Below are 279,187 nucleotides of genomic sequence, written 5' to 3' on the forward strand. Positions count from 1 at the left end.
GGAGAAAGGGAGCATATGGAATATGGCTTCACCGCCTGTCGGGAAGAATCCTTTGTTTTGGGATACTGAATTATTTATAGGCAATCCCCTACCATTAATCACCAGAACGTCTTCAAAAAGGACAAGACGATTCTCATAAACGTGCCCCGATTTAGGAAACTACCCGTAACCTTCAAGGGAGCGGCGGGAACCCGCTCGCCTCCGCGGCCAACGGCCGGCGGCCAACGGTCAACAGCCAACGGCCGGCAGTGGGCAGGCTCCACACGGCCCCGACCCGGCGGCCTCGCCCCGCCTCTTCCCGGGAGGGGCGGGGCGAGGGACGGCCACGCCCCTGCGGGCGGCGGGGCGGAGCTGCCACACGCGGGCGGGGCGGCGGAGGCGCATAGGGGCTCCGCGGCGGGACGGGCGCGGCGCTGCCGCCGCCGCCGCCGCCGGGGGCGGTCGGGGAGAGGGGGCTCGCCGCGCCGCGCCGCCTAACAAAGCGCCGTGCCCGCGCGGCCCCGCCCCAGCCGGGCGGCGGCGGCGGCTGCCACCATCTGTCGCTGCCGCCCCCGCGGCGCGGGGCGACGCCCAGCGCGGCCCGGCCCCTTTCCTCGCTTTCCATTCAGGCAGCGGCGCGGGCACCCCGCCCGGCGCGGGGAGGGTCCTGGGCGCCGCACTGCCGGCAGTGATTGGCGCGGGCGCTTGACAACCGCAGCGGCGGAGCGCAGCGCAGCGGAGCAGAGCGCAGCGCAGCGGCCGCGCGCCGCCGCCGAGGCTGAGGCGAGACCCAGGCCCGCCCCGCGCCCCCCGGGCCCGCCGCCATCTTCCGCTGCGCCCCGCTGGTGTCCGGGCCGCCCGGGCCCCCGCAGGTGAGTGCGGGACGGCGCGGCCCCGCCGCTCCCGGTGCCGCCTCGGCCGCGGGCCCTTCCCCGGCCGCGGGCCGCCGTCCCCGCCGCCGAGGGGCCGCGCCCGCTGCCGCCGGCGCCGCCCCAGCGCCGCCCGCCTTTGTTGTGGCGCCGCCGGGCCCGCTCCCGCCGCCGGCGCCCCCTTGCCTTGCCTTGCCTTGCCTTGCCGGCGCGAAGCCGGCCCCGCGCTGTGCGGCCGGGCTGCGGCCCCGGGCCGCCTCGGGGCAGCGCGATCCGCTTTGCGGGCCGGTGCGGCCTCAGCGCGGGCTCGCCGTCCGCGAAGTGCTAATTCGGGCTCGGCACGGGGTAATTAAATAGCACGCTTGCTGTGACGTTTTCGACGAGCAGAGCTGGACCTGCGTGTGAAGAGAGAAAATAGACTGTTGGAGCAAGCGCTGCTTAGTCAAAATACATTAATTTCTAGTTTGTATAACTCGCTTTGTAATTTTTTTCTCCTCTCTGTATTCAGCTTAGTATTGAAGTATTGCGTAATTTAATGTCACCTTTTTGGCATGCGTTATGCAGGACGCTCAATCGTGTATGTATGTAATCTGGATAAAGAGAATACGTGTTGTAACAGGGACTGATGAATGCAAAGAGCCCTGCCAGTCGGTTGTAAAGCCCAGCGAGATAAGGATTATTGTGGTGGTTCTCAAACAGCAGCTGATCTAATAGTGTTTTAAAAAAAAGGGGGGGGAGGGGAGGGGAGGACCCCCAAAAAGGATGGTGTGTTAGAGGACACTTATCTTCTGTCTATTAGAACAGAAAATGATTTGAACCACAAAGTTCAGCAGTGCAAAGTTTGGCAAAGCTTATCTGTTAAGCGCTTAATACTTTTAATACTGTTAATTGAAGTAATGAATCAATGTAGTCTTTTGGGATAAAATGTTTGTCAGTGAGTGCCACTAAGTGTTGTGGGAACTGATTATAATAGAAATTTGGTCCATAGATTTTATTTTTTCTTTATTTTGATATAGAACAACTGAAGATTACTGAGGGCACATTAGAAATGGAACTGCCAGGTAACGACTGTGCCCTGGTTTTTCCTGTGGGATCTGCCTAGGCAGAACACCTAGGCCTGCCCAGAACCTGTTCCAGAGTTACTCTGAGATGGATTAAAAAGCCAGTGTAATACTTCATGCAAAACAGTCAGCTTTTTAAATATGTATTACTTCTTCACAGTAGGTTTTTCTGCGGAATGGTTTACCAAGATAATGAGAATATAGATATGTGTTGCAAGTGTCATTGAAATCAGCTAACTTTTGATTAGGTGTTGCTTCTCCCTTTGAACATATTTCCAGTCTCTGAGATTATGACCCTTAAGACTTGAAATGTCATACTTCTTTCTTGTATTTCTGGCTAGTAAGAGGTGAAACTGCTTGCCCAGTTTTGTGAACGCATACTGTATGCTATTTGCAAATGTTTTATTCAGATGACAAATAATACAGGAATAACTCTTATTTTAGAATTTCAGAATTTACTGATATTCCAGGATATTAAACCTTACTTTAACTTTTTATCATGTGAATACATATGCATTTTAAATTTCTTTTATCATTTTTAAGGTAACATAAAGGGAAAAGCTATTCAAAATTCACTTCTAGTTTGTAAACACTCTTCATGTAACAGTAAATTTTGCATATCTAAGAGTATATTTATTTTTTTAAAACAAACTCTCTTCTATATTTATACTTACCGTGATCCCAACTGTGGGAGGATTCTTACTTTATTCTGTTCTTATTCATGTTCTGGTACTAAGAACAAACCAGAAATCAAACCTCTCTCCATAATGGAAAATATAGGACTAGATAGCTTGTGTTTCAAAGAGCTTGCAGCCTCAATGAATGAGAAATACTTTAAATAGAGAAAAGGTATGTCAGGTTAATGGCAAGAAAGTTTTTCTTGATGTGGGCTTATTAGGAGGAAAACTAATTTAAATAGAGCATAAGGGAAAGATTGTTAAGAAGGTGCGGCTAGGAGAAAGAAGGAAGGATGACAGGTATGGAAAAGGGCTGTTGTGAAAAAACTCGATAAGAAAAAAGGTTGCAAGAAAAAAATAAGCAGTAGAAGGCACCTAAAATTTTAAGCTTTTATATTCATCTTTATTTGTATATCAAACTCATGCTATGCTTCAATTATTCTTGAGTATTAGTGCTTGAGTCAATCAGATCATGATGTTATGTGCCATATGTGCTGGCAGAAAGCAATATAGTAGGATGGGCCAAAGATGCAGCTTGAGCTCTAATCTAGGGTTTTCCTGCTGTTCTCTATTTTTTATATACCACCAAATGTCAGAAACTCATATATTTCATAAGATGTGATGTGTAAACTTATGTATATTTATGATTTCATGATACTGTTACAGTGCTGCTTGTTATTTTGACAGCATAATGCTTATGAGAGAAATCTGAACTCATCATTCTTAAGTCTTCAATTAAATGAAAAGCTTATTTAGCAGGTTTACCACTCACTTATAGCTCTTTGTCCAAGGGGAATGTTGCTCTGACAGCAAAGGCACACTAAGTATTTTCATATATTGTTAATTTATGAGCTATCAGTATATTTCAAGTCTTACACACAAGTTCAGTATCTAAACTATGTGCTTTTTATTTTATCTGTCTTAGCAGGACCCCAAAAGTGCTGTTACTAATCCCATATCAACAAATAGGTTTAGCAAAACATGGATGGTGCTAATCCTTTTATTCTAATTTATATTGACAATTTAAATAAGATAAATGATATTAACTGTTAGAATTTTGCAAAGGCTGTAGGTTCAGGGTGATCTTGTTCTTTTAAAACTACAATGGAACATGGAAACTAACCACTTCTAGCAGTTGCTAAATCTTTTGCTTAATAGTTACTCTTAAGTGTACTCTTAAGCAAAGTACTGAATATCATACTTATTTTTCCATCAATACAATATCTAAATATTTAATTCTAACATAATCTTGGAGCTGTGTAGGGCAACTTTCTGTTTAGACTTGAGCCAAGCAGACCCACTTAAAAAGAAAGTTGTACTTGATGTTCCTTTCCTCAAAGGGAGTCTTTGTCTGATTTATTCCAGTGGTTTTCTGAAGGCTTCACCTAAGTTTGTATTGCCTTTTGGCAAGGAAGTTCATTTAAGTTATATAAATGCTCCCAGTGCCATCAAACATAATAGAAATGCCAATGCATTTAGTGAAGTTGGGAATAAAGATGTTAATACTTTGCTGCTCTATATGTTTGTGGTTGCTTTCTTCCTCATTCCTTAAGAGTACAACTGAATGTTCTCTGGGACCAAAAACCCATATCCAGTTGCCAAAAGGGGAGATTAAAACAGTAATAAAACATAAGGAAAAAGCCTCTTTCTACAAGTTTTTGTTTTTCATTTGTTTGTTTTTTGTGACTATCAGTTTTCTTCTTTTCTGCAAATAAAGCTTTCTGAAGCCAGGTCTTAATTTTTTTCCCCCTCAACTTTACTAGCCAAGAGTAGGTGCATGGCCTCATGGTGTATCTTCCATGAGACCCATCAAAATACTTGGTAACTGGAGTCTTCTGTGACTAAAATGAGAATTAAAACCAGCCTCTCTGTAAAAAGAAGTTGGGCCACTTCGTGTGTCACAACTAGGTCCATGTTGTTCCAAAATAAACTGGGCTGCTATAATCAAATGCTCTTCTAGTCAAATGTTCTGGTAAAAATTTACTTGGAAAAAGTTGGCATACAACTAAACGAGGAAGATGAAAAATTTGGGGTTTTAGATGATATAACACAGAAAACCCTATTAATGTCTATTTTGTTTTTGTATCCATTAAAGTTCAGTAGCATAGGTTTACTGTGAACAATGAGGAGTTTCACTCATGTATTTCTTTTCCTTTCATCCCTGGTAAATAATTTATCTGCTTATCAATCCTTTATGAATGTGGTTTTTTTGATTATTCAGACTTGTTACATCTGTTCTTTGATTTCTTATTACAGTTTTCTTTGCTTCTTCTCAAATATGAGATAAATACATAGTTCATGGATTCCCATTTTCCAAATCAGGGGTATCTGGAGGTTGCATCATCTCTTCAACTTGTTTTGGGAGCTACATTCCCTTCAGCTGCTTGGCTTTCAACTTCATAGTTGCTAGATTTTCACACAAGTAAATGGGTAATTAGGAAGTATTTTTCTTTTGCTTTTCTAATTAAAAGGAGGAGGTACTAGAGTAAATATAACTTCTTACAGTGGACATCTTGCTCTGTATGGTAATCTCCTTTACTTATATTTCAAACACTTTCTCTCACTGATGTTTTATTCTACTGTCTCTTGTTTCTGGGGATATTGCTTCCTGCTGAGGTTTGTCATTGGTACTGTCATCTTTATCTAGTCATTGGTGCACTCTCATAATCAATTTAAGTCAGGTTAAGACTTTGCGACTGCCAGAAAGCAAGGTTCTGTCAGTTCCTTGTGTCAGCATTAGTGCCTTTGTGTCCGGAGGGTGAGCACACAAATGTTTAATTTATGCCTGGCTCAGAGAATTGGTCTGGCTAGCCATACCGCTCTGTTGCAGGCGCAGTCAAGAGACTGGGAATGTGCATTAGCTAAGACTAGTTAATGTGCATTAATTAACACTAACTAACTGGCTGAGTGCAAAAATGAGAAGAGGGACTACCTTTTTCTGCAGTAACATGGCCTTAAATTGAATTTTGCCTGATGTGAAACTGTATCCTTGTAGCCACTAGATTTTTTTGAAGAGCTCCTGATGAGGCAATGTTACCTGGCTTGGCTTTCTCACTACAACCCTAGATAGTCCTCAACAGATCAGCTTGGGAGCTACAGCTGTAAAATGCCCCCTTTCCCCCTTTTTCCTTCCCCCCTGCCAGCCCCAAGACACTGAACAGCCTTAACCTTAATTGAGACCTAAGGAAATGTGCAAGACTTGGCCAGAGAGGTGCATACCACTCCTTTCATATCCTTGGAGGAATTGTGTTGCAAATGAGCCTTGGACGCTATATGCAAGCTTGATGTTGACGCTGCTTCCCTGGCCGCTTAAAACAACCTCGCTGCTGCTCAGGAGGCCCTGGCCTGTCCCCGCCCCAGCTGTGTGTTCCCACTTTTCCTTTCTGCTGACTTGAGAGAGAGTTACATTGTTGAGATATTTCAATGCATAAGTTGGTAGAAAAACTAGCCCAGTCGAAAAGGTATCTAGTGCTAAGGAAGGGCCAGGAACATGTAGCTGGGGAAAGGTGAGTGGATGGGACTCTGGCAGTCAGTGATTAAGCTGGCTTAGGCTGTCTTGGAATTGCAGCCTTGGATTCCTCATACAACATGCAAACAGAAATAGGTGTCCTTATAAAGGAAGAATGAAAAGCCCTGGCATAATTGCCATACGGAAATGGGGAAAAAAGAGAGATGGTACCTTTTATATGTATTAGAAGCATTAACATATGTAAGGTTTCTGGGTAATTGCAAAGTAACTGGCTAGTTTTTAAGCACTTTGAACTTCCTTTTTGAAGTAAAAATAGTGAAATAAAATTATATATATTATAGATTTTATAGCAACAATATTTCTACCCTGCAATAGGATTGATTTCTTGATAGATTTGTTTCTCTGAGCTCTATATATGCCTAGGACAGAAATAAAAAGGTGCAGATGCAGTGTAGGGTGTTAATTGTGGCTTCATAATCAACCTCTCAAATCAATTTTCTAACTTTGTCTGTTTGATTTTTGTAATGCTACAGTGTTCTATTCTGTAAAAATTATATTTTTAGTTGTCAATACTTGTTAACTAAGCATAAAGTAAGATATTGACCATAGCTAAAATTATTTTTTTTCTCTCTTTCTTTCTAGGCTGCCATCATGACAGCTGAAGAAACAGTGAATGTTAAAGAAGCTGAAATAATTAAACTAATACTAGATTTTCTGAACTCAAGGAAACTTCATATCAGTATGCTGGCACTTGAGAAAGAAAGTGGAGTCATTAATGGCCTGTTCTCAGATGACATGCTTTTTCTAAGGTAGGACTTCTTTATCCAATGCTTAATGCCATATGCATGAACCCATACAGTTGGATTATGATTTCACGGGCAGCCAAGCACCACTAAAACAGGAGGTCTTATGCCCTCATCCTGCTCTGCTGCTTCTTGCTCACAGCTGTATGGTCCAGCCCTGTTCTTTTTTCCAGTTCTGAAGTTAATGAAATCCTTCTATGAGCCACTTGAACTGACTGGGCATAAACAGAAGTTTAGAGTTAAATATTTTTTGTTTGTTAATTTGTGTGATTTTTGGCTGGCATGTTAACAAATTGAAGTGGAGGGGTCTTAAAAAGCGCCAATGTCAGCACAAAGTCAATCAGGAAAAGTACGTGAGCAGAAGAAGGAGGGGAGAGCAAAATCTCTTTGTTCTGACAGCAGTGATCTGTTGTATCTGCTCACCCTGTGTCATGGAATGGAACATGTAGATTAGTGACTTTTAAAATAGACAAAATATTTCAACAATGTTCTGGTACTAAGATTTAGAATAAGTGGAGTGGTCTCCAAAGCTTTTCCCCAAAATGTTCTCTGCATTTCAAAATAATACCTAGACTTCTCTTAAAGTTAAAAATACAAAAGGGGTCTCTGCTGGCATGAAGGGCTGAGAGTTAGTGTGATTTCACCATTCATGTTATTGCCCTCATAATTATTAGAAGGAGTTACTGCAGATGCATAGTAGCTTTTTAGCACTGCAGTTTTCTAATTCATGCCCAAGGTATTTAATAACTGTGTAGAATCATGAGAAAATAATTTATCCAGATGTTTTTAAAACACTAAAAAAAAATTTATTACTGAACAAGATTTCTTGTCTGGATTCCTGTTATAATAAAACTGTGGGTATTTGAATAAAATGAAGAATTAAAGAAAGAATGGAGTTCTTGAGCCTTCGTTGTTGTTTCTTTTAGCTTAGTAGGAGTATACATCTAATGAGAAATTCACCCTGTCCTAGAACTGGACCTTTTAATTATGAGGGTATGAAGAAACTGAACTAATCTCCCTATGCAGTCTTGCCCACTAGTGTAGGAAATTGGCTGGAGTCAGGGCTCTTGTGCTGGCATAGTGATTTTGAGCTACTGTATCTGCCAACCTGTCCCTCTGACATTCTTCTCTGTAATACAGGGGGGGTGTTCTCTTCCCTGTTCATAGAACAGGTCCAGTAATTCCATGAGTTCAATGCTACCTGTTATGTTTGTGCAAGTACCCTGTAGAACACTTCATATTTTAAAGTTTGCTTTCATTCTTTAAGTTGTCTTCATTGAATCAATATATTTCATTCTTACTCTGCAAGTAAGACTTTTTAATAAGAATTATAGATATAGCAGGAGACACAAGACTTTTGTCTTTTTTGATGTCTTTAAAAGTAATTTTGTCCTTGTATAAGCCATTTTTACAAAATACAGAGAAAAGATTTGGATTTTGCTTTTATTTCTAGACTCATCAGACAGTTTTATCTGCTTTGCAAAGCATTAACTTTTCAAAGCAGGTTGATCTGTTGTATATTAAAAGGACTGTTTGTGCTTGCTTAGAGAGAAGAAAAATGTTTCTGTCCAGTGAAATTAAAGGAGTGACTTTTTCTTTTAATAGACAATTGATTCTTGATGGTCAGTGGGATGAGGTTCTCCAGTTTATTCAGCCTCTTGAATGTATGGAAAAATTCGACAAGAAAAGGTAAAATAGAATGTATGTCAGAATTCAGTCTTTTGTGAGTTGTTGTGGAAAATCAAAAAAATTGAACCAAAATTTTATGTCCCTTGAAACATGAATTTCCAAGTATTGAATATGAAAGCGGTTGTTTACAAGCAAAACTTGTGTAAGTTTTTAATTTAGTTTGCATTTTCTCCATCCTGTTTGGAATTCTTAATATGTGTGTTTGTATGTTGGTGGTGGTGGTGGTTTTTTTAATTTAATCTATGAAAAATATATACAATCAATCTGTAATGAGTTTTCATTTGCCATGCACTTTAGGAATATGGTGTTTTATTACTTATAGAAATATGACATAGTAGCCAGTTATTTAAGAAGGGAGTATGCTTGCTGTGTATTTTCTTATGAGCCTTCAACTATTTTTAGTAATATTTCTGAAAGCAATAATTGGGAAAACCTTTCCTGCTAAGAACAACTTCTGTTGCTATTGCTTTGTTAAACTTTGAGATCGGAGCTCCTTGTTATTGCAGTTTGTATACCTAACTCAAAAACTAGCTGAAAAGTATCCTGCTTATCTCTCCAAGAATATTTAGCTACTGAATCAAGATGTGTAGTGTCTTACGTTTCACTTCATACCTGCAGATTTCGTTACATTATAATGAAGCAGAAGTTCTTGGAAGCCTTATGTGTAAACAATGCGATGTCAGCAGAAGATGAGCCTCAGCATGTAAGATTTGTCTTTGTTCTGGGAATTTTTGGCTGGCCAAAAACCTCTGAGATGTTCTAATTAAAGGCATAATGGAAGCTCACAAACATTTTAGCTATTACCAAACAGTTTAGAAAGAATAATTGCTATCCTTTGGAAACGAATGTGATTACCAGGTCTCACATAAAGTTGCACATACAAAGTTGTTTGAAACTTAGCAGCGTAGACCAGTGACCATAGGACATCTTTGTAATCCTGAAATTTGCTTTAGCCCGTAATGTTAAAGCTCAGTGCCCTTTTTCAGAAGGGCACTGAAATAAACCTCAAAATTGAGGAGTTTTACTGTCATGATCAGGTGCAAATAAAATTTCCGTTTGAATTAATGTTAAACTTAACATTTCTGTCTCCTCCGTAGATAAAGGATGCTGATTTTGTTTCTTTGGAGGGAACAGATGTGGTCACAAAGAACTGATTTAGTAAAATGTGCAAACAGCAGGAGTTGTGAACTTGGCTTTTTGCTATGGAAAAAGATTGAATGTTAACTCAAACTGCAGCATGAAAAGGCTTGTGAACTTAACTATACTCTTCTATTTATGTTGATAATATGGGAACCCTAAATTGCTAACAAAAAAGTTTTGTGAAATTAAAAACAAACCCTCCAGTATTCTTCAGACAATTGATTTTTTTTGTTTGTTTGTTTTCCAAACCAAATTATAATTCCTTGTCCTATTACACATGCATTATATTGCAGGGTCTTCATTTGACAATATAGAGAAAACTAATAGTAAGTCTTTATTTAAGGTTGTAAAGGGAAAGTGTACTTGTCATCTGATCAGTTTTTCAGTATGCAGTTCTAGATAGTAGAACAGAAGAAAAGATTCAGCTGTATGTCTTTTTTTGTGCCGAATATTTCCAAATATGCTGGCATATTGATCTGACAGTGGATGAAAGGCTACTGTATTGTACATATGCTAGGAAATATGGGTGGGGTTTTTTATTCTTTAAATCTTTGTAACTAAAAATACCAAATTACATGTTGTTTTTAACATGGTTTTTGGCTTTTAGTTTTCAACAAGCTTTCTGTTAAAGTCTTATGTTCATTTGGAGGTCTGATCTTCTGAGATTTTTTTTTTTTTTTAAATAAAAACATTTTTATGATTGAGGAACAGGAAACCTTAATATAAAAGACAACTCAAAATTGCTTATCGCTGGAAACTAGAGAAATATGGAGCTCTCCTTAGACATGCAAAACAAACTAACTTCTAACTTCTAACTTAAACTAACTTCTGTGCTACAATAGAATTGCAGCTATTTAGCTACAAATTTAAAAATCTAAGCATAAAACCTGCAGTGCCATTAAAAAATTATATAGATCTGTAGAAAGTGAGACTAGAAAGGATTTCAGAAAGTCAAAGCATCCAGGAATTTGGCTCTGAAATTGCTGACACAGATGTTATTACTGACTCTATAGTGTGTGCTGTTTTAATTGAAATACAAACAATAATGTTAATAAGGAACAAATATTGGGGAAATGCTGCTGCTGCTTTTTCTTCAACTAACTGTTTTATTGTAGAAAAATGCGCTGTAAACTGCTCTTAACATTAATATTTCTGTAGCTGGAATTTACAATGCGAGAGGCTGTACAGTGCCTACATGCGTTGGAAGAATATTGTCCCTCTAAGGAAGACTACAGTAAACTGTGCTTGCTGCTCACGTTGCCTCGCTTGACCAACCATGCGGAATTCAAAGACTGGAATCCCAGCACTGCCCGGGTTCACTGCTTTGAAGAAGCTTGTGTCATGGTGGCGGAGTTTATTCCTGCTGATAGGAAACTGAGTGAGGCTGGTTTTAAAGCAAGTAGCAATCGTTTATTTCAGCTGGTGATGAAGGGATTGCTTTATGAATGTTGTGTGGAATTCTGTCAGAGTAAAGCAACGGGAGAAGAAATCACAGAAAGTGAAGTATTGCTGGGCATTGATCTCTTATGTGGTAATGGGTGTGATGACTTGGACCTTAGCTTATTATCATGGCTGCAGAATCTGCCAGCTACTGTTTTTTCTTGTGCTTTTGAACAAAAGATGCTTAATATTCATGTTGACAAACTCCTCAAGCCCACAAAAGCTGCATATGCTGATCTTTTGACACCTCTTATCAGCAAACTTTCTCCTTATCCATCATCCCCAATGAGACGGCCTCAGTCAGCAGATGCATACATGACCCGCTCCTTAAACCCTGCCTTAGATGGGCTGTCGTGTGGATTAACAAATCATGATAAGCGAATCACAGACCTTGGGACCAAAACTTCTCCAATGTCACACTCCTTTGCTAATTTTCATTACCCAGGAGTACAGAATCTTAGTCGAAGTCTCATGCTTGAGAATACTGAGTGTCACAGTATTTATGAAGAGTCACCTGAGCGGTAAGTAGAATTGTTGGTTTATTTTTACATTGGCCTGTGTTAAACTTTATATTCCTGGGTTCTTAGGTGCTTTGTCACTTCACTAATGGAAACAGAATTTGATTGTTTAACTTCTGTTGCAATTAAAACTCTGTAGACAAGGGTTTTCCTTCCCAACTCTTTTATGATGAAAATTCTTCCTGGTTGGTCTTGAGCCTTAAGGGTTGACTCTGGCCTTTCTCACAGTTTAGACTTGCAGAAATTTGAAATCCTGGCATAAAATGGAAATATGCTCTGATATGTAATTACTGAATTCTTTCATTCCTGATAAATAAATTGAGTCCATGAAATAGTTCTCTTCCTTTCCCATTTCGTTCTGCCCTCAGTGTTTTAAAAGGGCATTTGGACAATTTTTTTGATATGTGGGTCAACATATAAAAAATAGTCCTAATGAAGTCAGTGGAAATGACTGTATTAAATCTGCAGAATTTCTCTATCACTTAAGTTGCTAAAACAGTAGTTCAATGTAAACATTTTCTTACTGTTTTCCAAACAAAATTTGGACAAGCCTGTTGATTTTACACATACATACATACGTACATACATATATATGAGTTCTAGTTAGTTGAGTTATAGTGCTGAATGCTGTAACTCTGTTTAATGCAAGATATACTGCAAAACTGATTTCTCTCTTTCCTCAAGAACTAAAGCCCTTATCAAAACTTTGTCCTTAACTTATTTACCTTCTGAGAGAAAGGTTCAGGTTACAGGGAGAAGAGGTACATAATCATATTTTTGCTTGGCATTTGTTAGTCAGTGATTCTGCCCCTATGTAATTGCTTTATCAGTGCCTCTCCAGAAAACAGCTGCCAGCTTTTTTTGGCTCTTGCAGAATGAGGTGGGTAACTAGCACTGTGCTTGCATGTGCTGGCCAGCAGATGGGACACCTTTAGAGCTGTGGGGCTTTAATCCTGGACAAAGTTGGTGACATTGTGTATTAGTTTTACCTTATGACAATGTTCTATATCTTCTTGTGTTAAGATCAAGAGCAATTGTAACTAAACTCAACAAAAAGGGAAACAAACATCACCATATAGATGTCAGTTCACCAGTAATAATGGAGATTTCACTAATGTGTGTCTTGATTATCTTAATGCATATCTTGAAAGGAGTTACTTTGTTCATTTCTCAATGACCCACTTTAAATCTTGTTTTTGCCACCCTCTTCACAGCTGGAGCTGTGGATAGGTTAACCTATGGATAGGTTAGGTTTTACAGAAGTACTCCTTGAGTTATGTTTTAAAACAAATGCACCTCTTGAAAGTATTAATGAATTGTTAATCCTTTCTAATTTTGGTCATCTGTATGTACAAACCTTAACATTTGTGCATGTAGCACAGGGGACCAATGTTAAAACTGATTCTTGAAAGTGAAATATTGTATATTTTTATTTTCTTTTTCAGTTTTAGTATACTGGAAAAATTCTGCACAATTAAGTAGCATTATCTTGTGGGCTAATTAAAGAAGTGGTAAATTGTTGCACTCTTTTGCAAAGTCTTTGGGCATTTGCATGTAATGTTAAATGTAGCAGATAAATCTTAGCATGTTTCTAGTTAATTAAAAACTTTCTTGAAACTTCAGATTAAGTTAAAGGGCTAGACTCTAGGCAGTGTTCAAGAAGGCATTACACTTTCAGAAAAAGTCCAACTTCAAATTATGTATCCAAATTCAGTGGCAGTAGCTGCAAGGATAGAAGCTGGAAAGCTGAGCTGTAGGTAAATCTGGCCCCTGCTTCCTCTTACACGTGACAGAAATATGGTATTGCTTTTGTAAGTTGTATTCAGCAAGTAGTTACTTTTATTTTAGTCAGCTAGTAGTTACGTGTGCTAATGTACAGAGATACTCAAAAAGTTCAAAATAACCTCTTTAAGAGCTTTGCTGCAAGTCACTGAGTAAAGAGGACTTTGTAAGCTGACAAAACTATAGGTAGGAGTCCAAGGTTTTCAATGTGTTCTGCACATTTACTGCCTGCTAAAGCATTTTTGGAAAAGAGTTTCATGTGGAAATACTTCTTTCACAATTCTTTATAAATACAAGAATAGCAAAATGGATTTGAATATTATCCTGTGTAGTGTTTTACGTACATGATTTTCTCAAATATAGGACAGCTTGAATAATTTCTTAGTATAAAGATACATATTTCAAGTGTAAAGATAGAAAACACAGAATTTGGATATCTGACAGTGATAAGGCTTTTTGGAATATGTGAGAACAAAGCATGCCAACTCTGGGGGTTTTTTTAGTGTTATCCATTGCAAGCATTTTCTTAAGACTATCTTTAGCTTTATATGACTTAAGTGGTGTGCACACTTGTGTTATCAGAATTTACTTGAGAATGTTATCTTTCTCTGCTTATCAGGGGATTTTTCTACTCTTTAATTTTTCTGATATAACCTTCTTTTGTTTTCCATGTCACTGCGAGAAGTGATACTCCTGTGGAGCCACAGCATCCCATCAGCAGTGAGACTTTGTGCCAGAGCTCAGTTCCAGAAAATGAACCAGTTAATGGAGCACAGAATCAAGCACCAGCCAAACAAGAGAAAAATGAGGTAGTGGTTGCTTAGTTAAAAATAATGAGGCCCTCTGAGCTGCTGTGTTCTGATACATTTCATAACTACTGCCTTTTGTGTTGAGAACTTCATGCATGACAATGGGATGCTTTGAATCTCTCTTTTTTCTATAGTGAAAATACCATGTTGCGTCTTACATAAGAAACTACTCTTTTCCATTAGATAAACTTCTGCTGTCATTTGACTTTATAATACAGCTGATGAGTGTGCATTCTCACATCAGCAGTGTAACTAAACTATTGTATACGTTAATAAAATGATCTGCAGTATTCAAAGCTAGCAATGTTAGATTAAACAGTGCTTAAGAATCCTTTTAATGTTTAATGAGGAATCCAGCATGTAGCCTACTCTTTTGGTGTTAACAAGAAGTTTCACAGGCCATCTAACATAATTTTTGTCTAGAACACTGAGAAATGAAAATCAAGTAATTCCCTAGTTAAATACATCTTTCCTATTCGTATTCGTGCTTATAGTATAAGCAGTTCTCAGATTCTTATTTGAAAGTAAGAGTCCAATTTAAGTTGTTGTCGTGTCGTCGTCCCCCCTCGGTGCTAGTAGACTTTTGGAAAGCTATATTAAGGCTTGAAAAATGTAGTGCCTTGGCCTAGCTGATGAATGAGTCAGAGTTTCTAAAGGCAACAGATAATCACAAAGAAGGTTTGTAGGCCTTGTGCTTTTTTTTTTTTGCCCCTCCCCCCCTTTTTTTTTCTGAACAGCAATATAGGGAAATTGAAATAACGGTTGAGTAGGAAGCAATGAAAACAGTTACCTATTCTGTTCCCTTTCCACAGTTTTAAATATCTGCTGCTTAATTCGGTAGTGTTGAATTATGTTGTTATCTGGATATTTGTGCTAAATATTTCAGTGGTGAAATAGCATGTGTGGTTTGTTTGGTTTGCAAACTCCAGTTTGTGATTTTTCTTAAGTAAACTTTGTCTTGGCTTATGACATCAATATAGTACTGAAAACCAGTCTAGTCTTGACAGAGTTATTCTCTTGCAGACTCTGGATACTAGCATGAGGCAATGGGGCATTTGGGAGGATTAACAAAAGGGGAGTCAAGGACTTTGCTGAGGAATTTCTCTGTTGCTACAGTGTTGTGTACGTGGATTGGGAATAAGGGGAGGGAAAGAGGAAATAGCTTGAGCTGCACCTGTAACAGAACAGGCTTCAAAAGGCAGAAAACTGGAGGCAGGATTTATGGGGAGAATAAAGACAGAAGACACTGTGCTGTAGATGAAGATGGTGGCTAGACTGCTATCCACAAGTACAAAAGACTGTAGTCCCTGGTCCAACTTCACCTTGTTTCATTTTCTCATCTCAGTGGTGTATGTGTATATCTGTGTAAGATTTTGTTACGTTTCTGTTCATAACTTTTATTTCCACATTTTCCCTGGACGGATTAATTAAACAAATTTCAGTCATGGAAAGAAGTATAGGCTGGAATATAGGATTTGCTTATAAGGATTGTAACCTGATGATTGGGGAATAGTTTACATATTTGAAACATTCAGAACACTTCCTAGATTTCTGAAGATAACTTCAAAATTTAAGCTGCAATATTCTTCTTGGGAAACCTGAGGTAGTAAGCCCTTTACAGACGCAACAGCACTATTTTTGTTTAAAAATATATATAAATATATGGTATCAAGGAACACAGTCATAATTTAAGTGTTTTTATAAGACATGCTAAGGCTAACAGTTACAAAGAAAGAGCCTGCATGTGAAATGTGTGGACCAATGCAAAATTATCAGGATGTCCTTATACAACTTAGAATCACTAGATGATAAAAGTATCACTTTTGAAAACAAGGAAAATGGATTTTTTTTCTTCTCTCTCTTCTACTAGTTGGTGACTATGCAGTTAACTTCGGTGTTTATATTTTGGTCTTAGATTTGTTTTAATTATTTATTATTCATTTTTAAACTCAACTGTTTCATGAAGACAGGGATTGGAACTAGTGGCACAGGGAGAAAGTGAGTATCAGGGAATGCAAAAGGCAGGAAGTCTTGGAGCTGGCAATGTGGGAAGCTGAAGATAGAAAGAAGGGAAGAGGCAAAGGGAAGGGAAGCTCAGGTGTTTGTCTGGTCCAGAAATTAAGGAATTTTAACATTAGAACAAGGCATCAATTTCAAAGATGAGATGTAGCACTTGGATAAACCCCTTCAATGTTGATTACTGGGAGATGTAAACCTGCTCTGCAGACTGGCAAAGAATTGTCAACGTGACAGATAATACTAAAATTGCAGTGAAAATATGACTTGGAATTTAGAATGTAGCTTATATTTTGTGTGTGTGTGTGTCTCCTTTTTTATCGTCATGTTCCAATCTCCTATTTTTTCTGATGTTCAGTAATACTTCAGAAGATTTCTTGGCAAAAGCAGCCTCCTCCTGAATTAGGCACAAAGGCCGGAATGCTTTAACAGTGAATAACAATCTGGGAGTGATTTCCTTTTGTTAATATGTAAATTGTAACTGATTTTAGGAAAAATAAAAGCATTCTTCCTCAGAGAAGACTGCTGGGCTTTTGATTCTTTTATTAAAATAGTGAACCACAGAGTGAATATTTAGGTTAAATACTGCAATTAACTATCTAACCTAGATAAATTTCATCTGTCTTAAGCTTCGTGATTCAACAGAGCAGTTTCAGGAATATTATAGACAAAGGCTACGTTACCAGCAGCACTTGGAACAGAAAGAGCAACAGCGACAGTTATACCAGCAAATGTTGTTGGAAGGAGGTGTAAACCAAGAAGATGGAGCTGACCAGCAGCAGAACCTTACTGAACAGTTTCTTAACAGGTTGGGCGGTGTTGTTGCTTTTCCCTCCACCCAGTCCCATCTCTCCTCTAGTTCTCATAATAACCTGTTTTGGTCTTTTGCTATCATTTGTTATTAGATCTATTCAGAAGCTAGGAGAATTAAATATAGGTATGGACAGTCTTGGAAACGATGTACAGACACTTAGTCAGCAGTGTAATGGGAGCAAAGGGAATGCATCTACCAATCCAGCAAGTAACTTTACATCGCCACCGTTGGATGCTAGTCAGAGGGTAACAGCTGACAGTCAAAATGTGAATACAAGCACTCCTCGAAAGCGTGGATCATCTAATCAGATACCCTTTCCTGAAGAGTCACCTGTACAAGGGAATCAAATGTAAGTTATTTGAACCTATTCAGGACTGGAATGTCCTTCTGTTAGCACTGCGGAGGTAACTGTTTGTAGTTGTTTTTAGTTATCAAATAAATTTGTCTTTGCGAGTATTTAGCTCCTAATCCATGTTGTCCAGATATTTTTACACAGATTATAAAATGCTTTTTGATAGCACCCATAAATAGTGGTTATTTATTATGGTTAAAATTTCATATTTATTTTTGATTTCAATCTTTATTCCATCTTACTTGCATAGTTCTTATTTATTTTGTGTTCTACTAAATTCCTAAAAGCCTTTTATATCACACATTAAGTAAATGAAATGAGGGGCAGGACAGAGCAGGCAACTAGATTTCATATTTTATCTAAAGGTATTGCCAACCTGAAAGAAACAACCGTTTTTCATTCCCTAACAAAAGTGTGTGTGTGTGTATAAATTACAAATTCTATTTATTTGTACTTATTTTCATTTGCTGAATGCCTGGAGTTGCTGCAAAAAATGGCAAACTCTTGTAAAATAGTTTATTGGTAAAGAATGAGACATCTGTAACACTTGTCCATGTAAATTAATTCCGAGTATGACTTAAATCATAGCTTTAGTCCAAAAAATGCACTCAAACACATCTTTCTTTTTTTTTTCTGTCTTGTTTTGAATTTAAACTCTTCACCAAATCAAAACAGTATATCAGAACATGCTGTCACTCAGCCACAGTTGGAAGATTCTTCAGGGAATCTAACTAGGACAAGAAGCGATGAGGTGAGATTTCTTAATGTCACTTAAAATATGTGTTCTTGCAAGGTTCAAGTATGTACCATTCTTTCAGTGTTAATAGATATTTAGAATGAACTTTGGTTGGCTGAGTACCTACAGAATCAGAATCATTGAGATTGGAAGGGACCTCTGCATATTTAGTCCAAAACCCCTGCTGAGAGAAGGGTCAACTAGAGCAGGTACCTCAGGGCCATGTTTAATTGGGTTTTGAGTCCCTGTCTCTAAGGATGGAGGCTTCACAACCTCTCTGGGCAACCTGTGCCTGTGTTTGATTACCCTCAGTAAAAAAAAATTTTTCTTATGTTTAAATGGAACTTCTTGTATTTCAGTTTGGGCCTCTTGCCCTTTCACTGAGCACTACTGAGAGGAGTCTGGTCCAGCGTCTTTACCCCTCCTATCGGGTATTTATACATGTTGATATCCCACCCCAAGGCTTCTCTTCTCAAGGCTCAGCAATCCTAGCTCTTCCAGCCTCTCCTTTATGACAGAGGCTCCAGTCCCTTAGTTATCTTAGTGGGGCCCTTTGCTAGACTTGCTCTGATATGTCCATGTCTCTCTTGTACTGGTGAGCCCAGCACTGACCACAGTACTCCAGATGTCAGACTTCAGTATATGGCAAAAACCATACTCAGCAGTTATCTAAATTTTTTCTTAATCTTATTATCCCTCTTGTCCAACTTAAATAATAAATAAAGCTTCTTCTGATCACAGCTTTTATCCCTTTGACTAAGTCCTTGCCATTTCTTTCTTCCAAGTCTGTCCCTAGATGCTATTAGTTTACTCACTGATCTAGTAAAGTACAATTTGCAGTATTTTAAGTAGAACTAATCAGCAAATAGCTGTGCAGCTAATACTACTTCTGTTTGTGAACAAATTGGGACCTGCAGGAATCAAATCTTATTCTTTTTGCTACTGTCACTACTTTGGTACAGATAATGTCCAGTTTTATACTGAAGAACCTAATTCAACTGTCATGCTTTTATACAGGATGATAAATCAAAAAAGCAGTTCATTTGCATTAATACTCTAGAGGACACACAAGCTGTCAGAGCTGTAGCCTTTCATCCCAGTGGGAGTTTGTATGCCGTTGGCTCAAATTCCAAAACTTTGAGAGTATGTGCCTATCCAGAAGTAATTGACCCAAGGTAAGAGAGCTTGTATGATCGCTTTTTTCCCCGTATCATATTGCTTCTTCCTCCTATAGCTACTGACAGGTGAATGTGTTTCACACCTTTAATTTGTTGTCACACACACACACATAACCCAATGCTTTCTTTGGAAACATTAACTACCAAACAAAAATAAAAAGATCTGCTAAATAAATTATTTGTCTGTGGGCTTGTTTTTGCTCTCTTCCTCTACTGCCAAGGTGCCTTGCCACAGTACCTCACCTTTCCTTGTAACAGCATTACTGTTGTCTCAGCAGGTTGGCTTTTTTGTATGTACTGTGCTGGGTTCTGATTTTTGCATCTCCTGTTGTAAAAGTGGGGGAAGAAAGTATGTGTTGGTTGCTAAGCCAGCACAAATTGTGCTTTGTGAGCTGTGGTTTCTGGCAAAAGAACAGACTTGACAGTGGAGATATCTTCAACTGTTACAATAAAATTTGCCAGTGCATATCTGTCAGTTGCTGTTGTTGGCATTGTAAATACCATTTTCCTGATGCTTTCACTCCTTCAAAAGAAAAAGGGCAATGGCTTATTATGCACTTAACCTATTCTGTTTTCTTGTTTCACCTAATTTTTTTCTAGGAAAAACAACTTTTTTCACCTAGAAGTAAATATTGCCATCTCAGCAATCATCTCCTAGTTTCTGCTCCAGTTGCATTATTTCCTTTCTTTGGGTTGGGGGGAGGGGGGAAATGTAGGCATCTAAAATTTTACAAATTCAAAAGGAGCTAGACGTACGCACAGTAACCAGTCTGGAACACCTTCCCAGTTTAAGACATATGAACACGTTAGAAGCCTGAACATAAGTCCTTTTCTTCCCCCTAAAGGTCATCAGTAGAGTAGCCTTTGAGTTTTATTCCAAAATACATATTGGCAATATATGCAACAAAAAGTTGGGGTGTTTTTGTTGTTGTTTTAGGTTTTTTGTTTTGGTTTTGGTTTCCCCCTGCTACCCAATGCAAGCTGGCTTGCTGAGCTTGGAGGTAGCTTCACCTCCTCTTGATTGGTAAACAGGGCAAACCACTTTAAGCAGACTGGATGCTTCTTTGACTACAGTCTACTCTCGCAGAATTTATTGTTAAAAATACTGGGTAGGATTAGACTGATTCTGCAGCTTTAGCGGTCTCTAGTTAGTGTGGACATATCTGATGTGACAAGTGACTTAGTGCGTATGGATATGAAAGGAATATTGAGATTTCCTTTGTGCGGAACTTGTATGTCATCTTACTGGTCTTTCACTATGTTTACTGTCTGCCAAAAACATTTCATCATGGGATTTACAAGTCAGCAGAGGTATTACATAATCTTTAAGATGCTCCTAATCTCTGTAACAAGCTACTGAGTCTGAACACACATCCAAATTTTTTCTTTTCTTTTTTTTAGCTATAGATGTGTAGAGTGTCTGGTAAATAGCACTTGTTTAATCGTACATCCAGTTTTCTAAAAGTCTTTTAAAAGCTGTCCTTCAAACTGATATATCATTTAGGACAGATTTTTCTCCCCTGCCCCAACCAAAGGTATAATACTAGAGGGCCCCCCCGCCCCCATCTTGGAGATTAAACATACTAATAGGCACACAGTAGGTGCTGCAGATGTCTCAGATAATCAGTGCTTCCACTTAGCTGATTGATGGCATTTTGTCTGTGTGCTGGGCAGGCAGGTGCTCCTGTTTCCTGCCAAAGTTGGTGATTCCCAGCCTCTGCCTCCACCTCTTAACAAATATTATGAATCCAAACTGAGTGCTATATAAGGCATTAGGCCATTCAAGAGCCTCTGCAGTGTCTGTTGAATGATGACTCTTATTTAAGCTAATCTGTCATGGATTTTCCTTCTGGCAACAAACTGAAATTAGTTCCCATGTAAACTTACTATTTTTCACTTAATCCATGTTTATCTTAAGGGTTTTAAACAGAGTTGTCTTTGTTCTGTTTTTCTCTTCTGCCTCTTTTGTTCTTTTTCCATTTCTGTAGTATGTTTTAAAAAATTTTCAATAGCAAATTAATTCGTGTTGGATTTCTGCTGGATTGTTTGTTACTGAAGTGAATATTGATATAGTTGGATACAGCAATACTGTGTCTTAAGCACTTAATTACTTCCTGTTATGGGAACTGAGAAATAAAGTTGTAGGAAATTAATCAGTTGAAATAGAGGAAAGGTACATTGATAGAATTGTTCCTTTCACTTCAGCCATGTGTAAAGCTGATCTGGTTTCAGAAATAAGAACATATGGTATGCTGAGATGCCATGAAAGTAACTGAATTAACATAAAAGAATGAATGTTGCAGATAGACAGACTTAAGTGTGCCTTTTGCACAGCCTGCTGTATTAGTTCTTCTAGTAGATGAGTGAAGTTTTGAGAGTTACTTTGTCAACAGTTAATATCCAGTGCACAGTTCATGCTGATGAATGTGTGGGTTTTCTTTTGTTGTTTTTATTTAACGGCCAAAAGAGACAGTACTTGACTTACAGTAGTATTTTAAGAAAGGAATGTCCCCCTTCTTTCAGGTAGGGTTAACACAGAGGCATTGCTCTTACAGCCCTGGTCTCGATCCTTTAAGCACTTAAGTAAATACTTGATGAGTCCCATTCACTCTGACAAGTGAAAAGGTGGCATAGACAAAATAAATTTTGGATAAAACTGCCAGCTTCCATGTATATTCAGTTACAGTATTACTGGGCAGAAAAACAGCCCAAAACACGAGTATGGAGCCCAGTTGCATAATTTTATGTTAGCATACCAACCCCCTATCACCCTGGTCAGGGGTTATCTTTGGGGGGGAAGGAACTGGAGGAGAAACCCTTGCCTGCATACATAGACAGAGTGTACACAGGCTTCAGCTTTCTTCTTCCAAGAATCTGGATTTTTCCAACCTGCAGCCTGATAGCTTAGTCTCAGGCCCAGCCCTCTGCCTTGCCAGCTGCACTGGCACTACCGCAGATAGTCTCTGCCTTATGAGCAGTCGCAGCCAACTGTTGCTTAACTGAAATCAAGCACATTCAAAAGTGCCCACAGGATCAAGATGTTGAATGATACAGGGAAAAATCCCACCTATTTAGGAGTCTGAGTATAAGGATTCGTTATTTATAGCTGTTAATTGCTATCTCTTCATCTATATCAAATTTCCATAAACAAAAGGAATGTATACAGTGGAGGTTTTTTGCATGTTCAATTGCAAGTACAAAAGAAAAAGGAAGAAAAACTGAGGAAACGGGATAGAAGATCCTCTTTTGTCTTCGATCACATCTTTTTCAATGCAGAGAGTCATACTTCATGTTATCCAAAACATTAGAAAAGAGTACACTTCCATTTTAAAATACATAATTTTCCTTACAAATAAAAAGGAAAACCATATAATTTTTTTCCTTGTTTTCTTTTTGCAGTGCTTATAATACTCCTAAACAACCAGTAGTTCGTTTCAAAAGGAACAAGCATCATAAAGGATCAATTTACTGTGTGGCCTGGAGTCCCTGTGGACAGTTGTTGGCTACTGGTTCTAATGATAAATATGTGAAAGTACTGCCTTTTAATGCAGAAACTTGTAATGCAACAGGTAGAGTGTGTATATATTTAGTTTAAAGAATGTATTTGAAATTATTGGCCAAAACATTCAAAATATGTTGACTATGTACTTAAGTTTTGTTATTTTTATTACAATAATCTAATATTTGGCTATGAATTAACTTAGTCCCTTTCCCCTTCACCATTACTTTGTTCAGCAAATAGCCACTGTTTTTATTCTTTGCAAAACTCTGTGGCATTGTACTATCTTTTGGTAGATTTCTCATATAAGAGGAAACAAGCAGATGTTCTACCCTGGCTCTCAAATGTCAGTAGGAATTTACTTTCACTTCCATCTCCACTTTTCCTTGCCATCATCTTCTCTTCCATCTTGAAAATCTAAGGCTCCTTACCTAGAAAATGCTCTTTTCCCCTCCCAGCCCTCCTAATCAATACCCTAAGTATGGCTGTTAGCTTTTCTGTTTTGGACTTAGGCTATCTCATCCTACTCATTTCAGTGTTCTCAGTGACCCTTGCCTCGTGGCAGAGAAAGGCTTTTAGTTGTGGTGCTTTACCATAGTTTACAAAAAGTAATAAATGTACTCTATATAGCTTGGCTGGAGCTGGCTGCAAAGATGGTCTATGTATGTCTTGCTCAGCATTAGGAACTGTAAGAAGCTCAAGCATGTTCAGTGAAAATAAGAGATTTTATTTGTACTCTAGTAATCGAAATGAAATCTTCTATGGGAAGTATAATGCAATGTATGCCCACCCTTGCCTATAATATTCTGCATTATCACAGTAACTGCTTTACGGATTGTAGTGCTAATTGTGTTAAACAAAGTATGCCTTGTTTTGGTCCTTTTTTTTTAATTATTTTAGGACCAGATTTGGAATTCAGCATGCATGATGGGACAATCAGAGATCTTGCTTTTATGGAGGGTCCAGAAAGTGGTGGTGCTATTTTAATAAGTGCTGGAGCAGGGGACTGTAATATTTACACAACAGATTGTCAGCGAGGACAAGGCCTGCATGCTCTAAGTGGTCATACAGGTATGTATGTTGTTGCTTTTTCTCTCACTTTTTAAATGTGGGTTATATTTTAACAAGGTTTGTTTTGAAAATGTCTTATTTATCTGTCTTATTAGACTTTTGTCCTCCCAAAATTGTTTTTGAGATGTTGAATTTTTTTATTTTAATATATGGGCCATTAATTCAATGGAGACATTGCATGCGTCATTCCAGAGAAGACACAAAGCAGGGTATTCCCTTATACTGTCAGTATTTTAGACTGTGCAACATGCAGTTTTTCCATAGGACTTGTCTGTCCAAGTGTAAGAACTATCAGAACAATAATATTTCATTATTTGATTAATGATCTGCAATCAAATAAAGAAGTTTCCTTGTTCACAGGTCATATTTTAGCACTTTATACATGGAGTGGCTGGATGATTGCATCTGGATCCCAAGACAAGACTGTAAGATTCTGGGATCTAAGAGTGCCAAGCTGTGTTCGTGTTGTGGGAACAACGTTTCATGGAACAGGTAAGACTATTGCTATCATGCTATTGATTGTTCTTACATAAAAGTATATTCTAAAGATGTCTAAGTAGTATATCGTGAATATGGGGTTTTGTGTCACAGAATGGAGACTTGGCTTTAAAAGAAAGAAATGGTGATGATGTCTTCACTTTTTCCTTTAAAAAAAGATTTGCTTTAAAATGGCTATTTCTGTGCCTTGTGACTGTGAAATAGATACTTCCAAGTATATTGAAATAAAACCAGCTACCAAATAGCAGTTTCAAAATTTAAAAGGGAGTGGGGAGGAGCTGCTGATACTTAGGTAAGTCATCAACATACTCTGTAAAGTCTGCAGGGATTCTCAAGAACTAGCTGGTTACAGATAGGTTTCAAGAAACGTATCTTTTGTATTTGAAATATTTTTGGCAATAAACATGAAATATGTAGAAAAGAAACTTCCCTGCATTATTCTACATTATTTTATATACAGTGACTTTCTTTCCTGTGATGAAATGGACATTTTTCTCATGCCATGTTAAGAGTGGCTTTGTTACCACTCCAGCATGTTGGCTTCAGAATGGCTTCTTGTAGCTTCAGAATTTCAGGTACTAGAATATAAAATGTTCTAGCATAAAATATTTTAAGATAACAGTAGGTAGGTATGCATACATTAAATTTAAGGTCAGCATTCTATATTCCTACATAATGTGCATTCTTGTTTAAAAGAATGTAGACTATGTGCACAGATTTTCTTTTTTTTTTTTTTTTCCTCTTCCTAAAGGAAGTGCTGTAGCCTCAGTAGCTGTTGATCCTAGTGGTCGTCTCCTGGCTACAGGACAAGAGGATTCCAGTTGTATGTTGTACGATATTAGAGGAGGGCGAATGGTACAGAGCTATCATCCTCATTCCAGCGATGTTCGTTCTGTTCGCTTCTCTCCAGGGGCTCACTACTTGCTCACAGGATCATATGATATGAAAATAAAGGTGACAGACTTGCAAGGTAACATACTTAAAGATACTAGGTTATTGTTCAATTTGATGGCTTTAATATTGAAGTTGTAAGAGAACGTGCATCGATGCTTAGTTTTTGGTTTCAAAAAATAGTAGAGCTTAAAGGATTTGAAATGTACATAGATGTGATTCTAGTCAGTTAACAGTTAACCAGTTGTATTGCTAAGAATGTAGGCTGTCGACTAAATCTGCTTGGGGAAGGGGTCTGATTATAGCAAAAGAACTATTTAATGCTGTTGACTGCTGATTTGGCCTTTGCTTTCAGGCAGCATTTAGAAAATTGACCCTATATATATATATATATATATCTCTATATATATATGTGTGTGTGTGTGTTTGTATAAAATAATACAAAAATATACATACATATACACACACTATGTGTGTGTGTGATGTGCATATATATATGCATGCTTATGCTTATTGGGAAAGGTTAGGAAGAAGGAAGACATCAGAGATATCTATCCAATCAGCTTGATTTTCCTGGACCCCTATATTTCAATCACATAGTTTAAAACTGAATATCTGTGTTTTTAAAGTTGTACTGTATCCAGTTATGCCTAAAAGCCAAAACACTGGGGCCTTGCTGTGCTGTGCTATGCTATACTGTGGGGGAAGGAGTGTGGGGGAGTATGTACTGTACTGACTGCAGGAAAAAATAGTTTAAAGTTGAACCAACTTTTCTTTTAATGCTATAGAAGAGTTAACAATAACCCTTAAGTTATAATCTCTGAGGTCAAGTACACTTCATAAAGTGAAATGCATGTGTAATTTTTCCTAAATGAGGAAAATAAAAGAATTAGGATATGAATTCATGAAATGAGTAACTCTTTCTGTTCCTCTGCCACAGGGGACCTTACGAAGCAACTTCCTCTTATGGTGGTAGGGGAGCACAAGGACAAAGTTATTCAATGCAGATGGCACACACAAGACCTTTCCTTCTTGTCATCTTCTGCAGACAGAACTGTAACCCTTTGGACCTACAATGGTTAGAGTGCAAATATAGGCAACCTATGCAGCTAAAGCACAGAGACATGAGACTACAGAACTGTAAAAAAATAAAATAATAATAATAATAATTAGGTATTCAGAGAGCAGCAGTTGACCAGGGGAGTGTCTTTTCAAGAGGAGAGGCACTTGTCACAGATTTTTCTGATTTCTAGGAGGTCTTGGTGTTTTTAGTATATTCTTTTGCAGTGCTTTCAGTCTTCCATGTGAACTCATGCTGCTGTGACCTATTGTAGTCTTGTTGCCAAAGTCTATGGGAAGAACTCCTATGTTGTCGATGTGCACTCAAAGTAACAAGAATGACGTGTTTACAGTTTGGTATTAATTGCATTCCTTAGTCTTTGCTTCAATGACAATTTTATATAGAAACTTAAGTTGAACAACACTTTAAGTCAGTATGTAATTAGTTCCACATACACATAGAAGATAAAAATTACTTCTGTTTTTTCACATTTATTATATTCATCACTTCTCAACAAGAGATCAAAGTTTATTATGTCTCCACCATGTCAACTTTTTTTAGTAATAAATTCTGAACTTTAAAGGTGACTAGGCAGTAACCACATCTTGATTATGGTCCATTATATAGTGTGACTCTTTTCTTTCCATCTGAACTGGGGGGAAATGTTGCTGTATTTGCTTATATGACATTGTTTTCAATAAGCTAACATGTTGGAGGGGGGAAAAAAGTAAAATACTGGTTTTGCTGTAGAAACATAATATTTTACTTTTTGAATGCAACAGAATACCTCTGTGTATAATGTACTGTAGAAAAGAGTGGATTGGCAGCAGTTGTCACAGTGAGCTTAATGGCTATCAGTTCTCTCAAAGTAAAAGGGATACCATTAACACTATACTACAAACCAGCATGGCTTAAAATGCTATGTCTGCATGATAATTTAAGAATTAAATCATTTAAATTCCCAGTCCAGAAGCTCATTTGAATTTTATTTCTTGCACTGTTTATGTATAAGAAATTGCAGTTTTATTTCTACAAAACTTTAGATTCTAATGTTTATGTACTGTTATATTTTCATATTGTACAGTTCCTTTTACTTTTTAAATTTAAAAACCTTAAACATTAGGTTATTTATTTATTTGAATTGCAGTTAAGTTTTGGATTTTCTTGATTAATAAATTATATGTGCACCGTAGCAAGCATTTTTAACTATTGTACAAAAGTGGAAAGGCAACTATAGAAGTGTATGTGTGTTAAAATCTCAATAAAGACCTCCAACACCTGCAACTAGCTGACCTGTTATTTCAGATTCTTATTTTAGAATTCCTCAAAAAAGTATATTGAAAAGTATTGAAGTCTTATATCTGAGATACCACCTGATATAAGCCTGACTTTGCAGAGCCGTAAGTAATACAGCAGCAAGAAACCTGTAGTTTTTCTATGTTGAACACAGTGGTAAGGTCCTAATGGTGCTCTGGAGGAAAATGCGACTGTCACGTTCCTCCAGTTGTCTGCTTGTCTGTGATCACAGCTGACAGACTATTGTTAATAATTAACAATTTGCCATCATCTTCAACACTTTTTAATTCACTTTATTACAGCTCGTGCCTCTAGGCTGCGGATCCAGTCGTGCCTCTGTGGTGTGTCCCAGCCCTGGGCTGTGGCTCCGGGCGTTTCCTCTTTTCAGAGCTGAGCTTCCCCCCTCACCTGTAGTTACGGCTTGGCTTTGCCTGGCAAAGCGGTATTGAAAACCTGAACAAGAAAGAAAGGGAAAGAGTTTTCCCATAGTGATGTCTGGCTGGAACTGCAGCTGAGAAGTTCCTGGAATAAACCTGCTGTACAGGAGCAGAAAAGGGAGCTGAAATGGGTGAGAATTCCTGCTCTTGCCCCTGTCTTACGTCTGTGTATGGTCTGGCTGTACTTTATTTATTAATGCTGAGCCATAGACTCGTTACACTGTGGGAGAGAAAGAAAACTGTTTTACTGCATCTACTACGCAGCCCTTTTTCCTGCCAGGCAGAAGTCCTTAACCTCGCGGCAGCCCAGGCGCTGGGGCCCTGCCCGCGGGCCTTTCCCGTGCGCAGCAGTAGCAGCCGCAACCCGCGGCGAGGCGGTGCCTGCCCGGCGGCCACGCGAGCCGAGCGGAGGCGGCGGCCGCCCGCAGCCCGCCTGCGCCCGCGGCGGCGGGCGGGGCGCGGGGCGGTGCCGCAGCGGCGCCGAGCGCAGCCGGGGCGGGCGCCGCCCAGGTCGGCCGCGCCGCGCCGGGCCGTGGCGGCCGCGCCGCGCTGCGGGGAGGGCGGGGAGCGCCCCGGCCGCGGCGCGGCCCCTGTGAGGCAGGAGCCGCTTCCTTCCCTGCGCGGCCCGGCGGTGCGGAGCGGCCTCGGGCCGGGTAAGCGGGCCGGGCCCGCCTGGGGCCCCGCGCCCCGCCGCTGGCGCGTGCCCGGGCGGCCGTTGGCGACCGTTGGGGGGGTGGGGGCGGGGCGGTGGCCGCGGCTGAGGCCCGGCCGAGGCGCGTCGTGGCCGCCCGCCCGGTCCCGGCTCGTAGGAGAGCGGTGCCTCGGGAGAGGAGTGCAAGGCCGTGTTTCTTTCGGAGTTGCGATAGTGCTGCGTGGTTTAAGGAGGGCAGAAGTGAACAAAGAACGCCGCTTTTCGTCCTTTTAGAGTAATTTGACCAGCTGCGACACGCAGCTCATCCGGCTTTGTGCGGCTGAGGAGACGCTGTTGGGGCCGCGGGTCTGCTCGGGGGCCCTCCGAGGGGCAGCTCCTCTGGAGAAAAGGAGAGCGAAGGGGGCGCGGGTGGCGTATGGTCCCCAGTTTGCAGGAGCAGGACTTGTGCAGATAACGCAAATCTCCTGCCAAGATCGCCGCAGGGAAGGCAGCAAAATGTCATCATCCTTTACAGGCTTGGCCAGATGAATTGCAGTAATAATACTGCATTGCGTTATCTTGAAATCTAGAGGAATTCTGTCCTGTTTTAACATACGTGGTAACGCTGAACTGTGTTCTTATATCAGGTGGTATCTCAGCTAATAGCTCTAGCTAGCTAGAACGGTCCAGTTAGTTAATGCTGTTTAATTATTGCATCTTGTTACCAACATTTTATTGGGAAAAAATTGAGACAAGATTAGTCTGTTTCATGGAGAGCTGGGTTTTTAAACAACCTTGAAAAATATTTTTTTCATGTTGTAAGACTGTTTCGATTGCCATACAGCACTTTTCATCCTGCATTGAACCCATGACCGTGGTGTTGTGTTCAGCGATACAGGATGCTGCTTGCCGTGGTGCTGTGGGCAGCTGTGCTGCTGGCAGGTGGCGAAGCGCAAGATGATGAGTGGATTGACCCCACAGACATGCTCAATTACGATGCGGCCTCAGGAACCATGAGAAGACCTTACAAGGTGGAAGAAACGCATGCGTGTTTTTCTCTCCCCATGTCACCCCCCTGCCAAACCCTGCTTAAGATTACCCTTAAAATTGTGAAGTTAGAAAATGGCAGGATTATGGGCTTTTTATCTTATAATTCTTCTGTGTTTATCGATGATGATACAACTTTATAAGAGTATGTCTTTTGTTAAAAAATGAAAGAAAAAATACAGCTTTCTTGCTCCATACCTTACAGAATGCTGACTTGGGTAGTAAAGGGGGCTGTTATTTGTTAGACCACCTCTTTGCTTAATGTAGGTGTAATGTAGGTGAGCGTGGATTAAATGAAGCAGAGCACTGGAAGAGAGAGAATTCAGCTGCCTTAATGGTGAACTATATTATGGTAGATAATTAGCTTAGTGCTTTTTACTAATAAGTTTCTGTTGCACACTTGCAAGTCGCAGGGACCACGCTTTTTAGCTTTTCACAAGTGGTTGTTGACTGGTTGTGGCTCCGCAGTTGTTTCCTTGAGCAGAAGTACTGGGTTAAACAGCTCTTGTTAATTTCTCAAACAGTGCTAAATACTTTGAAAGTTAAATTCCTACCTGATAAAAGTTGGGGTATTCAAATTAATGGCTACTTTGGGCTTGAATTATCCAGTTCCCAGTAATATGGAACAAACCCCATTCACTGGTTGAGAGAGTGTTATGAAAGTGCACGGTGTGTGTAAGTGCCAATAAGGTAGTGCTGGGCATCGGAGTTTTCCAGAGGAAGTTCAGAACAGGTCTTGAATGCTGTACCGTCAGTAACTCATGAGCATTGAGAAGAACATGAAATACTGAAAAGTGAGTTTTAACAAGGTGAATCGACTGTCTCGTATGAGGGGTGGGCTGTCTGATATATGTATATCATGAGATAGGTATTATTTATTCCATGGTACATGTCAGTATATGGCACTGTGAACTATTGCTGCACAGGCTTTTTTCAGCTCTCAAGTTTGGTTTTGCAGTCTTGAATAATAAATTTTAACATATTTTAGAACCTAATTCTCTGGAGCTTAAAGAAATGCGAACACGCAAACTGCATCATTTCTCCACTGTGTTCCTCCTCCCCCTGCCTCAGGTCTACCCCTCATGCTCATGAGCATCCATAAAATTCAGCTGCAAGCTTTGGAGGCTTTTAACTTGCTACCCAAGCTTCAGCAGCTTGAGGTAACAAGGTGATAGTGCATTATGTACTCCTCTGCTGACTCTATCTCTGTGTTTTGTCTGTAAGTAATGTGAACGTTTTATCAATAGTTAGTGTAATCAGAATTGTAACCAGTCAGCCAATAGTCATATTTAATGAAGGAGGGCTTTTAGCCCTGGGTATATACCTTGAGGAATTTTTTTTAGACCTTTGATATCTTTGTCAGATCTGCTTTTATCAAAAATGTTAGGAGTTTTATTGTTGCCTCCAATGAGAACAGACTTGCATCTTAAAGGAGAAGAATGACTGTTCTGGGTTAATCCTTCTTTCTAGGATTTCTCTTCTGCTCTGTAATGAGAGATTTTAGGCAGGCAGGCAGGCTGTGTGGGCCAGCCTGGCCCTCAAAATAAAACTCCAAATTAGCATGGGTTCACTGATTTCTGAAAAGCTGCACGTTCTTTTGGAGAGTCCTCAGTACGCATGCCTATTGGTGTAGAAGCACCACGGAAACCGCAGCTGAACAGTGTGTAGAGGACAAAATGGGAGGTTGCGGCGGAGTGAAGAGGGAGCAACCAAGAACATAGTTTTGTATTTACTTTCAGCCTGCCTGGCTGTGTGGGGAATCTCACCCGGCTGAGAAGTGACCGTTTACTTGCTGAGTCGGTTTTTAGCCAGCCTGGTTATCTCTCCGATGCACTGCGTGGCTCTGGGATGGCTACCACTCACAGGAGGGGAAGGAGCAGGTTGGGAAGGAAAGGGTGGAACCTCACTGTTTGAGGGGAGCATAGATTTAGGTGAGCTTAAAGCAACTATCAGTTTGGAGCCTAAAATAACAACAGAGGCAATTGGAATATCTTGGGGTGAATGTTAGCAAAAAAGACCAACGCTCAGTTTTTAGCTCCTTTTAAAGTGACCTGACTGTAAAAGTATAACTGGGTATATTGATCAAATTCTTATGTACAATTTGATTATAAAAACATGTTTCTCTTATGTAATTTTAGGTAAGCCTTCATGATTCTGAGGATAAGACTATGGATACAGTCAGTACTGAAAACTTAGCAAGTTGCTCCAGGGAGGTAGAGTCCTTGCGACAAAAGGTTTGTTATGTGACTTCAGAATATTTTCCCACCTTTTCTATGGTTTGTGCTTTCTGGTGATACAGAGGCAATGGATAGTACAGAGGAGGTGGATTGCCACTATAGTTTATGAGAGACTGTGCGTTATGTAGGGGAACCTCTTCATATAACTTTACAGGGGAGACTGAAAGGGATTTGAACTCAGTTCTAAATTGTTGTTAGCTCTGGCAAATTCTCTTTCCTAAAACACTGTAATAACATAACAGAATTTGGTAGGAGTTGCATCTTTCTGTTCAGCATTGGAAATTTAAACATGTCATGTTACTCCATGCTGCAAAAGCTAAGAAAACTGATCTTCCATTCAAATTGTTCAAATCTGTTAGATTTGAAAGGGGTGAGTTGGCAGTATAAAGAGTATATTTGTGGCAGGACCATAGCGTACAAGGATTTCAGGTAGCAGTGAAGCCCACTGGGCAGCTCTCAGAAGCTGCTGTAAGACCCCACGCTGCTTCTTTGTTTGAGGTTGGAAGGATGCAGTGATGCTTATGTAGCTACCAGGACTCCCACTTTCCTCCACCTTTTGGACACCCAGTGTGAGATGTCATTTTAGTTACTTAGTATTTTTTTTTTCAATTATCTTTTTCTCTGATGTAAGCTTTAAGGAGATCCAGATCTTTAGTTCTTCTAGTCCTACTGAGGTTAGTACTCAGACCACTTTATTTACAGATCTGAAGTCTTCCATACTGGCCAGTCTTGTGAAAAGTAATATGAAAACTTACTCTTCAGCAACTATGTATGATTTTTTTCTGGTGTGCTAATCCCAAGATAATTGCTGAACTACAGAAATAAACCTCTGGTAGTCATTAGTTAAATACGTTGGTAATTTTTTTCCTCTTTCAAACAAGCTGATTTGAACAACAAGTGAATAAACTAACTGTCTTTACATTGCAGGTTGAAGAATGTGAGAAGAAGAATACCATATCACGTGAAAGCCGTAGCTTTTATATTTTTAAGCGATACTTGAATAAGATTTTAAATGAAGCTGGAAAACTTGGTCTTGTAAGTATCTGAAGACTGATTAAAAATGAATTAGAATTCAAACTATTACTTTATGTATTTTTCACTGTTATCAAGTATTGATTAATTATTCTGACTTACTTTAAATTTAAATTAAAAGAAGGGAATTGAATTGTAAAGAAAAAATGATAGACTGAAGCATGTGCATCCAATTTTACTATTAGAGAGTTACTAGAATTTGTTCAGAGGCACAGTTGCCCCCTGCTCTGTAAAGCATCCAAAAGAAGACTATTGGAGTTCAGAATATGTGTTTAAACATCTGTTGATAGGATGCGGCAATAGTAATACTCTTTTCAGCTCATGTTAATGGTTGTTAAATTTGTAAGAGCCAGATTTTTTGTTTTGTTTTAGACCTTTCACTTGTCCAGGAATAGTAGCTTACTGCAGTTTGCATAAAAGAATCACCTCATTACTTACTTCATTATAATGCCTTTGGAGATTTTTTTTCTGTTCAGAAAGGATGATAGAGCTGTAGTGCACTTCCCTTACCATGACCTTCATCCTGCAGTCTGTCACAAAAAGATGCTGGTATATAATGAGGGTATATAATTAGGATTTTGGCTAGAGATACAAAATTTCTTGCATGCATCTATTTCCAAGTAGGCAGCTTTTAACCATTGTTCTGTTTTGCTTTTATTCAGCCCGAGGAAAACACGGATAGTGTGCATTATGATGCTGAGATCATCCTTACAAAACAAAAATATTTGGAGATCCTCAGGTTTCTCAATGAGGATACTTGGCAGTCAGGTGCTGTGGATGATGCGCTTAGTGATATCTTGATCAATTTTAAGCACCATGATTATAAAGCTTGGCACTGGAGGTTTGAAGACACTTTTGGAATTGATCCATATAATATGTTTATGGTAAGACAAGGAGAGAGGTGATTTTTTTTTTTTTTTTTTAGATTACTGTTTTCTCCAGTTTCTTTATGCAAGTCTAGCCAGTAAGTGTTGCCATCTTAACTGCCTGTATACAGCAGTTCTTTCCGTCATACTTACAGTGAGTCACTCATGGTGTTTCTTGATCCCTGAAGGTAGAGGTGATACATTCACTTGAAGTAAAAGTTAAACTTGTTTCTTCCTGTGGTGGTCTTTTCTTATTGCAGCTTTGTTTTTCTGTGGGTATCTGGTATGCTTTCTGTTCTTTTGTTTTGTTTTGTTTTTCTTCCTTTTTGTATGTTGTGTGATCCATTAGACTCTATTTTCTGATCACTTAACAGTACAGCTGTCAATTTTCCAGATTTGTCTCTTGTTCAAATAGATGCTGGAGCTGTTGATTTCAGCAGGAGCTGGAATATATTTATACTGAGACAAGTATATATTTGAGGCCTTAGATTTTATAGGTTCATGCATTTTGCTGAAAAATTTTGTGTAATGCTTGAAAGAAGAGAGCATGACCATGTATGAAAAGTCATACTTCTCTAAAACAGAATTACAACGATTTTAAATAGTGCTAAACTGAGGATCTATAATATGCTGAAACTCTCCAAATAAGTCTTGAAAATTCAGAATATGCTTATATATTTTAGCTAGAAGGATCTTGAAAGTAGCCTGTATAGTTTCTAGGGGTCCATGGAAGACAAAACAAACAAACAAACCAAACCTATTATCAGTAGCTTAACTTTGCTATTAGGGATCTGTACGCAGAAAAAGACTAAAGTGCTTCCCTAGGATCTTGCTACTGTTATTTAAACTGTAGTTTTGTCTCTTAACCAAACTGCAGGCACTGGCAGCAGTGATTCTATAGTTCGTACCAGGCATTCTGCTTCTGCAGCACGGAATGATTTAAATTCTGTAATTTTTAAGTTTGATAGGTAATGTAACAAATATCATAAGAAAAAAAATAATTAAATATCATAAGAAAGAAGCGAGCATTTGTAACATAAGGTTGTGATAGGAATGACCACTGATAATACTGTGAAACTGTTCTGCTTTTTTTTATACTGTAGCAGATATGCTGTAAAAGCAAGGAAAAAGTCCCTCAACTCTTTCATGTAAATGAAGCTAATAAAAGCAAAAACTGGAAATTCCTTCCTGTGTTCTGGCAGTAAGCCTGGAAAATTCCAAATCTGGGCCATAATTTTTTTTTTCCTGCTTTCTTTTTCAGATCCTCTTATGCTTAGTGTGCATTGTAATTATCATAGCTACAGAGCTCTGGACACGTATTCATTGGTTTACTCAGCTAAAACGTGTTTTATTAATCAGTTTTCTGATCAGTTTTGCATGGAACTGGCTTTACTTGTATAAGGTAAGTTGTTCAGAAATCCTAACCAGTTTTAGGCTTAACATTTTTACAGTTATCAGAGATTTGGGTTGGTTTTTTTTTTTTTTTTTTGCTTGTTTAGTTTATATAAAACAATAATTGATTGCAAGGTAAATAAAGGGATGACAATTTTATTTTGCATGTTGACAGGTTTATTAGGTTTAAAAAACAACAAAAGAAACCCTGCCAACTTTTGCCCTGCTGCAGAGGTGCACAAAACTCAAAGCAGTAGAACTGCCAAGTTCACTGTGGAAACATGAACTCTGTCTAAAGCTGCTTGTTAGGAAAGTCTTCTGGAAAAAAAATACCGTTTTTTGTTGTTGTTTGTTTCTTCAAAGATCACTAGCTGAAAGTGTATTTAATGGGTGATATACCAGAGATAAATGCTTCATTAATGGTCATAAAGTAGCTGACTTTAGAATGGTATTGGTTTTAATGAGGAGGAATTTATCCCTTTAGGTCATAGCCCAGACACGAAATCTAGGTCCTCACATCTTGTCATCAGAACGTAACTGCAGTTCTTCAGAACATTGCAATACTTGATTTGTTTTAACAGACCAGGAATAGTGGAGTGGCAGAGATTAGGATGGACCTTGAATGTGAGTGGACTGCCATGGGCAGGACTTAGTGCGAGTCGTTAAAGAACTGATGATTTGACCAAAAAGAAAAAAAAAATTTATTATCAGTTGTAAGGCAAAATTATAATGAGTACAGGTGTTTGTGTTAATAGGAGTTATTTTTAAAAAGAGAGAGAAATGTCCCAATGTTTTAGTTAGTAATTTCATGGTAGTGGTCTTTCTTCTCTCACTCCCCCCATCCAATCCAAACGTATTTTAAGGAAACTTGGTACCAAGTTGCTTTTGCCCTAAATTTATATCCAAGTTGGGTGTTTAGGTAATTCAAATGCCATTTGGAGAATAAATCAAAGGGGTAGCCATCTTGATAGTTTTATCTGGTCCCACGAAATTCCTAGGAATTAACTCTGTTTAATAGTTTGTTTAGGTAGCAAACTTTTTTTTTTTTAAATACAGATATTCCCAGGTAATTACACCAAACCTGCTAAGAGTGAATAGTGGTAGGTCAGGTTCAGCCTGTGCCCTGGGAGTGGGGGGGAAGGATCTGAGTGGAGACAGATCTCAGCACGGAGCCTGCTCTGGCTCTGACCTTGGGCTGTCAAGCTGTGCTGGACATTAGCTGCCTGCGCTGTCCCAAGAGATGTGTGGCTGATGGCAGGAATGTTTTTATGATGGAAGCAGTCAGTGCCTTTTGAAGAAGACTGCTTTCCTCCCAGTCGGAAACTTCATACTGTGTTTGGCTTGTGGAGATCTGCTTTTTCAGATTTGTAATAAATCTTAGAAAGCCTTACAGGTGATGGCAGCTCTATCTTTATTTCTTAGAAGTAATTCTGATTCTTCTGCAGCTGGCCTTTGCCCAACATCAAGCAGAAATTGCCAAAATGGGGCAGTTTGATAACGTCTGTGCTGAGAAGGTGGACTGGAGTGGAAGTCTCATTGGTAAATATTTGTTTCATTATTTTGTAATAGTTTTTAAGACCACAAAACATTCAAAAGTTGCCAAGCCAGTAGTAACATCCCATAAATAATTTCTTCATGAATAGTAAGTGTGTTGTATCACCTTCTTCAGCAATATTATCAGATTATGTGGTTAAATCATCTTTCCATTCCACAAGGCGTTCCTTTCTAGGCCTTTGAAGGAGAGCTGATCCACCAAATTGTTGTTCAGAGCATGTCATGGGGTTACTTCTTATCCTTAATACTGATGTACTGTCTTTTGTCATCCCATGAGTGTTCAGTACTGTTCAGTGCACAGTTTATTAAAGAGAGGAGGGCAGAATTCAAGAAAAAGATTTCCTCATCTTCCAAGCATGTGAATACAGTAGGCTTCAGAAACCTGATCAGTAACTATTCACCGAGTTCTGTTATTTTATGGAGATGGTTGAATATTTTTTATTAGCCCACTGAGTGTCATATCAGGAAGATTAATGGTGGCAACTTGTAATGAGTGCCTGTTACGGTCTCTCTACTGGAATTTATTGGTTTTGATTGCTGTATTTTGTCAAATTTTAACTCTACAAAAATCAAACTGCAGAAATATTTAAGTCATAAATTATTTGTTTGTAACTTAAAATCCCATTAAGGACAAAGACTTTCTGCTTGTAACTAAAATATTCTGCCAAATACATGTTTCTTTTAAGCATACTTGAAAAGCTTGCGGCCTGAGAGATGAGTAATAACACTGACAATTACTTCTGTTTCAGCGACTGTGGGAAAAATGTGCCGAATGATAATGTTTCCACAGGCTGGGCTTATTTTTCTTCTGAGACTTCTAGGAACTAAGTTCAGCTATTGAAGAGATCTTTTTTGATCTTCCCTTTCCTTTCTGCCTTCCCTCTCCTTCCTGTTTCCCCATGACTGGATAAGCTACGCTGCCATCCTAATTTGAGATTTTTAGAAATAAATCTGAGCTTTGAACCATATCTAGAAGAGTTCTGTTCCATCTGTAACTGAAATGCTACTTTCTCTCTTGCTACTGTATTGTAAAATATGAAAAAAGTAGTAAAAAATGTCTTTGCTTTGACTGTAGAATGGCTCAGAAGTAAGTGGACGTTTCAGGATGATCCCTGTCAGAAGTACTATGAAACTCTACTAGTAAATCCTATTTTGCTGGTTCCACCGACAAAGGTATACACCAAATATAATGAAATTGTTCATGTTTCTGTTTAATCAATAACAACACTATTTTTCTATTTATATTTTTCTAGGCATTGGCTATTACTTTCACTAACTTTGTAACTGAGCCTTTGAAGCATGTAGGACAAGGTATTGGTGAGTTCATCAAAGCACTCATGAAGGAGGTACCGTTGCTTCTGCAGGTTCCAGTACTAATCATGATGGCTCTAGCTGTTCTGGTTTGTATGCATTTATCTTATATTTAAAACACTGGTTTTACTAGTAATTATATTGTAAATCAAATGTATTTATGTTTAAGTATTATCATATAGTACTTACTTACATTTTTTATTTGTACTACTGAACAGATTTGTTAGAACAGATGAAATTTTTCTAATATACTGGGTTCAAGGGATTTCTTAATATTTTTATAGTACAGTTGATTTTGTTGTTAAAAACAGGCAAGTTTATATTTAAATTGCATCTCTCTTCCACATTTTATTCCACATTTTCCATGTGGAATAAAATATTAAGATAGCTTAAGATCCTAGATTCTATGACAGTTTATTTCTAACTCAGTTTCTGCCTCTTGCATAGTTAGAGTTGTTGCACAATGATGCATGTAATTTGAGTTTTCTATATGAAAGCATTGAGTTAGGGCCCTCAGCATCTTTCTTACTGTAGCACCAAAGACAAAGTACAGTCTGGCAGCTGCTGCCTGTGTGGTCAGACTGCAGACAGCTTGAGTTTTACTGTAACCATTCTGATCATCTGAGCTTTTCCTTCAGTGTTTTTCAGCAATGTGACTTTGAACTTAGTGGGAAAACCATAGGCTGCAAATGTTTGGGTCTTTGATCTGTTTTTCTTCCCCCCCCCCCCCCCCCCCCAGGGTTTCTGCTATGGTGCAGGATCATCAGTGTCTATGTTAAGATATTTAACATCCTCTCAGAAGAAAATGCTTCCTCCACCTGACAGACAACAGGAGAAAATAGACTTTAGGCAATATAATGCGAGTGATTCAGATGACTGTCCTTCATGGAAGATTCCTCATGTAAATAGAGGACCCCATGACAGAGGAGATGCCTATATCAGACCTGGAAACAGCAGCAGAAGCCTTGACATTTTCCATGCAAGCGATGAGCCAGATACGCAAGTAGAAGAGTCTCACAAACCAGAACCCAGTGTATGTTAGTCTAGGGGTCTTTGAGCTTGAATTAAATTTACTAGACTTAAGCATCATCTGCTAGAACATGTTTAAACAACAAGCTTAATCCAAATCTTGGGGAGAGGAGTTAAGGAAGTACTTGTTGCCCTATAGAATAGTCCTATAGAGATTGGTTCAGGCATATTTTTTTCTGGAAAAATACTGGGCAATGGTTAACAGTGGCAGGAAACTACCACTCTTAATTAGAGCACTTTATAGTAAAGGATTTAAATAACTTCTGTTTTGAGAGTTTAATACTCCTATCAGCCTGGGGTAAAGATTACTTTAACTTTTCTGTAAACTACAAAATATATTTATATTAAAACCAGACCTATATTCTAGATTGTACTTATGACCATGTACAGTTTTCCCAGGAAAAAAAGCTGCCAATTATCCTTTAAAGTTAGTTAGGAAATTTTCAGGGGTTTTACCCCTTGAGCTGAGATATACCTGAAGCACTGGATACCGGCACTTCAGATTGCTTGATTAATAGCTTATTATTAATTTTTACAGAATAGATTGCACACTGAGTCTGAAGTTTGTAGCCTAGCAACTATCACAGCTGAATGCCTTACTGAAGAGCATGCACTTGAGCAGCAGAAACGGCAGACATGCAAAGCAGAGCAAGAGGCTGGAGAAAATTGCAATCCTAGTAAAAACCTGGAAGGGGAAAGTTCTACAGTGGGAGCACCTGAAGACAAGAGAGAGAGTGGGTCATGTGAATCAAAGGAAGGAGACTGAGGACTCTCCAAGCTCTGCTGTAAGTTTTGGCTAAGCTTTATTTGTCACATACTTGCTTGTTCTACTCTAGTTCTCAAATGTAGAAAATAAATAGAACATCAGTAAGCTGATGTTCTCTCATCTTTGGTGAGAGCATTAGCAAGAATAGCTGTAGGGTTTTAAACTGAGAGACTGAGTGTACATGATCACTTTACTGTTCTTGGAACTTAAAATAAACTTAAGTAAGATACTATAACCTTAAGTGCTTATATAATATAACATTAAACATAAACAGGCTTCTGGTGTTGCTGCTTGTCCTAAATCAAATTTGTGTAATGTTTCAAGTAAATCTAGATATTTGGTGGTGGGGATGCATTAATAGTCTATGATCTAGCAAACAGCCTACTCAGATAATTGTAAAACAGCTCTAAGTTGCTGTTGTTCACATAATAGTGCTGTAATAGAGTCGACTAATTACAGCTCATCTAGAAGTCTCAGGACTGTGTTTTATATTCTTTAAAATCAGTTTTAAGTAGGTAGAATTGCTCCTTGTCAGCTCAGTTCTGAGAGATTTTAATGATTATCTTCTAATTTAATAATTTGCATAGGAGTAAGAAACTGATGTTGTACCAGTTTTCTTAGGGCAGTTCAAAGCTGGGCAGGGAATAGCAAACTTTCAAGAAAAGGTACTAAAGATCAGCTTGATACAGTGATGGCAACACATGGTTTTGGAAGAACATTCTGGCATTTCTCCGTAAGCACAGGAAGGACAGTTTTGGTTTCAGTACAAGTCAATCATCATCTTCAATGCTAAAAAAAAGCTGTAAGGGAATGTGTGTAAAATTTTCAGTAACTGCAAAATAGGATGAATTATGTGGAACCTGTGTCTGTTTAACTGTTACTGCAAAGCTGTTTTACTTTGAAGCTAAACTAAACTCTAGATTCTTCTCAGGGATCACTTCATTTATAAATACCTGAAGTGAACAGTTTTTCCACCTTTACTGTTACAGTCCGTGATTTTTAACTCAAGATACCCATATTTAAAGCAACGTACACCCCTCAGGGCTAAGAACTGCATCAGGGTAGGCATCCATCCAAGAGAATACTGAAAGTTACAGCTGTTTTTCCTCCAAAATACCCCAGCATAAGAAGTAGCTGGGGTCAGGTAATAGGCAGCATAGATGCATTTGTTGTTTGTAACGCTTGAAGTTCTCCGGCTGCAGGAATTATCTGATGTCCGTGACAGCCCAAGCTAAACTCCTAGTAACCCCGTAATTCCCTGGTGAATGGACTGCTATTGGTGCTGGAAATGTACCACCATGTGTAGACAGCACTGACACCTGTTATTTGCAAACAAGTACATCATCTTAAAAAATTATTCTGATTGTTTCCTATATCATTCATCATACTTTTATACTTAACTAAATATTACCAAGATAAGCCAAGCATGCTTTTAAAAGAATATTTTTGAATTAAACAGAATTAAAACTAGCTTATTGAAAAGTGATTTTTTTTCCTTTTTTCTTCTTTTTTATAAAAATTGATTGCAGGAACACAGTTTGGAAGAAATAAAGACAGACTAAGTACTGAGGCTATTTATTTCTCAATTATTTTTATTTTTAAAAAAGTATAAAAGAAAACAGGACCTTTTTCCAGGGAAGTACAAATTAGGGGGGAAAAAAATCAAGTTTTCCTTAAAAAGAATTTACAAACTTAGGTCTTACACTAGATGGAGATACCAGTAGAGTCCACACATCTGCAACAGGAGTACCTTGATGGAGAAGAAAATTCATATTAATGTTAAAAGACTACAGGCAGTTAAGAGGGAGATACAGTAGTCAGTAATTCCAACAGACACTGCTAAAAGTAGCTGCCAACTACAAACAGGATTGGCAACTCTGCCTTTAACTACAGGTCAGTGAGTGTGATGCTGCTATTTATACCAAAAAAAAAAAAAAAAAACACCATTAAAAAGGAGACAAAATTACTAATTGCTTTCTTTTTTAAAAGGCATGTATGTTTTCCCAGCAAACAAAAATGATACATAAGATGTTACTGTACAGAACGAGTCTGTTACTTTCTTCAGCTAGAATTTGGTCCTTTTATAGTTGAGGGTAAATGCACTCTTTGTTCATCCATTCTCTTAGCTTGTGATCGTAAAATGAGGCTGAAAAAATCCTCATCTGGTACAGTCGGTCCTTTTGCAGATGATGGAGGAGCACATCTTTGATCATCCAGTCTGGAACCCTACGCAGAGACCAAGCAATAGCATTGCATATTTACATGATATATAAGTGAACATATAAAATAAATGAATAATATAAGTGAAAAATTAGTGAAAGTTCTTGTTTTCAGATGTAAAGCAATTACAAGGATTTAATGTGTAAGCTTTGTTTCAACTAGCTGACCATGCAGGGAAATCACACTTAAATGAAATAACTAGGTTAAAGGTGCAAGTGTAGCTGAAATGGTTCATCAAAACCACCTCTCAGAGGTGTCTGAAAATACTGTCCTAATTTAGTTATCATTAATAGTGTGGAGCAAGATTTAAGTGTTCTTCATCCAGAAGAATTTTAGCATTGCTACTTTGTGCTTCTAGTCTGATAGTACAGAAAATATGGTTGTCCTCTGATACATCAGCTGTTCTCTCTTTAGGTTAGGATTCTTACTCTTTTCTTAGAAGCTGTCCTGCAAATTACAGAAATAGGGTTTTCTCGGCTATTTTTCTTTCACGATTCAGGGAGTAAAAATAGCTATGCTGCTGTCAGGTTTGGAAACACAATACTGAGAAGTTTTTCCTCAGAAGATTCTGGTACATTTTAATCACAGTGTTACAGACCTCTCTATATAATGCGTCTGAGATATAGCTTCTGTGCTCATTTTACACAGCAGCCCCCTCACGGTGAGATTTCACAAGCACCAGCCTGCCAGACTAGCTTTGGCGGTGGACTACAGCCATCCACTGTCCCTCCTTCAGTGGAGCTGGCAACGAGCGTGTTTGGCACTAGCAGGCTGCTGCCTCGCCAGCTGCAGAGGGACGGAGGCACCTCAGAAACGTGCGTTTGCAGCGTTCACTAGAGAGGAGTGATGGGACTTGAACAGTCACCTTTGAGACACAGTATTTTCCACCACACCGATACAGAAGTCAGCAACACTTTCTTGCTACTGTTTAAAGCAGTAACATCAGTAATGGATGACAGGGAGGTAAATTTTTCTATTCCTATCGCAGTAAGCGCTGTCAGACATTACATGTCTGCTATAGATAGTGAATGGGAAGAGACTGAAACTCTATCAGATTAATCTAGAGATTCTTTGCCTGACTGAGAGCAGTAAACAGACAAGTTGCTGTTTCATCAGATTGATGAATGCCATCGCTGTAAAATCAAAGATCTCAGGTTCTGCTTCCCACCCAAGGTAACGTACTTACCTTTGGAAAACTTAGCATCTGAATTTTGTACTTTGAGATCCTTACCAACCCAGCAGATAAAATACCAACTCTCTAGTTCTCTTTGGTTATAACATACTATAAGTGGTAATCAGATGCATCACTTGTATATTACTATGAACTATTATTTCAGTGTACCATAACAGGAATGATAATCATTATCAAAACTAAAAATTTAATAGTGAATTCTTTCATTCGATGAGTTAGGAAGGCATCTGATACACTAGGAATCCTAACAAGTTAGATCTAAATGCTTTTTTTTTTTTTTAACAATTATTTTACCTATGCCTTTCAGTAACCTCACTTGTTTTCATTTTTTCAGCATCCCTCCAGTTCATCATTTGTTATTTTAAACGGTTAACATGGTATACAGACTGAAATTTACACTTGCTAAAGACTAGATGATTTGGAAAAATATTCTTGAATCATTTCTGGATCTTCCTTTATGTCCCTATCCCACAAACCAATATATATCTTAAAACACATGATATGCATAGGAGCTTACTTGAAGAAACTAAACAGCAGGATACACAAATCAAAGCCCCAGAGATCAGAATCTTAAGAATTGTTTTTAAACTTACCTGGCATTTTATCAGTATGTCAAAGAAGTCATCGTCTAGTTCTCTGTTGTTGCTTGCCATTAAGTGACCCAGGACTGACTGACTGTTGCGCTGATTCAGACGAAGTCCAGGCAGATTACTAAAGCTAGCGCGCTGGTCATCTAGACGACGGCTCTGTGAGCTAGCAAGCAGATCTAGAAATTCATCAGTGTGGGGTGAGACTACAGAAGTAGAAAAGGCTGGGGGAGGAGGAAGAAAAACAAATTAGCCTAGAAATAAGTTCCCTACCATAGTAGGTCTTTTGCATGCAAATACATTTTAAAATAGTATTTGCCAGGAACTAAAGTCAGATACAGATGTTAACAAAAAAAATTACATTTTCTGATCGTTTTAGGTGGAGTAGAGGATGTGGCTACTGAAGCAGCTGAGAATCTGTTCTTCTCCTGGAAGAAGCATCTCTGATCATCCATCCTGTTACTCTGGAATCGACTCAGCAGGTCAAAGAACCCTTCATCTGCCATGGTCTCTCGATTGTTTTTCTGAAGAGGACAGAAACATTAGTGGGTATTTTGAACTCAAAAGCACCTAAAACCAGGACAGCCGCATGGCAGTTTCATTCCAGCAATATGTTTTATATATGAGTATCTGAGAGCCATTAAACACTAGGATAAATCTCCATCTATAAAAAAATGGATGACTAAAAACCTAAAGTAATAGGAAATGCTAATAATATGGCAAACATATTTGAAAGGTAAAATCTATTAGAAATATTTCATTCTCTGGAACGGAGAGAACTGGTACTCTGATCATTACAACAGGAGTTTTCTCCTCAGCTATTAATACACCGAAACCCAAGTGCCCAGGAGAAAACAAAAGAACAGTAATGAACAGTTTCCAGTTGCTTCTCAGGTATATGGGTCTCTCATTTAGATCAAATGATGCAATTATTTTTAATTTTAACTGACTTCTGTCAAGAGTGCAATGACCTATAAAATATTTATCAGAAAAAAAAAAAGTTCCACTGGCTGATTTCAGCCAAGCTTGACGGGGTAGGAGTCAAAAAACTAGATTTTGGTAAGTTTGGAGAAACCTGGTCTGAGAGAGACGCTAGAAATAAAATATATGTGCCAGCTGACCTAAAACTTTAAAAAATCCACCATGAAAAAAAGCATTCTAATACTAGGAAAAGCTTAAAGCTATCATCATCCATGAGACATCTGTAAAAATGGCAGTTTCTACATCGATTCACAGAGTGACATTGTTTAAATGTTTAAATTAAGTAAACAAAACTAAAATGGATACCTGCAGGAATGCGTTTTCTGTGATTTTCATCAAACAAAGCTTTCAAAAGGCTATAATCTCCAGACCTACCCTTTGAGAGTTTGGAAGTCGGTGATCAATAGAATTACTGGCATCCTGCAAAACTTTGGAAGTGGTGCTGGTTTTGTACTTTTTGCCTTTTAGTCGATTTACAAAATGCAGCTTTGCTGAAGGTTTGGCAAGCAGTGGTTTCTGTTTAGCAAGAATCTCACTGTTCCAGTTCTGAACCTAAGAAAACAAGAGTCATGAAATTAACCCTTTTAATTTTAATTACATTACACTGATGCCTGTCACAGTTGCTTCTTTTCCTCCCCAAAGTGAAGCAGCTTTACATTATTTAGTTTATCCAGCCACTGGGTGGTGAAAACTTAGCTTTTGGTTGTATCATGTAACATATGATTACTGAAATCTTACTTACCTGAAGCAGCTTCATACTCTTGTTACTGATCAGTCTCTTAACTGAACCAGAGTGGGATGCTTGATTGATTAAAATGTCGTAAAATGATATATTTAATCAAGCACTCAGAAGTTTTCCTTATTGATTACGGTGTAGGAAATGTAGTTAATGTGACTGCTAAAATTCAGGTACAGGTGGCAGTTCCCACATGACATTCTGACACTTGAAAAAAATCCATGTCTTTAAAGTGGGAGAGCAGAGCAAACCCTTGTACTCAGCAGATACTCAACCAGCCTTTTATGGAGTCCTTTACATACACAGAATTCCCAATAAAGTTTGAAAAGGAAGACTGAAAAGAATGCCAGCACAGTCTGACTTTATCAACCTGACAGATTTCGCATAATTTCTCTTCTAAAATAAAAACAGTTATCCACAAAACAGATAATCTACAAATGACAATCATTTATAACAACTGCATGAAAAACATTTTGCTTCTTGATTCAACATCAGAAATTGTGACCATAAGCACAAATCGGTCAGCAACACTGCCTAACAAAACAGAATTGCTTTTAAAGGCTTAAGCTCAACACACAGATTCCAACTCTGAGAAGAGTGTGTACTGTACAATCAAACCACGATGCTAGAGCCACACGTTCTGTTTTATAACAAAAACATTCATGGAATGAGTGTCCAGATTCTACTACCAGAGGATCTTGAAAAAAGCCCTTTACTAAAAGCTAAGCTGTGATACTAGGTTAATACTTTATTATAAAATCCATGTGAAACGTTTTAGTACATTTAGGGCACGAACTGTCACACACAGAATATTTTGAAAAATATCACAAATAAAGAGATTTAGAGAGTAAGAAAATACATCTGGTAATAACCAGAAGCTTAGAGGGTCCCTGTGGAGAAGCAAGTCTGGAATAAAACCCAGACTCATTTTAAATCGGTGCCCAAGGAAGCTCTGTGCATTAGCGCTAGCTTCAGCTGTACCAACTGTCATGATGTAAGCTTTGAGGAGAGTTAATTTACTATGTGATAAACATGATGACAGGCTTTGTATCATTTGAAGAGATGGGAATTGAATATCTCAATATGGGGGCAGAAATAGCAATTTCAGTCTATCAGTAGTCATTTACATAAACGGCCAGCTTACCTCTAAAGGCAGAGAGAGTTTAAAGGAAGTCTCTCTCTCTCAAGATTCACACAAGGACTGGGATCAGGAACTCCCAGCCCCAAGAGAGTTTTGCGACTTGGGGGAAGTCACCTTCCCCATCTGTGACTCAGGTTCCGCATGTCTGAAGTAGCGTCTTTATTCAAGATGGGTGTTGAAACAATGGCTTGCAAGGTGGGTTGAAATCCCAAAGTGAGAAAACACTTACCTGTAGGTTAAGTGCCTATAAAATGATTGCAGCCAAAGAAAAATTGTTCAAAGCAGCTCTCTGAGCTAAAGCTTACGACATTTAACTACGAATCACTGTTATGCTGCAAACCTCAAGCCGCTTTTAAAAAGGAGATGAAAAGAATTCCTCTGCTGTACACTTGCAGGACCCTATTCTTTCTTCTTCCTGAGGGGAATAAAGCAAGCTTTCCACAAATCATTATATAATGTAAGGTGCTGACTGTTACCTACCTGGCAACAGTATTATTTGTCATGTCTAATTGTTAGACCTGCTTTTACCTAATTCTTAAGATCAGCTAAATCAAAGGGGATACAAATGACACATCAAAGTTCTGCCAACTTCTTTCAAAGTGGTTAAGTACAAAACTTCTGACTATCTTGTCCTAGAACCTATCTTGTCATTTTAACACAAATAATAATAGCAAATTCATAACTTACAGTAAAACCCTGGGAAACATTTCATTGCAATCTTACTGGAGGAACAGAAAGAAGAGAAGCGCCAACCTTTTCTGGTGTTAATTTCATAAGTTCCATGTTTTCCATACTGTGACGGCGTCCTACTCTTGGTCTGGTACCTTCAAGAAGGAAACAAGTTCATCCTTTTATCATTAAGATTTATGGTGTTACCTTCAAAGCTGGGCTCTGGTTGTATTCATCTAAGCTCCAAGATACAGCAGTTCTGAGTTCCAAAATGGTGCAGTTAAACTTACCAGCAGAGAGTAAATAGCTGTTAGTATAAACAGCCTAAAAACCTCACAAATTGAAGCTACATAAGCAGTGCTTTCATGGGACACAGAGAAGGACCATGGAGCTACGAACAGAGCTCATCAAATGAACCAACTACTGTAAGCCTAGCGTTGCTAAGATGGCAGGAAGCAAAGACATAATTTGGCAGCAAGTAGACAAATTTCCCCCATTAAAAAAATGAGGACTACTTAAAATCTCAAGATTATTCATGTGAAGGAACTAAGCAGTAAGCTGTGATTCACAATGTAAATTCTCCAAAAAATAAGGGGCTAAAGGGGTCCAGTATCGCAAAAATAACCATTACACAAAGAATTTTTTTGTTCATAGGAAAAAAAATGCATACACAACCATCTGAAGGTTGTGTCTTCATCTGCCAAAAAAAAAAAAAAGTAAATAACATACACAAATAACAATGTAAACAACAGATTTTTTTTTTCTTAAGTTCACTGTTGAAAAGTATTCTATAAATAAACACATACCATTCAAACTATTATCAACCACATGGTTTTCTGACATCATGGAGTTATTTGTGCTATAGCTCAATCCAAGAACCATCTGAAGATCTGAGAGATTAAGTCTAGCAGTGAGTTCTCCACTTCTATCTCCTACCTGCAGCCAGATAAAATAAGCAGATCTAGTACTGTAATAAAATATACACATATGTAAATATAAAGCAAACATCTCCCTTAAATCCCTGGTTGAAAATGGAATCAACTTTTTATTGTATTTTAATGTAAAAATTAAAAGCAGGGTACAAACCGGAGCCTAAAGTAATCTCTGCTAGGCTGTTAACTTGGACTCCGTGCTGGCAGTATTGCAATCAGCCACTTCAGACATTATTCAAAATCCATCCCACTATTCACTATCAGTCACGTGCATGGAGACACCTCTGTAACAATCATATGCAGTGAGAGCAAAAGCCAAGCAGCCACCGGGAGTGAGTGTGTGAAAGTCATTACCTCTCTTGAAATCTCCAAGTGCCTTTCTGCAAAATGCATTGCTTGGTCATGATTTCCCAGAGCAGTGTAAGCATTCCCTAAACTCCAGCATGCTCTTCCCTCACCAATCCTGCAAAAAATGAGCAAACCTTCAAGCACATCTTCCATTACTGTCTGAACACTAGGGGTCAGGTTTTCATAACATTACTACAATAGGATGGCTGTGCCAAGAAAAATTAAGATTCCCATCAGAAACTATGCCAACACCGATGCATTAAAGTATCTTAATTAAAGAAGCGTGATCTGGGCATAAGCGTAAATGTGAACAAATCTCATCAAATCTTTGATTTTTAAACTCACAGCACACACAACTCATTCCTTTCAGTTTTGCAAGCATTATAAACAGCAAATGGTTCCTTAGATCACAGACCTGTCACCCCAAGAATAAAAAAAAATTTATAGCCTACTTTGCTTTTCTTCAGAGCACATCCCTTATTATTCACATATTCTGCTTATTGAGTTAGAAGTGCATTTAACAAAATTTTAGTTGCACCCAACGTTACAGAAAAACTCAGAAATCATGGCTTTAAAACAAGCGTTATTTGCTAGTGAACTTACTCTTCTCCCTCCCCCCTGTTCCTCATTCATGGAAAAGCAAAAGATACTTAGTCTTGTGAAAGTCTGCAAAATTACTAGAATCAAGTCCTAGAAAACAAAGATCTGCTTTTCTTAATTTATAAAGAAAATACTGACACAAGATGTGGAAACTGTCATTCATCAATGCTGTAATAAAACTGAAGAAAGGCATCTTTCATCTCAGACTCATTAACTGAAATACCTTCAAGAGTACATTTGAAAATTGGAACTCATCATTATAGGGAATTCACAATAATTCAGATGTCATATATAGAAAAAAGCAGAGCTAAAAGGTAATAGGATTTGGTTTAAGTGTCATAGATACATTAAACAATCTCTCAGGACTTACTTATCATTTAATTCCTGAGCAATCACAAGGTGTTTCAAATGATAATCAATGGCTTTTTCATAGTCTTGAAGCAAAGTGTATGTGTTTCCAAGGCTGTAGCAGGCCTGTGCTTCCACAGCTCTGTCTTTAAGCTGTCGAGCCAGCTGTAATGTCCTCCTAAAAGAAAGAGTGAGTCACCTCAAAAATCACTGCAAAGTAAAGTTTTAAAAAATACACTTGTGCAACTAAAAATCAGTTATACAAATTAAACAAGTTAGGTCACTGGGCTGGCAAATTAGCTGCTAATAAATTACTATCCTGTAAAATTTTACAAGATTTTAAGTGTCTTTCTTCCACTTTCCTCCCCTGCAACCAATTTCCATTCACTTTATTAGGGAGCAGACAGGTCACTTAAACTGCATCTCCTAATTTTAATCAGTTGCTTCATTAATAATTTATAGCAGTTTTCCCAACAGTATGGACTTGACACAGTTTAGTACCAACATTAAAATATATATTGCATATTCTCCATCAATACCATAATACCTGTAACCATCAAGCCAGCTAGTCCTTGCTAGCTAAGAGGAATTTGAGTGCTAAGCAGATTTTGCTCAGTATTCAGGCTTTTCTCCTGTTTTCAAAAAGGACAGGCAGCCCTGAACGTCATGGAAGATACTAACACCTGTACTGTATCTTTGCAGAGTGTATGTTTTCCTAAGTTACAGCAGCAACAACTGGTTGTAGTGAGGAGATGAATAAAAATTCTGGATTAAAAATACAGACCAAATTTTGACATGCACTACCTATCTCAGCAATACTAAAGTCTACTCCGATCACTCCAGAGTTTAGTAAGAGCTAAGGCAGTAATACTCAGTCTGTAGAACAACAGCAAATAGAGATGTGTATTACAGAAAGATGTCTACAGTGTTGAGAAGAATCTATTTAAAGTAACAAAAAGGTTAAAAGACAAATATTTTGCTAAACAAATGCAATTCTTTTCTAAGTATATTCTAAAGAGATGGCCATTCTACAGTCAGCTAAAGTGCTAAGCACAAGAGAAGTAAAAAAGTGCAAGAAGATATGTAAGTTATAAGCAGTCAACTAACTTGTAGTATTCAGAAGCGGTTTCAAATTCACCCAGGAATATGTAGGCATTTCCAAGATTGCTGTACGCTCTTCTTTCAGCTGAGGTATCGCCAAATTCTTTTGCAATTAGTAGACGCTTAAAAATATTAAATAATTGCATTAATTACTCAGCTTTGCATTTCATAACACACACTTGAATACAAGAGTGCGTGCCCATAGCTTTTCCACTGTGTGAAGTATCTGTTCTTTAGGCTAACACTTGAAAAGAACAGCCAGACCTAAAGCCGTGCCATTAAGATTTAAAGCCTGACTTGCACTAAAAAGCTTGCAAGATCCAACGCAACACACGTATATGAGATCAACAGCAACTAGTGATATTTTGCTAGAATGAGTAACAGTCCATACTAGCATATTGCTGTACCTGTTCGTGGGCTACAACTGCGCTCCTGAAGTTCCCCAGAAGATAGTGCGTATTTCCCAGATTCCCAAAGGCACGCCCTTGCGCAGCTCTGTCACCCAGCTCTGTGACTATTGTCAGGTTTTCCCTGAGGAGAGAAAAGTGAGGCAAGAGGGAAGAGTAGCAACTTGTAAGTTATTTTTTCTTACAGTCATTTAAACAAAAAAATTTCTTCCTTCCATTTATATAAAGGAAAAGGTAGAGGTATTCTACTTTGGCCTATTTTAATTGCCTTTATGCAACCATAAATTTCCCACTGAGCAGGAAGCATTTCCTGTGAGACACTGACGTTTTTATTTCATTCTCGCTCCAGCTGGTGTGCTTGTTTCCAGCCAAAGACCTACATTTGCTCAACATCCACTAGCCAATTTGAAAGCACACATTCTCTCGTGACAGAAAGGTAAGTACTGCATACACCACAAAAATCTGTGGACTGAAGTTATGAAAGTACGGCAATGTCAGCTCAAGTGTAGTTATACCGAGGTCCTGTTACTGTCTCACTCTGGTTCTAAAAGTAAGACAGGACTCTAGTAGAGGGAAAGGACTTGGGAATAAGAGGTATGCTAAAACTGAGGGCGCAACAAAGAAAAGTCCACTCTCTGTTTTAAAAGGAAAAAATTCTCAAGTACCACTGCTCTGAGTACAAGCATGTCACTGCTTGCAAATGAAGTGCACTATTTTACAGCTTAGTTCATGTCACCAAGACATCTCCCACTATTCTAATGAATTAGATGATCGTATCCTCTCAATCACCAACATTTAAAGCTACTACTTACTCATAATAATTTGCAGCTTTTTCTAACGCATTTTTCACATCATCTGGAAGTTCCCCTGGATCATGAGTCCCTGCACAAGCTACATTTTTCCCTTTAGAGTGATAAACATTTCCCAGATTATAAAGTGCTCTTGCTTCTCCCACCTAAAACAAAAGCAACATGTTAATAAGGCTCTAAAACTTCATGCTTTAGGCTTGTGTCTTGTTTCCTAACAAGTTAGCGCAATCCACAGAAGGGAGAAAAAGTTTAAGTGCTTGTCAACAGATACTCTGACCATTCTGAACATGCTCACGTCACCCACCTTATTCCCACTCAGTCACATCCCTCAATCAAATTGTTTTGCTTACTATTTCCACTGAAGGTTTGAGATACATAATTCTTGAGTCCAATTATCTTTAAAAATTAAGTAAAATCTAGGATAATATTTATAAATCTGGATCCTGTAGTCTTCTAGGTGCAAACAACCCTCTTAAACGAATCAGATTCTCATTTTCTAGAAGTAATTGAATGTTCAGTATTTAATTCCCTCTGAAAAGTGACATATTCATCTTACTACCAACACAAAGGGGTTTGTTAATACATATGGTTATAGTAATACATAGCTTACTTCCAGATTCCTAAGCAATTCTTACCTTATCATTAAGCTCTCTGGAAATATCCAGATGTCTTTGACAACAAACAATAGCTTCTTCAAAATTCCCAAGAACCTTTAAGGTGTTGCCCAGATTCCCACTAGCTTTAGCTTCACCCAGCAGATCTCCAATAGTCCTAAAATTGCAGACATAAAGCAACCATTAAAGAGTGTATAATTTGAAATCAGAGAAATGATCAATGTATGGCAGACAATTACAAGAACTTATGAAATTACCAGCATTTAAATATTTATATGTTTGTTTCATTTTGTATCTAAAATGCATTCAAATAAACATGGTTTAATCTGTGGTTATGGACATTTAATTTTGTTGGTGCTGTTTATGCAACTGCCAGTGTTCACAGTATTGATCACCTACTTTATAAGGCATAGCACTTCTTTCAGGAGGAGAATAAAGAGAAAAATTGTAATGATTACGTAGAAAGACAGTCCCATGATTAGAAAAGAGTTTCAACTGTTTATGCATTTTATGTATCATAAATTGTCATACTATCCTATATTAGACATAGCAGTTTCCCAGAAAGCTCGGAGGAATACTTCATCTCAAGAGTCCAAATGAGATTAAGGTGGAAGACTGACACTGACCTACTCAGATGTTGATACTTGGGGAATTACACGAGGTTGCTTTGTCAATTTAGCTACCTCCATGGTTACAACACTTGAACAGGTTAAGGAGGAAGAAAGGATTTGTGCCTAACTGTGGTCAAGTCCTACATTAGGTGTCTCTATCTTTTATTGGATCTATGCTAAGTCATCGAAAGTCAGAGACATATAAAAAATGTATGCATTTCATATACTGTTTATTTCATAATATCACATTATGGGTTTTACGCAGAGAAACAAGAATGAGTTCTGTCTAGTAAACAGCAGAGCCAGATTACAATTCTGGAGAACCAGAAAGACGGAGTTTTAGAAACAGGAAAGGGTAAATAAGGGGTGGATTTAAGGAAGCCATGTAATTATCCACAAACCTGGCAAGGTCTCAGTCAGTACTAAGATTATGGTGCTACATTGACTATCAGCTCCCCAGTTCAAGGGCAATCAAGTTATCTGCTGGACTCCCCAACCTCCTGCCATCACCACATTCACTCACTATCCGGTATTAATAGCAGGCTTTGGCAGGCAAATGAACAATCAGCTGCTCATCTTTACAAGAACAGAATGAAATGGAGAACATGGTTAAAGAAAGACTCAAGATTACCTTGCGAGAGTTAAATCATGGTGATGGTATTCCAAGGCCTTTGCATACTCATGCAAGTAGAAATAGGCATTGCCTAACTGGCTGTAAATAGCACTGAGTGTTTTTAAATCTTCAGTTCCAACCTGAACAGCTGCTTCAAAGAAAGATACACCAGCTCGGCAATCTCCTGCTTTACACAGGCGCTCGCCCTCCAAAGCCAGCTCTAGGCAGGAAGCCTCCATCCTGCACAATTTGAGCAAAAAGAGGACACTGTCATTCTAACTGTAGTACTTTGCCCAATCGTTCTGAAGTGGTGGATATTATGCAGAAGGTCTCCACTTGTGTAGCACAGGGATTCAGCACCACAGTGTAAGCAATGAAATTGCTACATAATATTACAGAAACAAATGCTGAAATGGAAACTGCAACTCCGAGAGTTATGAGCAAATGTAACAAAAAAAAAAAGGGGGGGGGCTCTCAGTTAAGTCTCAAGGAGAAACTCTAAACACTACTTTGTCCTTATATAGCACCACTAGGATTCTTAAATGCAAAGAGTCTTTACTATCTAGATAATTTTAGAACAGCAAACTAAAAATCAAGCATGCAGATTACTGGTGAATACTGATTTTGACAAATGGAATATAGTATTTTAGCTTTTTATCTTACTGGCTTATGGATTCAGAGCAATCAAGAAATTAGAAGTTATAACAGTAAAACACAGGTACAATGGATACGGTAGTCGTTACAGCAGACAAACAATGATATCACCAGTAGCTCCCCCTTCTGTAGATAGCATAGTTACCTGCAAAATGTCTTACAAAAAAGAATTAGAAGTTCAATATTCCTATGTATCAGAGACCATGGCTAGTTTTCCCAAAATTATTTCACAATTAATTCAACACTATTTGGCACTTGATCATTTCCTGTAGTGCCAGTGCTACGAAAAGTCTCACAGTGTAAAGAAAAAAGAACTAGGTTGAATTAATGATGAGGTGCATTTCAATTCAAGTTACTTAACCTCAACTCCATCATTCCATAAGCCATTGGAGTATTTTTGATTATTATGTGATAATTACAGTTATAAAATACTGCAAGCAGCAAAGAAGATATTCATTAAAGAATTACATAGCAGAATTGCAGAACATTAACACATTTTGAACAAAGAAGCTTTGTTAAAGAACTGTGACTGCCAAAAAAATGTCTGTATGCATTTATGCTATTGTGAATTAAAGTCTACAAGAGGTAAAATTTCAAATTTTAGTAAGTGTTAATGACTATACATGAACATTTTCTTTACAGTTCTGAGATGCAAGGGAGTTAGAGAAGAGGAAAATGAGAAGGAAAGAAAACTTCACAGTCTTCATCCTGAAACAGAGTAGTACACAGGCTTTTTCAAAATACATGCATTGTAAAAAGCTCACAAAAGTGCCATCGTTCTACTTAAAAAAAGTTTTTCAAAAGGAAAACTCGGTAAGAGACATTTTTAAGTATTTAAAAAGCACGTGCTAATATTGTCAAAAAGCGCTGCAGGCCAACCTTGTAAGTTTGCACATTGCTCTTGAATTGTTCTTCAACCTGGATTACATAGTAAACACCACAGTCACTCTAATATATGAGCTTGTACTCCAAAACAGAACATCTTGTAAAATTAAATATATCCTCATTATATCGTCATTTGTGATTTACTGGTTGTAAGAATGAATCTTTTAGAATCCTGTCCCTCAACCAGTTTTCCTTAATATGCAAGAACAGTAATAGTAACAATCACAAATATTTGCTATTCCAACAGTTATTTTAATGACAACACTAGAAAACAGCTCTTTTGACAAGATGTGGAGATGAAATATTTAATAGATCTGCAATATTTATTTTTTTAATCAGAAAAACATTACATTATACCATATTCTACTCAAATCTAAGTAAGAAGAAAATATTTTTGAAAAAAAATCCTCTGACTTCCAAGAGAACTAGAATTTAGATCATTAGGAAAAGAAGCTACCAACACGAAATAGTACCATATACCATACCTGCTGGTCTTCGACATTCCACAACTTAAGCACAATGAGATGACAGACATTTTTTACTTTTGTAACTAAAAATAATACATGCTTGGTAGTTGGTAAAGATGCAGACACCAGATTACAAGTCAAGTATGAAGTTCTTCCCAGGCCCAACTTCTCAGTTTGGATATCCATAGCACGCTCAGTATTTTTAGGTTTGGAAATTCTCCTCAGAGAAGTTAAAGAATTCCTATTTGCTAGAACACACAACCTGATTCCTTTTATTACATTGTGCATGTGCTGTATGTAAAATGGAAATAGGCAGAAATGACGAAGTACAATATATTACACCATCAGCAACTAAAGGTTTAAGATTTAAAACACTTCATTGGGTAATCTTAAATAATCCTATCCCCAGAGGTTCTCTCCGGGCACCTCATGTTAACTGACAGGTCTAATTAAAATGATGTTTAGAAAATATGGTGCTCCTCAGATTTAGAGCATTACACAATCACATTAATTTCTTTATTTTTTTAGCTTGAAAGAGTTACAGTCGTCCTTTCAGCAAAACGTGTATGTGGCATAATAGTCAAAATGTTGTACTAGGCTTCAGTTCTACAAATTTACCTCGTAAAATTAATTCATGTTTTGATTTGTAATTGTAATGCATCAGCCAACTGATCAATGAAGGAAAGGCACAGCTTGAAAAGGTACAAAAGGTAATTTCAGAGAATGCTACAGATGGGTAATTTTTTCTGATACACCGCATTCAAGTAATTGCACATTATTCCAAAGACTGTCAAGTGCCAAGGCAGCATTAACATTTCTTCAAGGAACTTGAAACCTAATCTTTTGACTTTGCAACCCAGACTTAGTATAACTTATAAAAATGAAAGACCTATTTTTTTCCATACAGAACATTAAAAGATATGAAGCTAAGGTTTATATCAAGATTGATGAATATCAACTGTTATTCCAACATATCTCAATTCAACTAGAATTACAAGAGTTAAATGAGAATGGGAATTAATGTTTGAGTAAAAAGTAACCCAAAATTTAATATTACTATGAGTACAACTCTAGAAAAGTTGTATTGACAGGTTGTTAGAATCTGTGGACAACAAATTAAAGCTTCATTTCTATTTAGACCAATTCTTACGGACCTTTTACAACTTCAAAGACTACATAAGCTATAAAGAAGAAAGAACAGAGAAAATGAAATATTTGTTTCAATTTATTTCAGTTGCCTGTACCCAATATTAATATTTTATTCATGCTACATGAGAGCTATGGAATCATTCAGTTATTTTACCAAGTCACTTCTGGGCAAAAATTTTGACAGGCTTACGCATCAAGTACAAAAACTGGACTCAAAAATGAAATTTTTATAATCCTTAATAAACAGTTATGAAAATCACACATTTTTAAAAAGATCTACATAACTGTTCTCCATTGAAAAGAATATCACCTCTTAGGAACATTCCCAGAAGTTGCTTAAACTGTCCTACTAATGTGGTTAAATAGCATGTAGGCAGACAAGACAGGGTTAGGTTATCAATATTTTAGGAAGTCATTAAATAGTTACAAGGAGAATATGAAATTACCTTCTCTGTTCCCACGGCTGAAATAAATTACTTATTTATTCAACACCCAGTGGCTAAACAAAAGATACATTGAATCAGCAGAGACAAAAAGGCCTATTCATCTGTGTACTTCTAATGAAATTCTGTTCCTGACACGATAATGTTCTTCCAGATATTATTGTGGAAATACTCACACAGTGCCTCACTTTGTTATTCTACTTATAGTTGCCCGGACCTGTTCTTCTCTGAAAGGCTGGCATCTCCTGAATAATTTCTCATTTGTAAAACGACCTCATCCTTATCTGTTACTCTAAGCTTTTCATCTCGCCTGGCTCCCTTTTGCCTTTTTTTTTTTTTTTTTAAATCTTCTTTGACCTTCTCTACATTCTCTTTTGAATCTTTGACACTTACAAGAAAATAAACCTAAGTGCATGTCTCCACCCTAACCTCCCTGCTTTTCTCCAATGTTTGGAGTCTCCTTTCCTTTAGCTGCTCTCATCTTACAGTAAAGAACAGAAAACTGGTAAGAAATAAGGCAACAGAAGCAAGCAAGAAGACTTGTGCTGATTTTTATAGTCCTTAAATTCTACTAACTTAATTTTATTCTGTTCAATCCCACAAAGAGGATTTCTGAACACTTGTGGCAATTTTCATGGTGTGTGTGGGGGGGTTCTCCCTATCATGCAACTTTGCTGTGAAATGTGTCAATACCTAGACACAAAACCAGAACAAACACTATGATATCTCTTTAATTCAGATGCATAAAATTACTAATGGCACAAGCATTCTACAACAAAGATCATATACTATCCTGACTCCAGCCCTTATTCTTGGTTTCTACACGTAACGTAGAAGCATTACCATATTGACCAGTCTTAACTACTTACGTGTCCACTGGAACGCTACATCTAGTCACACTAAGTTTGACAGGAAACTTAGCTTTTAAAAAAACCCTAAAATTTGGGTTCTAATGCTCCAGTCACAATAGTATCAGTTACAGGTTTCTGCTGTATGAATTGAACAGACCAAGACAAAGAAAGTTCTACAAATACCTACTCTATTGATCAATTATTAGTCACATTTGTTAGCCGTGGCATTTTATTTTCAGTCACTGAACTAGGCTAGAACAAAAATAAGCTACTTCCACCAGCATAGGCATTTTTGTACCTGCTGAAGTGATACTGTCCGTCTACAGTGGGGAGAGAGGAACAGCCTGCACAGAAGAAAAAGATCCATAATAAGCCCTTTCCTTAAGGGTGGACCATCAGTTTCTTTTTAAAGTCTGTTCTACTGGAATATCACTTGGGAAGGAAAATCATTTTGGGAGCCAAATGATCCAGGGATAATTCCTGTATGTAAAAGATGGAAAAACAGAAAAATAAACACCTCCCCCCCCCAGTAATTTATGACCTGATTTTTTCCCTGCATTAAATTTTAAACTACAAACAAATCAGATCTTTCTAAAGTATACATATTAAATTAAAAACTTCATAATATTCCAGTTCAGCATGCTGAATTAACTTGCAATTTCTCGCGGTTTTGGAAACGTTTAATGTTTGAAAAAAATTTTTTAAGGATTATACTTTGGTGATTTTTAAGCATTCATCACATTACAGTTCTTACAGAAAACTTAATAAGGTCATAAATATTTTTATTGTTAATTAGTGTCAGTCAGGCCTGTATTGAAACATAGAACGAAGACGTTTTGCCCTGATTGTGCTTGCCAATTTTTTTTAAGTTATTTTTGGCTTGTCAGTTTAAAACAGACAATTGGCTAGGTTGCTTTCTTCATCCAGTTATGTCCCTAATAGGACCCTGAACAGCTCCTGGGTTTATGAAAGGGTGAGTTGCCTGGGGAGGACCAAGAGCATCAGCAACAGTGTGTGTAAACACATTACAGGACTGCTGGGAGACAGATATACCCAAGAAATGCACAGAATGGCAGAAATATAAAGCTCAGATATATAGGGATTCCTGCTATCTAAGCCACCATACCAGGATTTTAGCAAAAGAAAGAGAGCAGAGAGATTATAGTTAATTTCCCATGTTCTTCCTTATTGGCCATGAAAAAGCTCCTCCTGTTGAGTATACAGCTAACCAGAAGTAATACTGTACTTCTGTGAAATGGAAGACAAGACCCATCTAACAGCAATCTAACACTGTTAGAACAGCTGTATGAGAATGGATACTGCAAGTACCTTCGTTTTCCCCAGAAATGCAATATGCAATAGAAATGCAACAGAAATGCAATAGCATGTGCTGTCTTACAATTAAGGGTAGTACTTTGTTCCTGGTAGTTAACAAAAAAAAAAGCCTCCAAAGTAAGAATGACAGAATGTGGGGGGAATGGAATCAAGAATCATGGTTTTTATTTGTTTTTAAAACAATCATTCTAGTATTGCTGTATCCTTTCCTATTGAATGAGCTGCAAGATTCACCCTTCAAAACACCAGCCAGCCACCTGCATATGGTGCAATATACAATGCTGTTGTTGTTTCTCAGCTTCGTTAGAGGGAGCCAGCCACACCAACAGTCTATTCCATGTCCATAAAGGGGGTTCCAAAAGCAAAATGATGCCAAGTTTTCAGAAGGGAAAGCCCTTGTAATAACAACACTATTTTAGTTCAAGATATCAAAGCAGTTTTTATCTAATCAATCAAATCTCCTTATTTAGGCAAGGAAAACTGTGCTCTAGAAGAAAGCACACCTAAAAATTCATTATTCACATTAGCAATAATGGGACAAGTATAGAGAACTTTAGCAGACTAAGCCCAACAATTTGCACAAGCAGCCTAAAAGCTAAATAGAGCCTATATACTACTATACAGAGATCACATTTCACATCATTCTTACAAATCAAATCACAATAAAGAAATATAAACACTCGTACTATTCTGCAACAACCAATAGTTCCAATACTATACAACCATGTAATTATACTAATATATTCTCAAAAATTAATTTTCATTGTTCAGAAATTGAGAAAAACAAGAAAATAAGTAGCATTATTTTGACCTTCAGCTTCAATAATGCTAGTAACAGATCCCAAACTTTTTGTTGTAAACTTGCTTAGTTTTCTATCATTAACAATACTTAATCATTCATACTAAAATTAACACAGTCTTACCTGTATCGAACATGAAAGGAACGATCTTCCCGCATGCTTATCAAAACATTACTTTCCTCCATTGAGTTGCATTATCAGTAGAGAAATTAATATTGTTCTGTAGCAGGGTAAGTACTTTACTACGGAGAATTGTTCTCAGAGCACTGATCCAGTTAGTATACTAATAAGTTGGAGTCAAGATATCCTAAGCTCTTGTTGAAATACTCTTCTTTATTACTAAGGTAGGGAAGTCACTGTCAGACGCATCTTAAACTTTCAGAAACACGTTCAAGTTCTTGCATCTGTGGCCCTTTCAGCTCCATTCAGCTGTGTTTCTGCAAAGGGAACACAACATGCTTGGCTTGAAGTCTCATTTTCAATTAATAACTCATAACCATTTGCAGCTGATGCAAAAGCACAATGCTACTCCTACCAAGCAGGAAGTGTCAATCAAGAACTTAAAGCCTCAGCCAAAATCTTCTAGACACACATGACAATTCCTGTAGTCAAGTGAGAAAGCAAGGAAGGTTTAATGGAAAGCAGCCATTCCTTTTTAATTGGAAACTTCGAGTAATATAGTGAAGTTCCAAGCGAAAAGCTTAAAGGATGAAAGCTACAGATGAAATGCATAATATAAAACCAATCACAGCTTTCCATGTAAGCAGTACTGCTAAAGCCATGACAGCCAGCTAAGGGTCCACAGCAATCCCACCATGACTTTGCTAGGCCTGGAGGTCATCCAGCTTTGAACATTATAAGCAAGGTAGCCAGCAGAGGGGTAACACCTTCCCCCCCACCCCACACTTCCAGGAAAGTTTTTTGGTTTGTGTTTTACTGGCTTCACATTCTGAAATGCCCCAGCATGGTCACATGAGCTCCAAACCTTGCTTCAAATGGACTGTGGCAACCAGTAGTTCCATGTGAATTTGTGAACTATGTTTAGGCTGGCAGGGAAACAACTAACAGAAAATAAACTTTGTATCCAAAAGTTTATATGCTTTTAAGTGTATTTTTAGTAGAGGAGTTGACATATTTATTGCTCAGTACTAATATTACCTTGCTTTGCAAGTAAAAATATAGTTGTGGAATTCACAAATGCATATTTCATCAAGACATTGCAGAGGCATCAAAAAAACAAGAGCATAACTCAGATTTCCAGCTGTCACCAGAATAAAGTGCATCTGTCTCTATTTTTAATTTCAGATGTAGGCAGTGCCTTTTCTCTTATCAGTTTTTTCAAGCACCAGCTGTGAAGTTTCATGCCTCCCATTATCCTCTTCCTTGATAGCCTGCTCAAACAGATCATTCACATTCTTCCAGTCAAACAACTATTTTGCCCTTCCATGCTTATCATTAGAATTATTTGGCATCAACAATGGGTGTGAGTGTATTTTTGCAATTACAAGGTGTGACACATACATTTTACAATACCATTGCAACTTGCATACTGGCGAGACCACAGTACAGGTACCGCATTCTCCAGAAGTTTGTCCAAACCCCAAGTCAGATAATTCACACAAGCAGGTTGCTGTACGTCACCCAGTCCACAGCGATCACCTGGGAGTATTCTTGGTGCTCAACCAGCGCAAGGTGGGGGAAGGATCTCTCCCACTGTTGGATATTTTCATGTAAATTATTGTATGCTACAAACTAAAAAGTGTGTGATGGGCAACTGTCATGGATCACAAAATAATGACTTTTCTTGTGGTAGTTTGTTTACATATTTATACTGTAACTGCAATTAACAAAATAATTAGTTTCTAGAAGCCTTTTTAAAATAAAAAGGCAAAGTTAATAAAAAACTAGAGTTTTATTTAAATGTACACCACGATGACTGCATTTATTTAAATATGGGTCATTATTAACAGAACATTTCATACCAGGTGTTTACAGCTTCATTTCACTGGAGCTACGCTTCTATCCCCTTAAACTTTTTCTCTGACTGATGCCGCTGTCTCCCTCTTCACTGGCCCTACCGCACAGTCCTGGTCTTGGCCAGGTGCTGCAGACACACCCACGCTGGCCCACATGTAATTAGCACAGACCCAGCAAAAATTACTGGGTCTGGGCTTCATACCTCTCTTCCTTCCCCTGAAACTCATTAGGATCTCAAGTTGTACTGCAGCCATGCCAACATGTAATCAATAAGCATGTTAAAGCACATTGATTAGAGTGGTGAATTCAAAATTCAGAAGGTAGAAAACAATGAATCTCTCTGCACACACTGTATTTCAGGTATAAACTGGCTTTGGGAGGATTAAGCTACAGCAAACTGAGCCTTGCTCTTTCTATTTATTCACCTTCACTTTTCAAAGCATCTCTGTGTAATCAAGCCTTTCCTGAGCTGGCGATCAACACAAAAGTGTTTCAGAGAACACAGTACTTCAGTGGAAAAGCCTAGTAATTTAGAGAAGTCGGGAGAAGCTCTACTGTATCTGCATATCTAACAGTAAAACGACTTTTTCTAAACCTGCATTTTTAAGTAAAGCTTCCTGTTGCGTGAAAAAAGCACGTGTGTTCGCTAGGAAAAAAAATTGTAATAATGAAAAGCTGACGTTTTAAATTTATTCTCTTCACACCTTTAAACAAAGCAAAATTCATATGCATCTAAAAGATCTGCTTTTCACAAAAGCCTGACTAGAAAACTGAAGTCATATATATGACTGAAAATGTACAATTTCATTATGCCAGCTAGCAAGTGCAGGAAGCCCTAGCTTTTTTGTATTTTTTAAATATCTGAAAAAAAGCACACAGAAAAAAAGATTGGGAGTCCTTCAGAAGTTGCAAAACAACAAAACTGGCTTTACTAATTGCAAAGCAGTGTGATACTGAAAAGCAAAACAAAACCAAAAAGATAATCAAGTACTGGCAAGGCAGAGATTAGGCACTCCAATGCAGCAGCCAGTTTATACCCTACAAGAGACAAACCATGCCCTTCATCAACTCTTATTACAAGAAAATGCTGACCCATAGTTAGAGCTTATCCACCTTCTCTGTAATGGCCAAAGGATCTTTGAACTAGACAATCAGTGGAAAAAAGCTAATTTTACCTCAATTTGCTTTATCTGAAAGAACTATGTGCATCTATCAGAAAGTGTCTTTTCATTCTTTTTTATTAAATCACAAATTTTGGATAGAGATGCTTGGGGTTTGCATGGTATGATTTTAAGACTGAAATCTTTGCTAAATTCTATGAAGTTATTCTAACTTAATTCTCTGAAGTGGTTTAAATTCTATGAGGTTAATTTCTATGAATTTTTCAAAGTTGTTAAAAAAGTTCTTAGGAAAATACTAACATTAACGACTGCAAGGAATCCACAAACAATGCTTTAAACAGTGAAATTCCATCAATTTGCTCTTTTGCAATATTTTTCATAAAATGATCACGGTCTCAGGAAGAGAACCAAGGCCTAGAGGCTGACATTCAACGGCAGTACATCTCAGCCTCCCACTGACATCACTGCGCTGAACCAGAGACGTGTGGTGAGAGTGGAATGAGGTGTGCTCTCAAGAAAAAATTACAAAAAAAACCAAGACTCCCCAATCGTCAATTGTGATTAACAGAAAATACTTCAGTCCCTGACAGCAGCAAAATAATAGGCATAATTTCTTTCTCTAGAGCTTGTTATGCAAGCTAATAAGGTGTTCTAGCTGTTAAAACTTCCAGACAAGTGTTTCATGTTTTAAGGCATTTTCCACTTCAGAAAAGATTTGAGGACATACTGTGAATTTTATCACAACAGTAGACAATCATTTTAACCAGTTTGCAGTTCTCAGTTCCACTGAATGTCTGTGGTAGACCCCTTCATTTTAACTTTTGACAGAATACTGTATTTCCACACAAGTAAAAACAGTAAGCAAAAGAAAATTATTTATTAACAGTGATTATTAGCATATTATTTATTATGCGAGATTAATAATTATAGTATAGTTGGAGAGGGAGATTATCTTTTCCCTCCAACTTATTCCAATACTAGGGAAACTAATGGAATATCATCCTTCAAGGATTCACGTCCTACGTCCTATGCATCCTTAACAGCGTAAGCTCTCAGTCTCCAACAGCTTCATTGGCTCCTTCCCTCATCCCACCACCTCCCTGAACCAACATCTGCCTTTCTGGGGTTTGGCATATGTTTTTTGATCATCTCTTTTGCTTATCTAAAGTTACATGGTTGACTGGCTGACACATGCTGACTGGTCACTGGGGGCTGGCAAACAGAATAGTTAACAGTTCAATTCCTCCTGCCTTTCCCTAAAGGAGGCAGATCAAGTAACGCCTTCTCTATCCCCCTGCTATTTTTCACAAAACTATAAGAAAGGAGTATCTGCCAAATGAAGTCATCACTGGCCAAGAAATTCAAAAGCTATTGGGGGAAGTAGATAGAGACAGACTGATCGCACAAATTTTATTCCCTTTGAAAAAGGGAATGGTGGATTTATACACAGAGCAGACCTTCAGAATAAACTACTTCTGTTAAAGGACTGCTCCCAGGCTTGGCATGCTTTTCAGCACACGGTCTGAGTCTCAGCTCATACCAGACGTTAACAAGACAGAACGGGAAAACTGAGGTTCATAAACAACTACATCAGGCACTCCTTCCAGGTACTGATAAAGCAGATTCTGCAGAGCTTCTAATCACTACAGAGCATGGGAAAGACCCAGCCTAATATATCACATGCTGTCAGATTCATCAGACAAGCTGGAAACAAATTAATATCAATATCTAATGTTATTGATTCAGATGCTTCCTCCTCCCCTCCAATCATATTTGCCATACCGCTCTACAAGTATGGACCCATCTGAAACTCAGTCACATTATACATTATTGAATATTGCAGACAATCATAAAAACGGGGGGAGGGCACTGTATCCATTGGGGCATTAAGTGACATTTTGTCAGCAAAATAGGAATCCTACCAAACCACTGCTCCACAAGCATGGGGCTTGATAGAAGGAATATGAAGTTTCCTTGCCTTTTCCCAGCCTCTGTGGATAGAGCTATTTTTTATATAAGAAATCATCAGCTCCTGATTGGAAAGAGAAATAAAAAAATTGCAAGTAACAGAACATGGCTAGACAGGCATTTTATTGCCAGGACAAACTGAAGTACAGCTAACTGCTTTCTATGAATCAAAAAAAACCCCAGAATTACGATAGTGAAGTTTGCAAACTTGGCTCTGAAGATCCATTATCTATGAAATTATTTCACATCTCTTCATAGCCACTTAATGCCCAAGACTTATAATTACTTCAGTATAGTAAGACTGACTACTTCAGTCAGCAGAAGCACAGAGGTTATCAAAGAGTAGGAAAAAAATAATAGTAGGAGCTACGATACAGATTAACTCCCTTAAAAAATTAGAGTAATCGCTAAATGAAAAATTATACAAATACTCTTGTTACCTGTCATGAACCCCTGAGTTTTCTCCTGATTCTATTCTTTGCTTTTCTCCACAATTCGTTTCTAATACCACATTTACCCAAAAGGAAGAGAAGACTTTTCATCCAAGTAGTTTCCCCTAAAAATCAGGAATTGCGTTAATCTAGGGCTGCCTTCCTTTTGGGTTAATTCACCAAAATGACTGCAGCATGAGAGACCCTCTAGTAATAAAGGAGCACAAATATGCCCAGAACAGCCCAAAGCAGGACTGTAAAAGAAGCTGACTGAAAATATTACTAAAGCCTATACAAAACAAAAGTAATGCAAATACTGCATAAAACACACTACTTTACAAAATTAGATACATAATTATAAATTATAATAGTTTTTTTTAATTATATATACTTTTTTTAAATAAACTTAATGGAACAAAGGGTCTTAACAATGAAATCCTTCTAAGTCTTGAGACATTAAGAAACACCAACAGGTGGCCAAATCTTGTTCGAGACACTAAACCACATGGAAATCAAGGTCTCACTGCACCCACAGTTGGGAATGAAAGCATGAACATGAGTTCAGTGCTAAAGGAACACAGCTCCAGAGCAAAGCCCAACATTTATTATCTAATCACTGATATAATGCTGCATTATGACAGATGTGGTAACAGTGGAGATATTTAACTTATCACCCTATTTCCAAAAAGGCTTGATCTAATTTTTGGTTACCTAAACCACACTGACCTTGCTGCATGGCAAGTTCTAAATATGCATAAGAAAAGGTTCATTTCCACTATGTCCTTTCAGCTATGCTAATTATTTCTGATTCTCCCTCCATTCACACCTCTTTTCAGCATAACAGACTAGATGCCTTCACTTATACAACACTATTAAAGGCAAAAAAAAGTCCAGAAGTATTTCTACACACCCTCTAGCACTATCCATACATACTTTCCACTTATTTTGTTTATTAGGAGGAGTTTTTTTCCTTCATATTTGTACAGTACCTGGCTTAGCAGAACTTGAGGCTTTAAGTACAGCTAAAAAGTCTGCAAGATGGCAAGCCTTTTAACCTCTGCATATCTTTTTTGTTTATTTTCCTCTTTGGTGTTAACTGGCTGTGCAAATGTTTCCTTTAACAAGTAAGGCCTGTTGCTTGCCTAGCATTATTTTCATTATTACTCACAGTTAACAGCCTAAAATATTACCAGAGTCTTAATGACACAAGTTATTTTTGCCAGATCATAAAAAAACTATTCCCAACAGCCATGATGATGGATTCCAGGAGCATCTTCCTACTCTGAGTCAGAAAGAAGCTCATCCACATTCTTAAAAGTTGTATCCTTTTCCTTCCATAAAAAACACCCAAGCAGGAGGATACAAAGTGCATATATGCTATGCAACAAGAGAAAACTATAGCATACCAGAAACTGGAAAAAAATTAAAAACTTCCAATTAAGCAACATTCAAATTTCTGGTGAGAATCTGATATCTCTACTCACACTAAACACTGTATTTTTACCCAGCAACCAGCACTGAAATGTAAATATATTAATTATAATGGAATCACTGTAGATACACTGTAAATTTCCAATTTGATTAAGAGCTGAAAGAGATACCAGAAACTTAAGAGAATGACACAATACATAAGTGACAAAAAACCTGTATTCTCATTACTAGTATATTCATCATAGGACTGTCATAGTTCCAGCCCAAGTCTCATCAATTTGAGTGAATAAAAGGATGCCCTGCTAGGCACTCTCCAGTGGCACCAGGTATATAAATAGAAATCTTTAAGACATCTGGCAATGGTGTAGGTCATATTGTGAATTACAGGCTTAGAAAGCACTGTTGCCAAAATAAAAAAATCTAGCGCATATTTCTATTAAATGGAGTAATACACAGAGAAGGGGCAGAAACAAGTGATTCTAGACTGACTTTTGAGCATACGAAATATCAATGTTCAATGATGGAAAGGTGGACTTCTCAGTGCCTCTATCACAGAGTCTCTTCCCAGAACAGAATATTCCCTTTTTAACAAAATCAATATTTAGCTGGAAATCAGCTTGTTACTTTATGTATGTAATTATTATCCACTGTGCAAGTTAAAGAACTGGGTGTAGCCAGCAGAAGTAACCACAAGCATTTTTATTGCAAGGATATCCCTGCAATTAGTTTACGTAAGCCATCTGTTTCAATTCTGAAGCATGGCAATCACACACTGTGACAAAATAAGAAAGGAAGAGAATAAAAAGTGCCAGCAGCATAATACAATTTATATCTCTATAATAAATCTCACCAGCCAACTGAAAACAAATTCTAAATGAAACAAGACTAAGTGTTCAAGGTAACATTCTAGTATCACAGCTCTTCACGTCTTAAACGAGAGCAAAATACGAATAGCTGGCAATTTTTCACATATTTGATACATCAAGCTATTAGGATCCCTTCATTTTTATTTTGAACAGATTAATAAGTTCTAAGTTTTTACATCTTGTCATTCTCTGACTGAAAACAAATACTGTGCTGCTTGCAGCCTCCCTTCCAAACATCTAACAACTGGAGATGAGATGTGCAATTTTAAAGTGCTTAAATACCACAATGGACTTTAATGGCAGCTCATAACAAAGTAATTTCAAGCCAAATGACTTGTGATTCTTTTATTCTTAGCACAAGGTTAAATCGTATTACCACAAAATTGGTATGAGTTTTGTTACCGATATCTGATCTCAAATTTGAACATCACTCTTTCTGCTTGTTAGGAACAATCTCATCATGCAAATGAATGTGCACTAGATTTCAAGCCTCTCCCAGCCAACAGGGCATTTACTGAAGTACCTTCAGTTTGGGAAAAGGAGCACATTAAACGATGAGAAAGAACACCAGATGGGAAAAGTTCAGCACGAAACACTGACTATTTCTACTTAGCTGATACAGTATGTCAATCACAACGCTTTCCAATAAAATGCTCCATTTAGCTCAGCTCCTTCTGGGAATACAACAACCCATCTTTTAAAAAGAGAGCCTGGTACTTAAAAGAAAGCAAATGGACTGAGATTGTGCAAGCACTTGGCAGAAATAAGATGAAATTAATTTTAAGATTCCACAAATCAAAAAATATATATATCTTTAAAATCAAGGGCAATAAAACACAACAGCACATCTACATGATGCAATACAGCTGATACATCAAAGTTCCCATTTCACACAGTGATGCTCATTCAGAGATTCAGCAAGCACTCAGTGTACAGAACTCATTACCATACCAGCAAACATTTTTATCCTACAAGGAACAGATACAGCTCTGACAGGACCTATATTACACAATTAAAATGATCCACAACAGTTAACTGCCAGCAGCATTGCTCGGTTTGTTACATGTCCCCCTCAATTCTCAAGTATTAACAGCATGTTACAGATGAGGGGAAAAATCCCATCACAGAAGTACAGAAGCAACTTTTCTCAATTATCTGTCTACAACCAAACAACATGCACTTACATCCTATGTATAGGACAAACACACACCATAGTGAGAAGAATATGTTTTGTTCTTCTTGTTGTTTGCTTCCTATAGTCACAAGTACAGTTTATTTATGTCACTTCACTTAAGAAAATTAAAAAAAAAAGTATTTGTTAAGGCGCTGAGTTGTAATTTGCTTTGCATATTTATCCTAACATTGGGGCTGCAGGCACAGATCTATTCAAAAGCTATTCAAATTCGTTTTTTCAGTCTCTTGGAAGTGACAGATACTGAACTGGGCTCCCTTTTACCTCTGCTGTACAGAGATCTATCCATTATATTTATAAATTATCACACAAATACTCTTGGTCACAATACTGTACCTGTCTTCAGAGAAGCCAGTGATTGCTAGGTATGGTACAGGCTCCAAAGTTTTGCATGCAAAGAACAAAATTTCTAACAGCACACTACTAGGACCATGGTAGAGAAAGTGTAAGCAAGCAGAAATTGCAAAGATTTTGAGAGCCTTTGTGGTAGACCATGAACATTTTCCCTGTAACTCAGCCTCATGCAAGTTTTTCCTCCATATCAGTAGAAGGTTTATAAAACACACAAGTTTAATTGTATGAACAAGAACCATATACTCCAAACACTGCCAGATTTGAGTCCTAGGAGGCAACCTGACATTAATTATCTGCTGGGATTATTTACAGGTATTACATATGTTTCAGACCATCTCTTACCATTTTTTACATTCCTGTTTTTCTGCATATTACATTCCTAATTTTGGGGGTCTACCAAAAAGCAGTACTCTTTTTTTTTTCATGCAGTCATTTTTATAGCTGACTTGCTATTAAATGCCTAAAGAAAAGTTAGGTTGTTTTTTTTTTTTCTTCACCTGATATCTCTCTATTCTTTCATTCATGTGAAGAGCGATAGCCATAAGATGTTAATCTTTCAGGAAGTCATACAATCAATACTTACTCCTTTAATGTTAACACCTTAATAAAGTTATTTTTGTTTAAGACAACTAAAAACAAGACTATAGTTATCAGATCTGGGCATGAACGACTATTGAGAAAAGTAAAATAGTCTATGTAACTTAAAAAAAAATAGGAGAAACTAAAAACACTTCTGTTTTAACAAAACAGAGGAATCCCAATAAACTGTGTAAAACATGAAAAACTCCTCCACAAGTTAAATTGTTAAACCTACTGACAAATAGCATTAATTTTTAGAAAAATAGCTGTTTCTTAATATATCTTTTCCTAACTACTGGTGAGTGGAGACAGTCTCCAAACCACAGTGCACATTGGGATCTGAAGAACACCCATTTAGAAAAATGGATCTGTTGTCATCAGTTGATGAGAAAAAGCCCAAAACTGACACTTGAAACAGTTCTAGCAAAATAACAAGAAATTACTACCCTGACAAGGTATAAGAAGTGAGACTCATTTTTAGAATTTTATCATTCTCCTCTACAATAAGCCAAAAGAAATAGGTTTTCCAATTTTTTACAATGCTTTAACTCAGCATTCATAGGAGGAGAGGCTGGACTGGCCTGCTAACTACCAAAAGAAGGTCCAAGAGGGGAAAGAACTGTTGTCTCTAAATGCCTCAATTAAAAAAAAAGAAAAAAAAAGAAAGCGGACCATTTAGGCCAGTAGGCAATGACAGCACAGGAACAAAGATGGCTACGAATACCTTTTCAAAAATTAATTTGACCTTCTAACCAGCAAATCCTGAAGTAATTCTCCAGAAGGAGCAGCAGAAGCATACAAGCTGAAATAGTTTTAAGATGCTTGAAAGAGTTACAAGGGCAAATAAACTGTGAAAGCAATAGACTTGACTTGCATAGGTCTCTTCTAGTTGTATGAAGCTGACTTAAGTGTCAAATATTTTCTGTGCAAGCTTTATACGGAAGTAACTGGGAGTATAAAGTCCTTCCACTTTGGGTAACCATTGACGGAACTGGTAAGACAGAGCACTGGCACATGCACACAGAAGTTTAAACACACAAGTAAAATCTATAAGCAAAGAATTTACAAGGATTGCATTGTGAAGATGCCATTTTTGCCGGCATTTTCGGCTCTAATAAAATTATGATTTCTCACAAACAAAATGTACAAAGTTTTCATGCACAATTTAAGCAGAGCCTGCAATCTCTTAACTGGTCTTTTTGTGATGCAAGACTCGGCAGGTCCTCCTAAATTCTGAGATGATTGCACAGCTCTCCATGGCAACCCAGGATGCACACACTATGCAGCCTGCTGGCGAGAACCTAACAGGAACGGCACATTAGGCTTAGAAAGGCTTTAAAGGGGGAGGGAAGCAGTTCAAGCCGGGGAGTAATGTGTGTCTTTGCTATCAGATCAATAAAAGAATAAATAAGAATTTCTGATTAACTATATGCTCCCCGCCCTTTAAAAACTATTAACAAGCAAAAGAGGAGGGGGAAGGAACCAGCACAGGCTGGCAAAGGCAATAGTTCCCTAGGCTAAGCAAGACAAGGCAAGACACATTTGGTATAATTTGGGTTTTGATATGCCACAATGTAATTTCTAACTAAAATTCTTAAGAGTTTAGAACTTGTTCCCCATACACTTTGTTCTTCACAGTATGTTTGTAGGCCCTTGTTTTCTGTTATATTAATACCCCATTTCATATCTCCCCCTAAATTTTTATCTATTTGTTTCCTTACTTATCTTGTTAAACACAACACAGCATAACAATTAAAAATATCTGATGAGATATCTTTTTGCTACCAAGTCGCTTTGGAGAAACAAGAATAATTTCTCAATTATTTACAACTAACAAAGACTGGTCTGATAGCTGCATGCTGGTTTTGTTCGCAAAAAAGTGATGTCACCACACTCGAGTTCTCGTTTCATCACTCTGGATTTTAAAAGACTGCATTAACGTTTGGTGTTTAGCGACTGTACAAGACACCCGAAAAAAGGATCACTTAAAGACACTGGACTTCAGGTTCCAAATGGCAACTCCTCGAGTCCGGTTATGCAGGGAGTTTATGCGCCAACAAATCAGGCCGCTCAGCAGCTGCTCTGCGGCGAAGGCCGCTGCAGTACGGGGGACCAGAGGCGCTCGCCCCGCCGCGGGGCCGCCCTTGTCAGCAGGTGCGGGCCGGGCCGCCGCCGCGGCCCCCTCGCGCGACCCAGCGGCCCCCGCTGCGCCCGCGACATGACGCAGCCCCGCCCCAACCGCCGCCTGCCTCCCCGCGGCGCCCCCCTCCGCCGCCGGGGCCGTGCCTCACCTCGGGGCCGGGCTGCCGCCGCGGGCCGGGGGTCCGCTCGCCTGCCCGCCCCCCGGTACCGGAGCAGTTTCCAGAGCGACCGCCACAGCCGGGGCGGGGCGCGGCGCGGCCCGGCCCTTCCAACGGCGGCGGCGCCCGCCCACGCGCAGCCGCACTTCGAACCCACCAATCCCCTGGCGCCCCCCCCGGGCGGGGCGGCCAACGGCTCTCCCCCGCGAGCCGCAGCGGCCGGCGCACGCGCCGCCGCCCCGCCCGCCGGAAACCCGCATCATTCGCGCGAGCCAATGGGAGAAAGGGCGGCCGCGGCGGTTGGGGCGGGGCGGGGCGGGGGCCCCGCCCGTTGTGGCGCTCCCGCCCCGCGGTGTCGCGTTACTGGGGGGGGGAGGGAGGCCGCAGCCGCGCTCGGGTTACCCGGCGCGTAAGGGGACACCGCCGGCAGCCGCCCCCCGCGGCGCCCTGACAGCCTGCTGCTTGCCGGGTTTTTAAGTGAATCGCCAACCCGCAGCAGGCAGGAGCAGGTTCCGCGGACGGGCCCGGCCGCTGCCGGCGTTCACGGCGGCTTAGGGAAGCGCGAGGGAGCAGCCGGGACAGCAGCAAGGTAACCCGGACCAAGGCAACCCGGACCAAGGCCCAGGCGCACACCGCCGCACAAGCGTGCCTCTTTCTCCTTAATATATCTCAGTGCACCTAGAGGGAAACAAAGAGTAGGGATTAATATTATACTAAAATAATGCACAGCATTTTATCTGATGAAGGGGAGGGGAGATAGAAATTCAATTAAAAAAAAAAAGTTGTTCTTTTTCCGTTTTTTTTCCTGCGGTGCAGAGGCTAAACAAACATCTTATACCCATGAGTTGAAATGTGAGAGGCTGTATTTTATTACACACCAGTTTCAATTTTTTTTTTCCCCCCTACGGAAGTTGTATTCCAAGTTCTCTGCTGCTCTTGGCTCCGTTACCTAACTCTACAGGGGGATTAATGTGCAAGGACAAATTACCTGGCAGTAAGAGCCTGACTCTGCTTTTGCCGATGCTTGTGGTGTTTGTGTCGCAGTTTCCTCCCTGGCTAATCCTGACTTCTGCTAGTGTAAATGTGAAAAGAAAACAGCCATATCAGGAGAGCGGTTCTAGTAAAGACTGTAAATTTGAGTAGCAAAAAACCTGCAGTAGGTCTAAGACATAAATGAGTAGATCCTAATCTCAAATGTATTTAAATATAAAATAATTATTACTCATACCTTACAGATTTTGATCTATGCAATAAAAAAAGCGCTCTCACAACTGAGAAGCAATGATATTCATATGCCATATAATCAGGATATGGAGACTATGAAAAAGGGCAAACCATCAGACTGGATGAAAACCCAAATGAATAGTTCATTTTTAGATGAATTAGACTGTATCACAGACACAACTGATGAGGAAAATGAAGACTTACCTTATGATGGAGACTTAGGAATAACCTGTCAACACAGTAATTATTCAGATAATTTGAGTGACTGTACTTACATAAAACATATTTCTGATATTTTTTTAAACATATCCTGTTCTGAAGATAACAAAAATATAAAAGCAGCAGCAAATTATGAAACTCAGCCACAACCTGAAGAAGTTTTCAATTACCATACATGTGCCACAGAAACAACTGGAATTTCAGTTGAAATGCCTGGCAGTGAAGCTTCTTTTAAGAAAGAATTACCTGTTGGTGGTTTTAGCAGCCCAGACAGGAAGGAACACCTCACTGACTCAAAAATGTCCAATGTCCTTTTGCGTCATTTTTCTAAGGGAGAGTTAATAACCACATGCCAGTTAATTGAATATGAGACTATACCAGAGATATCCTTCACTGAAAGTATTGATGAAACGATGAATAAACTCGAGACTTCAGAACTTGCCAAATGCCCTTTATCTCATGAAAAACGGACAACTAACTTGGAAGAGTATCACTTAGAAAAGCACGAGGAAATAAAAATTGGCAAGAAAGATCAAACTCTGCTAAACGAAAATACATTTGTTTCAAAGAGATCTATTTCCACTACTTCTGAATGTGGGTGCATACAAGAAGGTTCACCACTAATTAGTAAGAATGAAGATATGCACATCTTTCAAAACACTCAAAAAGAACAAAGAGATCCATTTAAGAGAACAGGTTCATCTCACGAGCTCAAATTTGGCCAAGGTCAAGTTCATTATTGCCTTCCCGATTCCTCTAAAGTTGCTCCAGAAGTTAAAATACCAAAAAGAAATGACAACAATAAATCAGTTCCTATCACTGAAAGAACAAAAACCTTTCCTATTTTGCCATGTAAATCAGTAATTGTGAATGACATTGTAGAAAACAAGAATTATTTCGATTCTGTTGAAGTAGAGAATAAAGAAGAAATGAGTGTTCCAGAATCATTGCAACAGCTAGAGGTAAATGAGGTGTTTTAAGAAATTCTTAGTATCTGTAAAGAGTGATGTTACCATACAAAAATAGTGTCCAGCAAAATCTAACATGACTAGTTCATGCAGAAAAACCATAGATATCAGTGAGTATATCAATTCAGTTAGGAATTGCTTTCATGAGTAAAATTTTGTAGGACTGGATTTATACAAAACTTCCATTAACAAATATTTAACAATTTTCTGCAGTATTATTTGTGATTACAAAGCATCCCATCAAATTATTATGAAATTCCCTATAAACCATTTCATTTTTGCTTATAATACTAGAAATGAGTGTCAATGAAATATCCAAATCCACCAAAAGTACTTTAAATTGAAACTTTTTTCCTTTAAAAAAGTTTTTCCTTTCCTTATTTTTTTATACTGTGCCCTTACATGTGTTAAAAACTTTTGCTTTACTGTTTTAAGATTTCTTTTATTATGGTAGCAATTAGATCATCATTTTTCAATTTCATGCCCTGCCATGGAGTTCATTCACAGAGCTGTTCAGATGCCTAAGTCTTTTCCTAGATTTGTACCTTAGTAAAAATATTTGAGATGTAACAATGTTTAATAGTTCTCTCTGTTATTTCCCGGCTGTATACAAGATGCTGACACAGTACGCAGATGCCCAGAATCATATTGATCATTTGAGATTTAATCCTAAGGTAAATCTCTCAAAACAATAGTCTTCCTTAATTCATTCTCTTTTATCTCTAAGACTATAAATATTCACCCAAACTATTTTGTCATCTTCATATTGTTCCTCCCATTTATGCAAATCTTCTAATTTCCACAACATAAAATTGAAGTTTTAAGTATCTATACAATGAGACACTAAATTTATCAAACTGTGTGGGGTAGTTGCAATAACCATATTTCATTTTTTTGATAACTTGTCCTGTGCATTTTGAGGTATTTGTAATTTTTTCTAGTTAATGTCCATAAGTGTTCCATACAGGGTTTCTATAAACAAAGTTTTCATATTTTAACAGATACTTCCTCAGTCAGATTTTCCAAATCCAAGTTTTGCCATTTACTCAGGAGGCACTGAGACATCCTCTGAAGACTTTGCATTACACCCTCCTGTCCCTATACAACCTATGCTTGGTTTGTCCGAAGCAGGTAAATGATGTTATAGTGACTGTGCAAATGATTATTTTATTTGATGTAATTTGACAGGACTTTTATTATATTTTATGTAAAACAGATAGTTTGGGCAGAAATTCCAACTGATTGATCTTCTCTTGTGTTATGTAGGATTACAAAGTGGGGCAACAGTATCAACGTTACCATCAGCTGGTACAGTAGAAGCACACTGCCTAAATCCTTCCAATTTACTGCCAGAACTAACACAAGGAAAAAAAATGACTCAAATACTAAAGGAACAAACAGATCAACTGAAAATGAGAGTAATAACCAGCTGTGTTTCTATATATACACTTAGCACTGATGCTCAAATTTTATATTCATTTGGCATATTCACTTTAAAAATCCCAAATAAAAATCTGAAATTTTCTCTTGAAGGTAGAAGACTTCTCTAAACATATGACCCAAGAGACATTCCTTTTACAAGACAAATATCTGGTAAATCAATTTATACATTTTTAGTCATCTGAAATGCACTTTAAATGGTTGTAGACTTGCAAATCTATGGCCAGATATTCAATGTTTTCCTCAAAGAGATGTTAAAACAAAAACAAAAACCTTTTCTCTCGATCTCAGATTGAAATTATGAGCGTAAAAGCAGAAATGAAGGTGTTCAGTAGGTGGCTGAATTCTTAAATTTGCTTTAAGGATTACAACTCAAAACTGTTCATGAAAGGCCTTAAATGGCTGTAAAAATTATGAATTTTGACATGTAGGATGTCAGTCCAGAAGTCATGGTTTAGTATTTTACTTGTACATGATACAGCAGCACAGATTCCTTAGGGGACATACACAATGCAGTCCTGTTCCAATTCAGATCAACAGCAAAATTCTTAACAACATCACTGCAAATAGAATCCAGCTTACATAGCATAAGTAGCTATCAGCATAGCTTGCTACATCATAATGTCATTTACTATCGAATTATTTCTTATTGATGAAGGTGTTAAATCAGTTGAAAAGATGCCTTGATGCCCTGGAACAGAATTATTTAACTGCTAGAGAGGAGCACCGTAATTTACAACTGCAGAACTACAAGGACAAGTCTATCAATGTTGGAAAGTTTGATCCTGAAAGGTTAGAAAATAAGTACTAAGTAGTACATCCACACATTCTCGATATTTTCTGAGTATCTTACAACTGTTAAGCCATTTGTTCTTAGAAAATTTTTCAGAAATGAAAACATTATCTTAATTTATATGTGGTAAGCCAGAAGTGATTTGGCCAAAATTCATCTCAGGCTTTATGTATCCAACTTATAGTTGCAATATCTAACCAATTAATTCAAGTACTTAAATGGACTCAGTGAAATCTATGAATATTTTTCTTATGGACTGTTTATTGCAATACCCAATATTGTTACTCCAGTAAGAAATAAAACATTGGTTTACAAAGGTTTCACTAACTGTGTATTGCAATTGTGTTTAGAAAGGTGGAAGGGGAAATATTTAGACTTGGCATACTGCTTGAAGACATCCATGAACGGACTGATGCCAGCAAATGCAGCCTGTCTCCTTTGCTTACTCCTTATGAATCTGCCCATTCATCCTATTCTCTTTGTGAGGTAACTTAGTGAGTTTTGCCATTGAAAGACAGCATTAGTCTCTATGTTTTAGGGATGCAAATCTCATTAACCTCAGTGTGGTTGCAGTCACCTAGTATTTGTAAAAGCATGATACTTCTAGATAGCATGTTACTTCAAATACTTTTTTTAATGAAATATAACCTTCATAATATTCCATTAATTCTAACTGACACTTAAGTATAAACGCAGCTATATTGACTATTTTTAATCCCAGCTTCAAAAATATTTGCTTTCAGAATAAGAAAATGAGCAGCTATTTTAACTTTTACAAACCTGTCTTTCTGTTTTTGCAAGTGAATCGCTATCATTCAGTTTGAAGAAAATGTTACTTGGTTTGTCCAAGATTCTCAGACTGCAGAATTGAGACAAGTAGTAGTATATTACTGTGCTATAGAAAACAGAGTTTACTGGTAACTATAGTAATATTTTGTCCTAGATCATAAATGCACAAAAAAACGTTGTGGCTTTCTACAAATCTACAGATGATTAAATATCACCAAATGCTTTCATTGTCAGTATTTTAAAAGCCAACTTCTCTGAATCCCAAGTTAGAGACATTCAGAAATGCTAGCTGGTAAAAGTCATGTACTTGCAATGCAAAGATCACATACTACATGTGTCTTATACTATGGTTACTTCGTACAGAGCTCAGGAAATTCAAGCATTACTGATCCTCCAGAAAGAACAGCTGTTGAAACTGCATTTCTTCACGAGAAGAACAAGGTGGAAAATACAAGTCATTCAACTGATGTGATCCCACAGACAAATCATAAACTTTCTTTAGAAGGTGACAAGTGCAATCCTTACCCACGTGTGTAAGTATAAAACTTAGAGAAAGCTACTGAAGTTATAACAATTGATCTATAATTATTTGCCGAGTATAGAAAGTTGGGATGTCTGAAATGTGCGAGAGCAGGTGGAGTATTTCCAGAGTAAACCTCTTATATAATTTCTTAACTACATACCCAAGAATTCCTTCCAGTCCAGCATTCCTACTTTGAGGTCCATAAGACCCAAGCAGATATTCCCTGAAGCCAAAAACCCATCAGTTTCGCTAGGAGTTAAATCATACCTCTGTATAAAGTTTATTGCAACCACACAAATTCAGGATGTGAATGACTAGCTAAATTATTTCCTATTTGTATGATATTCTGAATTTTATAAAAAATGGGAAGGATGCAGATCCTTAGATAATTCCCATCATAGCTTTGTGAAAGGGTCCTAGAGACTATACCTGCCCTTTTGGGGAATATTTGATAAGTGATAATCATCTTAATGAGATCAGAAAAATAAAATAAATGAATGGTTTCTCCTTAGCCAATTGAAATTACAGAAGAGAGATGAATCAACTTCCAAAAGAGAAATGGAACCTCTGGTAAAAGGAGGTCTGCTAGCAAATAAGCATTCTCCAAATGTAATGGTATGATATCTGTTTTCATACTCAGTTTATCATCTTAGATGAACACATTCAGCTTTACTGAGATCATTTACCATCACTTCCACAACATTTCTCCCTTCAGTTTTTGCACAAGAGGACAGCCCAACTTTTCAGCTAGTACAGCATAGAACAACATTGCTGAATTGGCTACCAAGAGAGATTTAAGGAAAGACTTTCTGAACATTTTTGAAATTTGCGATAAAGTTGGCTTCTCTTAGGAAAGACTTAACTGTGTTGGCTAGCTTGTCTGTATTACTTTTTTGGAGGAAAGACCTACAAGCAATTGCTTGCCTAAAAAAACCCTTTTGTTTTAATTTTAAGGCATGAGAGAAATGAACGAACACGTGTTAATCCTTCTCAAAGCTACACTAAGCCCTGTTTTATATTCCAACTACACAGATTAAAAAGCGTTCAAGTTTTTCCAGTCTGCTCTACAGTTAGAATTGTAACTAGGAAAATCAATTTGTAGAGTTGATGGCAACTAAAAGCAATATTAAAAATGACATGCAAATGACACCATTGTTCACACTATCTTGTTTGATACCTACAAAATAATGTAAACAATCATGTATCAATTTGTTTTGCCTTCTGGGTGCAACAGAGATTTCTTTCATCTGAGGAAATACATGGTGCTGAAGGTCTTGGATCCCACAGTCAGGGTAAATTAAGTCAAAAATCCAAAGCCAATGAAGAAAGTATGGAAAGGTAAGCGTATTACATATTTTGCCTAGTTGCAAAAGTGGTTTTCTGCAGCTAAACTGATGCACCCATATATCTATGTGCTGGATTCTGCTTGAAACACTGAATAATGTCTTTAATACATATAAAATGACAGGATGATAATAGTAACAAGCAGCTCTTTGTTGTATCACCAGTATATGCGATATACCAGACCTCCTGAGAAATGGCAAAACTCCCACTGATTTTATTAAAAATAGGATTATATTCATGTTACAAAGTAGCCCTTCTCACCAAGACCAATGGTTTATGGTGCTTAAATGGCACAAACTTATTTTAATAGTGCATGAAGAGAACAGGCTTTATGTTTGGTCTCTATTCAGGGATGCATTTCAGCAACCTGAGTAGGGATGACTGCAAAGTTTTCGTCAACTAAAAATATTTGAAATAATCATTATCATGAACTAATCTGGTGGCCATGGAGGGAGAGCATATTGATAAATCCATGTAGATTTCAAATATAAAGTTCAGTCTGTAAAGTTTTATTTACAGAAATGTCACTGTGATAAAATAATTCTGTATGATTTATTTAGGAGTTTGAATTTTTGGCAAATTGCATCTCCATCCAAAGCTAGATCTTATAATATGTGCAGTGTAGAACACGATATTCATCTAAATATACTGAAGGAAGAAGGTAAGCACAAGAGAAATATGCTCTCAGACTATCTTATTGAATAATGTTTGTATTTATCCAGTAAAACTCACCTAGCTTCCAGTTTTCTCTGTCTCTCATTTAAGAAAAACTAGCTCAGTCTTCTGATCACTGTTTTCATGAACGGCTGGAAAAATCTCCAGATAAATCTGATGATACTGTACGCCCTAAGTTGAAAATACATTTTACAAATATGGCAGACAAGGAACTGTATTCTGTCAGAAGGTATGTCTCAAATATTCCTCTAATTCCCTACAAGCAATACATTTTAAAACCTTAAAAATAGCCCAAAGTTACTCACTCAGAAACCATATCATCCTGACCCTTGATAATATTTTGATGCAATGTGTGGACACTTGTTTGTAAATACACAGCATTTCATAACACTTTGCTATACAGAGATGGGATTATGCTTTTACTTAAAGCATGTTTAACAGCTAAATCAGTGTCCTTTATGTCCTTTGTGATTGGTTAACTTTTAATTTAAGCTTCTACTTACCACCTTTTCAGATAACTGATATGAACAGAGTTTTTCCTAAGAGTAAATTTGCTTTTTAACTAAGCAGTGGTCAAACATTAACATGTTCATAAGGCTCATCATACAAGTATTAACATATAATTAAAATCTCATTCTGTTTTCATGCTCAAAGTAATGAAAACATACAGGAAATGAAAACTGGAAGATGTTCAATCTTCATTCAAGGAAAACCAACTGATTTATCAGATACCAACCTGAGTAAGTAGCGATGGCATGCAAAGACCAGAACTGTGCTTACACCTACTACTGAATCTATGCATAAAATGGAGAAAAAACAAAATAAAAAAATACTGCTTTGAATTGCAGTAATGTTAATGGTAGTGAAGGGCTCAGAAATTATGATGCTGAAAGACAAATAAGTACCTAGGTAACAAGCCATAACTTCTAGTATTTATTTCAGACCTTTTTAATACATTTTGGGGATTTTAGGCAGTGATTCAGAAGACATCTCAGCCTGTGATTCTTATAATGATTCACGAAGTGAGGAATTTCTGAACCATGAGACTGAAAATTACAAGACATTCAATACAAGATTACATGGAGAGAGAAAAGGTATACTGATTGCAAAAATATTTAAGCCTACATAAAAATATTGCTGTTTATAGTGTCCTGGTTTTTAACCTTGATATCTTTGTTTTCAGGAATTAGACACAGATGCACTAGAGGAAGCAAAAATCAATTTAAACTCAGGAATTACAAAGAGTTTGCTCAGTCTTGTGCCCTATGTAGAAATAAAAATTCCAGTTTAACTTGTAAGTATGAGGTCTTTCTGAAATAATGACAAAACATAAGCTAGATTACGGGGCATAAAGCCATGCTGCCTGCCCATACCAGTATTTATAGTGACAGGCCAAATTTAATTTAGCATGAGCAATCAGTAGCACTGTATCTAAACAGTGGATGGGTATAACTCTTGTAGAGTAAGATCAGCAAATCCAACTTTCACATACATAGCTGAGTTTAATTCCAGTGCACAATAGCTTTACCCTTTTCTGGTTCTTTGTCAGTCGTCCCTTCCATGTTTACTTGTGACAGGAATACCTCCAGTTTTCCAGTGCCACATGGAAAAAATATTAAAACCAGACATTACTCTGCCAACTTGTTTGATGTTAGCTGACATCTAATGTAGTATAAACAGAAGTTTCAGCTCTACACTGAAATTATGTATGACCTTCAGGAAGGTCAAGGAAAGCCTAATCTTTAAAGATGTTGAATGTCTAAACTTTTAAAGTCAGCTACCTCCTAGATTCCTCTCTCCCCATCTGTACAGTAGGAAGAAATAATGCATTCTTCAATAGCAGGCAGAAAATATAATTTAGTTACAGTTACTTCTCTATATTAAGACTATAAAACACTATGAATCCAAGTAGTATTAATTTAATTATTAGGATTATAATAGTCTGTGATCACACTACACTTCTCCCCCTTGCAGTCTTCCACTGTATGGAGTGGAATACAAATCTGTGTACATTTATTTACTGAAGAACCAAATTCAACAGGAAACCCAATAGGGATAATTTGGCCTCATTTATGAAAATTTTAGTAACCATATTCAAGTTTATTCAGCAGTAATATTAAATTGAAAATTTTTAAAAACGCTGTATAGAAGATGAAGATGTCATTATTGTAGTTGTTCATGGTAACCTAACACATGATTTATACTAAACAGAAAAATGTTTTAAATATATAGGAAATTACATTTTTCTGCTTTTGTACTAAACATGGTTTCAACATTTTCAGCTTATTCACAGAAGAGAATCTACACTCAAAAGGCTTACAGAAGTAATCAACCACATCAACTTGTAAATAGACTTTCTGAAAGGTAAGCTATAGCAATTGCTATATATAAGCAGTAGAACAGTAGATGTCATTATTAAAGATTCAGCATGAAAAAAAAATCACCAGTATCATAAGCAGTGGCAATGCTTTCTCCTTTGCAGAACATGCTGTATATTAGAATTTTATTCACTAATGAAATTAAAATATTTACCATAAGAGCAAGTGTAAATAATTCTTAGAGTAATTCTTCAGTCTTTCTAATTCAATGAAGAATCAACATCTGTAACCTCTTTAGTGACATACTTTTTGACTAAAAAACAGAAGAAACCCCTCATTTTAAGAGGATGTCACATTCACAGATCCAGGAGTGAGTCTGTATTAGTTAAGATGCAATTCTGTTTTCTACCAGTTATTTCTTTACAAATAACAGTCCTTAATATTAAATTATACTGGGAGACTGAGAAGTAAAATGGATTCTTAACTATTACACAGACTAGACTAAAACTCAAACAATTTTTTGTGACCATAGTTTTGAGAGCATATTACACCATACTAGTAATTGCCTGGAAGTATGATAACTGCACTTGAGAATCAATGACAGACCACTTTGTGAGAGACAGTTACAGCATCAAGGAAATGACGGCTCTCTGCCATTATGAGAGATATCCTGACCCTGCACTCTGCAGTGTTTTTTGTCTCACTGCAGTGCATATGCAACACAAGTTATGTTGGACTGTGTTTTATAATTAAATGAAAAATTCTATTCGCTATAAAATTAACTTGCAAACAAACATGCTAACAAGGTATAAATATCTAATTCATAGTTTAAAAATTCTTTTGGTTACTAAAATTGTATATATTTTATTCTCTCTACACTCATATACCCCCTTTAGGCAAAAGGTGGAGACTGCCAAAACCTGCTATTCAAGCACGTATGATACAGTTACCCTTTCACCTCAATACCTACCCAGAAAGACGACTCCTGGAAGCAAATCGGCAGTCAACATCAGAAGTAGAAATGTGAGCGATCCCAATGCAAACGTAAGGCTTTAGAGTGAAAAATTAAAAGACAACTCTGGAAGAGTACATCCTGTCATGGCACTTTTGAACATCCTTAGGAAATCAATTATTATAGTCTAAGCTTGTCTTGTGCATCTGAAGAGACCAGGATGGGACAAGAGGGCATAAGAAAAAAAACCTTGCATTTTAGATGAAGTTTTTCATGCTACTTCAAAACCACATATTATTTACTGTATTACAATCCAAATAAACTTCAGTATAAGGTATAGTACTGTAACTAGCATGAATACTGGAGACCATTTAAGTATTATTATACAGTAGTCTCTGTAAGAGATTTTGCATTGTGCTTCTCAGACATGGAGAACTTACATAACTAGTAGCTGGAGAGCACCAAAATGGCTTTAAGCCACCTATACACCCTTACTCCCCCATCACAAGAGCTTCTTCTTGGCCTGCAGTTTCATTTAAACACTGCAGGCAGTATATGCACGTTCTGGGCCACCTGGATGTTCTAAAATACTGCCACATCTAAGGATTTCACTCCAGTATATTCCTTCATACAAGTACTTTGGAGACTTTTTATGCCATTTAGTCCCTGTATAAATGGGGAAAGGGGCCAGAAAAGGAGGAATGGATCTTACCTCTGGAATTATGTTTTGTAGACTGCAACAAAAAGTGTCAACCCTAGCCGCATTAACTGCTGCCAACACCAAGGTGCAGGAAATGGGACAACCTTCTCATACTACAAACATGCACTATGTTGGGGCTGCTACTTTAGAAAGACGTAAATATCCCCCAGTGCAATGGATTACACTTTAAGAGAAATAAATAGCAGACACTTCCAACTTGAATCCTGGAGTAGTCTACCACATGACTCAGAATTTTTACTTTTCAATAGGTATTTGAAATAGATCTGTTGAATATGCTACAAAAAAACCTTAATTACATTTCCCTTTCATTCTGTTCTATACCTATGGAAACATTTGTCTTCAATATTAGCATGGCTATATTTTATTATTCCCAACAGATTTTAAGTTCTACTCTGGATCATGCCATACAGACAGCAAACAGTTTGAAGAAAACTACAGAACGAATGGTACAAGCAGTTTCAGAAGATCTAGCTAAAGTTAGAAGCAAACAGCTTTAATTACCCAGTTTGAAATACTGTATTCTTTTGCTTGTTGATATACAAGTATGTCTCTACAAATATAGAATAATAAATACAAAGATTAGAAAGTCAGCTAGTTCTGTGACTATCACTACTAGAGTATATGATGGTATTCCACATGTTTACATACAGTCTCAGAACTGGAAAACAAATTACTGATTCTACTGAAAGTAGAATTAGTACATTGGCTAACCCCTGTTACTGCTCCACAGCTGCCTTCTTTCTCTAAGGTAGCTTTACAAAAATTGGCTTGAACAAGCAAGGTTAGCTTTTAAACCTTTAACCTTTTTTTGTTGAAACAGGAGAATGAGGAAGCAGTCATTATTGCATATATTTTTCTCTCACATCTTAACAGCAGCTGCTTAAGTGCACCAGCAAAGGAAACAATCTCTTCTCAAACATCTCTGAGCATCATGCTAGTATAGCAAGTCATAGTTAACATATGTAATTATTAAGTGGCACACATTGAGAATGGTTCACATTTAAGATATTTCCTTGCATGTCTCTGAGTAATACCAGCTGTTGTCCATGTATTCCCAGGAGTTAAACTGCCCATTTCTTCACTGCAGTATCCTTACTTTCTCTGATACTTTGAGAGTTTAGTTAATGGTAAGTGGGTTGCAAAATTTTAAAATACTGTAAAGATGCAGTAGGCCAAGAAAAGTAATTATTTGTATTCTGAAATCCAGTTAACTGCAGTGATTAAAAGTAAGCAGATAGCAAACAGCCTTGTATCGAGGATGCTACTCATTGAAGCAATTCCAAAGTATTTAGAAACTGACTGAAACTGCCGTTTTAAGATAGAAGTGATGATGCATTTTTAAAAAAAGAACAGTTGTTTTCAGGCATCCCAAGTGGATAAATTGAGCAGTGGATACAGAGATAACCTAGACTGGCTTCATACATGCCATTATAGCTAAACTTGCTGCTGTGTACCAGATTTATAAACTTGAGTCAATGCATTTTCAGGGCTCCTCCACACTCTACATCCAACAGTATCGTTAACCTTTCTTTTCTCCCTTAGGCTCTTACTGCATATCCTTATAACCCAATTTGCCTCTGCTTATTATCCATGTTTTTATTTAGCTTATTTAAGACAAAGGTGCAGGATAACCGAAGGCTGACTCCCCTATGCTAAATTAGCGTTTAGAATGTCCCTGTTATTACTTTGCACAGTGAACCTAATTGTTGAAGTGACAGCTGTAGTATTCTTAGATCCAGTTAAAAGAAGAATATCCAGAAAGATTTCTGCACCACAAACAGCTGGACCTTTTGTTTAATCTGGATCACCAAACCTCTTGTCCCGTGCCTGGACAGCAGATGCCAAGGGAAGAATATTTAGAGACAAGCGCTTAGTAACATTTCCTCAGAATCCTCTCTGAGCCTTCAGCAAATTGCAGCTCAGAGTCATCCTGAATCAACAGCAATATCTTTATATTTAATGGCCTGTAAGAATTCTTCTCTCATGAGTTTGTCAAACTGTTTCCATACATGCACACAACACACACACCCCATATAATTTAAGATGTGTCATACTTTGCTGTAGGATGTCTTAGATGCTGAAGGTCCTTTTGTTTTGAACCTGACAACTGCAAGTTTCATTTGCTACTTTACACACTGAAGAGGAAGGGAATGTCTACTGCCTCTTCAGTCTCCATGCTAACATGATTTTAGAGACCTCCATCACATATCCCTCAGTCACCATTTTCTCCCCTTCATCAAGGGTCTCTTTTTAGTCAGTCATACTTCACATGGAAATTGTTCCTTACCTTTGATTGTGCTTTTGGTCATTTCTGAACCTGTTCCAGATTCAACCTAAGTAAGAAATAAATTGCACTTGGAAATATTTGTCTTTATTGCCTAAGGTATCACACCAACATCATTGCTTATGTGAATCTGGGTTTACATGTATGGATTAGGTATCTATTTTATTAGAAGATATGCAATAAGAGAACAACAACTTTCAAAGTTATGAGATACCTCTGTGCAGACACTCTAAAATGTTAGGTGTTGGGGGGGAGAAGTTTATCTTAGTACAAATCTGCCATCAGTAAAACAATTCTTTATCTACAAAAAAGTAGCAGAGAAGATACCTTGGGCGGGGGGAGGGGGGGAGGTTTTTTTTTAAGTATTCTTTACATTCTGTGTAAAGAATTGTAACAAACCAGAACCTAGTTTGGATTACATTTTGCTAACCATCAGATTTCACATCTCAAAAAGCATCTCTCAAACCACCTTTATTAGTATGTTTGGATTTGCCTTCTAGAAAAAGAGGGTGATGGATTTCAGTATTAAAAACTCTTAGCCTTGTAGTTATCAGCTATCAAGTTTTGACCTGGTGATAACACTTAAACCCAAAGCAGACATTTGGAGAAAGTCTAAATACTGAATATGCAAAAGTAGTCCAACATTTCTCCAGCTGGTATTTCTCCAACTCTCTGCAACAAATTAACATCGATACAATGGGTTTTATATATGAACTGAAACCAGTTATTCCAATTTGTAAATTATTTTGTCCTGCATTTATTGCTTTTAAGTTTTGGGAATAGGAAAACCAAATCAGTTTACCATTACATATAGCTTTTATACTGAACTTGGGTTCATCTTGCCAGCAAAGGATAACTATAGACAATTTAAATATCATTGTTTACTACCAATTCCAAGATGTACCTCTTTAGTGAGAAAATGCTGAAGATCACATTTGTTCAATATGTACTTTTTACTCTGGATTTTTGAGATATTTATGCTTAGAAACTGGAATTCAGGAAAAATAACATTTATAGATATTTCAAATAAAATTTAGAAAGTCTTGGTGCACATTTAATGAACAAGTTAAACAGGTTTGTTCCTGTAGTCCTACTGAAAATAAAGTCAATGTATGTTAGATGCCTAACTCATGTAGATGAATTTAAAAGTGCATTTATCCTCATCATGCCCCATGTCCTGCAAGATTTTAGCATCATTAGATAATGTTTTCCTCTTTTGTTCTTCTCTGATATAAGGGGGCGAGGGGGTGGGGAAAATCAATTTTACTTTTTTCCACCTCCTAAAGAACTTTGAATGAACTTACCTAAAAAAGAGTTTTTCCTCAAGGTACTAGTTAACCTGAGGACAAAAGTAAGGGCAAGCAAACACTTTTTTGCAACTCAGAAAATGAATGCACTATCAGTTGGAAACATGTAAGTAAAAGAAAACATAAGTAATCTAATATCCATGATATTATGACATTTCTCTCAGATTTTACATACAAACTAACATCAATACATCATTTGTTTAAATGTTAAACAGTTGTACGTTTACACTTGAATAATGTTTAGATTTCTCTTAGAAAGTTAGCAGTATTGCAGAAACAAATCCAATTTAGAATTCATTTGATCCACTCCAACGTGTTTTTTTTTTTAATATGTAACAAACAGTAGAACAGTGAACTCTGCTTGAATGCATTTTTTTTTTAATTACCAAGCTACTGCAAAGACTCAACTGCTTCCCCTCTTTTGTTCTCCTTTTAACTCCCCTTCCCCCCCCCCCAAAAAAAAGATTTTATGCCTGAAATACTGAAAGTGACATGGAAGCTGGTATAATACCACCAATCACAGGTAACTCATTTCATAAAATGGAGGAACTATGTAGACAGCCATAAGGAAGCTTATAGGGAATAAAGCTGCTCTTTTTGAAAAGCTTTAGTAATAAGCCATGTAGGTACTTAAATATAAAGTGTACTTCAGTGCACAAAACTGACAGCATTTTCTCAGAAGTTATTTATTGAAATTAGAACTGCTTAGTACTTCCATGATTAACTTTCTACCTTACCCACCACCATCTGAAACCCCTCCTTCTGATCTTTTAGGCATGTAAAATATTACATTTCATGATTTTTCATAAGATGTCATACATTTAAAAAGTTTTCAGTGAATCATTTTATAGAAAGTGTTACAGTTAGAGCCATTGCACTTGTGTGAAATAATTTTACTATACACTTATATTTACAAACTTTCTTCTGAAGCCTCCACCTAAGAACCTAGGCCCTTTTTATTTCAGCCATTTTTTTAAGAAATAAACTTTCCAGTTATATAAAGCTTTCACAGTTCTCAAAAAAATTAACAGAGTATATATACAATCATGGTAACAAATCTTAGCATAGTTTGTTAGGGGTGAACATGCCCTTTTCCAAAAGCACAGTGTTACAGTGTAACACTGCCTATACGAAATACAACCTAAAAACCAAAAGTGTTGATTTTTTCTTCTCTCTGCCTTCTACTTCCCAAAAAAGCAGCAAATTTAAGTTATAAAATGACACTTCATTAGTCAAAACCATGTAGTGTCCCAGTACAGTATTTGGAAAAGTCAGTTCCATAAGAATATGTACATACTGTTTGTCTTTTCCGAATATATTATAAACATCACCATTTCTATTCATCCTTAATGCAGACCATATCCTTTGGCTTACTAAGACTCTTTACATCATCCAGTAGTCTTTTAGGTGTCAAAAGATGAGTAGAACCTGTGAGTAGAACAATTTCAGACATACTGTTAATACTTATGATTTGCAGACATTCCCTCTTAAGAATCAAAAGTTACATGCCAGTGATTTTTATTGTACCTGGAAAATGGAAAAGTATAACAGTTCAAAATGTTTTGAGAGGTTTGAAAGTTGGAAGTGTCATGAGCAGGTAGCTAATGTCCCTCTTCCACCCACTGGGGACATCTGGAAAAAGAAAAGTTTTTCTCCCCTACACAGCATGAAATGAAGGCTTTCAATATTCTGGAAGCAGAGGAGAGGGGAGAAAATGAGATAGGAGAAGAAAAGAGGGAATGGCAAAGACCAAAGATTAGAGGTCTTAGCTTGGTCACAAGTCTCAAGTCCCTGCTCTGCCTTGTTTGAGGCACAGGCTTGAACTTGGGCTGCTCTCCTTCTATGCAGTTGTCCTAGCTTGTAAGAAATCTGCCCATTCTGTGAAAAGGCAAGTTAATGACAGGCTGTATGCTAGAATCATGAAACCACCGGGATTAAAGTTCATCACAAGTAATACATTTCCATAGGAGCATCAGTTTCAGAACTGGCTTTTACTGATTAACATTTCTTTGAAAAATTTGCAACAAATTCCAAATCCAGAGCTGCAAAGAAAATCCTTAGGATTCTTCAGGCATGCACAATTATTACCTCTCCTGTTCTCACAGGGAGTCATTTTAACTTCTGCCTAGAAGGGTCACCCTTAAGTCATAAGGGAAATGCTCACTCTTGAAGATTAGGACAGTCTTGGAGCTTGAACTTTAGCAGTGTCACTTAATCTGAATGGACTAATATTCCTCAAATTCTGAATTGGTAATAGGGGAAGTTTTTCACCTTCCTCTAAGCAGCGTGGAAGTTTCTTCCGTCCAAAAAAAAAAAAAAAAAAAAGGTTTACAAGCAAACTACAGGAATCATCTCTAAAGAAAACTGAGGTTAGTGCCAGATACTACAACAAAAGAACAACCTACACTGAGCACGGTTTTGTCAACCAGTCTCAGACAAAGAAACAATCTAGTCAAACTACATTGCTGTTGTCCTGTCTCTCCATTACAACTCAGATAAGCTATATGTAGGATCAGTGTTAAACCTACCTCAACAAAACAAAAACCCCCTCCCCACACACACACACATCCCCCACCATTTCTAGGTATCAGAATCAAAATTGTTGTTGCTATAAAAAAAAGTTGTTTTTTATTGTTTTTTTTTTTTTTAAGTGATGCTACACAGATTTAATCATTTCTGACACTCAAGACTCAATTTAGTTGCCAAAAGACAGGCACCTCAAGCAATTTAGGATGCTTTAGATGACCCCAGCACCTGGACTCCAGCAGTCTCTGAAGATGGATACAGATCTCTGGTTCTGTACCTCTGAGTTCTGTTTTGATGTATCATACACCAAAATGTGTCTCAAGTGTGCTATGTTTTAGCACTTAAATTTAACCATCATAACAGGAAATGATTATTTGGAGCACAGCAGCTGCTGGAACAGAGGCTGACTCTCTCTGAAGTATTAGCTGAGAAATTACTATTCCATCTAGTAATTCTGCATTTATAAGCTTACTGCTGAGTCTTAAGAAAATTAGAGAGAGATCACTACAGTTTTCAAGGCAAAAGTTATTAATCATGCTGTTTGCTGTGCAAGTCTGAAGAAATAACAACAAGAATGAGAAGATGTTGCAAAGTGGATTGAGGTACACTGAAAAAGCCCCATCATTTATTGGGGGGGGGGGGGGGGGGGGGGAGAAATGCACCTCTCCCCTTCCTCCCACGAAAAGTAATTTTTGCACTAACCTGTCGGCTTTCCTACTCCTTCCAAAAGTAACCAGAGCAGTAAGTTCAACTGTAGGTAAAGCTCATGCAGATAAAGTTTGTGAGTAGACAGTGTAATGCGAAGTAATGTAGGTCCATTTAATCCTTTTCTCTATACATCAGAGAATACTTTAATAATACATTTTTCTGACTTAATCCATGATGATTGTTCTGAAATTTTCAGCATAACTGTCTTTACTGTCCTTAATTTCTTGTTGCAAAAACAAACATCAAGCAATCTAGAGAAAAGCATCTTTTCAGTTTAAGTGAACTGCATAGTTTAAACACACACACAAAAAATGTGTTGACTATAGTATTAATTTGCTGAACTAACCGGGGAATGTAAGAAAAACACCCTTATATTTTCCAGAAACCCATCTTTAGACTACATACTGTGTTTTCAAGTAAGTCGCTACAACACCCCCCTTTTCCCAAGACCAGCTTACCAATGATAACTTCACAAGACTTGTAGACTTGAGAAACTTCATAAGCACTGCGCATCTCAGAGTATGTAATGCCTCCAACCACAAATATAATCAGTCTTGCACTACTTTTTCGCTCATCTTGGTAACTAGCTTTGGGTTTCTGGCGAGCACTGTAAAATGTTTCATAAGATGACATGTTGTAACAATTTCTGTCATGCATTTCACTGATCATAATCTCAGTCAAAAAAATTAGAGAACTTGCTAGTTAAAAGAATTATAAAGAAAACAAGTAGCACATCACACAAACTATTGAGTTATCCCAAGGGGTAAAATAAATACAAAACAAGAACCTTGTTGCACAGACAGCTCACCACAAAGGACTCCTACGGAGTAGCTTAATTCTGCACGCCACCAATTCAAGTGACATTTTTCCTAAAAGAGGTTTGTATGAGTCAGATGATCACTGTGTCTTAGCTTTTTCAGTCCCCTAACATGAACAGAATCTCTAAGAAGTATTTGACTTTTATCAAATAGGATTCAGGTAACTAGGAACAAAGATAAAGGCCTTAATATTTGCTATCTCTAACATATATCTAGTCATTTTTTCTCTAGCATATATAGTAACTGCAGATTCAGATTAAACCACCTACAGTCCTGAACTCTTTGCTAGGGCGCCTAAAAAAAATCCCAAATTTTGCATGCCTACAACACAAAGCCCTGCTTACAATGTACACTGACTTGCCCTGGTGCTTCCTTGCATTGATTATTGTAACATATAGCCAGGAACGTAACTGCCCACCAACAGGTTTGTTTGTTTTTAGCACTGGAAGTAACAGAACTGAAGGCTGTGCATCTTTAGCACTGATTGTCTTCTGTTTAGTAAGGTACAAACTCCAATTCAAGCATCCTCCACATTTAGGATATATAGAACACTTCCCTCCCCATGAATTCTAGCATCTGATTAGCGTAGTGAGCGTATATTACAGTCTTTCTGCAATAGAAATGTTTTTTTTGTCTACTTTCAGCTGTGTCATCATTAACACTACAAAAAGCAGTAACCCTCTGTCAGCTTGGCAGACACTGGCCATGAGGTCCAACAGCTAATGGGGTTAAGAAGAGGGAAGGAGAAGACAGTACATTTTCATAAGCTTAAGAAAAAAAAAGTTACCTGTCAGTGCTATTCAGTAAATCTACAGGTACAAAGAACGTACAATTTCACATTCATTAGCAGAGAATTCATTTTACGATCTCTAACATTTCTGGACTTCTCTAAACCATTCCTTGATATCAGAGGTCAAGTTTCTAACAGGACCATATTCACTAAGTAATGAGAGAACCTACAGAAGTTGAACCTAACTTACTGAACTCATCCTCAAAAATGAGGACCACTACCACATTAAAAAAAAAAATATATATATATATATATAAATATATATAAAATGTATATCTTTTTGCTTAAGTTATAGTACATTGTAACCCATTCCTAAAACTGCTTTACACTAAAAAGCTCAATGGTTTAAACTTCTTTTTTTGGAAACATGGAAATGTTATTTCTAACTCTGAAGCCAGAGGGAGATACCCTGAACACAAGTGATCAACAGCTAACTAGAATTATTAAACTAACAGCCAAGTTCAGTATGCTTTAGGTGAACTGAAATACTTCTTACACCTTAATGTTACCTTATATAAATTATTTCACCACTCAGTACACACACTTTAATAAGGTTTTAGAATGTATAGGAGAAAAATACTGAGAAAAGGTAAATTATTTTTCAAGGAATTAAACAGTTTACCTTACTGCTCCTGACCCATTCCAGGTAGGAGGACACTGGGAACAATAAGGCCATTCTTTTGAATCTAGTTTGTTTTCTATAGCATCCTGAAGGGCAAAACAAAGATTGACTTTAAACAGTCGTGTAGACCTAAAAATCCATCAAGCCTTAATTCCCAGTAAGGATGACCAACTGGAATTTAAAGCCAGAATAAGTAATTTCTTGGAAAAAAAACTTATAGCAAGTAGCTTCCCAAAAAACAATGTTCCTATGTAGCAAAACACTAGACCACATAATGCTAAACATTTCTATGAGGCTTTCCTACATCCTAAGGAATTGAAGACACATGTGCTTTCTTTCTAAGAATAATACTGATTTAATTGTTCAAATTTCACCAGTAGTTTTTCGTCTATAACTAACCTAACCTACTTCATTTCTCCATAGGACTATGTAAGAGAAGTCAGGGTCCCCTTAAGACTCCCTCAGTCAATTAAAGACACCAAGAACCTACAAATGACTGCACAGGGTCAGACTAAAGATCCAGTAGCCCACTACTGTCTGACATCAGTCACTAAATGTTGCTTAGGAAGAGGTTTAAGAACAGAGTAACTATACTTCTGCTGAGTAAAACTTTCCAGCTTCTTCCCATCTACAGTTTATATGTGTTTAACATTTGAATTACAGAGACCTATTAGAGCTATATAAAAAAAAGAAAAAAAAAACAACACACAACACCACCACCACAGGACAGGCAGTTCAAGCTTCTTGCTTTCACTTCAGTTTGCACAACTTTAAAACAACTTCCAGTAAGGTGCATCACTAGGCAGTCCAACTTTCCTATATTACAAACAGACTAAAAGCAATACTTTGATTGAAGAGAACTATTTAATAAAAGTAACTCAAGTATTAAGGAATTTCAAAAGATCTAATACAATATATTTCTACATTGTACCCACAAATTAACTAGTTCCTCAAATTTACCTCCATAATGTCTTTCATAACAGGTGTCCACCTAGAAAGTTGAAAAGTTTCTTCTGAAGAACGATCTCTTCTGGGCTGTTTATGTTGCTGAGAAGCAGACTGAGGAGATTTGAAAAACAGAGCTGTATTAAACAATATACATGTTTTTTGTAACTGGTTTCCAGTTTGGGGGGAGGGGGAGGGAAAACAGTAGGAAACCATAAAGAAATACTTAATCATACTAAGGTATGATCATCTGTAGAATTCAAGATACAGCAGAAGTAATCATTTCAGAGACAAGGAACTGAAGAAGTTGGCACTTTCCAAAAGCAAATAGCTCAAGCCAGTATCTGATGGATTTTAAAGGAAGCATTATAGCTATATTACTTTGAAAATTATTCATGTTAATTGTTTAATGGATTTAACATTTAGATACATCATAAAAACAAGAATTCCTAGTAATTTCCTGTTTCCAAAAATAAGATCCAGATAATACTGCTAAGAGTTACTGAAAGAGCTGTAGACAAGTACTTGGATGGTAGGAAAGTCTTTAAATAAATAAATAAATAAATCAGTATTTCTTACTGAAGAAAGAACAGGAACGCCAAGGTACTCCCAATTTCTTATCATGTCACTATCGCTTTCTATTTGTACATTCTGGATCAGCTTGTCCAAGTTCTCCTGGGTAGTTCCTTTGAAACAGTAATAATTCGGTTACCATGTGACTCTGTCAATAAAACTAGCTCTTTATCTTTCATATTCTGCACTGTTACTATTTAGTAACAGTGGATTTTTTAGGATTTTTGGATTTTAGTAGGTTTTTTTAATTGGCCACTTTCTACTCCTTTAAGTTTAGCATAATACCTTATTTGAGTTAAAAAAAAAAATAATGGCCCATTTTTGAGAACTTAACCTAATATTGTTATTCATTCCTTAGGCCCAAATTCTATCTTTTATTTCCTCCTCCATTAGTACAAATTCTTCCATATTGACTTCATTTTCAGGTTGCAAAGGATATGGAGTCCCTTTTATCAGCTTTGGTACTGTGTGAAAAAGAGAAAATTAAAGCTGTTGCATGCATCCTGAGTACAGGGATGATGCTAGAACAGGATACAGATCTTTTATCTCTTTACCAATAGTAGCTTTAATACCAATCTGAGAAGAGAAGCCATAGAAGCTGGACAGTATTTCTTTTAAACTTTGCTATCAACTCTAATTCGGTGCTTGAGTTCACTGAAAATACTGGGCTCTATCCTAAAACTTGAATTTAAATCCATAGAACTGAGAAAAACATGGTGGTTTATCATACCATTTGTGCTAAAGATATACAGGAGAATAGCTCTAATTTTATCATAATTGTCATGATTTTTGTTGAGCAGAACTGGAAGGAGTACTCTCATCGAGTCTTTCACTTTCTGACCTTCTGCATCAGTTCCAAGAGCCAAGTCCTAAATTAAAAGCAAAGGGAATGGTTTTAGTGAGCAATCATTAAAAGAGTATTGGTTTGTGTTCCAAAATGTGTTTTTGTGAAACAGTAAGTTTAAGTAAAGAATCAAGTTGCATAAATTTAAACTCACTACCAAAAGCCTTCAACATAATTGTTTCAATAGTGACAGAATTATAATAACGCTATAACACTTTTAAACATTTAGAACAGTGTGATACATTTTGCACTGGAAGTTAGAAAAGTTCCTAGAAAGTAGTTCTGCCAAACAGATTGAGTTTCTCATTAATAAGACTATCAAAAATGCACCCTACCTGCATAACAGGGATCTTGCCAACAGCTTAAATACAAGCAACTACAGCACATGAACTTCAACAACAGTTGTCTTTCATTTCATCTCTTACAGTCTCAATCCAGACTTCTACAATAAAAACAAGCTTCTCAAAAGAAAAAAAAAATCTATACCCCCAAAATGTTTCAAAATATTAATTCAAAAATATTCTCATCTCCTTTCAAGTTTCCTAGAATTCATATGAATTTATAGTTTTTACTTGAGATTAGTAGTACATCTCTACTGCCCCTCCTAACAGGTGCTTTTCCCAGACATTCTAGAAGGGCTTCCCTCTGAAGAGCACAGCAAGGCAACTTCAGAGGCGATTTGAAAGACAAAAACACAAAGATGATCTTTATACAAATCAGCTGAATTCAAAGGCAAAAAACAGAACTCAAACACCTCATTTATTTCCAGTAGTACTATCTCAAAGTGACAGACACCTAGTTTTGTTAGTTAAAAATGTATCTATTCCTGCAAACAAAGTCAAATTTGTAGTATTTTTTTTCTCAACATACCTGTTCAGTTTTGCAAAGCCTTTCCACATTAGGTTTGAACTTGCTCATGCAATCTTCTGCTATGTTAAGGTGAACAACTTGCTAGAACACAAAAATCACATGGTGAATAAGCTTGCTTATTATTTCTGTATGTCGCAACACGAGTACAAAGCAATCATTTTTACCAGTTAAAAAAAAATTTTTTTCAATCCTTCTACTATCCTTCAGTGCCATCGTGCATTTTCTGTGTTTCACCACTCAAAGATTAGCATTCGGGGGGTAGGAGGAAGGAAGTGAATTTCAAGTCTAGCAGTAAGAACATTTTAGAACTTTACACCACTTGAAATAGATCTTGCAAATAGAAAGAATTGGCTTGGCTTGTACAAAGGTACCAGCTTAATGATAAAGCAGTGAAAAATGACTGGCTTCCAGCTGATATCAGTCAGGAATACCAAAACATTTGTGAGTTAAAACAGGGAAGCCTCAAAATAATAATAATAATAATAATAATCGACCATTTTTGTATCTATAATGCTTAAAGTGCACCAAATATTCAAAGACTTAAGCATTTTATACCTACTAAAATGAAACACCTAGAAACAAATGTGCTTCTTGCTACAGTAGGTAAACATATTCATTTGGAGAAAAGTTATACAGCATGCTCAACAGGGAAGTGATAGAATAAATCTAGACTTCAACAACACCCAGCACAAAGTTATAGCATAGAGATGATTTACAGCTAAGTAGTATTTACAAAACAGTCCTTACCCTAGTAATCTGTTTACGGAAGTGCGGCATCTTTTTCATTAACTGGGCCAGACCTGATAGTGATAACTGTGAAGGAATGATACAAGTTGAAAAAAAATTTTTTTTTCCTCTTCATATTCAACATCTTCATTTCCTTTCCTTTTGGAGCCTGACATTTTCCAAACATTATCATTCAGATAAACTTCAGCTGCTGTAGTAGGTCCATGAACCACACAGATCTGACCCACTACAAACACAGTTAAGTTATTAGGAAAAATAACACTACATTACTTTAAATAACTTACTTTTCCCTCTGTTGCTTTTTTTTTTGATGAAACTTCTTTCAGAAGTTTTGGTATTTCCCTGCACAAAAAGAAACAAAGGAAAGTAATCAAATGCAACAGCATCACAATTCTTAAATCTTTTCTTAAGAAGAACTGAGCAGCAAGAGGCTCTTAATGGAAGCAAAAGCTTCAGAGAGCTTTCATCTTCAGAAGAAAGCAAGTTTTTTGACAAAATAAACTGAAGTTAAATATTCTGTTTATTTAATATTTGCACAATGTCAACTGAGGCAATAACTTGCTACTATTTTTCACAAAATAATCGCTGGATTTAGAAGACGTGAAAATATTTCCTAAACAATATCTCTAACTAAATTTTCCACAAGCAAATTTGCATCTCTAAATACTGTATTTTTGAAAATGTTTTCTTGCTGGCATTGGTTATTCAACAGGATGTAGCCTATACAAACCACCCTCAATATTGTATATATTCCTACTTTCTCAATAGTTGGTCAAACACATCCCCTCTCACAGAAACTTTCATAATTTGCATTTTCTTAATACTTTTTAATTTATTCACACACTCTATCACATCTGCAATATGTTTGTGTCGAATCTTCACCCAGAGCTCATCATCTTCCTCCAGAATTGCCTCCTTTTCCTTCCCAGCAGGTCCATCTGTCTTGTATCTTCAAAAAAGAAAATTCAGATTGAAAATTTTTTTTCTTTCTAGTAACTAGTTAGAGAGTAGTAATTGTTACATAGTAATGGTATTACCATGTATGTTTGCCACCATACATAGTAATACCAGTAACGTACACAGGCTTTCACTTATAAATCAAGTATTGCCTGACAGACAAAATAATTTACATATTAAGGATTATACATTATACAGTCTACATTTTTGAATATACAGGAAGAAAAAAAAAAGATCTTTAGAATTATATTATTATAGCTTTGAGAGATTCTTTTAAACCAATAGTAACCAGAATTTTAATCATACATTCCCATGCAACTCCTTTGCTCTTCAGCTTCTAATGTAAATTTCTCTTTGGCTTCAAATGCAGGTTGTGCGCAAAGCAATACGCATTGAGATTGCAAAGTGCAACTTTCTGTCTACTATAAAGCATTCTGTAACTCAGAAGGAAAATAAAGTCCCCCTTCACCCACAGAAAAGACTAAGACAAATTACTTCACAAATACAAGTAACATGCTTCACAGAATTACAGGCCAGCTATTACTCTTCTGCAAACAGAAATAAAACTATATAGCATAACAACAATCATAGTACGTTACTATCACAATTACAGGAACTCACAGATAGTGTATGCAGCCAGAATGCAGAAAGATATAAGAAAAAAATTACAAGATTAATTTTGAAAGTCAGATCACTGCTCTACTTACAAAACATACTCTGCTACATTTTCGGAGCCAGCAAATTTCAGATTCATGGAATTCTACATATTACATTAGCACACTCAGGTCACTAGTTCTGACAAAGAACAAAGGCATTCCTTTTTGTTTAACTGAATAATGAGGCAATTAAGCCTCATGGTATCATTTGCTGCAGTGGGTTATCAGAAAGCAAACTTTTACCAAAATCTTTGCTGTCAGAACAATCCAACAACAAAAGTACATCACTCTGATCCAAATGTGGTAACGTTTATGTGATGCATATAAACTGATTATGTTTTACCTAAACATATTTTTGGGACAGAAACATGTGTAACTTTAAACAACTGCACAAATCAGATGAGTGGAGCTATAAAAGTGAGCATTCCTGAGAAACAGTTTTGAGCTTTTCCTCCAAGATGATACTTATATTACTAGCCATCTTGTTTGCCTTGTAAGCCAAGAAGGTTGAGAACATGAAAAGGAAAAAGTTGAGAATCTGAACATGCACTAGCAAGGTTTTGCTTCAAGTATAGTACAAAATACTTTGCTTTAAAAAAAAAAAAAAAAGTCAGATTTACTTAAGCAGAAATCAAGAAACTGCAACTTGTCAGAATCAAGCTTAGTAAAAACGCTAACTGGATCCTACCTACTCTCAACTAAATGAGGAAGTTAAGAGAAAGAAAACTATAAAAACCAAGAGGAAAGACTAAAATAACTGAAGCCACCCCTATATAATATGAGCACTTAAAAAAATACCTTTGGTGCAGGTCACCTTAAATATTCCATAGCTTTTATAATCAAATAAGAATAAAGTGTTTATATTAAAGAGAAAAAAAAAAACTTGCTTATAAGTATCATTTTCAATTGGTAGCAGATCATACGCCATTGCCTGGAAAGTGAGCTCATGAAGTACAGTCGATACTGGGTCAAAGCCACGATCAATTATTATTAGTTGAGAGTGGGTTTTAGCCTAAAAAACATCAGATAAATGGAAAGTTAAGTTGCACAGTACACAGTTAATACGTACTAAATCTGTAGTAAATTATAGTACTCCACATTTTTTTAAAAAACCTATCATCTTGCTTAAGGAATTTTCCTAACTGAAAAAATGTTTATCAAGAAAAGCAGGAATAACATTTTGTTTAAACACTAATCAGAACACAATGCTTCTAAAGTCATTTTAGGGGAACACTGTTAGGCCTGTTGCAATGCGCTCACTAACACCACTTCATCAACAAAACAAAGATTAGAAAATAATACAAAAAAGTGCTTAAGGCCATCCATTACCCGTTCTTAAATATGTACAATGTTTGTATTTCAGAGTGCACTACCTACACTGTACTGAAGTACAGAATGAATTCTGCACTATGATCTGCAAACACTCAGCTGAAGTTTCATTTTAAGGTTTAGTAGAGTAGTGGTAACTTCAGCTACATTAATTTCTTTAGAAGAGTGGAATGTTACTGACTCAGAACAGTTTACCCCAGACTTCTGCTTGGGGAGAATAAATCCCTTAATGGAAGTCATTTCAGTTCTGCAGTGAAGTCCCTTTTACACATAGCCAAAAGAAAGGTGATATTAAAGTAGAAGTTACACACTTTTCTTCAGGTCTGCATCATGCTCTACATTAGTAAAGTGCCCGTTTTCCAAGTACAGATTAGTTTGCTCAATATCTCCCATAGGATTTATATTTGTTTTAATACAGATATTCTGTACCAGTTACTACCTCTTCCAAGTTACTTTTATACACAAAAACAGCTGAAGGTCAACTAGCAACCTTTGTTTAATAATAAATAAAACCTGGTTTTGCAGAACCTGTTGTCAAAATATACTCAAAAAAATTTACACTAACAAAAACTAAGCAAACACTAGAATTCAAGTTCTACCTTTATTTGGCTTTTCTCATCAGTTTTATAGTAGTTTTCAAGACCTTTTTCAACAAGCTGTGCAAGTTTGCTGGCATTATCCAATGGTTTGCTGAGGGAAAAAAGGAAACATGCAAAAAAAAAAAACCACTTTAATTTCTTAATCACAAGCTAAAATACTGCCTTTAAAACTCCCTAAATTGATCCTCTTGTTGCACAAGCAGTTTCTGAACTCCATTCTAAGTATTTCCAATATATTTTCACTCTTAAATAAATTATGATTCCACTCTTCAAATACTTCAGGTGTTTCAGACAGTAGGAACAGCTTCAGCCAAAAGACGGACATCCTGGGCCACGTGCCAGCTAATGAAAGTCTCACTCAGAGGTGGGAGAAACGCACTTAAACCTAGGACCACCATCTAGTCAAGAGCCCTTTTTCATAAGGCTACTGTTTAAGAAGCCCACCATTGCCACCACCTACTCTACCAATGGTCATACTTAGAGGACAGCCACAGCCATTAGGACTTACATTTTAGGCAAAGCCCAATCTCACAAGTGCACATCACCTTTAACAATATCCACAACCCTCAAGATTTTCAGATAAGGATGTGCAAAGAAACACTTCATGCACAAACACAGATGAGCCTGTGGCCTAATCAGGGCAGTGCCCATAGCAGATCTATTAATGGGAGACACCTCAGAATATAACCAGAAGAAAAGCCTCACAAACACTGCATGTGAAGCACTGTTTATGGATACACACAAATAGATAACCTCCTGCTTTGCCTACAGGTTGCAGTTTCATATCATCCTATTATTTAAAACTGTGGATTAAAAATAATCCACAATAAAAGAAACAATTCTACAGCCTCAAGCTATTACCAAACAATATAGGAAGTCCTATAAATCCTAAAAATGAAGATAACTACACTAATACAAAACTATTTTTGTCCCACCTTTTATATCGTACTCCTGGATTCTCTTCTAAAGTGGCACATAATGTAACAATTTGTTCAGCCATAACTTCCATTACAGAATCCTTATCCTTCATCTTTTCCAAAGTTGGACTATAACAGCGGTAGAAGGCATCTGGGACATTGAGAGTAAATACCTATGTAAAGCACAACCAAGAAAAAAATGCCTTAGATTATACATTTCTAAAATATCTTGTGCAAGACAAATTGTTAATATTTTAAAACTGCATACTGTAATAAAAAATTATACATTAAAACATGCAACTTTGCTATTGTTGCCCACTTTTTTTTAAACCTTTCTCTATCCTGAGCTCATCTGTTTCATGTTCTCATTCTCCTTTTCTCTGTTACTCTCCTCCATTTTCTCTTCTCCTCCACAGAAATTACTATATATTTCAAATTGTTTACTCTCTGTATAGATGGATCAACCGTTTACTCTCTGTATAGATGGATCAACCTCAGACAGAACTAAATACCTCCAATTTCTGGTACAAAACCACACAATGCAATGCCAGTATAATTATAGACAGTATCAAGCTAGATCTGTTTAAAATATAATTTGACATACTGTATGTGCTTGTTAAATGAAGACTTGACCTCCAAGACTTTGAACTCTTAAACGTATTAAGTCTCGATAAAAAGATGTCTAATATTACAGAGAAGAACTTTTTCTCCAGTTTAATAAATAGAATGTAAATGTGAAAACATCCTGCCATCAGTAAATAGCTTTTCTCCAGCTTAAGATGGACTCTGTAACTACACAGCCAGAGAAGCATTTTCCATCCAGATAAAGATGCTAGTTTCTTTAGAGCAAATAACTGCTTGGACTTTGACCAGAGTTCAGTCTGATTATTTACCCTTATCAGCTCAAAAAGTAGGTCTGAGGAACTTAAATCTGGGGGACACGCTCTGTTCCTTCACTAAGGTCTCAAAATGTTCTCACAATCCAAAATACTGAAGACAGAAAATTAAACTAGAAACAAGAAAAGACTAAGTACTGCTTACTTTCAACATCAGAAAAGTAGTCCCAATTGCTGTTCTCCAGATAAAACCTCCAGAAAATGAGGATAAAGTTTTTATATGCTTTATTTGGAAAAGGAAGCTACAGAACTTTTTGTTAAGAGCAATTTCAGCAGAATGCCCTGAAACAGTTTGAGACAAAGCTTGGGAAAGTCAATACCACAAAAACAAACAAACAAAAAACTAATTCTTCTCTTATTGCTTCTCAATCTAAATAATAAAAACTTTATGATAAAAAGGAGCAAGTCCTCAAACTAGGAAGCTGCATCACAATAGATCATGGAGAACAGTGACCTCTCCTATATTCACCTACCACTTAATACACATAATAGTGGTAGCACTTGACATGTTCATAAGGTTTAAAAAACACAGGGGGGAAAAAAGCTCACATGGAAAAAATGAAACAATCATTCACAGTTAGCTCTGCAACTCCCAAGAGTGGACACGGCTTTGGGGCTTCACTGTACTAGCAAGTATCATTGTGCATGACGTATCTGATAAAGCGCACAAGCAAGCTGATGATCTCTCAACACAATACCCCTCACTCTTTGGTGGTTTTCTCAATAAAAAACTTGCCAAGTTGTTTTTGTTGCTGTCTGGGTGGTTTGTTTTTTGTTTACTCTCTCCTTCAGCTCCCTTAAACTACTTGCTCTCCATTTAATTTTCACTGACTAGTTAGCTCTGGAATTCTATTTATTCCTATGCACCAAGCTACCTAGCTTGTCAAAATAACAATACTTCTGTATAAGCAATAACAAACTTCACTGCTTACTGAAGACAAGCATCTCTAACCTCTCTGCTAAGAAAGGTTCTGCCCAGTAACTGACTCCAAGCTTTGCAAAGAGGTCAAAGATTTACTGTTGGTATTTGAGTACTTGTTTTTGTCTGAAAAATACTGGCAAGCACTGAAAATACACCAAAGTGGTAATAGGCCTCACAGACAATTTATCAGGGAAAAAACAAATAAACAAGAAACCCTGCCTTTTTAAATTGTTTTCTAGCAAGTTAACACCACATGGAAATAGAACTCCAAGCTATTTTCTGCAGTCAAGACACAGAATGAATCTTACCTGAGACTCATAGGGGAAGAAGGAAATGCTGATTTCCTTGCATCTCCTGATTGCCTTTGAGCAGGAAGACTTCATTTTATTGAAAAGATTGTCAGGACAAGCTAGGAGAAAAAAGATTCTAAGCTATAATCATTTGTCTGTACCCCAACTATTACTTAACTTACAAACTTACAGCACAGAAATCTCTTACATAAAACTTTTGTTTTCCAAAAGTGAGCTTTCAGAATTATTTGTGTTTGTCCTTTCAATATAGGACTCCTCTGTAGCTTGAGATTCTGATCTCATACCCCTTATGAGATGTATCCCACTTTTCCACATCATCCAATTCTCCTTTACTTTCAGGACATAAAAAGGATTTTAAATTAAGAGCCAATTAACAGTAACATAAAACAAGTTGCCAAACCTTCCCAAAGTGAAAGAGAAGGCATAACCAATAAGCTGAGTTTGAGACCTCTTTTAAAGAGAAACATCCCTGGTTATTTTTTTTTCTTAGCTTTTTTCAAGTGACATTGTAGAATACTTAAGAGATCTGCAGCGACAAAGGATACTGATTTTGCAAATAATGGCAAAGCAAAGACTTATATTTTCTTTTCATACAGGAGAGAGAAAACACTTCCCAAGCTACAAAAAGATTAAAGAAAATATCATCTATAGATCAAAAATCAAAACGGAGCAAAATGTAGAACTTCAGTTATAGATCTCTCAGAAATATGTTCCACTACACTTAAAGGCTATATTGGATCCCACTCTAGAAACTGAATTCAAGAAACATTTGAATGATATGAATATCACATAGACCTGGAAGTGACAGTCAAAGCTGTTTCTCTGCCCCCCCTCTCAAGAAAAAAAGGTTTTGACAAACAGGAAGCTTGCACACTTGCAACAAGGGAACATACAGCAAGATTGCAATGTTTTCAGGAGTACCAAGAACAGCTGCATAACATCAAATGAAACAAGAAACTGAGAGCTTCCAATACTGATTTGACAACTGCTTTAAGAGAGTACAATTGCTTGAGGAAGCAACATAAAGATTATATTTTGAAGTGTAACAAGAAAAAAAACAGCTGGAAACAATGGAAATTGGTGAAAAAAGGAGATTCTGAAAATCTAGAAGTGATTCGAGTTTACACTAGAGCTAAAACATTACCAAGCAAGTTCCAATCAGTTCTGAAAAATTTATCAGAAGTAGACTCACAAGGGTGGCTTCAGGCACACTAAGACTAGTCTTCCCAAAATGCCCCAGGGGAGGAAGGAGATTTCTTCCAATGTGCCTTAAGCAGTTTGGAAATGCAAGCCTAACAATGGAAATCCATCAAAACCCTTATGTGAAGGAAACACTATCAAAATTTTCCCCTTCCTTTTATTCTTCAAGTTGCTAGATGTGTAAACAGTATCTTATCACAATAAACCACAAGTCAAAAAGCAAAATATGGTTTGGATTTGGGGTAACAAAAGCCTAACTGAAGAACTGCACTTGAGAAGGGGGATTGCTTGTTTTGTTGTTGCTTTTTTTGTTTGGAAGGTTGGTTTTTTGTTTTTTGTTTTTAATAACTTTGAACTAACAAATCGACTCCTGAATAGGGGATGTGCACCATACACAGAGGGCCCCCCCCCAAAAAAAAAAAAAAACCAAAAAACCCCAGTACTGCCACAACTCAGTCTCTGCTTTCAGTGACAAGGATTTTTCTTTTTTTCTTTTCATGCCACTTGAGTCATGCTGACTGACAGCAGAGGAACACGCAGTCAAATTAACCCCTATTTACACTAATTGTCTCTCCTTCGCAATTTATATCATTCATGCAAGAGCTATGCAGGCACCATACTCTTTCTTATTCTAGGTAATGAGAAAAAGGCTTGATCACGAGTCTGAAGTAACTACATGAAATAACTGATTACAAAACATTTTTCTTGCAGAAATGCAAGTTGCATTTATATTTTTGCATAAAATTTTGTTTACATGAGATACATAGTTTTACTTGAATTACCTTCCTCTGTACTCTCTGACACATGAAATAACCGGGATATTTTTAAAACAAAACTAGACTACCTAAATTAAAAGCTGAGGTAGGGGAAGATCACCATTGTTCTGTAAATGTGAAAGAACTGATCATTGTCACACAGCACGATGAGAAATTTCTGGTACATAAGCAACCCTACAATATGGTTAATGACTTAAGTCTCAAAACCCTCTGTGAAGAACAAAACATTCACGCACTTAATTCTAAGAAGCAAGACAAGAAGATTACTTATTTACATATACAGAGGCATCAAACCGCAACACAAAGACTTACTTACAGTCAGTGAAGTAGACATACGCTGCTTTGTATCTGCGAGATGATTTACTGATGAAGTCATCAATAAGTCCATCTACAGACTTAAAGAGGAGAAAAATATTGAATTATTTTGCCTTTCCTAATGCACCAGCCAAGCTTCTCTTCTAACCCCCCAACCCACATTTTAGTTACCCAACCCAGCTCAGGAATACTGCAAATCAACATATAAAAAAACCCCCACTGAAATAGAAAACGTATAAATCCAGACCAAGAATAATAAACATTTGCAGAAGGTCAATAATACACCTATGCCAAGATCGCTATAGGACGCAAAGCGGAATGCTTGCATCATTTTCTCCCCACAAAAGTGCCGAGATTTGTTCTGTCAAGAATTATTAGGAAGTAGCAGTAACCTCTTTTACTAGAGCCATTACTTTGAATGGCACCTTCTAGGGAAGTAAGGTTAAAAAACAAAAAAAACCTCACCAAAACACCCCACCACACATCAAGGGAAAAAAAGAAAAAGAACAAGCACATGTTGATCTTCTATTTTATGATGTATTGCATCACTTCTTTCATAAAGTTTATCACTATATAAGCAACGAAACAGTACCTCCATTGATCAAGAAGTACATGCCGGCAACACATTACAGCGATACTGCACTGCCTTTTGGCATATAGAAAAATAAGTATCACGCAGAAGAGTGTTACACAATGCAAAAATTAAATACTGCATAGTAGTAGGGAGTACATAGATATTTAAAAATCAGACTTTTTTTTCAGTCTGAAGGATTTTCCTGCACTTTCTTAAAAATACTAACCTTTTTGGTTGGAGTTATGAAATAAATTGCTTTCATGTGTGGGACAGGCTCACGGTTTTTATATATGTTCTCCACAACTACAAAATAAGAAATATTACATTTTGATATTAAGAGCTTTGCATATCTGCAAGGAAAGCACCATACATATTTTAGCATACAGATGACAGAAATAAAATAATGCCAATCAAGACATCTATAAAATTAATGGCCAGGACCTATCTTCTGCCTAGACAGCCTTGATGTTTTTAATTATTATTCTAAATACAGACAAGTTATGATATGTCTTCTTGAACCTCCAGTCTCAGGTCGACTACATTTTAGGTCCAAATTTTCCTAGCTATTCTACACAAACAGAGTTTTGCCCTGCAAAAAGTGGTAGGGCAGCCAATGATGCTCAAAACACGGGGCCCAGTATGCAAAATATTACAAGAGAACTACTGCCTTGGCAAGAATGTTCTTCTTGCAGCATGTTGAAGGAGAGGGGGAATGAAACTATTCAGGGCAACAGTTTGGCCTCTAGCCACCTCTGTTCTTTGTTTGGCCATTTCCTGTACGCTTATTCTGTTTCAACATAATTGTACGCGCAAATTATACATTTTCAACAAATCAACAGTTTCACTCAACTCTGTTTCTCTCTTTATTAAAGTCATTACACAAGCATTTTGGGGGTCTCCGCTGCAGGACACTAGACTGATAATTCAGTGGAATTCACATTGCTCAGTAATTTTGAGGGGGAGGAACAAAGATGACAAATAGAAAATATCAGCCATTTGGATGTGGATAGACTGGTTCTCTTCAATATTGTGTTCACTAAAAATGAAAGGTTCCATACCGACAAACAGAATACATGCTCACTGAAAGTTTCTCACAGAGGATAAGAAGTACTTATTATGATTAAATACATATTCTAAAAATGAAAAATATGTATAGCTGTGCTATTACTCTTCCAAAAGAATCATATTACACTGAATATGTGAAAGGATTAAAAAACCCCCACAACACTGTAAAACAGAACAGTATTGAAGCAAAATAACTTCATAGTTTCAGGTTATAAATTCAGGATCTAATCATGCAACCTCTTAAGCAATCTTGCTACTTATGTGAAAAACAACTAATTCTAAATATGCCCCCTTATAGAAATATTTATAAAAATCTAAAACTAAAGCTAATTAAGAACTAGATTATTTACATTTCACATACTCATTTCAATTTCAAAAATAAGTTTGACAGGATGATATACTAAACATTACAGAAAAAGCTGATCATAAAATAAACTTCAGAAAAGTGTTTGATGGTAAGAAAAACATCTGTTTTTTTGAAATTGTACAGAAGGGATAAAGAAAAAAACATAAAATTTACTGGAGGAAAGATATTTATAAAATACACATAGAAAAATGGAGTCTTCTTCAGGCATACTAAGTAACTGAGTTCTATCACAAAGCCATCTGTTTTTCACTTTCCACAGTGGCCAACATTAAATATCTCAAGCAACATGAGAGAAACTCCAGCAGATGAGAGAAGAAATATCCATTAGAAACTGCTCCCAAACTGTTTGAGAAAGTGACAATGTGATTACTGTTTACACAGCTTATGCTTTTATTCTAGCTAAAGTAATCACCAATATAATTAATTTTAAGCTTTTTTTTTTTTAAATGGACAGCTCTGGTTTTGCAAAGAGGCTGAAGTATTTCTACACAACTTAAAACTCCAGTTTAAATTCTTGACTCTGCCTCACATCCCCTTGTCTGCAAACATGCCTCGTTAGTTTGCCTATTACTGTCTCCCCTGTTTTTCTTCTGTCTTCAGTACTTAAGTTTCTATATCCTTGTCTCCTAATTCTACTCTTCAGGAGCACAAATGCATTCAAAACAGCAGATATTACTGATTTACAGAACAGATTAGGAAAAAAATGCAGAGGGCAATTTGCCTTTTCTTGTATGCTTTACTGAACTTTGCTGAGCTACTGTTTTCATTTAACTTCAACTGACACACAACATCCTTGAGAAATTCACTCTGTGACAGATAATATCCTCAATTTGCAACTTCCTGGACACTACCAACAAAGCTTACAGCAATCTTAAGTGATAAGACAGAAAAATATTTCATAGCTTTTAGGCAGAGAAATTTTTGATTTCAAAAACTTTCATTACATTTTCATTCAAAAAAATTACATCTGGCTAATTATCATATAAATCAGAAAGTCTGCCAGTCTAATACCACATGTTTACTTGTCTTCATCAACCAAATTAAGAAAACTTCTTGCAAGCCTACCAATTTCACTCTTTCCCCTTTTCTTTTCAGGATATTGTCATTTGTTTATATATTAAAAAAAAAAAAGTTATGCTTACCTGTGATACCCTCTGCCAGCAAATCAGTCATTTTACAGCATAGCGACAGTAATTTAGTAGTGTAATCATCTAACACAATTATCTAAATATAAAAATCAAATCAAGAAATATTTAGATAAAATAATCAGTTATAGCAAAAGCATGTCATTTCCTTAACAACTTGCCATGAAAATTTGAAGCTGAAACCCACTTTATCACTCTCTTTCTCTCACTTGCATCTAGCAACTTTACAGCAGGAGGTTAATCCCAGTTAGCATCAGAAGACAGCTCCCTGCATACAGAATTTCAAGAGAGAGAGTCTACCTCAAGTAGGTAGCTTGTCCCCACTATTCCTACTAGAAGTTATTTCAAAAATTTCACTTCAAGAGATATTTTTGAATTCCTGCCTACATTTATCCCATGGCCTGCTTAAATTTATTGTTCTTATCCCAAAACTGTTTTACAGCTTAGGCAGCTCTTCTCACCCCCCACTTCTGACATATTTTTAGGAAGTGATCATTTCTCTCAGCTGGTAGAGCCTGCTTCATTCAGACTCACCAAGTGAAAAGGCTCTCAGCTTTCCTGATCATCTCTGACATATCTTCTCTTCTGTTTTAATAGCTCTTGAGCATGAGCACTTAGAGTCAAATGCAAAATTCCCATGGTACTTTGTACAGCAGCATAAGTACTTTCTCATCTCTGCAGTTCATGAGAGCTCAACAAGAATTATCAGTTTTTTGGGTTTTTTTTTTAAGTCCTAACAAAGTAATGGAGATTATTCTAGTTCAAAGAGGAGAAAAATATGATAACAGATTTCAAATACAAAGTCAGCTGAAAAAAGGAAAGTTTGTTCTCTTTTCCTCCTGGTTGAAGAGGATCAATAGCAAGTGATTTATATTGCAACAAGAGACACTCAAATTAGACAAACTTTCCTAACAAGGAAAATAGATGACTGGATGAGAAGACCTTCCTCAGGGCCATTCCAGCCGTACTTTTATATTATTTTCACTACTGTTGACATATCACTGAGAACAGACATGTTATGACAGGCAACGCTCTAGGCTAATGTCGCCAGCAAGCATCACGTTGTTGAATCCTGCTCTACATATATCCCACAGCAGTATAATTTTATACTGACCACTTCTGGAACTAAAGCAGCAGCAATTCTAAGTTCTAGAGAAATGAATGAGATGCGAGTCATTCAAAAAAAATTAAGATAAATAGAAATATATTTTCTATTTTTGCCACCAAAATTATTTTTTTAATGATTAAGACAACTAACCATTTGTTCTTTCTATGCTAACCCTTAGATATTTTTTCATGATGTATTATAGAGAGATAAAAGTGAGTGAACAGAACTAAAAGTCCCATTATTTGGGAAAGTAAACAAAATTTTAAGTGAAAACCAGTCATTAACCACCCCTTACTTGATATTTATATACTCAGTGATACAGACCAGCTGTTTCAGTGATTCCAGAACTCTTACAAAAAAAATGAAATATAACGAAGCTGTACCTTCCATTCTTCTTCTTTCTTGCAGTCATCAAATATTGATGATTTTAGCTCTGTAAGAAGAAACAGAGATCGATAACTTACCAATTAGAGGAAATAAAGTGCTGCTAAAAAACAGGAAGTTACCCATTTAGACTGTTTGTTTACAGAGAACTGAATATGGAGGATACAAACCTGAGATGTATTATTTAAGAAAAGGCAGTTAGACCAACACATTCACAAATACTTAGACATATTTTAAAAATATGTGAACTTCAAAGGTCTTTGTTATTTTTCTAGGATTCCAGAAGAAACCCAAGAAAATACCAATTCTTTCAGAAAAGAAAATTTATCTTAAATTAGACAGGTGTTATCTTTTCCTGCTATGACCACTCTGGGAGAAGTGACAATTAATAAGCTTGTACAGGATTCAGCAGTAACAGACTGTATCTAGTTATGACCCATAGCTTCTAGGTATCACCAGAACTGGTAAATGCAGCTTTCAGGAGTAGGACCATCAATCAAATGCATATTTGATAAAAATAGCAATGTATATAAATTAAAGTCAAAAAATTTTGGAAACCGATAGACTAATGCTTTACAACCATAAGAATAAAGAGGTCTGACTATCCTGTTCTCTTTTTCCAAGAGGGCAGAACTTCAGACGCAGCTGATGACTATTCCTCCCCCTGCCAAATGGAAACCTGACAGTAATAGAAACAGCAGTCTAAAATATAAACTAGCAAGTTCAGCACACATCGTTCTGTGATTACTACCAAGTGAAAGAACCACAAGAAGTTTCAGGATAGTCAGTGCACATACAAGAAGTACACCTATTTCTTCAGTATTTGTAAATATTAACATATCCAGTTATGTCCAAGTCCCTTTGGCATGACACCATCACAAGATCATCTATCTCTACCCCCAACTTCCAGTGTCTCAGAAGACAGTAGTTTATTCTAGCTGAGCAATCTCTCTGCTCATCCAGCTTTCATTTCATTTAATTTCCACCAACTATAACACAGAATAGCGTGCAGTGCTCTCAAGAAATCATACTTCGTTTCTCATGATTAGATTTCACAAAAGTGTCCTACATCGATTCTTTTACACTAACACAAGCAGCATTTTTATGAAAGCAGAATGAGTACTTTATTCTTTAGCTTTCCGACATGCTCTCAACTTATTTTTTGCAGTATTGATATTCATCATAGCAACTTAAAAGCTTTACATTCTTCTTTATCTAAAAACTGATGAAAAACAGTGGTCTACAAGTTATTTAAGTAAAAAGTGCATGTTCCAAGAGGAATGCAACTTGGTATATTTAGTCCATGCCGTTATGAACAGAACACAAAGTTAGTTCTCCTAAAATTTCTTCTGCTTATACAACCCCTGAATTCCATTGTAATTCCTCAAAATTGTCCCCTGTGTTGCTTCCAATTCAACATCTTTCCTGTTATATACGGCCAGTTTTCTACAAGTTCCAGGTATACTTAGTCTGATGTATGGACTCCTATGACTCCTTTGGATATATTCTCTACGATAAAATTTCACAGTATTTTTTCCTCTCTAGCTGCTGCCAAAATGCATTGGTTGTTAATACTTGAATCCAGTATGCAGTGCAGGCATTATACAAAACTGGTTTTCTCTCAGTTTTTTACCTCATATTTATTGTTTACATTCTTCTAGGTCTGTACGTAAGGTTTAAGACCAAATGAATTTAACTTCATGAAAGCTTATTGATCTTATTTTCTGAGAACATTGTTATCAGTGACTTAGTCTTCAGCATTACATAGAAAATTCTTTCTAATAAATTGAATTCCTGAAAGCCTTGTCTAAAATGCTCAAATACAATACTTTACTTGCCCCAAAACTAACCCCAAACATATAAATGCATAATCCAGTCGTACCTTGAACTCTATTTCCTTAATCAAAAATAAACATCAGCTTTCTCATGCCCATCAAGAAAAGGAATTTTATTCCAAGTTATCGGTACCCCCGACGAACCCTGTCCCATTGATATTCCAACTACTATTTATTTTTTCCTCATCCTGTAAAAACTTTACCAAACTAATTGGCCTACTTGTCCAAAGCAATTACATTGGCTTACAGGTTTTCAAAATCATCCCTTTTGTCTCTTGTAAGCATTTTAAACACAATAAAAACAATCATAAGCACAGATACGAATAGTGCTCTTTTCTTGTCTGTGCGGTCGTTTACTTAGTTCTTTTTACAAGTTTCATATGGACTATACATCCTAACCACTTTTTCTACATCTGGCTTCTCCAAATATGTTCCAATTAGTTTAAGGCATTTTTCTTCTTTTACTTAATGGAATTGGGAAGTAAAAGAACCATACACAATTCTGACAACATCAGAGAGCTAAATCCCTGTGTGATTGGAAAAAAAGAAAAAAAAAACCACTGGCAAAGAAAATGACACATTTATAACATACTTCCTTAGGAAAGTACTAAAACAGTAACTTTCACTACATGCAAATATTTTGGAAAAGTCTAAGGTACAGAAATGCTGACGCATAAAAAGTGAATAAAATGTTTAATATAGATATGTATGTCTAGGCTAGAAACTTATTATTATGCAACTTTAAAATTTGTTCTAGACTTGTAACAAAAACTTTAAGACAGTGTTTCCTGTGGAAATAACCTTATTTTACAGAACCACAAGCACAGATGCAACAATATCTGGTTTGTTTTATAACTTTACCCACAGAAACTAACGCCTCCTAAATAAAGCTAGTGTTCATTTTTTAATAAGTCTGAAAAACTTAATTGACAATACAAGTTTTGGTGAAGGTAACCATTTCACCAACTTCCGCTTTGATTAAGTCTAGAAATATACCTTACACCAAGGATTATTAACATGGAAAGAAGGCCTTTAACAGCCACGCAGGCACACACGGCCCCATACAGAGTACAGGCACAAATCTCTTTTCCGCCCGGTCTCAGAACAGCACAAGACGCGCAGTGCGAACCGGCTGTCACGCGAAACATCAGGACCTTATTAACCGACCCAGGGCTGCCAGGCAAACCGGCCTTGAGCAGGCTGAGGCGTTATAAAGCTACAGTTCTGGCCTTCGCGACGCCACAGAACTGGTTAAAGTCTAGAACTTAGTTGATCAGTTCTCAGCGCCGCTGTGGCAGCCCTGGAAGGCCAGCCCTGCTGCCTAACCGCGTACGCCTTTCGGAAGAAGCTTCGTTTTTCAAGGTCTGTAAGATAAACGCGAGGTTCCCGCGGCCCCCCCGGCCCTGCGGCCCTCCCCGGCAGCGCCCGCCGAGCCGCGCCCGCCCGCAGGAACCGGGCCGCCCGCGAAGCGCAGGGCCCGCCCGGCCGCGGAGCGAGGCAAAGCGCCCCCGCGCCGCCCCGGCCCCGGCCCCGGCTCCGGCTCCGGCCCCGGCCCCGGCCCCAGAGCCGCCTCCAGCCACGCCGCCGGCTCCGTCCCCGAGGCGGCCCCGCGGCCCAGCCCCCCACGGGCAGCGCTCCCGGCTGGCCCGAGCCGCCGCCTGCCGCAGACCCTCGGCTGCGGGCGGGCAGCGGGGGCGCGGAGCGGGGGGCCTCCGCCGCACTCACTCTGCCACACCAGGCGCTTCAGCCCCCGCTCCGCCGCCGCCGCCGCCGTAGCCCCCGCCGGCGCCATCTTGCCGCGCGCCCCGCCTCGCTTCGCCTCGCCCCGCCGCTGCGCAGCTCCCCGCTGCCTCGCCCCGCCCCGCCCCGCCCTCTTCAGGGGCGCGGCCGGAGGGCAGCGGGCCGGGCGGCGGCAGCGGGCAGCAGCGGGCCGGGCGGGTGCTCTCGCCCCGCGGGCCCCACTAGCGGGTGTCGGGTGCTACAGCGAGCGTCACGGAGCACACTGTGCTCATACGCGGTTAGGCAAAAAAGGGCTTGTAGGGCCTGGAAATTCCAGTGTTGCATTGCGGGGGACAACAGGCGCGTTAGAGGCGCAGCAAGTGTTGAACCGCGAGGGCCCGCAGGGATGCGGAGCCTCTCGCCCGGGCGAGGGCCGCGCTGCTGAGCGGTACGGAGCCGCCGCCCGCACACACGCAGGCCGCCGAGGGCAGCCGGCAGGACCCGGCCGGTGTGAGGCGCCGCGGAAACCTCTACAGCTGCCTGCACAACACAAAACGTGAGGGAAATCACTCAAAGCGGCATGGCGTTTTTCCATTCAAACGGGAACAAGACAAAGGAGTCATTCCAGATGGAAAAAATGGTGTTCATAAGTTGACAAAAACAGCAATACATAATGAACTGAACAGTGAATGCCAAATTTACATCGGGCTTTGTTACGTTATGGGTCACGTATGTGCAACAGAAAACCTGCGTCCTGTAGCAGCAAGAAAACCCCACAGCCTCCCTGCCTGCCGGCCTCCCTCCCTGCCTGCCAGCCTGCCTCCCTGCCGGCCGGCCGGCCTGCCTGCCTGCCTCCCTCTCTGCCGGCCTCCCTCCCTCCCTGCCTGCCTGCTGGCCTGCCTGCCTGCCTGCTGGCCTCCCTCCCTGCCAGCCTCCCTGCCTGCCTGCTGGCCTCCCTCTCTGCCGGCCTGCCTCCCTGCCTGCCTGCCTGCCGGCCTCCCTGCCTGCTGGCCTCCCTCCCTGCCAGCCTCCCTGCCTGCCTGCTGGCCTCCCTCTCTGCCAGCCTGCCTCCCTCCCTGCCGGCCTGCCTGCCTGCCGGCCTCCCTCCCTGCCGGCCTGACATTTCTCTCTCCGCTTCTGTGTCGGGCGCGTTTGAGCAGCGCCTCGGACCCGCCGCCAGGCCAGTGACGCGCGAGGGGGCGGCGCCCGCTCCCCCGCCCCAGCTCGCTCCCCCCGCCCCAGCTCGCCCCCCCCCTCGCCGGGACTAAAGCCCGCGGTAAGGGCGGCGCCCGGAGGGGGCAGCGCGCCCCCGCCGGCGCCGCTCGAGCTGCGCCAGGGGCCCGCAGCGAAGCGCCCGCGAGATGGGCGGTGGGAAGCGCACGTCGCTCCTGGTCGTGGCACTGATCTGCAGCAACCTGGAAACGGTGAGTGCAACCAGCTTGCTTTCCAGGTGTTTTAAAGGATATTTTGTGCTCGGCGAAAGTAAACTAAAAATTAGGGACTGTTCGATAGACTCTATCTGATACTTGCTCCTACATCGGAGTTTTTTGTTGCTATTACATTTTTGCATGCGTTCACAAGTGACTCGCTTTTAAAATTTTCAGATAAATATTTCGCTTTGTATTTCTAATTTTCTACATCTTCCTTTTCAGATCTTTTCAGCTAACACAGGTAAATCTTCAAATTTTCTTTTTGCCTGCTTGTTTTAAATAGGTCTGAAGAGAACACATAAATTTCTGATTTTTATAAAATAAGTTCTAGCATCTTTATAAACAGAAATTGTCTTAAAGTCTGCTTCAGTTTAAAAAATATATGCTGATATCTTTACAAACTTGAAACACTCAGTTTTTAGGAGTCCCAATTCTATTAAACATTCATACAAATATTTGTACACACCACTTATGCCATGACCTTAGACTGAATCAACAAGAATCCTCAGCGGACAAGCTGTGCTGTTCCATGCAATACCCACATAACTTCGCTACAAGGAGGCTTCAGGCTGCCCCGTACTTGCACTGTTATCCTTTGTGTCTCCAAAAAAAGAACAGAAAAAGCATTATCTCTAAGTGCTAAATATTTTTAATGCTTTGCAAAATTTTGTACTTTATTCAGTCTCACATTCTTTGTATGCTTAGAGCTCCTATATATAAAATGTAAATATTGACTATTTAAAAATGCGAGGAATGCAAGACTGCAAGGAATACACTCACAATTCATTCACTAAGCAGGGTGATAGTATATGTTTCTACATATACTGAACTGTCAGAGTCTTAAATGCTAAGTTATTTTAGCCATATTGTTGCAGTATTTGGACACTTACGGTAGCACATTATTCTTTTCATGATTTGCAAAATATACGTTTGATCCTATTCATGTGTAGAATACCATTGATACTGGTTGCATTTTCATACATGGATTATATCCAGTATTTTCAATGCTCTAAAAGTCAAAAAGAAAGAAAATAGTAAGGGCATTCTCAAATCTACATATTAGAAAAACAATGAGTCAAACAATGCCTCCCTATCATGCTTTAAAAAACATATTTCTTTGAATAGCACATTAACAATACATTTTGACTTCTTTCTTCCTTGTAAAGCTTCAGAATATATTCATGTCATATTCTTCCTGCAATCAGAAGGGTCCAAAGTTCACTTTTTTTTTTTTAATGAAGGATAAACTTTTAAATAATGATACTGCAGCATAAGGGGCTTTTAAGAAAAATAGTTATCATCACAAAATGATATTACGAGAGCAAGCAGTAGTTATTACAGTAAATAATAGATTACAGAGTGAATGATGGAAATAGCATTCCAAAATTAGTGTAATGCCTGTCTTCTGAACATTAGGTCACATAAATGTTTGATGAGGCACTGAACAATCTTCTTGTCAAGATTTGACTAAATTCAGAATTAACTAAAATGTTTTTCTGTTTTTTCTTTTTTTTTTCTCTCTCTCCTTTTAGGTTTCTCTATGTCTATATATGATGTGACATCAAGAAGCATTTATCTCAGCTGGCCCAAGTTCTCAGGAGCCTCTTCTTACAAAGTTACAGCTAATCCTGTGAATACTGTAGGCCAGTCATTATTGGCTCATTTTAGTGATGTTACTCTTAAAGGTACTCTGACTTCATTAATTCCCAATACTATTTACGTTATACAAGCAGAAGCCATTGACAAGAATGGAATTATTCTGGCTGAAACACAGATTATGCAGTCGACAGGTTAGTAAGAAAGGCTTTATGCAGTATAATTTCCATTGACCCCAGTAGGATTGGGATTTCATCCTGGATATTTCATCATACTTTTAGGGATAGCTGCCATGCTTGTTGAAACCTTTTGCTCATTCCTCTATTGAGTTCAGTATTGGCCTAATTAGCTCTTTTTCCCTTTTGTTTTTTTTAATATATATGTGTTTCCCTGCTCGCCCAATCAGACTGTAGCTTTCTGAATCACCTACCCTGGTTTTCATTACAAATGCAGATGTGAATCTATATTCATTTTTCAGTAATGACAGTGAGAAATGGTATTTTGGTTTCATAGCAAAAGGACTCTGTAGCATGTAAGTCATTGATGGATGTTACAGGAGAATCTACATAAACCAAAGTCCTTCTTTTTTGTTTCATCACTGAAATGCAGTTGAAAAAACATTGCTGAAATTCTATTTTTTAAATACTTTAACTGACAAGTTTTAGAAATAGACATTATTTTTTCAGTAGAATTTGTATCTTCTAAAAAGAGTAACTGAATTGCAATAAAAATTTTAAAATATGTTTATCCTGATAAGTTTAAAAATACCTCTCTTGCTAGCTTACTCATGGGAGAACTGATTTAAATTACAGAATATTAATGTATTATTTCTGATACAAATGAAGTGCTATACATTCTCCACTTTGCCTGTGGGTAAAGAACTCCCTTAGGCTTGCGTCAATGTTTTCTGTGTAGAATTTTTTATGGATTGTTATTAAAGACAATATTTTAAAATGAAAAAAGAATCGTAGTGTAGTAGCTGACAACTGTCCTAAAGATAGTAAGAGACAAATCTGCAAAATTTTTGCAGGTATGGTCATACAGAATATGTATTACCATTTTCACAAATGGGGCAAAAGAAGGTGTCTGAGTACAGCTGAAAGAGAAAATGCTTGGGTCTAAAACAGCAGAGGTAATGCTCGTGACACTTGCAAAGGTCTCTGAAATCCCAAGTTAGCTGCCCTGCTATCAAGATGTTTGCCTCAAGGTGCATACTGACATCCCAAATACTTTTTCATTCTTTTTCCTAATTTTAGGTGGGATACACCTTCATTTTACCTTCATTTTTCTCTTCAAGTCTTTTGCAGTCTTGCAACACATGGGCTTGCTTTATATATGCAGATTCTAGTAGGAAAACCCTGATTACTGAACATAAATTGCATGTAATTAAGAAGCATGCCCTCTTGTAGTCACCTTTCTGACTACCCTGCATGACTCAGTTTCTCAATGGCCTGTAGCACAGGGCATTAGGAAAGCATTTAACTGCAACGTTTGCTGTGGCATGTTACTGTATAGCTGATTAGACCTGCTCTGAGCAGGGGGCTAGACTAGATGACCTCCAGTGGTCCCTTCCAACCTAAATTATTCTATGATTCTGTGATATAGAAATACCTATGATACACCATCCTACTTCAGATTGTTTTGTATAAACATCCACTTCTTGTTCGTTATTATATAGCTAATTGGCTACAGAGTAATATAAAAGAGAGACCTCCTAGTGCAATCTAGGTTAAATAGTGGTCATTTTCAGTAGTGTTTTCTAAGGTACTGAAAGTTTTTCATTAAAAGATGAAAGTTAATCTAGAACATTCAAGACCCCATGTATTTTGTTAATGTTCATTTAAACTTGTTTCAAACCTGCAGCAAGATCATTTGGGGAAATGCAGTGCTCTGTGGCTATGCTGGGACAACTCCAGTGAAGTCAGTAAAATGCCATAAAGAATGATTCTGGTCTCTTTTTACCCTGTCTGTAAACATTTCAGCCCAGCAGTTGGCCATTAAGCATATGAGAGATTAGATAAGAAAGAAAGAAAATACTAGTTTTGATTTAAGAAATCAAAAACTGACTTGCTATCAGCAAGTCTAACTAACTGACTATCAGCAACATATAAAGAGGAATGACAAAAAAAACTTGTAAAACAGGAAAAGCGTACAAAGCCACATCCTCCACGGTACCTATCATATTAATTGATACACAGGCTTTCATCTTGAAAGACAAATGTGTGGTCATACCAGTAGCAGATCTTCCAAAAGTTCTCAAACATTACACAGTTTTTCAATAGTCACTGCACTCCAGGCACTGAAACTGTTTCCTGAAACAAAAGTCATTACATGTTATATTATTTAACTTTTTAAAGTCAAATAAAAATTTAGATTTAAAATATTAATAGAAAGTACAGACCATTTGTTCTTATCAGTCTCTGAGCAGTGCTCAGAGCACTCAACACTTCACAGGGCTCAGTTACCTAACTTCAGCATGTCTGTTATTTCCCTTCTAGCTCCAGACATACCTGTTATTGACCAAGCTTATTCAAAACTTAGCAACAGTATCACAGTGGAATGGAGAGCTGTTCTTGGGGCCACTAGTTATCTACTGACTGCACAAGATGGAGATTCCTTCATTGAAACTACAGTCACAAATTCACCAGGCACAGTGACAGGATTGAAAGCTGCTACCCTGTACAGAATCACCATCAGATCTATAAATTCAGGTGGAAGAAGCCAACCTTCACCTTCCAGAAAAGCAAAAACAGGTGGACTTTATTTTTATTTAGAAAGCTGTAATGTTATTATAGTTAAAGCATTCATGGCTCCTAAAATTTCCTTTATTTCTGAAAATATCTGGAACAAAACAAACAGTATAGTCCAGAGGTATACCAGTACTGAATTATTATAATGTTGTATTTTAAACTGTATGGAGCAAATTAACCTTGCAGTTTTTGAGAACTAGAATTTGGGTGTCTGACTTAATGACCAGTATACGAGCCTGAATGAAAGTTTACTTTGTGACAGTACTTAAGTTAAACGTTCAGAGTTTGTATGAATGTATGGATTTTATTTCAACAAAAGACTTGATTATTTCAACAAGACAACTTGAGAGAGTGAAAGAAAAGGAGAAACAACTCGAAGTATAAAATAATAAGACAATGTAAAACTTAGAGGATAGGAAACGCAGTATCTTCCTCATTCCTCTACACACTCACCTTTCATGCTTTGGCATATGGGTTATATTCTTTTTGCAAAACTGTAGTGTCACGATGGAGGTACCAAATCAATTTCCTCATCTATTCTGTTAATCTTGCATTAATTTACCCTTCTGTTTTTGTTATCAGTGAATTTGTCTCAAAGAGTTTGATGATTGTCATTTCTGTGTTTGAATGTGGAATTTGGTTCCTTTAAACACGTTATTAGAAATCCAAAGGCTTTATCAGTGCTCTTTCTCAACAGTCCTGGCCGCTCCAATCCTGTCGGTAAGTTCTCCGAGCTGCAACTCCATTGCGGTGAGCTGGAAAGCTGTGTACATGGCAGCAGGATTCTCTGTGTCCCTCATGAGGTCCGATGGTTTGGGCAGAATGCTGAAAGAGAACACCACCAATACCTCCTTGATATTCACAGATCTAGACCCAGGAACTCTCTATACTATCAAGGCATATGCCTGGAATGTCAATGGGATGCCTGGAGATGATTTCACATATAACCAAAGAACAAGTAAGAAAATTTTTGAAACCAAAGTAAGAATATAAAAGCCCACTAGGAAGTATATATGTATACATGTGACTGTTATATTTTTCAGTGAACACTGGGCAGATTTTCAGCTCATACAAATTTTATCCTCACCTCAAAGTTCATGGAAACTCTGAGATGGCTAAATTTAATGAATATAACTGAGGCAAAGATATCATTAACTACCACTAAAGTTTTACCTGGGACAGAGCTGGTTAAAGATTACATAAACTGGAACTGATTTAAGGATTTTTCTGTCTGTGAACAACAAATACTCAAAGCATGAAATTTCAACAGAAAGTTTTGTGTCAGTACAAAACTAGAATTCTCTCTTTAAAAATGTATGTCGCTTTAATATGAATAGGGTAATATCTGCATCACAAAAATTATATTTAGTTTGCAAGTTCTGAAAAGATCATGTCTGTAGGCCATATGCTAAGTTGTATTTACAAGTTTTCCAAACTGTTACACTGTAGGTCCGAAGGCACCAGCGGATGTTCAAGTAGCTTTTAATAGTGGCACTTTAAGAGCTATTGTTTCTTGGATGCCAACAGAAGGAGCTCTAACTTACAGTGTGATAGCCTCCAATAGACTCTTGAAATTGAAGTGTAACACGTCTTCTACCTCCTGCATGGTGCCATCACTCCAATGTGGATCAGAATATTCTGTTTTTGTCATAGCACATAATGATGCTGGATCCAGTAAACCAACTGTTGCAGTAAACTTAAGAACTAGTAAGTGAACAATTGATCTTTATATAGCTTATAATGTTTTGATATATATGTCTTTAACTTCAAATGCAAATGAATCCATTACAATTCATGAGTGGTACTCAAGTAGTTATTTCTGCTTCTGTGCATGAACTGTCTCATGTATCTTCTGATTTCAGGGAGAATAGTCTAAACTTTCTTCGTTCTTCTGTGAGAAAACCTGGAATGGTGTATGTTGTTGGCTGAACCACTAAGCCTACATTTTCCTGTTATCAGAAGTAACCATTCTAAAGTCAATTTCCTGAGCGTAAAACAACACAAAACACTACAAAACCCCCACCTATGTCACCTCAGTCACATATTGGGAGAAATCTGTGGGGAAAGAATAGCTTTGAGGACTAGCCCTAGGCTGAGAACTGGGAGGCTAGATCTAGGAGTTACTTAGAAAGCAGGTCACAAATAACCACTTCCAGCTAAAGCTGCACCACAAATTAAGATATAGTCACAGGCCATTGTCTGGTAGCAGCTTTATGAAGACAAAAGGTTGGTATTCTCAGCTACTTATCACCACTGCCACGTCAGAGGGTATTACTCCCTGACCTGTTGGAAGTATTACACGTGTAAGCAAAATCTAAACCATTTTTGTTAATACATGCTACTTTAAAGATACAATATTCAAATTATTAAATGTAACCTGGTTCATTTTGACCTCTTATTAATATGAGTTAGAAATACTCACATAAGCAACTCAGTAGATCTAATAGGATGAGAGCTGTGGGCTGTAATCTTTCCAGTCAAAAGTGCTTCAGCTAGATGATGTATCTTCTAAGAGCAGTGAGCTAAACTTTTAGAACCAGAAAAAAAGGGAAGAAAAGTGTTATTAAAACAAAAAACATGGATTTTGCAGTTCCATGTGAAATTCTAGGATGGCACCAAACAGGAAATCTAAGCAAAAGACCAGTATATTCAGACACAGACACAATGAGTTTCGCACCAGTATGTAAAGGGTTTTCATAAAAAGGCTTTCAGATGCCAACTGCTGTTCAAGGTAGTTTGCCAAACGTCATCCAAAACTACAGTTTGTGAGCACAGAATGTGCCAATTCCTTTGGAATACTGCCTAGTGACTCTGTTGTTGTTCACAAGGGCTCCTTGTGAACAAGCAAATCTTTTTTATGTAAGCAATCAAGGTAGCATCTCCTTTGTTCTATAAAAATGATTCTCACTGTTCATCTAAATGTAAATAGCTTTCTCTGTAAAGCCAGATGAGTTGCTGTTTTCTGCTAACTATTCAAGCTGTGTAGATAAATTCTGTATATCCCTCTTATTTTTTTCCTAAAGTATAACTTAAATAACTTAAATATTCTAATTCTTTCCCATCTTTTTTTAAATGTTGTTTTCAGTCCCTTGTGCACCAGGAAGTATATCAATTGAAGAGGATGAAACTGGTATCCTGTTGGTATCATGGTCTAGCGTGAATTTTGGTCGTTATTACGTGGTTTTTGTGAAAAGCGATGATGGCTTGGAAGTGCACTGCAACACATCCCATACTCAGTGCCATTTCCAGTCAGACTGCGGCTTCACCTATTTCATTAGCGTCTTTGCATATAACAAGGCGGGGCAGAGTCCTTTAGGTGATGTATTCAATTACACTACTGGTAAGTAGCAATGTATTTTTGCACATTAATTTAGATCCATTAGCAGTATTTAGGGTAGAGCTGACTGGACATCTTTATTGAAAGATAATTAATTAAACCTCTATTTTTATTCAATTCTTGGCTAAAACATAGAAAGATCGACAGAAAGAAACAACACTTCAAATTGCAGTTGATTTTAACTTCAGTAGTCAAATGCAACAACACACTTACAGACTTGAAACTAGTTTAATCTAGCAATGTCTTAAACTTCCTCACAGTCAGTTTTCATATTTGTAAAATGAAAAAATAACCAGTTCATCTGGAAATCGTGAAGGATGTTGTGAAAGTTACTTGGATAATTTCTAGATGCTTTTGAAATTTTAAATCAAGAGAATACATAATACAAACATCTGGGGTTTGCATGTAGCTTTTTTTTCTGTAATTAATGGCTTATTACAGATTGCTATTACCCTTCGAGTATATAGGAACCTATATATTCGAATGCCTTCTTTTGAAGTGGAAGGAGGAATACTGAACTAATTCAAAAAGTAAGTTTGGGATTAATGAGACTGTGTGCATAAGACATCTTTGGAGATTTAATATATGAAGAACACCAATAAATGAAACACTGCTTTATTTAATGTCAGTTTTCAGTTCACCTCAAGGTTTCCATCTCTGTCATTTGTTTTTAGCGCCTTGTTGCCCCAGCGACTTCAGTGCCGTGGTGGTGTCGAGTGACACGCTGCAGGTTACCTGGTCTCCTGTCCGTGGTGCTGAAATGTATGAAACCAGAGCTGCTGACTGGACCGGCGTGGTGCTCTGCAATGACACGGCCCCGGCGTGCACCTTATCGGCTCTGCGGTGTAGCACCCAGTACAATATCACCGTTTATTCTTTCAGTGAAGTCAGGGGCAGCAATAAGTCATGTGCATCTAAATATGTGGCAACAGGTATTATGATCATTTTTATTTTCCTCAGCAGAATAAATAACTAGACACTGCAGTGATTCATGGGTAAAAAGCATTGAGCGCCAAGTTACTGTAAATGATAATACTTCCAGTAGATTTTTTTTTCCCATTGTTAAAAAAAAAATACTGTAATCAGAGACCTAAAGAGGGGCTTGGATTGAAAGCTACTGAATGCTTCAAACTTTTGAAAATCAAATTTACAGTTCAACTTATCTTTGTATGTAAAACCTTTAGGTTGTCAGTTCTGTCAAGAGTTCTAAATTCTCACCAGAAATAACCATTTAAGAATCACATGCTGTTCCAAATCACTTTGCCTACTCTAACTGGAAGTTAATATTCATGTATACTTTATATAGTATGCATAAACAAGTACTTTATATATTGTTAATATAAAATCTTTCAGCTCCTTGCAGTCCTGAAATTAAAAATATCTCAAAAGACGCTCTTTCTGTAATCAGCGTGTACTGGCAATCTAATAATGATGAAGCTACATATATCGTCACTGCCAGAGGAGAGGCTGGATTGTGGCACTGCACAAGCTCTGGAAACTCCTGTACCATAATTAATCTTCCCTGTGGATCTGTTTTCTCTGTTAGTGCTATAGCAAGATCACCAGCAGGACAGAGCTTACCAAGCTACAGTGTCCCTTTAGAGACAGGTATGTGGCAATTGTATATAATAGAAAATATTTAGCACTAATATTACAATATTTATATGTGTCTCTTTTGGCTTTTTCTAAATTGCACTCTCTGCACTGCTAGATGGTATGTCCTGTGACTAAATGTATGTGTATATGTATGTATGCGTGAGAAAGAAGGATCATCTGGCAGGTGCGTCATACTGAGAAACCACAGTACAACCAATTATAATTTGTCACAGCTAATTAAAATATAGAAACATAATCCACTAATATATTGCATAACTTCCTTGTCAGCACTTTGATTATTAATATTATCAAGAGAAGCACTGAGGTGATGTCCATATCAAGAAACTAAACAGTATCAAAGCACATCCTACCACCATTCATGCTGTTAATCTGTTAGCACAGTTTTGGCCTGTACCACTTACCCAAACAATTCCCAGGCATGGTTATGGGATTAACATATAAACCAGAATTCATTTTCAACAGGCAGTTTGGCTGTGGCCATCTTATTTTGTAGAGTAAAAGAGTTTAAACAAAGATAGAGCTAGGCTCAGCCATTTGACTTGAAGGGTAGCCTGAGATTCTGATCACAGATTTTATTAATTTCTAAGATCCTGATGAACAATCCTCATAAAATAATTGCAGGGTAATAACTCTTGTAGATAAATTGGTCTTATCTTGACATTGTTTATTAGATGCTTACCACTTTGCCAAAATAGTCAAATATTTTTCAGTGTGCTAACATTTGCCTGAAAAGTATGCAAATTTTCATACCTTTCCTCTTCATATATTATTGTAGTTGTAGTCCCTGAAAATACATTCAATTTCCCCAGTACAAAGGAGAATTGACTTCTATTTTTTTATTCTTTTTAAGCTCCTTGTTGCCCTAATGACCTGACACTAACTCAAGTGACACAGTCTGTAACAAATATCAGCTGGTCCGTTGGGATGGGTGCACAGACATATGTAACGACATTGGAGTCTCCAAAAGGACAGGCAAAGTGTCACACTCTTCAAAACTATTGTCTCCTGGGATGCATCACACGTGGCACCAACTATACAGTATCTCTGAAAGCAGTCAGTGAAACTGGTTTGACATCCAGTTGCACCTATCAAGGATATTCTTCCAGTACGTAAATAATAAATGCAATTGGAAAGAAAAAAAAAATCAACATGTTACTTTGCATGTTGTGTTCCTCTCACACAAATAGTGTAGCTGAGATTAATCCAAACAGGGAACAGCAAGTGTATTAACTATTTATTTAATTTCATGTATCACTTGTAACTGCCATCAGGTGGCCATATAAAGAAATGTTGACAACAAATATAATTCAATTTTGGAGCCCACAGATGGATCCTAGTGTCTCTAAGTAGTCCTAATGCCTCCACTGTCAGGAGAGAGCAACAATATTCCAGTGTATTTAAAAAAAATTTTTTTTTTTTTTGAATTCCAGCTTCACAGTGTGGGCCTGATGGAACATTTTCTTTCCTAGTTCATTTGAAGAGTTACTTTGGCTTTCTGTGAAAAGATAAACATTTCTTATTGAATTGTTGGTATTTAGGATAATAGTAATTATGTCATCTGCTTTTAAAACTTGCTATGAGAATTTACAATGTATTGTGAGTTTATAAAATATACTTATTGATATCCAGCTTATTTTATTAGGTGCTTGCTGTCCTTCTGGGGTGAAGCTATACAGACTTGGCAATAATGGTATCCGGGTACACTGGAGAGCTTCTGAAGAAATGACAACTTACAATACTGACCTATATGGCTCAAAAAGCAATTTCACCTGTGCCCCTCACTCAGGTCTAAGTCACTGTGATATCACTGAGATACCTTGTGGGGATGTCTACTCAGTGGTAGTAACTCCGGCTACTGCTAAAGGGCTGAAACTTACACTTTGTCCTAAAAATATATATTCAGGTAAAAGTTAAAACTTCTTTGAACCCCGTAGTTTTGTTCTTGCATGCTAGATGGCTAAAATGTAACCAGAGGTTATGCCAGAAAAGGCAGTGTGGAGCAGAACTTTTCTATGCCAGTGCTGACTCCAGCATAATGTTTATAGGTGCTATCTTGCAACGTCTATGACAGGAGCACCACAAAAGCATTTTGGGACTGGGTGTAGAATTTTTTTTTTCCCCTGAATGTAGTTCTTGCATAAGGATCACTTGCATTTACCTACACAGATGCTTAACTAGCTTATCAACAACCTGGCATGGTGAATAGGGCAAGGTTAATTTTCAGTTAGGATACTAGTGGTTAGAATACAGAAGCAAATAAATGAGAATTTTGTTTTTTTGTTTTCTGATTTGTTTTATGGTGTTATTGTTTTTGAATATAGAAACAAATCAAGGAACTTTTGTGAACCACTCCTACAGAATAAAGTGATGGACATTTTAAATAACAATAAAGTGGTGGTAATTTCCTTGGGAGTCCTTTCCCAGGGTATAAATATAATCATTACAAAACTAATACCATCTGATGAAATTGCACAGTTGTATAACATGGACTAAATTCTACAGACTACTAATGTTTTTCAGCTTACAACCAGACACCTAACATTCATACTACTGCTTCATGTCATTTCAGTAACTTGTTCTGGAAGCTCTGTTGGAATGGGTAAGAGCACAGAGTATATTAATTCCAAATCCATAGTGTTTATAAAACATGTTAGCATCATATAACCTTAAACACCAAATCAGGTGTGAATAGTATATACTTGATAGTCAAGGCTTGTGTTAGTGCCGTGCAGTTCCCCCTTCCATCATCTTACAGTGCATCATTAAAAAATCTTGTTACCTATATTGTGGCCTGTACACTATCAAGCCATTCTACACTGTTGCATGATATTTAATATTTACCTAGTTGCACATAACAAAAAGAAAGTTTATCTTTTAAAGCTTAGTCATATCCCATTATAAATTTAATGAATAGATAAATAACCCACATGGGGCTTACATCAACCTATTCTACCTTATTTCTCCTGGGGTTTCAAGTGCACAGTCTTCTGCTTCACTTCCCCATTTAAACTGCTGGAAGCAACTTCAAAAACAACTATTAAAACAAACATTTCTCAAAAGTTGTTTTTCCCTACCTGAAATGATCTGAATTTCTGAATTCTGTTACAGTGATTTATAGAAAGAGAAATGCATAACAACATCTCTAAATGGAAATTCTGTTTCAGATAAGGAGGTAAGTCATGATTCAGATTAGGATTTACTAGTCAAACTTTTCCTGCTGCTATAAATTTCTGTGATTGGAGGGATAGCCTTCATATTTAATATAACTGATTTGTTAAAATACATCATATTTATCTCAGACACCTAGTGTTGTCTACTCCTACCACTATCAATACTAGATTTGTATATTGATTTGTTCTCTCCTCCACTTACACCAGTAAAACCTGTCTTTCACTTAACTCATTTCTAATACTATCTTGTAGTTCCCCAGAAGAGCCCTCTAAACCCAAACAGATGAAGATACTCCCTCACAAGCACTCATTTATTTTCTCTTTTTGCCATCTAAGATTACTCATTCTTCCAATGAAGTACTGATGTTCCGGACTACTTACTTCCCTTGACTCAAAAGCAGCATGGCGAGAAGTCACTCTGTAACAGTTTGTTGCTGACCTTTTCCCCCTCGCCAAGGTTGATCGGCTTCTTGCTGTTCTCCCACAACTATCCTGGGTGTTGAAGATGTTGGTAACACCATTCTTTAAGTGCCCTTCTCAGTCTTTCTTTCCCTGGAACTGGAAAGATGACATCTGTAACTAACTGCAAGTCATACCTACTTGAGGACTGGGAGGAAGGAAGCTGAACAGCTAGCCGTATCTGTTACCTAAACCAGGACATCAGATTTGAGCAGCCCCAACTCTTGTGATAATTTTTTAAAATACACATGAACATTTATGTGATACATACATGCACAGATACCTAAGTAATCTTGAACTATATTTTCCCCGTAATGCAGTCAATTTTAGAAGCTGTTCCAAGCCAGTTAATCATTAGGTGTGTTCTAGACCTAATGCATCAACAAAAAAGACTGAAATAAAGATTAAAAGAATAAAATTTAACTCCTTTTTAAAAGAATTAGGAGAAGCAGTTTAGCTGCACTCAGAGGTAGTTTGAAGCCTCATCAAATATTCTTAGGCTATTTAATTTTAACTTAAAACACAATCAGCTGATTAAAATCACTGATGTTATTTAATCATAGATGCCTTCATTAAAGTTTATTTAAACTGTTTTCTATTAAGTAAATCATTTTAAAGATGAATTGTAATTATGCAAAGATGAATAGTTGCCAAAAGAAAAAGCTCACTGTTCCAAAAACAAATTATTTCTATTTGACATAGAACAGCTCAAAAATTAAATAGGTTGTTTTCAGTCTACTAAAGAAACTAGCAAAATCCCTCTGTACTTCAACTGCATCAGGATTTGACCCAAAATCATTGAAGTTTTTTTAGAAGTGGTTCCCCCACCCAACTACTGTTGCTTGGGGGGGGAGGGAGACAAGACACTGTAGATACTCAAGAGTGGTATTTAAATACTGTCTTAACCTTCTTAGTAATTGGTGGACCTGGAGAAGCCCTTTCACTTGGGTGGATGTCTCCCATATGTAAAGTTATCCACACTTCGCAGAAGTCCAGAAAGGGCTCAAGCATCTACCAAAACCAGTGGAAGTCACTTAATTCTTTTAGGTTCCCTTTAAGAGCTCTTGGCTACTTGTATACCGTCCTTGACTAAGTACAGAAATATTCAGCTGTAAATAGTAAAAGCATGAGCTCAGTAGTATTTCTTCATCAGCATATAAATGAAAGTATAAAAAGCATGGATATGCATGTACTAAATACTCCCACATAGTGAAATCCCACAGTGAATGGCCCTGCCATTCAGGTTACCTTTTTCAATACAGATAGACAAGCAAAATATCACTCATAACAAGTTCAGAAACCAGATACACGTAAGTCTTTAGGTATTTACACCGATTACCTGCATAGTTATGTGGCAATAGGTAGATGTGAATCTCTGGGGCCACAAATCCTGGATCGTTCCCTAAAATAAAAGAATGCCACAGTTTTCTACTTCTTTGTATTTGAAATACTGTACAATTAATTAGGTAGTATCTTTAAAGGAAAAAGGTAAAAGCAAAGTAGAGGTGCATTTCTTTAATTAGTATTAGTAGTCCATATAGTACTTATCTTTGGAGCCACAAGAAATTTCAAAGCCAGATTAGGCTTCAAGAGGAATGACTATCCAGCTATGTAACCACGGACACATGCTACAGACACATGGCATACAGTGGGAAGCCCAGGTTCATAATGTTCAGTCTGTTGCACTTTCACCCTGAAAACTTAGAAGCTCTGTAGCCATACCTCCTGGGAAAACTGTTACAATACCTCTAATCAAAATTAGCAGAAGTTTCCTTCTAAGGATCAGGAGCCAAATGCCCACTGCAAACAGACTGCTAGCAACTGCATCAGACCAGTAAGCACTGAAGACCCCATTGTTCCTTCTGCTGTTAAGGAAGATCATATAAAAGAAAATGGCATCAGACATACCAAAATGCATTCAAGAGTCCCTGGATCCAAAACCAAGAGCTGTAAGATATTAAACCTCAGTGATGACTTAAAACAGGTGTCTTGGTTTAAAATTATTTTTTATGGACCAATGTAACTTCTTTGCCACTCATGAACATTGTACTATCCATTACGTTGGTGGCTTAAGTACATCACATGGATCCAATCACTGGACATTCTGACTCCACAAGTCAGAAAAGATTATTTATTGAAGAATAACAGCAAAGTCCTCAAACTCTTGCCCCTGTAAGAAATACTGACACAGGCTGAATGGTATTTGTCCAAGCTGTATCAAAATGTTCATTACCCTTATTGTAAAAAGGCAGTTCTTTCCACTTTAAAGTCAAAGATCTCATTTCTGAGATCTTTGGATTTTGCCTGTAAATAAACCATTCCTTCAACATAGTTCCTAACACTGACAGGGCAGAAGGAGCACTGAAGAAACAGAAGGAAATCACTATTAATTTCCCAACTGAACCTTACAGCCTCTTGCCTGATGAGGTCTTACAGCCTTTCTGCCTGAGGATGTGCTCATTTTAGACACCTATGGGCTCAAGCTCAAAAGCTAATGAGACCAAAAGAAGCTTTCTAGTGACAGACAAGGTGTTCCCTTTAAAAAAAGTTAACCTCATTGTTTTGAAAGAATCCTTGGAATCTCCTGGGAACTTGCAAAGGCAGTTCAGTTCCAGTCATCATCCAGTCAGGATATTTTTAAACGACCATTACGGCTTTTTTCCTCCCATACTAAATAGGAACTCAATAGTTTGGGGTTTACATGGCAATGGAGAGAACTCTTGCATGTTTAAGGTTTCAAGCTCAAATTTACAATGTAATTAATATAACAATATATAGTCAAACGATACCTGAAGGACCTCAGTACTAATGTATTTCTAATACTGGCGATCATGACAACAGAGGAAGGGAAAGTAAGAGCAAGGAAGAAGAAGAAGAAGAAGAAAGTTTCTTATTTTTGCTTAAGTATTATGGAATTAAGTATATTGTAATATATTGTTAGAAATCTGAAACACTGTTTGCTCTTTTTTCTTCCTGGAGGATGACAACTTAAGAGCTGTTTTACTACAGTACTCCTCTTTAGATTTATGATACATACTGAGGAAGTGAATACTCAGAGAGGACAATGTTTTTTAACAAGAAAAATAACATTTAAATATCATACCTAGATGACCTGCATCACACAGAAGCAAAAATGCACAAACATTAATTTATTTCCACCTTCAGGCCTCTTCATGACCATGAATGAGTCATACTTAAGCTCTTCATATTTTCTGGGCTATTCCATTTCTTTGTCAGTTATATCTTCTTTATATGGTACCTATTACACGAAAGTCCTGATTTATACAAACCATTGTTTCATTTTGAAATGAAACATGGAGGAACCCAAACATTCTTCAACTGGCAATGAACATGCAGGGAAAAGCTGACACTCAATACAAAGGAATTAATTGAGAGTTTATTCCAGATGGTTCTCCTCACTTAGTATACAAGTCATCAGAATAATCTATCAAATAGAGTTGGACTTTAATGATATGATTTTTGTATAATGCATTTTGGTTTTTGCTTCTAACAACCTGTTTAAAAAAAAAAAAAATTCTGCCAGAGATGAAATGTTCAGCACAAACTGCAATCCTTACTATTTGTAGAAAATATGACTTAAAAAAGGACACTATCAGGTAATTTGTATTTTAAATGTTTACACTTATAAAAATGCTTTGGAAGCTTGAAACTGAAATTTTTTGTAACGATTTTCTTCTTCCTACCTCCCTCCTCTGATCTTAAATGCCTTTATTACCCCAGAATTATCATAAATGACAGTGTAGCTGCTGATTAAAAACATTAAAAGACCACAAATAGATAAATTGTGTTCAAAAAAAAAAAAATCTTCCATGGATGTTTTCAAACAAATAAAATGCATAGATGGCTATGGTACTCATCCATCAACCTTAACAGTCTCCCCTTGAGTTGAGGTAGCCTTTCTAAAGGATTACTAAACAAGCCCCAACATAATCTAAATCTTTGCATCAAAACCACTATATCCTTGAAAGCCCACTCTCAATTTAACACCAGTGGTGATCAACAACATAATACATTTTAAAAGGTTCTGAGAACAGCAGGTACAGTGGACATAAATGTTAGTTCTAAATCTGCAGCCCTCAATGTACATTGTATGCACATAAATATCTCAGCTATAATACACATTCAAAATCCATCCCTAAAAAAGCCACACTATTATGTAAAGCACAGCCATGCTAACTTCAGGATATAAACCATAATTCCACATCTACAAAACAAAAGTAGAATTAGTGGCAGTTTATTGCCTCATACAAATTTAACCAACATGGCAACCATGCCAAAGGAATTAAAACATTTTCAGGACATATGTACAGACTGTACATTTCAGAAACATTTGAACAATAAAAATGCAAGGACAATCTCTGCATTATGAATTAAACTAAACAAATGGTTTGAAACCGTCAATGCATTGAATGGGTTTACAAAGGCACTTCCCTACCCAAAATTGGAAATGACAATCTGCAGCCTAGAGGGAGGTTGGAGAAGAGTGCTCATCAACTACTGCACAATCTCAACTTTAAGAAAAAATAAGCAGGATTTAATCAAACATTTATAGGATTCAATGTGATCCACTTCTGAAAGAGTTCACACAGTTTCATCTTTGTTTTTATGTTGCTTTTCTTGGCTCTCTTGTTCTGTACTTTGGCTCCTTCGACGATCGTGTTTGTCCGAATGGTCCTTGCTATCACTGTGATCATGTTTGTGGGAACGTTCTTTGCTTCTACTACGCTTTCTAGATCTTTCTTTGCTGGGACTGTGGTCTCGTTTCCTGGACTTCTCAACACTATCTGTTCTTCCTCTGCTTCTGCTTCTACTTCTTTTATTTGATTTCTCTTTACTTTCATTTTTATGTTTACTTGATTTCTCTTTGCTCCTGCTTCTGCTGTGCTTACCTGTATTCTTACTTCGGCTCCTACTCCTATGCTTTCTTTCCCTGCTTCGACTTCTACTATGTTTTCTCTCTTTTTTGGAATCCCTCTTGTCATCACGGTGTTTCTTGTCGTCCTTGTCATCTTTGTGTCTTCTCTCTTCTACATCACCTTTACTTTTCCTTTCTTTTGACCTTTCTCTAGATCGATCACTATCTTTTTCCCTCTCACTACCTCTTTCCCTGTCATAATCTCTATCTTTTTTCCTGCTTCGTTCATTTTCTTTCTCTCGCTCCCTATCCCTGTCTCTCCGATCTCCTTTCCTGTCACGACTTCGACTGCGGCTTCTGTGTCTTTCCCTGCTCCTGCTTCGCCTCCGTTCTAGTGCACGATCAGTACTTCGAGATCGCCGCCTTTCTTTTTCCCTCTCCTTAGCTTCACGTTCTAATCTTTGCCGCTCTCTTTCTCTTTCTAGTTCTCTATCAAAACTAGATGATCCATGGCCTTCCCGATGATGACTTCGGCTTCTGGATCTTCTGGGAGACCTCCTGGGGCTAATGGATCGTCTTGGAGACCTTTTAAAATAAAGGATATTCAAATTAAAACAGTTTTAAGTCAAGTGACCTTATTTATTTTCCAATTAATACTTCATAACTACAGTCTATATTTAATCTTAAATACCAAACAGCCTGTAAATATTACAGTATCATCTGATCATTTTAACCATTAGCATCTATAAATTGTTTTGCCCGTTGCCTCAAAACCTATCCCACTAAAAGGGGGACATGATATTCCTAATAGTAAGTTCAATATTGATCTTTCAACGTTAATTTTCAAAATAATATATATATAACCTTGAACGTCTACGTTCTACATGCCGATCTATTTCTTCCATTCCCTCCTTGCCATCTTTCTTGATTTTTCTAGGTCTGCTTTTAATTTGCTGGTCAATAGTTTTCTGGACTGGCACAGGAATTCTTGGAAACAACGTTGAAAACCATTCAAGCTTAGTGAGGAAGGAACGAAGCATCTCCCCGATGGTCATGACGCAACCCCCACCTGCCTTCACATCCAGGTCCTACAAAATACAAACAAAAAATATCCTGACGGTCAAAAACGTTCTTTACTGGTTTTCAAAAATAATGCTGCTATATTACTGCCCTTTTGAAGTCTCATGATTATGAAAGTTTACTTGTCTCATATTCTAATACATTTCCTTAGAAAAATTCAAATTCTACGCCCTTTGGAGTTGGCAATATACGTTACAGATAGGGAGTGGATCTTAATATATATGCATGCAGGCACATACTAATCCTGCAGCCATCTGGATGGTAAGGGACTGTCAATGAAGAGATTAACGTGAAATCCCCTTACACAGTTTGGTTATATGGTATGATTTTGTACTTATTTAAATGCCACAAAGTTGAGAAGTCCTCTCTTAAACTACATGTAATACTTCATTTTGTGGATGCACAACTGTGTACCATCATACCCAACCCTGTGGCCTAAATCATTTAAGAACTACATCATTGCCTATCTAAAAATGATCATAGAAAAATTTGTAGTACAAAATGGCATCCTAACAAAATTGGAAGCAATAGCAAACCAACTGCCATGAAGCAGTGAGGTTTCTAATTTAGAAATATGTAAAAAAATAAATAAATGAACAAATAATTGGAAACGCATAATCCATGATGACCATTGTCTCTGAAAAGGGTCATTACCGCATGAAGGCCTTCTTGCTATGCCCTCTCACAGCTCAGGACATGTTAGTCAGCTATTGTCAGTCCCAAACCTATAGTGCAAGCACACAAGGAAAGTGAGATTTGTTATCTAAACAGGAAGAGAAAATCTAAATGTAAAACTGCTTGCACTCACACACATTTAAGTGTTCAGATATACAGTATTTCCAAATATAATCGCTGCAGAGATCTAAAGAAGAAAAAAATGAGTTAAACGTAGCACCTGGAGAGTACGTACAGTTAAACAAAATAAACATAAGAAGCATTTTGAAAAGTAACTCTGTATCCTGGGAAGTTTTTCCTTTTCACAGCAGCATGACAAAGGTGAACTGTTTCCACATATTAAGATTTATGAACTGGAGAAAAAAAACAAAACTGTAGATTGAAATAATTCTTATATGTATCTGCTTCATCTTATGAGTTTGACCAGGACTGTCAAGAAACTGTTAGAAAAACAGCCCCAAGCACTTTTTCCTACTTAACAAAAACACTACTGAAAGCAGCTGGGAAAGATCAACACTAATTCCAAAAATATATAGGGATGTTTTAAACAACAACAAACATAAATATATGCTGATAACCAATATTAGAGCAAGAACTGAAATGTATAAACTAAAAACTATACTTTGAATAATGAACCAGTTAAGACCTGCACACAAATAGCATTCTTAATCACTTTATCATCCTGTGAAAGAGGTTTGTGGGACCTTGAAAAATGATTCCACCCCGATCTTCCCCCAAAGTTATAATGCAACATTTCAGAGAAGAGTTACTATATAACATCACCACCTGGGGGAGAAGGAGGATATCACAGCTATGCAATCAAGACTTACATGTTTTGATTTTTATTACAAATGTACAATAACACAGGTTTACCTGGAATAACAACTGTCTCCTTTGCACAGTGTTTTTGATATTTAGCATGAAAGCAGCTGTTTAAAATAAATACACTGTATTGTAGTCAGATACGGGTATAATTAACACTTTTTAATACAAGTACTAGGTCATTGGCAACTATGACATTTGGTGTTTCTAGAATTAGAGGTCTCATACCACAATGAAGCGGGAAAGTGATCTTTCCCGTTCCATCCTTAAATCTAATACACAATTTAAAACTCACTCAATAAATATAAATTGCAACAGTATGCAGCAGACTGAATATTCAATTTCATATACCTAGAAACCTCATCCACATGATCCTACTCCATTTCTCCAGCCAGTAAATCAGGGCTATGATACAAAAGGATTATCAATCCTTTTTTAAAGTTTATTTTCCTGTTGTACCGCATAATAATGCTTCTTTACTGAACTTCCAAAGTTAGCAACTTCCATTGCTTTTTATTGCCCCATTAGCAAAGACATTAAGGCTGGTAAAAACAGCACTATCTTATGCAGTAATTAAGCTGCTTGCTTTTCCTCAGAAGAAATTTAGTCTTTAGTAATGCCAGTAAATGAAAAATAACCAGAGAGATTTTTGGTAATATTCTGAAAGATGAATGTTGGTTTCTTCTACATTCTTCCCACTGTTCTATGTAAGCACCAATTCCCCCTGTCCCCGTAATAAATGCAAAGACAAATTTAGCACTCTAGGCACACTTAGTATACCTTGTTTAAAAATAATTATTTTTCTAATCTAAAAATGCATAGATACCACACTCATACAGCCTGCTGTCTGCATCCGATTTCATAAACTTGTTTCACATGACCTTGTAACAACTGAGACAATAACATACTAAACAACGGAAAAGACTGTTAAATCTTTGAAATCCAAGAACAAGAAACCAGGTCCTAGCTCAAACCTGCTTCCCACACTAATTAATGAAATTAAAAGAATACAACACTGTAGCATTCAAACTACAACAAAGTTTATCAGACAATATTTAAACCTAAAGTAGTAACATGAAAAGAAACAAAAGAAAACAAATTATTACCCTCGCGGACATACCTCTTCATCATCAAGAAAGGATTCAAACCAGTCCCATAGATCTGTAGGTGGCTGTGTGTACCTTGAAGTACAAAAAGAACACAGAATCTTAATACAGTTTTCTGTATATTAAGCGAGTCATCAGTTGATTATATTGATACTTACCTAATATACATAAATCCAAGAGCCCTAATGTATGGAGAGTCTGTATGAGTTATAAGGCCCATCACTTGCTTACGGGTAAGTTTCAGTGTAAATAATTTGTAGAGCAGACAAAAGGCAGTAGATACAATTCCTCCAGTTCCAACACCACGTACCTTTAAACAGAAGAAAAGTTAGATGACAACATAGGAAGTTGCAAAGACCTTATCCTGAATCTACAAAAGAACATAAGCACTAACACAGGATAAAATCTAAATCTACAGACAGAACTATGTGAAAAAGCATCACTACACAGTAGCCTCCACAGCTTCAGATCCTCTGGAAGCAAGGGGAATATATCAATTCTTTATAATAAATACTTTCTCAGCTAGGGACTGACCCAACATATGAACAAATTTTAGCTATGCTTGAGGTATTTATTTACCAGACACAGAAAAATTTAAGAAGGCACGTACTTCTACTTACCCCTCCGCACATCCCTGTCTGGCCTGCTGTTTTTCTACTCCCCTTTTCCCATGGTTCAACATGTGTAACCTAAAAAGAGGTGGGGGAAGGAAAGAAGGAACAAACAAACAAAAACACAATGACAATTATAACCTCCATAAAATTTAACTGCCCAAATAAAACAAATTCAAACAATAGATTTCCTGTATCAGTCTTAAACAGCTTGTCTTTTCCTGACAAATTCAAGCACAGGTCTGCTTCGTCAATAAAGTAAAGCATTTGGCTTTTTCATCCATAACATTAGAAAAAATGATAAACAAAATCATGGGTGAAACTTAAAACAGCCAAAACAATCAACTATACTTGTTATATACTCCAAGTTCAAATATTTTATGACTAAAACTTATTGTTATTTTTTTCAGTGGTGACTATACAATTACCTGTATTTATACTGTCTCTTAACAAGTTTAGCGATACCTGCTGATGACAACTACACAAAGCAGTCTACAGTTTCATATTCATAAATCTCATTTATGCAGTGAGATTAGCAAGAGATTTGAGTATTACCTAGATTTAGGAAAAAAGACATCTATAAAATATAATATTTTAATCTAAAAAGCCGGTGGGTTTTTTTGTAGACTGCAACAATGCTCTGAGATAAAATGGTCTCCTAAGTACTAGGAGTGCCCAATCCAAATCTTTTCAGATGCACTCAGACACTGAAGAGATGACTGCAAGAACATAGCTAACCAGTTTCATTCCTTATATTTGACAATAAGAATCTTAAGCAAGTTAAGAACCATAAAACCGCCCAAGCTACATAAAAGTAGTGAAATCCAAAGAAGTAACATCTACATTAATGGGCAAGTATATTTCCACCAAAAAAAGGAAAAGAGGGAAAAAAAACCTTTAAAAATAATTAAAAACAAGACAAAAAATACAGTGGTGTTATGCTGATTGAAGATAAGTAAGAGCTTATAACCAAGCTGCACTGCAGTTTAGAAAATAAAATAATTTAATAGTATATGACACAAAATTAATTACATACACAATCACGTGAAATCAGAGACTTACTAATATTCAAAGTGACTAAACTTTTTTTTGACTGTTGCTATCTTACCATAATGGGAAGATGACAGATATCAGTACTATGGAATTCAGAATTCCAGTATGTCCTCCCATACTATTAGCATCACATGAGAAGTTCAGAAATATGAGGTAAATAATATTGCACATCCATCTGTTTATGGTTTTTCCTTGCACAGGACATGTACTTTTCAGTTAAAAAATTAAGGATGACACTTTATCACCATGGTAGTCTTCAAACTACAGTTATGTTTATTGGCCACAATCAAAACGAACAAGCCGTTTTTGACAGATTTAAAAAACAAAACAGAAGACAATATTCATTTCAAAAAGCTTATCATTTTAAGTCTTGATCTTGCAAAGATTGTTGCATGTGCTTAACTTATTGGAAGCATTCAGAATAAATGAAATTGAGCACAGGCACAATGTTGTAAGATCAGGGATAGAGGAAGAGGAAGTCACCCACTTTGCAGATACAGAACTGAAACAGATAAACATGAGACCAATTCTCCAAGTGAATTAATTTACACATCCATACGGAATCTAGATTTTCACTGATGGTCCCTATTGGTAGCCTGTGTGACTTAAGGCCATTTTTCCTGAGACTCCTGCCCCAACATCCTGACATTTTTAGAACAAGCCATATATTTTGGTACCCAAAACAAAGACAAGCTCTTCTGAAAATACAACTACTGTGGTGGATACTATGCTCATTAAAAGAAAAAATATGATCAGCAATTGTTCAACATTATTCAGGAATCTTAAAACAGGAACAGAATTAAAATCTCCTGAATACCAACAAATGCCTTAACCATCATGCCGTCTTCTCCCTCACATCTATTATACATGAATAAGGAAGAGTCTGAGTTTTCTCTTTAAATTGCAGTTTCTAGCCAAAATAACTGAAAAATTCACTAAATAAGATTTATTTACATAGGATTAGTCAAAGTTTTTCTCCAGTTTAAGATTAAGCTATTTACAGAATTAAACACTTTTAAGACAAGCAGACAAAACTATTTCAACTATTGTAGTTGAGCTCTACCAATAAAATAAGATAAATCATGTCAAATATTTCTAAGTCTGAAAGTGTCCATTTAAAACTATTTACTCAAATTTTCTGCAAATATGTTTCTTTTATCAAATTTTCACCTCTTGACTTCATTGGCAAAAATAAGCCTTGCTTCTGATTGCATTCTGATAGTCAGACAGAACATGATCGGTCCTACAACTTCTTGAGCATTCGCAGTACTGTTCTCAGAAGCGATTATTTCTACCTCACATGCAGCAAGTGGTATGTTAACTGAAGTTTTATCCAAAATTATGTTACTGTAAGGATTAGGAGAATAAGTAGTCCATTCTAAATGACAGACTGAAGGCAGAGAAGGGCTGTCATTTAGAGAAAAAACATTATTATTTTGTAGTAAACTAATGCCCAAAATCTCAAAATGCTTCTGTGGAGTTGTTTTTCACAATAATAGTGCACTTTAAGTAACTTAACTTGCCCTGGTTAAATCAGTTGAAAAGGCCACTTTTTTTTTTTTTTTAAGTATATTGAAATCTACTCAGTGACAAAACAGCATTGTCAAACAGAATCAACCCACCTCAGAAAACTATCTCAATAACCTCTAACCTGCTGACTGAAGATAGCAGCCCGAATCATCTAAGTTTTGCTCACATTATCAGAACAAAGAATGCAGCTGTGTTGATGAGCATTAATTATGCATACCTCCACCTGGGAGACTGGCTTGGTAGAAGCCTCGCTGCAAAACTGATTCAATCCTGCTAACAAAACAAGAACTGAGACATAGGTGCACTGATATTTTAAGTTATCTTCCCAGCACATCCAACCTAATGCCAAGAGCAGCACTACAACGAACTAGTTTTTGATGGAGGGGTTCCTTAATCTCTGAGGAAGAAGACCATATGCGAACTCCTGTTGAAACCTACTGTCACCATCACACCTTTTGCACAACAACAATACAGTGTGCTAGCAACTTCGAGGTAGCAAGGGCTGTTTGCCTCTAGAAGTGTGATGCAGATCGGTCCCCTCCCCACTCTCTCCGGCTAAGGGAACAGCAATCCTTAGACGGCCATTTCATCCCCACCGCCCTGACTCAGGCTGTCCACTTCAGAACTAAGTTGAAACTCCGTAGTTCTAAATCTTATATAAAACACCTTTACTTCATCAGAGAAAGAAGAATGCACCTTAAACTCTCTGGATCAAGCAAGAAAAAAAAAAAAAAAAGAGTTCCTCCTATCCCTTAGCACAGGATAAAGGGTAGGGTCCAGGAACTCAGAGAGAATCCGTAGGCCGCAATGAAAGTCTCCCCCCTTCAAAAACCGCGGCCGCAGAGAGGCTCGGGGCAGGCGCCAGAACGGCCCCGAGAAGTCCCTGGTGCCCAGGGCGCGGCCCATGGGCTCACCTTGAAGTAGATCTCGTCCACCACCTCATGGTACGTCTTGAGTTCGTAGAGCTGCACCTTGAAGTAGGGCGACGAGAGGATGTTGGTGAGAATCATGGGGTTGAGGTTCATGGTCTTCTCGTTCCCCCAAAGCGGCAGCACGTTGCCCTGCTTGCCTGAGGCCGCCGGCTTGGGGGCTCCGCTCTGCAGCTGCTGTTGGGCCGGCGGCACGCAGCCGGCCTGGTGCTGGGCCGCCTGCTGCCCCTGGCAGTTACCGGCGCCTACAGCGGGGCTGTTGTTGGCCATGGCGGCTCAGGGCGCCGGGGAGGGGTGGCGGCACGAGGCCTGCAAGGCGGACGGGCGGCCGCGCTACACCACAACACGAGCTGCCGAGCCGGGCGCTGCCTCCGCCAACTGCGAACAAGATGGCGGATACTGCGGAAGTGACGGTTTCGCCTTCCGGGCCCGCGCCGACCAATCCCCGCGGGGGGAGCGCGGCCCGCGCCAGGGCGGGGGGAGGGGACGGGAGAGGAGGGCGCGTCCCCCCTTCCCTTCCCCCCGCCCTCAGCGCCTTCGCGCGGCCGCGCGCGCCGCACCGCCGGCGCCTCAGAGAGCGAGGGAGGCGGGAGCCGCCCCTCTCACTGGCACCTCTCGCTTCTGAGCCGCCCCTAGCCGAAAAAAGCTGCGTTTCCCCCGCCTAAGGCTCACCTCCGCCCGGGGCGGCGCCTAGCGACGCAGAGCGCTCAGGGCCGGGCCCTGAGGCGAATCGCTGCCAGCGCCGCGGAGCCGGGCTGCCGCGGCCGCCTGCGCCGCTAAACGGCGCGGAACCGGGCGCTTCGCGGGCTGCTCGGCTAGCGGCACCCCTGTGGTCGCTGGTAGCGAGGCGGGGGTGCAGCCGGGGAGCCGGGCTCCTCGTCTGGGTAAACTTGAGAAGCTAAGAAATAACGACGCACCTGTTCCGCGTGCGGGGAGGTCCGTTGAGGTGTGCGTGGAGGCGGCGTGCCCAGGGATGTCCATTGTGTGCGGAGATGGCGTGCCCAGGGATGTCCGTTGAGGTGTGCGTGGAGGCAGCGTGCCCGGGAATGTCCGTTGAGGTGTGCGTGGAGGTGGCGTGCCCAGGGATGTCCGTTGAGGTGTGCGTGGAGGCGGCGTGCCCAGGGATGTCCGTTGAGGTGTGCGTGGAGGTGGCGTGCCCGGGAATGTCCGTTGAGGTGTGCGTGGAGGTGGCGTGCCCAGGGATGTCCCTTGAGGTGTGCGTGGAGGCGGCGTGCCCGGGAATGTCCGTTGAGGTGTGTGTGGAGGCGGCGTGCCCGGGAATGTCCGTTGAGGTGTGCGTGGAGGCGGCGTGCCCAGGGATGTCCGTTGAGGTGTGCGTGGAGGTGGCGTGCCCAGGGATGTCCGTTGAGGTGTGCGTGGAGGCGGCGTGCCCAGGGATGTCCCTTGAGGTGTGCGTGGAGGCGGCGTGCCCGGGAATGTCCGTTGAGGTGTGAGTGGAGGCGGCGTGCCCAGGAATGTCCGTTGAGGTGTGCGTGGAGGCGGCGTGCCCGGGAATGTCCGTTGAGGTGTGCGTGGAGGTGGCGTGCCCAGGGATGTCCGTTGAGGTGTGCGTGGAGGTGGCGTGCCCAGGGATGTCCCTTGAGGTGTGCGTGGAGGTGGCGTGCCCAGGGATGTCCGTTGAGGTGTGCGTGGAGGCGGTGTGCCCAGGGATGTCCGTTGAGGTGTGCGTGGAGGCAGCGTGCCCGGGAATGTCCGTTGAGGTGTGCGTGGAGGCAGCGTGCCCAGGGATGTCCGTTGAGGTGTGCGTGGAGGCGGCATGCCCGGGAATGTCCGTTGAGGTGTGCGTGGAGGCGGCGTGCCCGGGAATGTCCGTTGAGGTGTGCGTGGAGGTGGCGTGCCCAGGATACATCAGAGCCTTTTCAGCTGAATGCACTCAAAAGAGAACAAAACACAACAAACAGCTGCATTCAAGAAAATAACTTTCTATTTTTAAATGGTTACAAGAAAGAGAGAAAAGAAAATAATCCAGTTTTGACTGAAATACATCTGATAGGTGAACTGACCTTGAATTTTCAAGTTACATTTAAGTCTTACTATTCACACGTTTCCAATAGTTTTTGAATTACATGTTTCTGAAAAAGTGAAAAAACTAGTTACATATTTCAATGTCAAGTTTTAACCTGAAGTACAAAGGGGAGACAATGCAAGATTTAGAATGGGAGAATTGCAGAGATTATAAACATCAAATGACTGTGCAACAAAATCAACTAAATTCCACTGAAATGACTGCAGTCTGCATAGTAGAACAAAATTAATTTAGTTTCATAAACAGAACGGTTCCACATTACTCAGCTTTTCAGGAAACAGGTGGAGGGATACATTTATATGGAAGCATGGAAAATAACATCTCTACATAATGCTGTTTAAAACTAATTTAAATTTTAATTCAAAAACAAGGAAATAAATAGACATAACAGTAGAGTATTTCTTCATTTTCATTACACATTGACCTTTGAACACCTAGGAGACAGTTATTCATCTTCTTTATTCTGGCCCTTTAATATACCTTAAGGCAGTGCTCCTACTAAAGCAAAAAGACATTCTTACCAGGACTCTGACAGTTAACAGTTTCTCTAAACTGCCTGTTCTACTATCTAGTCTCTGCTTTCACGCCTATGTTTTCTAGGAATAGCTTTACCAGCCTCCTCTTGGCCTACTCTTCCCATGTCATCTGACTTCCAAGGATGTCCACAGAATGAGAACATTAATTCTATACTACAGCATGCTACAGTCTTGACCCTCAACACATCAGCAGTAATATCCACTTAATCTTACATGAAATTAAAAGAACAAATCACAAAATTAATTCTAAAAAAGCATCCTAAAGCAATAAAGTAAACCTATTTTGGGACAGTTTGCTATGGAGCAGTTTCATATCGAAGTGTCTTGTTTTTTTAATCAGACAGTCTGTCCCAATAGATTACAAATCTCAAAGAGGGCTTTTAGAGATGCCTCTAGAGCTTTGTATACATATTTTCTTCTCATTTTGTCATCATAGCAAAAACGTTCTTCTGAGTTACAGCCTTGTCATATGGCTTACGTGATTTGGCTAATTCAACTACCTTTTAAAGTAAAAGTAATAGAGTAGTAATTTTTCTTTGAAGCTGTGTGCTTTTTGTTGTTGAGAACTCAGTTCTTTGAGTACCTCTCTCATTTTTGTTGAATAATCACTTCAAGACATCCTGTGTTTCTGTTATCATTTCTATTATCCGAATTGTTATTCACGCATTTATCTTTTCCTGTTAGAATATTTAGTTAATATGTTCTAGTAACTCAATGTCTTTCCTCTGTATAAGATAGCATTTTCCTACTTCTTAGGCATTCCCTCTTTGCTGGTGATGCTGAGGCCTTTGGTATAAGTGCAACCATTTGTCCCAGATTAGATTTTCTTCCCTCAGGCATCCCAGCTGGTCTTCATACAGAATCAGAGACAAAACAAAAGCAATCAATCAAAAGGCAATTTTTGACTCACAAAACAGTAAGGAACTATATACAATTATACAAAAAAGATGATGGCAATTTGGGTGTAAGAGCCTAACCTCACTTCCCATTCACACAAATTAATTTATAATTTTTCTAGAACAGGCCTAATCTATAAGTTGAAGCTGGGGAGAAAGGTGGTAGCATTTAGTCATTAAACATGCTCTGAATCTTGTTTGAGAGGAATGGTTGTTGGCTCCTGAATTACAGATTGAGCAGTATTGCTGTATGTATTTTCCTTTCAAATGTCAGTGCGGTGTAGTGTCTTTTGGCAGTGTTGCTGCATTAGATTTCTTTAGCGATCACATTCAATTATATGCATCTCAACTTTAACGGGAAAGTACAAGAATGGCATGCATCTGTTTTTCTCGTTTTCATCCCAATTACTGAAGTAAGAAATAAGTTTCAGCAATTTAGGATTTCTTCATTCATGATTTTCTAGTGTGGAGTACTTTTATTTCAGTATACTTATGTAATTTGTTGCTTTCTATACTGTATAAAAGTAATAAGAATCTCTAAGAATAACTCCCTTAATTTGAGGGCTTATTAAACTGAATAAACCTTGAATATTCTGTTTGAAATTGCAGATTGTAATGTGAAAAATATCTTTGAACTGAAGTTCCCTGAAAAAAACGATTGAATTAGACCTGCTTTGAGCAGTGGGTTGGACTGGATAACCTCTGGTGGTCCCTTCCAACTTTAATTATTCTATGCTTTCCTGAGACTGCTGGCTAGGTAAGTATACCACTGCATAACATAAACACTTTGGACAGAGTAAATCAGAGGAATTTATCTTTTTGCAATGAGGGAGTAATACAAACAAATTTTATCTGATGTAATATGGAGTAATCAGAGGAATTTTTCAGAACCTTTTTGTAGCAAGAAAAAGAGATCAAATACACTAGAGTCGTCAAAGCAAGTTATCAGATTAAAACTGTTAATAGTGCTCACCACCTCTTTCACACTGACAATCTTCACAAGTTCCCATCTCCAACCCATTTTCATTATCTAACATGGAACAATTGAGAAAGATATTTTAGTGATGATATGCTTTGCGAGTCCAGAATTAACATAAAACTGATAATTCTGAAGAAGGTTTCATGAACAGTGATACTTTTGGGGGTGAGGGCTTGCAAGCTATATCAAAATTGTGCAAATTCACAACGTGTTATGGAGTTACTTTTGCTAAATACTAGAACTTCACTACTGTTCCTCCCTACATATTTTTTGTTCTTAAAATATCATACTGAATTATGAGTAGAATTTTACAGTATACCAGAATCTATGGTATTATTAAGCCAAGAAATGCAGGATTTTTATTAACAAACTTTTTAATATTTGTCTGAGGTGTGAAAGTATTATGCACAGTTTGTATATAGTCTAATCAATACAGAAATACTGAATTCAAGGTTAAATAACGAATCAACTGCCAAAAAGAAACTGAATTATAAAACAAAGAGCCTCCACCAGGAGTCATGAGCACCAACCTAGCATAAGGTTATTTTGTTTCACACAAGTTAGTCAATTCATGCCCTTAGAAAAGCAAACTCTAACTGAGATAAAAAGCAAAACCTAAGTAAAAGATAAAATCAATTTACTGGACCAGTCAAAGAGACTTTATGAGAATTATTCCCTAGACAAATAGAATGCTTGTGCATGGCCAAATTTGGTTGTACAGTTCTTTAATTTTTGACGGGGGGAAATCCTATTAAAAATAATTGACCAGGTTTTGTATATACTTTAAAATAAATTTATAATATTGCAACACCTATTAAAAAAAAAAAAGAAATGTTCGCAATCCAAACTGTGCTTGGGAATAGAATCTCTTAAGCAGCCTTACATATTCTTTTGCTACATAATGCCTTTGATTACAACCGAAGAAAAACATGTAAAATTGTGCAAGACCATTCCCTATTTCTACCACTCAGAAACAAAAATGAATACAAAGAAGAAGATGAGATAAATGCTATTGTATTCCAAAACCTGAAAAAGAAAGAAGCTCAAACATAACAGAATTGCAATAATATGAGACAGCTGAAAGACTGATTTGACTTTCAGTTTGCAAGCACGCTTGCATGCATTTGCTAGCTATGGAGTAAACAACATAGCTAACCTGCTGCTGACTGCGTATGCTCTGTCTGGGCCACATCCTGTGAAGCTTACAGTGCTAGCCAAAACTTGATTTTAAGGCACCATAGGCAGGTATCAGCATATTAATTTCTGGTATTTTCTGAAAACTAAATAAAGAACACTGAATTATAATTTAATTAACAAATGTTCTGAAAACAATTAAATTAGACTTTCTAAATTGATAAATCTTTATGAGATGTATAATCCATATATGGAAGATACATCAGGAAATGTATTGATCCTATTTTTAGGACAATTTACACTTACATGTTCTCCATCACCACTGCCACCAGAATCCTCCCTCCTTCCTTTAAGTCATAGGCATACAAAACAAACTGCAAGCATTATGCTACTTGCTATATAGCAGTCCCATCTTATGATTAGCAAAACACTTTACGTACTTGTTAATAGAAAAAGCAACGGGAAATTTGGAGTTGAGCTTTCCTTTCCACTTTCACTGTAAATCTGAAAAGCTGCCTACTTTGTCATCCTCTTCTGCTGGTGGCTTTGAAAGACAAATCTTCCCCTCCTCCCCTGTGTGAAGAACACTTAATGAAATCTTGCAAAAACATTATTTTTCCTTTTTGTAGTCTGTACCTCACTCCTCCTCCTCACAGCTCTTTTACTTCATGTCACGACCAGCGGTAATAGTGTAAATTCGCCCCACAGAGAATAATACATTTTCAGACATGAGAACTGTGCTGAATCATCCCAGATCCTGTCTGACAGTACAAAGAAGTGGCATGAGTACCAACGTTTTTTACTAATTTTTGTAGTGCTAAGGTTAGGGAGGCACAAAAGCCCCCTTTGACTGCACGCAAGGAGGCTGGCGCCGGCAGGGCAATCAGTCACAGCAGGGGCGTGCTGGTGCGAGGCTCACACTGCAGGACGTCCCTCGGGGCGGCGCGGGCGGGCGGGAGGCCGGAGCCCCGGGAGCCCCCGGCTTTCGCCGCCGCCCCGAGAGAGCTGCGACCTTCCCCTCGGCGCCCGCTGCGGCTGCGCCGGGGGCCGCCCGTGCCCCCCCGGCCGCCCCCCGAGGCGGGGAGGGGGCTGCCCCGCAGCGGCGGCGGCGGGAGGAGATGGAGGGAGACGCGGGGGAAAGGCTGGCGGTGGCGAGGCGGGCGGGGGCAGGGGGAGGAAATGGCGGCCCCAGGCGAGAGGGCGGCGAGGCAGCGCGGCCGCCCGGCGCCGCTGCGGGGCAGGCGGAGAGCGGCCTGTGCCCCGCGCCGGGGCAGGCGGAGAGCGGCCTGTGCCCCGCGCCGGGGCAGGCGGAGAGCGGCCTGTGCCCCGCAGCGGGCCGCTCGTGCCATCCGTGCGCAGGGGCAGCGCGGATGGCGCCGCCTGTTGAACGGCGGCGGTTAGCCGGACCCTGCCCTGCGCTCGTTGCTCTGCCGAAGCTGGTGAGCCGTGGGGCCGTGCGTACGCCGATCCGGCTACGAAGTCACCCGAGCGGCAAGACAGGACAGGACAGGGCAGGGCAAGTGAGAGGTGAGGGGCAGGACAGCAGTACTTGGATGCGGCGTCGCTTTCCTGCGCTTGCTCGAAGAGCTAAGGGAGATCTGCGGTAGTCTGCGTAAACGCTGGGTGTGCTGAACTGAGAGCGACGAAAATTAGGAAGTATGCTTTTTATAATTGTATATGATTTATAATTGCTTTATAAAAAGGATACTCACATCATTATAAATGGGGGGGGGGGGGAAGTAGCTGAGGCCCAATTTTGCTTCTTACATTTTTGATGTTCTCTTAAATAGAAGTGAGGTCAGGCCTACCTCTGCTTAATTGTGAGTTGAAAAGCACAAGAAATAGCAAACTATGTAATTTGAGATGTTATAAAATATTCCAAAAAATAAGGTTTTTATTTTTTTTTTTAGCGTTATCAAAATACTATGGATAAGAACGTTCAAGAAAAACTGTTTACAGGAATGATTAAATTCACACCTCCATTGTACAAACAACGTTACCAGTTCATCAAAGATTTAGTGGGGAAATACAAACCTAAGAAGGTTGGTATGTTTTGTCTTTTTGCATTTTACATACAAAAAAAAAAAAAAAGGAAATGCATAAAGTGTCTCAGGAACATAGGAAATGCCTAGATAATCTCATGACATAGTTACCAAACAACAGTACTTAAGGAACTATTGTTAAAACCAAATTGCTGCAGCAGACATTGCTGGTGATCCTGTTTTGTTTTTCAGCAGTGCATATAATTAATGTTAACTGATAGGAAGAGGGGAAAAATGTTATAAACAAGAAAAATACCCTGTTCTGGAGAGTAGGTGGCATTCTGGTTTTAATTTATGTTTTGGGGGTTTTATGGCTTTTGGTTCTCCCTTCTTTTAACTTAGATTCCCTTTGCTTTCTGGGGTTTATAGTTCCCTGTACAGTATCAGTATTACCTCATCATTCACATGGATGTTCTCATGTGAGAAGTGACCACTTTCTTGAAGTTTGCCCCCCACTCACCACCCTCCTGGCCAAATATCCCAGCACTCTTGTTTTCAGTACTCTGGAAATATAAATTAAGGAGTGCTGTGTAGTGGTTGCTCTTTTGTAATGTGATTGCCTCCCCAGCACCTCTGTCAAAAACACAGAAAGCTGAGAATTAACACTATCTTCAATGTGTAACTCTGTGAAACTAATTTTCATGTATTAGGAAGCGTGCAACCAATTGATGAGAAATGCAGCAGCTGTGTGCTCACGTACTCATACTGCTAGTAACTGCTAATCCAGTCCAGGAGGTCATGGCATTCTGATCTGTTTTTAAATTGAACATATTCAGGAGTGTTGTATCTGTATTTAAAGGATTGAAAGTCCTGTCTTAAGGTGTAAAACTTCTTTTGTGGGGTGGGAGGGTGAGGGGGATGGAGCTTTCTGGTTACCCACAGGGTAGGGGTAAGTAAGAGAAACAACTCAGGATTTCCACGTTCAGAACTGAGCAGTGTGCTTCAACTTTGACTTCCAGAGAGCTTGAGGGGGAAAAAAAAAATTGGGGTGCGGTTTGTTTGGGGTTCTACTCAACTACTTCTTAAGCTTATAATAAAAGGTATCTATTATATATTCGATGTTGTGGTCGGAATGTCCTCAGCCACCTAAACATTAGATTGGGACCGTAAACTTGTTTTTATGTAGATGCTTTGCTACTTACCTGGCTGCTGGTGAGCCTATTCTCAGTGTTTTGCATGGCATGGAGAGTAGTCGAGTGAAAAGCAGTGGTCAATGTACACCTACAGCAAATTCATAGTTACTACAGCTTTAACAGTCAAAGTGATATTTCAAGTTATTTGAGGGAATATGCCTTCATGTGGAAGACCTTCTCTGGAGTCAGTAGAATGTTCTACATGTACTGGGTTATATGTGTAATAATAAAAGGTCAGCCCCTTCAGAATATCTTGTAGGACCTTTATGTTATGTTTTAAAAATAATTTTCAGAGTCGCTTATCCTGTTGCATGAAACGGTATATTTTAGTTACAATTGTGAAATGTTTTACTTTGTCATAAAAATGTTACTCTGGTAAAAATATAGAATGTGTTTTATGAAAGTCTTCAAAATTACTTAGAAATATTAACATTGTTACATCTACACATTTTTTTTTATTAATTTACAGGTGGCAGATTTGGGATGTGCTGACTGTACTCTTCTCTGGATGCTAAAATTCTGCAGCTGCATTGAAGTGTTAGCTGGGTTAGATATCTGTGAGAATGTGATGAAGGAGAAAATGTAAGCTCTTGCATTATTATGTTTATTTAAGGTTTGTATTTGGCTTGACCTAGTGGAATGTGACATCATTCTTGTCAAGAATTTCTAAACAAGGTTAAATGCAGAGTTATCTACTGCTGGGCGACTGCCTACATTATGAGCTGTGTCGGATTTACTAGGGAGACTGTGGGCTGTCGTTGCCTATAACGCTGCCTAATGCAGCAAAGGTCTAGGGCGCGGAAAGCCTCGGAAGGTGCGTGCATCTGGGAAGCACACCACGTTTGTGATGGTGCTAAAGCATTGTATGGCGCTGGTATTACTAGTTCTGTGTATGCTCATATGTGACGGTACTATGGGATCCAAAGCTGATCTCTGTAAAATGTGTATGTAACACTCCTTCGGTGACCATGGTGTGGATTTCATTCTTGTTTTCCTTTTTAAAATGGTAAGGTTAGCTCAATGTTTTTATGTCTGGCTGAGGAGGCTCTAAAATTTGAAATTTATATAATCTGTCAATCCTGAGGCAGTTTGGTGAGGAATGCCAAAGTTTATCTCTTGAAAGCTGATTAATATGCATTTACTTAACTTGTAGGATATAGATTCTGACATTGCTGTTTGTGCTTTCTCAATGATGAAGAAAATTGAACTTTTACTAAATTTAATGTTTCTTATGTTTTATTTATCTGATACCATATTTCAGAATAAAATTTTTACATACATTTCAGTTCTCATTCTTTTTTATTTAGAAAATAAAATTAGGTTAATATGCTTGCCTAGTAACTTCCAAAAAACCTTATAAAGCATGTCTTAATGAGTTTTACTGTGTTTCTAGAGTTGAGCTACTATCAGAATTTACAGCATCCTCTGCTTTCAGAGAGGCTTGAGAGTACAGTGGGATTTTTTTGTTTTGTTTTTTCCAAACATGAAGGACAACTGCTGGATTAACTCCTCTGCTCTTTATGTCCTATTGTAGATACTCACAAAAAGAGTTTGCTTGTTTGCATTAGAAATTATTTTTTTCCTTTAAAAGAATCAACTTTTAGGGGATTTACAAAGTATCAAAGTAGGACATCAGCTAGTACAGTTGCATGCAAAATTTGATGTCACTTTTTTTTTATACTTCTGTAGGCATAGGTTGTCTCCTCTTCCTGGTGATTATTTGCAACCAGCTGAAAGATCTCTAACTGTTACGTTGCATCATGGCTCAGTTGCTCACAAAGATCCCTGCATGTGTGGTTTTGACTTGATAACATGCATTGAATTGTGAGTATTGGGCCAACATACTACATCTTTCTTTAGCCTCTTGCTTATGAATGTTTATAAGTAGATCAGAATTCCACATTTCTTGCTGTATTTTTTCTTTGGCATGGTACTTAAGTGTTGCAATACTCACCAAGTTAACAAGGGTTGAACTTAGAATGTAAGGTCCTTACTCCATACAGACCTGATCGACCCTTTCAAGCAGAAGAGTAGCAGAAGGTGGTGCCTTCTAATTTGTGCTCAAATTAATCATACTAAGAAATTCTAGTGGTGCTAGCTCATGGTGGAAAAAAGAATATGCATGAAAGAGAACAAAATGCAAGAGAAAATCTTTTCAGACAAAAAACTGCACTGCCAGTCTAATATTGCAGACCTAGGCTTAAAATTCCAAGGTACAGATAGGACTTTGGGGCTGTGGGTTTTTTTTGTTTTGTTTTTTTATTTAACTAGTTGTTGTGAAGATTAAAAAACTATAGTAAGGTGTTTTTAAGGACATACGAAAACTTATGCTTTACAGAATAGAGCATCTGGAAGAATCAGAACTGGAAAAGTTTCCTGAAGTGGTGTTTGGTTTCATGGCTCCAACCATGGTTGTGATAACTACTCCAAACTCAGAATTTAACCCGTTACTTCCAGGAGTGACATTTTTCAGGCATCCAGACCACAAATTTGAATGGAACCGAGCAGAATTTCAAAGCTGGTGAGTTTACTGAACGTCATATGCTGACAGCTTTGAATGTTAAGTAATGTGAGAAAGGGATAGCTATAATTTTTCAGTATGGTTTCTCTATGTGGTTTTGTGTCAGTGGAGTTTCACAACTACTGATTTAATGAAACATTTCTTTACTATTATAATATAAATAGTTAAGTGTACTCCGTGAGTTTTGCATTTTATGATGCTTTTAAGTTGGCTTGCTTTTATTGTAACTACTCTGCAAAAATATTTAAAAGCTTTGTTTTCCCTTTTTATGCATATTTATTATAGTTTATACAGTAAAAGTATAAAGTATTAAATAAGCCTTTTAACATAATATCCTGCTATAGAAATGCTTCATAAGCTCCTCGGAACTGTGCTCACTCTGTTACTCTGGACTTTTATGTAAGAGTATGCAAGCAAATTTATCAAATATTCGCAACAGCAGAGCATATTGAATAAATTTAAGGACATTATAGTGGATCATAGCACAACAAAAGATTTGATGCAAAGCATATGAACATGACAGAGGTTGCACAAGGTATGTTTCCCTATAATATCAGCAGGTGTAATCAAAACAAAAGGAAAGAATGGGATATATATCCCATGGGAACATTGAAGTTTCAGGCAGTTGTGGAAGAAAATACGATTTAGAGTAAATGATGCCTTACTTCAATTGCCAAATTTTTGCCAGAAATTGTAGCTTGGGAAATCTGCTCCTTAAATCAGGTTGTTTTTTCCATAGACTTTAGTTTTTGAAGTATGCAGTGATTGTTAAGTAGATAGCTTTGAAAAAGTTGAAGAACAAATATTGCCTTGAATAATAATACTAAAACCTGCCTGCATTATTCGTGGTAGAATGAATATCTGAGAGACTATTTATATGACTTAAAGTAATTAAAGTAAATTTAGATTCTACTTTTAGATATGTATGAATTAGAACTATTGAGATCCCTCAAAGAACGATATTTTTGGAGCTGTAAGCATGAGAAGGTCTTTAAATTTGTGCTGTGAAGTATGTGTATTGCAATATTCTCTAAAAGTAGTAAGATACAAATTCAATCGGTACTTCCTCATGGAGAATGCAGCAGGTAGGTAGTGCCGTTTTATTTCCCTGCTTCCTGGTCCCATCACTCATTTTGTACTGGTTTTACAGTACGACAAGATCGTTTTTCATCTAGATGCCATGTACATTGTTGTAACCTTGAGCTGGTGGACTTTGTTCTTTCTACATTTACAACAAACCTTACCCCCCCCCCCCCCCCGTGAGCTAGTCTCTTGTGGCTTTTGGGAGGTGTGTGGGTTTTTAGGGGTTCTTCTTAAGTAGTTCTGTGCTCTAAAACTGCTATTTTTTGTACACAGTTCATTTTTGAATGTTTTTAAGACAGTGAGTAAGCAACTGGGAATATGTATATTCTATGTAGATATTTTAGAAATAATAATTTTTGGTTACCTAAATTATTGATATTAAATGATTCAGGGCATGATAGGAATACGATTGCAGCTGTGATACAGCAAAAATTTTGACAATGCTTATCTTCTGGCATGCGAGCAATACTATTAAAGAAACTGTGCTTGAGCATTCACAGGGTCAGGATCTTGCTTCTCTAAGAGAGTGAGTGTTTATCACATTAAAAGGTGAGTATTTAGTATGATCAGCTTATGTTGTTTTTCTCAGGGCACTAGGTATTGCTAGATGCTACGATTACTCAGTGGAATTTACTGGCGTAGGGCCCCCACCAACAGGAATGGAGCATGTTGGGTTTTGTACCCAAATAGGTGTGTTTGTAAGAAAATATTCCCAAACCAGTGAAAGTGTTCATTTTGAGAAACCCACCAAAGCAGCTTACAAAACTGTAAGTATTGTTTCCTTTCTACAGGAGGATTTAAAAAAATAGTCTATAATCTGCCTGTGAAGTGTTCTTACTACCATTGCAATCTACTCTTGCTACTGGGCCTTAGCTCTGTAACATGCACTAAGTCCATGTGTTTCTAATTATATACAGGCCTTTAACTTTTAGATAATTAGCTAAATAGCAATATGTATAACCATTCTTATTTTAACGTGCTGTTATCCCTAGAATGAAAATTCTCCCTTCCTCCAGATATCCTGTGACACTGTTTATATAATCGTTCCTGTAATCGTTCTTTTCTATCATGTGGCTGTTAAGGTTGTTGGCACTTGATACAGACTGTTCCAGATGCATTAAAACAAACAAAAACAATAAAAAATGCACTTCTAACAGGGAATGTATGTTTTGAAGGACTGCACGGCCTCATCAGATATATTATCAGAAGGTGGGCATTCGGCTGAAATTGGACTGACAGGGCCTGTGCCGTGTGGTCTGCCTTTCTCTGCAGCATGTGGTGTAGTCCATTCCCGAACCTTGGTGGTTTTAGGTAACCAGTTCCTACTTCTGCAGAGGCGTGGGATCTTGCCAAGTACCCTGTTCTCCACTGGCACATGCTAAAGCTTTCTGGCTTTTAGTCCTTTTAGCACTAAAGTTTTGTGTTAGAGTTTTGAAAAATAGTATGTAGGAATATGCAAAAAATGAATTTTTTTGGACTGAATATCTTAATATTTTAGTACTTTATGATACTATGATATATAGTTGCCTCTAATTGAACCTTTGGGTGCAGGGACCCAGTTTTGTTCTATGTTCTTGCACTGGTAGGGACAAGTCTGTCAGGACTGTTGTAGATCCAAAATTAGGTAACATTAGATAACGTTTTTGTCAAGTACTGTGCTGAATATTGCAATACATCACAACGGCAAAGTCTAATGCATCTAATTAAGTGCCACGTAGAACTTTTTTTTTTTCGGGGATAACTGAGCATTAAGTAATAATCCAAAAAGACAAATATATTGGGGTTTTTTTGATCTTATGAGGACTTGAATTATTTGTTTCAGTGAGCATATTCTAATATTTCACATCTTTGTTTAAAAATATATATGTATCTTTAAGTTACTTGTGACCTGAAATGAAATTCATTTTAATTTATAGGAACATCTTTTGTAGTTTCTAAGCTATAAAGACATTCTATATGTTTGAAATCTCACCTATTTGCTGCTGTCTTTATCAGAATACTGAAGTGCTTTTTAGTCCTCAAAAAATCAACTTTGAAATGTGTCTAGGTGCCTGACATATCATATTAAAAATTGCTTTCATTATGTTCTGTCACAGGGTCCTCATGGACATAGTTTTGACATTAACACCATTTGAGTTTAAACAAGAGAACCGTTATATCTTACGTGTTTCTTATGAAAACAGGGCTATCAAATTAATTTTTGTTTTATTAAGTAACCATTTTAGGGGAATGGATTTTAAGATCTAATCGGAAAGTAATATGGAATTGTCATAGACTAGTGGTAGTGGGTTGGTGGTATAAAGCACTGCCTGGTAAGCTAGTGGGAACGAGGTTGTCTGCCTAGTTTTCTTAATCCCCTTGGAGTATAGCTCAGTGTAGAACATACCACAGTTGATTGATTTTGATGTGGCAGGATTTTTTAGCATTCTCTGCATCTGAAAGAGCAGGTTTTTATGTTTCACTCTGAAAACAGAGTAAAAGGCATAGTCACAGCCACAGTTTCTTCATGACAGTTTGGAAGCAGTTCAGAATCTACGTAGCTGTGGGACTGTCACCAGATGCTGATGATCAGTAATATGGAAAATAAGAAAATGACTAAAAAAAAATTAAAGAATTGCAGATCTTCACCTGACTGATCTTCAAGTGTAGCTTGCAGATATAAGCCTGCTTTCTGAAGTTCTGTTAACTTTTCTAATTGCCATTGTAGTTGTGATGTATAATAATCCAGTGATATTGTCTAATTTTCCTGTTATCTGAAAATGTTTAAAGCCAAAAACAAAACAGAATTTAATCCAAAAATATACTGACATTTTAGAAGCTCTTTTGAACAAATAGTTGTTGAGATATGAGTCTATGATAATGATAATTGTTTTATATGTTCTTGTATGTCGTAAAGGTCTTCAAAGCAGTGTATCCAAGTCTTAAAGATGAGAAGTACCTGCAGAATGCAGTGGTCAGTGAAGTTGTTTTCACAGCACAGGTCATTAAGCGAAGTCTGCTGGCCCATTTAAAATCAGAACATGAGGAGTATAATGATAGTCCTGCTGAGATAAAATCTAAATTCCAACATTCAAAGAACTGTGTTTCAGAAGATCCTGAAAAACTGGCTGTTGAAAGAAGCATGGAGCCATTTGTCAATGGAAATGTGGTTTATATACCTCTTACAAAAATCTTTTCATTTCCCAAAGTGAATCAACTTTGTGGCACGTTTGACAAGTTATGCAAACTTATTACTGGCAAGGTCACACTGAGCAGTGATGGTTCTGCTGTGATGGTCAATACTGAACATGAAAATGAAGAGGAAGAGAATTAGATTGCAGATTTCTCACACAAAGTTTAAAGTAATGAAGGTATTGTTTTTTGTAGCTCTAGCCTGGTGGGTTCTGTATGCTAACTAGAGCTGCAAAAGGCACTTACGTTCATAGTTAAACCTTCCAGTATTTACCCCTTAGCACCTCTCTCATTTAGTGGTAAATTAATGGTTCTGGCAAAGATCACTCAAAACCACAGGATTTTTAGAATAAGAGTGTCAGGTGTTAAAAATGAAGGCATTAATCCCCATGAAGAAGCAAAATGTAGTAGTAGTTATGACTAGATTCTCCTTGGTAATCTTTTGTTAGCTCCAAGGGTAGTTGATGAGAACACAGAACTACATTGTTATGCTGAATAATATGAGTCAGACTTAGGTTTAGGGCAGATTTTTTTCTTAATAGAATAAAATTTGCAGATGCTGTTTCCAAGATGAGCACATAGTCAGTCTGGGAGAAAATTAAATAGTGTTCCAGATAAACTGAAATATGTCACAGATGGTTGAAGGTCAGGAAATTCAATAATGAGGAAAAGTACCATGACCTTGAATGTACGTTAGCAGAAATGGGTAGATTCCCACAATTATTTTCTCCAGTTTCTTCTTAACTGCTGCTTGGGAAATAACTTGCATGCTGTAACTCTCTGGAAGCTGAATTTACTTAATTTGAAAGCAGTATCTCTGACTATTCTGTTTTTGAAAAAAATCTGTCATTGTGAATGGTAATCTGGCCCCACAGTATCTGGAAAAATTCTCCCTTTTCATGTGCAGTTATTGTCCAAAAATTCTTGCAGACTTATTCAGCAGAAATAAAAAGCACGGGTGTTATTGGCAGTGGCTTGGCCAAGATAGCTGCTTTTCTAAGTAGAGTTGAATTGTATGTGTAGATGCTTAGTAAGCAAATGTTAGACTCTTGACTTCTGAAGACTGAAATGTTGAAGGGTGCACGGGACTGGCATATTCTGACAGGTGCAGTACAGTTACACACTGCAACTTCTTGAGTTTCTTCTCATACCCAAAATACATAATTTTATCTTACCCAAGGTGGTACTTAAGAGTAAAGAGATGGTTAATTAAAAGGCCTCACTCCAGATATATTTCACAATTTCTTTGGCAGCTTTGAATGAGCAGTTATTATAGAAACTGACTTCGTGTTTGTGAAACGTGAAAGTTTCACAGCTTTCCAAAAATAAAAAGTCTGTGTAAGGGCTGACTGTATTCTACCTTCTGAATATCTGGAATTTGCTTGAATTGGTTAAAGTGAAAGACCAGACATAAAGGGAAATTTCTCTGAATTGAGGAAAGGTTAATCTATAACAGGCTCAGTTTCTGAGCTTCAGAGAAAGAAGAATGATATGCAGTGCTCTGTCATACAGAATGATTAAAAAATGCTCACTTAATAATATCTTTTGTGGGATAATTTTCTCCCACAATAAATAGAAATGGCTTATTAGAAATTATTTTTAATGCAATATTTAGAATGATTTTTAAACATTGTGATACCAACCTGCCATACCTTGTATGTTTAAAATATATGTGAAATTCAAAATTGGTAAATATTCTTTGGACACTAATAAGCATAACTGTGACTATAATAACTTTGAGAGTGAGTCCAGCTGCATTAGTTTCTTCTTAGAAAATATCTCTGCTGTTCACTGCATGGTTTGTATAATTAGAAGATTTTTGGACCATGGTACTTCTTACTTCCCGTGTAATTTCCTCTTGTTTATATTTTTTTATTTAGTATACTTTGTAGCTTGATCATTTTAAAGTGAGGGGAAGGAAGGTGGAGGATTCCAGATCTGGAATATTTGCCTTCAATTCTGTGTTCAGCTAATATTTAATTAAATTTCTACGCATATCTGTGAATAAAGGCAGTATTTATTGTGTCACATTTAAACTTCCAGTTTAAAACAGCCCAAGGTCAATCCAATGTTTCAAACTAGGATGCTGTAAGGAAGTATACGCAGACTAAATGTTTTAGCTTGCATGTGACAATATTACTGACCAGGAGATGGCGCACACTTCTCAAAACAGATCAACCTTAGGTTGTTCTAAATTTTAAAATCCAAACAAAGTGGATCTGTCATTGACTTCCTTTGATAAAACATCCTGAAATAAGAAATATTATCATTTATGACTGTCACGGGGATTTGGCGAAAAAATGAAGAAGCTTAATAACTACTTGCTCAATTTATACTTGCTTTGAACTGGCTAATAATTGTAAAATTACTCTAAGATTTTGACTTCTGTGTTCTTACAGGAGTAAAACTGTTCTGGGAACTGCATTTAATTCCATAGAAATCACAGCTGCTTTACAGTCTGAATTTGGGGCTGGAAAGGATTTTGTTTGCTTCAACTTTCTTGCATTCATTCCTTTAGGAAATCTTCTTAATGAGGCTGTATGCTGGTATGTGAATAAATATTGCACTGTTGGGGGATGTGTGTGTGGAGGGGGGGGAAGAAAGATTATTGATTTGGCAGAAAAAAATTATCAGTACAAGTAATTTGAGTTATTTTTGCAATTGTTTGGGTTTAATCAGGTACAAAAGTGAATAAAGAGCATCAGAAGAGAGACGAGTTTTGGGAAATAGCCAAATTATTAGTTTTGAAGAGTTTAAAAGTAGAATGATAACAGGTCCAGACGAAGAAAACAGTTCCATACACTGTTTGTGGCATCTGAACCAAAGCAGAGAATTGGAGAAAGCACATGGAAAAAAGGTGGACAAGAAAGCCAATGTGGTAAAAATACAGTGCAGTATCTTAAATATAAAGGATATAACTTGATACTTAATGAGCAAGCTAGTAGGGATTTAATATGGTCAGAATGGCTGAACAGAATGATTTTGATGATAGTATTTTAGGTGAAGTAAGTTTAAAAAATATATATATATATGTGAATAAATTTAAAAAATACACTCTCAGATTATATTTAATAAAACAAAAAAACAGTTGCCTAATTCAGAGTCCTACGAAATGCAATCCTGAATTTTTGGAGGCCTGAGGAGTTAATTGTCCATCTCCCCAGACCTTTCCCAAATGAATAGATCTTAGAGCTAATATGAAACTTCTGTTTCAGTTCTTTCTTTCATGGGCTTCCATGGTGTTAGGCTCTGTTCCAGGCTTGTTAACGTTAGGTTGCTAAATGCGATTTGGATCATTCAGTTACAGCTGGTTTATGTGCATCTCATAACGATTAGCTGTTGGGATTCTTCTATTGAAAGAGACTAGAGGAAACAGGAAAAGAGCTGCTGAAATGGCAGAATAATTTTTATGCAAAGAGTTCATTGCATTTTCTTTCTGGTATACAAAACAAACTGAACTGTTCGTGTTCAGTACTGCATTACTGGGAACATCCTGTAAATAAAATGCAGTAACGCTGGCATATACTTAAATGAAGATACTGGGGAAATATTACCAGCTCATAAGAGGAGGTACTAAAAAGACTACAAGTGTATGAACAATTTTAGTTTTAGTACATGCAACTCTGAGCTTGAGCAAAGCTTTTTTTTGTTTGCTAACTTGGGTTTACAGATTTCCCTTCTGATTTATTTTTAGAAACATGTTACTTAATGCTTTCATGTCTTTAACAAGCAAGCAACAAAACTGAATTAATCTGTCCCACAGAAACATCAAGAAATATATTGAGAAAATGTTTGCCTTTCTCCTCCTTGTTGGCAGATCCTGCTGTTTGGCCATACAGGGAATTGAGTCAACTTATTTGTCACAGAAGCTTGCGCTGGTTCAAGGAGTAAAGGGAGGAGAGCAGGCAGGAATGACCAGTTGGGTGGGGAGAAGGCAGAATTACTTGTTTTGCTTCAAGAATTATAGAGCCATTTTTCCCCCATGCCAGTCTTTGCCGGTATGTTGTTGTAGTCCCACCTCGGAAGGTTCACAAAGTGCACCTAAGTGTTCTGTGATAGCAGGCAAGTTCTGGTGCTTCACAGCTCTAGAGGTAAAGTAAAAACTCTTAATCCCTACTGCACAATAAATTGATTACTGAACCGAGTGCCAAAACAGTAGCTTGTACTGTAATTATCTGCAATTTTCACCAACCTAGAATTTTCAATGGAAGAACAGCTATTTACTTACTGCAATACCAAAAAGCTTCTTTATACCTGTGTTGAATGCAGGGGGGTGCACTGATGAGAAAGGAAATACATAGACCATAAGTGTGGGGGGGGTTTTTTTGTTTTTTTTTGCAAATACACCTCCTTATTTTTTGAAGTTATGCATACTATATGAAAAGTTTAACTACTGTAAGTCATTAAACTCAATTGAGAAGGATTAACTTTTTTGTCAGTTGCTGGATGAGGAGGGACTATATACACAGTGACCTTACTTTTCCCAAGTACAGTTAGTTGTAGACACAGGGGAGGCTGTTAAATAACTAATTCATTAATATGCCTGAAACTTTAAAATTGACTTTTATTTGCATGATAAGACTCATTATATATTAAGTGAGAAGTCATATGGGAGTTATTAGTTTCCTATACCCTAATAAAATGGAGATCTGCTTCCCAGAACATGCACTAAACTAGCTAATTCATGATATCCCTTATGCATTAAAGAAATAAGCTTAAGACTAGTTTAAGTACTTGTTCATTTTAATACTTGTTTTAATTTCTTTGGATAATGGTACATATTTGTTTTTGTAGCCAGGAGACATATATAACTTACATACTGATGATGCAATTTAATACTTTAGACTAGGTATGAAGTCTAATAAGCTGCAGAGGGAAAGTTTGAAAAGAAATAGAGAAACTGAAGTTTACTTTACTAAGGTTTAAATTAAATTTGCCTTCTTTGCATTAAAAAAAAAGTTGTTTAGAAACAGATTCCAAGCTGAAGACATGACTTTATTGAATGCATGAGACTTTTGCATTATGTACTTAAAGTAAAAACAAAACCATACCCCAAACAGTTTACTAAATGACAATCTGATACATTTATAACAGTTTACAGAAAAGAAAATACCACATCTAAATATGAAAGTCACATTCCACTTACTTACAAAATACGCACAGTTATGGAATCTCTTCAAAGAATTGTAGCTCAAAGTGTGAACAATAAAATACTGGAATACAGCTTTATTAAAAGCTGAATTCCCATGTAAACTTCCCTCCTATTTAAAGGATCTCCCAAGGCATGAAAATAATTGGTTTCTAGTAAACAAAATGCCTAGTCTATGTCAATTAGCTGTGTATTTTAACATAGAATACAAATCTGGGCTATGGAAACACCCTTAGGAATTACATAAATATTTGTACGATGTTTTAAAAGTATACTTTAACTGTATCTCCCCCCCCCCCCAAGTAGTGCAGTACACAACCACCTAACTAGTTATGTGCTTTTGACGGATTTGTCAAAAGTGTACCAATGTTCAGGAGTACTGAAAGCAATATAACTTGTTTCATGCATTTTTGACTTGAAGTAGGATTTTTTTATGTGTGTGCAAGTTTTGTAACAGGATAGGAAACTCATGCTTTGAGAAACGGCAGAATACTAGCAGTTATTATGTGTTTTCTGTTTAAAATTCCTATGGAGGACAAAAACCACAACTACATAAATGCTTTTAAACTTTAGAACTCAAACAAGGTAATAACAGGAGGTTAAATACCTGGCATCAATAAAAACCTTCATTCTTTATACACAGGCTGATTAGTGGTGCTGTGTAATTGGCATTGAAGGAAAATAACAGTTGGCAGTAATTAATTTAGTATCTTAGCCAAAGGCTGGACATTATGCAATAAAAACTTATGTTTTAGAACAATTTTTTTTTTCAGGTTCTTTACAAATCCTAAGATTCTTTTGAACAAAATGATAATGGCATCTATTGCTGCCTTAGTTTTGTTTAACTAACGTTATATCAGGTGAAGAAGCTTGGGTTACCTTCAAGATAAGCTAGCCTTGTGACTGCTCTTCTGTTAGGAAGAGCAGACATCAGAGTGTAGTATAACAAGTTGCTGTATTTCGAGCAGAAGTAGATTGAAGATGGAATGACTCAATTTTGACATTCTCAGAAGCCAAGAATTACTAGTATTTGTAGAAGGATGGGGGGGGGGAGACAAAATAAAATGAGCAGCTGATCAATGTAGAACCATTCATCTAACTTCTATTAGTATTTCTTCATGGAGCAGAGAAAACTGAAATTTGGGAGAAATGGCAGCTGTAGCCATAGGTCATTCTCACCACCACATTATTTTTAGCATATTTTACTTTTTTCCCCTCTGGTTAGTGATGGGCTAAAGGGCTAAAAAGATTTTGCACACATATTCTACTGAATTTCAGGGGAGGGAAGAAAATTTTAAGCTTTGCTCTACTATCAGTAACTTTGCAGTCAATGATAAAAATGAGCATTTTATAGGAAAGTCAGAAGTGGCAGTTACTGGGTCCTAGATCACTTTGTAAAAGTGTTATATCTGTTTTCCAATTCATAAAAATACCTCTCATTTGACTTTGAAATAGAAAAATCTAAATACTTTATTAAAAAAAGTAATACAAGCATACATTTCTAGCCCCATTAACACAGTGGAAATATTTTTGCACATATTTCTTTGCAGACAATTAACAGCAGCTAAAATACAACCTTTGTATTTATACTTTTTAACCTATTAGAACAGTCCAAAGTAAAGAGATAATAATGAACAGTAGGAAATAAAAGTATTTAAGTATGAGCTATTTCTCAATTATGGTACTCATCATACTCAATAACATTACTCAAACTTCATACTCTGAAATGTCCTTTAAAATGTAAATAAAAATGGAGTTTAACTATACTATGAATTTATGGAAAACATAAAATCTGTTGAACAGGATGTCAGACATCAGTCTGAGAAGATTTGAAGCCTCCAGCGCCTTCTGTGGCTACACTATTTCTATTTTTATTTAATTCAAGCCTTATTGATACAATAAGTGATAACAAAATTAAGTATCTGCAGTTTACAATTAAAACACAGCAGATCCAAGCCTGAATTAGAACTGTCTCACCTCATACATCCCTATCAAAATGGATTCTTTTGTACTTCAGTGAAATCTTAAAAGATTTTTCATCTTTTCTGCCACAGTCAACTATTTGTGCAAATTTAAATACAGTACATTTACCTTAATGTAATAATGGACAGATGGTGAAGAAATAAATGAAATGACATGAAATGACAGGTCTGTTGCACAGTAAAGCTTTTCTCAGAGTGCTGAGAGAATGTATACAATAAAGTGCTTCTCTTAGTAAGTTATAGTAGTTTAGATATTTGTCTATTTTTAAAGCTTAAGTTGTTTAGTAGAGTTTAACCTCCCTGTACCTTCCCCTTCCCTCAAGGCACCTTCAAAATACAAGCAAAGCACTAAGCAGCTGTGAAGGATTCAGCTATAAAAGTTCATAGTGGTGTAAGTTACTGACTAGTTTGTTAAACAGTACCATCCATTGCATCTCAAGGCTCTGTGGAAGAAGCTTTAAACTCCAGACTTGAGAATCCCAGAGACAAAATGGCTTTCTGGATAATACATTAGTGTGCCTAGGTATTTTGATGATGAAGCCCATTTCTTTTATCATTTACACAGAGCCAGGTGTCACATTTTGATGTGCTTAATCCTCTAGACTTCATTTAGAAGTAACACAACCTATTAATGGATAGTTGATACTTATTAAGTAGTAGCTTTTTTAAAATGCATCTGAAGCTAACCTCTACTGTTCTACTGTACAATAAGGTTATGTTCAATACTTTAAAGAGAATGTTTTGGATATGTTTAAATCATAGTTGGGCTGTTTTGGGGAGACCATAATCTTTACTTCATATTAATTCTGATTGATAGAAGGAATTAGCTGCTGTAAGATTAAAATTGCAGGTAGGATCAAATTAAGTCCAATTAATTTCTTCGGGTTCATTTAAGACTGATTCCTTAAAGGTAAGGCTTCTTTAGAAAAGAAGTTACAAACAAAGCATATCATCGTAATTGATCTCCTGTATAAAACACTGAAATAGGACCTCTTTATCATGCTTCCACAAAGATGTTTCACACAACTTACAAAGCAAGTAATTCATTAACATCAGGTAAAGCTTACAAAAACAGTTTAAGTGCTTGCACAAGGCATACGTGGCTAAACATTGCCTTCATACCACAGAAGATTTGAAGCTCTATGAGCAAGAGGCATTCCATTAATTAAAAAAGAAAAAAGACCCCCCCACCCCCACCCAGCTACCTTGCATTCAGTTCATCTTGTCTTTCACGACTCTTATAACAGAGCAGACAAGAACTGACATATCCACTCTGGAGCTCCAACTTTTTTCTTCTGTTCAAGTTCTTCTAGTCTAGCGTTTTATCACCACTTGTTCATATGCTCCAGATCCTACTCTGAAAGAATGTTTGAAAGACGTTAGTTCAGTTCTGATTTTAATGCAAGTTAAACAGTGAGTATCACAGAAAAACAATAGAGTATACTGGAAAAAGAGTGAGAATCTTGCATCAGAACAGCTAAGTCTGAAGGTTAGAAAACGTGCACTGTTATCATGCCATTGAATAACCTACAGCATAATGAATTAAAGGGTTTTGTGTTACATACAGTCAAATACAAGGAATGATAAATAATGTTACTAAGACCTGCAAAGGAAGTTATTGTTGGACTTCTCTATAATTCCTTAAACATTATCTTTAGGGCAAAAGAAATCAGCGTTAACATATTCAGCTAATAGAGTTTTTTTTTTATATAAGTAAAAAAATGGAAAGGGACTTAAAAACAATAAGTGCTAGTCCTCTTACACTAAGATACAAGAAAAGTGTCTTGCGGTCCTTTGTTCACATCAAATTGTGAACACACAGTTACAGAACTCTATTTGCCTTCCCCATATGACAGAGCATAGTGGGAAATTTTATGTGCCAACTTGCAACACTGTGTAAAAAGGAGGGCAAGCTCTGGTTTAGTAAGAGACACCTATTATATATTCTGCCTGGACCATTCTGGTAACTAAATTAAAACTGGATGTCTCCATATACTACTGTATTGTGTTCTGTACCCATACACATCATCTGAGATAGAAATAAGCATGCCTAGTCTGCAAATAAACCAATGATTTATCTTTTAGCCATCAGTATTGCTTGCTTGTATAATGTTTTTATTACTGTCAGCAGATGATCAACTCTCTCCATACCTAATTCCAGAGGTACTTGCCAAAATTAGAGTACAGTTGCTATGTTAATTTCTTGAGATAATGAAAAAAAAATCTTAAGTTATACTGAACTGCAGAATCCTTGTATTAGAGCGTATTCTTAGCTTTTTATAATGTTTGCTAGTCTGAAAAGACTACATTCAGCTTAAGGCATATATTGTACAGTATTTGAAGAGGTTTTAAAGAAGAATAACTCTGTCCAGTTCTAACAAAGGCAATTACATGAATATAGTCTGAGGCAGATTATCAAAACAGAGTGTTTAGGGCTACAACTAGGTGAAAGATGAACAAGCTACTGAAACAGGAAAAACGTAGCTTATGGAACAAAAAGGAGTTGTGAGCAAAACTAAAGGAAAGAAAGTTAGGCTTGATATCAGGGAGAGAGAAGAGTTTGGTACTATAAGGATGGATGGGTAAGTCACTTTACACTTCCTTCCAGTTCCAAAGTAATATAGTAAGTCTATAAAGCTAAGATTTCAAACTGGCACCCATTTCCTATGTCCATACCAAAACATTATTCGTACCTGAAGATTTTGGAACTGAGACTCTTCAGGACTTCCAAAAGTTAGAATGCTTATGGTGGCACCTCAGTTTGGATTTGGGAACTAACCTATGTGTTCTGGCTTAAAACCTGACAATCTATTTTTTTTGGTCCCTCAAATGATGCAGAATGGAAAAATTGAAGATTAAGAAGGTATATACAGAATAATTGTTGTATAAGGTGCATTTTTGTTTAATGATACCCATGGATTAATTGTTCAGGCTACATACCTGTTAGGTAGATGATGGCTTCCAAAAGAAGTGCTTCCACCAGGGCCCACAAATAATCTTAAACCTTCCTCTAAAAATGAAGCAAATTAACATATGTTAGCTTCCTTTAATATTGCCCTAACTAAAACTAAGTTATTTAAAATCTAACAATTTTGTAAATGATTCTTTCTGATGCAAATATTTTAAGCAATGCGAAACTGAACTTCACACGTTATAGCTTAGAGGAACTAAATTTCTTGTAGATTTGCCCGTGTTCTTTCTTTTCATACTTAGAGTAATCCTTTAGGAAAGTTACTGGAGTCATGCAAGGGTCTGTCTTTTCAACTTCTGGGAGATGGGATCAAGTAGAAGATTTTGTGATCCAGATACATATTCCTTATGATCACGAGCAACTGGAACTATGAAGAAAATGAATTCTCTTTAAGGTCTGTAATGTGCATCAACTTTCCTCAAGTTTCCTTATTTCTCTCCATACCTTCTGCACTTGAATCTAAACTGAAGTCTTGACTTTGGAGTATTTTTTCAACTATATCATCCGCGTCAACTCTGGTAGCGTCAACCCTCTTCAGCTGTGACTCCACAGAGTCTTGCTTCACAGGATGCCTGCAAAAATGAATATATTTAGAGCACTGAGAAGTGATACAGTAAATTACACTTTACTTCTGTTAGATAAGCCTTTCAAGTTAAACATACCTGCAGAGTTTTTCTGAGGACTCATCTTTAACAGATGTATCAAAGTTCATTTCCGTTACCTTTAGGTCACCCTCTTCACATGGCTCTAGAATACTTCCAATTCCCGTTGAGGTACTACCCACTGAGGCGTTTCTCCTGTGGCAGAGTTCAGAGAAACTGGATGATCTAGAGTGACACGTACTGTATCCTGCTGGGAAACGGGAGAGCTAGGTTATGTCTGCTGTTGACAGCCAAGGTCATCACTTACCTTTTATCATCCTGAAAGCAGAACTTGTGTTTTGACTTCTTGAAAAGAGACTTCAGAAGCCTTACAAATGTTATGTGCATACACAAACTAGGCAATTCACTTAGTTTTTTGTATTCTAGCACATGCCATTTTCTCTTTATTCTCAGATGACTTTATAATTAGCTTGGATCTGCTAGTCTAGATGTTTTGTTTTACATTTTTAGGGAAGAAAGGGGTTTTGTTATAAATTCTTTCCCCCTTTTTTTTTGAATGACCAAGCACAGTTACTGGATATGTTTTTCATTATCTTGTTAAAAAAAGTGCAGGATAAACAAGTCCTTTAATTTTTTTGCTCATTTCCTGCATGTAGAAGTAGATGACAGATTGAAGTATTTTTATTAAAGGCAGTGACTTTTTATGTTCTTTTTCACTATGGGAAAAATCAGCTTCAGTCAATGTATCCTTTAATTTTGGTTTGTCCAATTTGATTTCTCCCACGTGGGGAAAAAACATGAATCTGTTCTCTCTTGATCTTACATAGAAAAAAAAATTTTTTTAAATCAATTAACTTCTGTTATTGTTTCCTATTACATATGGCTAAGCTCTACTGAAAGCTAAACATACAATTTGGAGTACATGGGCAGTTCCAGGTTCACTACTAAATATTCTGTGTAGTGACTGAAGTTTCAAGGCTATAGAGGGAAGCCAGCTGCTTTTCTGCAGAACCATTACTAAAAAGCCTCCTTCCCCCAATACATAGTTTCTGGATTTTTTTTTTTTTTCTTAATAGTTTGCCATTCAAGCACTCTTAAATGCTACCTGCTATCCTGTTCAACATACAGTGATAAATGATGGCAACATCAATCTCCAGTAAGTCTGTTCTCTTAATCTAAATAACTCTTGCTTTCTAACAAATGCAATAACTCGGTGTGTCATTACTTCCATTTAAGCTTTAGAGCTGACCAAGCCTCCATTCATAAATTAGTTGGTTTTACACACACAAAAGGTAAGAATCTCTCTCAGACATTACTTGGTGTGACAAAGCTAAGGGAAAAAGCTGTGTCACATCCAAACAGGTAATAAATTATGCTTTAAGGGGAAAGAAGTTACCCTCCCAACTTGTTCCCCTCTTACAAACCCCTCTCCAAACCTGAAACTCTTAGGAAAAAGTTTCAGAAGTTCAAACTTCTCTTAAACATACAAAATATACTTATTTTCTGCAGTTCTAAAATTTTTGAAGTTAATAAGAAGAACAATTTGTAGAAAAATTGCTAACAGCTACCTGACAGTTTTGACTGCTGACTTGCATAGCTCGATGTTCTGGAATGTCCACATGCACCAAGTTCGTCTGGGACTGAGGCACTCTTTGCCGAGACATCTGCAACACGTGCAAGTAAGATAATGTTGCTAAAACCAGCATTATTCGTACTCTGCCTGTAATTTTGATTAGACTCAAATATCACATTTCCCAAATGTGATTAGGGACTTGACACTATTTTTTTGTTTTGTTTTTAAAATGAACCTTTCAAAGATGCAAGTGCTGCAAAAAACATAATGCATGTTAAGGAATAAGTGCTCTCTCCAAAAAAAAAAAAAAAAGTAAAATAGTGCCATGGAAAACTTTATATGAAGTATAGTTCTAGGTTCATCTACACTGTAGATATTAAAGAGATTATTATGCTTTTCATAGTAGAATGGTGTGCTAGAAGTTTTCTAATTGAAATTTCACAAAAAGTAACTCTGTTAGGACAAGTTATATTAGGGTTAGGGCAGGAATTAATAATATGTGTAAGAGCCTGGAGCTTGTAAAAATAAAATTTCAACATGTAATAAAGTGTTGTAATTGATTTTCTTCCTCATTATTTACATTTCAGAGTAACTACTTCAATTTTAAACAACACTTAGAACTCCTACCTCTCAAAAAAATTACGTTTAAATGCCTTAAGTCAAATTTATGCATATCCTCCAAAGCACTATTCATAAATTGAAGATTAAGAGCCAAATCAAATGCTCAGTCAAAATATAAACCCAAAACAAATCAAGAAATTTGTCTTAACAGACAAGGAAAGTTTTTAAACATTAAACAGAAGCCAGGCCATCAAGCCCATTTCTCTCTTTCCCCTAAGTAAACTGTGTTATAAAATTAAATGAGAGATTCCACTGATGTTATCTGGGAGAGTACATCTCAGCAAATAAACTAAGAGAAGGTCCCTTTGTGGACCAACTATCAGCGTCCCTTTATATTTAGAAGTTTTTGTAGATCTCCTTGAAGCTGTGAAGCCAGTTAGCAAAGAATTAAGAGCATTATTTCATACCTGCCATTCCCTGATGTACTGCTTTCAAGTTCTCTCCACCTTTTCTGTCTTCATGCAAAGATTCTGATTCTCCAGGAACTGCTATAGACGTTGCTGTGGAAGGAGGCCTGTAGTAAAAGGGTAGTTAAGATTTGCTGCATTTTTGCTGTGATCCTTCCAAAATGACCAGTACAGATTCTTCTAAGTAAGTAAGCATAACACATTGTGCTTCGGGTTAATAATCTTGTAGCTTTTTTTTAGTCTGGGAACATACTGCCTAACCCCTCATTCAAAATAAGCTATAGCTATTGATTCGGTACATTTTGCAGTTTCCACAGTCCTCTAGAAGGCTTCTGGGCAGTCTGGGAAAAGCCTTGGAAAGTCTTTTCCTTTTTGATGATTGGTGGAGCGATGTATGTTCATTTTGGAGTTTTAATTGTTCCTTCTTTTTTTTTTAAGCATATGAATCACAGGATAATTTATGTGCTAAAATTGCATATAATTCAGTACTTCATTGAATACATGACAAGATGGTAAATTAAAACAAGCAAACAAAAAGAACACCCACACCAAACCCCACAACTGCAGTTAGCCTACTGGGCTTATGCACGGTGATGTAAACCTGGCTTTTTTCCATCTCTTCTACAGTACACAAGGAGATTCTGGGCTGAAGCCTCCTCCTTCCTAATAGAGGGGCCTCTGGTACCAACTCCGTGCATTCCCTCTAACTTCTACCTCCTGCAAATTAAAAAACATCACGTACCACATCATTTAAGTTTGGTTCAATATTAAAAGAGTTTTTCCACAAAGCTTAAGTGCTCGTTTCAATTTATAGTAAGATTCAAATGGATATTAAAGAGTTTTAAAAAATTAAGTGTTTTGCTAGTGCAAGAGAAACTACTTTGATTAGAAAATGGCAAAGTGAAAGGAATCATCCCTTGCAAGCAGTAAAATCACAGCTAAGTTAGAGTTTTCAAAATTTTACCTACGTTTTTTGTTCTCTATGTTATTTTGACTTTTAGAACAGACTGTGTCACTCTGCATACAAGTGGTATTTGTTGACATTTTTGCATTTGATATTAAATTAGCCACTGTCTGTACAGTAGTATGTACCCTCTTATGTTAAGTTTGAAAGTAAAGGGGGGGGGAAGCAAGCACTCCTAGAAGTTTCCTATGCAAACATACCTATGTGACTTAAATGTCTAACATTTTTAAAAGCAAGACTTGAATGCTTTCAAGAACGTCACCCCAGGCCAAGTGTCAAGCCTTCTAGACTTCATAAAATATGTTGCCGATTCCAGATTGGAGAATTGTTTTAAGGCTTATTTTTTCCTTCTGCAAAAAACATCTGGATTAGATAATTTTTTTGTTGTGTTTGTGTCAAAAGTTTATGTTCCAGGAAATGGTTATATCATCAGTTTGGAAGAAAATGCCACAACTGAATAATTTCAGTCAGAGTTTTTTTCCCAGGGAGCTAAAAACTATTTAAATATTGATTTCAACTATTTAAGTACCAGCCAGTGGAGAACAAGAATATACTGTTTTATTAGCATACAAGACTAATAGTTAATTGCCTTTGAGAAACTGTTCATCAGTACCAGTGACGTACAGCACCTATGTGTTAGTAGGTCTGACTCAAAGTAAATCCAGGAGTGCTCAGTAACCAGGGGTAAAGAAAACTTTGCCCTATCAAACAACTTCAGATAATACCCTTTTACTATTTGTTCAGTAAGCACAGGATGAGATTTCACACTGTTCTATTCCTCTTATTTAAGGGTTAGAAGAGGAGAGGAATAAGGGCCTTTAGTGGTGCAAAAGGACTTTGAAGAATTCTTGCAGTTAGGAATCATCCGAGTTAGGCTGCTGCGGACCATGGTCTCAGATCCCCTCAGAAACCATGGTAAGCATATGGCCCCAGCAGTAATGCAAAAGTCTACAGTTGCTACAGAAAACAGTTGTTCTTGATTGTCTTCTCAGAACCTACCTCGAACCAGCAAAAACCTACGAGTCACAGAAGTCGCTCAGTGCTCAGTGCTGCTTTTCTTGGAGCTGCAGCCTGGTATCACTTTAAACACCTAGTCTTTTTTTATTTAAGGAAGACTTCAATAGAGGTGTAGTGCTACAGAATAAACCTACGTGAGATTGTTATGGCACTCTGCTCGCTTATTCTTAGGGATGCTGATTGCTTACATTCATCTGATAAAAGATTAAATTAAATTCAGTTTGTGAGAACCTTTTGAATACAAAAAAATGAATCCCTACTGAAGTACAAGTGTTTTAGTGTAGCAATTTGTAAGTAAGCATTATCAACTTTATCTTTACAATCTTTGATCCAGTATAAGGTCTGAAAATACAAAAGGAAAATTAAGAACCTACAGTAAAAAAGGTAAAACTGCAACACAGTAAGAGGGAAGCTAGCAGTTTTTTCAGTTAGTTTTTCTTCTCCTTAATTAAAAAAAAACACATACACACCCCCCAAAGAACTCTCACCTCTGTCTCAGATTATTTTTGAAAGGGCTAACATGAAAATAAGCATGCTGCCTCAGACCAAAAGTCCATCTAACCGTGCGTCCTGTGTCTGTCAGCAGCAAACAACAGGTGCCAAGAGAATATGGCACACAAATATTAATCTGTCTCCTGAGTACTCTCCCAGCATCTGCTCATCTGTAGCTTAGGTATTTCCTGAGCCACAAATGATATTTCATACTTAACAGCCCTCCATAATTTTTCCTTCATTAATTTTTCTTAATCTGTTCTCAAGTTTTAGCATTCACAGTGTGTCATAGCAAGGAATTCCACAAATTAATTACATGATGTGGGAAGAAATACCAAATACCTCCTCCCATTTTGATTCTGTCTCCTGCTAATTTCAGGATATAATAGTCAATGAAGTGAACCAAAGAAAAAAAGTGAGTTAAACTACAACTTCAGGATTAAATTTATCTTTAAGGAATTATTTAATCAAAACTAACCCCCCCTTCAAACACCTTGTTACAAGTAAAATACAACTAAGTTTGTTTAAATGTAAACCTGATCTAGACAAAATTGCTGTCTACTTTCTTGCAGAATTAGAAAACAATGACACAGAACTGAAAAGCACACACACGTTTAACAACCCAGCCTACCAGTTTTAAGAGATGGAAGACTTTTCACATCTTAAAGTGTGTGTATATATATATATATATATATATATATATGTATGTACACTTTATATATAAAATAAAAGCAGTGGCATTAAGAGTCTCAGATTTGTATTCTGCTAATACTGGTATATTTTGTTACAGTCTTCACATATTGAGAGATTTTCCACACTGCATTCATGAAAGCAGATTTCACCTGTCCCTGAGCCTATCCTTTAACTGAATGGTTTTCAGGTTATTATAAAATACCTCTTATGACACAAATGCCACGTAAGAGTTCCACTTCGTACTGATAAGGATTGCTAAGTCAGGGGTAGCACCACAGTCATGCCTTCTCTGGAACTGGGAAGCCTGCCAATTGCACTGTACAATTTAGTCACCCACTCAGCTTGTCGGCCTCCTAACAAAACGCTTATTGGTCTAGAAATGGGCTAGAATGGCTTATTGGTCTAGAATGGTCTAGAAAGAAGGCAACAGTTTCTTACATCTGCATTTTTCTACTACAGGATTTTTCTGTCCTGTGGTTAGTTACAAAAGCTAACACTCTCTCTAGCAAAGCTATTACATTTCCTTAGCTACAGATTATGCACAAGGAGGACAAAGAGGCCTTGAATATATATAATGTATTTTCATGACTAGCTACCTCCCACCTCAGATGTGACCTCCTCTAGCCTTAATTGAGTTGCATAATGTCCTTGCTACAGAAAAATTTCTAAGTGCTTTCTCTTGTACCCAGTCATATCACACTTTGTTTTTTAAGTAAGGCTTTTAAAATCATCTAAGACGTGTGACCAAAAACTGTAACGGTACATTTTCCAAACACAGGCATTAGTCAAATTACCCCAGACATAGTATGTGTATTTAGACTTGCTGCAGGAACAGTGTTTCCCTTAAGCATTTATTTGATTCCCCCCCATCATTACAAATGTACAAGTTAATATATTTTCAAGCAAAGCATAAGTATTTAGCAGGAATGAGAATTGCCCTATTTCTATTGGCATTTTTACCAAGTTAGCCATTATTAAGCTACCATTTCTTTTTTGTGCTTATTTCTTGAATATTGTTGTCAGATTGGAGAGTTTTATATGCAAATTAGAAGCGTAATTCTGAACATGGATTAAACACTGTCCCACACAGATTTCAAACTTACATTTTAAAACATGGGTCTCCAGACATTAGCTGCATGTTGATCAAAACCTACAAATCAAGAAAATAAAATGCACTATAAGAAGCTGAAAAAAAAAAAAGGTCTGTGATACATGGTCATGTCACTAAATTATACTTGCCACAAATCTTACATTTAAGTGAAATAAAATGGTATCACATATGTACAAGATTATAAACATGCTTATGCAAAAATTTACATTTTTGATCTTAATACACATGCAAACCCCACAAAAGAACATATTGTTATATAGCTACACTTACAAGATTCTGTAAAACGATACATAGCTCAAGGGAAAAAAAAATCTTTCAATCATTAATACTAAAGATAGATTTCCTGTCTCTATTTTTCCCTGAAGTCAAAATGAAAGATCTAAGCGCAAACAGAATTTCTTTTGAAACAGTGGGTGCTGAAGTATGTTCTTTGTTTCCCAAGAGTGTTTAGCAAACTGCCAGCACACAAGAACTGGCTGTGCTAACATCAGAAATAAACCACAAAAGGTAAATAATGCCATAAGACAACAATGCATTGAGAAGGCTTGCTGGCTGGGTCAAAGCTATCAATTTACAATTTTCTGGCCAAAGCCTATGATTGCCTTAAACAAAGTAGAAAGTGCATGCCTAAACATTATACTCAATTGTACAATAAATTAATCCTAATGTCTCAGTAGGGCAAGAATTAAAATCTACTTGTAACATGCCATATGCTATTATTTTCAGGTTTACACAGATTATTACACTTTTTAATCTACCTGGACCAATAGGAGAGAGAACAGCGTGGTGGTTCTCTTCCAACAATTCTCACAAATTTTTTACACTGATTACTATCAAATAGAAAAGATAAAGTTCCAGGATACAAAACAGTGTTGAAGCCGATTTATACATAAACAAGCCAATTAAGAGAGTCACTCTTAGAGCTACATAGGAATTTGCCAAGCTTTCAAGATAAAACTTGCTACATTTATATGAATGTATTAACTTCTTCATTGTGCTTCAGTATTCATTTTTTTCATTCTTGTTAGACTAGAAACACCTTTTGAACACTTTTCTTTTACAGCTATCCAGTTGGATTTCCAAGAGTAGGACAAATTCTATTTTAGACTTTATAGATTTTTCTGATTCTCTTTAAACAAGGCTGATATTTTCACTAAATATCACTAACTAGTTTTCAGCAAACATGTTTTAAATCTCACTAAGTGCTTGATAATAGCATGTTGGTTTTGGTTCAATAACTTCTTGTTTTCTATTTTATTAGTAAAAGTATGAGAAAGGAAAAAAAATTACTTTGAGAATGGAGTTATCCTGCCTTGTATTTTTGGTATCATAACCTTCCAGTAAACAGCGCCGAGTGGTACTTCCCGATCCAGCAAACTCTGCTAGGTTTAGATCTGCAAAGCCCAGCTATTAAGAGAAAATAAAAACGTTAGTAAGCATATTGCTGAATGAGAGCATCTGGTGCATGCACTGTATTAAGTGGCAGTCAACAGCAGTTTCTCTCAATATGAATAAGATGATGCCCATTACAGGGAGAGGCCCAAGGCAAAAAACAGAAAACAAGCTTTGAGTGTTAAACTCTGCATAGCTGTATTTTTAGTTACAAATTAAATCTCAAGGGAGGGAGGGGGGGAAGGAGGATTTTCCATATTTTTAGAAGTAGACACATGAGCTAATTCATAGGCAAGATTAGGTATATCTCTATTTACCTTTGCATATGCCTTTCCTCCTTTTAACTCCTGGGGGAAAAAAAAGACACACTAGTAATTACGTAAGTCAACCATTAAAAATACTGACTTAAAAAAAACAAAAAAAGAAAACACATAGTAAATCACAGAATCACAGAATGGTTGAAGTTGGCAGGGACCTCTGGAGATCATCTAGTCCAACCCCCCTGCTCAAGCAGGGTCACCTAGAGCACGTTGCACAGGATTGCGTCCAGGCAGGTTTTGAATATATCTCCAGAGAAGGAGACTCCACAACCTCTCTGGGCAACCTGTGCCAGTGCTCCGTCACCCTCACAGTGAAGAAGTTTTTTCCCATGTTCAGATGGAACTGCCTGTGTTTCAGTTTGTGCCCGTTGCCTTGCGTCCTGTCACTGGGCACCACTGAAAAGAGTCTGGCCCCATCCTCTTGACACCCTCCCTTGAGATACTTGTACACATTGATAAGATCTCCTCTCAGCCTTCTCTTCTCCAGGCTAAACAGGCCCAGCTCTCTCAGTCTTTCCTCATAGGAGAGATGCTCCAGTCCCCTAATCATCTTTGTAGCCCTTCGCTGGACTTGCGCCAGTAGTGCCACATCCCTCTTGTACTGGGGAGCCCAGAACTGGATGCAGTACTCCAGATGTGGCCTCACCAAGGCCGAGGGACCTGCCTTGATGATCAAAAGCTTTTTTCCAGTCCCACATTCCTAAGTTTTGGAATTCAAAGGAGAAAGTGTGATAACTTCTTCTACTACTCTGATAACTTAGATACAGGCTTCACATTTAAGCAATATTCATCCTTCTTTTCCTTCTCTTCCATTTTTCTACTAGATTCCTATGTTTTATAATAATTTTCTACAGTAGTAAAAGTAGTTTTAAAACAGCTGAAAGCACATTTCTAGGCTAGTACTGTGGTCCTTTAGAACTCGGTATTAATAAGGTCCTTGGTGCACCCCAGCAGAAGACTGTCACCTTGTGAGAAGAGGGCAGTGCCTGATAGCAGACCAGAATTTGGCTTCTGCACAGTTTAGCCCTAGTGGTAGGAAGTGCTGCACACAAAAATGCTAGCACAATTCAACGTTTCTAAACTTACTGCTGCTTGCTAGAAATATCTATCAAGGGCTAACTTTACCATGACTGATGAGCAGCTCCTTTGCTGTCCTGCTGGATAAATAAACTTTTTAATAAAAGCAGTAAAAAAAACCCCATGAATTAGTCAAGCTAAGGCAATTAATAATAAAATTACTATGTAAATTTTGACTAGAAGAATATTGGACTGGTAACAGCTAGAATTTGTTTTATGAAGTCTACCAGCCATTTAAAAATAAAGCCAGAACAAGTGAAGCAACAGTGGGGGAAGGAGAGGAGGGAAGACAAGCTACTTACCTTCCGTACAGACACCCTGCAGATGCAAGTATCCAGAATCCCTGTTGTGGCACTGGCACTGATTTTACACATAAATAAGAACTTTTTCTTCCAGCGGACACAGTTTGCCTGAACTACCTCCCTGCAAATAGAGAAGATGAACTTATATCAGTTGCACATACATTTGGGACCATAAAAAGCAATAGGACAGACAGCTTTAGAACAAACACCAGTTCCACTGTTTGTGGAATGATCACTTCGTGCAAAGTCTGTTCAGAAGCCTCAATAACCATCCTTCATTCTTCTCTTCGTGTAGAAAGACTAATAACTGTTTCAAGAATTGGACATAATATTAGACCTACAGAAGAATTTAACAGCCATATGTTTTTACAGATAAACAAGACCGTGATTTCCCTGGTTTGCCTAGGGAGAGTGATGTTTTCCTGGATATAGCTCCCCGGCCCGCTCTTCCAAGCTGCTAAGCTTTGGAGTGTGTGCAAGGAGTCACCCTTGGTAAGCAGTTTTTCAAATACAGAGAAAAGGAGCATCATACAGGCAGAAGTGAATAAATTTGAGGACTGGAACAATACAAAGGAGATGAAGTATAACAACCAGATATAAAGTCATGCACTTGGGGCAAACAAGGGTTTCAGCTACATATTGGGAACTCATCATTTGAAAGCAACATAGAAAGACTAATATCTAGACGGATTTGTTGATCACAGGAAGTTTACAAGCCAACAATATGATGCAGCTGAGAAAAAGGCAAAAAAGGCAGCGTGCTTTCTGCTTACAGCTGAAATGGAACACATTCTTACATTTCGGTAACTCCAGCTGAAAGTGAATTAACTCCAGAATGAACAGGTACAGAGAGGGCAACTACAGGACTCTTGTATCTTATAAGAAAGAATTAATGAGAACTTGGTTTATGTTGTCTAGCAAAATGAGGATTGAGAAGAGGTAAGGTAACTCCAAGTACATTGAGTAATTAAACACGGAAGAGACCAAAAAACTATTTAAGCTAAATGTTAAGTGGTTGGGACCAAAATATGGCATAAATGAAACACATTTAAAAATTCAGTTTAAAGGGTCTCTACCCACAATACAAGTTTCTAGAACAGCCTTCAAATAGGAGAAGTAGGAACAAAGAGTATTTAAAGATTTCAGTTTGTCAATTAGAGGGGACACAGGACTGTGATTCAGGGGACCTGTCTTGATGATCAAAAACTTTTTTCCAGTCCCACATTCCTAAGTTTTGGAATTCAAAGGAGAAAGTGTGATAACTTCTTCTACTACTCTGATAACTTAGATACAGGCTTCACATTTAAGCAATATTCATCCTTCTTTTCCTTCTCTTCCATTTTTCTACTAGATTCCTATGTTTTATAATAATTTTCTACAGAAGCTTATTATTGAAGATACTGTCTGACATCTTTAACAGGAGGTAGATTTCTATGTTTCATCTTAAATCAAACTGGAGTGAAAGTTTATCATATATAGAGATATTATAAATCAAAAGGCTCACTCACAGGCACTGATTTGCTGTGCTGGTGAGACTGACATCTACAGCACTCGCTGGCACAGTGACTTGCCAAGGTAGGAATAAACTGGCCTGCATAAAATGAGCCAGTTTAATGTCCACAACAGACTAACAGATTCTGATGATACGTGACTGACTCATATTCAAGCATGTGACCTAAAAGGAACAGGCTCTGTATGCCATGATCTACCTTTTATCCATTATGTTTCCTAATGCAAACCTTCTTGTGCTTTGGAAAAAAAAAATAATCCCAAACTACCAGTATACAAGTTATTTAAATCCAGAATCAGAATTCAAAAGGGGCAAATTTATAAGACAAACAGTTACACCCTCTACTGGAAAGAGGCTCAAGCAAGAAGAAAGCCAAGTAACATACAACCTTAAGGGATACTTGATAACTGCTGGCATTTGTTACACTTAGAGTGCTTTAATACCTATCATAGTATTTCTTATGACAGTTGCTTATCTTTCAAGTAAAGAAAACAGTCAACTAGATCTCAGCTCGATCTCCACTGTCAAGTAGAAGACATCTGATTGTATGGATATCTGGGTCTGCATATTTGCAGGTTTCATACACTATGCTCAGACAGAGCAACTCCTGAGTTTGCTCAATTTTTCTGCAGATCACAGTGGTCCAGCTTTACTCAAATGGACTTAGAAATGTATCTCCAGAATTGATTTTTTTTAAAGTTTTTCTTTGTTTCTGAATAACATATTTTGAGCTCATCTTGACAAGGGAAAAATAAAAGGTCCTCCTCTCTCCTAAAACCACCACCACATCAAAAACAGTTTTACCATGAGCAGGGGGGAGGCAGAGGAACCCCAAAAAACAGAACACCAAAACCTTTTTCATGAACTGTCTAGCTACAACTCTTCCCTTCAAATAGAGGAAGGGTGTTTATCTAGCTATCTTAAATCATTAAATTCACTGTAGTGCTCTGGTCCTTCTCTCTGTCAATAGTACTATCAGGACAGATCACAAACGCTAAGAGTCTCATGAGACAGCGCCGAAGTTCTCTGGAGAGCGCTGAGGCCACAGGTCAACTGAACAACCAGGTTCTCGCTCATGCCCTTTCCCTGGCCGTTGTTAGCCTGACACCTGGGAGCTTGTTAGACTAAGACGACTGAGCGGGAAGGTGATCAAGTGCAGATAAACTAAGCAATAGGCTTTGTCAAGTTTTTCTTTCACCAAAACCAGCAAATTCTGGCACACTTGTAGTATCCTCCCCCAAATCCAAATCCAAACACACACACACACACACACACACACACACACAATCCCAGGATCAAATTTTATATCTAGTTTCAGCAAAGACTAAGAATCTCAGTTATAACACCCATCACTATAATTAAAGAGACCCTAAAGTAATAGGATAATTAAATGTACTGTCATCTAAACTAAATTATTTCTGTAGCTGTCTCTTATGCTGGACTTTAAAAGAATTACTGAAATTGAATCTTACTAGAAATATCTATATAATACTAAAATGCATGCAACTATAGAAACCGTTATTAAAAAGCAAGAACTCTTAACAATCCTTTGACCTAACCTCCTCCTCCATTCTATATTTAGTCTCAGAGCAAGATACATCAGCTATGACCAAGAATCCAGAGGGAGCTTGCATTTTCACGTGTTACTACACATCCAATAATATCTGCAAAACAAATCTAGTTTCCAAAAAGACAGTTCAGACTAGAAACAATGTAGATTTTAATCTATTCATTAGAAGGCTATAAAATGATGCTACGAGACTAGAAGGTGTTTCATTGTCACCCATAAAGGTCAGAAAATCCCTTCCTGTAGCATCTGCTCATCATACAACTAGGACAGTTGTCATTGCCTTCCCTTACCACCCACCATGCCACTGGGACTACCAATAGCAAAAATCACTCTTACTGTTCATCATATCAGTAAGTTCTTGTAGTGTTTCTTTACAGCTGTAACATTTGCAGTTACTAAGTAATAATTACTTTTTCCTATGAATAATGCTTGTGATTTCCTGGATGTTTCCGTAAACTCATAAGGTAAAAATAATGTACTCAAATCTTTGTACAACTCAGTATTATGGCTCAGGTTATGATTCTGCTTTTCAGAATAGTCTTCCACCGCTACAGCAAACTACATTCAAAGCAGCTTTACATTATAGAGTTTTATAGTATTCCAGACATCACTAACATTGTAATCAAAGAATTTAGTGAACACTAAACACAGCATGTCTACTTCTAAATGCAAGATTAATGTAAATAACATCTGCTTGATAAATGTAATAGTGTCCTTAAAAACTTTTATGATCTTGAATTTAGACATATCAATATTACTGCATGTATCATTGTCCAAGACAGTAAGATACCATAAAAAGCACTACACTTCTGGAAAACAGACAACATTTTAAGTGCTTCTCAATCTGGTTGTATCACAGGTCAGGATTTCCTGAGGCAGAGTTAACTTAATAAATATTAAATAGGATTATCGGACTTTTAAGTTCTCTTGCAAACAAAGGAGTAAAAATTAATCTGAAAGGATTAATCAGTTGTAGATATTTATTCTCTAATTCTTGCAAAAAGAAAATAAAGCAAAACCAAGAATATCACTTCCTTTTCATAAGGACCTCAATGAAGTATCATCAGCTTCTTTCATTGCATTTAATTTGCTTTAAACAGCAAAACAATACAAAAAGACAGTTGTAACCAATGTGCACCCCTCACCCCAGAACAGTTCTCCTTGTAATTCCATTATACAATATATGAGCATATATTTTAATGGTAATTTTTGTGTGAATAAAAGCACCAATAACTTATTCCCCTTAGGCTGAAAGAAGCAAATAAGGCACACAGAACTTTAACTTTTAAGAGTCATATCTAAATTTGAGATTCTTATTTCATGTCCAAGGCCTTTAGGAGGAAAAAAAGAAAAAGAAAAAAAAAAGAAAATAAACAGTTATATTGATTGGTTACTATGGAAATGAACCCAGATAACTTCTTGGCAACTATGCCTAGGCTACAGGGCACGAGAAAGCTTTCCGTTATGAGTCAGTTTCCTATGAGCCTCACACAGTAACTTTACCACATACAAAGCAAAAACAGTTGGTTTATGAATCAAAATGTGTCTTAGATGCTAAGATGCATTCAAATATGTACTAGGTTGTAGTGCTTCAGTGCAATTTAAAAAGGAATGCTATTAGTAAGACCTAGCCAAGAATGATGCAAAATAGACAAACATTTTCAGATAAACTGATTCTAAAGTATAGCTTAAGTTACCATCATTTTAACAAATTAAGTGTTTTTTCTTTAGAGGGACAATTTCACACTGACTAAATTTCAAATGTAAGATTTCAGTTGTGAACAACGCCCTTATTCAGTCTCCCAGGAAATGTCAAGTAGTTTGGCAGTAAGATCCTCAGAAGAAAGTCACTCTTCCTACACAGTCTCCTTGTTTGGTTTAGCCCCATGCAGTTGAAGTGTCCAAACAGTCTGGTTTACGCACAACATTTTTTCTTTTAGTGTCTCTACTGTACACACAAACATAAAAAATGTAAACGATAGAAAGATCTTTCAAATTAAACTAAAATCCTTTCTACTAGGTTAGTAATGGAAGTAAAACAAAAACACAGACAAATATGAAGAAAAAGAAATCATGACTGTTCTAAAACAAGTAAAAAGGTTCTAGCACCCAATATACCAGCACCAATCTTATTCAAATGTATTTTATGTATCCAATATGCATACCTTAATTGTTGACTGCACACTGCCCATCCACCTACCAATACCAACCCCATGATCTTTAAAGAACAGCAAACTACAAAGGACCAAAAATATTCAATATAACTCTTTTGGAATACCAAGCTATACTTACAACTGTTGGCTAATTAAACACCTATTTAATAGCCAGAACACTAAAAATTCAGGTTCTTCATATATATATAAAAAAAGTATCCCTTGTTGAAGTTAAGGGCTCAGAACAGTAGCTCCAAAGCATACACTGTATTAATAAGCTTACACAAAAAGTTGTAACATTCAGAAACAAAAGTAAATTGCATTTCTTCAATATTCCACATTTCCTTCATGCCTCAGCCATAAAAGCACACATTCCCTCCAAAGAGATTTTTTTCCTAAGCATTGCTAAAAGCAAACAAAACTAGTCATTTACAAACACAGAGCTTCAATGCCTCACAAATTTCAGCACTAAGCAAACATCTGGCTCTGCAGGAAGAGCTCCACTTGTTTACAGTGCGCTACTCTCCAATTAAGTACCTTTGATACTAGATGCAAAATTTTTACAGAGCAATCATTTCCTGTTTAATGTGTTTTACTCATAATAACCAGGTTAAAGATTTGAACTAGCAACATTTCATGTCAAGTGTTTTGTACAAAATATGTATAAACTGATCATAATGTGGAAATAGAGCTGCTTTGGAATACTTTTATTAATGAAAAAAATGTTGATTAAAAGCAAATGCAGAGACCTAGAATGGTATTAGCACAATGAAGAGCAAACTTAGCAAGACTGTAGCCAGCATTTCAAAGAAAGCAATTATTCCCCTGTAGCAAGCATTTGTCAAGCTGTATCTGCAGCAGAGACCAGTTTTGAGCCCCTCCAGTACAAGGAGACATTGATAAAGTCCAGGAGGCGCGAGGTGAGGGGCTGGAGTGGGGGATGTGGGGGCTGAAGCACATGATGCAGGAGGACAAGCTGGGAGAACTGAATTTTTACAATCTGAAGAGGTGAAGGGGGATCTAACCACTGTCTTCAGCCATCTGAGGAATTACAAAAAAGATGGAGCCAGGCTCTTCTCAGTGGTGAGCAGAGCAAAGACTAGAGGCAATAACAAGAGAAACTCCAAGAAGATAAAAGGAAAGCAAGTGTTCACAGTAAGAGCAGTGAAGCAGGGGAACAGGTTGCTCACACAGACAAGGCCCTGAGCTGCCTGATCTACCTTTGAAGTTGGTCGTGCTTTGAGCAGCAAACTGGTCTGCATGACCTCCAGCAGCCCCTTCCGCCCTAACTTATTCCATCATTCTATGAAAGGAACAGAAACAGTCTTTAAAATATGAAGGTGGTCAGGCTATGGTGCTTGCAGATGGTAAGTGTATCTTGATGACAAAAAAATACAGTCCTCTGTGTACTGTGCTGGAGTCAAAGGAAAATCACCCACTCCGTATAAACCAAAGCATGTACAGACCAGACATATGCATTAATATATTTTTTTCACTTTAATAGATGCCTATTATATATCTGTTTTCAGGATTTTTTTCCTGAAAAGCTAGCTGCTGCTGCCTCTCTTACAAGTACTTACACAGTTACAGTAACAGGAATCTCACAAGAATGAGACATTTTCATATCTGTAATAACCAGTCACATTCCCTGCAAAGTATGATTCATACAAACATTTTCTTATCTACTACTGTGGCCAACAAAGCCCCTCTTCGGGTCTGTTTTCTTTTTTTTTTTTAATATTACTTTTTTGATTTCCCTTCAACCTATTTCAGAGACTTGTTCTCCTCATCTCTGTTATTATTTCCATACCATCACTCTTCTGCCTTTCTCCATGAACTCTGCTATTAATATTTTAGCCTTCTCGTTCTCTTTCCTTTCAGCCCTGTCTAGAATATCCACACCAATGCCTGTATATCATCTTACTTTCCTCAAGAATATTCTCTGAATCCTTCTACTCAGCCTATTTTACAGCACATCTTCAGCCTTTCCTTAATAGTTACAAAGAAACTACATGAAAAAAAGGAATGTTATAATTTGTTTACAGAACTCCCCCTTCTTACCCCTTTCTCCCTACAGAGGGGAGAGGGCCTGAAAGCTGCTGTTTAACAATCACCAGCAGGCTCTTCACAACTGAAAAAAACAAAATTAATGGACATTCAGGAATCTGAAAACAGCTACAAAATCGCAAGTCAGGATTTTCAGCCTACCACCAATTTGCCTTACAGCACTTCAAAACTTACTGTGTTTCAGTTTCTCCAACCGCAAACCAGGTTACAGCTGAAAAATAATTAAAAGTAGTGCTACCCATTACCAAGGCTGTCGGCTGTCAATAAGATTCATACATCATGCGGGAAGATGAAAGTAATAAGGACAGTAGTTCCACATGACAGGTATGTTTTTAAAACAAGTGTTTCTATTTAAAAACAGAAAACTGTTTAAGCGGTGTTACTATCAGGAGATAGTAACCTCCCTGTAAAATGCAGTATCAACAAGGGGACAAACAATGATTAAAAAGCAATTTGAAGAATCCAGTGAAGCAGAAAAACTGTTTGCTGGAGACACAAAAGGCAAATGTAGTTTTAAGCAGACGAGAAGGCAACCAAGCATCACTGGAGGCAAGAAGTACTCAGCATCTGGAAGATAAGAAATCATAAATTCTACAGCAGAAGACCTACTTATTCTACCCTGTTATCTGTCAGGGATAAGAATATATTCGTGCAAGTAATGCCAGAGTTTGAGATCGCCTGTCAGAGCTCAGGAGTTCGTTGTCTCTAAAGAACCTCTCTGGAAACTTCTGGAAGATAAAAACGTTTTAATGAAAAAGTAATAAAGAACAAGCTACAGTTTTCAGCCCTCTCCCCCACCCCATCACTACCAATATTCTTGTCACGCAACTATAGATCATAATCAGCTTCTTCTTAGTCTTGATTGCTTTGAATGTTGTTTTGTAAAAGAAAGGAAGAGACAAACATCAAAAGTGTAAAATATCAAAAATCAGATCTCGGATGTAGAGGAACATGACCAAACCGAAAACTACAATCATAAGAACACTGAAATAAAAAAAGTTAGTTTGTTTCTTTTAAAGGGGGGGGGTGGTCAAGCTAAAAATCTAGCTACAGGGCTTACAACTACTGTAGCCTAAGTCTAAATAGTACAGCCTTGAAGGTACCATCTTTAAAAGCAAAGAGCCTTTATCTTCCAAAACCCCAAACTCTTGTGATTTCCTCACATCCCTTCCTTTCTTTTACCATTGGTTGAGCAACACCCCAGCCTATGAGCAGTAACCCACTCTAGAGGCCTATCGGTTATTTCTTCAGCCTAGTCAAATGAGGGCAGTTGCAGACAGCCTACACTTCCAACATAACGATGACCACGTTAAACTAGTCTGAAGAAATATGCATAGTATTCATTCAAGTCTATACCTTATAACAATTTTTTCTGTACAAAATAATCATAGGTGTAATTTCTGCCCTGGAATAATTTTCTGTCCCTTCATGGTGTACACGTACAATATTTTTCAGTAGCCTGAGCTTACCTATCTTCTTTTTTGCCCCACTTTAATATTCAGAGAGATGATGTAGGTATGGAGTTGCTTGAAGGACTGGGCCTTTTATCATTCATACAGTATGATCCACACATAGTTGAAAATAAGACTACCCAAATCTGTTTTCATTACAATTCACTACATATTCCATTACTGCCAGCCTGGCTTCTTACAAAATTTCTTTCTTGAAGAATAGGTTTTGGAGAGAAAATGCTAATAATGTTAGGCTGTTTTACAGCTTGTCAGTATAACTGTTCTTAAAAGATTTTTTTTTTTTTTGGATGGCAAAAGGTAGCAAGGCATTGGTATATATCAGTAAGAACTTGAAAACTTAATTCTCATTACCTCTTCTCTGAAAAAATATAATTTACCAGACCCCAGCAAATAACAAAAATAAAAGCTATAAGGGAGATATGGTCAATTTTTCATGTATTTATACAGTATTTTAGAATAAATTCATATATATTATTTGAAGAACTCAAGCACATGTTTCAGAAAACATATTTTATAATGCTACAAAGTTCACTACTTTTAGAATATGACCACCAGCTCAAATTGCAACTATTAAATACATGTGACTAGAAAGTGATGGCCATTAAAAAGTTTTCAAATGCTGTCAGTCCACTGTTAACTTAATTTCTTCCTTATTTATTCAGACCTTTGCTGAGTCACCCCTGTGAAAATCCATCTGTTAATTCTTAAGCCAACAAGAAAGGCACTCCCTAAACTGGCACTGAGGAATCACCACAGGGGAATTCTCTACTCTCCTACAAGGCAACCTCAACACGTTTGAGTCCTGCAGGAACAGACCAGTCACATTTACCGGGACTTGAAGATACCGGCATATGTTTCACTGCTATTCTTATTTTTAAGCCATACCCCCCCCCCCAGGAAAAAAAAAAAAAGAATTTGAAAGCTTCTTTGACTCCAGCACAATGCTTGACATCATCACACTTCCACTGAAGCTTCCCAAGTACACACACTATCTCATGTCTCACACATTTACACTCACATTGCTAGAGGTATTCACATATGCTGTCAAGCTTTTATCATAAACAAGCAAGGCAAAGAAGGCTAAGATTATAATATCAAAACCATCAGCCCAGCTGAAATCTAACTTATTTAAAATAGAGATACAGTCTAGAAGATGCATGTCAGCCTATGAAAGTGACTTCAAGGCAGTGAGATCTGCATTAGGACAGTAATGGGACATTAGTGCCTAAAGTCATGATTATCGTCATCTATTGCTGATGAAGAAGTCACTCACAAGAAGAATACTTTATTTAAAAAAAAAATTGGAATGAGAGCAAGCACTGATGTGCTCAGGACACTCCTACCTTACAGAGAAAAAACTAATACATACCAGTACAACATAATGGTTAAATAAGGAGGTTTTAGGTCAGAATTCCATTTTGGTGCTCTTTATTCCCTTTGATTACTTTCATTTACAGAAAATGAAAGCAGGCCATTTAGCAAGGGCTATATAGAAATACATATTTTAGTAAGACGATAACTGAATAGTCATAGATTTTTTTGTTACCAATTTGTCTAGAATCCTATGAAGCATTTTTCAGTAAGCAATCATTTTGGTACTAACGTTAAAGTAATATAATAAGCCATATAACACAAATCAACGTAATAGAAGGTTTTTTCTTCCCCTCTTCAATGGATACTTGAAGCCTGATCCTGTAAGCCACAACATACCCTTCTTCTGCCAGGATTCAGCCTCCGCTTGGTGCCTGGAAGGAGCCAACCCCAGTTTCCCTCCGTTTGCCCTGCACTGCCGGTACCCAGGAGCCCACGGTCACAACCGGTGACAGCTGCGGTGCTGAGGCACGACAGACAAAAAACAACGCGTCTGGCTGCCGCTGCTCTCGCGCGGCAGAATTATGTCAGCCAAGCGTGTAAGGCGGCCACACGCAGGAGCCTGGACGCTGCTGGTCCATGTGGGGGCTGTGCTAACGCCCAGCGCGAGCACCCTCCAGCAAGCCGCCGCCAGCGAGTGTCCAGCAGAGCAAAGCCGGACGGTGGCAGGAGTCGCGGCAGCAGCGGGCAGCGCCGACTCGAGCCGCGCTCGGCGGCCAGGAGCGGGCTCCTTCCGCGCAGTCGGCGAGCTGTGCTTCCCACACACGACGGCACGAGCGACCAGTTTCTCTGTGACATCCCTCATCTACTCGTGCATTTATTTCCCCTCCCGTTTAGTGTTCGAGCGCCTTAACGTTTATTTACAACAGTGCGACTTCAGTGCTCTACAGGTATCTCCACGTTTATTCCGCTACCGCTGCCGCCGGTAACGTGGCGGAGGCTAAAAGAGAACCAGGGTGCTGGCGCGGGCCGGACATGTCGCGGCAGCTCCGGCGGCCCCTGGGGACCGGGGTCCTCGGGCAGCGGCTCCGGCCCCGCGCCTCGCCCCTCCCGCGCCGCCAACGGTCGCCGCCAACGGCCCTCCGCGCCGCGGCGGGAAACCGCCGGCTCGCGCCGCCGCCGCTGAGGCGCACCGAGCCCTCCGCGGCCCCCGCGGCGCCGCCCGCAACCTGAGGCGGCGGAGGCTGCGCGGCCGCGGCTGCCCGGCGGGCCGCGGCTCTCCGGAGGGGGCAGGCTTGAGCCAGGCTCCGCGGGAACGGGGCGCCGCCGGACCCCGCGCCCCCCGCGCCCCCCGCAGGCACCTACCGGGAGGACTCGCCGCTGAAGCTGCCGCCGTCCAGCAGCCGCACCTTGCAGAAGAGGATGCCGTTGACGAAGGGCACGGAGGAGAGCTCGTCCAGCTCCAGCTCCACGCGGAACTTGAACTTCTTCTTCTTCATCATCATGAAGGCCATGGGCTGGGGGCCGCGGGCTGCCCGGACGGGCTCCCCGGGCGGGGCCCCCACGGCGCGGTCAGCGCCGCGCAGCTGCTCCCCCGCGCACCCGCCTCCCTGCTCCCATGCCCGGGGCGAGGGCGGCAGCCGCCGGCGCGGCGCGGCACGGCACGGCACGGCACGGCACAGCGCAGTACGGAGCGGCACGGGGCCGGAGCGCCCGCCGCTGCCGGCTCAGCCCCTAGCGGCGGCGCCGCCTCCCCGCCGCCCGGCCAGCGCTTACATGGCAGCCGGCGCCTCCCTCCCCAACCCACCGCCTGCGCCTCCGCCTCCGCCCCGCCTGCTGCCCGCGGGCGGGGAGGGAGGCGGGGAAGCGCCTCCGCGCCAAGCCCGGCCGCCGCTGCCCCGCGGCAGCGGCAGGGGCAGGGGCAGGGAGCCGCGCACCGCTGCTGCGGGCCGTACAGCAGCGCGAGCTGCCCGCGGGCTGCGCGGGGCCGCGGGCTGAACGCCCGAAGGCAACGTGCCGGGGCCCTGCAGCGGCCGCGGCGAAGGCAGAAGCCCTTCCTGGGCGCTGCCAAACCCGGGCCGCTGCTGTGCAAAGGCTGAAATACTCGCGTGTCATTTCACGAAAGAGTTGGCTGGTCCCACTGAAAGATGGCTTAATGATGGCAATTTGACTCACCGCTGTCAAGCACGGTGGCTGGTGTCCGGAACGGGGACGTGGCCTCGGTCCTAAGGTAGCTGAGCTTGTGCAATGTGCCTCCAGCAGCTCTCTGCTTCCCAGGGTCCCTGCGGCGTGGTGGGGTGCAGTCCCATTAGGAAAGCCCATTATTTTGCTAACAGTAAATATTTTAAATGCATTATTTTAAAGAACATTAACAAAATTAAGCACCTTTTAAATGTTATTGGAAGAATAGATGTTCACATTTCAATTCTGAAACATTCAGGTTCCTTCTACTGTAGTTGAACCCTTAGCAGGGTCTTTTACAGCAGTTCAGTCTGTAATTTACAACTGTTTACATTTTGGCTCCCCTTTGATACAAGCAACAGATGTTCACAGTCTTGTTCATAGTCTGAGAAGGAGAAATGCATGCGTGTGTGTTTAGATTTAATAACAGTCCTGTGACACAGATGATCACAGCAGCACACAAGCGGTGTTGTTTCTTATAATGTATAGTCCAACACCAGCATTTGCTTCCCAGGGAGCAGCTTTGTCTCAAAAACTCATTGCAGGAGACTAAAACAGAAAGCAAAGTCTTGGCTATGGCTCTCAGCATACTGGTTTCCTCTTCACAGAACATTGCCTAGGAAAACCCTAACACACAGCATGTCTTCCCACAACTGGCCGTTTGTTCGCCTGTTAAGAAAGAGAACTGGTAAGATTACATGCAGTGTGATGCTGAGCCCCTGCAATCTTGCTGAAGTTTGTGAATGTAACAGTTACCCTTCAGTCAGGATAGATGTGGAAAATGGTGTGTTTTTAGGGAATAGTTACCTGAAGAAATACTGCAAGCCCAAGTGATGTTCATAGCTAAGTAAGCCAAAAAGCCAAGGACTGTCTTGTAGCATGATCCTGGAAAAAAAGAAGTAAAGGGTAAAAAGCTTCAGGCTGAAGTGCCTGGAAGGAAATTACTCCTGCTCTTTGTGTCCTACAATGTCCCAGGCATAAAAAGTATTTATACAGGGAGTTCTCCAGTGAAAAGAATTGCAACGGTAATCCTGACTCCACCATCAGTTTCTCTTCCTAACAAAAATTCCCTCCAAAACTCCCAAATGTCAACTCATCACTTGATCTGAAAGAAACAAACTAGAGTAAAGTTGTTATGAAGACATCTTTTAGATGAGATCGAAGGAATCTGGCCTTGGCCTAGGAATTCCCCCCTCAAGAACATTTATTTAATCTACTCTAAAACCTGTAATAGACTGCAACAGGCTAAAATCTGCCATACTAGGCTACTCTTTGGGTACTGTATTCATCAGCTCTCTGTTAAATGAAATGGAATGTGAAAGACTTTCAGCACCTAACAGAAGTGAACAGAAGTATCGTTTGTTATATCTGATTAGTATCAAAATATATCGAGGTGGTCTTCTCTTCCAAAACTAAAGAGCTTTCCAGAGCTTTCTTAAAAACAGATGTTTCAGGCTGATGAAAGATACTGCTGGGAAGGGGTCAGGTCCTGTGTATTAAGATCTGAGAGAACTAGGAAGAGTGGGATTGGGTGTCAGATGGATGCTCTACTAATAAGAGAATTAGGAAAACGCTGTGGTGGTTAGGTGCTTATTATAGGTCATTTTATTTACAGAAGACTCCTGAAAGTTTTGCTGAATTTCTATTTAGAAATTTGATAAATACAGTTGGTGCAACCTTAATACCTATAATACCTTAAAGAAAATCAGAACTAAGGTAATCTTGGCCTAGGGAAGTAGGGCAGCAACCTTCACAGGTTTTTAAAGCCCATAGATTAAGATATATTAAAGAAAAAGTTCATTGTAATGAAATAGATGCATACGTTCTCCGAGCAGTCTCTAATGCAAGTAGACCCCCTGTATAACCGAGTTTCTCATTAAGTAGCTAGAGCTGACAAGTTGTGTCAGGGGCCTGGGTGCAGCACAGGCCCTAAAGGCCCTGACCAGCCCCACCTGGGCTCCCACCCACACCCCTGCCTGGGCCCGCGGATCCATTTAAGCTCAGCCGGGGTGGTTGGGGCCTGCCTGTGCTGCAGTGGAGGTGTGCTAGTACCTGGCTGTGGGCCCTGCCTGCAGACAGACTGCCCAGCTCAACCTTGGACCTGCCTGGTGACCACTGAGCTGGTCACTGTCTCCAGTTCCCAGCTTGGACTTAGACCTGCCTCATCACCATGGATGTGCCTGGCAGCCTGGGTTCTCGGCTGTCCCCAGCTGCTGCCTGGGTCTGCCCTGCTCACCTCGCTCAGGTACTGTGGTAGCAGCCCTGGCTGCGGGGGCCCCTGCCCTGCCGGCTGGGTTGCGGAGCTCAGCTCCTGCCTCCCTTCTCCCTGGGAGCAGCTCTTGCTGTGCCCTGGTATCCTGAGAGAATAACTACTAACATGAAGAGGTGGTGGTTGCCCCATGACTTCAGATGGTTTTGACTCAAATCCAGCCCTTACAATTAAAACAAAACAAAAAACTTTGCCCAGGAGCTATATTTATATTCTGAAATCAGGTTTGAAGAAAAGTCTCTTATATGGAGTATAACCTTCTTGATCAAAAGGAGTTGAAGGTATCAGAAGTATGGATTTCTAAATATACTTAGAATATTTAATCAAAAGATGCTCAAAATAGCAGAGGAGAGAGGCTTTTTTTTTTTTCCAAAAAAGGATAAACACTGTCAGTAATGTAATAACCCTGCATTGTCAATGACATAAAGCTTCTCCTGCAAGTTTAAAGCTCAGGAAGCTTTATTTTGGGAGAACTTCATAAATCTTTAAAGAAACTTTATTACTCAAGCAGGTACAAAGCCTCAAAGATTCAAAAAAAAAAAAAAAATCGGTGTTCTCAAAGTACCCCAGTTACATCAGGATAAAACAAATAACTCAAAGGCTGTCTACCCTCCTACTGAGGAGTATAAGACTTCAGTTGTGAGGTGGTAGGAGTTTAGAGGAAATTTCCTCTATGAACAAATAGTTCCATGTTTGTCTCTGGGCTTTTTAAATCCTCCTCTAAAACACCAGTGTATATCAGTGATGGAGACAGGGCACTAAAATGTCCTGTGTTCCTTTGCTCTGCTAGCCTATTTGCTTTTTGCTGCATCATGACACTCCTGTTTCAACTTGTAGCCCTTTTCCTGGCAACAGCAGTGTCAGGAAAAACTTTGGAACACTTTCTTGCTTTGGCTCTAGATAGATCACTGGTCTGCTCCAATGATAGTCTGGACTACAGCCTGTATGTGGATCAGTGCTTCCAGCAGGAATCAGTTCTAAGCACACTATCTTGCTCAATAAATAAATTTATTTGGACATCTGAAACTGTAAATAATCAAACAAAAAGGCAATCTCAGTGGGAGCTAAATGGAATATGGGTAGTAAATGCCATAACCATGACACTTCTAATTCTGCTTTTCAAGAAATACACGGTGAAGTTTCAGGTCTCCAAATAGATATGTACCTTTTTAGTATTAACTGACATGAGCAGTCCCACCGATTACCCTCTGAAGGATTAGGACCTTAATACTGCATGGCTGTTTAAAGCTTTGTTGTAAATAAAGCTCAGCTTATAGCCACAGTCCTACAAGGTGTGCTGTGCCTCCAAAATGGCCACAGGAATGTCACAGGACACAATGTGTCCCAGGAAAATCCGTGTCTTCCAAGTCAGAACACAGCTGAAGGTTACTCAGCTTAATCTATGTTGACACTATTAAACCATGATTTCTTAATTTGTAGGCAATATTTATCTGTATTAAATCACTAATCTTTCTGAATTAAAAAAACTTCTTCACTCCAGAACAGTCCAATGCCACAAGTTAGAAAAGACAGGTACCAGTTAAGAAAATCATGTGAAAATTAGTAATAAAATCTGAATTTGTCATAGCATATTAGATAAGATTCCAGAACATATATTTGCTTTAAACACACTTTTATGCTGATAGTTTAAGACAGAGTTAAATCTATATAATAGTGAAGTAAGTATTCATTTCAGCCCAAAACAAAAAAAAAAAACCACTGATCTTTGATTTTTGCCTTCTAAATGCCTATTGCATTTGTTTTGTAATTGTATCATCCTGTATGTGTCCTGAAGATTGCTACTTCAGGTGACATAATTGATGGGTGTAGTTCACTGACAATTTTCTTTTTTTAAACCCTGTACCAGAACTGGATTTGATCTCATCATTTTAAAATTACTCAGCTTCACTGCAGTCACTGGAGTTAGGCCAGGAATGACTTTTGGCTCATGCAGTAGGCAATTTTCATAATTTTAATAGTATTATGAAGTGTCTTCTCCTTCAGGGAAAAAGCTACAATACCTACAGCAGACACTGAATCATGCAATTTAGCTGATTTATCTTCTATCTTTCAGGCTATTAATAAAATATATTAAGTTTCTAGCCTCTTAGAGGAAGTGCTATAAATATTGTAAAGCCTAAGTGGATAGTATTGATGTAATTTAAACATGTATTGATACATATACTATTAAAAGCTCTTGTTTTAGTAACATAGATGTATATATTTCCAGATGTTTCATATTACTGATATTAACAGTGAATAAACTTGTATAGTATTCAATACAAATAATATAAATTTATTAAAGAATGCAAAATGGTTTATTTTAAATACATATACATATATTTTAAACATCCTAAGGAAAGGATATTTCTTGACATACAGATATCCTTTGTGGTTATGTAATTCCTTCAAGTAAGGTAAAAATTGCAGTGCAAGATGATGGACTACTCAAGCTAATTTTTTTTAACAAACAAGAGCCCTGTGGATGATACCTGCCCCAAACCTGTCATGTAGGACCATTTGTGGAAGAAATAATTTGGTAGTGTAGTGCTAACTTCATAATAATAGGGAAGGCCTCTTTGGTTATTGGAGATGTAAATGTGTCAAGAGCTCTGGGACTGTTTTGTGGTCACTACCTCAGATGTCACTGCAGTATGTCACTTAGGCCTGATTAGTGTCTACATCTTTAAATAAGGACGATAGTTTCCTCGCAGCTATATATCTAATAGTTTATCTGTCAACATACGTATAATGCCTGAGACTTAACCTGCTGTTCCTATTGCATCAGTATGAGCCAGTCAAAACACTTTGTTAAAGTTCCTGCACAGCTCTATGTTACTTACTCCATTTTTAGTGACAGCAGTGCAAATCTGCAATCGTTCCATGAAAAGTGAGTGTTTCACTGCTGCTTCACATCTTATATAAACAGTTAGACCAAGGAAATACAACTCGTACTTTAAACCCTCTGCCACACACACAAGTTAAAGCAGAATCTGTCTGTATATATGAATTTTCTAACCATCAGGCTCTATCACCTATCTGCTCTCTGTGGCCTACTTTTACCACACAACTCCTAACAGTGTAACACATGGTATAGATATTATGCATGATGCATTTATGCAAATTGAACCTGCCAAAACTAGTTTTTCTTCCTTTCTGCTTCAGGAATAGAATGAGTTCTTCTTATCTGCTTTTCCCTTTAATTTTGAACTGTTAACACTATCTTTTCACAGGTGTAAATGACAACTACAAAGTTAGCAGAAAGTGTTAGTGTTCCACTGACATTCTTTTCTTGTCTTGATATTTATGCCACTTCCTATTTTAACTATCCCTCATCAGACACTACTGTATTTTTATTATTTGATAAGCCCCTTTGACTTAATTAAAAGCCATTATTATATCTTTCAACCCACACTTCAGGTAATTTACAGCAGATCAATCAGCCCACAAACTTGTATGTATTGTTACTGAAGTAATACTTCCATTTAATTGATGAAGCACATATATGTGTGTGTGTGCATACATAATGACTCCAAAAGCAATTGCTAAAATTTAATGCTTGTTTTTATGCTTCTAAGAAAATGCTAGTGCCTAATGCTCATGGATTCCTGCGAGTGCTTGCACACAGTTGTATCTTATGTTGTTTATGAACATATGAATGACCTTGACACACAAGGTAAAACTGCCTGAGGTCAACTTAAAAGTATGCTTCAGGTGTTCCAGTGTTCACTTTTGAGTGGTTTAGGTCATATACAGTGTTAATATGTAAGTATGGTACTTAGTATGATATTCATGCAATATATAAGAAAAAATAACTGTAATTTCATCAAGACTTCAGATGATGGCAATACTGGATACTAGAAGCATATAGTGGTATGCAATGGGAACTTAGGGCAGCACTGTTTCATTCCCACTTATTTCATGTTTCTACTTATTACATTCAATAGCTAGTATAGATAATTATCACTAATCAGAACATGTAATTTATAAAAGGGGGATCTTGCTCTTAATGTTCTTTATTTATATAAAGATGTAAGGATTATGGTGCGAGACTGGAAACTGGAACCAAAAACTATACTACTTGGTAGTATTACATTGTTGGGATACAGAGACCTCAGCAACATTCACATTCACTACTCCAGAATGGAGTAAAAGACATTCAGATTCTGCCTACTGCAAGACACAAGTTAACTGTACTACCAAAGTAACAGGGTTTTATATTGGTCTTGTTTAACATCTTTATCAATGACCTGGAGGAGGCAAAAGTGACAGTGTACTCATCAACATTGCAGTTGACCCCAAACTGGGGGGACCCCTTGATATGTTTGCGTCAGGGCTGCCATTCAGAGACAGGCAGGAGGAATGGGCTGACAGGACAAACAGTCCTGCACGTGGGAAGGAATGACGCTTGCAGTGATGCAGGCTGGGGATGAGCCCTGCTGCAAGACCTGGGGGTCCTGGCGGAGAGTGAGCTGAGCACGGGCTGGTAGCAGAAGGCTAGCAGCATCCCGGGCTGTATTAACAGGAGCACAGCCATAGACAGGGGTGTGATTATCCCCTTCTACTCAGCACAAGTTATACTGCATCTAGATACTGCATGCAGTTTTGGGCTCCCCAGTACCTGAAAGACATTGATAACCTGGGGAGGAGAGAGAAACCTTCAGCAGAGGGCCGCCAGAGGCCCAGAGGGCTGGAGAGACTGAGGAAACTGAGCTTGTTCAACCTGGAGAAGAGAAGGTTTTGTGGGGATCTAACAGCAGTTCCCCCCCAATATGTGTGGTAATAAAGAAGATGGAGCCAGGCTCCTCATAGTGGGGTGTAGTAGGAAGATGAGGGACAATGGGCATAAGTTGGAACAAGAAAGGCACAGAGTGGATCTAAGGGAAAAACGTCGTCCCTGTGAGGACAGTGAGGCAGTGGAGCGGGTTGCCCAGGGAGGCTGTGCTGCCTCCATCCTTGGAGGTTTTCAGGACTGGATAAAGCCCTGAGCAGCCTGGTCTGTTCTCATGGCTGGCCCTGCTTTGAGCAAGAGGTTGGCCTGGAGACCCCCTGAGGTTCCTTTCACCCTCAGTTATTCTGCCGCTCTGTGAACCTATAATGCGGCCATATGGACTTCAAATATTTGAGGTTACTTATTCAATACTATGTAACACTTTTCAATAAGAAATTAGCTTTTGTATGGTCAGCTAATGAACCACATCAGCTTTATTAAATTATTAATTACTTTTTGAGCACTAAGTTCCTACTACAATAAGGCTGACATACTTTCTACAGGTTTACACTGCTGAATGTGCATTTGGAAAGCAAGACTAGATTCGATCACAATTCTCACTGCAATTCTTTGAATGGATAGTAACCTTTCCCTAACGAACAGCTTACTGATGTTTTCTGTCCATTTGTTCATACACCAGCTGTGTCCTTCAAGCAGTTCCTTTTGCATTCTGACGTCTACTCCACTGATTTATTTATGAAGCAATCATTTCCTCTTTTAGTCTGTGTTCTAGCAGGCTTAACAAGCCAAGCTCTTTTTGAAAGCCTGGCCTTGTTCTTTGGATCGTTCTAGTGGTTCTTCAGAAAACTTCAATTCTGGACTTATTTTTTTATCCCAGTCACATTGGTGAGCATCCAAAAGAGGGCTCAAGTGTCTTGCAATGGCAGTGATACAGGCATACCTCGGAGATATTGCGGGGTTGGTTCCAGACCACCGCAATAAAGCAAATATCGCAATAAAAGTGAGTCGCACAAATTTTTTGGTTTCCTAGTGCATATAAAAGTTATGCTTACACTATACTGTAGTCTGTTAAGTGTGCAATAGTATTATGTCTAAAAAAAAAGTACAAACCTTAATTAAAAAAATACTTTATTGCTTAAAAAATGCTAACCATCATCTGAACCTTCAGCGAGTTGTAATCTTTTTGCTGATGGAGGGTCTTGCCTCGATGTTGATGGCTGCTGACTGATCAGGGTGGCGGTTGCTGAAGGTTGGGGTGGCTGTGGCAATTTCTTAAAATAAGACAGAAATGAAGTTTGCTGCATCGATTGACTCTGCCTTTCACAAATGATTTCTCTATAGCATGCAATGCTGTCTGATAGCATTTTGCCCACAAGAGAACTTCTTTCAAAAGTGGAGTCAATCCTCTCAAACCCTGCTGCTGCTTTATCAACTAAGTTTGTCATATTCTAAATCCTGTGTTGTCATTTCAACAATGTTCACAGCATCTTCACCAGGAGTAGATTCCATCTCAAGAAACCACTTTCTTTGCTCATCCATAGGAAGCAACTCCTCATTTGTTAAAGTTTTATCATGAGTTTGCAGCAATTCAGTCACATCTTCAGGCTCCACTTCCAGTTCTAGTTCTCTTGCTGTTTCCGCCACATCTGCAGTTACTTCCTCCACTGAAGTCTTGACCCCCCCGCCCCCCCCTCCAAGTCATCCCTGAGGGTTGGAATCAACTTCTTCCAAACTCCTGCTAATGTTGATATTTTGACCTCCTCCCATGAATCACAAATGTTCTTAATGGCATCTAGAATGGTGAATCCTTTCCAGAAGGCTTTCAACTTACTTTGCCCAGATCCATCAGAGGAATCACTATCTATGGCAGCTATAGCCTTCCAAAATGTATTTCTTAAATCTTAAGACTTGAAAGTCGAAGTTCCTCCTTGATCCATGGGCTGCAGAATGGATGTTGTGTTAGCAGGCAGGAAAACAGCATGAATCTCATTGTACATCTCCATCAGAGCTCTTGGGTGACCAGGTGCACTGCCAATGCGCAGTAATATTTTGAAAGGAACCTTTTTTTCTGAGCAGTAGGTCTCGACAGTGGGCTTAAAATATTCGGTAAACCATGTTGTGAACAGATGTGCTGTTGTCCAGGCTTGGTTGTTCCATTTGTAGAGCAGAGGCAGAGTGGATTTTGCATAATTCTTAAGGGTCCTGGGATTTTTGGAATGGTAAATGAGCATTGGCTTCAACTGAAAGTCACCAGCTGCATTAGCCCCCAACAAGAGAGTCAGCCTGTCCTTTGAAGCTTTGAAGCCAGGCCTTGACTTCTCTCTAGCTGTGAGATGCCTAGATGGCATCTTCTTCCAAGATAAGGCTGTTTCGTCTGCATTGAAAATCTGTTGTTTAGTGTAGCCACCTTCATCAATTCTCTTAGCTAGATCTTCTGGATAACTTGCTGCAGCTTCTACATCAGCGCGTGCTGCTTCACCTTGCACTTGTATGTTCTGGAGACGGCTTCTTTCCTTAAACCTCATGACCCAGCCTCTGCTAGCTTCAAGCTTTTCTTCTGCAGCCTCCTCACCTCTCTCAGCCTTCATAGAGTTGAGGAGAGTTCGGGCCTTGCTCTGGGTTAGGCTTTGGCTTAAGGGACTGTTGTGGCTGGTTTGATCTTCTGTCCAGACCACTAAAACTTTCTCCATATCAGCAACAAGGCTGTTTCGCTTTCTGATCATTCGGGTGTTCACGGGAGTAGCCCTTTGAACTTCCTTCCAGACCTTTTCCTTTGCATTCACAACTTGGCTACCTGTTTGGCGCAAGAGACGAAGCTTTTGGGCCGTCTCGGCTTTCGCCATGCCTTCCTCACTCAGCTTCATCATTTCTAGCTTTTGATTTAAAGTGAGAGATGTGCGACTCTTCCTTTCCCTTGAACACTTAGAGGCCATTGTAGGGTTATTAATTGCCCTGATTTCAATATTGTTGTGTCTCAGGGCCTAGGGAGGCCTGAGGAGAGGGAGCGAGACGGGGGAACGGCCGGTCGGTGGAGCGGTGAGAGCACACACAACGTTTACCGATTAGTTCGCCGTCCTGTATGGGTGCGGTTCGTGGCGCCCCCAAACAATTACAATAGTAACATGAAAGATCACTGCTCACAGATCACCATAACAGATACGATAATAACGAGAAAGTTTGAAATATTGCGAGGATTACCCAAATGTGACACGGAGACACGAAGTGAGCACATGCTGTGGGAAAAATGGCACCGATAGACTTGCTCGACGCAGGGTTGCCACACACCTTCAGTTTGTACAAAACGCAGTATCCGCAAAGCGCACTAAAGCGAGACATGCCGCTATTTCTCCAGTTGCACCGGGACCGCTTAGAGTGATGCTGCAGGCGCATTTCCCTCCGCGCCCCGCCTCAGCGGCCCGTCCGTCCCCCCCGCAGGCCGTTACCGCCCACGATTTCAAATCCCAACCGTCGCCGAGGCGGGCGGCGGCTCGCGCCCGCCCCGGGGCTCCCCGCCCGCGGGCGCGGCTGCCGCCACCGCCCCCCGCCCCGAGGCGCGGAGCCACGCCCTCCCTCCCCCTTCGCGTCCCCCTCCCTCTGGCGGCCGCGGGCGTTGTCGGCAGCGCCGCGCGGCCCCGCCCGCCCCGCCGCGCCCCGCCCGCGGGAGCCCCGCGCTGCTCTGCGGCCCCGCCGCCTGCCGCCGCCGCCGTCGCCGCGCCATGTTCCAGCTGCTGCGGGGCTTCGCGCTGCCCGCCGCCGCCTGCGACGGCGGCAGGGACGCCGACTCGCGCTACGCCAACCTCTTCAGGAAGCTGGACCTCAACGAAGATGGGCGGGTGGACATCGCCGAGCTCCAGACGGGCCTGCGGGCCATGGGCATCCCCCTGGGCAAGGAGGCGGAGGAGGTAGGCGCGGGCCGGCCGGCGCTTGGCCGCGGGGCGCCGCGGCGGCCGGGCCGGGCCGGGCCGTGGGGAGGGCGAGGCGCGGCCTGGCCGCGGCAGCCCCGCTCCGCCACGGCCGGGGCTGCGGCTCCCGCGGGTCGGGGCGGTGCCGCCCCCCCCCCCCCCCGCCCGCGCTTCGGGGCACCTTCGGGGCTGTTGGGGGCTGGTAAACCCCCCCCCCCCGGGTGAATTCAGCCTCAGGCCTGCGCTTTTCCTTCCCCTGTGTGTTATGCCCGCCCTGGGCACTGGATTTTATGGACGTGCTATAAGGTTGTAAACGAAGTATCCTGAGTAAAATCGCTATTAATAGGATGGTAATTCTGCTGCCAAGTGGGCTTGGCCCTGTTTATTCATCATGTGTCAGCTCTTGCATTTCCTTGATTGTGATATTTGATACCTGATATTTGATAGCATATTCCTGCTCCAGCGCAACAAAGGATGGTAACTTACAGCTTTTGCATGATCTAGATCAGAGTAAATTAAGGTTTGTTTTGGGCAGCAGGTAAGGAAATCTTCTCTTTAGCATATATAGCAGTAGGTTGCAAAAGCAGAATTCGCTAACGAAGAGAGACACGTGGAAATGATTGTTCTTGACCTGGATAGTGTCTGATACAGAGACTCTTCTACTTAAAAAACTATGTTTTGTAACAGTGAACATCAAACCACAAACCAGGCAGAACTCTCACTCTGGGTCCCAGATTCTGCGGTGATAAGGTTGGACTGTTACATTCTTTTATCCAGTGTTATCAGTGTTTTAACCTCACAAGTCAGTAAAACTTGAGTCATCAAGCTTGCGAGTGTAGTGCTGAGTTACGCTAGCAAGTCTGATCTGTACCTGGAAGAGATGTTTCTGTTTTCTAGTTGTTTTTCAATAATCCCTAGCAGTGAGAATATAAAGACTTAATGCATAATTCTATAGGTAAAAATATTTGTGTGGTAAGGCAAGTTTGGACTGAAAAGGCAGCTTTTAGTTTAGCTTTTATACCTTTTCTTTTAGATACTATTCACTGAAGTTGGTGTGGTTTTCTTTAATAGGCTCAGTTTTAAAAGTTCTTGTGCCTTCTTTTTGTTGTCTCCAGTTAATAAATTGGAAGAGTTGGCACGTTTAGATCTAAATTAGTTCAGAAAGAAAGGTTGTATTTGCAGTCACATATAAAACTTAGAGTGGACTGTTACAACTCTATGTTCTAGCCAGATTGTACATCTTTAATTTGTGTGCAGTGTTATATTAACAGTGGTGTACATTTATGATTAGGGCTGTACTGCTTACGTTTTTGTACATCCTTCAGAGAGCATAGTAGTGGCATACATGCTGCTTATTCTTCACTTATTGGTCTAAAAATCTGGCCTTAGGTAAATCAAAGATAACCCAAAGAAGCTTTTAATTCATTATTATTGCGTTCATTCATATTCTGTATTTCCATTGCTAGGGCCCTTTAACATTCATGGAGGAAATTCATTCATGTATGTTCATATAGTCATAAAAGTAGAAAAGTACCCATTTCAGTATAACACCCAAACTAGAGGGAGGAATTTGAGTTTCACCTGTGGTTCTGAAAATCAGAAGTAAGTTCAGTTAGGCTGAACATGTACAGGTGGCATTGGTGTAAGGAGCTATTACTTAAACAGTGGAATTCAGCAGTTCAGTATAAGGAGTGGTTAGCTAGTGTTCCACAACCATGCCTATGTTAGCTGTTGTACAGCTTCTTAATGAGATTCAAGAAAGCAAACTTAAATTTTGACTTAAGTGTTCAGTGGTGTATTGGGTCAGTCATTCAATTTCAGTGACCTTGTCCTAATTCTAGATCACTCTATGAACTTTCTTTCCCACTGATCTCATTATTTCATCTCTGTTTTACCTCTTTTTGATATATTTAATACTCTGTCTCGTACACTTATGGGAAAAGTATCCAGCAGGTCATGTCTCTTGGGTATTAACTGATGCTTGTATAAATGAAAGTGCTAAGCATACTTTTACTTCAGTATTATTTCTGGTCAAAATCATCTTTGCAATGAGCATATTTCTCAAATTTTGGTATATAAAGGGGGGATCCTGAGGCACAAAGTGGCATGTTTTTTAAGTTTTGAGCAGCTTATGATTAAGTCCCAAGTGATTCTGTCTTTCTCCTGTTCAGTGTGGTGCTTTCCATTAAAAGTGCAGATCTAAATATTTGTCAAATTCTTCTCAGTTGCTACAGGATAAACTGGAATTGAAACCCATGAAATCAGTTGAGGTAAGCTAGACTTCTTTAGCTGTAATGGAGAGCAGGAACTGATCGCCTTAGCTGCTTAACAACCGCAGACCAAACAAAATAAACCATGAATCATGTCACACATTTGAGAGGGGTGGAAGAATTGTTGGAGTGCACTGAAATATCTGTATGTTCACTGCTTTAAATTTAACAATGCACACAGTTTAAACTAGAAATGACTTGTATTGTGAGAGAGCCTCAGTATGACTTGCCTCCAGCTTCTTTTCTGTCTTTATGTAGCTAATCTGCTTTCTATATTCTTTCTTGAGTCTTGAGACTGCCTTCTCTCACTTATTTCACTTGAGGCTCTAAGCTGATGTTGCAGGTGAGTTTGTAGGTTCTGTTCAGGCTAGTGCTTTTCTAGAAGAAAGGCAAACAATTTTAATACAATAAAATTCCTTTTTACTATTTGGTTAAAAAGTCACTTCATTAATAAAATTAGATATTTGATCTTTTTTTCCCCCTCTATCTGTGGAGGCAGAAATGGTCTTATAATTAATAAGAAATAGCAGGACTAATGGGTAAGGAAACTTAAATGTGGAGAAATTACACAAAGTGGCTATGTGTTAGCCCCTGCACTGTTCAGCCCTGTCAGTATAGTGACAGCTGGGCAGACATTCAGATACCCTAAAGCAGAGTGGACTGCAGTGCCACATGGCTAGATCAGAGTTTCAGGCTTTACAGTCTTGGGGTATTCTTAGATGTAGGTCTGGTTTAGGTTTCCAAAATCCTGTTGTGGGCCTGGATTGCATTGCATAAAATGAAAACATGCATACATAGGAGCATGGGTCACTGTACTTCTGGGGAGCACTGCTGCTTCGTGGTTAATTTTTGGTAAGGACCCGTGCGAGCGTTACTCCTTTGTTTCACTGCAGAATCAGCTGGTCTGTTGTAAATCATCGCCTTCGTGCCATAAGTTAAGTTTTGGTGCGTACTAGAGTTACTTTCCTCTCTTCTGTTGAAACAACATGTAATTCCTCTCTAAAATACGTACACCTTCTTTAAAGGATACAAAGCTGCTATCCATTTGAGTAATACACTAATGGCACGTTCTTTTTACTTCACCTTTTATCCATTTTCTTGAGAGTTTTATTAGCACTTAATGTAAGATAAAACACTGTTAGGTGAAGTAACATTGTAGATATAAGAATTGGTGTGCATTGATGTGAATTGATGTGATAAATGTTGGAAGCAGGTTGAATGTTCCTCTTTCCAAAAAAAGTGTATATTTTTTCACATAGAACGGCATCATAGCATAAGCTGATAGAAGTTTTTAACTTTGTGTTCTACTTGACCTGCCTCCTGTCAGTGTGTGACAGACAAAAGTAAACCATTGAAAAATCTGAAATGCGTGCTTCATAAAGGCTGCCAGGATGGCTTCTGTTTTATATTGTAGTGTATTATGTGCTAGGAAGGGATAACTTTTGAAACTTTACAGAAGATTCCTGGCCTAATATGTCAAGACCGACGAAGAAGGAATTTAGCGTGGTGACAATATCAAATGTATCTCTACAAACAACGTTAACGGCTAACGTGCAGTCACTTTGAATAGTGGAGTTGTCCTGTAGAGATACAAACTAGATGCTGGGATCAGATCTTAAATGATCTCATCCCGTGTCTTCAGAATGCAGTGAGTCTTTTAGACTGGAGCACCATAAATGGTGCGAGTGGTTATATGAAGTACTATTTTTGTTCACCCATTCCTCCTGTTGCAATCAATCCTTATATTAAATCTGTGGGAGGTGAACACAAAATTTCAAGCATCAGTTTGCAGTAGGAACAGCCAGGCATTCAGGTGCTACTTATACCTTGAGTCCTGGAGTTAGGAGTAGAAAGATGTTGTTCAAATGAATAACCACATTCTGGAAACAATTTAATAATCTTATTTGGAGTGACTTTGTATCAGGTTTTGAGGTAATCAGTCTTGTGATTCCCAACTACTTTAAGGCTTCTTTTAAATGAAGAAACAGTGTGATGAGACACCTCTGTGTAAATCGAAACAGGGCCCAAATGGACTAGATTCACAGCATGGTCTGTTTAGAGTAATCAACTCTGTTTATGAAAATTTGAGTCCAGCTAGGTCTAAAAGTATTCAGAACATTTGAAGTGTGTTACTGCATTTAAAACAAAGAAGGAATTTGGAATTCTCTCAAGCAAACCAGAGTTCTGTGTTGTCTTACAATACTGTGTCTTTTGTGCAAAAGGACGTGTGAGAACAGGGCCAGGTAGGTATTGTTTCCTTCTGAGCTTTTCTGTGGCCTCTTAAGAACTACAATTAAATAGTGTTTCAGAGACTGAAACTTACCATAGCTGTTTGTAGTCAAGAGAGCATTTCCCTTTGCAGATACCCGCTTAGTGACTGAGCTCAGTATGTCCTTGTATATTTCTCGTATTGTTTTATTATGACTTTTGCACTTCTTAGATCCAGTAACTTCCCTTGGTATGAGACATGGCAAAACTAGAGGCTCATAGAGCAAAATAACTGAAGCCCTTTCATTTTATTGTAGTTTGGCTAAAAAGATGTAAAAAGCACCGTTTACTTCAGCAACTTCTTTGACAAAGGAAACACGGGAAGCGTTTTGAACATACAATAGCTACACTTGGAAATTATATTATACGTGATATAATTTCTGTTAGATATTAGACAGGTAGATACTAGGTTAGAAAATAATGATAGATACTGCTATAGTTTCACAGCTTTGTAAGCTTCTGCTCTGTCGTGTCTCTTGGTGCCATTCTCTATGTGAAATGAAGCTTTCTCTCACTTTAATAGTACACCAAAAACTGGTACTATAGGTTTAGAGTAGAAAGGCATCTTCAACTTTTTACCAAAACAAATGTCATGTCACATGAACGTTGAAAGCTGGCACCATGTTGTTCCTTTAAACTTTGCTTTTCAGGTCATAATAGTTATTTAATGTTTAATTTTGGAGACTTAATTTTGAAATTAGTTGTAAATAACATGTTGACTTGTTATTTGATTTTAATGTGTAAAATCCCAAAGCTTTTCATTTAACTGACATGTACAGTAGTCCCTAATTCTCCATATGAAAGAGGAAGATGAATGTAATAAGTTCATTTTCATAATGTTTTAAACATCAAAAGAAGGAAAATGAATTTTTTAGTACTGACTGGGGAGCAATAGGGTGTTTTTTTTGTTTTTTTTGTTTTTTTTTTAACAGTGGCAGGATACAGTGAATGATTGCAATTCTTCCTCTTGTTGCTGCAAGCTACAAGAATGCCAGGCACCGAATATGGGAACCTGAACCCCCAGCCCTGGAAGATCTCTTACTGTTACCAGAGGCCTTAACGAGTTTTTTTACTCCCAATTTCGGTGATGTTACCACCTACTGAAACGCCTTGCTAAAGCACCATCTTAAGCCAGTAGTGTGTCCCAGGTGAAAATCCAAGGTAAACTGGTAAATCTAGTTAAGGTGGGGATGCCTCTGTAGTAGAGTAGCCTTATTTAACAGAAAAGGCAGCCTACCAAGTATGTTCAAAGTCGGGAGTTATCCGTGTAACTTGCAGGGAATGTTGAATGAAGATATGAAGGATAGTTTGTGTTGCCCATTTAGGCTGTTTCAGATTCCTGGAATCTTTAAACTTCTAATTCATAGTCATGAGTTGAGAGAGTTTATCCAGCTCTTGAAGGAGCAGCTTCTGCAAGGCACGCTGGAGGGCATACTGGTGAGGCTTGCGTCCCTTCCTTTTTAGGCTCATTTTACAGAGATTCTGTCTCCTGAAATGAGCCAATGGAAAGACCGCTGCTAGCCCTTTCATGCTGTAAGAAACAGTGGTGCTTAGGGCGAAGAAAAGGTCTCCAGCTGGTGGAAACATCGGTTACTTTATATATACCTGGCTCTCTTAACTTCTGTCTGTGACAGATGGCAGGTTTAAAGAATATGCTTGGATATTGTTCAAATGTTGGTAGTATCCTTTAGGAGGAAAGGGAATAAATATGAATGCAACATGCAGATAAATTGGGAGGTCTTTGGAGGTAGTGCAAATGCCCGTTTTGCTCACAATGAAGCACTGTGTAGAAATGCTTGAGCTTAAGTAGCAGTCTGTTTTGTTAGTGTGTTATGTGGACTCATTGATTGGGGTGATGTTGTAGGGACGTATCCTCAGGCACTTTCGCTTTGTGTTGGATTTCTCTCTCTGCTGTTTTAGTGTGACAAGATGGGTTTAGTCATATTTACTCAGTCGTGGGTTTCAGTTTTATCGTTGATATGATTAATAAATTTGCATCTTGCCAGAAATAGGATGAGGACCGCATTAGTTTTCGTATTGGAGGGTATGTATCTGATAGAGAGGAGATGCATATACTTGAACTGTGACTGCATTTGGCTTCCGGTAAGTTTTAAGTCTAGAGTGCAGGTCTATGTAAATGAGTATGCCAGTAATTCTTTTGGAGGTGGAGATGGCAGGAATAGAAAAGGGGAGAAGAGGAGAAGGGAGTGGCATGACTGGCTTTGTACATAGTACCTCTAGTTTTAAAAGAAAATGTGAAATTTCTGAATGTCCCTAAACATGATGCTATGCAATACTTGCAACTGTGCCCTTTAGAGCTCTAGTCATAGATTATAGAATGAGTTACTGATTACACCAATTACGAGTCTTTAAGTGTTGTTCCTTTTTACTTGCACGTCCTGTAGATAACATGATAGAAAACCAGACATGCCGAGTGACTTCTTGATGGACCCCTTCCTTTTAAGCATTCTTCAAATTGTAGTAATTAGCTGAAATAATGAGCTAATGATTTGTTCTTTGTGTTAAGCAGCCCCACTGTTCACATACAGTTAAGCTTTGTAACCAAAGTGTGATTGTGAAATCTTGCATACAATAAAAAATAATGGCTTTAAGTAATATATAAAAATTAAACTGTTGGGAATTTAAAAGAAAAGTCTAGATAAAAACATAAAGATTTCCAGTGTCATGTATTCTCTGTCTTTATATTGTAGCTATGAATGTGTGAAAATTCATAACTTTGTTGCAGAGTAATCTAATAATTCTTCAGGCCAGTTATTGGGATCAGAATTTTTAGATATATATAATACCTCTCTGTAACTTTCCTGGTTTTTGTCAACGGATCTGGTGTAGCTTTACACAGCTAAATTCAGAAAAGTAGAGGTAGTGGATGACTTCTTGAGAAGTAGGAATTCAATACTGCAGCCATCTTTTTTACAATACAGTTTTGAAATAAAACTTTTTTCGGTCTACCTGTGGCATTTCTGATTGGAGTTGCCTTGCTGTGCAGGGCTGTGAAAGCAGCTGTCTTAAACTACGCAGCAGAAAAGAACAAAAGTAGCAGGGTTTTTTTTAATTAAAAAAAGGGGGGGGGGAGGGAAGCAGTGTCTTGACACAAATAGGTCAGCGCAGTCAGAATGTGGGAAGCCTGATGGTGTTAAAAGGAAAGATCATCTAAACTCTGTCTTCCTAATTCTGTCAGTAATTAGTGGTTCTTAGTATGGTCACCATATCATTGTGTCTAGTGGATTATCTTTATTGCTTTGGTTTAAAGTTCTCAGACAATGAGAGAAGAAATTGCACACCTTGGAAAAATATTTTTTTCTCTTGGGGTTGGATCTATGTAAAGGTGTGGTGATCCTGTACAAATTTTGTAATGAGAAATGGCAGGTTATGTGCCAGGCACATTAAACATCTCTGTTTCCCAGGACGTCCAAGCAAGGACCAGAATCTAATTTGGTTCCTGCTCTATTGTTGCAAGGGTGCCTATGCTTAAATGCATCTAAATCTCCATCAGAGAAGTTGGTGAACAAGGAAATGGCAAAGTGACAAATGGTTATAGATATGCAAAATCTGGTATCTTGTAGTATATTAAATGTAGAACAGCAGAGTGATTCCTTACTAAAATGAAGTGAGGATGGTCAAATACTGGAATGGGTTGCCCAGAGAGGTTGGGGAATTTCAATCCTTGCAGCTGTTAAGGACTGAACTGGACATGGCCCTGAGCAACCTGGTCTAATTAGACCACCTTTGAGCAATGGTTTGGGCTAGATGATCTCCAGAGGTCCCTTCCAACCTATATGATGCTATGAAAGGCAGTTTGCATTTGGGAGTTACTGTTTCAGGCTCCCCACAGATGCAAGTGAGTGTCTTCCTACCAGTTATGCCCGTGGAATATGTAACACCCTAAGAGGTGATTTCTGCCTGCTGAGTGGAAGGCAAGACCCTATGAGTGCTCCTGCATATTCCACAAACTTGCAAATTACTGGTTTTAATCTGGAACTTTAACACCCAAGCAAAGGTACACTTTATAGAGCATTTATATGAGCTTTTAATTTGTAATGTGAGCAAAATGAATGTGCCTGCTGAGGAAACGTGTACCTTTTTGTTCCCTGTCACTTCTGTTCTGCAGCACTGAGAGTGATTGAGACTGGCTTGAAGTTTGGAAAATAGCTAAAAACAAAAGTGGGGAATGGAGAGCAGGTTTGTGCTTATCCTTTTCTAATTCTTGCCATATAAATAAAATCCTCTCATTTGGCAGGTAAAATGAAAGGCACCCCCTATTGCACACTAATTGCTAGCTCTGTAAACCTCCCAGGAATTTCCATTTTATTTGGCTCACATCATCCTCAGCAACAGAGATTTTGTAATTGGAATTTAGTTAATGTTTTGTCATAGCCGTGAGCCAGAACAACACTTCTCTTGTTCTATATTTTCATCTGGGTATTTCAGGTAGCAATAGGGAATAGGAACAATTCATTCTGATCAGAATTCACTCAAAATATTTATGTGACTCCCCATAAGTTACCATTTCTCGGTAGCTCATGCAAGTCCCAGAAGACGCTAGGATCCTGTGGCGTGAGGTGCAGTGCACACATAGAACAACATGGATTGAGATTGCAGTGTCTTTGAAGTAGGGACTCTCTTCTGACTTGAGTTGGTTTCTAATTTAATCTGTTAGCATTTCTTATTAGAAGGTCATGATAAGGAATCCATCCATACAGCTGTATAAACATAAGCTGTTTTTATATAATGGGAAATTCTGAATAGCCCTAACCGAACTGGCAAGGGCATTAGATGAAACTGGATTGATAAGATTTTGTGGGTATTTTTTTTTTAAATTTTACAAATATTCTGGACTTACTGGTACATTAAGAACAGCACTGCAGAAATATTTTTCTCCTTCTTATTTCACTGTGAAGTACCATATAATCCTCCCCCCTTCCATTGAGAGCTCTATGATAGTCTTATGAATTTTGTTTTTTTGAGATTAAATATTAAAGTAGACCTTCTTCTATTAAAGGGATAGGGAAGATAAAGGAGGCAACATATATTTAGTTGTTTCTGATTTTTCAGACACCTTCAACAAATGCATGGTGGTTTTCAGCTTTCTCTGTATTCAGTTTCTGGGCTAGACTTTGTGTTCTTTGAGGATTCATTTTTTTATTTGAGCATTTTTATACTAATTACAGTGAAGTAAGCGAATGATTTAAAAAAAAAATTTTGTACATGACAATAACCATGCAAATTCCGAGAGTTGTATTTTATTCAGAAGCTGCAACTGTGCAAAGCAGTCTGTGTAACATAGAAAATGTTTGGAAGGCTCTTCAGCATAGGCTCTGGATGTACCATGAAGTGCTCTGAAACTTCTTGCAAATTAAAGAACAAATCCTGCTCTCAGGTTAGTCTTCTATCCACCAAGAACAACTCTTGTAGAGTATGCTATCCCCTTAAGATTTCACACACTGAGGGAAAAGAAAACACAGGAACTGATGCCACGTGAAGAGATGGGGCATAATTTCCCCATAGACTTTATGCCCTAGAGCAGGGATATGGGGTGGATTCCCCATCGCCGATGTTCTGCCAGACCTGCTGTGCTTCCACGTCCCTCGAAGATGGCAGATCTGGGGAGACGTGAGAGGACATGGAGGGTGCCTGCCAGAGCAGTGCTGCCATGCTGTGCCTCATCCCTGCTGCTTTCCCCACAGCCCTTCCTGCGTGTAGCAGCCCTTGCGCTGGCCTGAAGCCCAAGCTAACAAATCCTGCAGAGCCTGCTAGCCTGGGCTTCACTCTTCTCAGAGCCTTGCTTTTGAGGAAGACATACCTCCGTAGTTAGGGACTGCTGCTCTGTGTGGTTGCTGCAATTTCTCCTTTTTAAAGTAGATGTTCAGATATCAAGATGCTAAGGTATCTGATGCTGTGGAGATGAATGAAGAGCGCGTACCTAGGCAGCTGGGCCACAACCCTAGTCTGTATTTCAGATTTGTTTCCTGCTGTGCTAGCAACTTGTGTGCCCTGTATTAAACTCGTGGTTAATTTTATAAGTAGGTGTTTCTTACCTGCAATACAGCTACTGGGAAGCACTGATGCGAAGATGGAAGATAACAGAACTGCTGAAGGGGAAATACAGTTAGGTTTTAGTCAGGGCATTAGTCTTGTAAAGGAGAAAGCGCTACCTGCCCAAACTCTGGGAGGTGGAAGTGCTAGTCAGACAAGACCATTGTATTGTTTGGTCAGCAATTAAACAGTTAACTGCTATTTGCATTATCTTTCTAATTCAGAAGTAATAAGCCACTAGGTTAAAGAGGATAGGCAAGACCATATTTGTTTAATTTGTCTGGCATATTGTAGTTTTCATGTGCAACCAGAAAAGTTACAGGATTAAAGTTGGTCTCTTTCATGGTTTTGTCGTGTCCCACTCCCTCCTTTGCAAAAGATAGGATACCTGTAGGTGCAGCTTGCCAGCACTTGTAAGAAAATGTGTGTTCTTTGAATAGAAAAGCTATGGAAACACTAAATAATGCTTTTCTAAATCTCTTTGCTGCTGTGTGTTTTCTCTTTTTTATGAAAGCAGTAAGAATATGTTTAAAATTTGGAAACAAAATATAGCCCTGAAGTGTAGGCTTAGGTGTTTTCCTGATTTGACACTGCCTTCCTCCCCAAACTGACCAGTATGACACTTTGTTTTTAAGCCTGGGCTGTACCATGCTGTTTTTATTTTGTGACCTGCCATAATTTGGAAAAGTCAAATGTCTAATTTTCTCCCAACAGAAAATTTTTAAAGCTGGAGATACTAACCAGGATGGGCAGCTAGATTTTGAAGAATTTATGCAGTATCTCAAAGATCATGAGAAAAAAATGAAACTGGCGTTTAAGAGCCTGGACAAAAACAATGATGGTATGTCTTGTTTTATTTTATTTGTTCAAATGATATTTGAAGGAATTATGCATTAGAAGTTGTCACCTTCATTTGTATTCTTTTCTAAACAGAAGACAAAATTTGCAAATATGGAACCTTTGTTTTCCTTAATAAGAACATAATTATGATTGTTCATGGTAGATTGAAATAATTATAAAATGATTTAGTCTTTTTTCTCTTTTTGTGTCCTCCAGGTCTGTTGACCTGAGAACCTTTGCTCCCCAGATGAAGAAACTATGAGGAAGTTTCTAATTATCTGTTAAAGTTTTTTTTTTTTTTTTCCTAGTTGTTATCTCACTGGATGTTTGCATCTCATTTGGTTGCATGATTTTAATGTACTTACCTTTGCTCCATCCTTGTAACAGATGATCAAAATCATCTCTGTTTAAATTTCTTTTAAAAGCTCTGTGCTATTTTGTAATTGTCATATAATGGAATTTAGTGAGCTCCAAAGTGCTAAGTGTGTTAAGCTCCATGTTTTAAATATGTCTTCTTTCTTTAAATCTTCTAAGGCAAAATCGAAGCATCAGAAGTTGTCCAGTCACTCAAGATACTGGGTATAAACATTTCAGAAAAACAGGCAGAAAAGATCCTGCAAAGGTCAGGAATTATTGTTTCTTAAAGTGTTTTTGAGCTTGTATATTCTTCCTTGTATTTTTCATAAGTATGTTTTTTCTAATACAGAGTTAAAAGACTACTGAACAAGGCAGACTAAAGTACATTTATTCTTAGATGATTAAGGAGAGAGTCTGTATTGAAATGCTTCATTTGTACCTGAATACATAATTGATTTGTAAAGTCTTTTAAAAAAGAAAAAAAAAGTTCGCTGTGGTTTCAGACTCTCCTGTTTATGGTGAAAGCTCTAGGATTCTGCAGTAATCCTCAGGCTTAATGGTAAGAATATTCCTTGCTTTCCTTGGATATTGCAGCTGAAGAATTGGCTCTTGTGTTTAAAAAACAAACAAACGCAAACCTGAAAAAAGTAACACTTCCATCAAATCTACTGTTTGAGGACTGCACTGTGTAGGTTCACAGGGCTTGAAGCCTACATTCTAACAGAATAACTCTTCTCATTATTTAATCATTTTGTCAAATGATAGGAATTGTTTTAGTGTTAGGAGGCCTCAGCTGAAACTGTGATCAAGAACAACTTATTGCCTGTTCTAATGTGAACTTTGTCCTCTGACATACAAAATGGGAAAGTTACAGGTAAAGTGACTAGATGTTAACAATTTGTATTCATGGGGCTGTGATGCCTCTCTGGAGATGTATGTGATGGACAAGGGGTCCATCTGACGGGGTTTGGATGGCACTGTCCTGTCCTTACAAAAGTCTGGGTCAGTCTTTCCTCAGCAGCCCTGCCGGCCTGGTTCTCTGTCAAGTCATCTGAGCTTTATGTCGGATTGCAAGAGTACGCCTTTGGTAAACCTTTCCCACAATAGCGAAAGGATCCTTCCCCACCCCCAAGATGACCCTTACACCACCTGCCCTCCCTCACCCCCTTATGTCTGACTGGGTAGAAGATGTTGGAATATTTAAGGTTGGAAGAGTGCAGACTGATCTGTCTGACCTACCCAGTGAAGTCTGTCTGTTACTGGGTTTTATGAACAGGAGTAGAATAAGTTTTTTGTTCCTTATTGTGTGCATTCAGTAGAATAGAATAGTTGAAGAATGGAATTATAACTCTGAAAGGTTGTTGGTGACTTCAGTGGTTCCTTTATAGAAATTCTCCTGTACTCTCTCCATTCTCAAGTGGTAGAAAGTCTAGTCACTAGCTGAGCATCATCCTGGAGGGGAATGTCTTATCTCATTTTCTGAATCAAAGGCTACAAATGTTGGTGGAATGAAGTGTTATATTACAGTTCTAAATAGAACATGTTAGATGCATTCAGATCAGAAAAGCATAGTAGTGAAAAAACATGGCAGATTCAGCTTTGAAGTCACAATATGGAATCTACAGTCATTTATCACTGATAAATTGCATAGATTAAAAAAATAACAACAACAACAACAACCCCCCAACCCTGCCACTGTTTCTTTACCTGTTTTTGTTTTATCTCTTTCAGTATTGATGCTGATGGGACAATGACGGTAGACTGGAATGAGTGGAGAGATCATTTTATGTTTAACCCAGCTACAGACATTGAAGAAATAATTCGATATTGGAAACATTCCACTGTAAGTTCAAATTTATTTTAATTCTAGTGCAGCTCTTAAATCCATCTCTGCTGGAATAATTTTCAGTATTGAGTATAACGGCTTCATAATTGTTACATTTCAAGTGTATCTGTATTAAAAAGGTTTGTTTTCCTTTTCACTTCTTTGTGCTTTCCCATGTACAAGTCGTATAGCATGGTGTGAGCTTGTTCTGAACAAGAACTCTTCCTTGGTCTAAATCTCCTCAACAGTTGGGGTTAGGAAGGAAGGAGTCCTTTCTTCCTTTAGAGATATTCCACAAAACAATACTAACCACAGTATTAAATCCTTTCTTTACATTACAATACATTTTTATGTGTTGAAACAAATTACAGGAGCATTTTAACTGTTTCTTATGTTAGTTCAGCAATTGCATTTATATTATTATATTATCATTACCATAAAATCGCCAGTTTCTTTACTGATGATTTTATGTGCTCGTGTTCTCATATGCTCGTTTGTGCTGTAGAACTTCATTCAAGAATGATTAGAATCTATAGCAATAGGCTGTCCCCTGTCCAGAGAAATTTTTCAAGTCACTACTGAATGGAGTGCTTATCACCTTACAGCGATTGACTTATGAGAACAAATAGTAAGTAAACTCTCAACCAATAATAGTAGTCTTCGCTGCTAAATATCCTTCCTGTAGATGATTGGAGTAATACATAAAGCAGGTAAAGACAGATTTCTTCAAATATAGTAAGACCATTTATATCTTCAGGGATCAGTCAGCCTTTCCATAATAAAAAGTGGCTTATGAGACCTGACAGCTTTGAGTGGTTCACACTGCCCAGCCCTGTTTCAGAGGAGATGCTTGCCAAAAGGGAGCTCCCTGTTTTCTGGGGAAAACAGCTGGAGCACTTCTGTGAGATCAGATAGTCCTGGTCCCAGCTTGTTTAGTGAAAAATGCCCGAGTTCTGTAATTAATAATATTTTTTGTATTTAAATATGAGATCTGTTTCTGTTATTATGGAATGTCCTTGGTTACCCCCAAGGAATGAGGTTAGAAGTCTCTTGTGATCTTTGCATGTTGCAGTCAGCTGACAACGGAGTTATCACAGCAAGCCAAAATCCAGCTATACAGTAACACAGCTGGTGTTTCAGATAACAGCAGATGTGGGGCCTCACACACTGGGCTGTCTTTGAATTCTGTTTTTATTGTGAAATTTTAATTGCTGTCAGACTCTTCTGAGTAGAAAGCTACATTGGCATAGAAGTATTATGAGTTGGTAGCTGTGGTGTTTCTGTTATAAAATCCCCAAATGTAGCATTAATTTTCTGTCTGTCTCCTTTTTTTTTTTTTTTTTTTCTTTTTTTTTTCTTTTTGGTCATGGTATTAAGAGTTGCTCTTAGGGCCCTGTAGACACAAGGCTTAAACTCTGGCAGATATGTTTAATATCTGTAAGCGTATTTTTGAAAGTTGTGATTAATCTTTTGATTAATTGACTCTATTTGTGGTTGACTAACTTACAGCACCTTATTTGGAAGCCATGAATGTCAGAAAGACTAATTGGAAAATCCTTTAATCTGTTTTATATTCAATATCCAGAAGAGTTGGGGCCTTTCCTGTTTGTGCAGTGGCTATATGTATAATCTGCATCCTGCAGTTCTTGTGGTCCAAATGGGCAAAACAGTATTCCTTCTACTTTTACAGATAGGGAACTCTGCATAAATGGGAAGTAGTGTCTAAATTTTAAATTGGCAGTAGTAAAAAGGAGTTTGTCACTTAACACACTTCCTGGTCAGTACTTTTTATCAATTAATAAAATATTCTTGCCTCTTTAAATGTTTAATTTATTTGTAATATTGGCTTGCTATCTGTGGTATAATTTTTCTAATTTATGGCTATGAATTACATGAAGAAAGGCTATGTTTAAGTAATACATAAAATTACGTTGTCTTATTTCTTAGTTTTATTACTAAGGCCTGTAACAATGTTCTTCACTGATCAAGTTGAATGGTAATGCAAACATGCACCTGTTAATGAAATTTCAGACTTACATTACTGATTTTTATTCAGTTAAATTTTCAGAGTAACTAATGATACGAAATGTTATAATAGATTAGTAAAATTAGTCCTTTTGTAAGTTAATACACAGCAGTCACTGGAAATTGAATATTTATTCTGATATATCAGCCATAACAATGTTATTTTAATATGGCAGAAAAAACATATGTATATGAGTAAATTACCATTAGAGAGAAATTTCTTAATCCTTCAGAGATTATCAAACTAATCCCAGAAGACTGTCTGGTGAAAGGTTAGCAGTAACATGTAAGCATTTGAGCTTTAGCGCTGGCTGAAAAGGCTTACAGAACATGACAAAATGTCTTTGCTTGGACCGTACTCAAGAGGTATTTGTCACAATTTTTAATGATGATAGTGCAGTATTTGAAATGGTGGGTCTGCGACATTTTTACTCAGTGTGTCTGCATAGAAGTCATTACAAAATAGTTCTTTGTTAAATAGTAGTAGAAATCAATAGCAAGTTTATAGAATGTGAATTAGTGTTTTTTTGTTTTTTTACTAGCATTTTACTTGTATATTCTTAGATGATTGATTAATTGGAATCAGAACTGTTGATAAAATTGAGACAATGAAATGGGATAGTTATTTGCACGTCTTTGCTTTGGGTCCTGATAGGTGTTGGATATAGGCGATAGTTTGACTATTCCAGATGAGTTCACAGAAGAAGAGAAAAAGACTGGACAGTGGTGGAAACAGCTGCTGGCAGGAGGAGTGGCTGGTGCTGTGTCTCGAACAGGTACAGCACCATTAGATCGTCTTAAAGTGATAATGCAGGTAGGTGCAACGTTTAAGAACATTTTAGGTTCCAGTATATTATTTCAGCTCTTACAGAGAGCTCTTATGGAAAACTGATGGCCAAATACACATCTAAATTCTAGAGAAGGTCCAATTATGTCTTTATAATTTCTGTATCTTGTTTTATGTTGCACTTGATTCATAACTACCTAAAGGTAGATATAGTGATCTACGGATTGATGCCCTATTCTTCTAAAAGTGTCTTTTCCACTCTGATAATGGCAAAAATGTAAACAAAATATTATGGTACTTGTGCCACTAAAGTAAGATTTTTGTCGATAGGGGATGTGTTTTTGCTGGTGGATTTATTTAAGCAATGACAGGCTACTTAAATAATGATGAGTTTTACTTTCTGATCAGAGCAGTGCTCCTTACTGTGGTTTGTTTTTGTCTTGGTTTGTTTTTTTAGGTTCATGGTTCAAAATCGAACAAAATGAATATAGCCAGTGGTTTTAAACAGATGGTGAAAGAAGGTGGTGTCCGATCTCTTTGGAGAGGAAATGGTGTAAATGTTGTGAAAATAGCTCCTGAAACAGCTATTAAGTTCTGGGCTTATGAACAGGTAGGATGCTAAATTGGTAAGGCAATTAATAATTGAAAATAACTAAATGAAAATAATAGTAAATTAAATACTATATCATACTCACTGTTCATCATTTGCACAGTTGTAATATGTGGGAGGTCTTACCATGGATGGAGATTTTGTCACACTAGTTTAGAGTGACTTTCATCAGATTTAAAATAGTCTAATTTTTCTGTTAATAGACTATTTAATAGTAGGCAGATTTTACTATTATATGATAAACACTGTAAATAAGAAACTAAAACTGTCATAGATATTAAACTGTCCTCCAGTCTGCCTAACTATATTGCATAAATATATCGATTTTTGTTTCAAAGTGGTAACAACTTAAAATTTGATTATGTTATGCTAGTCCGACTTATACTGGATTCTTTTTAGGTCAGATGTCATTGTGCTATATAAGATTCCCTAACCCTGGATTTCAGAGTTATATTTACCTCTGAATCAGCTTTACATAGCACATTAAGGCCTAATCCTCCTTTGGAAAATGAACTCCAGTTTTAATGTAGTTAACTGATCTTTGATTTTGTTCTGCAGGTCTTGCTAGAGCCTCAAGTAAGACTAAATAACATGTTGCATGTCTCTATACTAGTATTGAAAAAAGAAGCAACAACAAGTCAAGTAAATATTGGGGTATTGCAAGATTGAATGACAGATTAGTAAATGCTTATAATACAGCTTGAAAAGACATTTTTTACTGTATTTCTGCCTCTTATGTTAATTCATGCTTCTCCTAGAAAAGCACATGATGTTTGTTTTACATATTTTGTCTACACAGTATAAGAAGATCCTAAGTAAGGATGACGGAAAGTTAGGCACCACTGAAAGATTTATATCTGGTTCTTTGGCTGGGGCAACAGCACAAACTTCTATTTATCCCATGGAGGTAAGTAACAGAGGATCTGCTCGCATAGGAGAAACTGGCAAATGTCCAGTTGATTTCCAGAGTAAAACCCATTTTAGTCTTGAAAGTATTGTAGGAATAGTGCCTATTTCCTCACACTTATTTTTACTTTGGAGACTTACTCTTTCAGGATTTCACTAGTGGGTGTTCTGAAACGTAGTACATTATTGATACCTGTCACTTTTGTATCTATTTGGCTGTCCTTTTTAATTTAAACTTATTTCTTAAAAGTTACTGGGGATTTAGGTAATGGTGTCTTTTCTCTCTGTGCATGAACCAGAAATTAGATTATTATGTTATGTGATGACTGCACTTGAAATTTGCAATTCAAGAAAATCTCTATTCAGATCAATGTTTAAATATGGCTTTAAAACCTAGTTCAGGAAATGAAAACCAGGAACACATTTAAAATTAAGTACATACTCAAGTTATTTTCTAAACTGGGCTTAAATCTTATTCCCACTATGTATGTAGGCAAGGAAAGGTCTTGTCTGTAGCAGAATTGATAAAGTTCTGTTGTATGGTGATTGGAAGCTAGGTCAGATTAGGTGGTCTGTGTGGAGGGAGTGTAAAACAGCTATGTTTGACAAAACAGCTGCAGCTTGGTGGATTAAATGCTCTATTTCCTCTGCAGAACATATATGTATGTGGTATTATTTATGTTGCAGTTTAACTACTCTTACTATATTGATTGCTATAGAGTAGCTATTTTATGCCCTGTGTTTTTTAAATGGAGGTAGAACATACTTCGTTTATTGCTGTTTCTCCACAAAGTTTTTCTTTTTGTGCAAATTACTGGAATGTACATTTGGGCTGGATTTAAATCAATATCAACAGCAAGATTTCAAAGTAAGGGAAAATACAATCTAAGTATCTTTTTCATGAGGAGGAATGTCAGTGGGAATAAAACCTAGCTGTTTTCATTTCCAACAGTGATAGTGATCTCTCTTTAGACCAGGTGCTTGCAGTTAGATTCATTGAATCTCAGCTAACTTCTGTGTGCAGAGGTGTATTAAGTTATGGAATAACTGAATTGTTACGTTGATCACCTGGATTCTACTGATCAATTGAGATGGATGAACTATTCTACAAGAAGGCATTCTGGTTTTCCTAGCAGAGATATAATACTGACCTAGAATTGCTTTTTTTAGGGTATTTCTGAGTAAAAGAGAAAAGCAAAGTACCAGGAAACTCCTAAGGAAGCTTCGGTCTTATGAGACTTTAAAGTAGGCCAAATTCTTGCTCAGAAAATTCCCTCTGTGGTTTCCTTTGGATATTCTTCTTCATTTTTTGTCCTAAGATGCTTTATAGACTCATTTGCATTATTAATCAGGTGCTGTGTTTTAATAATGAGAAGCAATCTTTGTATCCCTTAATTACCTCTCATAAGGTTGTGCTTTTTGAAAGATTATTTTCTTAATATGTTTTGCTGTTCCCAGATCAGAAGTACAATCTGCTAGTAAGTTAATGCTGCCGCTTGTTCTTTAGCTGGTGCTATTACTGTCCATGCTGATGCCTTCAAATTGATTTAAAATCTGCCTGTGTTAATCAGGAAAAGAAGATGGTAAAACACAATTTAAAAAGACTGTCTTCCATCATGTTCTTTTTTTTTTTTAACTAAATAAAAGCTGTAAGCTAATGTTTGTTAAGATATACTATTCTGCATGAATGATAAAACCTGAAAAAGCTTACTGCTAACCAAGCCTTAACAGTCGTCGTCACAAAGGAGACTTGAAGTAGCAAAATACAAAGTGGTTCCAGGCAATAACTGAATAGGCAGAGATTTACAGTGTTAGTTTTCCTGTCTTTCTAAACCACATTAATAAATAGATATGTAATTAAGGGTGCTCTTTTCTTTTTCCTTCAGGTTTTAAAGACCAGATTGGCTGTGGGTAAAACAGGACAATATTCTGGGATGTTTGACTGTGCTAAGAAGATTTTAAAAAGAGAAGGTGTAAAGGCCTTCTACAAAGGTTATATTCCTAATATTCTGGGGATAATTCCTTATGCTGGCATTGACCTTGCTGTTTATGAGGTGAGCTTAGATCACTGAATATATGCGATTTTCATTAGTTGATGTACAAAAAAGTATCATTACTCAGATTTGTAAAGTGCTTGTAGTGTTACAGTTACTTCCAACTTAAAATACATAAATAAAATTTTCCTTAGATCTTACTACAGACTTTAACACTTTCCTTGTTTCCCTTCCCTGGAGGAGAGCCTGTACAGATGGGCCCTTACATGCAACAGTCTCATCTAACCATACAAGGGTCCTTTCTTCTTGTAGCACCAAACAAGAAAGCTACTCATCAGGAAGGATTATGGACTTTGGCAATATGACATACTTGCGTATTTACATGGCCCTGTTGGCATGGAGCATACCCACTCTATAGCAAATTTGAGCCTTAAAAAAACTGGCTGATATTCATATTATATTACCTACTCCTGCAGTTATGACTGTTAATATTTTTTTTTTTTCCACAATTTTCTCTGATTGGATTATAGTAATTTGATTGTATATATGTGCATGTCACCAGAACTCTTTGTAGCTGCAATCATGTAGTTCCTGTGGTGAGTTTAAAATACTGCCCTCTTTCTTCTCAGGAGAACTTTGGCCCCTCTTACACCCACCTGCACCAGCTAACATGTTTTATCTACCTTAGGTGCTGGGTGTTGCTTAAAAACCTGTTAAGCAGTTCAGATGCACATACTAATTTTTTTCTGGTGTAGGCAAACCTTTTTGTGATATTGCAGTAATAGTAATCAGCAGAATTACTTGGGCAAACGTCTTCAGAGTACTACTGAGGTTCTGTTCTACAGTTTGCACTTCTACTTCTGCATGGGGTGACATGCCCAGCTGTGTAAGTTTTTTTGTTGCAACCTCTGTGGCACAGCTTTTTTTCTTTTCTGGGATTAACAGGTCTAGAGCGTGAACACTGTTACTCCATGCTGCTGTGGCTGGATCTTTTAAGGATTTCTCTGCCAGGCACCAACTGCTCTAATCCAGTTAAAGTTCTTAGCCATGTGCTTAACTTTGAGCACTGATCAATTACATATCTGCGAACTTTGAAAGTAAGCATGTAGGACTGGTGTAGGGAGCTTGATGCTTTGCAGGATTGAACCCATAACAAATCTTTCTTACTTGTCTTGAATGCAGGTGTCTTATATCTTATTTAATTTTATATCTTGGCAGCTCTTAAAGACTACATGGCTAGAACACTATGCATCAAGCTCTGCTAACCCAGGTGTTCTTGTATTGTTGGGATGTGGTACTATTTCCAGCACATGTGGGCAGTTAGCCAGCTACCCTCTTGCTCTTGTCAGAACGCGCATGCAGGCTCAAGGTGAGGCTTGTTGTACTGGAAATGTTTCAGTGTGGTCACATCAAATAGCACCACTTGGGATGGTTGTGGCAGGGATATGAGAAGAAAAAAATATATTTTAAAAAACCAAGGATTTATCTGGAAAGTGCTTCCTATGTTAGTCCCTTCTCCTCATCCCTCCAGCACTGCTTTTCCTTATCATGCTTGATTCAAATGTAAAGTTATGGATATACTAGTGCTCTCTGTGTTGTAACATTCATGTTATATTGAGGACTGTGCCACTCATACAGCTCCTGTCACAGTGTGTGAGAGCACTTTGCTAAAGGTGAGAATGGTTTGGTAGATTTGTATGCAGGCTAAGGGTAGGAGCCTACATCTCTGAAGAAATGTAGGTGGCTAATGCTTTTCAGTGGGGTTTAGGCACATCGATATCTCTTGAATACCTGGGTTTTAAAGAGAGATCTAATTTCTATGTGAGGACAGAAGTTTTGAATCAGTGGGCCTGGAGATAATGTGCTTACCACCCAGGTGTTTAAGGCTTGCTTGAATTCTAATATTACTAAGACTCCTTTATAACATGGGCTCTCTTTTTATTCTAGCCTCAGTGGAAGGTGCTCCACAGCTAAACATGGTCGCTCTCTTTCAAAGAATTATTGCTACAGAAGGAATACGAGGACTTTATAGGGGCATAGCCCCTAATTTTATGAAGGTGCTTCCAGCTGTCAGCATCAGCTATGTTGTGTATGAAAAAATGAAGCAGAATTTGGGAATAGCATGAAGTGAAGGAAAAAGGTGAGATGTTTCTAATATTGTTGGAAACACCGGAACAGAAATAATTTCTCAAGTAATCTGCTCTCACAATTAGAGACAGATCTCTGTGGGGAGATCTGCAACTTCTATTTTTGCCCTTAAGTTGGAAAAAACTTCCTTAATTTCTCACTCATCAATTTTAACAGATACCTATATCGCACTTTAAAATGTCACCGAATTAAAAAAAATCAAGAAACTATGTCTTTAAATCAACAATATGTTCATTTTTTCAGGAAATCATGCATATTTTACTCATTGGCTTTTTTCTTGTATTTGTCTTCCTGTGTGTTTGGATCAGATGAAACCAAAGGTAGGAGAAGTCTATACTGCCTTGACACTGAATAAACAAAAGTGATTTTTTTTCTTGTGACACTGCCTATACTCAAGCACAGGCAACATTTTGCACTTCTAGAAGTAAGCGCTTAGTACTGTGGGGGGGTTTTGTCTACTTTTTTTTTTTTGATATAGATTTTTTTTTTTCAGAACTTAGGTTTAGGTACAAACAAGGACAGACTAACACATTAAAATGTAGGCAAACATCTTTATATTCAGACTGACCTGTCTTTTGTTTAAACCAATGAGAATCTGAGAAACTGCTGTTCCATGATATTGGAATACCTCAAATGGTTTTACATGGTATTTTTGTGATACAATCAGTGATTTTAATAACTTGCTTCACTGGACCTGCTTTTTATTGCATTTGTAAATATTTGCACCTTTAACCATGACAAGCTTTGGCTTACAGGTGCACATTTTATAGGATCATAATGTATAGAAATAGAAGAAGTTACTGGATCCATTCCATACAAGTACAAGTTACCCTTTAAAAACAGGTGAGGGATCCTTATTAAGCTGATAATGAATTTGGTGTTGGCTGTGTTAAGAGCAGTACACTACGTTTGTCAAGAGCTCGGAGCTCATCATGGCTGCCTTGTGGGGAGAGGATTGCTTCTCTCATTTTGGACACTCCATTTTTTTTTTTCCCCCTACTCGAAGGGTTAAAATCAAGTACATGCTTTTAGCTAATAGCGGATTGCATTATTATGTAAAGTTTTTATCAGTTTATAATGTGAGGTATAGCCTCTTTCCCTTGTAGTCCTCTGGACTGTGCATACTGGCTGTTTGTGTGAAATTGGGATCATAAAATATTGAAGCATTTTGTCTGAGTGACCAAATGGAACTGTTGAGCTGCTCACGTGCCCATTGGGTTCATGTTGTTAATGAAGCAAACGGCATACACAGAGAACTTCAGCACTTCAGAAACGGTTACTCGTCAAAAAACGAAGAAGCACTTCCTCAGTATAGCGAGTAGGTATTTTCATGTATAATCATTTCCAAAGTGTCTTCCTCATTTGTTTTGGCATGTTTCAGATGCCTTCAGACCTGAACCCCAAGACAGAGTAACAGCTGTTGCAGAATTAACTTGTTCTGCTTTCTGCAATTTATATGGTGTCTTAATTCTGAATTTGCAAAGATTGCTCTTATACTTATCTTGACCTTCTAAAAGCCACTTCTGTTAGACCACTTCCTGAAATTGGGTTAGTGTAGGAAGAACTTTGTTCTCATGCTAAATTTCTGTAAAGTCTTTGAGGGCCCTTGAGGGGAGAGAAGGACAATGAACAAAAAAACTCTGGAGATTTGTGTTCCGAATACAGAAGATTTTGAGCCATGTTCTTCAAATAGTCAGATTAGCAAATCTGTGTTCAGTGCTTCTGTGTTTATAGTTTATTCTCTGTAAATTGATACATAACAATTCTATAGAATTTGTGTTATAAAATGTGTCATTTGATTTTGTAGAGTGGCAGCTTTAGCTGCATCTTTTGGGAAACCTTGGACTTTGCACTTTGTTTGAAAAGCAAAAAGTCGTTCTATCCAAATTATCTTGCATGCGCATACAAAGCCTTTCTGAACTGAATGTTGTCTTTCTGCCAATACCCCTGTATCTGTGTGGAATTTGTGAGTTCTGTTTCTGTTGTTTGACTGTGACCAATACGCAAACGTGTGTGATACAGCGATGACTGAAGCGCCATCTATCTTCTAGACCTGGTCCATTTTGTTTATATTGTGTAAGTGCCATTATGAGTATTGAAAATTATGGTGGAGATGTTTTCTGATCTTGAAAAGATGCAGCCATTCAAATTTAATTTTTCATTATGTGCCTTTACAATGACTGTGTGTTCAAATTGTATATTCTTTGTCTGTCTATTAAGAAACATATGTTTACTTTTTTAGCTCTATAAAACTACCAGTTTCTAATAAATGTTTGTTTCTTAATCTGGCTGGAGTGTGCTTGATCTCTATCATGGCCTGATAGGCAGACAGATGACAGCTTTCTTTACTGTGCTATGTACATACAACTTAATGTCAAGAATAAAGGCAACTTACCTAAAAATAAGTTTGGGAGTAGCCAATACTGTGCTATTACAATGGTATTTGAAAACCTAGTCTGAGATTTTGGAAAATATTCATAGAGTCGATTGTCTTGTCATACCATTAGGACACTAGCTGTTTCATTCCTTAATGGAAGGTTACAAAATGTTCAATATTTTTGCTTGTTCATTGAACAATATTATACCACGATTTGCTTCAGTGTATTCTGCATGGCAGAACTCTTAATAATCAGGACAAACATGTTTGATGCTTCTATTCTTAATCTTTATCTTGCTTTGATGTTAATCTTACTTGTTTGTCAAAGGATCAATATAAAACCTTTTCAAGGTAATTGGCTTAATTTACTCTGCATGTGTAGCATAGCTGTCCAACTAAAAGCATTCTCAGTGTCCAGCTTTGACAATTCGTTTTGAGTTTTTCACACCAATCCTTCCAACATTAAAGATCATTGCCAACAAATTAGGGAGGCTTTTCTTGTCTCCGACTCCTGCAAATATTATTCCTGTAACAAGTAAGATTAGAAGTTTCCTTTCAAATAATAGGGAAGGTAGATGTTATGTGTGATTCCTGACTAAATGAACAATCTGACATCCAATTCTACTTGAGGCAAGAATGCTTTTAATGGGAAACTCACCATAACTGGAAAGGCTGGGCTGTGAATATCAGTGTATGAGATTCTAGTTACTTATCTCCTGATGTGATCAATTGGCAATTTGCAAGAAATGTGTAGTACTGGCATTTAGTTTGCTATACTTCTGTTACAGAATGCTATTTCAACAACAAGTAATACTGGCTTCTGAAAGGCTGATGCAAATATAAAAAAATCTGACTAATTACCATGAGTTGAGTGATAATATATGCTCTAGACGTCTGAGTTAAGTTTTCTTTTTGGGGGTGTGTGGCCACCTAAACTGCTACAAAATGTAGTACAGGAATTTAAAATGTTGATACTTTCAAATTTAGCCTATTGGGAAAGTGAATTTTGTGTTGGTTCCCCCCCCCCCCCCCCCAATGATTGGTCCTGATAGCTCTGGTATAACAGAAAGCATCTTATTAAACAGACAGTATGTAGGATGTTTGTCTTTTGAAAAGCTAGGATCTGAGATGCATATAGTACCATTATTTCCAAGTATGCTTTTGAGTACAGGCAGCTTATGTTATAAAAACATTGAGGTAGCAAGAACACAGTTAAACCAAGGACAGGCTCTCTAGGACAGCGCACTCCTCTCCCATAGAAAAAGAATTTGGCTGTCGTCTTGAAATTTGGGTGTTGGACAAGGAAAGTAAAATGCTAAGTGAGTATCTCGAGGCTGTTTCTTCAAGTCTGTTCCTTTAGTTTTCTGTGTATTCCACTGGTGCGTTTTCATCAATTCTGTTGAAAAAGTGCATTTCCACAATACATACAGAGTTAAATTTGTAAGTTACTGGTGATAGATTTGCTGGTTGCTGACTACTTTCTTCCCTTGCCTTAAAATGTTCAGTCTGAAACTTGCTGAATGCTGCAGTCCAGAAAAATCTCTCATTTTCCTTCAGTATCTTATCTTTTGATATTAAATATGTTACCAGCCGCAGTTTCAAGACAGATGTGTGCAAAGATAGTGCTTTTAGGTCACATGATAAAATATTGCTGTACAACTTGCTACTGCCACAATTTTTATGACTGAAGAAATGGAGGCATGAAAAAAGGAAGTAAATCATGTAGTGTCATCAATAAGTCAGTAGGTTCCGGAAGTGCATATCCACATCCAAACCAGGCACCACCAACTCTTAGCTTTCCTGGAGTATTTTTTTTAAGCAAAGGATTTTTGCTATGCATAGCCATATACACAAGAGGCGAAGAGAGGCCCACAAGAGAAAGGAAAAGCTTCCTGTGCGTTTTCCTCTTGAGATATAGGCCTGACTGCTATTCAGTAGTATTCTAGTTAAAGCTAGAAAACACTGTAGAAATGGCTTGGATTTTAAAGATAGTAGGGCTGCCAGTATGCACTTTCTCCTCTAGACCGTGGTGGACTCCCTGGCAGGATGTGTCCGCTCCCACAGCTGTAGCGGTGCCATCCCTCCCACTTGCACCAGCCCGGGCCCAAGCTATCTTCCATGGTGCTAGTGGAAATGCAGCCACTGCGAACGCTTGCACTGAAACCCACTTGATGGCTTTCCTTTCTGCAAAAGGACTTTGTGTACTGCTGCAGGAGCTAGGTGAGACGGCGTGTGGAGCTCTGAGGCACAAATTCACCTTCTGAGGCCCAGGTTACGATGATTTTTTGTGCTCCTTACTGTCTCGTTTCAACCCTCTGAGCTGGCTGCGTTTGTGCGCATGCAGTAAAATGTATTTATCTTTTAATCCCTTTGTTTTATGTGAAGGCCAGAGAAGGTATGGCAAGGAGTGCTTTGCAGTATATGATGTTGCTACACATAAATTGCTAAAATATCAAGGGTATCGTAGCCTGCAGGCCATTTGGCATGGAAGAAAGTGGTTTTTAAATGCCTCCCTTTCTGATGTCTGAGCCGTCTTGGGGATGGCTTTTAAGGCTTACGTTAAAACATGATACTGATCTAAACTGTATATTGTAGAGAGTGTAATCAGTGAGAACTGTGGATATTCAGCACTAAAACAGTGGTTTTAGGATATCGGTGTGCTTACTTCATGAATTATATCTAGCTTCTAAGCTTCCCAGTTGTCTAAAAGATGCAGGAAAAATACTTTTGTCTTTTGGTAATATTCCTGTAATTCAGGGTAAACATTATCTGTATTCCTGGCAACTATCTACATACATAGCACTGTGCACCTAAGCTCTTAACCTAAGCCTGTTTTGCCAAATGGTTAACAAACATGTCTAGTATATATGTGTGTGCATGCACATATATATGCATATATTTATATATAAGAAAAGCTTTTTTTCTCTGCACAAAGCTTGTGCATCTCCTCTATGTGGTAGCTGGAGCAGCATCCAGCACGGCCTTTTAATTGAACCCTTCTGAAGCAGGGAAACTCCCTTTCCCGGGACTGCTGTCTCTGCAGACCTCTCCTCCGCCAGCTGAAAGTGTGAGACACTGCAGGGAGGCAGCCAGTAGCTTCTAATAACATGTCAGTAGTACCCAAATTAAAAGCCAAAATGCTTTCGCCTGTTCTAGTCTCACGTAAAGTAGAATATCTGGTATAACATTGAACTAGGTGGAGGCAAAAACAGAAATTGAAAGGTGGAGATATTATGGTAAGTCAACTTCTGAATGGGTGGGTGCTCCTCCCATCTTTTAAAATAATCCTTTTGCTAACGTATTTGACCCATATTTTAGCTGTTGCTAGAGCAGTGATGTGAAAGCTTTAAGTATATGTAAAGTAAATGCTGTATGTTTTTGATGATTATTAGTTTGTGTTGCACAGCCAGTCCCTTGTTTGTGTGCTTGCACAGCCCCTAGTGCCTAGCTGCGGCTGGAGGAAGTGTGCAGATTCGGGTTGAATTTGAGCAGTGCCACCTGCTGTAATGTCATAACACGGGGCTGTGAGGAGGAATGGCCTTTCTAAACCAAGCACTTGAGTTCATTCCTTGGAGTTATCTTTACAGCAAAGGGAAAACAGGCTGTAGCAAGAGAGGACAAACCCATCTGAGCCATATTTTTTTAGCGGTGATTGTGGCAGTGTGAACTAACATAACGTGTGGGAGCAATGCACCCAGTTGTGAGTTGCAAAAAGCAGGAGTCAGTCATCTTTGCTTTGAGTGGCTGTTGAAAGAATCTTTGCTTTATATCAATTGGCATGGTTAATTTTGCTTTTAATGAAAACCGCTTGAAACAGAAGCTAGTCTCTCTAATTCTATTTTCTTTTTGCTTTCATAACATGTTTTTTGTGTGTCAACACCTCTCAGTTTCTTTGTGAAATCTACTGGCATGGAAAAGAGGGGTTCTTTAACCATTTTTACCTGAAGATTACTGAAGAATCATTGGTATGAGACTTTTTTACGTGATTATTTTTGAAGAGTAAAAATGCTACTCTGTATTTCAATACTTCTTAATCATGCTAGGATCAAGGCTGGATCAAAATTTGCCCCTGTGTGAGCCATGTTCATGTTTCACATCATTAAAACACAACTTGGCTGAGCACAGGTAGGTTTTTCATAGTTGCTCTCTGTATGTTACAGCCTTCCCCACTACACCATGGTGCAGTCGCTGACTTGTGGGCATGGCTGCTATGCGCTTCCAAGCCAAGCACACCTGGACATGGTCTGGTTGACTCTGGCACTACCCCGTTCATTTCCACCTTTGGACTTCTTAACAGATGCCCTTCTGTTTATCCTACAACCTGGCCATGTGCTTTGCACCCCTCAAGGCTCCTTATCTTCCACTCTCAACCCAAACTAATTTTCTAAATATATTTTGTTGTAGGAATTTGGTTAGTGCCTTTTCTGCTGTAGAACCAAATATACCTGCATCAGTATGTAGGGATATATTGGATTAGTTGGTGATCGTCACAGGTTTCACCTTCCCCTGGAACTGGCTGCACACGGGAGTCCAAATTCCCTACCAAAATGAGCCATGTCGGGTCCCTTGGGAGCACTGGAAACTCAGTGGGTTGCTTGCACATGTTCATGAGACTGTTTCTGTGTGAAAGAAGCCTTTGCCCATACCGACAATGGCAGCTAGCCAGTTTGTACAGGCCCAGACTTTTTCTGGATGCCTCAAGTTTTGTATTTGTTCTTACCTCCCTGACTTCCATGTTCAATCCTCAGACTATTTGTTTGTTCTTTTCAGTACATTTTGTTTCTTCAGTTATTTTCAGAAGGCAGAAATCTGCTTGAGTGAAGAAATCTGGTTGCTGCAGTGGCATCTTGCACATAAGCTGGGCTGCTCAGCATAATTTTCTTTCTTTATTTGTTATTTTTTCTCTGTTGGAGGGAATGAGATCTGCTTGGTTGCTACTGGCACCCCAAAGAAGGCCCATCAAAACATCCTTTTGCTAGATTGCACATTAAGAGTTTTTTCCCAGTTACAAATACATAACTGTCTAAATCTGCCACCCTTCACACCTGGAGGGACCAGTTTTACCAGCAGGTGTCTGTCCTCCTCCTGCAGGCGCTGGAGAACTCGGGGCAGGTGTGCTTGCTCCCTTTGTGGATGCACAGCTGGCCTTTTGCTAAGGAAGTGCAGGGCAATCTTACAGCTCAGGTATTTTATTTCTTCTCAGTGATGCTGCTCTCTGAAAGGGAACCCCTGCTTTGTATGCGCCTTCCTTTGCTGCATCGCTGCCCCCTCTGAGGGCAGGACACACTGGGAGTCATCGCTGTCATTCTCCTCATCGTTAGACTTGCTTCAATGATGTACTGTACCCAAGCGCCCTACAGAGATTTTTCAGCACTATCAGGCATGTTTTTAGATTTTAAAAGGATCTTTGCCAGCTTCTGCAGGTGTAAGGTGCCTGTGGGCAGCCTGATGGCAGCTTGCAAATCTGTTCTAGCTGCTGTGCTGATTGCCTGAACTGACTCCATCTGCTCATGTGGCGTCTGTGTCTCTTACTCATGTATTTCTAAACTTTTTTTTTGTTTTTTGGCCATAGAATCATTTAGCTGGGTAAGCATTATGCAGATGGATGGCATTATGCTGCTTAATTACATGTTTAGTGGTAAAAAGCCTAAAAAATTAGTTAATATTATGAACTGGTAATATCTTTTGGTACATATGTGCCTGTTTCTTGTTCATGTTTTATTGTTTGTAGTTTGTACTTAATGTTTTTGTATTTATATTTTTCTTCTTTATTAAGTTTATTGTTTAGTGTCCCTTCAAAGCTACTAGCCTTTCTGGGCTGCTAGGGAAGCCTCTTGCAGTTCTCATCCTAGGTTGAAAGGGAATGCACTCCTCAATTTTCACCTTGTCTCTCCAGCACTGGAAAGCTTGTTTATCCTAGGAACTTATGCTGGAACACTGTTGATAACCCTAAACTGGTGGGATACTCTTACTAATATCAGAATGGCTTTGAATATAGCTCAAATCTCCCTCATAGAAGCAGGAATTAAACTGGAATAAGAGAATCCATGGTCAGATTGTATCTGTGTGTTATACTGATTAATCTTCGAAGCTTTTTGTATGCCAGTATAACCTCCCTTTGTAGACAAGCTCTTGGTGCTTTTTCAAGCATAGGGAAGACCTGTGTTTGAGCATTCCTTTCCCAGGTCTGCAGCTTCTTGTTTCTCGTTAGCTGGACAGATTTTGCAAAGGCTTCACTAGGGAAGAAAGAAAGAGATGGTATTGCAAATTTGGGGTGATAAAGAAGGATAACAAGATTCTGACACATCCATCATCAGCGTTAGCTGTTTTTATGGTTAGGAACAAGATGTTTGTTTTTAATGGGTTAGGAAAAATGAGAGACAGTAGAGCCAGGTTGTGCTATATGGGTGGAAAACTTCGGGGTTCCCCAAAACTCTGTAATTTGCCCACACAAAGCCTTCTGCCTCTGGGATGGCAGCAGTCATGAGCATTTTTGTTATAATCCACCCTCACTAGAGTGTACTACTGAATGAGTGATAGTGCACAGATCTGATGCATCGGACTCATAAATGTTTGATTTTTGCATTTGCCAGTCAGCCTGAATTTGGTAGAAGATGGGCTACTGTGCAGCACAGAGAAAGAGCCTGGTGCCGTGTAGCGTTCCTCCACAGGGAATCTGAGCTGGAGCAGAAGCATTTCTTCTTAATTTTAAGTTGTTCGCCGATGCTGCCATCCCTTGAAGTATTTTTTGGCTTGGACATCAAATACTGCTCACTGGTCCCATGAGGAGCATCTGATTTTAGCTTACTGTTTCGCCATTTTTTTCCCCTCTATCCTAGACAAAAAGAGATAAAGGAGATTTGTTCAGTCTTCTTGTTTTCCCTCCAGAACAGTAGTTAACATCCATACCTTGCTGTGAGGTGCTTACTCGACTGTAATCTAAAGACATTATCTTTTCCGCAGTCTGACATTTTGATAGGGAACGGTGTGATCCTATAGCTACAGGAGTCTGGAGATGGAGATTCTCATCTCAGTTCTGCCACGGACCCTAGGCACGTCGTTCCTCTGCATCTCTGTTCCTTGTACTTTCTTGTCGATTAGATGTTAAGCTTTGTGGGACTGTCCAGCATGCTGTGAGGGTTCAGCATGTAGCCTGGGGCTCGGCTGTGATACAAATAATGATAATCTGATTAAAAATTAAGACTTTGACCTACAATAACACTTGTTAAAGTAACACAAACTTTATCTGCAGAGATGTTCTGTTAGTTCAGTGTCAGATAATAATACTACAATGTGAAGAAAGCTTGTGTCAAGCAGCAAAGCAATCATATTGGAATAAAAGCTGTTTGCAAAAGTTGCCTGCTTGGATAAATTCATATTAAACTTAAAGACAGAGTCTCTTATCTGCAAAATGAAATATGATTTTCTGTTTGATTGTTCTTTTTCATCAAATTTTTAAATTTATTTTTAATTGGCAGCAGTGTTTCTCACCCCCTTATGGCAATCTCTAACATTACAATTTAGGACTCTGTACGTCAATCTCTTAAGGAGAACATATACAGCATTGAAGTAGTAACCTCACTTATAAAGGAAAAGAGAAGCGGAAAACTACAGAGCATAAATATATTAAACATTTTGTTTGCGGGAGCTTCCTTCTGTCATTATGGTACGTACCCTCTGCCCGAGGAACACGCGTGGATGGGGAGGTCTTGCTGCGTGCCCGTTGCTCACCCCGCCGCAAGTTACAGGTGATGATATTGAGCTCGTACACTGGGCCTTTCATGCGAGAGCTCAGACAGTGCTGTAGGGAGCCGGTGCCTGGGGGTGAGCTGGAAGGGGTGATGGGGCGCGGAGGCGACACGGGTGAGGCCCGAGCCCTCCCGGCGCCCGGGCGGCCCCAAGGAGCAGCGGGAACCGCTGCCCTGCGAGACTTGGTGTGCTTGCGCTCTCCCGGCGGACGAAGTGGTTTACTCTTGATGTTGCATTCGGCAGTCATTCATTCTGTTTTTTCAGAGTAACTTTTTGTACAAAAACGCCTCCCCACCCACCGGTAGTTACGCGGCTCTCCCAGCAGATGCCCCTCCTGTGCTGGGAGAAGCTCTCTGCCGCCGCCTTGCATGGGCTGGGATGTCTCATACATGCAATGTGCAGAGATGTTGTGTGTGTGTGGAGTATGTATTACTTATACATACGTGTATGTATACCCACATCTTGTATGCCAAGCGAATTAGTTGGATAGGCAGATCCTAGCAGGGCCAGGTTCTCTGAGTATTTTGCCAGTTATTTCAGTCTTTACATCTAACAATTTTATTGTTCCTTTTTCTGTTATGAGAGCAGGCAGCAGATAAAGGTTTTCATGCAGGTTACTCTCTTCAAGATGTATGGCTCTGATGAGACTGTGCCTCTTGTCCTGTATTCAGAGCAAGGTTCCCAGCAAGAGCGGAAAGTCAGGAAATCAAAGGGAGCTCAAGGAGGGGATTTTTTTTTTTTTTTTTTTTAGGAGGATACTAATTGTAAATGATTTGGAGAAAATCTTTCAGAATCATGAAATATCTGGCTGTGCAGGAGCCGATGAGGCAGTTCATAGTCATTAATCTCTGAGCGCACTGAGGATGTAGTGCCAAGATGGAGGGTTGATGAGTGGTGTGGGTTGGGGGGGGGGGTGAGGAAGGGATCGAAATGAGCAAATGAAATCTGAGGCTGAAGGTCAGAAAAATTTCCCTGACAATGCAGAAATCTCCCCAAGGGATTCCTATTGCTTGAGACACTATTTAAAAATAGAATAAATCAAATCTATTGCAACACATCACATACAATCCTTTACTGCTGTAGGTTGCTTAGCACTGAAATAACCATGGACATAGACAAGAGACCTCTAACTGCTGTCCCGTACGAGACAGCGGGATAGCATGTTTCATCAGGTGGATCTTGATTTTATTTTGATTTTCTGCTAGATTTTGAGCAACTAGAATGCCTGAGCTACACAAACCAGAGACTAAAAGCTGTATATCAGCAAAGGTAAAGGCTAAAATAAGCATTCTAGGCTGAAACAGGCTGAAATGTTATGTTCATGGCCAATCATAGTAACTTCTCATGAGAAAGTTTCAGAGAATAATTTGATATCTCACTGTTGTTAGTTAAGTGTTTTAAAAAAAAAAAAAGATGTAAATTACCTTTGAGTAATTCTTATGTTCAGCTCCCTAAATTTCCCATTGGGCTATAAGAAATAAGTCAAGTATTATCTAAGATCCCAAATAGCAAAAGTTCTGGAAGCTTCCAAGATGCTAGAAGTTGACTTTCATGTGGTTTATTCCATTTAAAGATACCAGGGCTGGAGTTTGCCATGAAAGATGTGTGGTAAGAAGCCAATGCTCTAGGCATTTCTATCCCCAGAAGTTGTTATTCTGTGGAACTGTTTGAAACTTGTAATTACAGGCTTTTTGTTTAACTTTCAAGTATATCTCGTTAGTATTTGAAGTGTAAACACTCAAGGGATTTATAATGTAACTGTTGAGTATGGGCCTTAAATAAAAATTACCAAAACTCAAAAAAAATATCTTTAGTAGGGCTCATGGGCTTCCACAGGTGAGGGATTTACTTCAGTTGGTTTGTTTGGAATTTGCTTTTCAGAACAAGATTAGTTCTCAATATTTTGTCCTCCTAAATAATTGAGCTTCAGTTTTGAAATTCTCAGTGTCTGGACTTGATGAAATTCATGTACTTGATGGGTTTTCAACTGCTTGTTTGAAATAAATTCATGGGTTTCCTTAGGGAAAGGCTGTCACATTGCAAACATTTCCCTGACTCCAAATTATCCAAATGAGTGCTGAGCGAGAGCCTCGGCAGAAGACCAGAGTTGGGATGGGGCTGGCACATGAGCTGAGTTCTCACTGTTATAGCTGTTTTCTCTAGGCTGAAATTCAAGAACCTGAGTTAGAGGGGTTCAGGGAGACCTCCACTGCCAGTAAATGTCATAGGGATAAGGGATGTGCATTCTCCTCTTGAAGCATCAAATTTGCAGCACAGGTTACAGTCAGAAGCTAAATCTTTCGCACGGCTATGAATGAGGAACAACTGCAAAGAGAACACCTTTCTCCTCAGGAGCCTCTCTGCTTCCCACTTCTCCTGGGCAGCATCTTTGCCTTGCGCTCGAGCCTTCCCGAGACAGCCTTTCCCTGGAAGGTCTCATGTCTGTAAGGCTTCTGTTCCCCTATCGGGGTTCGTCTTCAGGTGGGAAGGAAGGGTGGGCAGCAGAAAGAGGCGTGGGTATCTGTACCTCCTTTAGCCTCCTTAGAGCCCAGATTTGCAAGACGTTTCTTTAAAAACTCAGTTCAGTGCTAAGGAGACAGGAAGGCATTGGCCTCCCTAGACTTCAGGGTTGTTGCTTGCGTCTCAGAGACGCTTGAAACTCCATGGGAATGGAAGTACTAGAAGCTAGATTGTCTTCCTCTAGACGTTTCTATTATTTAAGCTAAATAAAAATGTCCAAAGAGTCAGAAAATTGATCAGAGCTGCTTTCTTAATTGTGCAGCATGACTGAGAGGACAGCGGGAGCCCATTAGAGGTACGGAGCTGCTGCTGGCCCTCCTTAGGCGCAGGCAAAATGGGTGGTTTCTGTCCTGCCGCAGACTGCTACGTTGGGCAGGTGCCCTCTCTTCCACACTCTTCCAGTTTGTTGCGCCGCATGTTAAGTTGGTTACCTGGAATTGTACAATTCTGATTGTATTTGGCACTTAACAGCTGGGGTCAATGTGTCTTGCCCATAGCGATCAATCTGGTACAAAACAAGAGAAATGGCCTGTAAGGTGACTTTACTTTTTGTCAGTTATACTTTTAAAGCTATTGATCTGCCAGGGTATTTTTTACTTTTTTTTTTTTTTTTTTTTAAGGATTGCATATTTCAGCTATTTTTCATAGAGAAGCAGTGTACATTTTCTGATGCGCCAGCATCTAATTATAGAAGCATAGTTCAGCCTCAGAGTTATCTTTTATTAGAGTTCAAATCAGTAGTAAATATTTCATTAAACTTTTAAACTGACAAAACTAGGAAATTTGCAGTGTTCAAGGTTAAACTCTGACCTCATCTCATGTTGTTGAACGTCAGTGGGCAACTGTATCTCAGTACATAAATATGCCAGGTCTTAAGCTCCTAGTAAAAAAAACTTAAACTGCAATGAAGACGTAAAGGAGAGATGCAAAAGGATTTGGGGCATATTGAGTAAGATGTTTTTTCTCTATACGGTGCTATATGTCATTTTCTTTAAAAAGTGTTCATTTTAAGAGACAGAGAAAATGAACGTCTGCCAGAAGATGTAAAAGCTGAAAGACTGAAGCAGCCTTTCAGCTGTATTTATGTACATATAGACATTTCAATATTTGTCTTTAGACTGCTTATCTCCTATTAATTTATAATGGCTAATTTCCTAAGAATCTGTCTGATGTTTTTCCTTTTTAGTTAAAAAGGCAATTTTGATTTACTGTATTTTAAAACTGTTGCTAGGGACCTTTAAAAAAGATTTATTTCAAGCACTAAAGCGAATATATTCAGAACCTTCTATGTCCTCCAGTAACCATAGGGCTTATGAAATGACTTAATCTAAATCAACTAAAACTCCTGTTCCCGAATGTCTACCCTGTGCTCTCTCACAGGCCAATTCCATGGGCTGAAAAGTCCTCTTCTTCCAACCAGCACTATCCAAATCAAGTCGTCCAGGGAGAGTCGGTATGGCTTCTGGATGCAGATTATTTTTATGTATGAAAAATGTATGAATATTCCCTCAGGCATTCATTAATGCAATTTGTAGTTATTGACAACTTCAAGCGAAACGCCAGCAGGTGCTCAGCCCATATTCAAACGTGCTCCTTATGTCTAACCATTCAGTCAGGCCCCTTATAAGTGACTGGCTGGAACCCCCTTCTCCTTCCTCGCTTATATGCCCATGGCAGCACTGTACCTTTGTAATACAGGGAACTTCTGGCCTTTACTGTTGCTCACATGAGTGTAAAATAGGGGATTTTTTGTACGTTTCTATTTGCAATGACTGAGTTTCCGGTTTCTCATTTGTAGGGTGTTAAAAGCCATAGTGGTGGAGTAAACAAGGGCTGCTAAGCAACCCCCCATTGCAGTTGTGCTTTAAATACCTTATTTGATACTTCATGTCATCAGTAGACTGTAGGACAGCATGAAATTTGCTGGAAAATTTCTCAAATGATTAAAAAAGGAGGATGAGGAGTTTGAACAAAGTGTTTCTCTAAGGACAGGATTAATGAGCCTACAGATTGGGTGGGATAAAGGTACACACAGCAGCAGTATGTGTTCGTACTCTGTGTAGAATATGTGATGTTCAGGAATGAGGATCTGAGAAAAACAGGGTAGGGAGTATATTAATTGCATCTGGTTCTAGTTTTCAGTTGAACTTTATAAAAGGAAGGCTACCATAACATCTCGAATCATGTCATGAAAACTAATCTCCTTCATTACTAACAATACCTCATGCTATTGAATTGAAATAATTTCTGAAAGCTAATTTTCTCTTTTAGACTCCATATTTGTTCTTGGAGCTTCTGTGAGCTCAGACAGTGGGCATAAAAGATTGATCCCATAAACAACTTTCTTAATTTGGCTGCACAGAGCTGCCATGCTGAGACAGATGCTGCAGGAAAATGGTCAAATTTTGAACAAAACAGGGTTTTCACTGGAAGGAGATATTAACATGAAAACAGTTCTGTTAGTATAAATTTGGGTAAGGAAGAGATTAATTTTTATGTAACCTGGATTTTCAGTGAAATGACCTGACAGTTTATCTTGTCTTTTCCTATCCTAGTATGAAAGGAGAATACAAAACTGTGTACCAATCTGCTAATACTTAGGAAATAATAAATAACAAAATAATGTTGTAACGTGTTACAGACAAGTAGACCAGACTAGCTTAGTATATACTCGGAGATCTAGCCTAATTGCATCAATATTCAGTGACTGTGCTGTGGATCACAAAGGATGTTAACCTCCGACATACTCATGGTAGCGATGCACCTGGGACTTCTAAATAATCTGTGCTTAGAGGGCTTGCAGGAGTAAAAGCTTTGCATGGTAGCTCTGTGAGCAAAGCCAGAATTAAATGTAAAATTTCTGCAATGTATATTAAAAAAATAAATTGTACAGGCTTTTAAAAAAGACTGTAGTACATGGAATGGAATCATTTCTGAATAAGGAAGGGCAGCAGAGTGTTTTAGTTAAATGGCAATTCCTCATTGCTTCTATTGAAGAAGCTAAAATGTGAATAGAAACCTGTAAGCTGGTGCTCAATAGCTTAGTGTAATATGAACTGTTTTGAAAATTGGATGGCAAGTCATAGATAGTGGTGATCAATACCATGCTTTTGATAAAAAATCTCTGCAATTCACTGGAATAACATCACTTGTTGCATTGCTAGAGCAGCCCTTAAAACAATGCAGTACGAGAGTTGAAGAGAAAAAGACATGATGTGAGGAAAAGGAATTATATCTCTCTAACATTTTTTTTTTTTAAAAAACACCTTCTCTCAGACCTGGCCTATTTCTGTCTCTAGGTTCTGGTGAACCTGCCAAAGTTTGCTCTATTGAGTTATGATGTGAATAGGAACTCTGAATTCAATTACAGGTTATAATTCAAGGTTGCTTGGTTAATTATTTAAAGTATCTTTTTTTCTTTAATGTCAAAATCAAATTTATCTGCTCCTGGTTTACATAGCAGCCACCTTTAACTTTATATGAAGTATATGGGATTTGAAGACTATCATTTAAGAGCCTACCTGATGCCTCTGTCAGTCTTCATGGAATTCAAACTTCCATACAAACAATCAAGTTTTTAACCCATAGAAGATATTTAAAAATGAGGCCAGTGCGCCCCCTCCTTGTGTGTGGCCTTTCCAGGCAGCTTTCCAGGTGAGCACCATCACAAAGGTCTTGCACACTGGTAGGCGCTCTGTCAAAGTCCGTGTTATCGCTAGTGATTAGGAGTAAAGGTATGTGTATCTGCGTGCTCACTGTTTCATTCAGGCCGTGAATTCATGTCACTTAGACACCTATTACAATGCACAGTGCCAGTAGGATCTTGAGAAATATCTGTTAGAGGTAAATGATACAGAGATAGAAAACTTTCAGTAATTGTTTGACAGACTATTTTTCTGGTAACAGTTGTATGGACCTCACGGAGGGATTTACAAGAAACACAGAAGAATGACATTACTGCGTTTCTTCTTGAAAATGACCAGCTGTGAAGGTGAAGCAGAAGTAGGTTCATCTTTGAGAAGTGTTTCCTTAGATTGTGTTGGCCACATCCCTCCCTCAGGCAATATAAAATAGGTTTTAAATTTAAATAGTTACCTCTGTCTTCATATTGTAGCTTGTATTCAGAGATAAAGGCACTATACATCTGGTGAAAATTTTGTTTGATGAGAACTAAAATGACACTGAATAATAGTGCCATGAAAATAACAAAACATTGAACTGTTAAACTGCTTCCCATCTATCCCAAGCCATTATATTTTCCAATGGAATTTACACACTGAATTACGTTATGTAACAGACATTTTGATGAGTAGAGAAGTTAGGTAACTTTCCCAGAGTCACAAGAGAAGTCAGTGACATCCAGGAATAGTACCCACAGATGCTGACAACCGAGTCTGTGCGGGAGCCACAAGACCATCCTTCCTCCTGCACGCAGTGGGAGGCATCACCAAGAGGAAGTACTCTCTGTGGTTTGAGAGAGGCTCTTCTGGTGATTCTGATATCAGCAGAAGGATAGCAGATATTCTTCTTTTACAGGAAGGACTGGCTGTGTGGCTTTTGCTGTAATTATTTTGTAATTTGGCTGCTCTTAAGCTGGCCTCCCTTTCCCAGGGTTGGCTAAATATTCCCCATGCAGAAGGAAGGAAGAAAGCCAAAGATGAATCTGTGCCAGCCCAGCTTTGGAGAGAGGGTAATTGTTGATGGGGCTGGTGAGTAAAATACTCCAGATAACGTCTGTCCATCCTGAGGTCTGAAAATCTTTGACTGCTCTGTGTGGCACCAGGTGCTCTAGGGCAGAGTACATGGGCAAAGAAAGCTTATAGGACTGATACGGAGAAAAGTTCTTTAGCACTGGCTTTTTAATCTAGCTCTGAAAAAGTCATGGAAAGCATAGTATGTTCAGCTATCTGTTTTATTAGTGATTCTGAAAGACAGTCATTTTTTCCATGGTTAACACTTCCCAATTTTCATTAGTCATCTGCCGAGCAGACTCTCTGCTCCCCCCACTCTCCCGTCAGTCTGCACTGATAATAATTCTACCAGCAACTTATAGCGTAAGTAGTAACACCACCATGTAAGCAGGGAAATAATGATTAACGTTTAACAGAAGTAGTTCAAGAGATAGTCAACTGTCTGCTAACCCTGCGTGATTCTGGGTGGACACAGCTGAAATGTTAGGAGTAGGGAAGGAAATGCAGAGAGCACAGTCCCTCCTGTCCCATGACGTGGAACGAGTGCTGCCCTGGGTGATGTTAACTGAGCAACAGCTTTTTCCTTCCTCTGATAGTTTCTCCAGAGCTGGATGTGCTGGATGATTGTGGAAGCATCAGGATTGCCTCTGTAGAGCTAGGTCTCAGGCAAAAGCTGCATTTTGTCATTATTTAAAATTATCTAGTCCATAGTGCTGTAAATAACAGACAATAGTACAATAGCTTTCTCTAAAAGTCATTGTTTATCCACCAAGAGTGTTTTGGGAGGTGAAGGAGGGTATCAGTCATTTTGTAGTATATGAACCAAATGATGGGATTCTGCAATTATGTCAACTTAAATCATTGATGGAGACCTTTTCTCTGTGTTGTCATCTTGGACTGAGATGGGAATACTAAAAAGAAGTGGCATTTAGTTATCTGTTATTAATAAGAATATGCTTTTCTTGCAGAAAGGTGAAAACATAAATTTAAAATCACTACATAGCATTAATATTGCAGTACTGAGCAAAGGCCTTAGACAGGTTGGCGGTCCCATTGCTTTAGGTGTTGTGCAAACAGTAAATAACTATTTCTGCCTTAAAGAGCTTACAAATGCTGAAGGTCTTTTCAGTCAAGGCTCTCTGTGAGCACAGAAAGGGTTCTTGTTCATCTGGGACTTGGAAGTTGTCACCTTCTTGAAATTGTGAAGGACGCACAAGGTAGAGTAAGTGCAAATGAAAACGAAAGCTGGAGAAACTGAAAGAGAAAATGCATTTGTGGAATAAAAAGTTGGTGAGCATGAAAAAGTGCTGAGCACAACTTGTTTCAGTGGAAATTTAGCATGTGTAGCAGCTGGTAGGAGTTGGAGGCATTTGGGTTTCTAAATGTACGTAGTTGCACTCTGCTTAGCACTGGAAGTTCTGGGCTGGGAGACTGAGTTGTCTTTTCAGGCAGCTCTGTGTCTTTTCAGGCCTAGATTTTCAGGGTTCTAGATCCCCAAGTCTCACTAAAATGATTTCTTGGGCAGAATTCAGTTTTCCAGCCTCTCTGTTCTTCACCCTTTCAATACTGGTTTTCAGAGCCTTACTACAACATCAAACTAGGTTCATATTTGCATACATTCCCTTCTAGCAGCCTTTCTTCAGTTAACATTGCTCTAATTAAACATTGAGCAGATATTCTGGAAGTAGGTTTTTCCTAAGGGCCAGCCACACTGATGTTCATCCTCTTACAGTGTGGCACAGCTGGGAATGGCAATTTACTCTTGTAACAGGTTGACCAAGGATCAGCTGTAGCATTAAAATATTAGTACCCAGTTAATTTCCAGTGAGCTGTTCTGTAATAAACTTAGCATGTTTATGTGCATTTTCTCATATGCTTAACACTAGTTTGAAGAAAGCGGCCTGTAGTCTAGGCATAATGTCTCACGGAGTCAGAGGGGAAATGAACTTGGGCAAGGAATTCTTGGCTAAACTTCCAGTACTGTTTTTCTTGTGGTTGTAGCCCTGCATACTTCACAATCTCACACACACTTACTGCAGCACAGTAATTAGATTCAAGGTAGGCCACTGTATATGGGACACCAGCAGCAGCACTATGATTTTTATTCCTTAGATGTGTCAGCACCCTCATTCCTCACTGCCCTCTCCACTCTTCAGAGTTACAGAAACTAGGACCTGTGTGGGGCTTAGGCACCGGGCAACAAACTTTCTGCTCAATCCTCTTCCACTGCCCTAGATGCTGGTGACTGCGCTTTGGTGTAACGTAGGGTTGTAGCCAGGGGAGATACCACCACTCCTTCTCCTGAGAAAAGGTGTTATTTTCCGATCAGTTCTAGTCAGGTGTTGAATGTTAAATTTAAAATCAGTTATGCAAGAAAATGGAAAAGTGCCTTAGCTGCCAGACTGAGAGTATCTTTCTTTGGACCATGAGCAACATGAACAGGAATCACGCTGTTTGTCTTTCGGCCTTGGGAGCTGTTATAATGTCAGCGAGGATTATGAGACGCTTCTGTTGATTTTGTACTGTGTCCACAGCATCTCTTGTGCCCAGTTCTTTTGAGCTGCAAAAAGTTGTGCCAGATTGGCTCAAAATAATTTGATGTGTGCTGGTTTTGCTCACTTGTGCTGTGTGTGAGCAATAGGTTAAGTGTGTTCCTCTCCAGCAAAGTCAAGAAGATGCTTTAGCAATTTAGCAAGTACGGGCCCTTAAAAACACTGGAAATTGCGCTTACAAGATCCTAAATTCTTAATCCTTTAACGAATAACATCTCTGGTTCATGTGTAATAAGAAGAGATATTATTTGTAACTGTGTATTTGCATGCTTTTCTATTGATTGTTGAAAAATCTTTTACTAAATGGTTGTTTTTTGTGTTTGCATGGCCAGCTTGTGAGCAGTTTAGTCGCTCTGTTCAGGTTCGCTGATGCCCCATTTTGCATCTAAAACGTCTTGGCAAGGAACACAAAGTGTTTTTCCTCTTCTTCCCCAGAGGCTCTGGGGAAGCTTCTGCACTAGCTGTGCGTGCCCTTCACCATATGTTTAAAAAATAAAAGCAATTACCCCTGCTGTCAGGCAGCCGTTGAGTAATGCACATCTTTGCCTTGGAGAAGGTTTGCAGCCCCCGCTGTGCTCCTTGTATATGGGAGCTGGGCTCATAATATCTCAAACTCATGACAGTGCCGCTAGCCCGTCATTGGCTTTGGATGTTGAAAAAGCAGGAAATCTAATGGACTGAGCTCTAAAGTCAATAAAAGACTGTGTTTTGCCCTTGCTAGTCTTGGCTCAAGATAAAAGTAACTCAAGGATGATGTATTTGATTGGTGGGACTCGTACACAGTGGAAAGTACATTAGCATTTCAGATTTATAGTGTTTCTAGACCAACACCATGTGTCCAACAATAGCCAGTAATTTCAGCAGAGAAAGCAAAACCCATGTAAAAAGTGATTACAATATGCCCATGGGGCAAGGTATTTTGTACCCTTGGGAGTAAATACTTGATCTTTGTCTGTAAACTTAAAGGTTTTTATCCTGGCCAGTGTTATAAGCAGATTGCACCTATATTTATAATTTGCATTGTTATTGGCAGTCAAACAGAAATCTTGAGCTCATGTTAGAGCTTGCTAAGTAAAATTCAAGAAGAGATATACCACAGTGGGTAGATTTTTTAAAACAAGAAACAACAGTATTTTTTCCTGATTGTTTTTAGAAGGAAAAAAGAACCACGTTGTTTAGAAAAATAGAGCAGTCCAAAGGCAGCAGTCCAAAGGCAGATATAAAATTTAAGTTCAAATGCTTAATGTCTAGTCGTGTTATAAGTATGTGAAAGCAAAGCTTGATAATAATAACACTGTTTAAAATGTCAAGCATCCTTAGCAGTAGCCACTGCTATAAGCCTTCCACCTAAGTGTGAAATTTGACCTTTCATATTTCCTGTGTTAAGATGTAGTTGTAGAAGGTATTTACTGTATTTAAATTTTACAACAATAATGTAATATACCTAATCTTAGGTACATTTTGCCACCTTGCTGCAGCAGTGTAAAAGGTCTTGTAACTGAAAATTGGACTGGACTCAGCAGCAATTCTTCTCCCAACCTATTTTAATCACCGCAGTTGCTTCTCTCCTGACTGAACTGTTGTTGCGGAGGCGGTTTCACAGAGGAGTTTCTCCCACGCCTTCCCTGGAGGATACCTGGGATGCTGAGTACAAGGCAGGAGCCCCCAGAGGGCTTAGCGCGTTGTAATGCAAAGAAAAAAGAGGCTCCTTGTGCCAGGGACAGGGCTGAATGCGCCCAGCGCTGCGAGCCTCGCGCTGCGCCTCAGGCTTTGCAGTCTGGAAGCGAGAGCCGGGGACCTGCCTCCTTCCTCGCTGGGTCGCCCCAGCGCGGCAGGGCCGGGCGCTTCCCCGCCCGCCCGGGAGGCTGCCGTATTTTAGGGCAGCTTTGGCTCACAGTCAGTTCTGTGTTTGCCAACAGGAATTCACAATGTCAGGGCTTAAAGCATTTATGTGTCAGTCAGAAGAAAGGGTTTTGCAGGTTTTTGGAGGTAAATGGAAGCCTCCCCTTTCCTCAGCTTCTTCCGCCTCTTTCTGCATTTTTTTCCCCCATAAAGCTTATTTTAATCTTTATTTTGCACAGCAATGTCATAAGACGATAGAACTAAGTTAAACACAAAATTTGGCCAGGACCAAGACAGTTGCATGAAGAATTACTAAAATAGAGGACTATAGAGTATTATCCTCTTTTTCTCCTAAAATCATTGTGTGTTTACCACCCTCTGCCACCACTAAAGTGATTAAAAAAGGAAGAACCAAACTAAACTTGCCACCTCAGGCAGGGAAGTGAACAAAGAGCATCGGAAAATGCTGCAGTGCGCATCTGGAACTCCAGCACCGAGAATCATACACATACCAAGACAGAAATATATACTGATATATATATATATTTATATATGAATTGCAAAATATTTGCGAGTATCAACAAAAGACTTGATTGCAATAGAAATTGGGGAATTCCAAGTCTTCTCTTATAAGCAGCAAGTGATTTAGGTCCACAGGTGTAAGTTGCTGATGCTGCTCAGGCTGCACCTGGCTTCCTCAGCAGAGCTTATGTGGACAGCTGCTCAGAGAAAAGCATTTTCTGAAGTTATTTTAGTTGCTGTCTCAACTTTCCAGGCGATGTCTTTTCCATTTGTCTTTGCTAGCATCGCAATAGCAGTGTAAGGCAGAGGTGTGTGTTGTCCTAGTGTAGCTGGCCATCCCAAGCCTCAAACCGACCACCTGTGTCTTATCTTCCCTGGTATCCAGGCAGCTCTCTGAATGCAAAATCACTCTTGGACTTCTCTCATAAAGCTGTATTGTAAATGGCCGGATTTCTCACAGAGGTTTAATGGAAGTTAAAGGGCAGCAGAGTTCTGGTATGTAGTGTATGCACGCTGTGCTCAATTCTTGCTCGCCCCAGACTGTGTGAGACCATTCCCACAGGTGCAGAGCAAGCTGCAGGAGTGGAAATTGCCACTGACTTGAAACTACTTTGCACGCTGGTGGAAATGACTAATCAAGGTGCAAAGCAGCAGCTTGCAGAATAAGGTCCCAAGTTATTAATAGTGCTGTGGTTTTGCTAGGTCAGGAATGGCGCAGCCATTTATTTTTTCTTGTGTTTCAATGGACCAGTGGAAATGAATGTGTTTTATTCTCTTTATCTTTCTCATGACCACGTTAATTTTTTCACTAGCTAGCATGCATAGAGACTGGTCTGAGCGCCAGGCTCTGCTTTGGTATAGCCAAAGGAAAGTGACACTTCGATCTGCATCGTTAGCCTGATGCTAGTTAATAATAGTATTTTGTGTAGTCACTTGTATCTTTGAAGCACTTGAGAGTTATTAACTAATGAATCCTCACAACATGTCTGTGAGTTGGAAGGTAAATATTAACATTCCCATTTTAGCGGAGGGGGACCCAAATAAGAAGATTAAGTGATTTGCATGGAGTTAGGGGCAGAGCTGACAAGAGAAGTCGGGAGCCCTGTGCTTCAGGGCTTGTGCCAATCCTTCCAGCTACGCAGCCTCCGTGTGAGTTAAAGCCTTCGCAATTAGCCTGTTTATCCTTTCCTATTGCTTTTGTGCCTTTTCAGAATAAAGCTCATGCTGTGTTGGTGGTCACAGCTGTCCCGCTGAAGGTTGGTTGCTGCACGGCAGTGCAGGGCTTCCTGCATCCTGCAGCACAAAACATGCTGCACTGGGCAACGTCAAGAGGGAGGCTGCAACCCCCTGCGCTTCCCGCAGTAAATACCTGCCAGGGCAATGTTTAGAACAGCAGTATTTAGAAGAAAAATCCTGAGTCTTTCCATCAGATCTGTAATACCTGGCCAGCACTTTTACAGAACAATATTATTTATTTGTACTGCTATTCACTGAATGCTGAATCAAAGCTGAAGTACCCAAAATGGTACGTTTGGCTGTGGAGACAATTCTGTTGCTCGCACAAACTTGCAAGGAACATTTGTGGAGCTGTGGGAATCTAGGCTGATATGCTTGAATACAGTGAATACTTTAAAATGCTGTGAATTATTCTAAGCTGTGTGAAGAAGCTTGATCTTCTTGAGACAAATGATTTTTCCTTTAACCAAGGCCCTAATATATACTTTCCTTTTAAAAACAACAACGAAAACCCAAACTTCTCCCTTTTGTTCTCTGCAGGGAGGTGGCATCTTAAATGACTCCGGAAGGCTCTTGGCGAGTTTCTACATTGACAAAGCCTACAAATAGAAATGTGGTCTAGATACTAAAAGGACTGTTAAATCTGTGTTCCTCATTTAAGAAAAACCTACTAAAATCTCTCAAAAGATCCACTAGGGACTCTCAACACTAGCACATATTTATCTGCCTGCAGCCCTTTCTTATATATAAAATGCAACACAACTTCTTTTGTTTGCTCTAACAAGTATTTTCTGTCTTTCCATACAGTGTCCGCATGGCAGGTTTATGTTAGCCATTTTTAATGGCTATATAGGTCAAAGCTCAGCTGCAGCCTTGTCTCTTGGAGGAATCGTTTCCGTCCGTGTATCAGAGGGGCTCGTGGTACGGCTGGCCGTGGATTCCCCTCGCAGGCAGCTGGTCCAAAAGGGGTACAGCGAGGAGGGGATTTCACCCCGTCGGCCTCTGCAGCCCTGTCTCCTGTCGTGCCTTTCGCTGTGACGGCCTCTGATCTTTTTTCTCTCCTCTCTTTTTTTGATGCTTGGTCGCATCTTTGGGGCTCCTTCACAGCTGGGAGAATTACTTCTTGAATTCTGGTGAGGTTTTAAGTCTGAATCTGAATCTGTTCCCGCGGCCGCGCTGTTTGTACAGGTTTGCGGTGTTTGAGCTGAGATGCTGCTGCTGCTGGTCTGATGTAGGACGGCATCGAGCTGCGGGATGAGGAAGCACCGGCCCCTGTACGGCTCTTTCATTCCCTTCTGCTCGTCTGTGTCACCTTAGCCTGGCTGCCTGCCTGCTTGCCTGGCTGCCTGCCTTTGTCGGAGCTGCTCCCGCTCTCGTTTTGCCATAGGTGAGAAGAATGGCTCAGAACTGAGCTCAGCATTTTGTTGGGATATTTTCCTTATTTGACACCTCTTAATTGCCCATTACAGCTGGCTGATCTGCTTGAAAATAGGTTACAGAGACTGGAACTATCAATGATTTTAGCTTGGTTTTAGCAAGAACTTTCAGCCAGAAGGGCGGGAGGGAGTTAGAACACTTGGAAAATGTTTGTGTTTTATAAACAAATATTTTTTTTGAAAACACTGGAAAGTGCTACTTTGAAAATTCCCAAAATAATATAAAATATATACTTTTGTTTTGAAATTAATCTGCATAAAAATATATAAAGTATATATATTTATTTTTTACAAAATGCAGAACTGAAAAGATTTGACTTAATATTTTTAGTTTTTACTCTAAGTGATATTTTGGAAATATTTTTTCTGTTCTGCTGCTAGTAATAATACTTTGCATCGAATGAGAATACTTTGGACCTTAGCATCGATCCCAACTTTTTTGTAGTTCAGCCACTAGCCTGAAAGCTTTGCTTAGTACGTCTCTGCTCTTAGTCCTAACTTCTGGGTGTGTTTAATGTCCCGAGGTGCCGTTGCTCCCGTCTTGGTCCCCTGGTGGCTGCCTCGCTGATGAGCTTTTCTGCTCTGGGCAGAGCGGGACGGCGCGCAGGTACCGCTGGTGCCAGGTGGCTCCTGCGGGGTGGCGGGCAGGCGCCTTTGGGCCGCTTCCCGCCTGTGCGCTCGGAGCTTGGAGCTGCCTGTCGGGAGCCGGCGAGGGGGCCGGGCACGGCGGGGAGCGGCCGGGTGTTTGACTTCTTCTGGTCGTGGCGTACGTAGCATGTTCTCCATGAAGGTTCATCCGCCTTCAGAGATAGCTGTAGAGTCCAGTGTTGCTCACAGAAACATTTAGAAAGCTACCAAAGCCTGGAAAGCTTTTTCACGTGGAAATTGCACCTATCTTTCTCCGTACAGCCAGAAGGAGTTTAAGAGGATACTTGCCCCTTACTGTTTAGGCTGTAGCATGTATTTTAAAGTTGCACATCGTATTGGCGAAGCTCCTGCTGGCATCCTGATGGAACGTGAAACAGTCTGTGCTGCTAAAGTCATAAGGACACGGCGTAGAGGAATTATAATGGTTTCTAAACAAAACAAAAAAACATAAAACAAAAACAAAAAACCTGTTCTCCTGATTTTCTACTGATCTAACATCAGAAAATGCTTTTCTGATTCAAATACATATTTTATATTCTATACTTTAACACTCTCCCTGCCGTGTTAAGCCGGCATCGAAGCACAACGGAAGCAGGCTTTATACTGCTCTTCCGGAGGTCGCGCAGCCGCACGTGTATCACTTGTCATGAAAACAGGTGCTGTCAGCAGCAGCCTCGCTAATTCTCAGCTGAACAGATCACTTCATTTTCAGCTTCATAAAACACGCATTTTATTCACGAACTGTTTCGGTGGGTTTTCAGAGGAGCAGAGTGATCACAGCTACCTTGAGTAAGGGGCCGCCGCCTGGCCGCGGTGAGGGCCGGGGCCCCGCTGGCGGGCCGCGACCGAGCGCGAGCGCGAGCCAGGGCTCCCGGGGCAGCCGGTGGCTCCCGCCTCGGTGCGCGCGGGGGCGGCAGGCGGGCGGCTGCTCGGCAGCCCGCGGGGCAGGTGGTAGAGCTGACTGAAAGGAATATTCAAACACGGGCTTTCGCCCTGCAGATTTCGAGCCGGGAGAGGAGGAGGGTGACAATACGGGGAGGGCAGGGAGCCTGCGGCGGAGGACAGGCCTGCGGCGTGCAGCTGCGCCCTTGCGTTCTGGGACGAAGACCCTCTTTTTGTTGTGTGTTTTCTGTCTTGCGCTAACGTGGAAGTCCCCAGCTGGCTGCCTCGGTACAAAGCATGGCTAATGCATAAGGCCACAGGTATAGGAAGCCTGCGGATTGCAGTCAGTAAGATGCAGCGACGTCTTGCACCCTTTTCACCATCGTCAGGTGGCAAAACTGTTGTTGAAATGGCAATTAGAAAGTTTAATTTCGGTATCGGGTGCAGAGTTACCACAGCATTTTTCGCTTTTTCTGCTCACGAAGGTTCTTGAGATCCCTGGCTACCTCCAGAACAGGGTATGTGGAAAGAAGTCTTTGATGCGGTTTTGTCTTTGCTTCCCAGCTGCAGCCTCTGAAAGTTTGCTCATGAAGAACGATGCCCTGTTGTTTCCCTCACCGTGGTAATTTGGGGGCTGCGGTGCCCTTCTTCACTCCTGCCCAAATGGACGGCCCTCCTGTCGCAGGCCCGTGCTGTGCTATTGCGCCACTTATGCCCCGCCAGTTCCCCAGATTTACCCGGTTACTGGTATGTTTTGGATAAACACAGATGGGGGGAAGTATGAGACACCATGTTAAAATGCTTCCTGCCCAGACCCTCAAAGAAAGGTCCTCATACAAATGCTTGACATACAGACCATATTCGACCTTTGATCATCTGTCATTTTGCTGTAAGAAAGCATGCCATCATTTGGCACTGTTTAAAATAGACCCAAAGGAAGTCAGGGCTTAATCTCAACCTCAAACACATTGAGCCCTGTATTTCCTATCCAGCTATACGACGTGCTATCTGGTTTCCTACACCTCAGGCCTGCTAAGTTTAGTTCCTCCAAGCCAGCTGTTAAGAGGAAGGGAAACAGTGTTCGCCGTGGATAAAGCATGCGCTGCGCAGAGCTGTCCCAGCTCCTTGCCACTCTCTACATGTGGGTCTTTTAAGCAAAAGATGAAAATGCATTTTTGAGGTTTTTCAGTTAAAGTTATTTTGAACTCTTTTTCCTCTTCATTTGCCCCATGGGTTCACACATTTAAATTTCTGATGCCATGCCTTCTTGGGCTTCTCTAGAAAGAAAATTATTACTTGCATGCTTAGGCATAATAATTTAACAGTTATGAATGTCATGTGGTTAAGCCATTGCTAAATTCAAAATTGAAGTGTTACACATTAATTAATATTTTATCAAATCCAATGCAGTCTCTCAGGTCTTTCATCAGACAATTTAGTAGGAATATATACTGTAGCATGCAGGGATTTAGATTGCTTCACTAGAAGTGTTATTTATCATAGAAAGTGGCTACATAAAATATCTGTAAAAAACCTCACCTATTTTTCCTTTATATCAGTATGTTTCTGTGTCCATTTACTTCAGGCAAAAGGATGTTTGTCACCGAAGAAATGGCTAATTCCTTTTTCGGAGATAGTCTCTCAGGTCTGCGTCTATGAAAGCCACAGACATGTTTCAGTAGGACGCCTTCTGGGGAGCTTGATATTTAGTAACTCAAATGCTTTTTTTCCTCCCAATTTTTAGCAGAGTTATGATAACTCCTACGTAATTGGGAATGCTTGGTTTTTGGGTCATAGCTGCTGCCCTCACAGGTAGTTCAGCTTTCACAGGCTGTAGCTGTTGGTTTGGGGAGGATCCAGCGCGTCCAATGTTGCTATTGTACAGGGAGCTATTTCCCCCAAAATGGCAGGGCTCTTCGCATTAGAATTTGGTTTGACCCTGATTTACAATGCAAAATCTCAGCAATATTAACACCTCTGTGAAACCTGCAGGACCAGGAAAACTCCCATCTAACTTTATTAAGCATTGGTTAAGTGCCTTCTTTCTGTTGTGTTCACAAATTTCTAGCATTTCAAATCATGAAGGAAAAAATCCTTCTAATGAAAGAGATTTACAACACAGAAGCAGACAGAGCGCACAGGAACCTTTTGATGGGTGCAGTAGCTCAGCACAGATAAGTTTAGCTGTGTATGTCAATAATTCCCTCCCAAGCAGAGACTGAAGAAGTTCTTGTGGAATTCATATAAAGTGCTATTTGCCCTTCTTAGGATTGTATACAGTTTTATCTGAGTTGTTCTGATATTTGTATAACATTATACTCTTCTGCCTCTGCCCAACCTTTGCTGTATTGATTTGCAGCACTCTAAATTCAGCTCTGGATTTGATTTCAGGAACCATTTCTCCTAGCAGCAGAGTGAAAAAAAAAATGTTTACATAAAATAATCCAGTCTAACCTAAGATACTGTAGACTTCTGTAGACTGATGACATATGAAAAGAAAAGGCTGACAAGAAAAGAAATTTTAGTTTTATCAGACTTAAAACAGGGTAGGAAATGCTATTCTACAATTTTTTTAATACATAGAAATATCTCACTTGTCCTTCCCCACCAGCTAATAACTTTAATGCTCCTCTCATTTTACCAGGTTTAAAATGGGATAATTCATAAGCTTAAACATTGCCATTTTCAATTAGAGGCAAATTGGGCCTGGTGTCTGCTTGCTTTTTTTAAAAGAAGCATTTAAATTTGTGAGGAAAAGAACAAAACACCAAGGTAGCTTCATGGTAACCCTTACCTAAATTTCACTGCAGAGCATTGTCACCCAGAAAAGGGCAGAGAATGCACAGGATGGGGGTGCACAGCAAATGAATGCCCCAAAATTGTCTGAAGTGTGTAACTGAATTCTCATTAATCCAGTCATGGAGACAGCCTGAAGGTACTGCTGTATTACCCGGCTCATAAACAGCTAAAAATATGAGAAGATGAAAATATCTGGTTCAGATATGGCTCAGAAAACTACTGCAACAAATCTTTGGCCACTCAGGACTGGTTAATACAAAATTCAGAGCTGAGGATCCTCCTGAGCCAAAGGAGATTGGGAGCTGCCGCATCACAGCAATACATTGAATAATTCTGGCAAGTAGTTGCTAAAGTTACTATGATAATGAATAGAGAGTGGGAACATATCTGCCAGCTTATTCTCATAAGTGTTAGCATTTGTAAACTGCCACCTTTACTCCAGCTGATGTGTACATAAGTCATCTCATTGATTTTAATGCAAAGTACAGTAATACTTAGCCTAGTTAAGGATGGCATGCAGTAGCCCAGATTAAGGAGCTTTAATAAATTTTTGCTCCAGGCCCAGCTGTGTTGGTAGCAGCATTTCAATGGTGCTTCCTAACTGAGGTGGACTCCGAGAACCTTCTGTCATCCTTGTGCAAATCCAAAGGTGAGGTACTGCCGGTTTGCAATAGCGCCTTTGTTTTTAATTGGTAATCTTACCATTTTATCCGTATTTCACTTAATGGATTCAGGAATATATGCCTCTACTCTCTGGGAAATAAGATCAGCAGGAAAAACCTAAATCAGTCCATTTGTCTGTCATGCATTAAGCAAATGGTGCTGACAGTAGGAAATGCACAGCACTTGACGTGCATTTGGTAACTGCTTGGACGTAGCTAACTTAGACATTGAGTGTGGTCAGCATTTTATAGTGCTGACAGGATCCTGACAGATAGTCGTAGTGAACTCAGATGAGAATAAATGAATATAAAAAGAGTATAATTATATTTTTATGTGGATACATGTGTGCATTAGTGAAGATTTCAAAAAACTACTGTCATAGGCTTATGTATTATTTAAGCAACTCTTTGAGGTGTGAATAATTTTTAAACTATTTTAATAATACAGTATTTTTTAGGATGATACTTCAGACTTTGAAGGTATCTGTATCGGGATAGAGGAGCTATGCAGGCCTCCTGGAATGTCATTGCTCTTGCCACTGCTGTCCCCTTTGTAGCAGGAGACAAGCATCTGTCCCCAAACTGACCGGCAGCTTGGCAAACTGGGCCACAAAGAGATCACTAGGAACTGCCAGGAATTATGTGAATCCCTGGAGAACTGGGGCGATGTGAGATAATAAATGAGGGAAAGGACTAGCGTGACCAGAGGGAGAAATCCAAAGCTTGGTGACACCTGGTGACCGGCCGGCCAGAACAGCGTGCCTGCTAATTAATGGTGGCGAGTACAGGTTTTATATCCCGCCTGGGATATGACAGAGCGAGGAAAATGGCCATCGAAGAAGACAGACTGACGACAAATGAAGTCTTGGAAGGAAATACTAGGGGCAGTCACATAAAATGGTAAGCTTCGCCTGATTTAGCGTGAGTGTGGATGTATAGATGGGATATGAAGGTCCTCCTGATAATGAGCTTTTGCTGTCAGAACAACCCCTGCGAGCAGCTGCAGTCGTCTGGACGAGCACCAGAGCTTCTTGGCCCGTTACGTTACTGGGTGCCCGGCACAACTGAAGTGGGTGAGGAGCTCGCGTAGGCCTGTCTCTCTGCTCTGCTCCTGTTCATGAAAATTATAATCTGAGGAGAAAGCAACAAACTGCATTTGCCCAAACGCCATACAACTTATGTGCTCATGTGTAGTGGAAAACGTGGATCAAGGCTGTAGGTCCCACGATATATCCCGCAGCTCTCTGAGGCAGAGCAGCGGCTCAGCACCGGGTCTGCTACTGAGGGGAGACAAGGACACAGCAATAGTATGAATATGCTTCTGCTGGACAGAGTTTGCCTGAGAGGAGAGTTTTCTGAAACAGAGTCTGAAAAAATCTCTTTGCAAAAATCTGTTCCTTCAGTTGCTTTTAGAAAATGCAAAATATTGAGTTTAAAGAGCTGTCAACTCCTTCCTCTGCTCTTCTAGTCACAATTCACATGTCACTTTTCTTTCCAGGTCCTTCAAGCTGTTCCAGCTCTTCCTACTGCTCCATTACCTGAGGAGAAGAAAAACCTGTGTCAAAATTCCTTAACCGATCGCGCTGCCTTCCCAGTGCTCATTTAGAAACTGCCTTGTGTGTCCAGTGCACTCGCAGCTGGGCCAGGAGCAAGCCCAGGCTTCTGCAGCACTTCTGCGCTCTGCTCCGGCCTTGCCTCTTCCCGTGCCGGCTGTGCCACGCTCGGCTCTTGCATCCGGCCCCGCAGGTGGGCTGAGCTCTCCGAGGCCAGAGCCAGCTCAGCGCCGCAGGTCGGCACGCGGCGTCGCGTTCCGGCGCTTGCCGCTGCCCTGACCGAGAGCACAAAGAGTCGCCATCGCGTGGAAAAGTCGTTGGGACCACTGCCGAGAGTAGCCTGGGACATTTAGATGTTACACAGAACCTGTCTGTCTGTCCATGGGAAAAGGAAATGAAAAGAGTCTAACGGCAGGGCGATATTGCCTGTGACTGATTGTGCCCACTGTATAGTGTCTGTGCAGAACCTTGAGCAACAGATGACTAAGTATCATCTGATTCTGTTACTGAAAAGTAGAGGAATGTATGTGCTTCCCTAAGTAAAGGAGATGATGAAATTTGGGCAACATACTCAGAAAGAACTCTATTTCAAAACTCCTTTTTCATTTTCAAGTCAAAGGAATGACTTCTAACAACTTCAGCAAGGGTTGGAATAAGCCAAAAATGATAAGAAAGAACAACCTTTTGCAGCTAAAGTTGGAGTTACGATAGTGAGATAGTGATAGAAACTGCTGGAGTTTTATTGTGCATGTTTTGAATGTGAAGTTGTGGGGCTGGCAGAAGATTCCTACTGTCTTTAACAAGAATTAAGTATCTCTTTGAACTTAAACATGTACCCAGTTGTACTCTGTATTTAGAAAGTGAGCATTGCTCCTAACAACTTTTTTTTTAATTGATTTTTTTTAATGTAAATTGTCTCCCAGCATGATCTAGTGTGAGGCAAATCAATACAGAGCTATGAAAAGTAGCACTGATTCGCAGCAGAAATACTGACTCCAGAGTCAGAGAGCTTTTACTTGCCTGTGTGGGCAAGGGCTGTTTGCCACTGGAGGAATTTTTAGTATATGACGATAACTGGCAGGTACATATGGTTAGTGATGATAATAACTCCAAAGGGCTTGATCTGGACAAACATCCAAAATTGAAGCCTGATAGTCTGAACAGAGTTTGCCAGCACTTGGGGTTTCTTCAGCACCTCATGTCCGTTGTGGCCTCTCTTTCTGAGGAGAGCTTGTGTAGCTGGGGAAAGTTAGCTGGTAGTTTCTATTGAAATAACCCAACTTTCTGCTAAAACTAACCAGTGTAGAGATTATTTAGTGAATAGATAGAAGATACTATCTCTGACGTAGTTGAATTAAGCCTGACTTTGGAAGAAAGCATTTTAGCTCCAGGAGTATGAAAACAGCTGTGGGGAGTTTTGCAGGAATTGAAACCCTGAACGCAGTGGGCCAACATTTCCAGACCTGGCAGTGTAAAGAAAAGACGCTTAGCAACTTGTTAGGCACCTAAACACGAGATTTGATGTTCAAACTCTGCTGAGCCCGAGCTGTTCCCATGCGCTGTGCTGGGCAGGGGCAGGGCACGCTGCAGGCAGCAGCGTTTGGGGCAGCGTGGGGCTGCCTGGTCCCCGTGTGCTGCCTCCTCCCCGCATTTTTGCCTAGCAGCTTGGTGCAGAAGTGACAGCGCGAGCGCGAGCAAGCCGAGGCGCCCCGGCTGTGTCTCGCCCTCTGCCGAAGGGGGCCGCATCCTGGCCCTGCCCGAGCCGCGGGGACCAGCCCCGCTGCCGCGGCGCGCCGGCCCCGGCACGGTCGTCGCTCTCGCCGAGGTGCTGCTCTCTGAACGGCTGGTTATTCTGAATATGAACAGGGAGAGGAGAAGCTTTTATTATTTTAATGCTGTCATATGCAGGCTTAACTTCTTTGTGACTTTACCTATTCCTGTGAAAAACACAGGAAATAACAGAAATGCAAACGGTACTCGAGAAGCTCGCTAGCCCCTGCCTCGCTGTAATTTCCATGATTTCCTGGGTTGACTAGAGCACAAACACTACAGGAAGTGCTTTTCTTGCGGTATTTTTGCTTCCTCTCCCAGCAGCGTGGAGGCATTACACAATAACATGTGAAAACGAGTGGGGTCCGGCGCTGCCAACAGTGCCCGTCACGGGAGCGCGGCGTCTCTGCTTCCCATGGGTGCTCCTGCACCGCGCGGAGGGCTGAGGAAGGTGGCCGGCCTGGCAGCGCTGCCCGCCCCGGTCTGCGGTTTTGGGAAGGGCGCTAGGGAGCGGGTGGGAGGGCAGGCGCGGGGGGCTTTGCCTCCTGGCTTTGCTCTGCCCTTCGCTCCAGGCCCTCGGAGGAGCCGACCAACTTGGAGCTTTAGGCCAATGAATCAAGCTGCCCACCTCCTGCTCACGGCTCGATAAGCGCCCAGAAGGTTTAGTCTATTCCTCACGCCTACTTTTTCGCTTAGAGACGTTTTGAGATCTCAGTTAGAGATCTGCAATGCCTGTGAATGTCCCCCAGCGAGCTTGTGTGCTGACCCACCGCATTTTGGCTGGGGAGCCAGGGCCTATGCATTAAATCCTGCATTAAAGTCCTGCTCATAACATTATGCTTATTAAATAATACAAACATTTTTCCTGTTTGCCAAACGGTGGGTATCACTAGTGCACACTGGGGAGGCATGAACTATAAAAGCCTCTATTCTTTTTTAATTAGGCCATATCTAATTAAAATGGTTGCCTGCCATTGCTAGCATTTATAAAGTATTTTCCGAATCAGCATGACTCATGGGTCTGTATGGATGCAGATTGCACTGTAATCTATTTGGGATGTGTTTGCCTTTGCCGTGCGGCTGTCCTTTATCATCATAAGCCGGCAGTGTTTGTCTGAATTATTATCTGGTGCGTACTGCTAGCCAGCGGGGACTCTGCGGCTCTTTTTATAAAAACTGATTAGCGTATTTTGCATACAAATGAAATCCGGGTTTGGGATACAGTTTGGGACTCTGAAGGGACAGATTAATTTGGAGATAGAATCAGGACTGTCCCTAGAAGCTGCTGAGGGGGAATTTAACAGATCGAGAGGACAGGCTAGGTCAGCAGTCAGCTATTGAAAGCAATCTGGCAACATTGAAGTCTTTCTGTGAATCCAGATGGGACCAGGAACCATTGCCTACGCTTCCAGCAGCCCATTCAAGCCCAGCTCATAAGGAGCGACTGTTTTGGAGAGCAGGAAACACCCTGGCCATCCTACAGAGTCGGGTGCCCTTTGGCCGCCCCATTAAAGTCCAGATGAGCAAGCCGCGTACAGTTGACCAGCTGGAAAGTGGCCAGATGTTCCCTCTAAGGGGAAGGCTACAGAAAGACGGCCTGGAGCAGGGCGAGCGGTGGGAAGCGGGAATGGGCCGTGGTGGGCAGAAGTTTTGCCTACGTTTGTCTGAAGAATAAAAGTGTGCCTGGAAAGGGTGTGTGCCGGGGAGGGAACCAGCCCGGCTGGTTTGGGGGGAAAAGGGTGGTTTCCAGGCCCGGTTCCCTCCTGACTCAGCTAGGCGAGGGCCGCGGTGCGGCTGGAGCCGGGGAAGCGAGCGCTCGTGCCTGTGCCTGCGCCGGGGCTCCTCACTGCACGGGGGCAAGCGGAGCTCCGGGGGCTTGGCGGAGCGTTGCTTGCAGCGTGCCAAGTAACGCGTGAGTGCGTGGGAACGGAAACGCTCGGCTGGCAGCGAGTTCCCAGAGCCGCGTTTTTGTAGGCGATGGGATCTAGAGCAGCCACGTGTCCTCCTGCGGGGCGCAGGTGCCCCTCGAAGGCGGGCGAGGAGCGGGCAGAGGTCGCTGAGCCTGCCTGGGGGCCGGCGGGAGGGAAGGCGCAACCGCGGCGGGAACCGCTGACGGAGCGGCTCAGAGCAGAAGGCGCAGCTCTGCGAGTCTCGGGTGAGGGGGGAACCGAAGGTGGTGGTGGTGGCCGAGCAAGGCTCAGAAGCACATTTCAGCTCTTTCAGTTCTCTTTCACTTTCGCACCTATTCTTTTTGGTAAGTTTTTCTTCCAGGGGATATTATTCTATGTGAAACATGGATACAATGCTATTATTGTCTTTCCCTTAAGTCAGTGCATCTCAAGCAATACACGACGAGCCATAAAATTAGGTTATAACTGAAATCTTATGAAATAAATAAAAGTTTTTAATATAGGCTTGCCTATCTGAGGTTATAGCATCTTTATCCTGAATGTTGTACCTAAGACAGAGTAAGTTGTAATACCTGCTCTATGATCTAATAATCTAAAAGGCAGTGTCTTTAAAAAAAAAAAAAGTAATATTTTAAGCCTTATTTTATAGGTGAGGAACTTGGATACAGAGAATCAAATTACTCCCATGTCATGCAGAATAGAAATTAAAACGTATCTTGAATTTCCAGTTTAGTCTTAACCACAAAAACAAATTTTCCCTCTGTGTGGGGATGGTTTTTCTGGATTTCAAGACATTTCTTAAATGCAATGCTAAAGTAATGTAAAATTCCTGTTGCATTATGGTTGCACCCTAGAAGCTTGGACAACAAGTTTTTTCACCTGCAGCCTTTTCTCCTCTCACTGTGGGTCAAAATATAAATTTTCTTGTCTTGTGCAAGACTGTCTTTACTAGGAATACTTTTTTTTTCTTCATTGTATCTTGAATAACAGTTGCATGCATCGTTCAGATATGAGCTTTGCACTATTTTTGGTCATACAACAACAATAATAAAGAAGTCCCATTCTGTCTCCTGCAAAAAACACCTTGGTAATTAATATGAATGCAATTATATGTTAAGTGCCACTATTTGGGCTTTTATAAGTCTTCCTTGTGCTCTTTTTATTTCTCTTTAATTACATGTGAGGGAAAGGAGACGCTGAGGTTGTACCTGGGACAGGGCTGGTGGTTGCCAGCTAACAGGGATGAGGGTGGAGTCATGTTTTCCTGTTGCAGAAAACAAAGCTAAGTGATAATCTAGTGACTAGGCTAGGGCCTGCCACCACGCCTGGCAGTCCCGTTTTCTCCCGTGAATTGCTGCTGCTGGATCTAAGCTGCTGCTGAGACTTTGCCATGAAGAAGCTGCTGCTGAGCTATCCGGATTATCCTTTCTGCCCACGTCCCCCTCTCCGGCTCATTAGCCTTCACATTTCAGGAATGCACTAATTACACCTCGGGAGCTGAACGCAACATCTTTGGCGGGTTTTGGTATGGGGCAACTCTTTTTACCCAGCTATTAGGACAGAAGACTTTGGGTTACATTTCTTGGATTCTACTTCCTTTCCAGTTATGTATTTCAATTTGCTTCTAATTTCTTATGTAACAGAATTAAGCCCTATTCTAGACACCCTCACTTCTAGCAGAAAAAGAACTGGCAGGAGGATGTTAAAATGAAATCAGCAGGTAACAAGTTTATACTCGTTTCTTGTGCTCTTTCCCCCAAGCAATTTTAAGAGACAGGAAATTGAGCTAGACGGTCGTTTGGTCTGATCTAAAAAGGTCATTCGTCTGTTTACGTCTCATGAAACCAAGTTACCTAATACCCCAAATAAGGTTGCAGTGCTTACCCCTTATCACTCGGCAGGGCAGATTTTCAATTCACTCTTCTTCCTGAACTGAGCGTGTGAATTCAAACTGAACTCGTACACCAAAACATAGAAGAAAATGTTAAACCTGGTTGTTTCATTTAATCTGTTTTCACCAGATTATCTGAAAACGGTTTTCACAACGGAACTGCACCTTACAGCGGGAGATTTCACTTTTCACTGTGCTGGTACGTACAAAGGTTGTGGTTATTCCTTAGAAAGAAAACCAGCTCACGTATCTCACAGCTCCGGTTCTTCCCTGAAAGCACTGGGAATAGGGAGTTGCTTCAGAGAGAATGGGCTTTGGCAAAACGATCTGCATCTGAAAGGGAAATGCTGCCAGAGCGGTTAAATATAGTCTTATTAATTATTCCTGGCAGCCCATGCAGTGTCAATTAAACAAGGATTTACATTCCCCAACCATTTTAGCATATTTCTCACTTTCAATCTGTGTGATTTAAGTCCTAAATATGCAGTTCATCTATTAGAAGATGGTCACTTCTCAAAATAATTTAAAATCATGTTATTTCATGAGTACAAAGGAGTGTTTTTTCCTGTAAGATATCACCATTATATGCACTCTTAGCTTGTCTTTTTCACTAGATTTACAAATGCTACTTCTTGTTTGCTTGTTTTTGCTTACCTTCTGTCAAAATTTAGGGATATTTTAACCCTAGTTGTCTGTTTTTTAGGGTCAGCATAAGAAAAACTGTGCTTCCTGTGTTTATTTTTTGTTTTCCAAGGTCAGGAGCACACTTGGCTGGTGTTGCTGCTTAACCTCTCATTGGAACTGCAGAGGCAGCACGAGAGAAATCAGAATTCATGTCAGCTGACGTGAGATTACGCGGAGGTGCGTTGCCGTACGTATTAATAGTCACGTGGAGAGATCAATGCTACTTGCATTAAAAATGGTGTAATGACACAAAGCTTCCCAGAAAGAGAACTGTGCTGTCACTTGGTCCGGATGTACACTACCGTTGGCGCTGCGTGTCATTATCTCGCCCCGCGCAAGGTCAGGTGTCAAACCAACGTTACGTTCAAGCAGCTCCATTCGCTCATTCAAGCGGTGAATTTTTCTGTGTGAGAAAAATGCGTAAGTGACTTTTCTGTGGCAGAGAGATGTTACAGCTAATACCAAGACTGAGAGAACTTCTGTGCTAGCATTCATAGCTGAATTCAGGACTGGGAATTAAATAAGGTATTAAAAGCCAAAAGGTTGCTATATTATAGCATCATTGTATTATATCTTCATTATAGAAAATAATGTGTTGATCAATGAACATAATTCATGTAGGTAATTCTCCTTCCTTCCATGCACTGTCTGTACTGAACTGATTAGGATCTTACCGAGTTCAATGTTTTGAATGTTAAGCTTCCATTTTTGTCAGTGATAAAAGCAAATCTCCGTAAGGGGGTTCAGTCAAGAAAAGGGTGAAAGTCTGTGTGCAGTAGCTGAAAAGATGTGTAAAAGGAACCCTCAGAGCTGACAGCGTAATAATCACGTTTAAGATAGTTTTGCTAAGTGACAGTACAGAGCAGGATTGCTTCTGCCCTTAAACATTCACATATTTCATGCTTTCTGTGTTCGCCAGCTTCTTGGGATGGGGACAGTACCAGCATCTTGTGAAAAGTACCACGTACTATTTAGTGTTTTATAAATAATCATAACGGAGTTTCCAGACATGAAAGAACCAACAACTTCAGGGCCATTTCTTTATCAGTGCAATTTCCTTGAGATAAAAAGAAAATTGCTATCTATGGATCTGCAAGTTGAGACCCAGAGGCGTATAAAGAAGCCCTAGGGACATGAGCTGAAGAGGGTTTTACAGACATGGAGTACCTTGTCGTTTAAGGAAATTGCTCCTTCCCTGCACTAAAGTTTGCATCATTATTACATTAATAGTTGAAAAAGTCCAGTGGGTATAATTGTGAAGTAAATACAAATATGTGTCTTCTGGGACTATGTAAAGCTTGTGTTCAAAGGCAGAAGCTATTGGTTAAGAAACACGTTCCCAAGTTAACACTTCATCATCATTTATATTGACACCAAGAAATTTAAAAGGGTAATGTCTGCTTGTGAAAATGATCATGTTTGAGTCTGTAAAAGGAAAACAATGCAGTAGCACATGATAAATTGCACATGTATACACTACTGTATCATAATATGTTGGGTATAGGAAGAATTTTAGCTAGAAAAATAATCAGAATAGCTTATGAAGGAGTATCATGCATCTCTCCTCCATTCACTGCAAGCTGTTATCTTCCTCAGTTATTTCTCTGTGGAAAATACAAACATAATTCTCCTCTCCTCTCCTTTGTAGTCATACCTGCCACTTCTTACACTTAATCAGCTTCTGATGATAACTAACATACAGTGAGCACTGGCATTTCCCAAAATGCACTTCCTTTAATTCATCTATAGATAAATTTAAATATCCAAAAATGCTAGTGATGGCAATAAAAGTGACAACCTCATGAAATCCAACACAGATCACCCTTTTTTCCTAATTTTTTGAGCATTCTTTTATCAAAGAGCCTGATTCTCTACTGACTCACGTTTTCTGTAATTGTCTGTGCTGGTGCAAAGTCCAAGTAAAACATCAGTTCTGGTTTGACAACCTCCGAGATGTTCAGTGCTACCAGTGCTACCTTTTCAGGACTTGTAGTTCTTTCTTTGATGTAGAAACTAACATTGGCAAATAGGAGTGGACAAAAAACCCCACTCCTTGGTTTGCACAGCACTTCAAAAGCATGCACTGTCAACACGGAGAAAGGGCAGCTTTTGGCTATTTTAATGTCTCTTCGAGAAATCCCTAGTACTGTGACTGAAAATTTCATGTGAAGTTTGTGCCAATATTTGGTTGCAGGGTTTTACCTGGGTTTATAGTTGTTGTTTCTACCGAAGTAACAGTTTTTTTGAGCTGAAGACATCTCCCAAAAAAGGGAAAGTGGTCCCTGTCTCATACTCAAAGTTATACTTGGCAGGGCTGAATGATGTCAGGAATGTACTGAAAACACATGATGAGCAAGAGGTGGAAATAGGTTGTCACTCGTGCTTTAAGCAGATCATGTGTCAAAGATGTGGTCAGCTTGCATACAAAAGGACAAAAATGTCCTTGGGTCCCCTGCCAATTTAGTTGAGGAAGGATGGTGTCACTTACTAGTAAAAACTTCCTGTATTTTAATAGATAATGGGCAAACCTTTTCTCTGAATTCATTGCCAGACCTTGCATTTAAATACATTCAATTTTCAAATACTCATTTTTGTTAGAAGAATTATCTTAAATTTTGATCATCCAACTAGCATTTCACTTGAACTCAGTATACTTGTTTTGTGCTTTAAAAGCTTCCTCCTCCACAACCTTTTCCAGAGGTTTCTGCATCTGCTTCTCCTTTGGTTTTTGAGAAGTCCTAGCCTTGTTTTCACTCTTTCATTTTAAAATAAGTGGCCGGTGATTGTCATCCATTGTGTTTAGGAGTCAGTTTCAATTCCTCTGAAGCCAGATCCAAAACATTAATTGACTTAAAGATTTGCTCTTCAGAGAGCACACGTTTTATTAATTTGAGTTCTGTAGAATCTCATACATTAATGCAGAGATTTGCAGAGGCACCTGTGAGATCAGTGCTTGCAATTCACACTGAGCAATGTAAGAAGCAGGACTGAAATCACTTTTAAAACTATATATATATATGTATGCATGTATACATAAATAAAAATATTTTTCACTCACTTGTGTGAAATTCCATTTTCTTCCTTCTTTCTTTTTTTAGTCTGAAATATTCATTAGTTTGAAGAAGGTATGATTGGCCAGTTCCTGTTTATACAAATACAGACAGCAAATAGGGCAGGTAACTGTCCCTAAAATATACATATTTTAAGGACAGTTTCTTATCATTTTTGCCCATAGGTTTTCAGTTTCCACCTAGACTGGAAAGAGCAGCGGTGGTCGTCAGCCGAGAAGGCAAACTGTCACAGCGAGGATCTGCCACAATCCGTTTGGCCCTTCTGAAAAAAATAAGCAGAAGACTCAGCTGGGGCGTTGAGCAGTACCTAACAAATTTTGAAGCTAATACTAATACTGCTAATCCCTAGACATAAAGTGTGATCGCTGCAGGTGTTCAGATGGTCTTTTCTTTATTTCCAAGACAAACTTTGTTCTATAAGCAAAACTCTCTACTGCGACAATCCCAGTAAAGCCTAAGAAGCTTGCTGAGAGTTCACACGCCAAAAGTGAGTGTTATTGTAGATTCACACCCAAAGCACAGTACGTGGGGGACCAGGTTTGCTCCTTTGCAGCTTGGCCCTGAGCAATGATTGTCTCGACCTTGTATTCAACAAGTCTGTTTATCCCTGCAATTTAGGACCTGGCGGGTGATGTTTGTTCAGCGAGTGATGGCTCAGATACATCTACACCCTGAAAATGGCCTGGGAGCCTTCCAGAGAGCCTGCAACGCACATCCTGCCAAAGGAAATCTTACACTTAGACACACTTTATTTAAAGAATGTGTTTTACTTCTGCAGACTTGCAGCACAGTTACATCAGAGGCTTTTCCTTCGCAGAGAGTTGAAGGCAGCCAGGCTAGAACAAATGCCCTGGTATTTCACGGACACTGATACAGCTACGTGTTTGGTGCCTGCCTTGCTCAGAATTACCTGTGTCAGCTGTCCTTCGTTTATCTAGCTATGCCTCTTAAGTGAATGCTGATTGCCAGCTTTGGGGTTTCTCTGGAGACAGTTTGCTGTGATTGTAGGACATTAAGAAATATCTTATTTTATAGAAAGATGAGGGACTCTGGCAAACACTGAATAGCATGATCAAATCATTGACAAGAATGACTTAGAGTTTGTTTCCTTTCCCCAAACTATTTATTCAGCACGTTTGAAGGCAAGCTGTGAATATTATGTAAAGAAATCTGCCAGCATGCAATCTCCAAGAAAAGATTTCAGATTTAATTTCAGGCTCAGGGCAGCTAACAGGAAGAACTGTTACACTGTTCTAACTGAAGGGCTGAAGCTAAAACTTCCAAAGTAGCTAAAAATTTAGAGTATTTAACGCTCATATTTTCATGTTAGAGTTCTGCAGTGCTGAAAGTCATCTGCATGCAAGAAAGCGAACAAAAACCCCACTGGCGTGAAATAATTGTTTGTCATCAGTTGAGGAAACTAAGGTGAATGTAACGCGACACTTGGAAGCTTGATTTTGTCAGACAGCATGTTTATTACCAAACCCCAGCGATCTGCCCCATTCGGTTGGCGAGCTAAAGCAAACTGACTAGTCTCATGTTGCTGCTACACCTCCCTGGTTTCAGATGCTGATCCTGAAGCTGAACGTTACACGGGCACCCGGTACCGCAGAGAGGGACCAGACAGGTCTGGTTTTGATCTGCCCACTCTGCATGAACGTGAGTGAACTTAACTTTTATTTTTCTCACTACAAACCTTTAATGTAGCAAGAGCATGAGCTTAATGTAGTGACACGGGCTGTACCGATGCACTGACTTTTACCAGTCTCAGCGGGCTCCCTGTTAATGCTGCTAAGTTCACACAGACAAGCAATAAGGTGAAAGGAGGTGACTGCTAAAGGCTGCTGCCCTCTTTTCCATTTTTGCCTTGACTCGGCTGCTGTAAATAATGAATTGCCTCGGGCTACCATAGCCGCCTTGCACAGGTAATGAAAAGCGATAGTGTCCTGTTGTAAAAGACCAATGTTTTTGCATTAAAACTTTATTGTGACCTTGGCAGCAGTAAGGAAAGAACACTCCTCACAAAGTGTCCTCTCCTCACCCACAAGTCAGTATTATCTTTTCCCAGATAACTGCCGGATTACCTGTCATCCTGAGGGCTACGGCTAATGGCAAGGCAAGCCCTGGCCGTGCTGGAGACGCAGTGGCACAGGCAAACAGTATTAAAACTGTTCAGCAGAGCTGACAGTTCCCCATGCTGTCTCCACAGCACACATCTGCCCGGCTTTCCTTTCCTCTGCTTGTGCAGATGAAGGAGACTTTTAGGTCTTAAATCTCTGAGTATGCAGAGAATTTGACAACTACACTGAGTTTCTATTAGTGCCAGGCTCGAACAACTCAATTTTTTTGTGACAAAGAGCATAGCTAAGTGCATTTACTAAGAGAAGTACGAAGTAGCAGCTTTCATCTCTACATCCTCGAGCAGAGCTCATACAGTGATCCTTTCCATTTGCGTTCAGTTATTCTGCGTGCTTTCCGCTTGCTTTCTTCACTGCAGCCAGATATTGATCTGGTGGTTTAAAATTTCCTTTCACTACCAGCCCCAGCGTTTTATCCTCACGAGTGTCTTTCAGCTTGTGATAGGTTAGGGGGTAACTTTTGTGCCTAGCTCTGACCACCTCCTTCTCCTCCTCATTTTTTTAAAGTCCTCTTTTCATCTGCCTTTCTTCTTTTTTCCAGCTTCTCAGATCCCCAAATTCTCCTTCCATTATTCAGTGCATACAAGAACCTAATGCTATTAGTTCATGGCAGTTAGTATAATACAGAAGTATAAATGTTAAAATATCCCTGAAATTAGAACTGTGTGCATGATTTGTTTTTTAGTTCAAGATTCCTTGAACATTCCCTATTGATGTATTCCAATACCTAAAAATACAATTCTTACTGAGAAAACTCCCTTTTGAGCCAGTGTAAAAGAGAAGAAGGGTATGATCCCGTTAAAAGGGAGAGCTCCGAATATGGTATTTGTCCTGGTAAAGTCAATGTCAAAACCCCCAGTGACTTCAGCGAGGTCGAGATTTCTCCAGTGAAGGCTGTGCTGCTAAATCAGACTGCCTTGATTGCCTGCTCGGGAAGCTCTGCTTGATTAAGCAGCGCAGACTTTGCCGTGCGGTCGGGGACTGGGGCAGGAGGGACGATGACGGGAATAAGCCCTGCGCACGCTGGTGTATTTCAGGAAGCAACAGAAAACAGGATCTGATTGTACCAGCCGACCTGAGTTCACACACACGTAGCCTTATCAAGTGGAGACTATTCACACAGTCACACAGTCACGCTGGCTATAATGGGTAAGGATTTTCTTCATTAATTATTCAACAGCAGGAAGATTATATTATGCCTCAGACTGACACTTTCTACCATCTGCTAAAAACCTTACTGTCACACGAACAAATATTAACAACATGTTTTTCCCTTTCAGAGTAATCATTATGCTGATCTTCCAGACTGTTTAAGGTATCTGAGGTCCAAATATGAGTCTGCTGTTACAAACAGCTGATACCTATAATTGCTATTCATGTTTATGTGTTTGATTGACATCTGATTAGTACCTCTGTTTTTCTCAGTGATTGTGATCCATCAGTGGCTTTGATCTTGCTAACTGTTATATATGAGCTTAACTGCATTCCTGTAACTAATACCAATAGGCTAATTTTAAAAGGACATAGTGACTCAAATTCATGCCCAGTATAACTCTATTGAAATTAGCACTTTTCACCAGGGATGAATTTATCTCAGTAACTGTAAGTGCCCTTAATACACACAGAGGCATCGTTAGCAGTGGGCCCTGAACATAACGCAATTACATGGCTGAGAAGCGAGCCACATAACTGCCCTGTCTTTGAAGGTGTCACTTAAATGAGTTTGCCCCGTGTCCTCCCAGAGGCCTTCCCTCCCCCTCAAAACACCCGTGCTGGCTGAGACTGCCGAGGGGTTGAACTGAGATTTATGTGAAAACTCCACGAGCAGCTTATCCTGAAACTGGTGAGAAAACGAAGACTGCTGCTTTCATGGCCCCTGAAATTCCAGCATGATTTTAAACAAAGACGACACCTCTTATTTCCCGAGAAATATTAAAACAGTCTAGGTAATTCTAAATTAAACAGAAATGTGGGCTTCCTACATGGAGATTTTTGCAACAGATGGACAAGCTCCACCAGCCTTATTAGCCCTGCGTTTTCGAGTGCTAGCTGTTGAAGACTGTGACATCCACACGGAGAACATGGCTCAGCAGTAGGCTGATCCTCTACCACTCCAAGTATCGTTCCACAGCTTGCAGCAAACACAAGGGAGAGACCATCGTGAGGACAAATCCAGCACAATTTGAGGCTGACGTCTGCTAAACTCTCTCCCTAAATTACCGAGCCGGCTGGCGCATGCTGAGGCGCTGGCAGGGAGCAGGTGGAGAGGGGACACCCCTGCTCTGGCCGCAGCGTCCCGCCAGCCCTGGGCAGGCCGGGGTGGAGGCTGGTGGCAGCGGAGCGGTGCCAACTCTGTAGCCAGCAGTGGCAAAAGCAACATTTTAAAGGAGTGGTGAAAGGCCCAACATTTCCAATGTTGTTTCTATCTGGAAACTGAGCTTATTTATTTGGATCTATATAATTCAACATTTTCTACACCATAATTTTGGAGGAAGCGGTGGTACATGAGTCGTACCATTGCGAATATTTATTTCATTTTTTTAACTGCAGAGCACAATGGTACTGTAAGCATGACATTGTGCATGTCCATTTATTTTGTGCTCTTTCCTCTCAAATTAGTGATTTTGCAGGTTCCCACTCTCTGAGCTGCGCTCAGCTGGGTTTGCGAGCTATGGCTGGGGGTCTCATAATCAGAAACGGCAGCCCGAGGCAGCGTACGGCCAAGATAACGGCCGCCGAATGGCACCTCATCAGCTGCACAAAAACTACAGCACAGGGTTACTGCTCTTGGGGTTGAAATGTCCTGCTGCCTTTTCAGACTGCTGGCAGACTTTCTGCATATGTGTCACCTGCAAACAATAACTCACAAATGACTGTCATCATTATTTATGCTGTCTTCTACTGCATTAAATGTCATGACTGGTATTGTTAAATGCATTATTATCAATGTAGTACACACAATTCTAAATAATACTGGATCAATACAAATCCTTGTATAATTTCATTTATCATGCCAAAAGGGTTTGAAGAAAAACCAAAAACCTTAATTTCCATAAGAAGATGATTTGACAAACTGCCAGGGCAGACAAATTTAGGAAAAACTTGCCGATCATCTTAATTCATGCAACTAGGAGCTTTGTGTGAGATCAGCAGTCTCTCTCTCTCTCTGTGCCTTGCTTTTGTTCGCAATATTTTAATGTATTATGCAGCCTGAATCACTCTTAGGACAGACTTCAGGCAAGCAGTTTAACCCAACTTTGGTGAGCATCTTTGCAGCAGTGATCATGTGAATGAAATTCACATGAAATGAAATGTCATGATGATTATCACAAGACTACATTTGTATTTATTCAGGAATTTGTAGTACTTCTTTATTGTCTTGGTTCCTCAAGTAGAGCCCCATGATTTTTCTCAACAATTTTTGTACCTCCTATTTGCACAGGAATGTTAGTTTGCCATTTGTTTGATGCCTTGCAGTATTTGAAAGCTGATTACTAGAAACTCTTAGGCATCATCTAGTGCTGCTTCTGTTATAGATGATGAATAGTTGTGGACCTGATTAAACTACAGGCTTAATTAAAATCATTGCAAGATGAGTTGGCAGCAGTGACTTCTGTCTTGGAGACAAGACTGCAGACCATGCACGATATTCAACTCATCAAGTGACTTCTTGGGTGTAAATGCTGTTTCCACATGGGGAAGGCCACCAAGCCTCAGAGTTTCCAAGAGGCTGGATGCAGAACAGAGCCTGCTGTGCCTGAGCTGAGGACAACCTGCATTAGCAAGCTTGCATTGAAACTAAACGCTCACTAATCAGTCCATTTCTATTCACTCAGACACCTAACAGACATGTCCTAAAGCAGATATGAATCATGTTTGCTGAGGTTCGGTTTAACATACTGACTGTTAGCTCTTCCCCAGCAGTTAAGCGCTGCAGCTGGGCCACCTGGAGATGCTTATTCTCCCAGGAGACTAAAGACTGCCTTTGGATGGGGACTGGTAGTTTGCCTTGCCTCTTAGGTACAGCTGCAAACCTCACAGCTACTTTTTGCTCATCAGCATGATGCCTGGTTATGGCTGTGTTTGTTTGATATTGCTGTCTGTTTAGACTTGGTTCCTGTTCCTGCCTGGTCTCGGACTTGGCTCCTCCGTCACAGCTCACGTTCTCTGACTCTAGACCTTCGGCCTGTTCCCACACAAACTCCATCTTGCCCTTTGGTTCCTCCCTGGGAAAAAGGGAAGTAAAGGCCAACAAATCAAAAAATGTAATTCAACCAGTGTTCGTAACGTACATCCCACTTGGAAATCCAAAGGAGGTAATATACCTGCAGTTATTTGAGAGTGGCTTTATTAGAAACAGCTCTCCACAATTTGGACTTGGAGTGAAGGAAAATACCTTGTTATAATTGTAGTGTCGGATTCTGCTTCAGTTCATGCTAACGGACTGGCTTTTTTGAGGACCAGTTTGTGCTGGTTATAGCTGTGTCTTTCTATTGCTTAGTGGCATGTTTCTATTCCTTTTTTAATACTTTGCTTCAGCTTATCTAGTTTGGATATGAAATTTTCTGGTTTCATATCATATAAGCATTTATTGTAATTAAAATCATGCCTATGGTATTTGCATTTTCAGGCTGTCTTGTAAAGTGGGTGTCCCCCACTTTTTTTTCCCCCCAAAGGGAAATACTTTAGTATAGTACACAGGTATTTTAAGTCCAGCTTCCTTTTCTCTGTTTGAACCTTGTGTCCAAGTTGTAGTGATATAAGCAGGGCTGATTGCTGGAAATGTGAAAGAATAAAAATGGGATGAATGTTAAGTGATACTTGTACTGGGAATTTTTCTCAATTTTGTCTATTATATCAGCTCTTTTAACAGATGGATCTAGTATGCTTCTGTCTTTGGGTGATCATTTCTTTGGTGTACAGTGATCTTGCTGGACTGGAGTTCATATTATCTTGGCAAGCTCTTTAAGGCAAGTTGTGTTCATATTATATTCCCTGTACCTTCAGTGTAACTTGCAGTTTCATCAGAGGGTATTGTCTCTTTTCTGTTGTATACCAGAGGCCAAAAGCTGCTCTCTGGCAATCCCTCGCTCTCCTGTAGGTGAGATGATGGCCCACTAAGCACCTGCAGCCTATACAGGCTTATTGGGGAAGCAAGAAACAGCCGTTGAACTTTATGCAGCCAGTAATGGACCTTCACTCTTACCTTAGTCTGGGGATAATGCTGAAAAAAAGGACAGGTGGGAGAGTGAAATAGTATTACAAGACTTGGGCTTGCCAGGTGGAACACTGAACATAAAATTCAGCTGTAAATGCATAAAATTCAGCTGTAAACGCACCTTGCTACTGCAGCAACTCCTGTATTCTCCATGAATGTTATCTTAGCAGTTTATTGTCTTTTAGGTGTAACATACCTCTAAATGAATCACTGGGAAACTTCTTAGAGTAGTATGGCTCTTTGTCTTTATTAAGGTCTTACAAAGTCAGCTCTGCCCTGCTGCACAACATATGGAGAGCTAATGAAGGTCATAATGCTTGTATGTGGCATTTTATGTACTTTTATAAGGTGGATAAATCTCAAATGCTTTAAACTGGCAGATGCCTCTCATTATTTCTAATACAATGAGAGCAGCATATCTCAGATCTGACATCAATCTGTATGGTTGATCTGAAGCTAACGCTTTTAGTTTCTAAATCATCATTTCACATGGATAGTTTTATCTCAAGAGCAATATTTCTCATCTAGGATTGGAGAAGTTTTCCTATCAGCATAGTGGGTTGGACTTGATGGCTAGAAGATAGAAGAGAATTTCTGTCTGTCAGCGTCTTGCCTGTAGTCAATGATCTGTGGCATGACTTGAGACAAGGCACTGCTAGCCATTATTTTAACAGGGTCTGTAATTTGGATATCCAGCTTAATATCCCAGGGCATTGGCAGCCACAGATATCACTGACCCCAACTGGAGTGGGGATCCTAGGCATTAAAATTAAGGGATTGCAGTGATCTTGTTTCTATCAAAAAAAAAAAAAAAGTTCTTGGCACCCGTGGGAGCTGGGCCTCACACTAAGTCTAAAACAGAGCCTGTAGAAATGAAAGTACATGAAGTTCAGAGGCCAGTTTTGAAAATTTTTATCTTGCCCTTGCTATGGCCTAATTCTCTAAGCTGCAAACTAGTGTTCATGACCCCTATTAGTTTCAGGCCCTAACCCAGCATAGTTTTCCCTGTCAGAGCAAATTCACATCCTATGGACTAAATAGAAGGGCCCCTGACTCTTCAGCCTCTGCTGATCTGAAATCTAGCCCTGCTCTGGTTTCGTTAGGAAGCAATACCAAGTATACTCACTCATCAGAATTTTGTTGATTAAAAAAATAGTTAGCAGCATATTCTTTCACTGTGTGAGTAGATATCTCATGCATGGCACTTTTCAGTTTTTCCAAACTTTAGGTAGAGTGGAGCTGTTTTTTTTTTTTTAAGTGAAGACTTTTTCCTGGGTCTCCAAATATGAGACCTTATCCAGTGCACAGAGTATTTTGTGCAAGTATTACAGTTTCAGCTTTTGATCCCTTTTTCCAATGACAGAGGAAAATCTTCCTGGAAACTATCTTGATTCTGGATTCTGAGTAAACTATGAAAACACAAAAACTGCTTTTCCTTGCTCAGGGCTTACTTCCTGCCAACCTTTCCCCATTCGTATCTCAGTTATCTTGAGCCAAGACAGGAGTCTTCACTGCCTTGTAACCCTGTCATCTAATCTGATTTTGCATTAAAAAACATCTTCAGACTGTTGAGAACAACTTATGGAAGTTTATTGGGAAGATAAGAAATTGAGAGAAGCTGAGGGGAGGGGTAAGAAACAGATATATTGCTTGGTGACATCAGCAAAGTCAAAGGAAATTGAACTGGACCTAATAAGACATGAGGAAGGTTATGGTTTTATTTACTGTTTCAGATTGCTTGGATTCTTATGACACCAGCCTTTTTATGATATTTTGGTTAAAATGCATGTTTTCTAAAGTACTACATGACAACTTCCTTTCTTTTTTTCTGCCTTACTATAAATTTCATGGCTGCACACTGGCAAAGGCAAGAGGCTGCCCGGCTGGAGGGTTACTTCCCTGTTTGATCACCTCGGACAGGTGGCACGTTGTCAGCTTGCTCCTTTTGTTTGAGTGGCTTTGGGAACAGTGAAACTCGGGATCCTATACAGCCCATATCCCATTTTTTAGGAATCCAGCATGAGAGTCTGGCCCCAATGAAGTTGGATAATTTTCTGTTGACTTCAGTGGAAAGGAGAGTTTTGGCGGGGGAGGCAGAACATTGCCTTGATGGCTTAAGTTCATTATCTGGTAGTTGTTAGATCTAGGCAGTCCGTTTGACTGCTTTAATGTCTTATTTTAATGTTGAATGTTCTAGATGGATCTTTCCTTCCAGCACAACTCAATAGATTTCTCAACCATTCAAATGCATTGTACATATTCAGCAAATTTTATACTAGAAATAGAATCTTGGTGCCCTTTATATTGCTCTTTTTCTTGTGTCAATTAGCATTTACATTTTTTCTCAATTTATAGTTGTCTATACATTTATTTATCATGTTGTCTGTCTGCACCTTTCAGGTCTCTGTTGAAAAGTAAATTTGATAAAGATTCCTGTTCTACTCAATTCCATGCATCCTCCCAGTTTATTATTTTGCTTCTTACAGTTTTTCTTTTGTTTTCAGTGCTTCCTTTAGATTATAGGTCACTTACCTATGATCCGTTCCATGCAAACATGAAATACTTTTTTACAGTAAAATATAATGCTTTGCTGAAATCCAGATACATTTGTCATTTTAGAATGCTTATATATTTTTCAGAAAGTCTGTCTGATTCGTAGTATAAGATTTTTAACAATAACACTAACAAATCTATTAAAAGTAGCCCTGTGTTTTCACTTTCCATTGCAGAGCTCCCAAAGCCATTGCAAAACCCTAGCCTATAGCTATTGGATACAGCCAGATGCATCTGAGAGATCCTGACCCATGTTCATATTCACTCTCAGTAGCAGACAGAAGTTACTGAAGAATTCTGGTCAGTGATCTGGGCCTCACTGACTTTGTGCGATAAGCAGATAAGCAGGCTACTGAAGAAATGCTGGATGCCGGCCACCTCCCTATTACTCCCATGCTGCTGAAACGGAGACACTCAATGGACAGCGCTGGCTAGGAGCCACATTATCCCAATGAGTTTTCAAATGGGAGGAAAAAACAAATGGCTGAGACACAAGACTGCATATTCCCCATTCACTTGCAGACTGCATGTAGCTGAATTTTCTTATTAGTATAATCAAGTGGGTCTAACTGAGACATGCTGAGCATTAGCTCAGTGCTGGCTCAGCCGACACGCAGGCCTTTATCACCCACAAACGAAGGCAGTTCTTCACTGCAGCTTACATCCCTTTCTCCCTATTAATCAAAAATGCACTCAAGTGCTATAGGCAGAAGGCAGGAAAACTTTAAGCACCAGAACTGATGAGCCCATCGGTGAACAAGGGGACAGGTAAGAAAAGGAGGCGATGAGAGAGGCTCTCCTGCAAAGAGCTCCAGCAGTTCTGTTATCTTTGCTCCCCGCCTCGCCCAAAGGGGCGGCGTGACGGGGATTCATAGGCACTGCTACAGCTCTGATAGCAGCTGAAGAAGAGGAATGTGCCGAACCACACGTGTGGTTTGATTGGATTTTTTTTTTTTAACCCCGAACAATATAAATAATTTAAACTCTGCAGTTGTGGCAGTGGCGGGGGATACAATTATTTCAGATAACTCAAAAATTTGCCCTTATAAAACAAACTGAATTTCTCTTTTCAAACAGTAACAAAAAAGGAGGCTGGAAGTTGCCACCTTGATAGGATTTAGCACAGGGAAAGAGTAAAGAAAACAAACAGATTTACGATGCCATCTTCAGTGAGGAGACAGTTGTCTCCTGAAAGGAGAAAAAAAATGCAAAAGCTATTTTCACCTGCATTTTGGTCCTTCAGACTTGCTGTTCTTTTAACAGATTTTTTTTTTAATTTATGTAGTTGCCTTGCAGCATTTTGACAGCAGGATGGTAAATCAGAGGTTTTACTGGTCTTCTTACGAAAACCTGAAGCTAAAACTACTTCAGTGAATGGCTTAATGATGTGTTAATAAAAATGTATGTGAAATAGATTGAACCTTTTGAGCAATCTAAACTGAGATCTGATGTCAGGTTCATGAATTCCAGCCTGTGCTAATGAAACTATGGAGATGGGCTGAGGTGACTTTTAAACTGGCCCATTTTTCAATCCAGAGTATCTTCCAATCAGCAAGATTTATGAGCAATTTTTGGAGTATGAGGAGAGGGCAAGGACAGAAATAGCAAAAAATTTCCATTAAGTCTTCAGTGGCTGGTTCATTTGAAATACCTGACATTTAAGCTTTAGAGGTTTTTTTAAGTGGCATTTTTTGCCATTAGAAGTATAATCATCAGGAAAACTAAAGAAAGAAGTTTTGCCTATGTTAAACAACAGCAAAAATATAAATCAATGTAAAAGCAGCTCTTGAAGCAAAACAAATTTAGGAATAATGGAAAAATTGAACCCCTTACAATAAATGCTTGTGGACAATGTAGGAAGTTGAAGAAGGTTGGGAAAAGTACTGTAAGACAGGAGGAAAGTAGATGTGCACATATTCATGAAACTCAGTAGTAATGAGCTGACATGATGCAACACCTGTTCCTAACGGAACGCAAAATGAGAAAGTGGAAAGAACCCACAGACAAATTCCTATTTTTATTCTGCTGGTGTTTGGGGAGTTATATTAGATCTATTTCAATGTAACCAGAATCAAAGTTGCTCTGTATTTATAGTTTTATTAGACAAAGTTTTATTTCCTGCTGTACCTGCCCAGCCTATTGATGACTTTGCATGTACGTGGGCAACTGTGGGCTTATTAGAAAGCAAATAGTGCTGATAAAGTGTCCTATCATGACATATGGATCTTTCTGATAAATGACAAAATCACTCTTGGCAGCTGTTGCTTTCTGCCTCTCATCTAAGAGTTATTCAGAGGTAGCTGCATTCTGTTCTAGCAAGGCCGTACTGATTATGAATTTTGACTATGAATCTGTTGCCCCTTTCCTCCTCTCAGTCAATTAATTCTTTGTAGAGAGCAAATTTTCTAGTCTTTATGTGGATATGTGGATTCCTCTCCATGGGGATACACAGAAATATTAATCTAAAATAAGTTTTAAAGTGGATTTATTAAACTACCTGTGTGGATAGTCAGACACTTCCCACAAAACTGAATTCAAGACATTTTAACAAAAATGAGTGGGTACAGGCAGTAAGATTTTTATTTTTCTCTTTTCAGTAAATTCAGATTAGCATTCTTCAGTATCTCCAGCTACCTAATCTTAACATATTTGGAGAAAAGTCACTCAATAGATTACATGGGATACAGCAGAGGAACAAAAGCCTGTATTCTGAATGAGATTTCATTCTTATAGTACAAGAACCTATGACTTCTTAGAAACAATTTAACGTAGGTTTTAAAGATATTTAGAATTTCTAACAATACCTTTAAAGCAAACATGTTGTTTCAATGTAGTTTGGATTAAACAGTTTTGGATGGCTCTGTTTAAACCATGTAAAATGACTTGATCTGTCTGAGCAACTAGCCTGAAGTGCTATTTTTGCTGTTGATGAATCGGAGTGAGATAACAGATGCTTGTTTTTCTATATTTCTGCAAAGACATCCCAACATTTTATACTGCAGTTCAGTGTGCTGTATCACTGTTCCTGACTGGAAGCAGCTGAAATTAGGATGTGGATAAAGAAGCTCAGATGTTTTTCTGTTTCTTTTTTGTTTTGTGCTGCCTTTTGCGTTGCTTTCAGTGTTATTATTGTTGTCAATCTGAGAGAGGACAGCTTTTGGGCATGACTGAATTCTTATTCAATTACCACTTCATGTTTAACTTGTCACGGAAATTATCTTACTACGAGACAGTGTTTTATTATATTCCTGATCAAACTACTCTGATGTTCATTTTGCTGGATGATGATATCCAAATGATCAAAGTGCAGTTTGTTAATTCAGCCCCTTTTGATTTAAACCGAGGAATTAAATTCTTTATAATTCGGCATTGTATGTAGGCAGTCAGATCCTTTGAGCATGTGTTTATATTATGAGCTTACCTCTCCTCCAGTTGCTCAGAAATAAAACAACTGAACTCTTGGCCTGAGAAGATACTGGCACCTGCTATCAGTGACTAAGGTTTTGGATTGAGCTGGTTAACAGTGGTTCGCATCTCTTCTGAGGAAGAGTCATGCAGGTTAGATGCACAGGCTCTGACTGTACCTGTAAGTGCCAGGTGGAGCAGAGGCAAACGGGCGATGTGCAGGCCCGTGTGCAGGCGAGTAACCTCTGCTAGCCTCCGGAGCACCGCCGGCCAGTGCTCTCAAAATGCCTTGGGAACTATGGTGAACACTAGCTGGCACAGGCCAAAGTGATTTAGCAATATAATAGATGGAGTTCCAGTGCATGGGTATGTCTCCTGATGCTGCTCAATTAATTGCTATAGATGTAGTGGCAGAGTATGAAGGACCTGGTAAGAGTAGGGATGGAGCAACTGCCGAGGCAGACAACTTCTGTTGAAGTCAGGTTTTCCCATGTAATAAATATTTTGAAGAGCTCAAGCTCAGCTTCACTGCCACCAATGCTTTGAAAATAGAATCCTTCTTTTTATTCAAGCAAAAATATCTACTGCTAATTGGAGTTTGTATTCTGTTAAAAATGCATTTCTGTTCTGACAGGCCGGCCCTGTAAGAACAGTGTCATGAGCTCCACATGCATTCAGTCAAAACTGAAAGTATCTTTAATTTGTGAGCCCAGCTAACAAAAGCAGAGGTCTGAAAAGCAAGCTGCACGCTCTCCGATTTGGGCATCATTAGTGGTTTAACGAAAGACTGTTCCCAGAGGTCCTTGAGCAACACTTGTGCCTTCTAATTATGTAGCAAGTCACACCTATCTAATCCCTTCCTCTGCTGGGTGATGGCACAGGTGCTACAGATGGTACAGCTGGATCCTACTTACTTTTTGAACACAAGATTTTTCTTGTGCTTTTTGGGGGATCGTTATGCGAAGTGGTGGGCTGTCCTGTGGCATGCTCGGCACACCTGTGTTCATGATCCTGTCTGCATTAGTAGCAGTTCCCATTCAGGAAAATGTCTGAAATAGCAGGCATAGCAGTTGTTTTTAAAACAAACAAACAAACAAAAAAAATGAAGCAACATTTGAAGATTAGTGAAATGCATAAATTGCTTGTTAGGCTTCAGTTTTTGAAATGTATTTCCAGAACTTCTGTATTATTTATTTTAAAATTTATTAGTAATGTTTGTAGGATTATCCTGAGCTCAGAAAACAATAAGTGTCAGGCTTTTGTGGAGGAGATACGAAAACTGAGGAAAGCCCTGGAGCTTTATCCTGAATAATCATGTTGGTGTTCTGCTGTTGGAAAGCTTTCCTCACCTTGGATTGTGGGGTTTGTTGTTGTTATCTGAATTACACTCTAATAGTACTTTAAAATATTTTTGTGGTTCAAAAAAAGAACATCTCAACAGAGGAAGAAAAAGCATTTTTCTGTAAACTGTCAAGGACAATCCTTTTGTTGCTTTGAGAAAGTAAATTTCCAGCACTGCCTCAGAAATCCAAAGGAAATAATGGCTTTTGAAATGTAAATGTGGAGGACACTGAACTCTGAGGTATGCTTGTATCCTTTATTTATTAAATTTAAGTCACCTTTAACAACTCACAATCACTTGAATATTCGAAGTTGTATTGAAGTCAGAGGCCATTAAGCTGTTTTTTCCAACATTACTTAAAGCGCAAATAAACTTCCAGCCAGTCAGTGCAAAATACTGGAGGGGAGGCCGAAGGGAAACAGCACGCTGCGCCATGCAGTACCTGCACCATGAGAGCAGCCTCCGTTATTTCCAGAGAGAGCTGCGAGAGGCA

General features: G+C 38.9%; 10 protein-coding genes and 2 long non-coding RNA genes across 27 annotated transcripts; 7 read left to right on the forward strand and 5 right to left on the reverse strand.

Annotated features, from left to right (window-relative positions):
* Positions 1-606: 606 nt before the first annotated feature.
* Positions 607-27,630, forward strand: WDR47 (WD repeat domain 47). Of its 4 annotated transcripts, none has more exons than XM_067300800.1 (15): positions 607-851; positions 6,698-6,864; positions 8,464-8,547; positions 9,166-9,250; positions 10,846-11,648; positions 14,110-14,236; positions 16,861-17,060; positions 17,158-17,415; positions 18,094-18,169; positions 19,172-19,329; positions 22,732-22,901; positions 23,732-23,902; positions 24,263-24,394; positions 25,152-25,370; positions 26,232-27,630. In XM_067300800.1, the coding sequence occupies exons 2-15, from the start codon at positions 6,707-6,709 to the stop codon at positions 26,372-26,374; spliced, it is 2,784 nt and encodes a 927-aa protein (XP_067156901.1). In that variant the 5' UTR covers positions 607-851; positions 6,698-6,706; the 3' UTR covers positions 26,375-27,630. The 4 variants fall into 4 exon arrangements, with proteins under 4 accessions (XP_067156901.1, XP_067156903.1, XP_067156902.1 ...); XM_067300802.1 differs by having other exon boundaries at positions 16,882-17,060; XM_067300801.1 differs by having other exon boundaries at positions 14,113-14,236.
* A 980-nt stretch (positions 27,631-28,610) lies between these two features.
* On the forward strand, positions 28,611-44,411 carry CLCC1 (chloride channel CLIC like 1). 3 transcript variants are annotated; one of them, XM_067300812.1, is made up of 12 exons: positions 28,611-28,737; positions 29,560-29,746; positions 31,901-31,996; positions 32,927-33,034; positions 33,694-33,915; positions 35,159-35,299; positions 36,735-36,828; positions 37,919-38,016; positions 38,097-38,243; positions 38,894-39,187; positions 39,722-39,968; positions 44,328-44,411. In XM_067300812.1, the coding sequence occupies exons 2-11, from the start codon at positions 29,615-29,617 to the stop codon at positions 39,947-39,949; spliced, it is 1,560 nt and encodes a 519-aa protein (XP_067156913.1). In that variant the 5' UTR covers positions 28,611-28,737; positions 29,560-29,614; the 3' UTR covers positions 39,950-39,968; positions 44,328-44,411. The 3 variants fall into 3 exon arrangements, with proteins under 3 accessions (XP_067156913.1, XP_067156914.1, XP_013816733.1); XM_067300813.1 differs by having other exon boundaries at positions 29,606-29,746; XM_013961279.2 differs by lacking the exons at positions 28,611-28,737; positions 29,560-29,746 and adding an exon at positions 29,775-30,556.
* GPSM2 (G protein signaling modulator 2) lies at positions 41,516-72,758 on the reverse strand. Of its 3 annotated transcripts, none has more exons than XM_067300807.1 (15): positions 72,653-72,758; positions 60,566-60,879; positions 53,877-54,098; positions 52,656-52,791; positions 52,024-52,166; positions 51,212-51,335; positions 50,811-50,926; positions 49,726-49,881; positions 48,762-48,870; positions 48,282-48,411; positions 47,560-47,630; positions 45,305-45,481; positions 44,310-44,472; positions 43,955-44,172; positions 41,516-42,175 (listed from the first exon to the last, which is right to left on the reverse strand). In XM_067300807.1, exons 2-15 carry the CDS (start codon positions 60,625-60,627, stop codon positions 42,011-42,013), a joined length of 1,992 nt encoding a protein of 663 aa, XP_067156908.1. In that variant the 5' UTR covers positions 60,628-60,879; positions 72,653-72,758; the 3' UTR covers positions 41,516-42,010. The 3 variants fall into 3 exon arrangements, with proteins under 3 accessions (XP_067156908.1, XP_067156907.1, XP_067156909.1); XM_067300806.1 differs by having other exon boundaries at positions 53,877-54,125; XM_067300808.1 differs by lacking the exon at positions 60,566-60,879 and having other exon boundaries at positions 72,653-72,757.
* Positions 72,759-73,949: 1,191 nt separating this feature from the next.
* AKNAD1 (AKNA domain containing 1) lies at positions 73,950-88,254 on the forward strand. Of its 2 annotated transcripts, none has more exons than XM_013961280.2 (18): positions 73,950-75,066; positions 75,687-75,746; positions 76,074-76,203; positions 76,339-76,490; positions 76,606-76,665; positions 77,171-77,304; positions 77,656-77,791; positions 78,458-78,627; positions 79,130-79,232; positions 79,852-79,955; positions 80,522-80,622; positions 80,727-80,865; positions 81,291-81,376; positions 81,608-81,730; positions 81,820-81,930; positions 82,919-83,000; positions 83,851-83,998; positions 85,005-88,254. In XM_013961280.2, the coding sequence occupies exons 1-18, from the start codon at positions 73,954-73,956 to the stop codon at positions 85,122-85,124; spliced, it is 3,072 nt and encodes a 1,023-aa protein (XP_013816734.2). In that variant the 5' UTR covers positions 73,950-73,953; the 3' UTR covers positions 85,125-88,254. The 2 variants fall into 2 exon arrangements, with proteins under 2 accessions (XP_013816734.2, XP_067156906.1); XM_067300805.1 differs by having other exon boundaries at positions 83,851-83,977.
* Positions 88,255-88,888: 634 nt separating this feature from the next.
* Positions 88,889-114,817, reverse strand: STXBP3 (syntaxin binding protein 3). 3 transcript variants are annotated; one of them, XM_067300809.1, is made up of 19 exons: positions 114,743-114,817; positions 111,182-111,231; positions 109,688-109,769; positions 107,340-107,416; positions 106,541-106,619; positions 104,246-104,346; positions 102,138-102,292; positions 101,203-101,293; positions 100,162-100,286; positions 98,506-98,610; positions 97,946-98,003; positions 97,662-97,727; positions 96,915-96,995; positions 95,931-96,069; positions 95,207-95,313; positions 94,643-94,741; positions 93,683-93,768; positions 91,911-92,059; positions 88,889-89,646 (listed from the first exon to the last, which is right to left on the reverse strand). In XM_067300809.1, exons 1-19 carry the CDS (start codon positions 114,807-114,809, stop codon positions 89,555-89,557), a joined length of 1,809 nt encoding a protein of 602 aa, XP_067156910.1. In that variant the 5' UTR covers positions 114,810-114,817; the 3' UTR covers positions 88,889-89,554. The 3 variants fall into 3 exon arrangements, with proteins under 3 accessions (XP_067156910.1, XP_013816735.1, XP_067156911.1); XM_013961281.1 differs by lacking the exons at positions 111,182-111,231; positions 114,743-114,817 and adding an exon at positions 111,123-111,138; XM_067300810.1 differs by lacking the exons at positions 88,889-89,646; positions 93,683-93,768 and having other exon boundaries at positions 91,949-92,059.
* Positions 114,818-116,068: 1,251 nt separating this feature from the next.
* On the forward strand, positions 116,069-134,586 carry FNDC7 (fibronectin type III domain containing 7). Of its 2 annotated transcripts, XM_013961284.2 has the most exons (14): positions 116,069-116,160; positions 116,389-116,407; positions 117,699-117,956; positions 120,261-120,515; positions 121,210-121,470; positions 121,962-122,219; positions 123,598-123,852; positions 124,524-124,781; positions 125,203-125,457; positions 126,317-126,571; positions 127,109-127,369; positions 128,036-128,065; positions 128,575-128,638; positions 134,457-134,586. In XM_013961284.2, the coding sequence occupies exons 1-13, from the start codon at positions 116,098-116,100 to the stop codon at positions 128,598-128,600; spliced, it is 2,454 nt and encodes an 817-aa protein (XP_013816738.2). In that variant the 5' UTR covers positions 116,069-116,097; the 3' UTR covers positions 128,601-128,638; positions 134,457-134,586. The 2 variants fall into 2 exon arrangements, with proteins under 2 accessions (XP_013816738.2, XP_013816737.2); XM_013961283.2 differs by lacking the exons at positions 128,575-128,638; positions 134,457-134,586 and having other exon boundaries at positions 128,036-128,568.
* Positions 119,944-123,143, reverse strand: LOC136992549 (uncharacterized). The gene is made up of 3 exons (XR_010884839.1): positions 122,935-123,143; positions 120,966-121,337; positions 119,944-120,074 (listed from the first exon to the last, which is right to left on the reverse strand). It is a non-coding gene; the product is annotated as an uncharacterized lncRNA (long non-coding RNA).
* On the reverse strand, positions 132,471-142,189 carry PRPF38B (pre-mRNA processing factor 38B). 2 transcript variants are annotated; one of them, XM_013960999.2, is made up of 6 exons: positions 141,763-142,189; positions 138,275-138,343; positions 137,813-137,964; positions 137,669-137,729; positions 134,836-135,059; positions 132,471-134,556 (listed from the first exon to the last, which is right to left on the reverse strand). In XM_013960999.2, exons 1-6 carry the CDS (start codon positions 142,045-142,047, stop codon positions 133,698-133,700), a joined length of 1,650 nt encoding a protein of 549 aa, XP_013816453.2. In that variant the 5' UTR covers positions 142,048-142,189; the 3' UTR covers positions 132,471-133,697. The 2 variants fall into 2 exon arrangements, with proteins under 2 accessions (XP_013816453.2, XP_067156915.1); XM_067300814.1 differs by lacking the exon at positions 141,763-142,189 and adding an exon at positions 141,066-141,386.
* A 6,400-nt stretch (positions 142,190-148,589) lies between these two features.
* Positions 148,590-159,316, forward strand: HENMT1 (HEN methyltransferase 1). Its single transcript, XM_013961285.2, has 7 exons — positions 148,590-149,025; positions 149,280-149,411; positions 151,014-151,126; positions 152,234-152,368; positions 152,883-153,065; positions 154,738-154,915; positions 157,045-159,316. Exons 2-7 carry the CDS (start codon positions 149,295-149,297, stop codon positions 157,459-157,461), a joined length of 1,143 nt encoding a protein of 380 aa, XP_013816739.1. The 5' UTR covers positions 148,590-149,025; positions 149,280-149,294; the 3' UTR covers positions 157,462-159,316.
* A 4,604-nt stretch (positions 159,317-163,920) lies between these two features.
* On the reverse strand, positions 163,921-189,669 carry EEIG2 (EEIG family member 2). 2 transcript variants are annotated; one of them, XM_067300817.1, is made up of 11 exons: positions 189,441-189,669; positions 177,993-178,113; positions 176,611-176,640; positions 176,192-176,308; positions 174,894-174,940; positions 170,625-170,731; positions 169,592-169,687; positions 168,084-168,270; positions 167,866-167,993; positions 167,391-167,460; positions 163,921-165,807 (listed from the first exon to the last, which is right to left on the reverse strand). In XM_067300817.1, the coding sequence occupies exons 1-11, from the start codon at positions 189,587-189,589 to the stop codon at positions 165,765-165,767; spliced, it is 1,095 nt and encodes a 364-aa protein (XP_067156918.1). In that variant the 5' UTR covers positions 189,590-189,669; the 3' UTR covers positions 163,921-165,764. The 2 variants fall into 2 exon arrangements, with proteins under 2 accessions (XP_067156918.1, XP_067156917.1); XM_067300816.1 differs by having other exon boundaries at positions 168,084-168,273.
* An 11,287-nt stretch (positions 189,670-200,956) lies between these two features.
* SLC25A24 (solute carrier family 25 member 24) lies at positions 200,957-224,041 on the forward strand. 3 transcript variants are annotated; one of them, XM_067300820.1, is made up of 11 exons: positions 200,957-201,159; positions 212,466-212,592; positions 213,126-213,213; positions 214,680-214,791; positions 217,454-217,612; positions 218,043-218,195; positions 218,995-219,102; positions 220,988-221,155; positions 222,314-222,464; positions 223,043-223,235; positions 223,552-224,041. In XM_067300820.1, exons 1-10 carry the CDS (start codon positions 200,974-200,976, stop codon positions 223,219-223,221), a joined length of 1,431 nt encoding a protein of 476 aa, XP_067156921.1. In that variant the 5' UTR covers positions 200,957-200,973; the 3' UTR covers positions 223,222-223,235; positions 223,552-224,041. The 3 variants fall into 3 exon arrangements, with proteins under 3 accessions (XP_067156921.1, XP_067156920.1, XP_067156922.1); XM_067300819.1 differs by having other exon boundaries at positions 223,043-224,041; XM_067300821.1 differs by lacking the exon at positions 200,957-201,159 and adding an exon at positions 206,655-206,858 and having other exon boundaries at positions 223,043-224,041.
* Positions 224,042-265,124: 41,083 nt separating this feature from the next.
* On the forward strand, positions 265,125-267,494 carry LOC136992504 (uncharacterized). Its single transcript, XR_010884787.1, has 3 exons — positions 265,125-265,697; positions 267,214-267,325; positions 267,457-267,494. It is a non-coding gene; the product is annotated as an uncharacterized lncRNA (long non-coding RNA).
* Positions 267,495-279,187: the final 11,693 nt, after the last annotated feature.

Source organism: Apteryx mantelli, chromosome 8 (assembly GCF_036417845.1).
Source record: "Apteryx mantelli isolate bAptMan1 chromosome 8, bAptMan1.hap1, whole genome shotgun sequence".
In the NCBI taxonomy this organism is placed as follows: domain Eukaryota; kingdom Metazoa; phylum Chordata; class Aves; order Apterygiformes; family Apterygidae; genus Apteryx; species Apteryx mantelli.

Coding starts and splice junctions, on each gene's coding strand:
- EEIG2 (XM_067300816.1), bottom strand. CDS start 189,589: ATGGCCTTCATGATGATGAAGAAGAAGAAGTTCAAGTTCCGCGTGGAG. Junction 176,641..177,992: donor GCAGGGTGTCTGTACGGAAG/GTAAGTAGCTTG, acceptor TTTTTCCCCCAG/GAGTTAAAAGGAGGAAAGGC. Junction 167,461..167,865: donor TTTAGATTCAAGTGCAGAAG/GTATGGAGAGAA, acceptor CTTCATTTTTAG/AGGAAGGTTTAAGATTATTT.
- PRPF38B (XM_013960999.2), bottom strand. CDS start 142,047: ATGGCCAACAACAGCCCCGCTGTAGGCGCCGGTAACTGCCAGGGGCAG. Junction 137,965..138,274: donor AGACAGGGATGTGCGGAGGG/GTAAGTAGAAGT, acceptor TTCTGTTTAAAG/GTACGTGGTGTTGGAACTGG. Junction 135,060..137,668: donor CCTTTCTTGATGATGAAGAG/GTATGTCCGCGA, acceptor TGTATTTTGTAG/GACCTGGATGTGAAGGCAGG.
- GPSM2 (XM_067300806.1), bottom strand. CDS start 60,627: ATGGAGGAAAGTAATGTTTTGATAAGCATGCGGGAAGATCGTTCCTTT. Junction 45,482..47,559: donor TGAAATTAACACCAGAAAAG/GTTGGCGCTTCT, acceptor TTGTTTTCTTAG/GTTCAGAACTGGAACAGTGA. Junction 44,173..44,309: donor ACCTAAAACGATCAGAAAAT/GTAATTTTTTTT, acceptor CTCCTCCCCCAG/CCTTTTCTACTTCTGTAGTC.
- STXBP3 (XM_067300809.1), bottom strand. CDS start 114,809: ATGGCGCCGGCGGGGGCTACGGCGGCGGCGGCGGCGGAGCGGGGGCTG. Junction 109,770..111,181: donor AGAAAGAAGAAGAATGGAAG/GTACAGCTTCGT, acceptor TTTTATATTTAG/ATAATTGTGTTAGATGATTA. Junction 95,314..95,930: donor GTATATCTTTAGCACAAATG/GTATGATAAACC, acceptor ACTGTTTCAAAG/GAACTACCCAGGAGAACTTG.
- CLCC1 (XM_067300812.1), top strand. CDS start 29,615: ATGCTGCTTGCCGTGGTGCTGTGGGCAGCTGTGCTGCTGGCAGGTGGC. Junction 35,300..36,734: donor ACTGGCTTTACTTGTATAAG/GTAAGTTGTTCA, acceptor ATTCTTCTGCAG/CTGGCCTTTGCCCAACATCA. Junction 38,244..38,893: donor TGATGGCTCTAGCTGTTCTG/GTTTGTATGCAT, acceptor CCCCCCCCCCAG/GGTTTCTGCTATGGTGCAGG.
- WDR47 (XM_067300800.1), top strand. CDS start 6,707: ATGACAGCTGAAGAAACAGTGAATGTTAAAGAAGCTGAAATAATTAAA. Junction 11,649..14,109: donor TATGAAGAGTCACCTGAGCG/GTAAGTAGAATT, acceptor TGTCACTGCGAG/AAGTGATACTCCTGTGGAGC. Junction 23,903..24,262: donor TGCTCTAAGTGGTCATACAG/GTATGTATGTTG, acceptor CCTTGTTCACAG/GTCATATTTTAGCACTTTAT.
- AKNAD1 (XM_013961280.2), top strand. CDS start 73,954: ATGCCATATAATCAGGATATGGAGACTATGAAAAAGGGCAAACCATCA. Junction 76,204..76,338: donor GCTTGGTTTGTCCGAAGCAG/GTAAATGATGTT, acceptor TGTGTTATGTAG/GATTACAAAGTGGGGCAACA. Junction 81,731..81,819: donor ATTACATGGAGAGAGAAAAG/GTATACTGATTG, acceptor CTTTGTTTTCAG/GAATTAGACACAGATGCACT.
- FNDC7 (XM_013961283.2), top strand. CDS start 116,098: ATGGGCGGTGGGAAGCGCACGTCGCTCCTGGTCGTGGCACTGATCTGC. Junction 122,220..123,597: donor TGCAGTAAACTTAAGAACTA/GTAAGTGAACAA, acceptor TGTTGTTTTCAG/TCCCTTGTGCACCAGGAAGT. Junction 123,853..124,523: donor TGTATTCAATTACACTACTG/GTAAGTAGCAAT, acceptor ATTTGTTTTTAG/CGCCTTGTTGCCCCAGCGAC.
- HENMT1 (XM_013961285.2), top strand. CDS start 149,295: ATGGATAAGAACGTTCAAGAAAAACTGTTTACAGGAATGATTAAATTC. Junction 153,066..154,737: donor CGAGCAGAATTTCAAAGCTG/GTGAGTTTACTG, acceptor TGTTTTTCTCAG/GGCACTAGGTATTGCTAGAT. Junction 154,916..157,044: donor CCAAAGCAGCTTACAAAACT/GTAAGTATTGTT, acceptor TATGTCGTAAAG/GTCTTCAAAGCAGTGTATCC.
- SLC25A24 (XM_067300819.1), top strand. CDS start 200,974: ATGTTCCAGCTGCTGCGGGGCTTCGCGCTGCCCGCCGCCGCCTGCGAC. Junction 214,792..217,453: donor GATATTGGAAACATTCCACT/GTAAGTTCAAAT, acceptor GGGTCCTGATAG/GTGTTGGATATAGGCGATAG. Junction 222,465..223,042: donor AACGCGCATGCAGGCTCAAG/GTGAGGCTTGTT, acceptor TTTTTATTCTAG/CCTCAGTGGAAGGTGCTCCA.